The sequence below is a fragment of the Podarcis muralis genome, chromosome 1, assembly GCF_964188315.1.
Source record: "Podarcis muralis chromosome 1, rPodMur119.hap1.1, whole genome shotgun sequence".
In the NCBI taxonomy this organism is placed as follows: domain Eukaryota; kingdom Metazoa; phylum Chordata; class Lepidosauria; order Squamata; family Lacertidae; genus Podarcis; species Podarcis muralis.
In genome coordinates this window covers 102,534,724-102,783,301 of record NC_135655.1, presented here as the reverse complement: position 1 = coordinate 102,783,301, position 248,578 = coordinate 102,534,724, and the positions used below count along the sequence as shown (strand labels likewise).

The 248,578-nt window shown below is 41.9% G+C and overlaps 3 protein-coding genes, 2 long non-coding RNA genes and 1 pseudogene across 53 annotated transcripts; 1 reads left to right on the top strand and 5 right to left on the bottom strand.

Moving 5' to 3' along the window:
* Positions 1–8,112: 8,112 nt before the first annotated feature.
* Positions 8,113–167,447, top strand: NEB (nebulin). Of its 47 annotated transcripts, XM_077936036.1 has the most exons (163): positions 8,113–8,236; positions 8,892–8,988; positions 11,700–11,760; positions 16,301–16,342; positions 20,376–20,585; positions 21,199–21,306; positions 22,360–22,464; positions 22,654–22,758; positions 22,871–22,975; positions 23,356–23,460; positions 25,855–25,959; positions 26,118–26,225; positions 26,988–27,104; positions 28,611–28,712; positions 28,800–28,907; positions 28,995–29,099; positions 30,368–30,466; positions 30,909–31,013; positions 31,750–31,857; positions 31,951–32,064; positions 34,309–34,410; positions 34,507–34,614; positions 34,692–34,796; positions 37,172–37,270; positions 37,389–37,493; positions 38,550–38,657; positions 38,768–38,881; positions 39,804–40,001; positions 40,715–40,822; positions 41,765–41,863; positions 42,251–42,355; positions 42,467–42,574; positions 43,054–43,365; positions 43,451–43,657; positions 45,133–45,237; positions 45,861–45,968; positions 46,105–46,416; positions 47,632–47,838; positions 48,803–48,907; positions 49,264–49,371; positions 50,295–50,606; positions 51,601–51,807; positions 53,060–53,164; positions 53,294–53,401; positions 54,255–54,566; positions 55,463–55,669; positions 56,948–57,052; positions 57,372–57,479; positions 57,885–58,196; positions 58,324–58,530; positions 58,876–58,980; positions 60,022–60,129; positions 60,925–61,236; positions 62,019–62,222; positions 63,150–63,254; positions 63,352–63,459; positions 66,147–66,458; positions 67,065–67,268; positions 67,994–68,098; positions 68,199–68,306; positions 68,858–69,169; positions 69,886–70,089; positions 71,156–71,260; positions 71,356–71,463; positions 72,532–72,843; positions 73,910–74,113; positions 74,835–74,939; positions 75,224–75,331; positions 76,565–76,876; positions 77,929–78,132; positions 78,681–78,785; positions 78,927–79,034; positions 79,366–79,677; positions 80,669–80,872; positions 81,776–81,880; positions 83,322–83,429; positions 84,299–84,610; positions 85,282–85,485; positions 85,567–85,671; positions 86,543–86,647; positions 87,192–87,503; positions 88,281–88,484; positions 88,629–88,733; positions 92,391–92,498; positions 93,638–93,949; positions 94,592–94,795; positions 94,987–95,091; positions 95,490–95,594; positions 96,136–96,447; positions 97,475–97,579; positions 99,358–99,456; positions 99,654–99,755; positions 99,847–99,954; positions 100,211–100,522; positions 100,674–100,778; positions 100,868–100,972; positions 101,628–101,732; positions 102,473–102,580; positions 102,682–102,795; positions 102,901–103,098; positions 104,137–104,241; positions 104,830–104,934; positions 105,037–105,141; positions 106,205–106,312; positions 106,406–106,519; positions 107,775–107,972; positions 108,561–108,665; positions 109,449–109,553; positions 110,163–110,270; positions 110,607–110,714; positions 111,116–111,223; positions 112,497–112,601; positions 112,720–112,824; positions 113,078–113,176; positions 114,533–114,643; positions 115,626–115,730; positions 117,424–117,528; positions 118,538–118,642; positions 119,770–119,874; positions 120,614–120,718; positions 121,778–121,882; positions 123,208–123,312; positions 124,197–124,301; positions 126,939–127,043; positions 128,640–128,747; positions 129,587–129,691; positions 130,511–130,615; positions 130,727–130,831; positions 131,534–131,638; positions 131,745–131,855; positions 132,994–133,104; positions 133,371–133,472; positions 133,618–133,722; positions 134,410–134,508; positions 137,709–137,819; positions 138,615–138,719; positions 139,546–139,650; positions 140,449–140,553; positions 143,340–143,450; positions 143,903–144,013; positions 144,851–144,964; positions 145,113–145,217; positions 145,470–145,574; positions 147,057–147,161; positions 148,273–148,365; positions 150,133–150,225; positions 152,399–152,491; positions 152,909–153,001; positions 153,678–153,770; positions 154,144–154,236; positions 156,213–156,305; positions 156,814–156,906; positions 157,331–157,423; positions 157,828–157,920; positions 159,016–159,108; positions 159,433–159,525; positions 162,396–162,503; positions 163,182–163,365; positions 164,088–164,180; positions 164,367–164,516; positions 165,373–165,482; positions 166,641–166,854; positions 166,988–167,447. In XM_077936036.1, exons 3-162 carry the CDS (start codon positions 11,728–11,730, stop codon positions 166,812–166,814), a joined length of 21,933 nt encoding a protein of 7,310 aa, XP_077792162.1. In that variant the 5' UTR covers positions 8,113–8,236; positions 8,892–8,988; positions 11,700–11,727; the 3' UTR covers positions 166,815–166,854; positions 166,988–167,447. The 47 variants fall into 47 exon arrangements, with proteins under 47 accessions (XP_077792162.1, XP_077792158.1, XP_077792153.1 ...); XM_077936032.1 differs by lacking the exon at positions 124,197–124,301 and adding an exon at positions 124,944–125,048 and having other exon boundaries at positions 166,641–167,447; XM_077936027.1 differs by having other exon boundaries at positions 166,641–167,447.
* On the bottom strand, positions 43,532–46,105 carry LOC144329210 (uncharacterized). The gene is made up of 3 exons (XR_013394667.1): positions 46,002–46,105; positions 44,509–44,585; positions 43,532–43,667 (listed from the first exon to the last, which is right to left on the bottom strand). It is a non-coding gene; the product is annotated as an uncharacterized LOC144329210 (long non-coding RNA).
* Positions 52,828–56,131, bottom strand: LOC144329209 (uncharacterized). Its single transcript, XR_013394664.1, has 3 exons — positions 56,004–56,131; positions 55,438–55,523; positions 52,828–52,999 (listed from the first exon to the last, which is right to left on the bottom strand). It is a non-coding gene; the product is annotated as an uncharacterized LOC144329209 (long non-coding RNA).
* A 1,714-nt stretch (positions 167,448–169,161) lies between the features above and the next one.
* On the bottom strand, positions 169,162–210,444 carry RIF1 (replication timing regulatory factor 1). 3 transcript variants are annotated; one of them, XM_077936208.1, is made up of 35 exons: positions 210,171–210,444; positions 204,568–204,646; positions 203,538–203,634; positions 202,893–203,023; positions 202,714–202,808; positions 201,957–202,146; positions 197,950–198,042; positions 197,718–197,856; positions 196,205–196,356; positions 195,351–195,465; positions 194,862–195,029; positions 194,629–194,739; positions 194,417–194,479; positions 193,882–193,982; positions 193,110–193,196; positions 191,255–191,328; positions 190,848–191,028; positions 190,483–190,590; positions 190,229–190,378; positions 187,453–187,552; positions 186,055–186,319; positions 184,761–184,803; positions 184,012–184,214; positions 182,914–183,013; positions 182,024–182,158; positions 181,555–181,703; positions 181,145–181,234; positions 180,996–181,062; positions 177,305–180,196; positions 175,020–175,166; positions 174,415–174,492; positions 174,203–174,318; positions 172,178–172,331; positions 170,578–170,686; positions 169,162–170,250 (listed from the first exon to the last, which is right to left on the bottom strand). In XM_077936208.1, the coding sequence occupies exons 1-35, from the start codon at positions 210,293–210,295 to the stop codon at positions 170,030–170,032; spliced, it is 7,128 nt and encodes a 2,375-aa protein (XP_077792334.1). In that variant the 5' UTR covers positions 210,296–210,444; the 3' UTR covers positions 169,162–170,029. The 3 variants fall into 3 exon arrangements, with proteins under 3 accessions (XP_077792334.1, XP_077792340.1, XP_077792345.1); XM_077936214.1 differs by lacking the exon at positions 174,415–174,492; XM_077936219.1 differs by lacking the exons at positions 203,538–203,634; positions 210,171–210,444.
* Positions 210,445–215,740: 5,296 nt separating this feature from the next.
* TNFAIP6 (TNF alpha induced protein 6) lies at positions 215,741–234,818 on the bottom strand. The gene is made up of 6 exons (XM_028745806.2): positions 234,630–234,818; positions 224,545–224,682; positions 222,611–222,772; positions 218,157–218,385; positions 216,891–216,931; positions 215,741–216,409 (listed from the first exon to the last, which is right to left on the bottom strand). Exons 1-6 carry the CDS (start codon positions 234,721–234,723, stop codon positions 216,249–216,251), a joined length of 825 nt encoding a protein of 274 aa, XP_028601639.1. The 5' UTR covers positions 234,724–234,818; the 3' UTR covers positions 215,741–216,248.
* On the bottom strand, positions 220,066–220,347 carry LOC114605056 (acyl-CoA-binding protein pseudogene; annotated as a pseudogene).
* Positions 234,819–248,578: the final 13,760 nt, after the last annotated feature.

Sequence of the window (248,578 nt, the reverse complement as noted above, 5' to 3'; positions counted from 1 at the left end):
CATACCTTTTCATTTCCACTCGCCTTGGTGCCAGTCGAAAGTTTGTTGTCCTTCAGCAACTCCCTCGGCGCCCCTTCCAGATGACTCTGGAAATTTTAACAACCCTTGCATGATATCAAGCCCACGTCATGACTGCTTTTGATCTCAGTCCTTTTCTCAGTCAGAAATGCCTCCCAGTTGTCATACTCAGAAAACATGATACTGTTATGGTGTAGCATTTTAAGCTTTGGTGGCAGGCCTGTAGGCATCCTGCTTTGCTTAATGTGCACCAGGGAGTGTTTTCATTCATTTTCTTTGCAATTATTGCACGGGCAATGGGGTAGACCACTGATCACTGCCTAGCCTTTAAAAAAAATAAAAATGAATTGACAAGACCAGGTGTAGAATTTCCCTGGTCTACGGAAAAGACAGTATCAGCACTATGCTGGCGAATAAGCCAGGCTTGTGTCAGGCTGTCTGCCATCTTATGCATAGCAGTGCTAGAATTCATGCTTGCTTAGTGCTGTGGAATGCAGAAAGTGACCCCCGTGAACACATAGCAGGCACTTGCATTTAATTAAAAAGCAAGCTTACTTTGAAACCCATGAATTACCTTGGGAGAACTGTGGTGAGCCTTTTTGATCACAAGCACCTTTTGAAGCGCTCAGCATTCTGACGTGCTTAGCAATTTATCGATGCATTTAACATTGCTGAATATTTAGAGAGCTGATATTTGGGGGAGGGAGAATAAAATTACCATTTTATCATAAAATCATTTATGCAGGAATAAATTTGCTGTTTTGTTTCCTTGGCAGGATGGCTGTACCATGCTAACGAATGGTTCATTCACTTATTGTTACAATCGAAATCTTGTTGCATTGTAGTGAATTTGGAAGTTATAAAGTAAAAATTCATGTAAGGAATTCCTGTTTCAGGGGCAGTCAGACGTGTTTGTTGTTGCTATATGGATAAATGACCCCAATCCAATTCTTGTCATAAGCAGCAATAAAATGCTAGTTTCACCCACTTCATGCAGTGCTGATTAGCATTGCAATATCTGCACCAGCTTCTGTGCGTTTTTCTTGTGGGTAGATGACTGTATCCCAAAAATATTGTTATTTGTTAGGTCAAATGCAATGGTAGCTTGATTATCTTTAACATTACAATCCTATGTGTCTTCTCATAAATAAATCCCAGAAGAGAGTATAGAATTTTAGCCTAAGTGGGACACTACCAAGTTAACTGCGAAGATTCAGGCAGATATCTTCTGGTTAACTTTTTTGTTGTTGCAATGTTTCAGTTGATCCTAATCCAGGTGTTAGATTATTGTTGCTTTAGAATTCCCACCTACCTTTCTCCATGGATCAACTATCTGAATCCTGCCTCTCTCTCCCCCCCCCCCCCCCCCGCCATTTGTTAGGCCAAAGATTTCTTACCTTCGGCTGTCTTTGGCGCAACAGCAAGCTTCAGAATCCAGTTGGCCTCAGCCCAGTTTTCAAGCCCCAAGCTGCTCACTTTGGCTGCTTACATTTAACTTGAGAGCCAAACATTTCTGCCAGAAACCAAATGAGCCTTCAAGATTTACCCACAAAATCAGCAAGCGGACAATGAGTGTGATTTGCTTCCTGTTGGAGACAGTGGTAAAACTTCAGTGTTGTTTAATGAAGCTTGAGTATACTCAAGCCTGTAGAAAACACAAGAAAACCTTGTTCTGAGCACAAGGCTTAAGAAATGTAGTGCTGTGCTGAAACCCATCTTCCAGTTTCTCAAAGGTGTTCTTCCTGCATGAAAGAGGCTGATTGCAGGACACTTTCAGTGTGTGCGTAGGGATGGGTTTTTTTTCTTTATTTAGCTCACGTTTAATAGCAAGTGTATCTAATTCACACTTCCCTAAGCAGTATGTGAACTTAAAATGCAGCTATCCTTCAAATTTAGCGCTTCTCTGAATTTTCCCATGCATTTTTCCATTCTGGAATTGTGCAAAGATGTGCGTAAAAATGCACATCTTTGGGAAGATGTACAAAAAAATGCATTGTCCTGGGGAAAACTGCTTGAAGATTTGTGTATAATTGGAGTAATGCAAATTAAAATGCAGATGAACTTTTGTTAGGACTGAGGTTTTTTTTAAAAAAAATGCTAACTAAATGTGGAAATGTAGCAAGTTGAACTTGGAAAAATGAGAAACAGAAATTCACAGGTTTGGTTGTCTCTAGTGAGCTTTAACTGAGGTGCGGGAAACAGTAGAAGCTGGCTACCAAACACCTGATATCAGTGCATTTGCTAATTTTTGATTTTTATTTTTTGCATGAAGTCCTTCCCCTTGCCTTAGAAAATCAAAACCCCACGCTTATTTCTTTAAGAAGATTTAAAATAATACATCTGGAAAAGTTAACTGTGAAGAGAAGTACACGAACTTGAGCTACTAGTAATTTGCAATGTATTTTGCTGGAAACTGAAAAGAAATCTTCACTGTTTTGATTACGAGCCTAAATTTATTTGAGTAGAATTAGGCCACTATCAAGTCCTGCTTCAGTATTGGGGGAGCAGCTGAAGCTTGATAGTGATGGAAGCAAATGGGTAATTACTTTGTAAACCTTTTTTTTGTTGTTGTTGTTTGACAACATCAGCTATGCAAGCATACTTGAAAATATTAAAAACTGATATTTAAGTGAATATTGGAATAGGCGTAGGCGCTGCTGGTCTCCTGTACAGAAGGCAATGCTAACAGTTCCATTATTTATTCTTGGAAATAATATTCCACAACCAGGCTGGAGGCTCTTTCCCCTATTGCTTCCCATCAAACCTGTTGGTAGAGGCTCCTAGAGAACAGCCTCTCTACAGATTATTATTCAGAGTTCATTATGAAATCAATGTGTTTTCCATTTACGGATTCCAGTCCTCATTTCCCCTCAATCTTGAAAAGTTATTGCATTGTCTCTGCAACTGCAGTATTTCTTACCTAAGAAAATAGTTTTCTGCCAGACAGCAGCACACAATTAAAGATTTCCTTCTAGTCACACAGACTTTCCACGCTTTAAACTGTTTCTGTATACCTCATAGGTTAAAGAGAGAGAGAGAAAAGTTTGTCAAACATCCTAATCAAATATTATGAGCATATGCAGTTTTGTATTTTAAGCTCACAGAAATCATAGTATTATCAGTTGGCAACTAAGTCAAATGGGCAGGGTACTACTACTAATTATTACAATAATAATTACTACTACTACTTCAGCAATAAAATGAAGCTTGTTTTGTTGCCCCAATGTTAAAGAACACTTACTTAGGAGTAAGCCACGGGGGGAAGCCTGCAGGATCTTGCTTCTGAAAGGATCTTCAGCCTTTACTTCTGAATTATTTTTCAAGAAGTTCCATAGTGAAGATTTGATGAAAAATGTACTGGAGATATTTTGACTTAATTGCTGATAAAAGGACTGGCTGAAAAATAAGTCTGCAGCAAACTGGTAAGCAATTAGTACTTCTTGTTGTTTTTGATATTATTTAAATATATCTGTGTTTTATTAAAGTTACTGATTAATCAAACTACTTTAGACAAAGCATTTGTGCTTTTTGGGGTGTTTTGCATTAAAGAGGGGTTCATAAGTTTCAGGTTTGGGTGCATCATTTGGTCATGTTGCCTCAAATAGGTATCATGAAGCTGAAAATGCTTCAGAAAAGAGAAATCAGACTTAGAGAAGGGTTGGGATCTATTTCCTGAGAGGATAGACTGAAGAAGGGGGGTGGAACCTGTATCCCTGCAGAGCCATATCCACTGAAGTCAATTGTCAGGGATGATGGGAGTTGTATTACAGCAGAATCTGAAGGGTCCCCCATCCCTAGATGAAAGCATTTGGGGATTTTGATTTTAGGAAAAATAGATGACTAAGGGAGACTTTATAAAATTATGTATGATTATAAGAAAAATTATGCAAGATGATGAGAAAATATATGGTGTACAATCAGTGAATTTGATTGCCAGGAAAGACATAGGAAAATATTTCACATAACATATAATTTAGAGATTTTACTGCTACAAGACACAATATATGGTGGTGGCCACAAGCCTAGATGAGGGGTTAGGTGGATACAATAGGTTCCAATAGAATCAGTTCCACAACAAAATGTTGTGTGATGTGCTCCAGCCAGCCAGCAAGTCATGCCCTTTCCTAGAACATTCCATTCCTTTTCCTTAGCCCCCTTCCCACTTTTCCTTCCAGCAGACATTCAGCATCATATCACCACTGAACATGCTCAGTCCTCATTGATTCCCCCCCCCCAAAGTTTTTTGTTCTGAAAACCTTGGGACTCCATCAAGCCTGCTGAAAACTTCCCTTCTGTGGATGAATGGCCCCCAAGTAGGGTTCCTCTTGCCTGTCCAATGCAAACATAAGTGGGGATACTTGAAGAGCGAAGCTGCTATGTTGAACCTGGGACAAGATGATCCGATTGATTCTTTCCAAATCTGACAATGGAAGGATTGTAGCTCAGTGTTCGAGCATCTGCTTTGCGTACAGTAGGTTTCAGGTTCAGTCTTTGCCATCTCCAGACAGGATTAGGAATGCCCTTGGACTGAAACCTCGGAGAGCCAGAGTGAACATTACTGAAGTATATGGACCCAAGAGTCAGATGCAGTGCAAGGCAGCTTCCTAGGTTCCTATAATTTTTGTTGTTTGACTGGATGCATGTATTCATCCACATACATGACCTTAATGCTGGGGCCTGATCCTAAAGTGATCCTATAAATACGTCCTCTTGGTGGGGAGAAGCGAGAAATCATACAAACGAGAACTTTAAGACATTGGATACTACTGGCTGGGAGACTGTGATGCACATGTTTTGAAGGTCATGGTGGAGGAGAGGAGCATCCACCCAACCACATTAAGACCACCACTGATAGTGTATTATTTGGAGTACAGGTCAACAGGAGAAGGACTGAATGCAGCTGAACAAATCTCACCTTGATGGGTTTCCTGGTGGATCTGGGGAGAAAACTTTGGAACAAAACTTAAGAGTAATTGAGAATGCTTCTATCCCATGTCTTAAATTTGGAAACTGAATTCATCCCTCAAAAGACTTTTATGAGGTCACCATGTGCACATGCTTATTGACGTCTTAAGCTATGGGTGGCTCGTTCTGCATCTGTCTTGAAGCATCTTAAAGTCCTGTGGTGTCACTCAAGTGTGTGTCTCACCCTGCTAATCAGGAAGCTTCTGGGATGTAAGCATAGCTTTATCATTGTGGTTGAGTGAGTGAGGATATTCGTAGTCAGGCATTATAAGTTGGTCACTTGATTTTGAATACGTCATGCATATGAGTATAATCATCCCTGATTGGTTGTATTCCTTATGCTAAGCAAAAAGAAGAAGCACCGAAATATCCTTTGCCGATGGACGGGGTGAAGCAAACAGACAATGGCTTCCTTCAAAGTCAACTTTGGAATTCATGGCTCATACAATATTTCAGCTCGGAGCTTACTGGTGTCTGCTTTACTCTTCCAGCTCTCAGGATAAATGATACCAGACCTGTCCAAATAGTACAAACTCAGGGAGTGAGTTTGAGGTACTAACCTACAACCCCATTGGTGCAACCAGGAGGAAAATGGCGTAACACATGAGCAGGCCATGGGTTGCAACCTCTGAGTACAGTGGTGCCCCGCAAGACGAAATTAATTCGTTCCGCAATTTTTGTCGTCTAGCGAATTTTTCGTCTTGCGAAGCACGAAATCCCATAGGAATGCATTGAAAATCAATTAATGCGTTCCTATGGTCAAAAAAAGTCCAAACAAAGCCAAATTTGGTACAACAACAGTTTATTAACTGCTCTTTAAAGTCACACATACTGTAAAGAGCAGTTCAAAAATTGAAGGGAAAATAAATTAACTTTATAAACAAAACATGTCTTTGTTTTTAGACAAAGAAAACAAAGTCGCGAGACGTTTTCGTCTTGCGAAGCAAGCCCATAGGGGAAATTCGTCTTGCGAGGCAAATCGAAAAAGGAAAAACCTTTCGTCTAGCGAGTTTTTTGTCTTGCGAGGCATTCGTCTTGCGAGGTACCACTGTATCTTGTCCCTTCTCATGATGAAACTATGGAACCACCTCTTTATAGAGGCTCCTCCCCTTTTCAATATGTGCCCAAATCCCTATCTGCTCACAAGTGGCAGTTGCAAGAGCAAGTTGTGTTTATATTGGAACAAATGCAAGATGGGAATGGTCTACAGCAGATATGGGGAGCCTATGGTCCTCCAAATGTTGTCGGACTCTACTCCTATTAGCCCCAGCCAGCATGGCCAATGGTCAGGTATGGTGGAGGTTGGAGTGGTCCAGCAACATGTAGAGGATTGCAGGTTATCCATCCTTGACATTGAGGATTGCTGTGAATAGGTTGAAAAGCCTGACCAATCAGATGTGCTATCAACATATGTTGACACTGAGTATAGAAATAAATTATTGCTGAATTACATTACAAAGTCAGATTACCTGACAGGGAGCTAGAAGACAAATGAGCCATGGCTTCTCCATTTCTACACGTGCTTGGAAAACTGCATCTGGCAGCCCCTCTGCGAAGTTATCGGCTACAGCAATCATTCTACTCCCCTCCGTGTTTCAATTGAATCCAGAATACAGCCTAGTTTGAATTAGCACTGTGCTATAAAACCAGCTCCCTGATTTCTCAAAGTTTTCAACCTCTGTGAATAAGGCTTCTGGTTGTTGTTGTTTTCTGCCTCTTTATCCAAGACATTTTAGAATTTCTTCATATTCTCAGTGAGCTTGGGTAGTGAGTGTGTTTTTCTTTCCATTAAACATGTCTGCCATCTCCCTGATCTGAACTCCCTGCCTCCACATTGCAGGAGGTATTTCATGACACCATCCCCGAGCTTTGATGGAAGTATGTGAAGCCAGGGTGATTGGCCATTCAGTGCCTGAGATAGGAGCAGTCACTGGTTTTGTTTTTCTAAGTGAAGCCTTTTCTTTTACCTTAAACTTTCCACACTGATTTTTTTAAAAAAACACACAATACTACTGATTTTCAACATTACAATGACATGATCGTACATTTATATGTTCAAAACCAAACAATAAAATATTGAAACGACGACAATGGTTCTGCTGCAGTTATTTCACACCAATGTTGGGGAGGGTCGAGAGAGGGTACTTGAAGGAAGAGGCATTTAGGTGTATTGATTGGCTTACCTATATCATTCTCCCACACTGCATGAAATGACGTATAAAGCCGAGTCCCTTTTCTGTGGACAGTCTGCCAAAGGCACTCACTCTTGAAAAGCATCAGAGGCCTGAGCTCACCCAGTTGCCTGAGATTTGGGGCACAATTGACAGTTGGATGCCATGAGGTTTTCAGAGAATGAAGAATGGAGGCATCTGGGAAGACTGCGGAAGGAAGGAAATTCAAAAGTATCCTTGGCCACCAAGAAAAACCCTGCACCCCAACCGCAAGAATGTCACCAAACATTTATCTCCTGTATCATAATAAAACAACGTTTCTTACAAAGTGATGGAGAGTGGCTGAAAAAATTGCAGAAGTAATTTTCAGCACAGCACTAATTTGAATGGCTGAATAGGCCATTGTGACTGGTGTCCATTGGGCAGAAAGCAACAGTAGGTGGGGTCAGATCCAGTGAGAGGCTGAGAACTAGTTCTAAGCTTTGTCTCAGTCCTCCTCTGTGCTGAGTCCCAAAAGGGCAATGCTGAGACTAAGGATGGAGAAAGCAGCAAGAAGGTAGGCAAGTGGGGACTGACTGAGGGTAGACTGAGGTTGACAGGGCACCAAGCACCCCACTCCTCATGGACTAATCCTAGGACTCCTCCCTGCCTTTGGCTAAATGCCACCACAAACCATGCAGAGCAGAGAAGTCACAGCATTCACTAGGTGGGCATTGCTTCCCGCCTGCAATATCGCCCCCAATTTTTTTGTACATATCTTGTTGCAGTAATATTACGTATTTTGCCAGCAATCATAATTTGGCTGAGCTGATGCTCTTGTAATGTTTTGGTTAGAAATCAGACTAATGGCAAGTATGTGCTGCTTTCCTTTGTGGCGCTGCTGAACAGGTGGCCGTCCAAAGGGTCACTTTGTATATTTAGTATCTGAAACTTGATCGAGACCGAATCTGATTGGCTGCCCCAAGAACATCATAATTTAGGAGCTGATGCATCAGATGAATGCTGCTTTTGCCCAGCGTTTCTCAGGAGGGAGGACAGTTGGAGAGGCTTTGCTGCTAAGGAAATTTATTTAAATATTGCTGGTAAGTTCATTTTTAAAAATGTTGTTTCGTTTTCTATAGAATTTGTCTTGGCCAACTAGCCAATTTGTCTCTTCAAATACTTTGTGGCCTGTTGGGACTTCCATCAGAATAAGAGCTAATAAACATTTATTTTTCGAGCATCTGTTTATTTTCAGTGAGGCAAGTCAGGAAGGGATTGTATTGGATAAGGTTTTACTGAGGAGAGATGAGGTCCTGACTGTGTAATCTGGGGATGGTAAAACATAGGGACTTGGTAGATTAATGTTCTCCTATTTAAGTAGCTCTTGTGTTTTATTTCCTCAGAATTTTGGCGAGTTTTGTTGGTGAAGCACCACTTTTAAATCTTATTTTATTCTACCTTTACTGAAGAAAATTGGCACTAGGAAGGGACAGTGTCTAAAGAGCCTATATTTAACCCACAGTACTGGATTGCCACTTGCCTCAGAAGGAATTGCTGTTTAGCTAGCTAAACAAAACCAGCCAATCGCTCTGAGGTATTAACTTACATGGCAAATATATTTGAACTAGGAAGCAGCTGTTGCAAACCTTCATGTCCTTGCCCGCGTTAGAAAAAGGGGCTGCAAACCCAGGGCACCGCAGGGCCTGCTGAATTCACAGTTCTAATGAATTCATTCATTCATTTTGTATTTCCCAGGTCTGAGAGGAAAAATACATAAAGAAAAGAGGCAGAGAAGCAAACAATCCTTAAAGGCCAATGGTGGGAAGACAGAAGTTAACTTCTTTAACTTAAGGTCATTTGAAATACATTGCTGAATTTGCACGTGTGCTGAAATTAGACTATTGTTAAAACAGCCTTGCAAGTAAGACCAAAAAAGTTATTTGTTCATAAAAACAACTGACTGCCATTTATATTGATGTAAATGATGGTGTGGCATTGATGGTCTGAAAGAAGGAAGCAGGCTGGGAAGAGAGAACGAACTATTCTAGTTTAGAAAAGCTGCCTTGACTGTTCACCTGGAGGCGACTCATATTCGCCCATGGTGACTAGGCAAGATGCTTTTTCTAAGCTTGTGTAACATTACTGGATAGGAGAATTCTCCCCTCTTAAGGCCTACATCTCACATCTTTAGCGAGCATATTTGACTTCAATAATAATAATAATAAATAATAATAATATGGCCAATAATAATTCATTATTTATACCCTGCCCATCTGGTAACATCATGTTCTGTGACACTTATTTTCTGGTTGCTGGAGATAAAGTTCAAAGTATTATGGTTGTAATCCCATGGATCAGAACTGCATGTGATATTTCCACCCAGAAAAGATTAATGCGGATTAACCACTGCTGGTGTTTTGTCTTGTGCTGGTAGCCGCTGCCAGCAGAGTGGTGCCAATTGTTTCTCTCCTCCTATAAGCTCTTGCACAAGGTAACAGATGCATGCCTGGGAATTGCTACGGGTGTGACTGAAAGTTTCCCACCAGTTCTTCAAAATAGAATCACATTTATTACATGGGGTGCTCTGTTTGGCCAGAAACATACTTCATAACAGCATCTAACTTATTTTGCATGTCACAAATGTCCTAGTCACAGAAGAAAATAGACACAATTTTGAATTCACTTAGTTAGCTCCACATACTTGCTTACTGGCATTCTAATAGATTAGAACTAAGTACTAGGAGAATCCTCCAGTTTGGACACCAAAAAAGCCAGTGTGATTTAGCTGGACCTTGTACCTTTTGGCCATGAAACTCATTGGGTGACCTTGGGCCTAGCTAACTAGAACAGTGAAATTCTGTTGCTGACTTATATAGCAGCCCTCTTGAGTGAAGAGGGCAGTGGCATCATATCTGCAAGTCCCATCCCAGTGTCTTCACACTCACAGGAGACTTTTGAAAACAGTGAGAAGATCTGAAGTAAGCTTTTAGTTATATTCAACTCAATGCAGTTAAAAGCTTTGATGTGATTGGGAATCCTGCATTATCAGGGTTCCTTACTGTGTTGGAGGTTTCTAAGTGCATTTAGCTCTATGTGCTTAGAACTCCTCTTTGAATCTTTCTGTCCAGTGTTGGGGTGCAGCACACAGGATGCAGGTTGGGGGGCATGTCCCCTACATACCCCTTCTCCATCCCATGTTGCTTGTACTCTTGAACAGGCCAAAAAGTGAAAGGTAACTTTCATAATTCAACTTAGTAGCATCAGAAATATGCAAGGCTGATGTATGGAAAGAGGACAGAGTTTCAACAATTAAAAATTGGTTGCCTAGAGTTGGGGTGGGCGAACTTCAGGCATATGAGGTCACTGTGTGTTGGGTTGTTGTTTTTTTACTAGAACCCAAGATCTACCAACCATATGCAAAAAAAATAGGGTGGGATTAAACTAATGAGTTGTGTCGGTGGAAACCCTGTGCAAGGACTTCTGCTTCCACAGTGGGGCTTCCTTCCCCTGAACCCCTAAATTTGGGAGAACCCTTGGAACAGTGTGTAGGGGGTGGGGAGAGAGGGGGGTTGTTCTGTCTGGCAAGCCAAAATGCTTGCCTTGATGGAACAATTGCCTTAGCATGGTGTTGAATTCCTCCCATGTTGTTCAAATGAAAGAACAGAGCGTACATTCTAAGCCTAGGAATTTGCTTTCAGTACCAAAACCAAACTGCTCACAGTCCATTTGCACAAAAGTCCCCTCCTGATGAGCTTTCTTCATTTCAGGCACCTCATTGGGGGGGGGGCTAACTTTGTTATAACTGTTGTTGAACCATTGTGTATCAAAAACAATTGCCGATCTACTACAAATCACCCAGAGATCTATCTGATATGCTTTCTGCCCAGTGCTGATATAGATATAATTGAGAAAATTATATAGAAGGAAGAACTAAGGCAATCCAGTGTCTAATTTTAAAATAATTATGTTTTTATATAGTTTTGGAAAGACAGTTGGTAATTGTATGGTTTGGAAACTAAGTAGAAAGATGCTTTGCAATATTGGGTTGCAGTCAACCAAGTTCTGCTCAAAGGAGACCCACTGAAATTAATGGACCTAAATTGATCACGCCCATTCATTTTAATGGGTCCGCTACGAGTAGAACTAACATGGGATCCAACTAGTAACTTTTTTTTTGCAATGATACTATATTACCATATTTTCTTCTTCCTCTTCCTCTCTCTCATAAGATACTGTATATTTATATTAGTATGATATTTTAACAGCATAACAAAATCCACGCATATCCTAGTTTTGGGTGGTATCCAACTAACAAGTCTCATCAGGCAAGGATTTACACTTGTGCAATGGAGCTTTCCCCTCTCCTCATCTTGTGCGTGCCCTGTAAATCTGTTCTGGGGGTTTAGGGAAACCCCTCAAAGAGATTTAGAGGAGGAGAGGGGGACAGGGGTAAATCCTTGCGCTGATGGGTACATTATTTGGATGCCTCTCTTTGATTGCTAATGCTCTGTGGCATTGAGTTCATTGCGCTGATGTTCATTTTTCCACCTCTCTTGTGGCCAGCGAGTAGGTGGAAAAACACTCTGCAAAGATGGAAGAAGAAGAATATGAGGAGGTTGTGGAGGTAAGACCCCAAACATTTTGACTTCCTGAATTCTTTTGTCTCGAGAAATGTGGGTTAAGTTATTGCTTAGAGGAAATACCAACAACTAATAGCAAGTCAGGAACCTGAGATTACCGCTTCTAAAATGTGACTGTCTCCAGATTCAGTATTCTGACTAGCCATTTTTAGAAGTATATATCTGCATATGTATATGGCTGACCTCTTGCAGATGAGAAGAAAATTCAGCATGAGAAGAAAATGATGGCAATGATGCCCATCTTTATTCCCTCACCAACCCTTAGCCTTCAATCTGAGTTAAATATTTGGAAAAGTTCTATGTAGTTGATCATGGAATTCCCATTATTTAATGATATTATTATTGAACAAAATGGGCATTAAGGTCAGTGATCTAGTTTGACCATGGCTATTTGTTCATAGGCAGCAGGATTTTGGCTGCCTATCAAGGGCTTCCTGGATCTTTATGTAGCTTTTTAAAATCAACTCCCAGCCGTGAGTTGCAAACAACACCCATATGCAAACTCCTTGTAATCACTGGGTTTTCTCAATGGGTGTGTTTGAGAAAGGAAACATAGTTCAGAGGTAGAGCATGTGCTTTGCATGTGCAAGGTTCAAGGCCACTCTAGGTAATACTCCTATCTTAAACCCTAGAGAAACCACGGCTAGATAGCATAGACAATAAATGAGCTCGATGGGTCAATGGGCCAAGACAGCTTCCTATGTGGTTTTGACTCAATGTCATCTAATACATATGAGCCATGACCACTACCCACACCGTGCCAACAATTGGGGGTTGAAGCTCACTGTACATATTGCCTGTGAGTTTGGATATGCTGTATAAAGGTTTTATAGGGTTGTGTCCAACTATGTTATATTCAAAGTAGACCTGTCAAAATCAATGGGCATGACTAACTTAAGTTCGTTGATTTCAATGTGTCTACTCTTCATATGATTTAGATATACAAGCCAGTGAATTCTGCTGTAATAGTATTATCTATTGTATGTTATCGATGACAAGTGTCACAATCAAGGGTATCTTTGACCATAATATTTTCCTTTGTTGCAGTGGCAAAAGCTGTTGTATTTTTTCACATATTCATACCTACCATGTCATAATATCTGGTATTCCTGTCTGTTCTCTCATCACTGTGTGTTTCTCATTAGACTAATAATTGTTCTCTATTTCACAGTGTCATTTTTAATTGACTTTGAATTGTGCCTATGTGGGCTTGTTTCTCCAGATGTCTGTCTGTCTCTCCCCCCCCCCCCATCTTTCTTGAGATATTCATAGCTGGACTAAAACATTATAAATAAAATGGCAACAATTGCATCTGGTATTAGTTTAAAGCTGCATAGCCCTTTCCAGAAACATTAAAAATAGCTCTGGTCTTCATCATTGCTTGCCAGTTATACATTACTCTCATGTTTTAACTCTGGGCGAAACAGATTCATATTCAGAAACAAATTTAACATATTGCTGAGCAATGAAGCATTTGCTCTCAAGGAGCCAAAATCCAAGGGCATGTCATGGATGATTCTTTGCGTGAACATTTTGTTTGGGACATCTGGCTCTACTGGTTTATGCAGAACCTGTAGGTCAGAGATAGGAAACCTTTCCTCTTAGTAAAGGGCCTATGCTACCAATCTGAAGCTGGCCAGTAGACCACAAGGAAAAACGTATGGTTGTGCTCCTATGATGGCACACATATAGTTTCTCACAATCTCTCTGACAACTACATGCACATCTGCTTATGAATGCCCATGCCTATGCATATATTCTCATTTATAAATAGAATTAGTACAGCATTCCTACAGGCATATGCATACACAGTGAAGCTCTCTTCCCTCTCTCCATCTACATTCTCTTTTACTGCCAAGTACCATTGGCAGGCTGTGAAGAAAAAGCCAGGGGGAGAATTCACTCCGTCTGTTCTTGTAAGCCACCCAGGCACATGGTGGCATTTGCAGCTTGGGAAACAAGCACATTTTTCTTCTGGAACAAAGTTATTTGCAAAAGCATTCATCAGCTGCTGGTGTTGGCAATGGTGGACACTGCCTTTAGGTGGCCAGTTTCTTCAGACTTCACCTTGGGCTAATGTGGTCCATGGAAATGTGAAGGGTCATAATTGGACAACAAGTCTGAGATTCTCCATCCCTGCTCTATATTCTATTGGGGGGGGGCTTTTAAGATCAGTTTTTTAAGACTTTCCATATCAAAGAAGAACAAAAAACCAATAAAAACTCACAGCATATAAACCTATACATTTGGTTGCAGCAAACACGCAAACCAAATGAATCAACAATAGAAAATCACTCATAAATTGACAATCCACAAGACACAAATAATGAATAATGAATGTTCAGTTTGATGTAATGCAATTTATAATACTGAGAGCAAGTATAGCCCAGTAGAGAGGCATCTGGACTTAGCCACAAGTCTAATAATCTATTTATATCTATATCAATTTAAATGTGGGTGACCATGTCATACTGTGGATGAAAGATACAAAAATAGATCATAGTGGCTCTTGCGTCATCTATAGTGTATCATCAGCTATGCCTCAGTTTCACCAGAATATACCATACATGAAATGATACAAATAACTTTTAAGAAAGATGTGTGGTAATTCTCGATTAACACTCTTGTGATATTGAATGTAGTTTGAAACTGTGATGCACTGAGATGTTGATTAATGCAAGCCCTATCACTCAAATGTCTGAGAAGATGTGGTTTGCCACTATCAGTGATAGGTTTTATCTTGATAATGCTGTGGATCAGCTTTGGGAAATAATTTTGAAGGATCTTTTAAGAGTTAGAGCAGGCCGATCAGCAATATGTATACAAATTGGATTTTATACACCAATACAGAAGTTATAAATCAGCAACACTTGCGACAAAAAAACAAATTCAGTCCTAGGGTTGCTGACAAAAACATGTTCCAGTTAAGCATTTTTGGCTCTTTCGGATCTTTGTTCAGTTTTGGACATACTTGACTGACTGCATTTGTGAGAGTCCACACTCCAAACTACTCTGATTCTATGTTGGTACTATGGAATGCAAATAAAAATGCAGACTAGAGAGCTGTTCACGTGAATAGGAGTTTGGACCTGCATAATCTGCACTGAGTAAGCTTTGAGTAGTTGTTGGCTAATTGATTTCTCTCACAGTTTTAGGGTAGCTCTTTAGCATGAAGACCGACATACTGATAGTACTAAAGGAATTTGGGCATGTTACTATCGGAATCATTTCCATGGGGATTGCCTAGAAGTTGTGATTAGATTTGGTTAGGTTAACAAGATTCTGGAGGCCATGGTTTCTATTTTATTAAGTCTATGCAGTAAGGATATAATGCTTAATTTTTACATGGTGGGGCCTGATTCTTTCTTCACTGTATGGACAATAGAATACTCCAGATACATGATTAATCTTAGGGGAGATCAGCCATACACCCTTTTCCTCATGAAGCCAACATGTTGATTTGGGCCTTTCAAAGGTTATTGCAGTTTCCAGATTTAAAACCTTCGCCAGCAATCGGTTTTGCCAGAGGGTCATTTTAAGGAAGGTGGAAGTGGAGTAGGCAAGCCCCAATACCAGTCCTAACTCATCCTTTTTATTTCTGGGCTGGCAAATAGATGTTGAGGCTGAACCTTTGCAGATACTGGATTTGTTCCATATGAAATATGAGTCCCTGATCCCTATGGGAACTCAGTTCAGGTCTGACATAGCCAGCTGCAATACTGGATACTTCATGAAGTTTTAATGGGATTAGTTCACGACATACATAGGAGAAATGAATCAAAGGTACGGATGCACCTTTAGGCTCATTGATCATTCATCCTGACTGTTTGCAGGGAGATTAGATGACACCAGCTATTTACTGAACATTCATTCTGATTTGTTTGTGGTTAGGTTGACTCACATTGCAGCAAGCAAGGGTTATCTCACTATCCCGTGCATTTTCCTGTCACTTTCTTTATTACAAAAAAGGCCAATTGGGGCGAAGGGATTGAGTTTGTGGTTCAACTTTAATTGTGCAACCTGCTAGTATGTTTTCCTGACTATTTCCAAGAGCTGACATTTGAATCTTTCTGTGAAATACGTCTTCCTCCCCATTAAAAAAACTAGTACCCCATGGGAAATGGGGCTTCAGCTGAGTGTATGCGTATAGGAAACTCTGCAAGTGTAGCTACAGGTATACAGTCTTGGGTCCTTAGATGGGGCTCTGTATAGTGTCCAAAACCTAAGCTGCTGGGAGACAAGGTATTTCACACTTGCTACAGCCTTTTGCATATTGGTTGAGGGTGATCTGACCTTGAAAACCTACTTATGTTCATGAATTGCTCTTTGCTGCAGTGAAACGAATGTTTGTAAACCTTTACCTGTTCCTTTGCTGGTGGGAATCTTCACGAATTTTCCAGCAGGACGTTACCTCTACTACCAAAACATTTCAGCCCTACTTTTTATTCTTTGAGTCAAAGGAAAAGATGTGTCTCTTTGTGAATGATATTGTGAAAAATAACAAGGTCTCTCCTTTGTTTATAGTACTACATTGAAGAGGAGGTCATTGAGGGTGAACCGGGAGAGGTAAAAGCCTCTGTTTTATGCGCAAACCCCTTGTTTCGTTATTTTTAACGCTTTTCCAGGGTTTTATGTGTTCCCACATAATAATCCACTAGGATGTGAAATTCATCCAGTACCACATAGAACTGTGTGATCAATGACTTAATCAAGAAATATGGCTTGATTATTAACGCAGAGTATTAACACAGTATTCAAAGAAGTACTTTTCTCCCCTGATGCTGTGTGGATGGCATTAATTTGCAAAGGGCTCTAATGGCATTGTATTCTTTTGCTCCTGTAGTTGTTATTATGCTCAGTGCTTTGTACGCTATTAGGTTGGGTTTTTCTTGCTTCCCTTTGGATGGATGCAGATTCAGAGTACAATCTGCATCCCAGAAAAATCATTAACTAATATTTCATGGGCTTTAGTGGTTATGACTATACCTCTCACGTTGATATCATGATAGCGGTGCTTCAGTTTACAGAGAACAGTGAACAGTACTCCTTAAGAACCACGAAATGAAAAATGTCATTTAAAAGAGGAATGGAATAGATTCAAAATAAGAGATGTCCCAAAGTCTTCTTCCTGCCTACTTTTATACCTGTACACATCAGTCCTGTATCCATTCATTGTGTGGTGTCATCCATTTTCATCATGCACGCCCCAATCTTGCATTCCTATCTTTTGTTTCTTGTTTATGTGATGGCGCATCTTCATGAAATTACTGCAAAATTTATAAAAACAATTTGATTTAATCGATTCTCCAAATGTTTCTGTTTTAAATCTTTACCAGATGAAATATTTCTTCAGGCTTTCAGTAACATGTTATCGGATTGGAGAGGGTGGTAGAGTTCTGCAAGTAAAACAGAATCTATAAAATAAGAACAACACAAAATAAGCTAATATGCATGGAAATTTCTCCACTTACAGAAAGCTCTGTAGCTTATACAGGCTAGTTGAATCTGCCTGAGATGTTATCCTAAAGCAGACATGTTTTTATAATCCACTGCTAGCTGCACCGAGGTTCTTTTTGTTTCCTATGATGGGTTGTCACTTTTAGAAAAAAAATTAAGTATTTTATAAAAAGTTTAACAATAGATACTTAAAATAATTTCTGAAATTTATTTTATTGCTGTTTTTATTTAGCATCTAACCATGTTTAAAACATGACTATCAGTGTAAGCAACAACAACAAAAAGCTAATATGTTGTGTACTATATATATCTATCTATCACTTTCAGGTAAATTATATATATGCTGGTTCGGTTTTATGAAGTAAAGTTAGCCTTATACATTTTTTTTAAATGACCTCATATACATCTTGCAGAGACACTGATTATTCTTGTTTAGCGATTCTCTGATCATGTATTCTGGTGTAACCTCACTCATTTTAATCTTACTAAAGGTTATTCCAAAGTATAACAGTTTTAAGAGTGTTTCTGCCCTCTGAGCCTACCCCATCACTGATCCACATTCAGAATTCCTCTTGACGTCAGCGGGAGTTCTCTGTGTGCAATGGTGGTGTGAAAAACTTGTGAAATCCAACCCCTGCTGTGAATAACCAGAAACCTTTATTTAGAAAACAGTCAACCTCTTGAACAGCCAACCTGTTTCTCATGGAAACAGCTTGGGTGATGTGTGTCATGTTAATATAATAAGCACATTAAGGCATTCCTTAAATGGAAAGGGGACTTATATTTGGGGGGGGGACAATGCAATATTATTATTATTATTATTATTATTATTATTATTATTATTATTATTATTTATTTCATTATTTATACCCAGCCCATCTGGCTGCAGTGTCATACCTCATTGTGTCCTGCACCGCAGCATTGCTAACTCATGGCTGATGCTTCCCAGGAGTCCTCTCTGACACATTCACAAACAGAATGTGAACCAAAATATTTGTGAATACCCTGAAAATTCTAGCAGTGATCTCCTTACAAAAGAACAAATGCACCACCATAAAAGGGGGCAAAATGGCACCTATTTGCATAATATTTGCATATGCTAATTTATATGTGTAAATTTGATGCAAATTCAAAAAATAATTACTGCAATTTAAATAGAAAAGAATAACATCTCACCACTGTGGGGAAGATTGTGACCGGGTGACCTGTGCAGATGCTAACTCAGGTTTCCTCAAACTCGGCCCTCCAGATGTTTTGAGACTACAGTTCCCATCATACCTGACCACTGGTCCTGCTAGCTAGGGATCATGGGAGTTGTAGGCCAAAAAACATATGGAGGGCTGAGTTTGAGGAAGCCTATGCTAACTGGTGATGGTCTTTTTAACGCTCCCCCTCCGCACAAGTCTTTCTTTAAACCACAGATGGAATGGATAGAAATGTCATCTGTCAAGCCTTCAAACAAAGGACTGCCCTCTGTAGGGCACATGGACGCACTATCCCAAACATATGGTCGCCACAGATTCCTCCCCTCCAATCTCCCACCCCCTCACTCCCCAATTAGTCCAATTGCATGTTTTGATTTTTACTCCATGCTGCATATGGAGAGGAAAGCTAGGGCTGGGAGCTGTCCATTGAAAATGGAAACCCAGGTCTACGGCAGCCCACATTGGAAACATTGATTTTTTTTGCCATTTTTTTAGTAATAGTTTTATTTTTATTTTTATTTCATTTTGCAAAAAAAAAAGCGCTGAACAACTTTTGTGTCCGGATTTTCACTTTTTGAAATATGGCAACCCTAGGAAAGCTGTTTACAAGACTTATCCCTAATGTGTTAATTCAGTAAGTCCTTTCAACCACCACACAGGTACATTAAGTTATTTTATATTTTGTGAGGAAACGGTGCAAACAACAGTCAGTACAATCCATTGTTGGGGTGAGGGTTAATACTTTTGTTTTGTTTTGCAGTATGCATGAAAACTGTTAGAGACTCTTTCTGAACAAGCCCATGTGTATCTGGCTTGTGCTGATCTTGAAATGCAGTGACCTGATTCACATATCACATTAACCCATGGTTAAAATAATGTTTTAATCTTATTTTAACTATGGTTAAAATATGAAACCATGGGTGCTTCGCTCCCCTCCCGCTCCTACAGCACTACGAGTCACAGTGGGGCTTGTTGTGTAGTCCAAACCTGCACTTGTGGTTTCTTTCCCCACAGACAAATCACTAGTGGTAAACCAAACACCAGACCATGGTTTGTTCCCTAGCAGCATGACAGAAGCAGAAGTAAAGGCACAGTGCAACCAGGGGTGGAGGAAGGGGGCAGTGGAGTGGGCCTCCCCGGGTGTCATCATTGGGGGGGTGACATTCAGTGTGCCATCTGCCCATGACTCCCAAGCCTACTACGAGCCGACAGGGGAAGGGCGGAGCTGCGCCGACTTGCCAGTGGCCTTCCCCCCCTTTCCCCTTCATTCTGACAGCTCATGGGAGGCTTGGGAGTCACAGGCGGGCGGCGCGCCATTGCCCCCGCTCCCGGGCTGCTTCCGGGGGGGGGGGGGGAAAGCCTCCCCCAAGCTGTCAAAAGGAAGAAGGAAGGGAGGAAGGCTGCTGACAAAGCGGCACAGCTCCCTCCTTCCCACTCAGGAAGCAGCCCGCCATGGGCAGCTTGCTCCGCCCCCTGGGTGTCTTGCCCCCTGGGACGCTCGCTGCGGGCGGCACCTCCCTGAGACACTGACCCCGCCCCCTGGGATGCTTGCCCCGCCTCCGTGGCCCCACCCCCAGGTGCACAGCATATGTGCCACTTCGGGGGCCGGAGCAGCTAGCTCCGCCTCTGAGTGCAACACCTTTAATTTCATCAGCATGCACCAGCACACTGCTTGTTTACATTAAACCATGGTTTGTTCTAACTATAATTTAATGTGACATGAGGACCAGGCCACTGTATATTATAGAAACTTTAAAATAAATAAATGAAGAGGAGATAAAAGTTTGGTTGGTTGCAAGTTGCTTTGAGCTGCCCTGGGCGAGAAAAAGCGACTAACAAATTTAATAATAAACCATAAAGTGATGATAGTAATAAAAGGTTCTACAGCTATTCCAAGGTGCTAATTGAAACCCATAATACTTCCCCCACCTTCCTAGATAATTACGGAGATCACGGAGACAACATACACCACTGGATCTGAGCCTCACACGGTAACCACTACAAAGCATACTACTGAAACCATGGACACCACTCACAAGGCCTCTCCTCCTGTCAGAAAAAAGGTTGTACGGAAAAAAGTGGACACGTCAAAGTTTATGACACCTTACCTGGATCACAGTTCGAAAATGCAAAAGCTCTTCAGTGATGTAAGTCAAAAGTTGTTTCTAACATCTCCTGTTTGAAGCAATTGAGTCCCAAGTTTGGCTAAGTCCAAACTTTCAGAGGTTTTATGTTTGTGTTGTACATGGTTGGTTTTTTTAAAAAAATCTGTTGTTTTCAATTTAGAAATCTTTGCTTGGTTTTTTTAATGAATATTATAGCTAGCAACATTACAAATGACGCTCACCTGTTATTTTCAGTGTAGCAAATATTGGTAACCATGATTTATCCACTCTAAGAGTGTGGAAGGAGGGAGGCGGTCTGACCTCCCCTCAACAGAGCTAATTTCAAAATAATATTGGCATCCGCACAGCATTTCCATCCCTGCCATAAAGCCTAAAATTTGATGAACAAAATTAATTTCTGCCCCCCAGAGCACTACTTAGGGAAATAGAAGACACAGGTTGCCTCTTCCTGCTTTAAACTATCTTTCACACTAGGCTTGTATTTCTTTCCTTAGGGGTACATAGAATGTCTCTATAAATATCACTTAAAATCTTCAGGTGAAAGCATTTCCACATCATAGTTTCCAGAGGATTCACAATAAGAGCTTGATAGCATGTTGAGACTGTCTTCATTTTGCTCTGTTTTCCCTCCCAGAACAAGTACAAAGAGAAGTATGAGAAGGAGAGAGGGAAGCCATATGCAACCACGAGTGACACCCCTGAACTTCGAAGAATCAAGAAAGCCCAGGACCAGCTCAGTGAGGTAAGTGCCAGGGCTGTCGGAGCATTTAAGCAGTGAGCTGTGCCTCTCTGAAGCTATTTTAATTCTAGTGAGGAAGGCAGGAGCCACACGGATAAAGTTACAGTAAGCCAATCTGGAACCTTAGAAGAAATGTTGCTAAGATTCTTGGCATAGCAAAATGCAGACTCGGCATCAAGCTAGAAATTCTAGGATTCAGATTAAACGCCTAGATACCTGTGAGGCAAGGAGGGAGGAATAATAGCTTTTTTGACCAGCGACACCCACAGACCTACCTATCCATCTACAAACATACATATGTTCTTATTCAATAAAGGAAATGTGGGCATCAAGGTACTGTGGTCCAAGATTGGCAAACACTGGCTGGGTGCTGATGTGCACTCAGATAACTCACCTGCATTGAGATGCACATTCATACCTGGGCATCTCTGATGAAGCCTCCACTTTCACTTAATGGTATAGTTGGAAGTGGACATTTCCAGGTGCTTAAAATGTCCACGCTTGTAAAACATGGTGATGCATGCATCTGGTTTTTTTGTTTTTGTTTTATTGAGTTATTTTGCAAATACATACAGATCAAAACTTTTAAACGTGAAAAGAAGAAAAATAATTTTAAAAGGTTACAAAGAACAAAAAGAAAAAGAAAGAAAAAAAGAAAAGAAAGAAGAAAAGCAGAAATTTAAATAAATTACATAAACTAATACTATTAAATCTTAATGAAGATAAGAAAAAAAGCGTTAATTCATTCATTATTAAACTAAGACTTTGCAAACCAAATACATACACTTTAAACAGTTACCTCTTATATATCGTCTGTTTTCCTAAGAAGCTAACATTTCTTAGGTATTTCATTTTTCATATTCTTTTGTTCTTTGGAATTCCGTCAGTCTCACGACACTTTAATTCCTAATTAAAACCAACTTACCTGTATTTCAGTTCATCCCTCATCTTAGTATCAGGCAGCTTTTTACGTTTGCAGGGTTATTCTAGACACATGTATCTGTTGTATATGCTGTTAATTATGGGTTCCCTATTCTGTATATGTGGTTTCTGTAGGTTAAATATCGCATGGCTGGTGAGGCGGCGAAGACTAACTGTCACGTGGATGGACAAGCAAGAGACATAGAACACGCAAAGAAGGTCTCCCAGCAAGTTAGCAAGGTAAGTCCGAAAAACAGGAAGGGGGCAGATATGGTAAATCTCTCTGGGGAGTAAATTCCACATTTGTGAAGCTACCCCTGAATTTATTCTTCCTCTTTAGGGGATATTTGGCTGTAAAATGTCCAGAGCATAGGCTTTAGGTGAACAAACAGAGGTGCTTCCCTTAACCTTGCCGGTTTGTCTCTCTAGGTGTTATACAAACAGAACTGGGAAGAGAATAAGGAAAAGTACATGCTCCCCCCTGATGCTCCCGAGTTTGTGCAGGCTGTAAAAGCTTCCGAAATGTACAGCAAGGTAGGCCAGGCCCCGAAAGGCCCTGTATTATTTCCCCGTTCATTTGGTGCCTCCTTCATTCAGCTTATCTTTCCCAAATGGAACGTGTTGTTGTTGCTTCCCTTTCTCTAAGAAACGATACACCGAAGACTGGGAAGCGGACAAAGCATTATTCTACCCTTATGATGACAGCCCCGAACTAAGGAGAGTAGCACAGGCGCAAAAGTCCCTCAGTGATGTAAGTACCGAGATCCTGCTAGTGTGATGTGGACCTGTGTTGTTGGATAAGGAAGTCCGTGTTTAACAAACAAACACTTGATAGGATCATTAAGATATTTTAGTCAGCATGAGGGTGTGGGTGGGTATTCTCTTCCTAAGCTGAAATGTAAGGATAACAACATGTCCTTCAAGAAGCATGCAGCTGCAATCCTAATCACATTACTGAGACTTACTTCAGAGTAAACCTGCTTGGGCTTGCCAAACGCTATAGAGCAGTGGTACTAATTTGATTGCCTTTATTTTACTAGTGAGTGCAAACTAGCTCCGTGTTAAGAGAAAGCAAGAGTGAATGTCTTCCTTGCTGAAACAAGCAGGCCTTGTCTGTCCCTGTTATTTCAGATTGTCTACAAAAAGGGGCACAATGAACGCAAAGCTAAATACACTTCTCTGCCAGACCCACCTGATGTGGAGCTTGCCAGGAAAGTGACCCGACAGCTCAGTGATGTGAGTATACTGTAGTGTTAATTCTTAGCATAGAGGGCAGGGAAAATACCAAGTGCTGTAAAAGGCAAAGCTATGCTTGCCACGTGGCCTTCTGCAGTCATTCTGGCCCCATCTCGGTTTCCTGTTGAATCTTACCTCTCCCTCTCTTCCACCCTCTTTTTCCGTCTGTGGAGACTGCTATTGTACTCAGGTCCTGCTTGCCAGCTTCCCATGGACCATACACCATATATTTAAAGTACATGACTATCACCAAAGAATCTTGGGAACTGCAGTTTACCCCACACAGAGGTACAATTCCCAGCACCCTAAATAAACAACAGTTCCCAGGATGCTTTGAAGGAAGTGACGGTGTGTACCCAGCCTTGATTCACTACTGCGAGAACTTGATCTGATCTAGCAGGGTTTTTCTCATTTACATTAAGCATTAAAAAATAACTACCCATCTGATTCGTGTTTGATAGTACCACTGGTCCTGCTAGCTAGGGATGATGGGAATTGTAGTCCAAAAACAGCTGGAGACCCAAGTTTGGGAAACCCTGGTCTAATCCCATTTTGAATCTTTCTTAGTTGGTGGCCATCAGTACATCTGGTGGCAGAGAATTCCATAGTTTAACTAAACGTTGTGTGAATAAGCATTTCCTCTTGAATATTTTACCATTTCAACTTCATTATAAGAGCCTTGCTGGATCAGACCAAAGGCAAATTAGGCAATCTATTGTGTGAGGTAATTCAGTTAGGAAACCTCCACTGAAGAGACCTAAAATGCTAAAAAAATAAAAATAAATGTGCCTCCCTATTCCATTTCCATACAAAATAATGCTTCACAGACTTGGGAAATGTGACGGCAAACAGAATGCCCATATCTGATTTCATGCGCTGAATTAATTGCACAACTGATGAATTCCACAACCATGAAGCATGACTAATAAAGTTGATATTTAGGTATAATTAATCTAGTACCACGATGGAAAGAAGAGGGATGAAATTAATGTGGTTGTGTAATTTGTTGTAAATAGCCAGTAAATGAAACTCAGAACCAAAGCAGATTGTGATAACAAAAATAATGTCTGACACCCTCATTTACGTTAGTCATGAATTGCTGCATTTTCTCTTCCTTTAATGGAATGTCTTTTAATATATCTCACTACTGGTCTCTCTAATTTCCCCCAAACTTACATTTTAGGGATAGGATAGGCAACCAAAGGAACGGAGCACAGACCAGAAGTCTAGGGCAGGAAGATTAATAAGAGTAGTTTGGAAACCAAGGCTTTTTGGTGGTGGGAGAATAAAAGATAATTGAGTTAGTGGGAAAGTGCTGTAGTTCAGTGGTAGAACATCTTCCTTGCCTGCTGAGTTCAATCTCGAGCATTTCCAGGTATGACTGGGAGAGATCCCTGCCTGAAAACCCGGAAAACCACTGCCAGCCAGTGTAGACAAAACTGAGCTAGATAGACTAGTGGTCTGACTCCATATAAGCCAGCTTCCTATGTTCCTATGAGATCCTGGGGTTTTTGGTGACCCCCTTTCTTTCTTTCCTGTCTGTCAGCACCACCACTTATACAATTAGTGAGAAACTTTCATACGTCTATGTAGCCTTTTGTTCCATAAGGGGTACATTTTATATTTATTGTGATTTGTTATTTTAGGGCCAATAGCATGAGTGTAGATTCTACATTACTGTGAAGATTTGATTGAATTCTATACAAATTCTGGCTGCTACTGTAGCATACATGAAACGAAGCCAGAATTTTAATTGCAAAAGGTTGGAAAGGAGACGCTATCCCATCCAAATTAGACTGGCAAAACAAATTGAGGGAATATGCAGAACTAGCCAGATTATCAGCAAGGTTCCGAGATGTTACCAATGAAAAATTCAATAGGGAGTGGGATGTATACAGAGTTTACTTAAAAGAACATTGCAAAAATATAAATCCGTTGGCAGATCTGGATTGACTTTCTGTGTGTAATAGGAGAATCTTATAAAATTAATGTAATTGAAACAACCTAGAGGAGACAAAATTTAGCGTGCAGATACAGAATATAATCTGGGAACCACAATGGGGAGATCATGTTGAATCCAACTACAAATTGTTACATGCAACAACCATCAACTATGGAATGAATGTTTATTTCTGTTTATTACTTATGTTACACAGTTTTTAAAACCAATAAAGCAGAGAGAGAGAGAGAATTCTATACAAATTCAAGTTGCAGTTCCTTCACCTCCCAATAATGCTCAGGAGTAAAAGAAAAATGGGAAACATTTAAGGGGATGTTGAAAAGTATAGGGGTTTCATAGCAGCTGTGATGAAACAAACATATTATAGGAGTTGATGTGATTCCTTTACTTTAGCTGGCTGTGCACAGTTCAATATTTGTTGTTGTTTTCTACAGCGCAACTATCATGAAGACTATGACAAGAAGATCAGGGGCAAATGGAGCCAAACTCCATGCTATGATGTTGCAGTTGCCAGAATGAATGCTGATAACTTGAGCCCGGTAAAGAAAGTGTATTGCAATTCAGCAAATGAGTACGAATTTTGTGCCTTGATCATTGCGTTTCCGCGCTGCTTTCTAGATTCTCATTTCCTTTCCCAGTTAAATTCCAACTTAGACCTGTATTTTACTGAACTAACTGTATTTTCTGCTCCCTACAGAGAAAATACCAAGAAAACTGGGAGAATCAGAAAGACCAAATCTACTTTATGCAGACTGAAACACCAGAGTATGCAGTTAACAAGAAAGCTGGAATTGCTGCCAGTAAGGTATGCTTAATATTCTCAGTACTTATTTAGATTGTGCCCTCTCTGAAATACTTTTGCAATTTCCCAATCCGTATTTGAATAGGCTTCCACTGTTATTCCCGTTTCGCAAGTGAAATGAATATTGCATCCATTTTCAACATGTTGAAGGCCTTTTGCTGCCCTAGGTGGAATGGGGATTATTCTTGATTGGCTCTCTGTTTGCATGCAGAAAGGTCAGCTTCTGTGGGCTCCTCTTGTATTGTGCTGCCCCAGGTAGCTGCTTACTCTGCCTCTGTGGTCAAAGTCACCTTGCTGCTGGGCTCCGCAACATTGAGTAGTTGGCAATTCTCTTGGCTCTTGTATTACTGAAGACACTGGGCCCTGACAATACAATTTTTTGCCCATTGTCATCTTTCTCAGATTCCATAGCATAATTTCAGCACAATGGATAATACAGCCTGAAAAGAGTTTTTTTAAAACACACACACACAGAGCATCCCTTGCAGGTATAGCACGTTTTACTTGCATCACATGAGATGAGCACAAACAGCTGCTTGAATCACAGAAGAAATGCCAACTGTTGGCTGTAAATGGCACTAAGTTTCTTAAGAGTCTAAGTTTTGCACTTTTCCCTCGCTGAAGAAGCTAAGTAAATTACTCAAACATATTTTATAAAAAGAAGTGAAAGATAAGCAACGCTATAAATAGTGCCAACCAGGAATTTAAGAGACTCAAAGTACACAAGTTTGGAAAAGTGAGTGTTTTTCTTCTTAATTTTGCTAGATAAAATACAAAGAAGATTACGAAAAATCCAAGGCTTCTACAGATTATAATGTGCTTCCAGCTACAGAGAACCCACTGCTCAAACATCTGAAAGCTGCTGGAAATCTTGTGAATGATGTAAGTGTGGTTCGTTTCTCCAGGGATAATTTTGGCCAAGACCAATCAATAGTTTGTTGTAGCCATTCATTATTCAGAATTAGGACTCTTTTTATGGATTTGCTTTGCAAGCCTATGGATTTACTTTGCAAGTTAGCTAGCTCAAGTGACTAACAATCTTTTATTGATTAAAAATGTGCCTTTGATTAAAAACATATCAAAAATGGTTAGCCACAATAGCTGAATGGGCCCTTCAGATTCAGATACTTTGGAATGCTAGTAGTTAGAGGACAAGGAGTGGAGAGAGATCTGTTGCCTTCATGGACAGATAGGAACAGAGGTAAAAGCTGTTCCCTAGTTCTGCTGGATCTCTCAGCAGCCTTTGAGACCATCAACCACGACATCCTTCTGAACCATCTAGAGGAGCTGGGGGCACTATTATGCAGCGGTTCCATTCCTTCCTCCTAGGCCGTGTTCAGAAAGTGGCGGTGGGGGATGAGTGTTCAGACCCCTGGGCTCTCACTTGTGGAGTGCCTCAGGGCTCCGTCCTCTCCCCCATCCTTTTTAACATCTACATGAAGTTGCTGGGAGAGATAATCAGGGGGTTTGGGCTAGGTGTCCACCAGTATGCAAATGATACCCAGCTCTACCTCGCCTTCAAATCTGAACCAATGAGGGCAGTGAAGGTCCTGTGTGAGTATCTGGAGGCAGTTGGCGGATGGATGGCAGCTAACAGATTGAGGTTGAATCCTGACAAGACAGAAGTATTGTTCTTGAGGGGCAGGGCAGGTGCAGAGGACTCTCTGGTCCTGAACAGGGTAACCATGCCCCAAAAAGGACCAGATGTGCACCCTGGGACTTATTTTGGACTCTCAGCTGTTCATGGAGGCCATCTGGCATGCAGGCTGAGATCCTACCTGCCCTCATACTGTCTCACCAGAGTGGTGCGTGCCCTGGTTATATCCCACTTGGACTACTGCAATGCACTCTACGTGGGGCTACCTTTGAAGGTGACTCGGAAACTACAACTAATCCAGAAAGCTAGACTGTTGACTGGGAGACCATATACGCTGAGTACGTTTCCAAGCACAATTCAAAGTGCTGGTGCTGACCTTTAAAGTCCTAAACGGCTTCAGCCCAGTATACCTGGAGCATCTCTGCCCCTAACGTCAGTTTTTAATGTCTGACGTTTTACTGTATTTTTAATATTTTGCTGGAAGCCACCCACATGGGTGGGGTATACTACTACTACTACCACCAATAATAAAATAAAATAAAATAAAAAATTATAGGGCATCTCTGCTAACCACTGTTGCAAACAGGGTTCTTTGGTCTGATCCAGCAAGGCTCTGCCTAAATTCTTACCATGCAAGGTCAGAAAAGAATGTGCATTTGAATCCAAATGTCCCTTCTCAGCAAATTTAAGGCAGCCCAAGCTTGCTAATTTAATGGCACCATGATGAGTGGAGGGAACCATGCTATTTGATGGGGGTCTTTTACAATATGGCTTTTCCTTCCACCTGGCAGAGGTTATATAAGGAAGCATATGAAAAAGCGAAAGGAACCAGCATTAATTACTGTGACACTCCCAAATATCAGATTGACAACGTTCTGAAAAACTTCAGCGATGTAAGTATGGCAGCAATTAAATAGTGGTCCCAATGAGACTTCCATAAACTGGTAAGTTTGTTGTAACTTGCGGCACTTCTCCTCCAGGTTAAATATAAAGAGGGATATCAGCAGAATATATTGGGCCGCTACATAGGCACCTTTGATGACCCATATCAAACACACTGCATGAAAGTTGCAGCCATGAAGAGCGATGTAAGTATGGATTCCATTTCCTGACGCTGTCTTCCCCTGTTCAGATGAAGTTTCTGGTGGTTATTGATCCCTTGTGACCTTTCCTAGAAAAACTACAAAGCCGACTATGAAGAGGACAAGGGAAAGTGTTACTTCCCTCAGACCATAACTCAAGAATATGAAGCCATGAAGAAGTTAGACCAGTGCAAAGATGTGAGTATTTGCTTCCTATGGGATCTTACCTTCATCCTATCTTATCTTATGCTACGTGATCAGGAATTTCAAGGAGTTCATGGAAGGAGCTGAAGTGATTCCTTTTAAAATTTCTTACAGATTTTCCAGAAGCATGCAACATTTCAAATGTGTAAATCACAATTTAAAACACAGATGAATTAACAAATACACATCTATGTTAACATATATACACAAGCCAAAGATCAGGCTTAGGCTAAGTACTAATTAATTGCATCAATCATGGACTTTAATAATTCACAGAACTGAAGATAAGTGCTCTTCCCTCTTTTGAAATATTCATCCTGCTAATAAAAGGTCTGTTTTGAGTCAGGTGCAAATTATACATTACTCATGAAGGCATGTAATGGAGCTGTAATACTTCTCTTTGACTGAAAAGCAGTCATAGAAGGCAGGTTATTATTAGTGGGGGGGGGGGGGAGAATATGAGAGAATGATTTTGAGCTGGAATATGTCCAACGGAGAAAAGCTTCAGCTACTTCTCTGCTGAGAATTTCAGCCTCTTGGGGCTTTACTTCATTAAAATAAAAATGGTGTGGCTTTCTGCAGTCATTTGCATGTGAATTGTAGCTAACCCTCAGGTCTCGTAATTTTGAAAGGTGACATCTTCATACCTTTTTACAGGTTTCTTGTGACATCTACTGGCCAGAATATGCTTAGCTTTCTCACACATAACTTCTCAAGTAAAATTATGCACACTAACATTGCACACTCTCTTTAGCCACAGCAGGGCAAATAATGGTCTATGCCTCTGATTTATATATACAGCCAGCCTAGCCATATGTATGTATGGTGCTTGGCAAGTATATATGGTTTTGTGCCAGGGTTGTACCATCACCTGTGATTCTGTTGTCTGTGAAATCCCACAAGATGATGTTGAACAGTAAATATACTAAAATCTGTTTCATATTTCATGAGCTGGACATCTGAAGCCCATTGGAACTTTATAACTTTTGTAGTCTTGAGTTCTTTCAGATCTGCAAAAGACAGTCTTGCAATCTTGGTTGGCCAGTAGTATTTTTGATGAATAAATGAATACTGCTGTACCTGAATTGAATTAGAAGTTTATTTATTTATTTATTTATTTACATTTTATTTAGTTCATAAAATTTATGTACTGCTTGATTTGTAAAAGCAACAACAACCTCAAAGCGATTTACTGCTGTATAATTCTGTTATTACTGGTACCTGCTGGAAATTAAATGTCCTTGTCTTTTTCTTCCCTCTAGCATACCTACAAAAAGCATCCTGATAAGCTCAAATTTACACAAGTGACAGATTCTCCTGTTCAGACACAAGCGCAGATCAATTCCAAGCAGCTGAGTGATGTAAGTTACCTGGCAACTCAAACAAACTCCAACTCAAGCAACAAACTCTTAGGTTTCACTAGACCGTGTCTGGCAAACAAGCTTCCGGTGGTGATGTTGTAGCTTCACCTTGCGACAACACTGGAAGTGACCCAGAACAAACAGATCAACAATTCAGAAATGGGCATAATACTTGTTCTGTAAGATGACTCGATAGATTTATGCAGAAGCAGGAATACGCACTGTTAACAGAGATGTGCGGATTCCGGATTCCTTGAAAGGTTTATGCCCTTGACCTGAAACCTTGTCCCTTATCTTGTGTGCATGATAGAAATGGTTGAACAATTGTCACACAAATGGTGTGTATTAGAGAGGGCAAATGTTCTTACCTCTTACTCAGTTTCATTGTGCTAGCATTTCAGCTGAAGCCCTCGGTGTCATTATTTGTTCATCTGCATTTCAGCTGAACTACAAAGCCAAACACGAGAGTGAGAAATTCAAATGTTCCATGCCTCCAGATGCCCCCTTGTTCCTCCAGTCCAGAGTCAATGCGTATAACATCAGTGATGTAAGTACATTAGAACATGACATGTTCTTTCTAGGACTGAGCTTTGTTATTCAATGCTGGCGATTTTTGAGCCCTGGGGATAGTAGACTTTTATGTTCATTAGTTGCTTATGAATGTTATCAGCTGCTTTTGTAGGGGAAGGCTTGTATAATGAAGCAATCTACTCTCTAGCGATTATATATATTTTTTAAAAAAATGTCTTATACAATTAGAGCGTTATATACCCTCTGCAATATTTTCTGTTTCTTCTTTGGCAATCACTCATAGCTGAGTAAGATTGCCTTCCATGAATGTGGTCTTTACAGTGTGTCCATAAGTGACTGTGGAGGCCAATTCTGGATCTTCACATCCTTCCACAGTGGGGACATAAGTTTCCGGGTGGGAGTTGATCATGGTGAGGATTTGCCAAGCGTTCCTTCCTCTTAGCACGTTTCTCCCTTTTGTCCTGAGTTCGTGCTTCTTCAAAGTCCATGACGCCTTCGAAGAAGGCTGTTGTCCAATTGGAGCACTTGCAGGCCAACAATTCCCAGTTGTTGGTGTTTATACTACATTATTTTATTTTATTTTACTCTGTGAGCCGCCCTGAGATCTTATGATGAAGGCCTGTATATTAATCTAATTAATAACAACAACAACAACGACAAGAACACCATAATAAATGGATCAATTTTTGCATTAAATCATCCTAATATTATGTCCCACCTTCCTCATGTTGTTTCTTCTGCTTCTGTGTCAGACTTGCTATAAGTACGACTGGGAGACATTGAAAGATAAGAAATTCGAGATCAAGTTTGATTCCATTCCGATTCTTGCTGCCAAAGCCAATCGAAAAATTGCCAGCGATGTAAGTGTTGCAGAGAAATGCAGTTTTCAGGCTGATTTGGATCAGCTTGCAGTGCAGAATGTTGAAGACCATCAATGTCTTATCCCCATGTAGGTGGAATATAAGAAAGCTTATGAACAGAGCAGAGGGAAGATGGTTGGAGCTCTGAGCATTGAGGATGATCCTAAAATGCTACATTCTCAAAAAGTAGCCAAACTGCAAAGCGATGTAAGTACCCATTCCGTACACGCTACACTGGTTAGTACCGATAGGAGGATACCTGCAGGGTACCAAATTCTTCATCCATTTATTTAAGTACTTCTGACTCCCTGCAATAAAACTATGCTGAAATATTTGCAAAAAGCATAATGTGCAAATCACGTCCAATACTGATGTAAATGTTATTAATTATAATAATAGTAACGATAATAATGCTGCTGCTGTATATTAGAAGAGTCCTACAGGTCTTTCAAAAGCTGTTTCTGTCAAGCATTGATGAACCTTTGTCAGTTCTGTAGCCAAAATTATGAATCAGCAAGTATAAAACATTCCATCTAGCGGGACGCCCCCAGGCCACCCCCTTTGCCAGTCCTGTTCTGCATGCTTCTTCATTGCTTTTGCCTAGCTGCTATGTGCTTGTGAATTGTGATAATGGTCTGGATGGATAATGGAGAGGTAAGTGTGTGTGTGCATGTGCCCAGGGGGTGAGGAATGGATGTTTATAGAAACCACCTCTGACTTTCAAATGGCTGGAATGTAGCCTCCTGTATTAAGTTAAGAAGGTCTGTCCAGGATCCAAATAGCCAAGCACATGTGCCCAAGCATGCTTCCCTCATGGACTTCCCCATTTTCCCTTTTCTAGACTAGATCCTAGTCATGCTGCAACCCAGGCTACCTCAGCTCTTGGAGTGACTTTTTGTGGTTTTTGAGGAGCAGAAGGGTGGAGCCCTGAAAAGCCTTGCTAGTATATGTGCAGATGCTCCAGTATATAGCCAAAAGGGTCACCCCACAGCTATCTGGATCCTCTTAACTCCATCCTAGGACCAAATAGATAGTGCACCGCCTGTTACACCATCATTTATATATACAATCGTACCTTGGCTCTCGAACGGAATCCGTTCCAGAAGTCTGTTCGACTTCTGAAAATGTTCAAAAACCAAGGCACGGCTTCCGATTGGCTGCAGGAGCTTCCTGCACTCAACTGGAAGCCGCTTCCGACATACAGTTCCTAAGAACGTTCACGAACCAGAGCACTCACTTCGGGAGCCAAAACGTTCAAGTTGCAAGGTGTTGCAGAACCAAGGTACGACTGTATATAAAGGGAGAGTATGCCAAGGTACCTCTAGACGCATGTTTATTTTTATGTACTTATTTTTTTATTTAACAAAAGTGATATACCGCTTTGTTGCATAGCTGTCAACTTACAGATTTGAAAATAAGGGACCACCAGCCTTGAAAATAAGGGACCAGCAGCCAAAATAAGAGACCTGCAGCCTCACCTGTTCCAGGCACTCCAGTCTTCCTGTCCTCCTACAGTCTGGTCAAACTCATGCTGGGTAGCTTTGAGAACACTGTCCAACCAACTTTGTAACCAGAGGTTCAACTGAATAGAATCTGAATCACATGCACCACAAGGCCTATGCAGCCTCAACTTAAGATGGCTCCCCGGCCTGGCTTTGCACTGCAAAGTTTGCAGCAGCACGTGCAACAAAATGGCGTCCAGCATTCAAAAAACCCCTCAGCTTGCATTAACTAGCCACACACAAGGCATGCAAGCTCTACCCCCCAGTCGTTCTTAGACTTCTTATTGGGTGAGCAGCACAGCCAAGCAACACAGTTGGAGCTTCCCTCCTCCCTGGCCGGCAGGGAGGGAGGGAAGGAGAGGAGCTGCTTCCTTTGAAATTTAAGGGACATAATTTAAGGGACATTTAAGGGACACCCATCAATAAGGGACAGCAGCGGGACATGGCGCTGGAATAAGGGACTGTCCCTTCAAATAAGGGACACTTGACAGCTATGCTTTGTTGTTAAACAACAACAACACCCTCAAAGCAGTTTAATAAAATAAAATGTTTAAAAATGGTTAATTAAAGATGTTAAGGTCCGGTTTTAACATTTTTGAAAAGGTGATTAAAATCAACAGTGGCTAAAGAGAAAAGATTAAAACATGCCAACATGTCTATCTGTCTGGATGGACTTGCCAAAACAAAAAATGTTTTTGACAGGCACCGAAAAGAGTACAGCGAAGGTGTCTGCCTGATGTCAATTGGCAGGGAGTTCCAAAGTGTAGCTTGCTGCCACACTAAAACACAGATTTCTTACGCCCTCTTTTCTGCACCTCTTTGCTCTCCTTTCACAATGCTCTTCATTCGGGTTCAGTCGATGTGTAAAAAAAAACAAAAACAAACTGTAATGACCTGCACAGTCAAATTTTATTGCTACATGTCAACTTTTATATTTCACCCCCGGCAGAGACTATATAAGGAAGCATATGAAAAAGCTAAAGGAAGAAGTATCAACTACTGTGATACCCCGAAGTATCAAATTGACAATGTGCTGAAAGGCTTCAGCGATGTAAGTGTGGTTGCAATTGCGCTTAGATTTATGGCCTAAAGAAGACTTTGCTAAACCCCATTATGCCTATTGTAACATGTGGCACTTCTTCTCTAGGTTAAATATAAAGAGGGATATCAGCAGAATATCTTGGGCCGCTACATAGGCACCTTTGAGGACCCGTACCAATCACACTGCATGAAAGTTGCAGCCATGAAGAGCGATGTAAGTATGGATTCCACTTCCTTAACCTGCTCAGATAGAGTTCATGGTGGTTATTGAACCCTTGTGGCTTTTCCTAGAAAAACTACAAAGCCGACTATGAAGAGGACAAGGGAAAGGGCTACTTCCCTCAGACCATAACTCAAGAATATGAAGCCATGAAGAAGTTAGACCAGTGCAAAGATGTAAGTTGTGGATCCTGCAAGATCTTACTTATATTCTGACTTACTTCACATTATACAGTCAAGATTTCCATGGAATTAACAGAAGGAGCTGAAGTGCTTCCTTTTTAAAAGTTCGTTCTGTATTTCCCAGCATGCACCGGATGCAAAGGCCTTTTGTGGGTCCTTCCAATATCTGAAGGATGGTTGGTGGAAACTTTAGTGAGGACCCTTCTCTCTTGCTTTGCCTAAGTTCCTGAACACCCAACCCTGGAAGAGCCATCTGCTTGGAAGGCTTTTCTTTACTACCCCAGCACCTTTTTTTTGTTATGAGAGCCTCATTTAATGTCATCTTCTTACCTGCTCCGCTTCTTTTGTTTTTCTGTACAATTGTACCTCGGCTCCTGAATTCCTTAGGAGTCGAATGTTCCGACTCCCAAATGACTGAAAACCAGAAGTGAGTGTTCCGGTTTTTGAATATTTTTTTGGAAGCTGAACGTCCGGCGTGGCTTCTGCTATTGTTTCTGGTGCGCGTGCACAATCAGAAACAAATCGGAAGCCGCGCCTTGGTTTCCGAATGTTTCAGAAGTTGAACGGACTTCCAGAACAGATTCCGTTCGACTTCTGAGGTACAACTGTATTTGCTATTTTAGGTTAATGATTTTTAAACGTTGGGCGGTAAGTCCCACTCAAAGTAGACCCACTGAAATCAATGGTGTTGGCAAACTCAGGCCCGTTCATTTAAATGGGTCTATTCTGAGTAGGACTAGTCTCGGTTACAACACTTGGATACAAACTGCCTTGGTTTCCCTATGGCTATTTGAAGAAGGATATACAGTTTTAAGGGACGCGGGTGGCGCTGTGGGTAAAAGCCTCAGCGCCTAGGGCTTGCCGATCAAAAGGTCGGCGGTTCGAATCCCCGCGGCGGGGTGCGCTCCTGTTGCTCGGTCCCAGCGCCTGCCAACCTAGCAGTTCGAAAGCACCCCCGGGTGCAAGTAGATAAATAGGGACCGCTTTCTAGCGGGAAGGTAAACGGCGTTTCCGTGTGCGGCTCTGGCTCGCCAGAGCAGCGATGTCACGCTGGCCACGTGACCCGGAAGTGTCTCCGGACAGCACTGGCCCCCGGCCTCTTGAGTGAGATGGGCGCACAACCCCAGAGTCTGGCAAGACTGGCCCGTACGGGCAGGGGTACCTTTACCTTTACCTATACAGTTTTAAAAAACCATAGCAAGAAAAGAACTACGTACTAGAATTCTATTTACTTGACGTTTTGAGGGTGGGAGCTCATATGCACACACACACACACACACACACACACACACACACCGGGGGCACATTTGACCCCAACTCCACTCTCTCTAACATGCAGTCGCACACCAGACAAGGAAATCTGGCTCTCCACCCACCAAGCAGCATTCGTGGCCTGCAGAGAAGTACCTGCCATTGCTGGCTTAAGTGAGAGATGAGGACTCAAGGAGTAAAAAGAGAGACAAAAATTAGCAGGTGTATACACACCAGTGTTGGTACAGACTTGACAAATTGTGCACCTCAGCTTTCTGCTAATTAATAAAAATGAACCAACAATAAAAACTTTTCAGTCCCCTCTCCTGACATATGCATTTTATCAGTTATTATGTCAGTGTTTGCTTTCAGTTTGTTCTCACAAATTAGAGACTTGATGCTTTTCTTTTAATGAAAAGCAACCTTCTAGGAGGCTGGACCTTTGAGGTAGAAGTAGCGTGAGTAGAGAATATTTTTTTGGGGGGAATAGGCCTGCCATAATCTACTTCTCTCTCTCCTTCCCCTCCCCCCAGCTGCTCTTCTGTTCAGAACTGTAGCTTCCTGGGGCTGCTTTTCATTAAGATAAAAGTGCTGGGTCTTCTTTCACTCTTATATGGGTCAAGTATTGTTTCTCCTCAACCTATGCATTTTACAGGTTTCTTGTGACATCTTGTGGCCAAAATGTGCTTTGCCGCATGTATGCTTTCCCAGGGAAAACCATACATACCAATGCTAGTCACCCTTTATAGCCATAGCTGTGCAAGCGATGACTTCCATCACTGTCTGTGTACTGTGGCAGAGTTAGATTACGCTTGTGATTCCCAGGTAAAATCTACCAGAATATTTCACACTTCCCTGGCTGGAGGACATACTCTTGGATGCTTCATATTTTTGACAGTCAGAGAACTTTAAGATTTGTGAATGTCAATGTTGCCTCCTGTGTTGCCCCCAGTTATACTTTTGCTGAATGAATGAATGGAGGTGTGATATCTGAATTGGTTTATAAAACTCTATTTATGATGTTACTGATATACATATATGTATATAACACCATAATGCCAATGCCTACTGGAAATCAACTGCCATTTGGTTTTATTTTTGCTTTCGTGTCTTCCTAGTATGCCTACAAAAAACATCCCGATAAACTCAAATTTACACAAGTGCCAGATTCACTCGTGATGGTACAAGCACAGATTAACTCCAAGCAGCTGAGCGATGTAAGTTACCTGACAACTCAAAACATAAAACTCCTGCCTTGTTTTATGTTTCACGGGGCCTAGCTTTATCTTGTGACAACACTGACTCAGAATATTATTTGTTCATCCTACATTTCAGCTGAACTACAAAGCCAAACATGAGAGTGAGAAATTCAAATGTTCCATCCCTCCGGACGCTCCCTTGTTCCTCCAGTCCAGAGTCAACGCATATAACATCAGTGATGTGAGTATGAGCCTTCACTTGTTAAATAGGTGGGTGCAGCCACTTAATGGAGTCAAAAGGATTAATTCAGATCTTCTGGTAGACCTGATAGGATAGTACTGAAATAGCCAAAAAGCAGGGGGGAGCAGTATAACAGGAAAGCACTTTCCTTGGGGTTTTTTTTAAGTTCAGGCCTGCAAGTTTGATGAGAAGAGTGCTTATAATGCCATCATTAAGTAAAGAGTTGCCTCAAAGCTAGGTCTTGGCTCATCTTTGGTAAATAAAGCAACTAACAATGTTTGTGCACCTGAGAGCATCCTTTGACCAGTTTGCTGGACCCCAAATTATTTTATCTACCAGCTCCAAGATGTCTTCTGTACAACAGAAACACAGCATCAAGGAATGTGATTGGAAAAGATCAGATTTTATTAGTACAGCTGATGTATATGATTTCTCCAAACAGAAATTATTAATGTGAACCATTAACAGGAAATATATTACAGCTATGTAATTCCTTTAAAAACAACAATTTGTGACGGCTGGGAAAGGCATAACTTGTGTTGCAAACTGTAGTAGAGACTTGATTATAAACAACACTATTAAAACGTGGGCACATGGCAGAAAAATATTTCATGGATCGCAGCTGGACTTAAGATGAAACTTAATAAAACCCCAGGAAGAAAGAGGGTTTAAGAGAGTGGTTTTCATCAGTTGAAAACCATCTTCAAATTTTTTAGTCATTCAAAGATATCTTGATCATCGTACCTTGGGTCCCGAACGCCTTGGGAGTCAAACGTTCTGGCTCCTGAACGATGGAAAACCAGGTGTGAGTGTTCCGGTTTTCAAACGCTCTTTTGGAAGCCGAACGTCCGATGGGGCTTCTGATTGGCTTCCTGCAGCCAATCAGAAGCCGCGCTTTGGTTTTTGAACTTTTTGGAAGTCGAGAGGACCTCCGGAACGGACTCTGTTCGACTTCTGAGGTATATTCTCTACAATCAATGGATGTATTTTATGTCATTATGGTCCTGATATTATGTCACACCTTCTTCATGTTATTTGTTTATTCTTCTGTGTCAGACTTGCTATAAGTATGACTGGGACACATCGAAAGATAAGAAATTTGAGATCAAGTTTGATTCCATTCCTATTCTTGCTGCCAAAGCCAATCGAAAAATTGCAAGTGATGTAAGTGTTGCATAAAATGAATTTTTTTAAAAATAAAAATAAAAATTATTTGTATTTCTATGCAGTGGCTACAGAATGTAGAAGATCATTAATGTCTTGTCCCCATGTAGGTGGAATATAAGAAAGCTTATGAACAGAGCAGAGGGAAGATGGTTGGAGCTCTGAGCATCGAGGATGATCCTAAAATGCTACATTCTCAGAAAGTGGCCAAACAGCAGAGCGATGTAAGTACCCGTTCTGTACACATTGTAGTTAGCACTGGTAAGATGTCAGCTGTGTGCCAAATTACTTCCAAACGTCCAATTATTTAGAGACTTTTAGCTCTTTCTATTCCACAAAACAAGAAGCAAGGATAAATGGCAAAGAATAATAGTTCTAAATACGTGTAAAAATAATAACCTGTGATTTATATCCAATACTGACTTAGTCTTGCTAATGAGTGCCAGGAAAGCACAATTCTGAAAGCTATTCGGGTTCAACATTTAAGTGAAATTAACATGAAAATGTTTCCCTTCATGATGAGCCACTGATACCACAAAGTTTCTGTCACCAGAAGTCATAATTACAAAGGCTATGGACTTAGTTGAGAAAAGGAATACATCCTTTTTGAATACAGCGGGATTCGCTTTCACATAAACATGCTTAGGATTGTGCTGGGCAATTATGACTTAATCCAAAAAGGGCCTAGAGATATTAAATGGAGATGAGAATGTTAGTACCTATTTGATGGCTATTCAGATCATCCATCTTAATGCTTAAGGCAAGACCAGTGAAAACAGAATACTGTGTTGTCAGCTCTGTTTCTGAACTTTTGTAACAATTATGTCTGACATGTAGTGAAAACTACCATACTGTAAGAGACTGATGGGTAATCCAGTGTAGAATGCCTCTTGTTCTGGTTTGATGCTTTTTAGAGGTTAAAGTTCTGCTAATACTGATCCTATTAGCTAATAATAATATGATCTGGATCCTATTGATGTTAATGTTTAGTGTATTTTTACTGTATTGCAGCAGCCCAATCTTGATATAATTAAGGCATGTCTCACCATAGCCAGGCAAGCAGCCTGCATTTTACAAAGTATTAGGGGATTTTTGGGTTGTTTTGGAAGTTCTAACTCTTAAAGGTACATGTTAATTCTTTTATAGCGTGAATACAGAAAAGGTTACGAACAGTCAAAGACCAAGTACACAGCGCCGTTGGACATGATCCAAGTAGTACAAGCAAAGAAAGCACAGGCAATTGTCAGCAACACAGACTACAAGCGTCTCCTCCATAATTACTGCTATCCCCCCGACAGTATTCCTGTGGAACTTGCCAAGAAAGCCAATGCTATACAGAGTGATGTAAGTAGTTATGCTTGTCTAGCATTGCTCAGCTAAGGAGGGTTTCATACAAACTCAAAGAGATGCGATGTTTTCCCTAGGCTTTTCCTGGACTCAACAACAGCAAGCCACAGAAACCATGCTAGGGCTGGGATAAAGTGGAAACATCAGTTGTTAGTGCAGCCTATGCACTTCCCATATTTAATTACCTTAAAAATCTAATTCTAAGACGTTCACCACAATGCCAAGAATGAAAAGGGTCTGGCAGCTTAACAGACCCAAAGGTTGAATGAAGAATAATCAGTAGGGAATAGCAGATGGCTCCTTACCTTTTTGATTAACTTTCTGAGAAAGGTTGAGTAGAATAAGAGACGTTTAGAGTGAAAGCCTCTGTGGATTTGAAAAGCAAACATTTTCTTATGCGTATAGCTTTTTCTGTGGTTTACCTGCACAGCAAAGGAATATGTGGGTTCACTTTCATGTCATTCCTGTACTTCATTGTCGGTTGATTGCGGTGAATAGTCTAGTGATCTGGGAGTTGAAGCATCAGTTTCTGAGAACATTTACATTACAGTCATGCTGGCTGGGGATGATGGGAGTTGGAGTCTCCCCAAAATATAGAGGGTTCCCGGCTGGTGATGTACGTTCTTAAATTCTACACACTGGATTTGTAGAGGGTTTTCTTTGTGTAAATTTAGTTAATTGCATTTTGTCATTTTTATGGTCTTTCCCAGAATGAATACAGAGCTGACTACAACAGTGATATGAAAGGCTGTGGCTGGATACCACTGGGGTCCCTAGATGCTGAAAAAGCCAAGAGAGCTTCCGATATTATCAGTGAGGTACGTAGACCCGAAGTAGAATCAACCTTATTGACCCTGACCTAGGCCAGCTTAGGGACTGTGCTGCATGGAGACAGGCTTCCTAACACATGTCCCTATCTGACCGAGGAATCACATGTACAAACTGATGCTGTATACTCTGTTCCCTAGCCTTATCGAAAAACAGGCTGCACATGTGTAACCTGTTTCGAAAGCTAGTTTGAAAGGGCAGGCTAGATTTGTTCCTGTTTGGAACACAAGAAGATGCCCTTTGCCTAATCATACCACTGACTGATCTAGCCAAGGTTCTCCAGGGATTGAGTCAGGGACCATTTGTATGCAAAGCACAATCTCTATTACTATGCTATGATCCTTCCTACTACAGTCATACTTTGGATCCTGAACGCCATGGAACTCGGACGTTTTGGCTCCTGAACTCCGCAAACCCAGAGTTAATGTTCTGGTTTGTGAACGTTCTTTTGGAACCCGAACATCTGACGGGGCTTCCAATTGGCTGCAGGAACTTCCTGCAGCCAATCAGAAGCCGTGATTTGGTTTTCGAATGTTTTGGAAGTTGAACGGACTTCCGGAACGAATTTCGTTGAACTTCCAAGTTACAACTGTACTCTGTCCTTTGTTTCTGAGCAAAACAGCAGATCAGAAAGTTTTTAAAGAACTTTGTGTTGTTTTAGTGGATGCACTCATTCTGATGACACACTGGCAACTAAAGTAGATAAAGTACATGCAGGTTAATACAAGCCATTAGCAATGTGGCCCACACCCCGTTTTAGACCACTGGTGTTGCATACAGATTAAGGCTACAATCCTAACCCTATTTACCTTGGAGTATGTCCTATTGAAAGGCATCCTTTCAATAATACAGAAAGATGAAAGAAATGGAATAGCAAAATATAATTTCCTGCGAAGGAATTGCAGCTTTATTTTCTTTAATCTTTTCAACAGAGAAAATATCGTCAGCATCCAGACACTATTAAGTTTACACAGATTGAAGATGACCCTGTTGTAGTACAGGCTAAAATCAACCAAGCTCAAAGGAGTGATGTAAGTATTGGCAAATGTTGTCTGCGTCTGTGTTGGCTAACGTTATTCTGGAGTCATCATGGGATCAATTAACCCAATAAATCATTATTTTAGGATTGTTTTTTTAAAGTTATATACTACTGTTCACACATCTTTCCATAGTAGCTGATTTTTTTTTTAAAAGATGGTTTTTATTGTATGATTTCATGTGTAACTATTGTGAACTTTGATATTTTCTATGAATAGTGGTATATCCTTTGGTGAATTCCCACAAATCCCTTCCACCGATGGGATTCAACTATAAAGTTCACTTTCTAAGCATAAAACTGTACAATAAAACATAGTGAACTTTAAAGTATTCTACACTATGAATATCTTGAATATAATATACCTTGATTTATGTTCTAGGTAATTTATAAAGCCAAAAATGAAGATATAATTCATAAATATCACCTTCCGGCAGATGCTCCCCAGTTTCTCCAGGCAAGGGTTAATTCCTACAATCTCAGCGACGTAAGTTTCCTCTCAATACATTGTTATGCAACACACACAAGTCTTAAATTTTAAAGCATAGGTGAATAGCAACCAACTGTAGTTTCAGTGAAACATTCTGTTCTCCTCCAGAACTGCTACAAACTGGGGTTGGAAGATCTGAAATCGAAGGGATACGACCTAAGAATTGATGCTATTCCCATTAGAGCTGCCAAGGCTGCTAGACATGCTGCCAGTGATGTAAGTATTCTCTTTTCAAAGAGGCATTGCGTATGAGAAGGAAACATCATCACCATTGTTACCGTCATCACCATCATCTAATTAATAATGGTGGTGGTATGATGATTTTATAGCAATCCTTGGTTCAGTTACTGGATTCAAGTGCAGGGATGGGTGTCCTGAGGGCCTCAGCCTCTTTCTCTCTGTGTAGGGTGGGCAAAAAGGAAGGGTGTGTTGCAGGGAAAACAGCAGTGGGAAAGCTGAAATGTGCGGAACAACAGAAGGAGGCTGTTGTGAGGGAGAAGCCCTTTGCAGTTGAACAGATCAAAGCAACCTTTCCCTCCCTCAGCATCCCACTGGGAAGGAAAGATGAGGCAGAGAGGAAGGGGATAAAAGGAACGGACTCCAAGGAAGAAGAGGGGGCAGAAAAGGGTATGTTGGGCTGTTCACCAGGAAAACGACCTCACTTTTGATATTATTTTTTGTGTGTGTCCTGACAGTACCAGTACAAAAAGGACTATGAACTTGGCAAGGGTAAACTGGTTGGCTTCCAGAGTCTCCAAGACGACCCCAAGCTGGTCCATTATGTGAATGTTGCCAAGATGCAGTCGGACCGGGAGTACAGGAAAGCTTACGAGGAGAGCAAAACCAAATACAACACTCCGCTGGATATGGTCAACGTTGTCGCTGCCAAGAAAGCCCAGGACATTGCTAGCAACACACATTACAAACACTTGGTGCACCATTACACATTGTTGCCTGACGATATGACCGTGGAACGGTCCAAAAACATGATGCAGATTCAGAGTGATGTAAGTGTCTCCAAAGAGGTTTTGTTTTGTTTTGTTACCTGTTCATGTGATTGATTGTTTTCTTTTCATTCTTTTCCCCACCCAGAATCTTTACAAGGCAGACTATAACAGCTGGATGAAAGGTATCGGGTGGATCCCAATTGGTTCAATGGATGTAGAGAAAGTTAGAAAAGCGGGAGATGCTTTGAATGAGAAGAAGTACCGCCAGCACCCGGACACGCTCAAGTTCACCAGCATAGTAGACTCGCCTGTCATGGTCCAGGCTAAGCAGAACGCACTGCAGCTCAGTGATGTGAGTAGCCCTAAGGGAAAGATGCCAGAACAAAGCAATTAACAATATCTAGGAAGAAATGGAACATTGTATGAGGTGCTCATACAAACACATTGTGGAGAAATAATCCGCATTTGTTTGGGAGATACCTGATCCATCTGTTTTTTTGTTGTGGAGATATATATTGACATAAAACCCTAAGCTGTAAAGACTCTAATGAGGGAGCTGCCCCGCTCTCAGATATATGACAGAAGGCAGCAAAGTGAAGAGCTTTGTCAGTTGTTGCACTGCAGCTAAGGCACTTTCTACCCTTAGCTCAGGGGTGGGAAAACCCAGGCCTGGGGACTATTATGTTTGGCCCCCAAGACTCTTCTCAAATCACACCCATTACCTAGGCCACATCACCTCACTGGCCCTGCTTAATGCCCTGACTGTAACGTGCCATTGAACTGTGGTGATGTATCTTGTTTGCCTGGATGCAGAGATGGGGATGTAGAAACAACTGGTTTCTGTTAGCTTACTGTTTACAAAAGTAAGAGTCACTCCCAGTGCCCCACCCACTCTTGCTTCTGGCCCCGCCCACTCCTGGCATGTATCTCCTGCCCCTGGTAGGTTTCCCATGAAGGTGCAGTGCCGGATTTACGTATAAGCTAAACAAGCTATAGCTTAGGGCCCCACTCTCTTGCCCCCCCCCAATTAAAGGGAAAAAACCCTGGATGTACATTTCCAAAATATAAGATAAAAAACAAATAAAAGAAAACCTACATACCTATATAGCATATATTCAACACAAAAAACAGCGACAATTTGTTGTTGACAAAGGACACCTGGACCATATAAAGGACAGTTGGACATATAAAGGGCCCCATTACCTTCAGTAGCTTAAGGCCTCATCAAACATAATCCAGCCCTGCTGAAGGGCGTCTTGTTGCATGAGCAGAAGTCCATTCTGCAGGGAGATAGACACTTTTAGTTTCCAGCCTCTATTAAGGACAAAGTTTGCTGCCTGATCCTATGACTGTTTACAGTGGTGCCCCGCAAGACGAATGCCTCGCAAGACGAAAAACCCGCTAGACGTAAGGGTTTTCCGTTTTTGAGTTGCTTCGCAAGACAATTTCCCTATGGGCTTGCTTCGCAAGACGAAAACGTCTTGCGAGTCTTGCGATTTTTTTCCGCTCCCCCCCCCCTTTTTCTAAGCTGCTAAGCCGCTAATAGCCTTTTAGCCGCTAAGCCGCTAAACCGCTAATAGCGCTAATCCGCTAATAGGGTTGCTTCGCAAGACGAAAAAACCGCTAGACGAAGAGACTCGCGGAACAGATTATTTTCGTCTTGCGAGGCACCACTGTATTTGGAAGCTGAGTCCTATGCTTTTTCAATGCAGCCCACAGTGTGTGTGGGCTTGCAGCCGAGGACATTTAGCCAGCTCATTGTATTCTATGGGACATTTTCCTTGAGAACAGAAGAGTTTATTATTATCCTGTTCTTTTTGTTTGCAGAGACTATACAAAACTTCTGGAGAAGAAATGAAGCACAAATACCACTTGCCTTCAGATGCCCCTCAGTTCATCCAGGCTAAATACAACGCAGCCAACATCAGTGATGTAAGTCACTTTTTTAAAAAAAGAGGTGTCTTTCATTCATGCTTTTGGTAAACAAATGCAGATTTAGATGTTCAGAAATTCATTCTGATATAATAGAAACCATGCGGCTATCATAATGTGGAGATAACATTTTGATTAACGCTACTTCTAGCCGCATGATATAATAAAGGAAGGGGGTCAGACAGCGAATGTCATGTCAGCATGGGATATGATATGCACCCATCACGATGAACGACTACAGTTTACAGTCAGTGGGACTGAATTAGCTGCCTTTGGCAGGTTTCCTGATAGGCTTTTGGGTTCTGGAGTGCATGGAAGTCCTTGTGTACCTATGGACATCGTTCACATGTTCAGTTGAATGTTTAGATGTTACTGGGAGGGGACATGGCCAATGGGTTGTTTTAGCAGTGTTGAGGATAGGGCCAGAATGTACAGCCCCTCTCACCACCGCTGTCCACTGGTTTTAATGTAACTTATGCTCTAGTCTTCTCAAGTATTCTCTATTCTTCATCGCCTAAAAGTTGAGATTCCTTGCTTTCTGTGATGATGGATTCTGAGTCATTGATCAGTAGTTGCTTGAACTACTTGCTAAATATGTGAATATCATTTCCCCCCCCTCCCAGAGCTATTATAAACATGGCTATCATGAACTCATAGCCAAAGGACACAACGTATTGGGTGATTCTATTCCAATTACTCTGGCCAAGGCGTCAAGAAACATTGCCAGTGATGTAAGTACCCACATCTGCTCAGTCTTGTCTCACCTAGGGGATAGTTCTCTTATTACTTGTATAAAAATGGGTGCTTTGGGTCTGGATATCCACATAAAACTTCTCTGTTTCTCTCTCTCTCCCGCTGGGACTCTAGTACAAATACAAAGAAGCCTATGAAAAAGCAAGAGGAAAACATGTTGGTTTCAGAAGCCTGCAAGATGACCCTAAGCTTGTCCATTCTATGCACGTGGCAAAGATGCAGTCTGAACGGGAGTATAAGAAAGACTATGAGAAGAGCAAGACTTGCTATCACACACCTGTGGAGATGGTCAGCATCCAAGCTGCCAAGCAGGCTCAGGATGTAGCCTCTAATACTCACTACAAACACCTGCTCCATCGTTATACCTACCTGCCAGATGCCATGAATGTTGAACTGACAAGGAACATGATGCAAATTCAGAGTGATGTAAGTATTACTTTTTAAAAAAAATGTCACATTTCATTGCAGTATTTCAACATCTTGGTTGAATGATGTGATGGAGGGATTAAAGGGCTGGTTGCAGGTGTTAAGGGTTTGCTGGTAAGTGGTTTGAGTGGCGGTAATCCTTAATCTTGGATGGAGGGGAGAAGGTAGCCTCTGCCTGCCCCTCTATGGGAAAGGGTATCCCGTTAAAACAGTGGTTCTCAACCTGTGGGTCCCCAGATGCTGTTGGACTACAACTCCCATCATCCTTGAGCTCTGGCCTTGCTAGCTAGGGGTAATGGGAGTTGTAGTTCAACAACATCTGGGGACCCACAGGTTGAGAAAGGCTGTGTTAAAGGGTTCCGTGAGGAGCTGCTTCTGTCTGGACACCCAGGCAGGGGCTAGGGCAGGCATAGGCAAACTCGGGCTTCCAGATGTTTTGGGACTACAACTCCCATCATCCCTAGCTAACAGGACCAGTGGTCAGGGATGATGGGAATTGCAGTCTCAAAACATCTGGAGGGCCGAGTTTGCCTATGCCTGGGCTAGGGCCATAGCACTTCTCAAACAGGGACCCCTGTAGGTCATAGGGCCCCCCAAGGTTGGGTTGACCCTAGAATACACCCCCAGCAAATGGGCTGCAGTAAAATGGTATACCCAATGCCTAAGCCAAACCTTCACATCTGTAATCAATACAGTTGTGGCCTATTTGACCAATTCTTACCTTACACTTGTCCTGTCTAGTTATTTTGCTATATCGGGGTGCGGGGGTCATGGGTCCTTGGCATGCAAGCAGATGGACAAATAGAATGCAGAATTAGCTAATTAAAGCAAGGACTTCAAGTGGATTGGGTGGCAAGGGGGTGGGGAGACTAAATTTCCTGGAGACATTTCCCCCACTTTAGAACAAATAAAATAATGCTTTTTGATTAGTGAATGGATAGGATTTGGGTGGGAGAGGTGTTTTCAAATAAAATTTTAGAGAAATGGCCGTGGAATTTTGCCGCATGTATAACAAGTAGCCTACTTCAGGAGTGGCATACATGTAGTTGGTCTGTATAAGAAACATTTTATTTGTCCTGGTAGATACAGATGTATCCAGTCAGGTGCAATGTATTTATTCTAGAAAGAAATGAAACTTCTGTGTATTTCTGGTTGTTTTAAAATGTTATCCCCTCAATGTCTTTCTTTTGAATTGCTCCTTGTTTTTACCCTCAGAACATTTACAAGCAAGACTATAACAGCTGGTTCAAAGGAATTGGGTGGAGTCCTCTCGGTTCTCTGGAGGTAGAAAAAGTTAGAAAGGCTGGAGACGCATTAAATGAAAGGAAGTACCGTCAGCCCCCAGACAAATTCAAGTTCACAAGCTTAATGGATGCAATGCCGATGGTTTTGGCGCAACACAACACCAAACAACGAAGTGATGTAAGTTCATGCCACTGCAATATTTTAAGTCCCTATTGCAGCCATCATCGAATACAGTGGTAACTTGGTTCTCAAACACTTTGGTTCTCAAACGCCTTGGTTCTCAAACTCCGAAAACCTGGAAGTAAGTTTTCTGGTTTTCGAATGTTTTTTGGAAGTTTTTGGATGCGGTTGTCGGCTACTGTTTCTGGGGCACCTGCACTAATCAGAAGCTGCACCTTGGTTTTCGAACGTTTCAAAAGTCAAACGGACTTCCGGAATGGATTAAGTTTGGTGCTTTTGTTTTTGCTATTTATTTTGTGTTTTTGTTTCTGAGGCTTTTTTGGTTAATTTGTTTTTGTGACTGTGTGGAACCCAGTTCAGCTACTGATTGATTGATTGATTGTGTGACTGTGGAAATGGATAAAAGCTCCCATCCAAACAATGACTATCATCAGTGCAGGGGGAAAAATTCTTTTCTTTTTTATCATCTACAATACTGTCTTATTTATTCTATAGCAGAGTACATTGATTATTACTTTCATTTTATGCATCAGTGGTCTCGTTAGATAGTAAAATTCATGTTAAATTGCTGTTTTAGGGATTGCTTTTAAAAGTCTGGAACGGATTAATTCATTTTGCATTACTTTCTATGGGAGAACACGCCTTGGCTTTGGTTTTGGAACTGACTTCCAGAACAGATTAAGTTTGAGAACCAAGGTACCACTGTACTGTTGCCGAGATAGAAAGCGTTCACAGTAAATGTTCACCGTGGTTGCAAGTCAGTGCCTTAACTTCAAGGCATTCCTGCCAAGGTTATCTGGTATTGCCCATTTGGCTAACCACAGCCTGCAGAGCCTTGGGCAGGGTTCTCTCTCGCAAATTGCTGCAGAAGCTGAAATTGACCGGTCCATTGATCCCAAAACTACAACGAGGTACCGTGTGCCAAGCCAGTGAAATGATGCATGTGCTGTTTTCCTTTTAGATAACGTACAAGCTGGAGGGTGAGAAAGTTAAGCACAACTACCACTTGGATCCATATGTCCCTGAGTTTATTCAAGCAAAAGTTAATGCCTACAATATAAGCGATGTGAGTATTCAATGAGCAGAAATCAAACTGATCTTTCAGAAAGTGAATTATGTGTTTTATTAGCCTTACACATTTCTCCCTCCCCCTCTCTTTCTCTCTATGTATGTTAGTTGAACACTTGTGTCTTGGTGGCAGTAATGGTTGGGGATTGTGTTTTGGAGTGAAGCTGCCAACCCTTTTTTATTATTTTAAAAAATGATATCATTGTGTTTGCTGTATACACATACCTTGTGGATCATCCTTAATAATGTCAGAAACCCACATGGATGTTTTTGCTCGGTATACTAGAATAATATTGCCCTTTGATTGTGCCACTAAGAATGTTCTCACTATGAATATTCATTCTTCTTTTTAAGCACTCTTACAAAGCGGACTATAAGAAGTTAATTGCCAAAGGGTATGATCTGAAGCCTGATGCCATTCCTATCATTGCTGCAAAAGCTTCACGAAACATTGCCAGTGACGTAAGTTGAATCTAGATAAAAATTCAGAACTGTCTTGAACATATAAAGCTGCTTTCGACTGAGTCAGATTATTTGCCTGCCTAGAGAATGACACCCTTTAGGATCCAATGCAAGGTATTCCCCCACCTCTCTAGCCCTGCCACCTGAGATGTGTCAAGGATTTAACCTGGGGTCTTACTCATGCAATGCAGATGAACCACCTCAAAACTATGCCTTTGAACATTTAATGGATATTATTTGTTCAGCAGAATCAAATTTTTCATTGTTTACCCTATTATTCTCAGGAATGCATCTACATCAGTAGGGGGGAATTACTAATCAATTCATTATTCATTTGAGAAATTTTGAGCAGAAAGAGACAAGCTCGTTTTGGGGGTGGGACAAGTAAAATGAAGGCACCATCCAGGTGTTGGGAATTCCATTCCTGCCGTGCTGCAGATGTGTGTGGGATTGTTACATGTCTGCTTATAATTTTTTCTTGGACATTGGCCATCTAGGGTGACTAATTGTGATAATTCCTCAGACAACACTGGGCCTTTTTCTGGGAAATCTGGGAGATTGGACAGCATTTCTCTTTTAAAATAAAAGCACTAGGGACTGTCGTTATCTGCCACCTCCAATACCTCCAAAGAGAAAGAGGGTAGGAGGCTTGGAGGGGAGGGGAGGGAAAGCAGGACATGAGGGGACCAAGAAAGTGGAAAATATAGTGTTCTGGACTTAGGTAAAAAAGAATTAAGTATTCACAAATTTAAAATTACATTTAAAATGTTGGAAAGGGTGTGATGGCCAGAACGTAACAGTAAGGGTGGAGACAACAATAGAATAACAAATATCTACTGTTGTTCTACTGGTCCCCCCCCCCAGTGTGCAGAATGAATGTTTGCCCGTTTAATTTTTGTTCCTTTGACTTGATTTCTCCCTAGTACAAGTACAAGGAATCATATGAGAAAGATAAAGGAAAGCAAGTTGGGTTCCGCAGCCTGCAAGACGATCCTAAATTGGTCCATTATATGAATGTGGCCAAACTTCAGTCAGAACGTGAATACAAGAAGGACTACGAAAGCAGCAAGACCAAGTATAACTTGCCCATGGACATGTTCAGTGTGATAGCTGCTAAAAAGGCTCAGGAAGTGATCACCGACACAAACTATAGAACATCTCTGCATAATTATACCCTTTTGCCTGATAACATCAGTGTGGAACGGTCAAGAAATATGATGCAGATTCAGAGTGACGTATGTATTCTGACGATGAAGATGTAGTTGTTGGTTGTTCTTGATATCTTAATTAATTTATATACCACTTCATTGCCAAGATGGGTTTCTAAGTGGTTTACAGGTATAAACACCAATTATACCAATTAAGATATAGACATTCATAATTAAAATATACAGTAAAAACATAAGCCATAAGAGATTCCCATTAAATCATTAAAATATGAACCGCCATAATTGAAATATGTAATAAAGCAATCCCATGGTGATAACAAGGTTGTGGAGGTTTTAGCAGCTTGGGAAGTCTCAAGGTAGGATGCTCTGCTAGGCTTTTGTCCTGTTGCATCTGTTCTGAGTTTTTGTCCAGGTTCAGATAAGGCTGATTAACCTAACCTTGGGATCAGGTATCCTCTCCTTTCATCACACTTTTAGAAATAATATTTCCCACACAAGCCAAAATGAACCTGTTGCAATTAATGGACTTCAATAAAAGATGGAGCAGGAGAGATGGGCTCACATCCCCTTCCTTTGAGGTGGATGGAGGCAGTGGTACATAAGCAGCAGTGGGTGTGGATCCAAGGACCAAAACGGAAAGGCCAAAGTCAAAAGTGGGTGGAGGAAACCCAGTCTTTTCTCTCTCCCCTCCCGTCTGTCACACACAGACCCTCATTCAGACACAGCTATCCAGACACAAACCTTACCCAAACGCATCTTATCCGCACACACATAACCGAATGGGCCAACCTGAGTAAAATATGGGAGGGGGGGCTCAGGTAAGCCCCACCCCGCATGATCGATCACAATGCACCCCATTTGAATGGCAATGCCCATCAACTTTGGGGAGGGCAGGCCCCCTCAGCCCCTAGCAGTTTGCTCCTATGCACACAACCATCTACCAATCCGGTTTAAGCCCACAATCTGGCACCAGGATGAAGTCATTGCTTTGGCGTATTGTGAAGGTTGAAACAGATCTTTTCCACATCAAATCATTTCCCATTGTTTCCTTCCTTTAAAGAATCTTTACAAAGCAGATTTCAACAGCTGGCTGAGAGGAGTAGGCTGGGTGCCGATCCAGTCTCTGGAAGTGGAGAAGGCAAAGAAGGCCTCCGAAATCATTAGCGAAAAGAAATACCGTCAGCACCCAGACAAGCTAAAATACACGATTGACATGACTGCTATGGAGCAAGTGCTGGCAAAACAAAATGCTGTTACGATGAACAAGGTAAAGGAAAGAAAAACCTCAGAGGGATATGGCTCATTTTTGAAATATAAACTTTATGTCTCAAGAGTTTAAGGTCAAAGTAACAGGTGTGATTTCTCAGTGTTGTTCACCAATGGATACTAGCACTTACTGGAAGTGCTACTTGCCCTAAGTCATTTGTGTAGAAGTGATTGATTTTGGTGTACCTGATGAAGTTGCTGGACAGTAGATTGACCCAAAGAAAATACTACTAACTTCGCACAATGCATATTCAAAAAATAATTAAATGCAATTACATTTAAATGTATTGATTTATTATATACAATTGAAGTATAATCGACTATGGCTAAAGTAAAATAAATATGTATTCTGGCTGCTGGGAGAAACACTGGTAATCAGCAGCCAGTTGATGGTTTCACAATACAGTGGTACCTTGGTTTAAGAACAGCTTTGTTTATAAACAACTTGGATTAAGAACACTGCAAACCCGGAAGTAGATGTTTTGGTTTGTGAACTTTGCCTTGGAAGCAGAACATGTTCCGCTTCCTGTTGAGTGTGTTCCATTTGTAAATTGAGTCCCCTGCTTCTATGGGAAAGCACGCCTTGGTTTAAGAACGCTTTGGTTTAAGAACGGACTTCTGGAACGGATAAAGTTCGTAAACCAAAATACCACTGTAGTGAAATCTGCCTGATGGACAAAAAAGAATCAGTGCAGGCCAGTGTCTTCATGGATGTGGACAGCAGGGATTAGAAGTGTATGAGGCTTCATTCCTGTGTTCAGTTGCCTGGGAATAAGTTCCATTGAACTCAGAAGGTCTCATTTTTTAGTAGATCTGCCTGCAATTGTGTGAGATTCACACCAAACCCTCTTCTCACTTGTCTTGTGCCATGATGCATAAACACAGAGTAAAATCAGGCAATTATGCTTGCCTTTGTGAAGGTTTAGGAACACAAGAAAACTGCTTGTTAAAAACAAAAACTGCTTGTTAAGTGGAGTACATGATTGAGTTTTGTAAGAGAATTTAATCTAATGTGGTAAACCCAAAGATCGGGTTTTGATTTGCAGAGTCATCCCTGCAAGGTGGTGATCCCCTCTGATCTGTAACTTCTTCTGGAGGCTAGGATCTCTATTTATTTCAGAGGGGCTTGTGTAAAATTCAGTGTGCCTTAATGGCCGAGCATGTGTAAGCCAAATCAACCGATAATTTGCAACCTGCAAAAGTAAAAACAGAAAGCGACATCTTTAAGTCTACTCTTTTTTTATGAACTGCAGAGACTGTACAATGAAAAATGGAACAAAGAGAAGGCAGAAATCCACGTGATGCCCGACACACCAGAGATAATCTTGTCCAAGTTCAACCAAGTCACCATGAGCGATGTAAGATTTCAAATGACAAAGAGTATTCTACCTCCCATTCTGTATACCTAATATATGAGAAGTGTGTTTTGTTTTTAATTTACAACCTCCCCTTTACCAATCTTCCCTTCTTCCTTTTTTTTTGAAAAGAAACTATACAGGGCTGGCTGGGAAGAAGACAAAAAGAAAGGCTATGATTTGAGGTCAGATGCTATCTCAATAAAAGCAGCCAAAGCTTCAAGGGATATTGCAAGCGATGTAAGTTTAATTTTTCCATTGCGTTCATGAGAAAAGACTGATTTCTCCTTAGACTTACCATTCTCAATTAGCCCTTCCTCCCATGTTTGGATACCTTATGTTCTCTGAGTCCATCTGGGCAAATATGAGAAATGGTTCTTATTATACTATTGCTTTCATAAGCTTTGTTTGGAGCCCATGGCTTTTGAAAATCACCTGCTCAAAGACGATCCTGCAAGAATATGTTTCTTTGTGCCCATTGCACTTACCTCTAGCACAGTTGTACATCAATGAAGAAAAGATAGAGATAATTTACTAGGGATTAATGATGGCCCCTACTCTAGAGCAACCCCTACCCTAAATTATGGCCACAATTGTGCATGCAAAATAAGGTTTACTGATTTTAAAGAGCTTAAGGCTACTTTATTAGATTGTGGCTGAAGTGTATACAAGTCCTTTGGGTTGATGGGTTGACTTATTATTAAATGGGCAAGGGGATAAATAAAAGTTTTTGAATTAAGCACTCTGGGAGGAATTCAATGTTATGCTAAGGTAATTGTGCTATCAGGGCAATCTTACCAGAGGGAATGACTCTCCTGCATGCTGTTCTGGGGGTTCTTTCAGAACGCATTTCAGAGCTTGCTGGGGGAAGGAAAGCCCTGTTGCACAAGCAGAAGGTCTTTGCACAGTGCTTCCACTAAGATCTATCCCACTGTTTGCTGTTTGGGGATCCTTGTGCATAATAATGGTTCCCAAGCCTTTTTATTTTGAAAATTTTATAGTTTTAAGCAACTCATAAACTTATTTGAAATGTAAAATGGTTGTTTTGCCCTGTTCAGTAAGATGGTGGTCTTAACCGAGTTTCTGCTTACAGTACAAATACAAACTAGCATTTGAGCAAGCCAAGGGAAAGCACATTGGATTCCGTAGTCTGGAAGACGACCCTAAACTGGTGCACTTCATGCAAGTTGCTAAGATGCAGTCGGAGCGTGAATACAAGAAGGACTATGAGAAGTCAAAAACCCGGTTCCACACCCCAGTTGACATGTTCAGTGTGGTGGCAGCCAAGAAAGCACAGGAAGTGGCAACGGATACAAACTACAGGAATATTATCCACACATATAATGTTTTGCCTGATTCTATGAACCTGGAACTGGCCAAAAACATGATGCAGATTCAGAGTAATGTAAGTAAAAGACTTTGAAAAACCACTGAATTATAAATGTAGACTATTTAACCCTCCAAATCCATATGTCCAAGGTGAGGGGGGCCCTTAAGCACCTGGAATATTCTATATGTCATGTAAAATAGATTATAAATGTAAACAACAACAATAATCCACTGACAGCATACGAATCAATCTGTTTTACCTGACCCAACAAGCTTTCCTGACTCCCGCTCCCCTCACAAATGCAAACAAGCCCTACTGCAGCCAACCACAACCAACCACACCCTGCCACCCAGTACCTCTCACTACCAAGGAAATGTAATAAACGAATAGAAAGAGAACCTACCCAGTTGACTCTGACACAAAACCCAACACGTACACTATACAGAATAATATAAGCCTCACCACTCCCCTCTCCTCTGCCCCCTTCTTCCCCAACCTTATACTGTACTCAGCACTAATGTCTCACAACAAATGTAACAGATTTGTCAGAAAGACTGTACAACCTGAGAAAAGAGACAAGGCATGTACTTTTGTAAACCAAGAAAATATTACATATATATATGCAAATGTTTATGTGTTCCAATAAATGTGCATAGCAGTGTAGTCTTAGACTGAAGAAGACTGTGTAAACAATTTTGTGGTGATAATTTTAAAAGCAACAATACAGCACAATATTAGTATACATTTTAAAGTTTTGAAATGCTTACAAAGAAGCAGGCTTAAATATGAAGTTGCTATCCTGAAAAGGTCCAGCTTAGCTGATTAGTACAAATAAACCACGACACAATGTATTGGATTTCTTTTCTGCTGTGCCAGTGCGTGCAATTTTTGCAAGTAAACACTGCTGCTTTAAAAATAGACTAGCGGTGTATCTAACATTTCTCACCTGTTTAATTTCATTTTGTCTCCAGAACCAGTACAAAGCAGACTATGATGAATTCATGAAGGGGGTTGGGTGGGTTCCATTGGGATCTTTAGAAGCCGAGAAGAACAAGAAAGCCATGGAGATTGTCAGTGAGAAGAAATACAGGCAGCATCCAGACAAACTCAAGTATTCTATCAAGATGGATTCTATGCCCATGGTCCTGGCTACACAAAACGCAAAGACCATGGACGGGGTAAGCAAATAAGCCTAGCACAGGAAAGCTGCTGCCGAGCAGAAACTTGTCCTGCGATTTCACAAACAAATTAGCCCCACCAACTAATCTGTGACTTGTTGACTTAATTGAGAACTGGAAACACACAGAAGTTAAAATTCATAAATGCATGATGATAGGGCAGTTGTGCAGGAGGCAAAATTTCCTACTTTACTGATTTTATACTATTGTATAAATTATGGAGTAATATTTATAGCCCCCCCCCGAGATTTCATTATTAATTTTATAATATTTCCTGCTCAACAAGTTGTTACTAATAATGGCATTGCTTTGATATCTGGTCAGTAAGACTTACTGGTGTAGTCAGGGTTGAACTGGTTTGTGTTCTTCTACCACCTCTCCTTTCTTTGATTTCTGTGTCATTTTCTTGCATGCTAAAATTGCTCTATGTATGTGGCAGTTTAGGGTGCCTGTTTCTCTCCTTGTGATAAGATGAATTTATCTATTACTCTAAGATCAGTATGCCATTGGGTCATGTGAGATCACACCCATGCCTAAATTTCACGTGTCTCTTTTCAAAGGAGGTTTGCCAACATTACGAGGCAAAACATTTGCGAAAGAGTCTTCTTGTTCCAAGGCATTACAGAAAAGTAGCAATAGTTAACTAATTATTTGGATTCCCTGGGTAATATTTTTCCGTGGAATTGTGTATTTTATAGAGCTGCTCCAGATCAACAAACAGGTTGCCATCTTAGCACATGGTTACTGTTTACTTTGTGATTCCACAAGAAACAAAATGAACCCTGATTTATGCTGGCTTGTGCTGAATCAGGACTGTCAGAATCTAAAGTTTTAGGCAGGACATGGAACACTAGGCTTAACCAGCCTGAAAATTGTCCTGTGCATTTGTGAATATAAAGTAGGCCTGCATTTTTTTTAATAGATTTTAAAAACTTGTAATCTAAAAAGACATCTCCAGTTATTCAGATAGCAGGGTTGTTGTTTTTAACATATATATAAATTGGATACTAACCAAGGGTGATATTCAGCTAAATCAAGTGAAATCAATGGATTTAAGTAACTTAAATCCATTGATTTAATGGGTCTGCTCTGAGTATGATTAATATTGGATATCCCTTTGTTAGTTGCACAAGGCCCATTAATCTTAGACATTCGAGTAGCAGCTTTTTCAAATGTGTAGCAAAGCAAAAGGGTCTAATGCATCTTCTCTTAGAGGAAAATAAACAATTGCAAGTGATTTTTAGAGATGGTGATATAAGTTTTGCGTTGCCTTTTCAGCACCTTTACAAAAAGGACTGGGAAGCAGACAAGATCAAGATTAACATCACTCCAGATATCCCTGAGCTTGTTTTGGCAAAAGTCAATGCATTCAACATCAGCAATGTAAGTATGAGGGCTAGGTAGATAGCTGGGGTTGTATTCGGCTTTCATGTAGTGCTAAAGATAAAGAACTGCTAATGAGGTGATTAGCTAGCATAAAGAGCTATTACCTTCGGGGCATTATGATTCCCCATTGACACAATTTATTAGAGTATTAATAGTCCACCTTTAATTTCATCTTTCCAAACAACTTTTGAAAAAAAAGTAAATGAAAGCCCGCAAAAAGTCAAGAAAGCTTTACCTAGCAGTTGGAAGGAATGTTCTCTCCATACAAAAGCATTCACTACAAAGCCTTTATTCTTTTGTTTCTTTGAATACACAGAAAATGTACAGACTTTCCATGGAAGAAGATAAGAAGAAGGGATATGATCTGAGGGCTGATGCAATCCCCATTAAAGCTGCTAAGGCTTCCCGAGACATTGCCAGTGATGTAAGTTTTTAAGGCCAAAATATTTTAAATTACTCTAAAAGCTGAAGTTCATACGTTGCATCAGATCCAAAGGTTTTGTGAGCAGAAAAAGTGTTCCCACTGCCCCAATGGGTCTGGAGTCCCGCTTGTCCTATGCCCCTGAAAATCTGCTCTAGAAGGCTGGGGTCCTCTAGACAACAGGGGAGGTGGTGCTGGGGAAAACTGATACAAAGACAGCCTTATTTGGGACAAAATGGAGTGACACCTTTGGATCTGACCCACTGTCATATTTTGTTAGTTTTTATGTTCAACCTCATGTACACTTTTAATTTTATTTATCACAGATGAAGAAATGTTGCATTTCTAACTTTCCTGAGATTAAATTTTACTTTCTTGCTTATGTTCTGTTTGTCTTCTTCTGTGCAGTACAAATACAAACTGGGATATGAAATGGATAAGGGCAAACTTGTTGGCTTCCGCAGCCTCCAAGATGACCCCAAGCTTGTTCATTACATGCAAGTAGCTAAGATGCAGTCGGATCGTGAGTACAAGAAAGCCTACGAAACCAGCAAGACCAAGTACAACACCCCGGCTGATACTTTCAGCGTCATGGCTGCCAAGGAAGCTCAAGCAAATATCACCAACATCAACTACAAAAGGCTCCTCCACAAATATATCCTCCTGCCAGATGCCATTAATGTAGAACTGGCAAGAAACATGAACCGGATTCAAAGCAATGTAAGACCTTGCATTCTCTTTTCACTACCAGTCAGTGGCTATATTTCTCATGCATTTGCAGATGGTTTATGTTGCTGCAACTATAGCTGCTCAACTTTGGCTGTGTGTTATTCTCTTCCACCTGCAGCATGAATACAAACAAGATTACAACGAATGGTACAAAGGACTTGGTTGGAGTCCTGCTGGGTCACTGGATATTGAAAAGAGTAAGAAAGCCACTGAAATTGCAAGCGATTCGAAGTACCGCCAGCATCCAAGCCTTTTCCCATTTAAGAAGCTGATGGACTCAATGGACATGGAACTTGCAAAACACAATGCTGGTGTTATGAATAAGGTGACTGTCGTTACCCAGTGTGAAAAGAATCTGTTTTGTTTGGACCAATTGGGTACATTTGGAATTTTGAGAGGGTGCTGTGAGTGCCAGTCACAAAATGGCTGCTGTAGGGACATGGCATAACAAAATGTCTGCCCTGGTGTTTTGCATAATACAAAATGGCCACTGCTGAGTGTATGACATAAAACAAAATGGCTTCTGTGAGGTGTGATATCATACCAAATGGCGGCTATATCTAAAAGTGTAAAAAAAGATAAATAAACAACTTTAAAATTAATATGGCAACATTACTGCACGTATAAATGCAAATTGCATTGATTAATCTTGTTTTGTTTTTCCTAATAGCATTCATATATAGATGCATGGGAGAAGGATAAGACGAAGATTCACGTGATGCCAGATACACCCGACATTATGCAGGCCAAAGCAAACAAGTACAATTACAGCCAGGTATAGAAATATGTAACAATGCGTTGTGTTGGTTAATATACTATTCGTATGCAAATTCTCTGGCTCAGATATATTTTGTAGGAATGCCTTTGTTTTCTTTAGTTATTAGAAGGTCATTTCCAATTGTATTTGACATTCACCTGAAGTGAAATCTGAAGCGAGTGCTTCGTGTCAGAACAAACAAGAGGAGTTTTGAGGCAGGCCTAGATTTGTGATCACACTAGTGAAATTTCTCAGGGCTTTCTGCACCTCTCTGTATTGTCATCACATTTTACCTAAAGCAGCATTTTAAGGAAATTTCAGAACCTTCCCTCCACCCTTTGAATGAAATACAGGGAAAGCCAAGAGTTGGGAAAACACTAACAGAAATTTCTCAGGGGTCTCCGAACATATCTAGATCGTCACCAGATTTCACCTCAAATGAAATCTGAAGCAAATTTTCAGATTTTTCCTTGGGCAATACTAGAATGAGTTGAAACAGGTGGTGAGATGCCTTTTTTTTTAATGCCTCTTCTCCTTGTGAAAAGCACCTCCTGTTTCAGCAACAGCCTTTTGAAAAAGAAAAAGCCAGGGCTGCAAAAATTAGGGCAGCAATGGTTACCCATTTTTGGTATTGTGACATCTCCCTGCTTCATGATCCCTGCTTGGCAGGATCATATAGCCAGCAAGACTCCTTTTTGCAGTGTTGAGGGATGCGGGGGGGATGCCCAAGGACCTGCCAGATGAGGCAATAAAGATTGGGAGTGAGCCACTGTAAAAAAGGCTTAGAAGCATCTTTTGAAGAGTATTTCAAGGGACTCAATCATTCACCTCCACCCCCCCCCCAACAAAAATGTTCGCTCATGAAATTTAACTCTGCCCTAGCTATAACAGCACAGGAGTTTTGAGGGAAGCTAAGAACTATTTGGTGTTCCTTGTGCAATTTCTTAACTGTTCCACATTCAAATATTCCAAAAATATATTCTGATATATACCTCCAGTGGAAGAAATGCCTGTTATGTACTGAGCTTTTTTTTTTACTCTTCTTGCTTTCCATATTAGAAACTGTACAAACTTGGATGGGAAGAATTGTTGAAGAAAGGTTATGACCTCACCGCTGAAGCAATCTCAGTGAAATCTGCAAAAGCATCAAGGGACATTGCTAGTGATGTAAGTAGTATTGTAGTACACCTTTGATGCATTCAGTCACGTTCTCTAGGGCAGTGTTTCCCAACCTTGGGCCTCCAGCTGTTTTTGAACTACAATTCCCATCATCCCTGACCACTGGTCTTGCTAGCTAGGGATGATGGGAGTTGTAGTCCAAAAACAGCTGGAGGCCCAAGGTTGGGAAACACTGCTCTAGGGCTCAGTCATGTAAATGGTTTTCAGGGCCAGAGCTTGTTGCATTCCATCGAGCTTCACCCGCCCCTCACTCTTCCAGGTACCTTGCCAACTAAGTGCATGCAGAGTACTTTCTCCCTCACCTCTGAGGTGCCATGGTGTGTATACCAGCACAGACCAGCCAAAGCACCTATGGTTCCCTTGTAGAATAATAGGTGTCCTACTGTATGATTTTTCCAATGTCCCCTATGAAGAAAAAGTCTTATCATTGCATCTCATGTAGTTATCAAGCAATTTTGAATTGAGGCAGGCTATTGGTGGTGGAATCTAGTTTTCATCAAAACATGCCAGGCTGGGAATGTAGTGCTGCCACTGTGCTGATTTTTTTGGGCCTGTTTCCAGAGCAGCCTTATGGCATGTCTACTCACAAGTAGGACCCACTGAGTTCAAGGGGGGCTTGCTCCCAAGTGAATGAGCAACCCGCTTTGCTTTTGAATTAACAGCAACCACGAAAGGACACATTTGCAAACAGTTCTGACATGGCGCCTCCATTGGGCTAGATCTGCTAACGATTCCGGATTTTGTCGTTCCAGTCTTTGCAACAAACTTTGTTTGTGATTTCAGTACAAGTACAAAGAAGGTTACCGCAAGCAGCAGGGGCATCACATTGGAGCACGCAGCATACAGGACGACCCCAAACTTGTGCATTCTATGAATGTAGCCAAGATACAGAGTGAGAGGGAATACAAGAAAGACTTTGAGAAATGGAAGACCAAGTATATCAGCCCTGTGGATATGCTGGAGGTCTTGCACGCTAAGAATTGTCAGAAACTGGTCAGCGATATCGATTACCGTCATTTTCTGCACCAATGGACCTGTCTCCCGGACCAAAATGATGTCATCCATGCTAAGAAAGTATATGAATTACAAAGCGATGTAAGTCGTATTTATAAACCATATCTAGAATGATATTTGTTTGTGAAGGCAGATTTCAAGTCTCCTTCAGTCTCTTACCTACCCTAATGCTGGTAGGTCCCTGCTTACATCCTTCATTCTCACTGACTTCTTATTGCTCTTGTTCATCCTCATTTTTGCTGTTTCTGGAGTATGTTCCCAATCTTTTCTGATACCCAGTTTGTTTAATCTCTCAATTCGTTTTTGTCAAACTTCTTTTCTGAGATTTAAGGTACCTTAAAAACAATGTTTCCCTTGTTTCCCCTCCTGCGCTAGTCTTCTCACTATGTACACTTTTGGCCATATTCTTGGCCAAACATACCAGTACAATGGTACCTCAGGTTACATATGCTTCAGGTTACATACGCTTCAGGTTACAGACTCCGCTAACCCAGAAATAGTGCTTCAGGTTAAGAACTTTGCTTCAGGATGAGAACAGAAATCGTGCTATGGCGGCACGGCAGCAGCAGGAGGCCCCATTCGCTAAAGTGGTGCTTCAGGTTAAGAACAGTTTCAGGTTAAGTACGGACCTCCAGAACGAATTAAATACTTAACTTGAGGTACCACTGTACTTGGTCTTCAAACTTTGCAAAACTTTGTATGCTTTATTTAAATAACAATCAAGCCAAATGATAGACGTACCTAAGGCAAGGACCCATAATCAACGTATGACGGAGGAATAGGAATAGGACCAAAAGTTAAAATCCTCTTCAGTGGTATTTGCAATACCAAATGGATCTCATATATGTTTTTTTCCTTCCTAGAATGCATACAAAACAGATCTTGAGTGGCTGAAAGGCATTGGATGGAACTCATACGGATCTCTAGAATCGGAAAAGAACAAGAAGGCTTCTGAGATTCTGAGTGAAAAGAAATATCGCCAGCCTCCAGACACCGTTAAATTCACAAGTATCCCTGATTCAATGGAGGTGGTTTTGGCAAAGGAAAATGCCAAGCATAGGAGCGATGTAAGTGTTCTCGGCACAAGGATGTGCTGCTCTCGAGGAGCAGGTGTCAGCAGCGGGAATAATGGCTGTGAATGGTAGTGGGGAGGACTGAGTGAGTGAGTCATACCCTATAGCATAGTTAACTGCTTTACAGCACATCCAATGCATGTTTACTCAGACGTAAGTCCCCACTGTATTTAACAGGGCTCTCTAGGGAGCATGTTCAGGACTGCAGCCTTAATTAGTTCAAGAGTACATTCCTTTCTTGCTTGGAGTTTGCTTCAGGTGAACATGCATAGGATTCTGTAGCAAATTTGATAAGTGCATTTTTATTTTTGTTTTCAGTTTGATGAATTTGGTATAAAAAGGGAAATTCAGTTTCTGGGCCTAGGGATTTATTTGGGAAAATGATGCCCCCCCCCCAAGCCTGTAATCCTGTAAAGGAGGATATAATTACATTGGTTTAAGTACTGAGCAACCCTCCTCCTCCAATTCTCCCCACAAGGCATTTTACAGTCTCTTGCACCAGCAGGGGTGCCAATTTGGATAAAATATTTTTTTTGGGGGGGGGGGGGAGGTAAGCCCCTGATAATCACATGGCACAGTGCACACACACCATTTGAATGACAATGCCCATCATCTTTCGAGGCCCTAACCCGCTCAAATATTTTATTGGGGGGAGGGACGAAGGGACCTCAGCCCTAGCTCCTATGTGCACCAGGTATTCAGCAATGTATCAAGGTGCATGGGAAGACAAGACCTTGCGCTGCACCCGCACAGTCTCTTTCACAAGGTTTTGCACAACGTGCCACGGAACGCCTTCCACATGGGCAATGGCCTGCCCAACATTTCACATTGGCTTGATGTACTTTTGTACTGTGCTGAATTTGATATTTATTCTTACTGGCACATGATGATGATGATTCACTCTCTTTCCATTCTTTCTAGAAACTTTATAGAGAAGCATGGGATAAGGACAAGACTCAGATCCACATCATGCCTGACACTCCCGAAATTATCCTGTCCAGAGCCAACTTAATTAACACGAGCGATGTAAGTTTGATGCTGGATAGCATAGGAGGGTGTTTGAGCTGTCTGTTTTCTTGCTGGGCTTCCACAGCGATTAACTTTCTGATGGTTCTCTCATTAGAAACTCTACAAGCTAGGATTTGAAGAATTGATAAGGAAAGGCTATGACCTTCCACTCGATGCCATACCAATCAAGGCTGCAAAAGCATCTCGAGATATTGCCAGTGAAGTAAGTATTTCATTCTGCTGGTTGACAGCCAAATGGCAATGCTGCTTATTAAATCTTTGATTCGGCACATTGTTAACGTTGTGAACTTTCTAAGGGATGTGTGTTCATATGTATATACATTTAGTTACACATAAGTGCACACACTGATTTTCTTTTAATTTTCTTTTAATATTTATCAACTAAACCTTAAGGGGGGAATAGTTTCGAAGTTTCCCAAAAATAAATGCAGTGCTTCGTATAATCATTATAATAGCTAAAATGAATTAATTGTGATTTGAAAAGTGTCAGGTTTTGAACACATATAAAATGAGTGTAAATCTAAGCCTGGTTTCAGCTTCTCTTTTATTTCTCCTTTATAAATTGGAATGCTATCTTGAATCAACGTGTATATATATATATATATATGCAGGTTTTGGTGTCCTCGGGTGTCTTCCCGTGTAAAAGTTGGGGTGTCTAGGCGACGTTTCGACGAGGTCTCACTCGTCATCTTCAGGCTGGTGCTTTCGGCTTCTTGTTACTGGAACAGAGCAGGATCTCAGTGTTTGAGTTCCTATAAATACTGTTGAAGGTGTGGTGTATAGCCTCCAATGTTCTGGGCAGAGAGGAGGTTCCCAGGCTAGTGTGCCTTTTCTTCTTTTGTTCCTTAATTACTTGAGGGATATCTTGAGTGATTTCTTGAGTGATATCCTGAATCCCACTTAGGTGGGTCATTAGGTGTGGATTAGTTGCTCAAGCCTTTGTGTCTTGAACTCTTGAACTTTGTGAAGAGTTTTTCTGAGAAGATGGCTGTACTGCATTTGGTTGTGCTCTGGCTTGGCTTCGTGTATAGGGGCGAGCTGTGGTTTTGTGGCCTGTGCCAGCCAGATCTGTGTAGGGGTTGCGGGGGGGCAGCATCCGGAGGTGCCACCATGGTTTGGCTACTGGATGGTGTCTGTAATTTATCTGTGGAGAGGGTCTGGGTTTGGGTCTGGTGTGGTTGATTGGTGATGGCGTTCTGTGTGCCTCTGGATCTGGTGTCAGATTTTGTGGGGAGGGCTAATTTCCAGATGTCTGGCAAGCGGGATGTGTCGTCACGCTTGTTCATGTTGTGAGGGTGTTTCTCTATCTCGATGGCTTCCATGATTATTCTCTTGTGGTGATGTTCCATGTTAAAGAGCAATTTGGAATCTGCAAAATTAATTTCGTGTCCTGTTTCTTTCATGTGTTGGAAAAGAGAGGAAGTTTTTTCTTCTTTTTTGACGGCATTCTTGTGTTCTGCGATACGTGCATTTATTCGTCTGTTTGTTTGTCCAATGTACGTGGCTGGGCAGACTTTGCAGGGTATTTCATAGACCCCTTGGTTTTCCAACTGGATTTTATCCTTGGGGTTTCTGAGGATATTGGCTATTTTTTGGTTGGTGCAAAAGGCTGTTTTGATATTGTGTTTATGGAGGATTTTGCTAATTTTATCTGTAGTGCCCTTGATATAAGGAAGGAGGGCCATGCCATTGTTTTCTTCTGTGTCTTGGTTTTTGGGGGGTGTTTCTTTTTGGATTAGCTTCGTAACCCTGTTTTGCTGGTATCCATTGGCAATTAACACATTTGAGAGATTCTGTAACTCAGTTGTCAAGTGGTCTTCGTCAGCCAGGCGTTTGGTTCTGGAGATGAGAGTCTTGGCTACGGAGTTTATTTGTGCAGGGTGGTGGTGTGATTGTGCATGTAAGTAGCGGTTGGTGTGTGTTTTTTTCCGGTAGATAGTGTGTCCTAGGGAGCCATCAGGTTTTTTGTAGATTAGGACGTCAAGGAAGGGAAGTTGGTTGTTGGCTTCTATTTCCATAGTGAATTGTATTTTGGGGTGTAGGCTGTATATATATATATATATATATATATATATATATATATATATATATATATGATAAATTCCCTTTATAAATAAAAAATAAGTCCTATTAGGGAGCAATTCAAAGCTCCCTCTGGCTCTGAGGCAGTCTGAAGGAGAAACAGGAAGAGGCAGAAGTGCTGTTGTGCTGGCAGAAAGGGAGGCCTATTGGTAGAAGGAACTCCATGTTAAATTATTTGTATTAATGGTTTAATAAATATTTTGCTTATGGGTGGGAAAATCTTATATACCTGGGAGGAGATCTGCCACACCCATAGCCTTATTGGCTCAGTGGGATGGGTTGGCAGCTTTTTCATCCTTTTGTTTGTTTGTTACCTTCCCGCCCCCCAGTTGTAGATAATGCAAAGCTATTAACTTTACCAGCTCCAGCGCTGGCGTAGCTAAGAGGCCCTTTTTTGTGTGTATCAGGATAACAATGACAGCTTAGGTTCCTGCACATCCAAGCCTGTCCCCAACACTCCCCTGGAATAGTCCACTTTGGGTCCTGCAGATGTACCCAGGACCTTCCGAGGTAGAATTGCCATTTTGGTTCAGACAGGCAATCCTTAACACAGAAGGATGGTTAAATTCTGCTTAATGTTTTACAATACTACAATCACACAATATTGCTTTGATTCCATAAACTCTTAAATGACTGTTGGTCATGCCCAACCATTTGAGCTGAAACGCCTGATTATATAAGTTAGGATGTCCTGAGAAATCACGTTTTGGAGGGATGATCATTTGCTAAGGCCTTTATAAATAGACGAGCACCTCTTAATGTAATTAGAATGAGAAGTTAGTGAAAATAATTTTCTCTTTCCCACAGTACAAGTACAAAGTTGGATATCGCAAGCAGCTTGGCCACCATGTTGGAGCACGCAGCATACAGGATGACCCGAAACTTGTGCATTCTATGAATGTAGCCAAGATGCAGAGCGAAAGAGAATATAAGAAAGACTTTGAAAAATCGAAGACCAGGTATACCAGCCCTGTGGATATGCTTGGAGTCTTACTGGCAAAGAATTGTCAGAAGCTGGTCAGCGATGTCGATTACCGTCATTATCTGCACCAATGGACATGCCTGCCAGATCAGAATGATGTTGTGCATGCCAGGAAAACATATGAACTTCAGAGTGATGTAAGTATCTTATTTTTTCTTAAAGGCTTTTAAGCATGAGACTATCCCAGGGTTGGTGGATTTTATTCACAATCCCTTATGGGGGGAAAGCCTGTCTCTAAATAGCAAATAATGATAATTGTGCCTGGATCTTAGAACAAAAAGGTGAGGCTGGACTGATGGGTCAAATGAGGGAACATATTATTCATAAGTCAGAAGAGTGGGAAGCTAACTTCAACCTTGAGGGAGCTAAGACCTGCCTGTTCATAGGGGTATGCCAAGTCATAGCCCAAAGCCTAGGTCCCACCTGATGGTGAGCAAGGACGTGGTCCTAACTCAGCCCCTTCAGGATTGGTAGTAGATGGTTCGATTGGGCTGCCCCACTCATCAACCTAATAGCTGCGTTCTATTTAGATATTTAGATAGCATGCATACTATATATTAAAAGAGTAAAAAAAAGTTGGAAAAGTTTGTTTCTTTTGTTTAATCTGTGCTGACACAAGTTGACAGTGTAACAACAGTCTCTTTAGTTGATGTGGATTATAATTTGTGATGGCAAAAATCCTCAATTGTAATGGAAGGTTTTAATGGAACTATTGTCCTCCCTGCTTGTTTCTTTTCAAACAGAATATGTATAAAGCAGATCTTGAATGGCTAAAGGGCATTGGCTGGACTCCAAGTGGTTCCTTGGAAGCTGAGAAGAATAAGAGAGCCTCCCAGATCTTGAGTGACTACATCTACAGACAGCATCCTGACAAATTCAAATTCACAAGTCCCATTGACTCTATGCCTATGGCTTTGGCAAAGCATAATTCTGAAGTTATGGACCATGTGAGTTTCATTCATGCCCCTTCCTTAAAACTCATATGAGCAAATATATAAAGAAATCTGGCTGGTTTAGCAATGCTGTGACTGGGAATACGCAGGCTCTCATCACTTTGAGAATTTGCCTGGTGATTTTATCATTATAACTATTTTTCTCCATGATCGTTATCTGACCCTAATTAACTAATAAAGAGTTTCGTTTTTGTGCTAAGGAGGCACATTCCATTCATTCTTATTTTCATACCCGGTAGCAACCATTTTGTAGCAAAGTATTGGTTTTCATACATGTTGGATTAGGGCCATTTCCAGAAAGTAGTTATGGGGAGGGCATTGTTTGACAACATGAGTGTTCCCCCCATATGTTATTTAATATCTATCTGAAATCTTCAGACCTGTCACCAGGAGATTTGAAGTGAAATACCACTAATATGTGGAATGTACCCATCAATCTCTTTCTGTTTCATCCGAAGCACGAGAGGAGATTGACTGGTGCTTGGAGATGGTGGAAGATCTGACCACAATACTCCATGCTCTGGTAACTTCCAGTCTGGATTATTGTGACGTGCTCTATGTGGGCATGAGGACAAATTGGAAACTTCAACTGTTTTATCTGTTTTATGACTATGATGTTATGTTGAAGGACTTCTGATAAATGTTAGAAGCAAACAAATTGCCATTCTTGGTTGCTGCTGCCTTCATCAAATAATTTATTTACTGGTTGTTGTTTTCAGCGCAAGTATATAGATGCATGGAACAAGGATAAAACCACCATTCATATCATGCCAGATACTCCTGAAATTATACTGTCGCAGCAGAACAAGATCAACTATAGCGATGTAAGTAAAAAAAAGGAAAAAAAAATGGTAGAGAACCAATTTAGAAGAAATACAAGTGCCCTGTTTTTAAACACACAATCAATCTTTGCCATTCTTTTAGAAATTATACAAACTTTCGTTAGAAGAGGCCAGGAGAAAGGGTTATGATCTTCGTGTAGATGCAATTCCAATCAAGGCCGCTAAAGCTTCAAGAGATATTGCAAGCGAGGTAAGTAGTTCTGTTCATGAGTTGTCAGATGCTGTTATGTAATAGGCATTGCATTTTCCCAAACCACTTCCCTTAATAGTAAATAGTCCCAAATAGGCTAAATAGTCCCCCTGTGTTACCGATATTGTCAGTTATCATAAATAGGAATAACCATTGAATACATTAAGTTTTCGCAGGTGCCTGCAGAGGTTGATGGCAGAATCCAAAATGACCCTCAGTCTTTCCAATAAAATAGTTTCACTAAGTTCCCAGTATGTGGCACCCACATGTGGTAAGCTAGCGGGTATATGAATCTTTACCTGTCTTCCAACCCAGATATACCAGGAAGCCTACAGCTAGGTTTGGTTCATGCTTACATTTTTTTTTTATGTTGTTTTTCTTTAAAGCTGTCCCTTTCTGAAAAAATAAAAAACACAGAACGACAGGTCCGTTTTTTAATAGATTTATGAATCATATTCTGTATAAGTACAGAAACAGAGAAACTGCCTGACAACAAGCAGTCTTCTGGGTAGATGATTTATAGTATGCACATATATTTCTTTCCCCTCCAGTACAAATACAAAGAAGGCTACCGCAAGCAAGTTGGCCACCACATTGGAGCACGCAGTGTGCAAGACGACCCAAAACTTGTGCATTCTATGAATGTAGCCAAAATGCAGAGTGAGAGGGAGTATAAGAAAGACTTTGAGAAATGGAAGACCAAATATACCACCCCTGTGGATATGCTGGAGGTCTTGCACGCTAAGAATTGCCAGAAACTGGTCAGTGATGTCGATTACCGTCATTATTTGCACCAGTGGACATGCCTGCCAGATCAGAATGATGTTGTGCATGCCAGGAAAACATACGAACTTCAGAGCGATGTGAGTATCTTTATAAGAAAAAGCGTTTTAAACATTAGATTATCCCAGGGCCAGCGGATTTGAACCTCCATTTTCTGTGTGAAGAAAGCCTTTCTCTAAACAGCAGGCAATTATAATTGTGCCGGGATCTCGAAACAAAGATTGCTTACTGCTCCAGAGGTCCAGAACACCTTTCTGTGGGATGTACATTTGGCTTTCTGCTGAGGTTTGCTCCACAAAGGGGGAACCACTACCAAGGAAGCCCTGAGACCAGGCATCACCAACAGTTTAGCACCCACCGAAGGCAGCACCAGCAGGGAATCCCCTGCCAGATATAGGACCCAAGATTGTTGAAATCAGGGAAGCGCTCCTTTAGGTACTTGGGTCTCAAGCCATTTGGGCTTTGTATGTTAGTACAAACACCTTGAATTAGGCCCAGCAGCTCACTGGCAGCCAGTGAAGTGCCTTCAGGATTGATGGCAGATGGTTCGATTGGGCTGCCCCACTCATCAGCCTAATAGCTGCATTCTGTTTAGATAGCATGCGTACTATATATTAAAAGAGTAAAAAAAAGGTGAAAAGTTATTGCTTGTTTAATCTGTGCTGACACAAATCGACAGTGTAACAATAGTCTCTTTAGTTGATGCGGATTATAATTTGTGAAGGCAAAAATCCTCAATTGTAATGGAAGTTTTTCATGGAACTATTGTCCTCCCTGCTTGTTTCTTTTCAAACAGAATATGTATAAAGCAGATCTTGAATGGCTAAAGGGCATTGGCTGGACTCCAAGTGGTTCCTTGGAAGCTGAGAAAAATAAGAGAGCCTCCCAGATCTTGAGTGACTACATCTACAGACAGCATCCTGACAAATTCAAATTCACAAGTCCCATTGACTCTATGCCTATGGCTTTGGCAAAGCATAATTCTGAAGTTATGGACCATGTGAGTTTCATTCATAACCCTTCCTTAAAACTCATATGAGCAAATATATAAATAAATCTGGCTGGTTTAGCAATGCTGTGACTGGGAATATGCAGGCTCTGCTCACTTTGAGAATTTGCCTAGTGATTTTATCATTATAACTATTTATCTCTATGATTGTTATCTGACCCTAATTAACTAATTAAGAGTTTCATTTTTGTGCTAAGAAGGCACATTCCATTCATTCTTATTTTCATACCATTTCAGCAACCATTTTCATACTGGTTGAATCAGAGCCATTTCCAGAAAGTGGATATGATAGGCTTTGTTTAGTACCATGAGCATTTCCCCCGGCTTGTTAATTAATATATATCTGCAAATCTCAACAGGAGATTTGGAGTGAAATACCAGTAATATGTGGAGGGCACCAAGCTATTGCTCTCTGTTCCATCTGAAGCACGAGAGGAAACTGAAGTGCTAGCCTGGTGCTTGGAGGTAGTAATGGACTAGATCAGGCATAGGCAAACTCGGCCCTCCAGATGTTTTGAGACTACAATTCCCATCATCCCTGACCACTGGTCTTGCTAGCTAGGGATGATGGGAGTTGTTGTCCCAAAACATCTGGAGGGCTGAGTTTGCCTATGCCTGGACTAGATGCTGGTCAGTAAATTGAAGTGGAACCAGGAAAAGATGGGGGTCTTATGTATCCAAAGTTCCTCTGGAAGAAGCAGGTGCAAGCATTGTAATGTTCTGGACCCATCTCTGTCAGTGGAGGCCCAAGTAGCCTCAGTGCCTAGGAGTTCATTTACATCTACAGCTGGTATGCCAACTACGGCCCAACTACAGACAAGACTTGGCCACAGTACTTCATGCTCTGGTAACTTCCAGATTGGATTACGGCAATGTTCTCTATGTGGGGCTGCCCTTGGAGGCAATTTGGAAACTTCAACAGTTTTATGATTGTGAAGGGCTTCTAAGAGATTTTAGAAACAAACAAATGAATGAACGAATTACCATTTTTGGCAGCTTCTACCGTTATCAAATAATTTATATACTCTTTTTCCTCTACTATTTACTATTTTTTCAGCGCAAGTATATTGATGCATGGAACAAGGATAAAACCACCATTCACATTATGCCAGATACTCCTGAAATTATACTGTCGCAGCAGAACAAGATCAACTATAGTGATGTAAGTAATGTCTTCAAAATCGTTGGTAGAAAACCAATTTAGAATAATAAGTGCTCTATTTTTAAACATTAAACCAATCTTTGCCATTCTTTTAGAAATTATACAAACTTTCATTGGAAGAGGCCAGGAGAAAAGGTTATGATCTTCGTGTAGATGCAATTCCAATCAAGGCCGCTAAAGCTTCAAGAGATATTGCAAGCGAAGTAAGTAGTTCTGTTCATGAGTTGTCAGATGCTGTCATGTAATAGGAACTGCATCTTCCTAACCCACTTCCCTTATTACTTTTTTAAACAAAATATCATTTTTCTATTGCTCAGTTACTGAATAGGTGGATTTTTGTTTTCTGGTTTGAATTGTTGAAAAGGCTGTGATATGTGAATCCCTCATTTATCACAGCTGATACAGCTACTCTTGTGATGCTTGGGATAGATTTAGATGGACTAAATAGCTTCCCCCATTTTATTGATATAGTCAATCATCATTAATAGGAATATTCATTGAATATGTTAGGTTTTTCACGAGTGCCCAAACTGGTGATGGTGGAATCCAAAGCATGCCTGAATCCGTAAAATAAAATAGTTACACTTTATTCCTTGTATGTGGCAGTATGTTGACAGCTAAAAGGTAAAGGTAAAGGACCCCTGACAGTTAAGTCCAGTCGTGAATGACTCTGGGGTTGTGGCGCTCATCTCGCTTTACTGGCCGAGGAGCCGGTGTTTGTCTGCATACAGTTTTTCCGGGTCATGTGGCCAGTATGACTATGCCGCTTCTGGTGAACCAGAGCAGCGCACGGAAACACCATTTACCTTCCCACCAGAGTTGTACCTATTTATCTACCTTCCGATTGGCAAGCCCTAGACCACAGTGCCAGGAATTGCATGGAGCTTTGGCCTGTCATCCAACCCAGGCTTGTCATTCAAGCTTACACTTAGATTTGGCTAATGCTCGCATTTGTTTTCTTTTCCCCCCCTGTTGTTTTTCTTTAAACCTGCCCCTTCTGAAAACAACACAAAACAGAATGACTGGTCCATTTTTAATAGATTCTTGAATAATATTAAAAATACCTTCCTAAAGGAAACAAATCTTTAAAGATTATTATAGAATCTGTATGAGGAAATAGGAAAATGAAGTGGCAAAAAGATAAGGAAGAAAGATGCTATCTAGATGGGGAAAATACTGTCACAATCCTCTCAGAATGTGGGATTTTCCAGTGCAGCTATCTGAAGAATAATCTTATGGGTAGACAATTTACACATGTATATCTATTTCAGTACAAATACAAAGAAGGCTATCGCAAGCAGCTTGGCCACCACATTGGAGCACGCAGTGTGCAAGATGACCCGAAACTTGTGCATTCTATGAATGTAGCCAAAATGCAGAGTGAGAGGGAGTATAAGAAGGACTTTGAGAAATGGAAGACTAAGTATATTAGCCCTGTGGACATGCTGGAAGTGTTGCACGCTAAGAATTGCCAGAAGTTGGTCAGTGATATTGATTACCGTCATTATCTGCACCAGTGGACCTGCCTTCCAGATCAGAATGACGTCATCCAAGCTAGAAAGGCCTATGAACTCCAGAGTGATGTGAGTACTATTTATGTTTGGGCACAACTAAACATAATATAAGGTATAAAATCGGGGTGGGTGTGTCAAATGGTGGGATACAAGGGTGAGTGGAACTGAATCCTTCCCCTCCCCCAGCCTGCTCCATCAATCTTGGCTTTTTTCTCCTAACCCACCTCTAATTCCACACAGTTTTCAAGTGTTGCAGTTGCACAATGTGAAGTAACAAAAAGCAAACATGGTGGCAGTAGTCACTGGCATGGAGGACTGACACCATGGGTAGGCAAACTAAGGCCCGGGGGCCGGATCCGGCCCAATTGCCTTCTAAATCCGGCCTGCGGACAGTCCAGGAATCAGTGTGTTTTTATATAAGTAGAATGTGTGCTTTTATTTAAAATGCATCTCTGGGTTGTTTGTGGGACATAGGAATTAGTTCATATTCCCCCCCCCAAAAAAAGAATATAGTACGGCCTCCCACAAGGTCTGAAGGACAGTGGACCGGCCCCCTGATGAAAAAGTTTGCTGACCCCTGACTGACACCTTCCTATTGGCAGCCCCCCTGTGAGGGGAAGGTAGAAAAACCCCTCCCGGGGCTGCAGCAGAGTATCAGCAGGAAGCAGACTGTCGGATTTGTAGCATTCCAAATTTCTTTTATTATTTTCAGCGAATTAAAACAACAAAGCATAGCTTGAGTGAGATGAGTGCCTCACACACATCTCTGTTGCGAGAGAAGAGAGAGAGAACAAGCAGCGGAAGTTACAGATGCTCACTTCCGTTCTCAGGCATAACAGTACACAACAGTACACGAATGTCAACATGGATATAATGTTACATCAGCGATGTGAGACTGAAATCCCAACAACCTCCCCATGCCCATAGCAGCCATGTTATCCTGACACGTGGCACTTTTATCCATACATGAGTTTGGATAAACTCATGAGTTCGGCACCTCATTATGGTGTGTATGTGTGTGTGTACACATTTTCTCTCTCTCTGGTATCCTAATCAGATAGCACCCCCTCCCCCAAGCAAGAGTCCTCTATAGCTTTTGGTTTTATTAATGATTCTTTGAATTTCTTATTCACAGAATGCCTACAAAGCAGACCTTGAGTGGATGAAAGGCATTGGCTGGGTCCCTATTGGTTCACTGGATGTGGAAAAAGCCAAGAAGGCTGGAGAGATCCTAAGTGAAAAGCAGTATCGTCAGCCACCAGACAAATTGAAATTCACCAGTGTGACAGATTCTCTTGAAATGGAGTTGGCCAAGCATAATGCAGAAACAATGAACAAGGTGAATCTGAGCCAGGCAGTTGAGAAACTAGTATTGTGGTACAAATGTTGTAGGGTCTTATTACAGGGCACTAGTGATCCAAAGTTTTTCCATTTTCACTGATTTCCATTGGGGAGCTTTTTGTATATTGTTTAACTTTTGCTATTTAACTTAAGGGGATTTAAAAGTAACTAGCTTTGGTCAGAGTTTACATTACATATTTGCAATATGACATACAGTTAACATTTCTTTTAAAGCTGTATTGGCATATAGGTGGGTAGTCAACAAGTAACATGGTTGTGTCCCCTGTACATTTCTCTGAAAGCGAAACATTTCACTTCATGTATCTTAGACATTTTTTGTCAGCTATTTTATTGCAAAGTTCATGAGTTGGAAGAACCTTGCGCCTTTTGCATCAGGTAGACTTAAATATGAACAAATAATACATTTATTCTCATATGGAACCTGTGAGGTAGATTTAAGCTGAGAGATTATTAGTGGTCCAAGATCACCTAGTCAGCTGCATGGCTGACTGAAGATTTGAACTCTACCCAGTCTTAGTCCAACACTCTACCTACAGCACCACAGTTCGAGGTAGCAGAGTTCTGCCTCAGCAGGCTATTTTAATGCAATTTTCATAGGATGCCCTCACTAAAAAAAAAACAAAAAAACAAAAAAGCCCTAAGATTACTGAACGATTGTCCTTATAACCACTGTCTCTTGTGCTTATGTTCTTGCACAGCGTTTGTATACGGAAGCTTGGGATAAAGACAAGGTTACGATCCACGTGATGCCTGATACACCTGAAATCATGCTGTCAAAATTCAACAAGCTAAACTATAGTCAGGTGAGTGCCACTTGGATAAACAAAGGAGTTCTCCATACCAAGGGAGATTGCAAATATTTCAGCCAACGTCCGTGGTTCTTGCAAGGGATGTGAGCCCCATAGTCACCAGATGGCTTGGATTTGTTGAGGCTCAGTAGGCTAGAGTTGCCCTGGAGGTTTTGGTTTAAGTGCTGCACAGTCAAGTTGTTGCACCTCAGTCAGTTATGTAAAATTATATATGTGTGTGGACATGAAGGACGCAGGCATGGATAGCAATGAAGTAAACATGTTCTTCTTCCTTACAGAAATTATACAGACTTGCTATGGAGGAGGCAAAGAAGGATGGCTATGACTTACGTTTGGATGCTATCCCAATTCAAGCTGCCAAGGCTTCCAGAAATATTGCCAGTGATGTGTGTACCCAATATGTTCTATGTATAGCATTTTTTTTTTAAGGGGAAAGCATTTCTTGCTCTAAATAAAAAAAAAAAGAATTGAAACTGTGGACTCAATTCTACAGTATGTGTGACTGTGGTGGATGTTTTAGGCATCCATGAAGGGCAGTATAAGAGAGAAGCTACATTTCCTTCCACGATTTTGGTTTCATTTGTTAAGGGACTAATTTATTATGTGGATTATGGGGACAAAAGAACAGGGTTCTTTAGTAGCATTAAGAACAGAGTATTGAAAAAGGTGCCTGAGGAGATGTAGTAAATAGAAAGCAGAGTGGCATGAGGAGAGTCTTAGGCACGATATAGGAAGACAGTAATGTTTCACAGGGTTTTAATATGATACAAGCTACAATGAAACCCTCAAACAATTATTTCATGGTTAGTGAAAGGGCAAGTTAAAAGAAAACTCAAAGTCAAAGTTAATTATGTATTAACTGCAGCTCAGCTATTATTAGCAGGAAATGTTTACTGTGTGGAATATTAATCAATAGGATCACTCACTGTAAACATTTATGGGAAGGAAAATAATAATTCAAGCAGAAACTTGGGCTTTTCGCCCCATTTTGGAACTGTTATCAACCCACTGGACATTTTCCCAGTGTGGTGAAATGGACTTAGCCAGATGTATTTCCTTGTTTCTTTGCTTTGTGTTTACTATGTTTCTTTATAACTTACTGGAAAAGAAAGGAAAAATATTTGAAGGCAGCTGCATAATAGATTAAAAATGAAAAGAAAAAAAGAGATGAAATCCAGGGGAAAAATATATTGGGATTAATTTAGAGCTGAGATTCAAGGAACTGTGAACAAGCTCTGCATCTCCAAGGGACCATGGACTTGTGGTTCATGAAAGCCCCCACTTGATCGCCACATAGCAAAGTAGTTTTTAAACTGGAAAGATGGCGGGAGGTGCTGAAGACATCGGAACTACCTAAAGAGCTTTTTCATTCCTATCCATGAATAATAAAGGATTGAAGAAGAAAAAAAGCTTATATTGCCAAAGGAACAAAATCTTTAAAGATTATTATAAAATATGTATGATGAAATAGGAAGATGAAGGACAAGCGTAGGAACAAAAGATGCTATCTAGATGAGAAAAATACTGTCACAATCCTCTCAGAATGTGGGATTTTCCAGTGCAGCTATCTGATGAATATTCTTATGGGTAGACGGTTTACACATGTATATCTATTTCAGTACAAATACAAAGAAGGCTATCGCAAGCAGCTTGGCCACCACATTGGAGCACGCAGTGTGCAAGATGACCCAAAACTTGTGCATTCTATGAATGTAGCCAAAATGCAGAGTGAGAGGGAGTATAAGAAGGACTTTGAGAAATGGAAGACTAAGTATATTAGCCCTGTGGACATGTTGGAAGTGTTGCACGCTAAGAATTGCCAGAAGTTGGTCAGTGATATTGATTACCGTCATTATCTGCACCAGTGGACCTGCCTTCCAGATCAGAATGACGTCATCCAAGCTAGAAAGGCCTATGATCTCCAGAGTGATGTAAGTAAGCTATGCAGAATAAACACAGCCACTGAATTTGTGTCTTTCCCCAAATCATCCAGATATGCTTTTTTATGGAGACAGTTCATATATATCCGGAAATCGATGTTTTATAAGTGGAGATGAATGGATTCCATCCATTCCTCTCTGTTATTGTTCACTATTTCTTGGGTTGCCTTCTGTTTGAACCCTGGAACGAACTCCGGGTTTTGTATTGTCAGGAAAGGCTTTTGTGCATAATTTTAAAAGTAAACCTGAAAAAATAAGCTAGTTTTTTAAATAAACAATTTAAAAATAATTATTTTTAAGATACCTTGCAAACGTTTTGGAAATATATCACCAGATACTTTTAGTTCAGTTACGATAACGTGAAACACCAAAATCCAAGGTGAAATTCAGTAGAGTCAGATTCCATTAGCATTCTAAGCAATGTCAGGAATGAGACATCAATGGCACAATTCTACAGAGGCCAAGCAATGAACAAGAGGCCAAGCAATGAACAAGGGAGTGTGAATCAGACTGCATAGGATCATCAAGTTTGGGCTAAATGAATATGTAGCTGCAAAAGCAGGAGTTATAGTGGTTGTAACTGTGATGTATTGGTCCTTCAGTATACACATATTTAATGTTTCATCTCTATGTTTATAACCCAGACACTGGCGGAGGAAGAGGCGTGGGGGGGGGGAGCACACCACCCCCGGCAGCGCGATCCCAGCAGGGTGCCATCGCGGCTGCCCCCCTGCCCGTGCTGGGTGCCACACCACACCCCCCAGGACGCACGCCACTCCCCTAGGACACGCACCATGCCCCTACAGGTGGCACACCATGCCCCCAGGACGCACGCCACACCCCCAGGACACGCACCATGCCCCTACAGGTGGCGCGCCACGTCCCTGGGACATGCGCCAGCCCTGCCCCCGCCTGCTCTCTGCCCCCCGCTGCTGGAGCATGATGCTCCGCCACTGAACCCAGAAATATTCCCCTGCAATAGTAGTTATGTGTGAAGTTGATAGTTTCTCTGAATGCAAGGATAATCTGTGTTCATATTCCAGGTGCTTTACAAATCAGATATGGAATGGCTGAAAGGTGTCGGTTGGATTCCATCTGGCTCTTTGGAAGTTGAGAAAGTAAAGAGAGCAGGAGAAATCCTAAGTGACAGGAAGTACCGACAGCCACCTGATAAGTTCAAGTTTACCAGCGTCACAGATTCTTTGGAGATGGAGTTGGCAAAACATAACGCTGAGACGATGAACAAGGTGAGTCTTGTGATTAGGCATTTCTAGGACTGCTCTGCGTGTGTTCTCTAATGTCAATATTTGCTTAAAGAATTGCTTAAAGATTTGTCTCAACTCAACATTCGTATTTTCCGCTGCCATCAATACCCTTTTGTCTTTCTCAGCTCTTGTTGCCACTTTCCTTCTTTCCCCCCTTGCAACCACAGTTATTTGCCCATTTTTTGATTAAGCCAATTGGCTAACCAATGTGATAGTTATTTATAAGTGTTGATGATGTTCTCACAGAAGATACAATAACAATTCTAACTTGGGGCATCACAAGGATAGGAGTAAGTGTGGCAACAAAATATTTAATATAATGAAATATGATTTAACAAATATGATTTAACAACAAATATGATTTTAGTTAGAAAATCCTGGTATTATTTGGTAAATTTATATTGTTGGGCATGTTACAATACATTTTTTGTTTATGGATATAGTAGCAATAGCATCAGTTCCTAAGGGTGCATGTTATTTGATGCTTTTCAAAATACAAAATGCTAACTATTTCTTCTGCTCTCCCACAGAGATTATACACTGAAGCCTGGAATGTTGATAAAACAAACATTCATGTCATGCCAGATACCCCAGAGATTATGCTGGCAAAGGCAAACTCAGCCAACATTAGCCACGTAAGAGCGTTTTTTAAGGATGGGTTTTAAAAATGCATCTGTTTTCTTAAATAATTGGGGATTCTGGACACCGTATATGCTCAAATTCTATGTGAGTGAGTTTTCATTCATGGTTGTTGTTTTTTATGACTCCTTCTGTAGAGACTTTATATCGAGGGATGGGAAGAGGCGAAGCAGAAAGGATATGACTTGAGAGCTGATGCAATTCCAATCAGATCTGCAAAGGCATCAAGGGACATAGCTAGTGATGTAAGTGGATGTGTTGACTACACACTTCTGCAAAGAAATGCAAGTAACAACCCTGTGGTTTTCAAAATGACTATTATAGAAATAATTAATTCAAAGGAAAGGTGTTCGGTCTTCTAGGGTGGCGATGCAGGTCCTTTCGACTGACCCTATGTTGATATCTTCAACATTTGTAATACACAAGAGCAATATTCCCCAGCCTGATGCCCTACAAAAGTTTTGGATTGCCACTCTTATAGGTCTCAGCAAGCATGTCCAATGCTTTTAATTAATAAATAATAATAATAGTAATAGTAATAATAGCTCTAAAATGTGTTTCTTTTCTCTTTTGCAGTTTAAATACAAGGAAGCATATGAGAAGCAGAAAGGGCACTATATTGGGTTCCGAAACCTTCAAGATGATCCCAAGATGGTGTTGGCTATGCATGTAGCTAAAATGCAGAGCGATCGGGAGTACAAGAAAGTATTTAATCAACTGAAGACGAAGATCCATAGTCCGGTTGACATGCTGTCAGTCCTGTTGGCTAAGAATTGTCAGAAGCTTGTTAGTGACATTGATTACCGCCACTACCTGCATGAATGGACCTGCCTGCCTGACCAGAATGACGTCATTCAGGCTAAGAAAGTGTATGACATACAGAGTGATGTACGTAAAAGCAAACATAAAGCACCTGGGTTCATGGGGATGGGATCACAGCTTAGTGGCAAAACACCTACTTTGCAAGCAGAAGCTCTCTCAGGTTCAGTCTATGGCATATTGAGTTGCAAGTTTAAAAGGTCAGGTGTCTCTCTCGTTGCCTGAGACCCTAGAGAGTAGCTTCCGATCAGAGTAGGCAAGACTAGGCTAGATGGATCAATAGTCTGAGCCGATATAAAGACAGCTTCCTATGTTTCCATAGCTTTGCAAATTTCTGAATGGGATAAAATATGCTTAGACTTTTCATAAAGAAATAAAAGTCTGATGCGTTTCAGTCCAGAAGCTCTTATGCAAAACTGCAGGGCTGCACAGAAACACTCTACTTGGTTAAGCAGGCTGTAAAAAGTGAGCATCAATAAAGATCAAATTTCAATGTCCCTGGGCTGGATTGAGACACATCATAAAAGCATTTCAGGAAAACGCGTTGTAAACCTCATAATGGGAAATCACGTTGCAGAAAGGCCAAACTCTACAGCGCCATCTGGAGTCACGATGTTATAATGCATTTAAAACACTTAAAAAAACAAACACACAACTAAAACTAATGTAAACTAATATATGGTAAGTAAAAGTGCCTAAACTTATTTGTGCTGGTGCTGCTACAAATAATTTGGATTAGCAGTCCTAAATACAATAATTAGGGAACAAGCCACACTTTGCTCAGTAGGGACTTTTATGTAACCATGCTAAGGACTGCAGTGTAAGAGTTATTGGGCCTGGTACCAGGGTTGTGTTTAGAGCAAGTGTAGTATTCACCTCAGTTTTACTCAAAGTAGACCCACTGAAATTAATAACCATGGTTAAGTCCATTAATTTCACCCCTAGTCTTCAAGATTTAGCATGGGATGGATCAAACATATGATAGTACGAATTGGCAGACCTTAAATTGGAGGAAACATTTTCAACCATATTGTTAATAGCCCAATTGTTTCCTTTGCAGAACGTCTACAAGCAAGACCTAGAATGGCTGCGTGGTATTGGTTGGATTCCAGAAGGTTCTTTGGAAGTCTTAAAAGTGAAGAAGGCTCAGGAGATCCTGAATGACAGACTGTACCGTCAACGACCAGACTCTGTGAAATTCACCGCTATTGTTGATTCTCCAGAAATTGTCTTGGCAAAGGCCAATGCTCTGCTTCAGAGCAATGTAAGAAACTTTGCATTTGCCTTTTGGTCCTCGGGTATCTGCCTTTTGGGTGTGAGGAGAATGTACTTCTAGATGCTTACTCCAGCATGCTGGAATCAAGTGAGATATATGAAAATAATAAGCACAAAACCCATGCAGCTTTGATTTTCAACAATCACTTGAGGCTGCCTATGCTCTCATTTAAGATCACATTTAGATCCCTCTGAAGTCAAAGAAGGCTTTCCATTGGGGCAATTGGGGTGCAGAGATTGCAGTTTGTTTCATGATCTGTACACTTTGCTAGAGAGCCTTTAAACTGAGTTATTGCTTGAAAACCGTCCCATTCTGACTGCTATCATAGTAAACACCTTTATTTATTCAAATAAATGCAATGCAAAAAGTATAGGTTGTATCCAGTAGCAGCTTTCCAGTTGTGAAAGGTAATACCATTCATATAAGGCGACATCTCATTTTACCACACTCCCTTACCTATTGAATCCTTCCGTGCCAGAAGGTCTCCCAACCCCTAGGAGCAGTAGGTAGGTGGGCATATCTGAAAATCGTGTGCCCCATCTTTATCAAACAAAAGTACCCCCTTACAACTGCAAAGATACTATTGGATGCAACTCTGCATTTAGAACATATTTCTGCATCTTTTTCTGATTGTTGAGGAACATAGATGCAGGGGCAGGTCTCGCAAAAGATTGCTTCTGTGATTAGAAATGCCAAACATTGCAATTTTTCTAACAATGGAGTAGCCGCTGTTCTTTAATAAATCCCCAATAAAAAATCCACATGCGACGCTGCACACCCAACTAGGCCGCTTACACGAGTAGCTTGTATGGCGGGTTTTGTATGTATACTCTCAATATGTACTTTGTATATTATAACAGAAAGAAGTACTATATTTTACCCCCTCATTAGGCATTATATCGTGAACTCTGGGATAAAGAAAAGACACAGTTTACTCTTCCAGCTGATACTCCTGAGATGGTTCTGTCCAAAATGAATGCTCTGAACGTCAGCAAAGTAAGCAGTAAATGTGAATACATCTGTAAAGCAATTCTGACCTTTAAATAAGGGGTTTGGGTGAGAATTGCCTTTCAATTAAAATTGTTTTATGGTTGGAATTGAGAATACCAAAGGATGAATATATGAAATGCCCATTCAGTTCTCTATGTAGTAATCAATTCTGATTAGCTATGAGTAATGCCCTTCCACTGAATTCGTGATTCCCTAGACTTGAGCAAACAAATGGAAGGTGGGAAGCAGGAAGGTCTTTAATGTGAAAAATATGATATTTTTTATAGCTTATTATCAAGCTAGGGGGTTTTCTGGAGCAGATTGGGTGGGGCAAAGTAGAGGAAGTTTTGTCACATCTACTGGAATGATGTTTGATCTTTCCCATAATACTGAATATTAGAAAAAACATTGCAATGTTTCTCAGTGTGAAGTTAGATAGCAGTAACTAAGAGGATTTACCGGTATTTTATATTTTATTTCATCCCTTCGTTCCTCAGTTTTAACTCATTTATTTTTAGGCTCAGTATAAAAACATACATTTTTCAACATTTATTTGAGTATGATACATTATATGTTAGGGACGCGGGTGGCGCTGTGGTCTAAACCACAGAGCCTAGGACTTGCCGATCGGAAGGTTGGTGGTTTGAATCCCCGTGACGGGGGTGAGCTCCCGTTGCTCGGTCCCTGCTCCTGCCAACCTAGCAGTTCGAAAGCACGTCAAAGTGCAAGTAGATAAATAGGTACCGCTCCGGTGGGAAGGTAAATGGCGTTTCCGTGCGCTGCTCTGGTTTGCCAGAAGTGGCTTAGTTATGCTGGCCACATGACCCGGAAGCTGTACGCCGGCTCCCTCGGCCAATAAAGTGAGATGAGTGCCGCAACCCCAGAGTCGGCCACGACTGGACCTAATGGTCAGGGCTCCCTTTACCTTTACTACATTATAAGTTTGAATACATGTACCGGTATACACCATAGCAATAAAATTCTATTGTGGGAGCTTGACATGGAAGAAAAGGCAACATGGTAATATTTAATGCGTCCCGTGCCATGGAATGACCTTCCCCTAGAGATACAATGGGCATCTACAGTGATGATGTTCCTCTGATTGGTTTAAACACACATACTCACAAAGGCCTTCCTAATCAATTATGTTTTAGTGCTGGCTCTGTTGTGGCATTTGTGCTTGGAACATGTTATTGCTTTACTGCGATGATTTTATTCGGCACACTGACTTACTATTTTATAATGAGGCCAATTAATGTTTTCATAAATTATTAAGTCAATCCATTTTTTTGTGTTTTTTTTCATATTGATTGCTCAAATTTACCTTTACTTACACTTAGAATCACAACCTGAAGATCTTAAACACATGAGTTAATATTCAGGACCCTTACTAAAAAAAAATTGAAATACGCTGACATGAATGCTGCGCTATTCATTTCCTTCACAGAAACATTATGAAGCAGGGTGGGAAGAAGCCAAGAAAAAAGGTTATGACTTAAGAGTGGATGCCATTGCAATTCAGCATGCCAAGGCTTCAAGAAACATTGCCAGTGAGGTACTGTCCACTGTTGTATATTATTTCTGTAATGTTATTTCCTATAAGGCTAAAGAGGTGGCTAATATTTCGGTAAATATTAGGAAACTGATTTTAGATTAGCATTTTCAGTTTTTAGACTGTTGGCACAGATACATCCTGAAATTTGCTTACATTGGTTCTTAAACTGTAGAGATCTTTTCTTCCAGCATTGGCTATTGCCAGTTAAGCCAAGATGAGCTATTTTTCACAATCTTAGTTTAACTGGTCCCAAAATGGCAGGCATATTTTCAAGCAGACATATTAAATCTGATTTTACAGCCATTTATAGTAAATTATTGCAGTTCCACATTGGCTTGTATTTTTAAAAAAAAAAGCTTTCATGAAAATTCATCAGCATCTTAGCGAGAAATTCTCCTAATATGATTTTTGTGTGCAATTTTGCCTAATATACACATTTTTGCGAAACCATTTTCCCTAATGAAATTTTGTATGATTTTCACTAATGCATGTTTTCATATGCATACTTTACACAAGTATATCCATTTCTGTATGCACTACTTGGTTGCAGATGTGCATTACAAAATTTGGAGAATGTGAATTTCAAAGCATAGTTGTGTTCCTTTTGGTTCTGATTTCGAAAAGTGTGAGCTATGGAAGTGTGACTTTAACTGCAAACTGAACTGCATTTCCCTCTCATCCCTAATAGCAAGTCCAGGTAAATATTTTATAATATAAAGACAGAATTAGGGAGCCTTACTATGCTTTATCTACCACCTGAATATTCCATAGTCAAATCCCTTGAAAATTGAAATACCAAGAACTTCTACCAACATTTCTCCTTTGAATTGGTCAGATTACTTAAGCTTCCAATTCTCTTTCCTGCTCAGTACAAGTACAAAGAAGCTCATGAGAAACAGAAAGGCCACTATGTTGGATGCCCTTCAGTGAAGGAGGACCCTAAACTTTCATTTGCTGCCAAAGTATTGAAGATGCAGAATGACCGGTTGTATAAGCAAGCTTACAACAAATCCAAAGCCAATATTACTATACCGGTGGACATGATGTCTGTCCAAGCAGCCAAGCTATGCCAGTCTTTAGTAAGTGAGGTGGACTATCGTCAACATCTGCACCAGTGGTCTTGTCTGCCCGACCAGAATGATGTGATCCAGGCAAGGAAGGCCTACGAACTACAGAGCGATGTAAGTATATCTGTCCTCTGCAAAGCCAAACAAACAGCACAACACTGCAGGGACAGAAGGCAATAGAGACATCATGGTAGATAGTGGTGGAGGATTTCCTTTTCTTAATTGTTACTTTGTTTCCCTGATAACATCTGTAGTTGCTTTATTAATGAAAACTGGCCTTGTCACATTTTCACATAATTTAATCTTCACTTGATTTCATCATGAGTACCTTGGGAGGAATAACTGAAATGTTGTTAGTTCAGAATGTCCAACACATCATGCAGACAAGAATGACATGATAGACTTGGCATATCTAAAAATAGCTAAAGAATCCATAACCGATTGGAGGGCTGTCATATGTATGGATTTGATTATCTTTCTGCCCACTCTATCTAGACCAATCTGCACAAGTCTGGAACTTTCCAGATGTTTTGGTCCACAACTCCCCAGCCAACATTGTGCTGATCAAAGCTATAAATGCTGGTGTGAAATACAACTGGAGGTCAAAGAAACATTTTGGCCTAGTCCTGAGAGATAGTAATGCTTAGATCCTGTTGAAGTAATTGAGACAAGTTTGTCCTGACTTTCTGAAGTTCCATTCATTCTACAGTATTTACCACATGAAGTATTTATTTTGAACTGAACTGAAATATCTTCCTCTTCCTTTCTGACATTTTCTCTTACAGGCTGTGTATAAATCAGATCTGGAATGGCTCCGGGGGATTGGGTGGATCCCAAATGAATCTCCAGAAGTGAAGAAGGTGAAATATGCCCAGGAAATTCTGAGTGACAACGTTTATCGCACTCCTCGGGATCGTTTGAAATTTACCCACATCGTTGATACGCCTGAAGTTGTCCTTGCCAAAACCAACGCTGAGCAACTGAGTCTTGTATGTAACTCCTTTCAGCAACGTGACATTATTTTAATTATTCTGTGGAAGGAATTAACAGATAATTCTGTATTTTTGTAGGCTAAATACAGAGAAGCTTGGGATAAAGATAAAACTACGATCCATGTGATGCCAGACACACCAGAAATCATGCTGTCCAGGGCTAATGCTATCAATGTGAGCAATGTAAGTAAATCACTACCATTCTTCTTACGATGCAACTCTACAACCTTCTTCAGTTACTCGGATGAAGGGGGCTTTGGATGTTACAAGTTCATTATGCAGCAAGCACCCATGTAAATTCTATGTGGGTTATTGCACCTGCATTTATTTAGCTAGTTACAGGTAGGTAGCTGTGTTGATCTGCCGTAGTCGAAATAAAATTAAAAAATTCCTTCCAGTAGCACCTTAGAGACCAACTAAGTTTGTTATTGGAATGAGCTTTTGTGTGCATGCACACTTTTTCGGATACGAAGTGTGCATGCACACGAAAGCTCATACCAATGACAAACTTAATTGGTCTCTAAGGTGCTACTGGAAGGAATTTATTTAGCTGTTTACTTAGCTGTTTATTTAGCGGTAGACTTGTAATCTGGGGAACCGGGTTCGCATCTCCGCTCCTCCACTTGCAGCTGCTGGGTGACCTTGGGCTAGTCACACTTCTTTGAAGTCGCTCAGCCCCACTCACCTCACAGTGTTTGTTGTGGGGGAGGAAGGGAAAGGAGAATGTTAGCCGCTTTGAGACTTCGGGTAGTGATAAAGCGGGATATCAAATCCAAACTCTGTTTGTATGCAAACTGGCAATCTATTGTGTTTGTGGAGATTCCACAAAACAGATGTGTTAGCACTTGTTATCCATAATTACTTACATGGACTTTAAATACTTTTCCTTACATAGTTTTATATGGAGATAATCTGTAATGTTTAAGGCATTTCTTACCTGCAAAAACAGGAGTGATTAGAAAAAAGTAAAAGCTGATGGACAGTGAGCTTTCATAAATATGTAAGTGCTGAAAGAGAATAATGACAATATAATGTTGTTGGTTTTTTATTGTAGAAACTTTATAGGGAATCATGGGATGACATGAAGAAAAATATTGACCTGAGAGCAGATGCAGTCCCAATCAAAACAGCCAGAGCCTCAAGAGAAATTGCCAGTGATGTAAGTATGCAAATCGAATTTGATAGTGTTTGGTAATCCATTGTCTCTGGACTTTTGTATCTAATGGAATTAAAATGCAGGAAACAGAAAATATATTAAAGTTCTCTTTTCGAGGCAACATATAAGGACATTATGGGCCAGCTTTCAATAACCTAGTGCCCTCCAGATGTTTTGAGCTAAAACATCCATCAGCTTCATCCAACATGACTGATGGAAGTTGTTGTCCAAAACATGTGAAGAGTGCCATCTTGGCAAAGGCTGCTGTTTGCTTTAAATATGCTCCAAGTAAAATGTCCAGTATCCTGATGAAGGTTTCTGAAGTAGAATATTAATCTCTCGGGACCAAAGCTTTCATCTTGTTGGTCAAAAAAATGTCAGATGAAGGATGTCGGATCTATGCATGTGCTGAATATTTACATTACCAATACAGTGGCACCCACCTGAGAAGTGCCAGAAGTGTGTTGCAGCTGAAAAAAAGCTCTGAGTCTAAGATACCTATGGTGAAGATTCTAATTGTATATGTATTTTTTTCAAATCCTATTAGTACAAATACAAGGAAGGCTACCGTAAGCAACTTGGACATCATGTAGGATGCCGAGACATTAACGACGATCCCAAGATGGTATTGGCTATGCATGTAGCTAAAATGCAGAGTGAGCGGGAGTACAAGAAAGTATATAATCAATTGAAGACGAAGATCCACAGCCCTGTTGACATGCTGTCCGTCTTGCTGGCCAAGAACTGTCAGAAGCTTGTTAGTGACATTGATTACCGCCACCTCTTGCATGAATGGACCTGCCTGCCTGACCAGAATGATGTCATCCAAGCCAGGAAAGCGTATGAATTACAGAGCGATGTGAGTGATTTTGTTATTGTTGCAATATCACTTTTATGATGGCTTCTTGTCTATCACTCTCTTTCCTCTGTCATGACATTTGGTGGATTATTACTGTTGGCTCTACAATTATATTTTGTCTCCACGATTTTTACATATCTTTTCATTAAAAAGTAATAAATGTTTTACTTCTGTGAACACGTGGTGTCACATATTAAGAGCCATAGTACATGTGAATTTTTTAACATATAAATTAGGTATTGTTTGGACAATCATCATACTTCTTTAAGAAAGAACACAAGGGGACATTGAGACCTCAATTCAACACGTGTATCCATGCATACAAGGCTAATTGACTCTACCATGATCTGAAGAAGTAAGGCACCAAAACCTGAATTTGTGGCAGCTGCATAGAACTAAACACTTCTAGAGGTGTCCATCTCAATTGGTCTTTTACTTTCTATTCCAGAAACTTTAGGCGTGAAAAGAATTCATTTAAGCTGCATTAAGCAGCCTATTTTTCCTTGACTAGATTGCCTGAGTTGGAGTTATTTACTAGAATCTGTATTGCTCATGGTCAGTACTGTTGTTGTTCTGCCATATACCTCTTGAAAGGGGATAAAAAGAGGGCTGTTTATTAATACCCACATTAGTGGTATGCACTTCTTGTGATTGGCCAGCCATGGAAGCTGAGCAGTTCTGTATTATGATGGGTAGAGCCACAGCAACAGCCTTCTTAATAAATTGGAGGAAACATTTTCAACCATATTGTTAATAGCCCAATTGTTTCCTTTGCAGAACGTCTACAAGCAAGACCTAGAATGGCTGCGTGGTATTGGCTGGATGCCAGAGGGCTCTGTGGAAGTGCTCAAAGTAAAGCACGCCCAAGATATCCTGAATGACAGATTGTATAAGCAACGTCCAGATGCACTGAAATTTACAAGTATTGCTGACCCACCACCCGTTGTCCTGGCTAAGATCAATGCCCAACAAGTCAGTGAGGTAAGCTTGGGAATTACCCAGTTTCTGTATTCGTTATGATGACAAATTGGTATTGGGAACAGGTGAATTATAGTTGCATACCTTTGAAAAATAAGAGGTTTTTGTAATGCAATGCAATCATTTATGCCTTCACTTCCTTCTTAGAATCTGTATCGTGAAGCCTGGGATAAAGAGAAGACTCAGTTCCATCTTCCATCAGACACCCCTGGGATGCTGCAGTCCAAGATTAATGCTCTGAATATCAGCAATGTAAGAGAATTAACTAACTATATACCCATGAGTGGAATGTGTGTAGTGATGCATCTGTACCTATTCAACTGTGTCAAATGCAACTTCCCATCATTAACTGTTCTTAAAAACAAAAAGGCATTTGGTTCTTACTTGTGAGTTTTTATTCAGACGTAATAAATAGAATTAACTGAACTTCATGGACAGAAGATATTAAAAAGAGACTGACTTGTTCCAAATCCCAACGTCGTCAGAGTGTTTCACTGTTACACGCTTTGATGATTTTGTGATTTGGATAATGTCAGTCTTTCTTTAATATCTTCTGCCTGTCAATCTCTATTACAGTGGTACCCCGCAAGACGAATGCCTCGCAAGACGGAAAACCCGCAAGACGAAAGGGTTTTCTGTTTCGGAGGCGCTTCGCAAGACGAATTTCCCTATGGGCTTGCTTCGCAAGACGAAAGCCCATAGGGAAATCTCCGGGGACCTGTTTTAAATTGCTGGCGGTCGGGAGCAAAGACTTTCGCCCACAGCCGGCCTTCAGAAGAGGTCCTGGACCTCTTCTGAAGGCCGGCGGGGGGCAAAAGTCTTTGCTCCCCCCCGCCTGCCTTCCCGGGACAGCGGAGACTTCTCCGCTGCCCCGGGTGATCTTAAAATGCTGGCGGGCGGGAGCGAAGCGTTCGCTGCCGACCCCCAGCATTTTAAAATCTCCCCGGGACAGCAGAGAAGTCCCGCCCCGCTCGGGATGGCGGCGCAGAGCTGTCTGCCGTGCCGGGATCAGCGCAGCTCTGCGCGGCCATCGGGAGCCGGGGGCGAAGCCCGCCCCGCTCCAGATGGCCGCGCAAAGCTTCCTGCAGTCCCGGGACTGCAGGCAGATCTGCGCCACCATCCCGAGCGGGGCGCTAAGTCCCGCCCCGCTCTGGATGCCAGCGCAGAGCTGTCTGCCGTCCCGGGACTGCAGGCAGATCTGCGCCACCATCCTGAGCGGGGTGCTAAGTCCCGCCCCGCTCGGGATGGCGGCGCAGAGCTGTCTGCCATCCCGGGATCAGCGCAGCTCTGCGCGGCCATCGGGAGCCGGGGGCGAAGCCCGCCCCGCTCCAGATGGCCGCGCAAAGCTGCCTGCAGTCCCGGGACTGCAGGCAGATCTGCGCCACCATCCCGAGCGGGGCGCTAAGTCCCGCCCCGCTCGGGATGGCGGCGCAGAGCTGTCTGCCATCCCGGGATCAGCGCAGCTCTGCGCGGCCATCGGGAGCCGGGGGCGAAGCCCGCCCCGCTACAGATGGCCGTGCAAAGCTGCCTGCAGTCCCGGGACTGCAGGCAGATCTGCGCCACCATCCCGAGCGGGGCGCTAAGTCTTTGCTCCCCCCCGCCTGCCTTCCCGGGACAGCGGAGACTTCTCCGCTGCCCCGGGTGATCTTAAAATGCTGGCGGGCGGGAGCGAAGCGTTCGCTGCCGACCTCCAGCATTTTAAAATCTCCCCGGGACAGCAGAGAAGTCCCGCCCCGCTCGGGATGGCGGCGCAGAGCTGTCTGCTGTGCCGGGATCAGCGCAGCTCTGCGCGGCCATCGGGAGATGGGGGCGAAGCCCGCCCCGCTACAGATGGCCGCGCAAAGCTGCCTGCAGTCCCGGGACTGCAGGCAGATCTGCGCCACCATCCCGAGCGGGGCGCTAAGTCCCGCCCCGCTCTGGATGCCAGCGCAGAGCTGTCTGCCGTCCCGGGACTGCAGGCAGATCTGCGCCACCATCCCGAGCGGGGTGCTAAGTCCCGCCCCGCTCGGGATGGCGGAGCAGAGCTGTCTGCCATCCCGGGATCAGCGCAGCTCTGCGCGGCCATCGGGAGCCGGGGGCGAAGCCCGCCCCGCTCCAGATGGCCGCGCAAAGCTTCCTGCAGTCCCGGGACTGCAGGCAGATCTGCGCCACCATCCCGAGCGGGGCGCTAAGTCCCGCCCCGCTCGGGATGGCGGCGCAGAGCTGTCTGCCATCCCGGGATCAGCGCAGCTCTGCGCGGCCATCGGGAGCCGGGGGCGAAGCCCGCCCCGCTCCAGATGGCCGCGCAAAGCTGCCTGCAGTCCCGGGACTGCAGGCAGATCTGCGCCACCATCCCGAGCGGGGCGCTAAGTCCCGCCCCGCTCAGGATGGCGGCGCAGAGCTGTCTGCCGTCCCGGGATCAGCGCAGCTCTGCGCGGCCATCGGGAGCCGGGGGCGAAGCCCGCCCCGCTACAGATGGCCGCGCAAAGCTGCCTGCAGTCCCGGGACGGCAGGCAGATCTGCGCCACCATCCCGAGCGGGGCGCTAAGTCCCGCCCCGCTCTGGATGCCAGCGCAGAGCTGTCTGCCGTCCCGGGACTGCAGGCAGATCTGCGCCACCATCCCGAGCGGGGCGCTAAGTCCCGCCCCGCTCGGGATGGCGGCGCAGAGCTGTCTGCCGTCCCGGGATCAGCGCAGCTCTGCGCGGCCATCGGGAGCCGGGGCGAAGCCCGCCCCGCTCCAGATGGCCGCGCAAAGCTGCCTGCAGTCCCGGGACTGCAGGCAGATCTGTGCCGCCATCCCGAGCGGGGCGCTAAGTCCTGCCCCGCTCGGGATGGCGGCGCAGAGCTGTCTGCCATCCCGGGATCAGCGCAGCTCTGCGCGGCCATCGGGAGCTGGGGGCGAAGCCCGCCCCGCTACAGATCTGCGCCACCATCCCGAGCGGGGCGCTAAGTCCCGCCCCGCTCTGGATGCCAGCGCAGAGCTGTCTGCCGTCCCGGGACTGCAGGCGGATCTGTGCCGCCATCCCGAGCGGGGCGCTAAGTCCCGCCCCGCTCTGGATGCCGGCGCAGAGCTGTCTGCCATCCCGGGACTGCAGGCAGATGTGTGCCGCCATCCCGAGCGGGGCGCTAAGTCCCGCCCCGCTCTGGATGCCGGCGCAGAGCTGTCTGCCGTCCCGGGACTGCCATCCCGAGCGGGGCTAAGTCCCGCCCCGCTCTGGATGGCGGTGCAGATCTGCCTGCCGTCCTGGGATCAGCGAAGCGTTCGCTGCTGACCCCCAGCATTTTAAAATCTCCCCATGTCCCGGTGAGATTTTAAAATGCTGGGGGTCGGCAGCGAAGCCCTTGTTCCCCCCCAGCCCCCCCCAGCCTTCAGAAGCCCTTGTTCCCCCCCCCCAGCCTTCAGAAGAGGTCGGGGGACAGACTGTCCCCGGACCTGGTCTGAAGGCGGTTTCCCTAGGTACGCATTAATTGATTTTCAATGCATTCCTATGGGAAACCGTGCTTCGCAAGACGAAAAACTCGCAAGAAGAAAAAACTTGCGGAACGAATTAATTTCGTCTTGCGAGGCACCACTGTATTACTAAATCGTACTTCCCCACAATCATTCTGTTTCTTATCTAGGCCCCAAATAAATTGTCGATGTCAGTTATATAAGACGTATGCGTGCATGCAAACAAATATATCTATATAAGCTATATTTATGCAGTGTTTGTATATGTCATATTACACAGCATTCACATTTTTACCCTTTCGGCTGCAGTCCTACGCATTCCATATTTACTTCGGAGTAAGGTCCATTGAGCACAGTTGGATTTACTTCTAAGTAAACTTGCATTGGATTGCAGTGTTGATTGAGGAATGTCTCTAGTTGGTTTTCATCATGTATTTTGTGATTACATTTAAAACTGTGCATTTTATTCTGATTGCAGAAACATTACACTGGAGCCTGGGATGAGGCCAAAGCAAAAGGGTACGACATAAGAGGTGATGCTATTTCAGTCAAGCATGCCAAAGCCTCCAGAGAAATTGCCAGTGAGGTACAATCTCTTTTATTTAACATTTACTTCTCAAATGGCTATATCTTTTCATATGATGAGTGTGCATGTCAAAGTATATGAACAATTGATAATTCAGCCTCAAAACCGTATTTATCCACCCATATACAAGATCCTCTACTGCATGTCTATGACATCATTCTTTCCATTCTTTTACAATTTATGAAAGTGTCTTCTTTCAAACAATCAGAAAGTTTAATATAGTCCATTATTTTAAATGCCAAAGAGCTAACTGTGATAAATTTGGAGATACTTGGCACTGTAAAGACTTTGCAATAATTAAATCTGTTGCTTCCTGTTAAAAACACCCAAGTGTTTCTCCCCCCCCCCCCTTCCCCCTTTCTTTACAATCACTTTAAAGTTTTCTCTTAAGTTGTGGAATGTCAGAGATCTCCGTGTATAAGGTGGTATATAAATTAATTAAATAATAATAATAAAATAATCTTGCATAGTTTCCAAATCAAGTTTAGCACCCTGAGCACACCATCCTATGCATTTTTACTCAGATAGGTAGATTTCACCATGCCCAACTGGGCTTTGTTCCAAGTAAAAATGCATATGGTTGCCATTTCTGAACTATTTATTTGGATAGCCAAATTTCATCAGTAGCTTTTCACTATTACACAAAGTGGGCTGTGCTTTTCAAAAGACATTGTGACTTTGTAGAATTTGCAACCACATATATATTATTCAGTTATTTGAAAAAAATAGATCTTTTTACTTAGGCTCAGGATGTATACAATTGGGGTGGCAAAACTATCAATTCTCCACATTCCCACATTGACTTGTTTTGGGGTTTTTTGTAGTTCTAATAAAAATTAATTAGGATTTTCATGTGAATTTTTCCTAATACGTATACATGTCTGTATACAGTATTCATAAAGTGTGAATTATGGAAGTGTGACTTGAATGCAAAATGAACCGCATTTCCCTCTCATTCCTAATAACAAATCCAGGTAAATATTTCATAAAGACAGAAAATAGGGAGCCTTACTATGTTTTATTTACCCTCTCATTATTCCATAGCTAAATCCCTTAAAAATTGAAGCATCGAGAACTTCTAACTTTTCTCCTGGAAATTGTTTGAATAACTGTAACTTCCAATTCTTTTTCCTGCTCAGTACAAGTACAAAGAAGCACATGAGAAACAGAAAGGCCACTACATTGGATGCCCTTCAGTGAAGGAGGACCCTAAACTTTCATTTGCTGCCAAAGTATTGAAAATGCAGAATGACCGGTTGTATAAGCAAGCTTACAACAAATCCAAAGCCAATATTACTATACCGGTGGACATGATGTCTGTCCAAGCAGCCAAGCTATGCCAGTCTTTAGTAAGTGAGGTGGACTATCGTCAACATCTGCACCAGTGGTCTTGTCTGCCCGACCAGAATGATGTGATCCAGGCAAGGAAGGCCTACGAACTACAGAGCGATGTAAGTATACCTGTCCTTTGCAAAGTGATGTAAGTATATCTGTCCTTTGCTGCTGGGACAGAAGGCAAAAGAGACATTGTGATAGATAGTTGTGGAAGATTTCCTTTTCTTAACTTTTACTTTGTTGTGTTAATGAAAACTGGCCTTGTCACATTTTCACGTAATTTAATCTTCACTTGATTTCATCATGAGTACCTTGAGAGGAAGAACTGAAAGATTTTTAATTCAGAATGTCCAACACATCATGCAGACAAGAGTGACGTGATAGACTTGGCATATCTAAAAATAGCTAATGAATCCATAACCAAATCCATCATATGTATGGATTGGATGATCTTTCTGCCCACTCTATCTAGCCCAATCTACACAAGTCTGGAACTCTCCAGATGTTTTGGTCCACAACTCCCCAGCCAGCATAGTGCTGAACGAAGTTATAAATGCTGGTGTGAAATACAACTGGAGGTCAAAGAAACGTTTTGGGCCTAGGCCAGAGAGATAGTAATGCTTAGATCCTGTTGAAGTAATTGAGACAAGTTTGTCCTGACTTTCTGAAGTTCCATTCATTCTATTTACCACATGGAGTATTTCTTTTGAACTGAACTGAAATATCTTGCTCTCCCTCTCTGAAATTTTCTCCCATAGGCTGTGTATAAATCAGATCTGGAATGGCTCCGGGGGGTTGGATGGATCCCACATGAGTCTCCAATAGTGAAGAGGGTGAAATTTGCCCAGGAAATTCTGAGTGACAACGTTTATCGCACTCCTCGGGATCGTTTGAAATTTACCAACATCGTTGACACTCCTGAAGTTGTCCTTGCCAAAACTAACGCTGAGCAACTGAGTCTTGTATGTAACTCCTTTGAGTAATGTGACATTATTTTAAGTATGCTACAAACCTCCCTATCAGTTTGTAGCATGAAGCATCTATTTGTATTAATCGAAAAGTTATTCATGTTCCTACAGTTAAAGGGAAATTATGTAGGAATATGAGCAATGGTGTAGAAGGAATTATGAGATAATTTCGATGTTTTTTTCAGGCAAAATACAGAGAAGCTTGGGATAAAGATAAAGTTATGATCCATGTGATGCCAGACACACCAGAAATTGTGCTTTCCAGGGCTAATGCTATCAATGTGAGCCATGTAAGTAAATCTCTACCATTCTTCTTACGTTACAACTCTACAACCTTCTTCAGTTACTCAGATGAAGGGGGCTTTGGATGTTACAAGTTCATTATGCAGCAAGGACCCATGTAAATTCTCTGTGGGTTATTGCACCTGCATAGGTGCAAACTGGCAATCTATTGTGCTTGTGGATATGCCACAAAACAGATGTGTTAGCACTTGTTATCCATAATTACTTACATGCAGTTTAAATACTTTTCCTTACATAGTTTTATATGGAGATAATCTGTAACTCTTACCTGCAAAAACAGGAGTGATTAGGAAAAAGTAAAAGCTGATTGACAGTGAGCTTTCATATATATGTAAGTGCTGAAAGAGGATAATGACAATATAATGTTGTTGGTTTTTTATTGTAGAAACTTTATAGGGAATCTTGGGATGACATGAAGAAATATATTGACCTGAGAGCAGATGCAGTCCCAATCAAAACAGCCAAAGCCTCAAGAGAAATTGCCAGTGATGTAAGTATGCAAATGAATTTGATAGTGTTTGGTAATCCATTGTCTCTGGACTTTTGTATCTAATGGAATTACAATGCAGGAAAGAAAAAATAAAAGTTCTCAGTTCAAGGGAAGATATAAGGACATTATGGGCCAGCTTTCACTAACCTAGTGCCCTCCAGATGTTTTGAACTAAAACATCCATCAGCCTCATCCAACATGACTGATAGAAGTTGTTGTCCGAAACATGTGAAGGGTGCCATCTTGGCGAAGGCTATTCACGTGCTCCAAATAAATTGTCAACTATCCTGATGAAATATTAAGCTCTGCTGTTGGTCAAAAAAAGGTCAGGTAAAGGATAGGTGATGTGCAGAATTCAAAAATATGTGATTTGCTCAATAGTTAGATTGCAAGTAAATGTGAGCATGAATGCAGCCTTTGTTTAGTATCTTAGGAACAGAGTTAAATGGAAAACTCTTGCCAGTGTTATCAATCTTTCTACACTCTGAGATAACGAAGATGAAGATTCTAATTGTATATGTATTTTTTCAAATCCTATTAGTACAAATACAAGGAAGGCTACCGTAAGCAACTTGGACACCATGTGGGATGCCGAGACGTTAACGACGATCCCAAGATGGTACTGGCTATGCACGTCGCTAAAATGCAAAGTGAGCGGGAGTACAAGAAAGTATATAATCAATTGAAGACGAAGATCCACAGCCCTGTTGACATGCTGTCTGTCTTGCTGGCCAAGAACTGTCAGAAGCTTGTTAGTGACATTGATTACCGCCGCCACCTGCATGAATGGACGTGTCTCCCTGACCAGAATGATGTCATCCAGGCCAGGAAAGCGTATGAATTACAGAGTGACGTAAGTGCTTTGGTTGTTGTTGAAATTCCTCTTTCTTGATAGCTTCTTGTCTATTGCTCTCTTTCGTCTCTCATTTGCCTCTACAATGATAAGTGTTTGATATTTTGTCTCCACAAGTATTACATTCCTTTTCATAAAAAATAATAAATATTTAGAATACTTGTGTGAACAGGTAAGATCCATACTATATGTGATTTTTTAAATATATAAATTCAGTAATGTTTGGACAATCATCAGATGTCTTTAAGAAAGCACACAGGACATTGAGGCCTCAATTATGCACATGCATATAATTGCACGGGGACGTGGGTGGCGCTGTGGGTAAAAGCCTCAGCGCCTAGGACTTGCCAATCGAAAGGTTGGCGGTTCAAATCCCTGCGACGGGGTGTGCTCCCGTTGCTTGGTCCCAGCGCCTGCCAACCTAGCAGTTCGAAAGGACCCCCGGGTGCAAGTAGATAAATAGGGACCACTTACTAGCGGGAAGGTAAACGGCGTTCCGTGTGCTGCGCTGGCTCGCCAGATGCAGCTTGTCACGCTGGCCACGTGACCCGGAAGTGTCTGCGGACAGCACTGGCTCCCGGCCTATAGAGTGAGATGAGCGCACAACCCTAGAGTCTGGCAAGACTGGCCCGTACGGGCAGGGGTACCTTTACCTTTACCTTTACCTTTATATAATTGCACATAATTGCTTTCCATTATGTATAGATTTGAGCTCTCATTCTTTTCATGATTGTATTACCCGATTTGAATATGTCGAGCAAACATAGGATATAGCACCACCTTGCAGAAGGCAAGATGGTGGTAGGCACAGCATAATCAAAGTGGGGAGTGAAATATTTGTTCCTGGTATATTCTGTGCCTGAATAGTTCCTCCTTTCAGTTTTCTATTATCCCATTCTTTTTGTAGGCCATTGGAAAGCAAGCCCTCTTTTCCCTTTAAGTTAAAAGCAATCAAGTTTGGTATGAAACACTCCATGCAGGGAAAAAAGTGCTGCAAATAACTGTTCTTGTTTTCCCCTGACTGCAGGCTGTTTATAAATCCGACTTGGAATGGCTGCGTGGAGTTGGCTGGATGCCAAATGACTCTGTCTCTGTCAATCACGTCAAACACGCTCAGGACATTTTAAGTGAGGTAATAACAACTAGTTAAAAGTATCAATCGCAGAGATTTTCATAGAATCCTAGAGTTGGAATGGACTCAAGGGTCATCTAATCCAACCCCCTGCAATGCAGGAATCTCAGCTAAAGCTTCCATGACAGATGGCCATCCAACCTTTGCTTTAAAACTTCCAAGGAAGGAGAGTCCACCAGCTTCTTAAATTGGCCTTCTTTTGTTAGCATTTCATTTATGTTTATATTTTTTTATGTTCCCAAAGGAAGCCCAAAGTGGCTAAAAGCAAAGCAGAAAGCAACACAACTAGCACAAAATAGCAAAATGCATGTCAGTGTAACAAAACAAGGCATCTAGCAAAATAGAAAGCAAGTCAAAGCAAATTCATGTCAAAATATTGTCAAGTATACAAAAGACCTGTTATCTGCGCAATCTTATAAGTGTATATTCGGAAATAATTCCCACTGAGATCAATAAAACTTACTCTCATGTAAATGTACATAGGATTGCAGTCGAGAACCATGATAATTTCTTCAACAAGGAGGCTCCACTTTCTGGCATTAATGTCCCCACCTTGTGTCCCCATATTTGGGAAAGAGTGATATTTATTAAAACTAATCCTGCCAGTGACATTTCTTGTTTGTTACTATACCTTATCCTTCACGTAGCTCACGGGTGTCAAACACAAGGCCCGCGGGCCGAATCCGGCCCGCCAGACCTCGTCATGTGGCCTGTGTAGCCGCCACCGGCCGCCAGCCTTCACCTTTTATTCTCGCTTTTTTTTTTTTGACACAAAAAAGCCGCCTCTTCAGCGCATGCGCGGCAGCCTACAAGCCAGAGAGCGTCTGCCCTCTAGCAGCGCCGGCCGTTCTACACAGGAAACCTCCACTTTACATGCATTCATGTAAAGTCCAACAGATATAACCGGCCCTTTGAGGGTGACCAAACTGCTGATGCGGCCCCCGATAAAATTGAGTTTGACACCCCTGACGTAGCTATTTCCTGAGGCAGGATTATCTTCCCCTCCCTCTCCCCACAAAAACATCTTGGAGGTCCCGGGCCACAGAGAGGTTAGGCTGGCCTCAACCAGAGCCAGGGCTTTTTTGGCTGTAGCTCCCATCTGGTGGAATGCTCTGTCACAAGAGACTAGGGCCCTGCGTGACTTGACATCTTTCTGCAGGGCCTGCAAGACAGAGCTGTTCCACCAGGCCTTTGGCAAAGGCACAACCTGACCCCCTCCTTTGGCAATCCTCACAGAGCCCAATGGTTGCCATTAATCTGATTTGAACTGATTTTATAATGAAATGATTTTAGAATGTATCATTTTACTGTTGTTAGCTGCTCTGAGCCCGACTTTGGCTGGGGAGGGCGGCATATAAATAATTATTTATTATTATTATTTATTATTATTTTATTATTGTTATTTTGTGGTTCCAAAAGTAATTTTGTTTGGGGGGGGGGGAAACAGGGTCGAGTTTCCCCACTTATGTTTTGGCTCATTCACCCAGCACTTTGGGCTTGGATAGGCAATATCTAGCCTTGATATTAAGGTCTGGGTATTTTATACTTGGGAAAAAACCTTTTTGGAAAGTTAGTGCCTCATTGTCATATGAGAGATCCTAACTCAGCAGTGGTAGTTCTATTACTGAGTGTGGTCTGGAGAGGACAGAAACAAGACAAGCATTAACAAGGAAACAGTCCCTGTCCTTGAATATTTTCCCCTCAACTCTCTTTCTTTTCACTTATTGCTGGGGCGATCAATTGTATGGCCTCATTGCTTTTCTTTTATTTCTGCACAGAGACTGTATCGCACAAAAGTTGACAAACAACCGTTTACACCAGTGGCTGACAGGGTTGATTATATCACAGCCAAACAAGGCGGGGAAATACTAAGTGATGTAAGTATTACCTCTTATTTTGATTCGGTTCAATGTACACACGTCAGACAGATTTTCTTCATCCACAAAAACTAAACCATATATCTGTGGAAAACTGGGGCCTTAAAAATTCACCGAGTTTTATTGTGTGAGTCTAGTTATACATATATAACTCGTAAATCTAAAAGACTTTCATTATGTATGTTTTACTTTTTCAGATTAAGTACCACCAGGAATGGAATAACATCAAGACAAACTATACGCTGACAGACACGCCACAATTAGATGCAGCTAAAGAAGCAGCCAGGATTCTTAATCATGTATGTACTTTCCATGTTTTGTTTTAATGGACAGCAGTGACAGTCCTTATGCTTCCGACAGGTGCTAACCCTTTAATTCTCTGTTTCACAGCATCTGTACAAGGAGAATTGGGAAAGAGAGAAAGCTACTGGTTATCTTTTGCCTCACGACAGTGTGCCTATCCGCCATGCCAAGCATTCAAGTGATGTCCAAAGCGAGGTAAACACTCTTTAGCTTTAAAATCACACAGATTTCTGCGCTATCAAAGAGCCCATCCTTCATATCTTTTGTTTCGGTGGTTCATCTTCTTTTAAAGAAAACTCTTGCATGCTATTCCCAGAGATGGAAGACCACCAAGTAAACAAAGCAGATATGCTTTCATGAAATCATTTACCTCAGTAAGGATAACCCAGAGAATTAGGATTAGGAAAGATCCAGTGTGGATATTTAAAGAACCTGTGTTTTCCCCTTTCAGCTGAAATACAAGGCAGACTATGTCCACCAAAGAGGTCACTACGTCGGTGTCAATAATATGAGAGAGGATCCGAAACTGGTGTGGTTTGAACATGCCGGCAAGATCCAGAACGACAGATTGTATAAACAGGCGTATAACAAAACCAAGTCCAAAATTCATATACCTCCAGATATACTGTCCGTCATTGCAGCCAGAGACTGCCAGCATGTTGTCAGTGAAATTCCGTATCGCCATTACCTTCATGAATGGACTTGCCACCCTGATCAGAATGACTGCATCCAGGCAAGGAAAGCATATGACCTTCAAAGCGATGTAAGTGATTTATGCAGTCAGATCGCACCAATTTAAGAGTTGATATTGGTATACCCAAGAGCAATTGCCTGGGAAGGGAAATCAAGGCTCAGCTTGTCTTTTGGTCTGCATAGGTGTGAATAATATTCTTCAACTTTTTTAATATGTACAGAATATTTATAAATCTGATCTGGAATGGATCCGCGGCTGTGGCTGGATTCCCTTAGATTCAGTGGAGCATCGGAAAGTGAAGAATGCTCAGAACTTGATTGATAAGGTAAGATGCAATTTTCACGCATTTGTGGCAGCATCCTATTCATTTCCTGTTACTGTTATTTATGATAATCTAATCATGTCTGCCTACAGAGACTCTACACAAAAGAGGCTATTAATAATTTTGCCAATTTCACACCTGTGGAAGACCCTCCAGCTATTGTTCTGGCAAAGGCAAACGCAATTAATCAGAGTGATGTAAGTATCCTTTAAATCAGAATTTCTGAGTAAATACATACTTTCATATATTATAAAAGAGTCATATCTCTTGATCGCCACAGCTAGAACTATGAAGGTATTTGTGTAGCTCAAATGTTCAGGAACATACGGCAATATTTTAAAAACGACCACATGCCAAAGTAGTCCTGCGAAAGGAAATGACAGTATTTTTGTGTAAATAATTTTTTGTGGGATATCCCTTAAGATGGCGTATGGAAGAGTTGCCTCACAATTCATGAAGAATGAAATGTTTAAACAGAATATGTGTTGTATAATTTGTTTTAACGTGAGCTGTCTTGGGAGAAAGGTATTAGAATAAATAAATAGAATAATTCTGTCAAAATGATGGTATGACATTGAATTTGCTATATCATTCAGAAGTAATAACAAACATAGGTAAACAACAAGACACCTCAAAGGAGCTCAAAATGATCTTCATAACTTAGTGAATTTGAAGGATAAAAGAAAACAACCCAGCATGAAGCATTTAGTATGTTCACCTCATGCACTGAGAAGCTGATTAAGACATTCATCCCTTAAGAAGCATAGCATACTGAATATGTCATCCTGGTGTGTGTGTGGTAGCACATGGAATGATGGGTTAACACTCTATTTAATTTTTCTCTCTCTCTAGCTGAAATACAAAGAAACCTTTAACCTTGAAAGAGGTCACTACATTGGTTCTGATGACACTCCAGCCCTGAGTCATTCTAGAGATATGGCTAAACTGTACAGTGATGTAAGTTTCTTGCTGTTCGTGTATCTAATAATGAAAACTCAATGTCTCTTCGTGTTACTACAGGGGTAGGGAACCTCAGGCCACTTGTGATCCCTTCCAGGCCTGAGATCCTTCTCCACCTTCTCCTTGATTGCTTAATTGCAACAATCCTCTTGCTTGTGCATGTGTAGAAAGCCCTGACTTCTGCACGACTGGAATGTAGCCTACTGTACAAAAGTTGGCCTACTGTTTTCACAAAATTAGGAAGTGTTTTTTCTTCAATGATAAAGTTTCAGGCTTCTGGGTGAACAGCACATGGAGGATATTGTATGAAAATAGGTGCTACAGTTAGGGAACTTTAGGTCTCTAGCTTAGGCAGGTCCCCATCTACTAGCTTCACCCATTGGGAAGGTGCCATATCTTAGTGGTACAGCACTAGGACATAGTGCAGAACATCTTTGGTTCTGCTCCAGGGAGCTCCAGGTATAGCTGGAAAGAACATCTCATTGAGACCCTTGAGGGCTGCTGCCATATATAGTTAGACATATAGTAGACATATAGTAGACAACCCTGTGAAGGTAATGAAAATTAAATCAGGGAAGTATTTATATAGTGTTGTGCTTTGGAAAAATTGAAAGAGTCCGAGATTGTGCTGTAGAGAATGCATAGTGGTTTAGTTGATTTGTTTTTGCTCTTCATGATTACATTTGTTGGAAAACATCCTGCTCATTTATATCCCATTTACACCTTTTGCCATCTAGAACCTGTACAAGGATTCATGGGAATCCACCAAGGCCATTGGGTACACTCTGCCTCCAGACTACATCCCTATTGTCGGTGCCAAACATGCCGATTACATTAACAGCGAGGTAAGTGTGACCCTTCTTTCCCTCATTAACTACTTTGCCACTGTTTGCTTGTGGGGCTGCTATGTGTCTTATCTAATGTGTCCCATGTTTGCACTTCACAGCTCAAATATAAAGAAGTGTATGAGAAGCAGAAGGGCCATTATCTGGCTGGGACACAAATAAATGATTTCCCAAGTGTTGTCCATTCTCTTGCTTTCCAAAAGATAAGGAGTGCGGTAAGTAGTAGTGTTGTTGTTGTTGTTGGGTGGGGCTCTTCCTTGAGTCTGAATAATGTGGAAAAACCAAACTTACATTTTCCATCTCAATCTCCTGATTTCTAGCTGGCCTACAGGAAGAATTATGAGGACACCAAGGCACACATTCATATCCCAAGCGACATGATAAACCACGTGTTGGCTAAGAAATGCCAATACATCCTTAGTGACCTCGAATACCGAACTTACCTCCATCAGTGGAACTGTTCACCTGAGGAGCATGATGTTATTATGGCTAAAAGAGCCCAGGAAATTCTAAGCGACGTATGTATTTCCCCGATCAAATTAAGAACCATTTCATTTGCTATAGAGAAGCAGGAAAAGGTGGTGTTGTGAGTAGCTTGCCCTTTTGTTTTACAAATTGGGGTAGTGTGGTTCGTGAAGAAGAAGCATCCAACCCAAATCTTGCCGGACCCATAAAGTCATAGGAAGGCATTGGGCAAATCACTCCTCCTATCTCAGCCCAATGGACAATTTGATGAAGGATAGGTCTACCAAGTGCTAATAGCCATTATGCCCAAATACCATCTCAATGTACAGAGGCGGTGTGGCACTAAAATTCCAATTGTTAAGTGGAGGAAGGGAAACCCTCAGGAGAAGGGCTGTTGTCTCCATGCCCTGCTTAGAGACAACAGAAACACCTAGTGGGATATAGGATAGTCAACCTTGATGTGATCTAATTAGGCTCTTCGTATGATTTTATGCTTTGGGGAACAAGGCTGTAGTCCAGGCTTTGGCCGGGGGTGGTGGTGCTGGATTCTTCACCAGCACATGCCCCCCCCCTCCACTCACCTGCCAAACAGCCATGAGATGAAGAGTTGCAAAGGTAGAGAGGAGCCGAACTGGCCCAGGATTTGCTGGATCCTGAGTTGCTCTCACATCAGGCATGTTCCAGGTCCAGTTGCTATGGCAGCCTGAAGCTGGTACATGAATGAGTCCTGATCTGCTTGCTCCACCTTCTGCCACCACCGTGAATGGCTTGGTTGCAGCTGCAGTGGTTGCTCTGCAGCGGCAGGTTTGGACAGCAGCCTTAGATGATGTATGTAACATGCTTGAAGAACTCTATAGCTCTATAGAAATACTAACTGTTATTCTAAGAGAATTCTCAAAGTGGGAATGGTAGTAGTCATCTGGAACCCGTGCAGGCAGCCCCAGAATACACGTAAATCTCTTATATCACTTCCACTCCTCACTTTTCTGCACTGGACCAAAGCATTAGTATGACTGGAGATGTTTGAAACAATGCATAATGTGTTCATTGCATTTGTGTGTGTCCCCCCCCCCCACTACTGTCATGTGCAGGTTGTGTACAAGGATGACTTAACATGGCTGAAGGGAATTGGATGCTATGTGTGGGACACACCTCAAATCCTGCACGCTAAGAAGTCTTATGATCTTCAGAGTCAAGTAAGCAAATGGATCTTGCCTAATACAGGGATGGTGGTGGTCCTGGAACTGGGAACCATGTCTCTCTATAAGGTTTCTTTATTTGATCAGTTTGGGGTTTGCACCATTTCCCATTCATAGAGGTGCTAAAGAATATTGGGTAGCAGGATTAGGAAAGATGCCTGCCTCAGGCCTCAGAGATCTCTTTTCAATCAGAGTCATAGACAGTACTGAACTACATCCTGACTCAGTATAAGACAAGTCCTTAGAATTGTTGGAATTTCCCACTTGTGGATAAATGCAGGCATAAATTCATTAAAATATGGCAGCGGCCATCTTTCCTTCCAGACAATAAAGCAAGCTACTGCACTTAAAACAGCTGTTAGCTTCCTTGAAAGTGCTAAGTGCACTAACTAACATTTTTTAAAAAACCACACCTGATTAGTAGCACGTTTCTATATTAAGGCGATTTATTCCCCATACCTGCCAAAGGGACATCAAAGAAACCAAAGAAGGAATCCCATCGCTACGCAGTGTGCTTAGAGTTGCTAAATAATCCAGTGTAGCTGTTCTCTGTCCTAATGCCTTCTTTTTGCCTTGGTTTCACAGTTGCTCTACACAAAAGCAGGAAAAGACAATTTACAGAACTACGGTGTGGTTATGGACACTCCAGTTTATATAACTGCTATCGAGAGTGGCATCAACGCTAGCGATGTGAGTCATTCTCATCCTTTCCTTTGCCCTGGTTCATTCTCTTCCCTTCCCTTGAATTGTAAAGGGAACTACAGTAATGACTGAATCTGCCTTTGATTATAGGTGAAATACAAAGAACAATACCATAAAATGAAGGACCAATATACCACAGTTTTGGAAACAGTTGATCATGATAGGATTCAGAACCTCAAGCACCTTTTCAGTAGTGTGAGTGTTTAAACTTTATTTTCAGGGGCTAATGAGATGGGCTGTTTTTGGGTGGTGGTTTATCTTGGAATTCTTTTAGCTATAAGTACCTGGGTATGCTAGCCAATATTTATTTCTTCCCTTCATATGGTGTCAGGGAGGCTTAACCAAAGTACGGAGCAACAATGCAGAGTGCTGTACACAGATTAGAACTATTTCAATTAAAATTCACAGTACACAGGTCTCTGATTAACAGCATATTGCTACTGCTGTCTGAGGACCCAGCAAAAGGGGAATGTTTTCACCTGACGTTGGAACACAGCATGACTTGGGGCTAGCATACCTGGGTTTACATCCCTACAATCTGGCATGCCTCTTGAAATTGCCACCTGTGGCTAATCACAATACACTTAGGAGAAACTGAGGTTTTTCAGCCCTGCTCCAAAAATTATGGAATTTCCCCATCCTGAAGGATGACAGACCAAGCCTGAGCTTGATGTTTAGTACTGAAATTTCTTTCCTTTTGGATTGCCTTTTCTAAGTTGGGGCATGGAAGGCCATGATTTTTAGTATCCATTTTGTTTGTGTGGATTTAAGCAATTGTTTCCTTCCCTGACTATGTGAAAGAACGTGTAGCTCTAGGCCTTTCTGCTTTAAAAGGCAGAAAAGGTGTCTTAATATTTGGTTCTTACTCATGGTTCTTACTGCTTTGGGGCCTCATAGAAGATGACTCTAAAGCAGCTCAAAATATTTGGGCTTGTCTACACCAGAGCAAAATATGGATCTGCACCTTCCTGTCCCCATTAATAACAAGGGCATCTACATGACATCTTCAGCATCCCAACATTTCCTCAGATCTCCCCCCCCCCTTTAAATGTGGGATTTTTAATCCTTGGATTTCAACGTTTCCCAGGAGCAGAAAGCCCCACATTTAAAAAAGAGGACAGGAGAACACTGAGATGGGGAGGACGTTCTGTAGACACTCCTACATTAATGTGGAGACAGGCAGGTGCTCCAGTGTGGACAAGGCCTTAGTGTATAGTAGCATATATAGACCGCAGTGCTTTGATTCTCGCCTCTACAGAACCTGTACAAGGATGCCTGGGATAAAGTGAAGGCCACTGGTTTCACATTGCCTCCTGATGCTGTGCCATTTGTCCGTGCCAAAGAACTGAAGCACAATGCCAGTATTGTAAGTGTACCCAAGCAATACATTCCTAAAGATGTCGTACGAATGATGTATCATTCTAAGTAACTTGGATTTCCATTTTCTTTTTCCGCATAGGTAAAGTATCGAGAGGAGTATGATCGGTTTAAAGCGCTTTACACTCTACCCAGAGGGGTTCAGGATGATCCCAATACTGCCAGATGCCTAAGGGTTGGCAAGCTGAATATTGATGTAAGGTTTATTTCTGATATAACATCTAATAAGAAAAGTGCCGTCTTACACTTTTTAAATCATATTATTTCCGTTAATAGCTGGTTTTAGATACTGAAAGGCTATGTTATTTAGCACCCCTCACTTCCCCAAGAGATGGGAGTGCTACAGGATTTAGTGTTCATTGGAAGAGAGCACGCTGGGGACTTATTGTGCCCAGAGGAGAACTTATTGGAAGCAAGAGACTGCCATAGTGGTCAGCACAACCACGAGTCATGCATCATATTCACAAAGACAGCAACTGCCCAGATTTCTGTAGCCTCCTGCAGGCTGCTTTTTGCTCAGGCATAGTTCAGCAGAAGAACTTCCAACTCTCTGTCTCTCTTAACTGCTCAAACTGCAGCATCATAGTTTTCTGCCCCTCTACCTGGTGATGGGTTGGGAAAAGTAATTTCAATTCATTAGCTGTATCCATTCAGGGAAAGTCAGCTGATCATTGCAGGTATCAGATAATCAGCTTAACAAAGGGTGATTTACCCAGGAGCTATAACAATATGTTGATATAGGTCACCTTCATTCACACAAGTGCATGTAGATCACTAAGGGCCAAACTAAATGTACAGGTACACAGAGTTCCATAGTGTGACATCAATGCCAATTTTTCTTCCCACCTCCTGCCTTGCAGTCCATCCCAAGCTCTAAATCTGCTCCAGACATTCTCCCAAACCTTCAGAGCAGATTTTGAAAGCATATGAAGAGCATATTCTATTAGTGGTATCTGTTCTAAAAGAAGGCAGGTGCCATTGGATTTCATTATGGGTTGGTTTCCCCGTTCTTACGGATGGAAAAACCTGGGATTCTGAGCAGAAGAATGGCTGGAACCAAAAGGGTCAAGCAGGCACTCCACTCTGCTGTTTCTCCCCTTAGAGTTGTAGTTTCCTATGATGTCATGCTTGTGCCAGAATGTCACCCTTCACGTGGTTTAATATCTTATTTATATTTCCCCCCCATTATTAGGAGCTTCCCATTATTATTATAAAAAAATACTGGAAGCTAATATTCTGGTCTACTCAGATACGACTTCATGAATTGTTTGTTAGTTGTTAGCTAACTCATGGGATTGTAATTTGTTTTAGACTGTTTTTAATATATAATTTTTTAGTGGTTGTAACCTGCTGTGGGACCTTAGGATAAAGGGTGGGTAAGAAGAAATAATTGTAGTAGTAGTAGTAGTAGTAGTAGTAGTAGTAGTAGTAGTAATTCTATTTTACCCTAGCGCTTATATAGAGAAGGCTATGAAAAGAACAAGGCCAAAATCCATATTGCACCAGACATGGTGGACATAGTCTCAGCTAAGAGCACTCAGAAGAAAGTCAGTGAAATCGATTATCGCATCCGTCTCCATGAATGGGCCAACATCCCAGATCTTCATGCCAATGCTCTTGCTCGGAAAGTCAACGACCAGCTGAGTGATGTAAGTCTGCAAATGATACCAGGTCTGCCTTTGGAAAAACTATTATATTTGCACATGACAGGAAAAGGAGCATTAATGGTGTGACAAACTACATCTATAAGCTTGCAGGCTGTGTTCATTGCCTCTCGACCGGCGTCAATCCCACACCCCTTTGATTGCTGATTGGTGGATGCAGGAGAAGCATGCCTTCAAAGGGACAATTAATTGGGCTTTTAACGAACAGAGAACCTTTCAGGGTTTCAATCTGGAAGTTTTTGCAGTAAACATTTTCAGTTTTTCATGCGCCTGCTGTCTGTGTGCAGACAGACAGACAGACATTGAATCAAACTGCCCATAATACAAGTTGTATTACTAGGACTAAATAGGAACTGGCTGAAAAGCAGGAATCTGAGGAAACAGCGGGTTGTTGAAAAAAGGAGTGCTTAGAAAATCGAGCAACATAATGGCAGCCAATAGAAATTAATTCTAACGCTCTAAGCTGGTTTCCATTATGTAGCAAAGTTTTGATCATGATTTGTGTATAATGAATGTTTGCTATGTTTTGCTATGAAATTCTCACTCTTCTCTATTTTTAATCCAATACCTTAGATTGTGTACAAAGATGACCTCAACTGGCTCAAAGGCATAGGTTGCTTTGTCTGGGACACCCCTGAAATTCTCCATGCCAAACATGCCTATGACCTTCGTAATGACGTGAGTACAACTGGTGATAGCAAATTGCTTTGTTCTGAAGCTTCCTTCCTAGCTCTCCTTCAAGCTCCTCTTACAGCTCTTTTGGGGGCATGGTTAGTAGGTTGAATTGAAAGCTGACTGCTGTCTGCTTCATGTATTTTATATCGGACTGCACTTTTGTCAGTCAGCCTTGCACACTTTTGCCACTCGGTAAAACATACATAATGCAACAATCTGCTATTTGTTTTCATTTTATTTATTTTTTTGCTGTGGTTTACCTACTATAAAAGCAGAAGCACCACTGCTTTAACAATAAACTTAATTATCTCCTCTGAATTCAGGTGAGTTAGGAATACACACATCTCCTTTCCCCTCTCTTCAACTTCCTTTGATTTTTTTAAAAAAATGCTAATTAACTGAATGCAGGATACAATAGTCAGCTGATAATGTTTTGTGCCACTGGGGAAGTGGTAATTCTGTATTGATTTGTTTTGGATGTTTGTATGTGATGCCAATAAAAGGTTTGATGATGATGATGATAAGGCAAGACTGAAACAATGTGGCAGCCTTATTGTTGTTATCATTCTTGCTTCTTCCTCTTCTTGGAGTTTTACTTCAGCTTCTTGGGAAGTTGGAGGAGAGGCTCTTATTTCAGGGCAGCTGCCAGGTATAGCTGGCATATTTGAGGAGTGGTTGGTTGGAGTGCCTTCAGAAAAGCTGCCGAATGGGTGGGACATTTGACAAAGTCAGTGGTGGGAACGAGAAAGGGAAGGTTCAGGTGCTTTCTCTCTCTCTCTCTTGTAGTTGAAATACAAGTCAAAGGCCAAGAAAATGGAAAGCAACTACACCGTGGTCACCGACACACCTCTCTATGTTCAGAATGTCCAGAGTGCCATGAATCTGAGTGAGGTAAGGCTCTCCATTTCTGTTCACCGCAGCTTCATCATAATATTTGTCGTCCCCCCCCACACACATTTCAATTACGCTCTCATTAACAATAGTAGCAGTGCTTTAGTAACGCACATCAAACCAGCCAATTAGTTAGTAGGCTATGTATCCTGTTCAGAGATTCAGTCAGCATTCATAGCCATCCCCCCACCTTAATCACCAGATCCAGTTTACAGTTGTACGCAGATTCCTATTTTATTTGTGGTTTTATTATTTAGTTATTTATTGCATTGGTGGCTCACCTTTTTCTCTGAGGAACTCAAAGTGGTGTACTTGGCTCTCACTTTTCCTCCTCTAATCCCCACAATACCCCTGTGGTTGGATGGTGCCTTTCCTCTACCCCAGCATTCAAGTGTTTAATGTGTAATGTTTTATTATGGTTTTATATATGCTGGAAGCTGCCCAGAGTGGCTGGGGCAATCCAGTCAGATGGGCAGGGTACAAATTACTGTTACTGTTACTGTTACTACTGATACTCTGCCTTCTCCAGATGTATGCCCAGCTCATATTCAGCACATAAGCTTTTACTGTATCATTCAGCATCAGTTTTACATTTTCTATGTTCCTTAGGCCGTTTACCGCCATGACTATGTGCACAATGTCAAAGGGAAATACACTCCAACAGATAAGACGGTGGATTTGGAGCGGGCAACTCATGCTTACAGGATACAGAATGAAGTAAGTGCTGGGGCTGGAGCTACCCCCAGATTTTTGCTGCTTTGTGGGTGGGGTTCAAGTGCATACTTGAAAATTCAAGTTGAGCAATTATTGGTGTTCTTGTGCAACAAATCCATTAAAACAACAACCACCACCCTAGACTTTTTGTGGAAAGGAAAGCAACAGGAAGTATGGGATAGTCACCGCTTGACACAATATCACATAACCACCCCCAAGCAAATGAGAATGCATGCTCAATACCTAATTGTGAGGGAATGTATTCATAGTGTTGAACTTCATTGCAAAATCAGTATTTAAACATTGTCATGAATTTTCTTTTCTTTTTTTTTTTGGCAGGGTCTCTACCGAAAAGCTGGCTGGCATGCACTTCCCACTGGATACAAACTCCCACCAGATACCCCTGGTTTCAAGCATGCTAAACATGCCCAATACCTTGGCAGTTATGTGAGTGGTGGATCGTTTTTTAACTCATACTACTATTCCAAATAAATATAGTTGCATAAATAAATAGATACCTGTTCAGTTACAAAAACTGTGGTTGCAATCTTATACTTATTGAAAACATGGCCATATAAGTTTTATATTATTTTATAGAAATGGGAAAATGCAGCAAAACCATAGGATCTTGGGGGGTGTTAATAAGGCAAGGCAAGGGAATGGGGAGGTATCAGGAAATGGGCAAGAGGGCTTAACTACAATCCTAGATACCTTAAAAGTTAGCATGGATGTAAGTATATATTCATGTTCTGCTAAATGGTATGACTTCATTTTTAGGTTCTATTATAAACAGCTATTGTGTCTAAAATACATACCTTTCTGATTTTTTTTTTTTGGTATGATTTCAGCTGAAATACAAGGAAGTCTATGAACACATCAAGGATAAAGGTTACAATTTTGGACCCAAAGCTGTTCCGTTTGTAAACATAAGGAAAGTCAACAAAATTCTCAATGAGGTAATGTGAATAGTATTTAAGGAAACTGGCATTCATATGGTACTTGATGATGCAAATATAAATAAATAAGATCCCTGTTGGAATCTTATGCATCTCATTATAAAACCATGATATGATTTTGTCATACACTCAGGACCCCATGTTCTGTAAAATGTCTTCATAAGCATATAAATTTTTTATAGTTAATGACTTAAATGTAAATATAGTTTGAATGATGACTCTCCCCTTATTATAAATGTTTGTTATTGGGGTATGTAATGAAAGGGGCACACTTAGACTGATCGCATGAGATCAAGTGTGAAACACTCTTTGGTTCCTTCTTCATGGGCTGCTACAACTTTCCTGATTCACTACCTGGGTCTGGGTGGAAAGAGATGCAGAATTATGGTAGTTGTATTCTCCCTTCTGAGGTCAGTATATTTCCAGGCTCCTGCCTTGTTACAGGTGGTCAGTGTCCAATGTGCAATTCTAGTCACTCTCATTGAAATCTTAGAGCCTGGCCAAGCTGGCCAAGCAATGTGAACAGAGAAGATCCCATAACCAGGCAAAAACTTACCGTATTTTTCGCTCTATAAGACGCACCAGACCACAAGACGCACCTAGTTTTTGGAGGAGGAAAACAAGAAAAAAAATATTCTGAATCTCAGAAGCCAGAACAGCAAGAGGGATCACTGTGCAGTGAAAGCAGCAATCCCTCTTGCTGTTCTGGCTTCTGGGATAGCTGTGCAGCCTGCATTCGCTCCATAAGACACACACACATTTCCCCTTACTTTTTAGGAGGGAAAAAGTGAGTCTTATAGAGCAAAAAATACGGTAACCAATTTGCTCCAGAGTGCAAATTAAAGGAGCATACTTACTTGAATCAGCAAAAGAAATAGGAAGTTGTTTTGCAAGAAAGAAAACAAATGTTCGCTGTCGAAGGTAGACTTTGCAGCACAATCACATGTCTGCTCAGAAGTAAGTCCTACTGAGTTCAATGGGGCTTACTCCCAAGAAATTGCTGTTGCAGTCCAAACCTCTTTTGCACTGGGGGATTGGATTGGGCTGAGGTATCCCTCTACTCAGATCTGCCAGCCTCCATTCATGGACTGATGCCAGCCTCACTCTGATGGTGCAGAGCAGCATGTTCTGCCGACTGAATGGGCGGGTGAGCAGAAGTACTGCCTGCAGGATTCCCAGCAGTGGTAGGCAGGCCATGGAATTCTAGATCAGGGTGTCTTTTGTTTTATTGGTTTCAGCACCATGTGCAATAACTCCTTCTCTTTTGTTACAGAGGCTCTATAGGGAAGTATATCACAAAAACAAGGATAAGATTCATACCACGCCCGACACGCCTGAAATTCGCCAAGTGAAAACGAACCAGGAATCCATCAGTGATGTATGCCTCTCTTATACATTTAAAAATAAATAAATAGATAAATTCCAGTAATGTCTGATGTGATGGGGGAAAAAATCACCCTAATTCTCCACCCACCTCCTTTGTTTTTGTATCTCAGCTGATCTACAAGACTGACTTCTTCAAGATGCAGGGGCACATGATTTCCTTGCCATATACACCGGAGACGATACATAACCGTTATGTTGGAGAGATTACAAGCGATGTAAGCTTTTGGGCTTAGTAGCATTAGTGGCTCAATTCCTACTCTTATTTAGTTTCTCTCTCTCTCTCTCTCTCTCTGTGTGTGTGTGTGTGTGTCATGCACACATTCTATATTCTTTATCATCTTTTCTTTGCCATCTTTTAAAACTATTCAGTTATTGCATAAGTATTCAAAACACTATGATTATAACACATAATATGATGGTTTATTTATGTAATAGATATGGTATTACATCCTTATCATTGTTTGGCAGGTTAAATATAAAACTGATCTTCAGTGGCTGAGAGGCCTGGGCTGCTTCCTCTATGATACCCCTGATATGGTCCGTGCTCGACATTTGCGCAAGCTCTGGGTATGTTTCTTTTTCCATGACTATCTCTGTTGGACGACTCCTTAATTTTTTGCTGACAAATAATCAAGAGGTGAAACACTGCCATTTTCAAGTGTTGCTTTTTGTTGTCTGTTTGGTTGGTTTGACTTGATTTAAGTTATACCTTTTTATATTTAAAAGTGAGGTTCTTTCCCACTATAAACTGTGAATTGTACTATGCTGGGCATGAGATCAGACTAGGCAATGCCATACCAAGGTTTATGTGTGGTCATTAGATATGCTGTGGACATTGTTCTTGGAAGTGAGGCCCTATCCTTGGTTAGATGTGTTGGGTCACTTTATCCCACAGCAGTCCTTTGTCATAATGTTCATTAGTAGCTAAAAGTGCCACCCCATCACTGACTCTGTTCACGCATCACGGTAAGACATAAATCAGTCCCACTTTGCTGTGCTTTGCTCCACAATTCCTGGCTTCCTGTTACATCCAAATCAGGGTTTATGGTTTGTTTTGTTTCCAAGAAACCATGATATCTAGCCAAGGCTTGTCCTTGGCTTACTGGTTGTGCTTTATTGGAACAAAACAAAACAATGATATCTGGAATTATGGTTTGTTATCTCCTAGCACAAGCCAGAAGGAGTGAGCAAAAGCAAAGTCAGCTTGATTTGGGTTGTGCATAGTAAGCAGACTTGCCATGATGTCTGAACATGGACGTTGTCCTTTGCAAGTAGCAAGAGTGTGCAATCAGTGAACTTAACACCTGCAAACTACATGTGACTTGCTCCCATTCCTGTGTTGGCTTCTGCTGGTACAACTGGACTAACAGAACCACTGTGTGTGCCAAATCATGAGCTACAGTTTCAAATGTGTGTGCTGATTAGTATCTCTTCCATAGCACACCCTCCCCCACTTCCTTCCTGTTTACAGCTATAGAGAAGCAGATGTATCAGAGGTAGATTTAGGGGAGAGCTATCAGTATGGTTGCATGGGGTGCCACAGCTATTATGTAGAATGGAAGGTGAGAAGTAGGGGCAGGTGGAATTTTGGCATCCCACTGAAATTTGAGGCCCCAAGATTCGCTACTGGATGTATGGGTGCAGATTTTAAGATATTGTTGTTCTATGCTTAGTGGCTTGGCTCTAATGTTTTCTACAGAAGCCATCCTAATGTGTTTGAATGGATGTTACGTTATGACCCACTTACAAAGCAACTAAAGTGATGTTTTGCGTTGTACTACTAACCTGTACATTCCAGAGATTCTTGTGGAGTTATAGCAAGGGGCTGTGACTTCATTAGTCTTCTTTGTTAGGATTCAAAGTTTTATTGTTGGGCTGATGGAGACTGCATGTTCTTTTGACACAAGCACATTTCTTTTTCAGTCTAATTACGTCTACACTGAAGCTGCAAAGAAGTCACAAGATAAATATCGTGTGGTTCTGGACACTCCCGTCTACAGGACCGTTCAGGAGCTGAAGACCCATTTGAGTGATGTAAGTTTGATGTTCTTTAATCCTCCTGCACTGAAATTTTTTAAAGTGAATTTAAAGGGATGCTTGGATCGTTTTAAGTGTGCTTCTACGGCAGCTGCTCTAAAGTAGACTTGCAGATGAAGAGAAGTTCTTTGTTCTTTAGCAAGAGACCACAGTTAAGGTTCATGCTATGCAGAATATTTTGGCTGAACTAGTTTTACAGCCAGCAGCAGCATATAAAATAATAGGATTATGATTTGCAGTAGAACTGCAAAGTTGGAACGAACCACAAGGACCATCTAGTCCACCTACAATGCAGGAATCTTTCACTCAATCTTTCACTTGAACCCACAACCCTGAGAGTAAGAGTCTCATGCTTTACTGACTGAGCTGTGTGAGGTGGAGGGTGTGTGTATGGAGCTTCAGGCACCCACTAGCAGCGCTGCCACTTGCTGGGATGGGAATAGGGCAGTGAGAGGCAGCAGTGATGTCAAGGGAGCTCCAAGTTCATAATGTAAGAACATAAGAAGAACCTGCTGGATCTGGCCAATGGCCCATCAAGTCCAGCATCCTGTTCTCACAGTGGCCAACTAGATGCCTGTGGGGAACCCGCACAAGAACACCAAGCTATTGAAACAATATCTTGTATGCAGCGATTTGTAGATTTTTCAAATAGCTGTCATAAAGCACTTGTGGAGGGTCAAGTCTTCTAATCACATTGGGTGATAGTCAACACGGATTCACTCAGAGTTGAACCACAGAAAGTAGTGGATGTGGCTATGTTAGATCCAGCAATTTCAATAATCTGCTTTCAGTAAAAATGACAATGGGGTGTGATAGGCTTATGCCAGTTCAGTTAGCGGTAAGGACAGAGTCTGTCAGTCAACCATATCAGACTTCCTTCTGCTCACTGTCAGCTTATTAACTCTCTTTGTTTTCTAATACACTTGTGCTGTAAGGTTGGCTACGGAAGACGAAAGTGCATTGTTGTTTCTCTTTCTAGCTTGTGTACAGAGCCGCAGGCAAGGAGCAAAAGACCAAGTACACATCTATCCTCGATACACCAGATATCAACAGGGCCAAAAGAGGGCAAAAACTACAGAGTAAGGTAAGAACCATTACTGAACAGAAATGAAGCTGGATAGTACATGTGGAATTCTCATTCAACAATGCACAACTCTTTCTATATATTTTCTGGGGCGTCTGATACAAAGCAATCTGCAGTTGCCCATTCATTATAGAAGCTGTCTTTGTGATAGCATCATATCCTTAACAAATGTTTCCACCCAAATTAGTAAATATTGATAGGTAATCAATATGTGCATAAACCTCCATTGCACTTAGGGGTGGATGGACGAATCTGTCAGCTTTGGTTTCTGTCTGTTTCTCATATTTTCCAAGCTTAAGTCCAGTTTTCCATATTTATACCTCAATTTGCCCTTGCATGAATATGTCAGCATCTTAGCGCACATTTCTCTTGACACATATGTTTTTGCAATGTTGGGCCTGTGTTTAAATAACATGCGGAGCCAAACTATGTCTTGGCTTACGGCAGCCACAGGAACAGAAGAGGAGCAATGCAATTGCAATCTCCACTCTGGGAACCTGCATGCCTATGTGTGTTGAGCTAAGCCATGGTTTGGTTTAGTGCTGGGTGTGAACCAGCCCACTATTTGGTAGGAAAACTCCATTGCAAAATTCAGCGAAGTGCTGCTTTCAAAGGATAGCTGTCTTTGGCTTTGTGTACAATTTGAGGAAGTGAGATTTAGTTAATTTCACTTAAAAATACTAACTGAACTGAATTTCTCCCCCAACACTAACTGTAATATTATTGAAACCTTGTCAAAACATAACTCTGGCACAGTTCTCCAATCTTCTTCTAATGTTGTCAAAGTCATAAGGCAGTGGTGGCCAAACTTGGCCCTCCTGCTGTTTTGGGACTACAACTCCCATCACCCCTAGCTAACAGGACCAGTGGTCAGGGATGATGGGAACTGTAGTCCCAAAACAACTGGAGAGCCATTTTGTAGTCCCAAAACAGCTGGAGGGCCGTTTTTCATTTCCAGTAAGGAATGAAGAACTTGACAGATCTTGTATGGTCTCCTAGAGCTTATGCCATGTGACTGCAGCACCAACTGCCACTGTTGAATCTGTTCAGCACAACAAAATGGATATATTCAGAACTCTTCCTCCTCCCATCAATATGTGCTTTGAAACTGTGTGGATACAATTACAAGTCATTTCCTGTCCTTTGTCATAGCCTAGATTGTTTCCTGTGCTTTGTAATTGTCCCCATTACCTAGTAGATTATTCAGGGTGTCTGCCACCTCCAGGAATGTTATTTGTCTTAATTGGGAAAGAGATAAAAATACTGTTATACAATGCAGCAAGGAGGATAGGTGAAGAAGCACCAAAGGTGAAGGGCTGGGAAACCAACTTTTAAATTTTATGTTAAATTTAAATTAATTGGATGTTAAAATTTTGAAAATCAATAAAAATTAATTGGGGGAAAAAATAAAGTTGAAGGGGCTGTGGCTCAGTGATAGAGCACATTCCTTGCGTGCAGAAGGTCTCACCAGCATCGTTCATTAAATGGTCTAAAGATAACAGGGCAATAAAGGATTTCTTCTTGAGACCTCAGAGAGGTGCTGCCAGTCAGAATAGATATACTGAATCAGGAAGAAAAGTACACTGATTCAGTTTGCAAAAAGCAGTGAGCGAAGGACTGAATCGCTTATATCCAAGGTCTCTTGTGTGTATGGAGCATAATTTGACAATTTATGGTTCTTCTCTTTCTCCAGTACTTGTACGTCGAACTTGCAACCAAGGAAAGACCCCATCACCATGCTGGGGATCAGACACCGGCCTTGAAACTTGCTAAGCATGTGAAGGACTTGGTTAGTGAGGTAAGACTGAGCACCTTTCCTTCTCTTCTTTTTATTACTATGGCAAACAGACTGCACACTCCAGACCATTAAAGTCTAGACTAGACAATGGGTTTGGCAAACACATTAAATGCAGTGTATCAAAACTGTTTTACAGAATCTTTATTAAATATGCTGTTCATACGTGTTAAGCCACAATCTAGCTTTGTTTTTATTCGTTTACTTTTTGCCTGTTTAGGTATCAGTTTCTTCTATACTGTTCATTTCCGGGGGTGGCGTCTAAGTGAGAGGTCATCTGGCACATGTAATTGGATTCAGCGGTGGAGCAAGCCGATTGGGAATTTGAGGCAGCATGTGTGCCTTGCACCTAGGGGTGGGGCCAGCTGGGGTAGGATGCTCCATGGGGCCTCTGAGGAGTCTGCCTGCCTCATCCCACTCAGCTGCCCTACAGCTGAGGGGGAGGCAGTGGGAAGACCATTTGGGGCAGCGCAGAGCCACCACGTCACTCCCAGGAGAGACACGTGGCTTGGGCACACTGCAGGCCCCACGATGAGTGCTGCCCAGCATTTTGTCACCCCCCTCAGTGGTGACAGCCGGGGCGGACTGCCCCCACCGCACCCCCTTCCTCTGCCCCTGATTGGATTACAGTTCCCATCATCCTTGACTGCTGGCCATGCTGTCTGGGGCTGATGAGAGCTGTAGCCCCAAACAGCTGGATGGCACCTCATTGGAGAAGGCTGATTTAGGCAAGCATCACAGAGGAGGGAAGGGCACACATGGAAATGGCAGGGAGATTATCTGCATATTAGGGTGGTATGCTTTGCAATTTGCCAGTGAATATACCAGCCGCAGACCTCTAGCTGACTTTATTGGAAGGAAAAACAAATCATTGACATGGTGAATAAATTTACTTTAGTTCACTCCTACATCAGAGTGTCTTTTTAAGTGCCCAGTTGCATGCAGTTAATGCTATATCACACAAGCACCTTGGTGTACTTATTTTTTCTTCCATCCCCCCTGCTTAATTTAGAATAAATACAAATCCCAATATGAGAAGCTGAAGCACAAGTATGTAACTGTCGCTGACACACCAATCATGATTAGAGCTAAGAAGGCCTACCTGAATGCCAGTGATGTAAGTATCTGATGAAAATGGGATGGTTTGGTTTTTTTTATGTGGTTTAGATCTGAATGTAGAGTAATGTTCAGGCAAGGTCTGTGAACTGAACCTGAAACCAGTGAGAATTCTTCCAGATCATTTACTTATTGGGTTATTCTCTAGCTCTGTATGGCTTACATACTCATGGTGCATTTTTTTTTAATATGGAAAAGGGATCAAAAGAGTCAGCAGCCATTAGACAACTATTCATAGTTCTATAACAGTTGTGATGGAGTTCTTCCCGAGAAGCAGTGGCACAGAGGAGTGAGCCTACTGCACATAAGATCAAGTTTCTTTGGTCTGACATTCATATGGAGTCTATTTCTCATTGCCTGTGAAATCTTATATACTAGCATAATACAAATAATACATTAAAAATCTGTATAAATCTGTCTTGACCCAAGATTGTTGGGGTAAAAATCAGCATCATACTAATTTGTTCCGTCTCTTCTCTCCTCCTCCTGGGCGCTAGGCTGTGGGTTCCCTCGATGCTCCAAGGCAGATTTAGGAGAGGTGGGGGGCATGCACAGGGAGGGGGAAAGCCCCATTGAACTGGTGGGAGCCCTTGCACTAGGTTAGTTGAATCTGGCTTCTTGGGTTTTATCCAGCTAAAACATACTCAGAGTAGACTCACTAAAACCAATGGACTTTAGTCATGTTCGCTGGTTTCAGTGGGTCTGCTCTGACCATGCTTCAGTTGGACGCAACCCTTTCTGTCCACATGGATACTTTTGAGTATAATTGTGTTGGCAGCAGAAGAAGAATGAAGAAATTGAGGAGGGGGTTTGAGGAGTTAGATAATATGGTTTCTTGATCTGGACTCTTGTCTTGAAATAGACAGGAGAATATGCAAAACTCGGGTTATAATAGAAAGTTAAATAAATGAAAGCTATACTTAAATGGGGAGTAGGATTTACATTTACAAGGAGTGCCATGGAGTAAGCTAGGATTGCTTGGCTGTTTATAATATGCATAAAGCGGACTTGATGGTCTGCTTTTTCTACCTGTCTATTGCAACCTCTGAGGAAAATGTGAAAATAAGGTTTGCTACATTTAAAAACTGATGCCTTCGTACTTTTTTGTTTTGTTTTGTTTTTTATCAGCTGCGCTACAAAGAAACATTTGAGAAAGCCAAGGGTAAATACCACACAGTGAAAGATGCCTTGGATATTGTGTATCACCGCAAGGTCACTGATGATATCAGCAAGGTAAGTATATTGGATATATATGCATATTCCTGAGTAAATATGCTGCTTTTGATAACTGTAAAATACGATAGATGTACCTTATTTATATATACTATGGGACACAGGTTATTCTCTCTCCCCACTACTTCAGACTCCTTTACCTCCCCTTTTCCTATAGAATGTAAGTACCCCTGGTCATGCCTCTGGTGGATGTGATTCCTTTCAGAGAGAAAGCAGGGGTGACCTCAGGTCTAACCCTTGTCCTATCAGGCCTTATAGTCTACTTGACACCTGGTCCTCCTAACACAAAGCCTCAGCTAATTCTGGCCCACCCTGCCTCTTTTTATGTTTTATAGCATTTGTTTCCCTTATACTTTGTGCCCTGGTCTCATTCTCCACCTGAGCTTCTGTCATACTTCCACCTCTTCTGTTTCCCCATGTGTTACATGGACTGGCCAGAAATTCCTACATGCGCTAAGCACTGTTGTCTATATAAAGTGGCGTAGCTGTGCCAGGACATTCTGGTTTCAAACCTAAATCCACTTATTGGGAAGCAAGTTCCACTGAATGTTAGAAAGCAAGTCCCATTGCCTCTTTGAAGCTCCTTCAGGAGAAGGGCAGGATAGAAGTTTAACACAATAGGAGTTGCTTCTCTGAGTACGCATGTATAGGATTGCACCATCACTGATGTCAATCCTGTAATATCGGGCGATTAATGTGTTGCTTATTTTAAAAATTAAATGCTCTTTTTTTTTTGTAGGTGAAATACAAAGAAAACTACATGAGTCAATTAGGAATCTGGAGGTCTATCCCAGATCGACCAGACCATTTCCACCACCGTGCCGTCACCGATGCAGTCAGTGATGTGAGTGTGGATCAGCTTCGACACTTGGGTATTGCATGCTGACAGCCTTCCAAAACAATAGGCTGCAATGTGTTACTTGAGGGGAGCAAAATGCATTGAAAAAATGATTAATAGTTTTCTGCCTTTTGGAGACAGGCTCTCCTGGATCGTTAAACTGAATTCTGAATTTAAACTTCACTTCTATCAAGAATATCTAAGCCACATAATGAGGAGCAGCTAACAGCAATTCAGTTTTCCTTGTTTAACAACAGATATGTTGAAAGGGGGATTTGGGTGGGAATCTAAAGAGCCCCTTTGCTCAAGCAGAAGGCATATTTCACTTGCACAAAGAGAAGTTCTGCTGCCTCCCTTGTCCGTATTCAGTCACTAACTCTTAGATGTAGCTTTTCTTTTTCAATGGGAGGTGTGAGCAGCTGCTGCAGAAACAAACAAGCAAGCATAAAAACCCCATGATCTTTCTTGGGTTTTTTTTTTTGGGGGGGGGGGGGAGTCTTTATGTTGTTGTTACAGCTTTTAAAGGCCATTGCTCTGCAAAATGCAAATATTTAAAAACTGATCTAGCCTTACATTTATCTAGCTGAGAATACCCATTGATACCTAGGGCCATGAGGGTTGAAACAACAACAATAAACACTGCCCATTTGTACTATCACCACCTCCCCCAATTTAATTTTTAGGGAAGTTAATTCAGTCAAATCTATTGCTATTGACAGAAATGCCCACATTTGCAATCAATTAGAAACAGCAGATACTTGCGATTTCATCTTGTTCCATCAGAGCAGCAAAAAGTCAGATTGAGCCTAATAGGACTATGTGGATTGAAGTTGTCATTTTGTCAACTCAACCCTTAAGCATATTTACCTTGAACTTTATTCTAGTGACAGCCATTGTTCTTACCTCCAAGTTTGTACACTTAGATCATTACGATCCCAAGTATCCACATGATCCCATGCCTGAGATTTTTCTGCTGGCTTTGAGATATAAATAACAATTTTTGGTGCTCTCCTGTAATTGTCTCATGTTGTGGTAAACCTTGCTCTTGTTATTTTGCTTTTGCAGTTTAAATATAAGGAAGATTTAACGTGGCTCAGAGGCATTGGCTGTTATGCATGGGATACTCCTGATCTTCTTCTTGCAGAAAAGAATAAGACGCTGTACAGTCCGGTATGTGTGGTTCTATATTGCCTGGTAGCTTAAAGAGGGTGATTTCTCTCTGTCTATTCCCCAACTTGCTCTGCACACATACACTCAATTTTATATTTATTTGAGGTGAGGCACTGCATGTAGGGATGGATGCATGCAAATACAGACAAGAAGTTTGAGACCATGTTTCTTCTTCTTTCTTTGGCGATCACTCATAGCCGTGTAAGATTGTCTTCCATAAACACGGTTTTAACAATGAGTCCGTAAGTGACTGTGGAGGCCAATTCTGGACCCACACGTCCTTCCACAGTGGGGTCATTGGTTCTCGGGTGGGAGTTGATCACGGTGTGGATTTGCCAAGCGTGCCTTCCTCTTAGCACTTTTCTCCCTTGCATCCTGAGTTCAAGTGTCTTCAAAGCCCATGACACCTTTGGTAAAGGCTGTTCTCCAACTGGAGCGCTCGCAGGCCAGTGTTTCCCAGTTGTCAGTGTTTATACTACATTTTTTTTTAGATTTGCCTTGAGACAGTCTTTAAACCTCTTTTGTTGACCATGTTTATAAAGCAGTTCTCTGCTCAGAACAAACAAGATTTGTCATTGGTTTTAACTCTCCACAGCCAACCTGAGCATGCACAGGTTGATTGAACTGCCCAATAACTGCAAAGGTGAAAGATCATTGGTATGATAACGTATAAAGTGCCCAACTATCTGGGACTATCTACTGAGGCTCCACTGAAACAAAGGGCAACAGTGCAAGATCACACATTACCTTAAACAAAGTATATGCATAACAAGATACGATTGCTGGCACCTCGTTTTAAAAACAAAAAAAAAAAGCACTGTGGAAAACCCACTGTGCCATCTATTTTTGGAGGTGTTATTTTCACATCAGCGTATCCTTTTATAAATAAGGGATGGTGTCATTTCCCTGGTAATTGAGTCTATCCTCTACTAAGTCTGAACTGTTCTCTGCTGCAATCCTATGCTCTCTTACCTAGGAGTGATCTCCACTGAATATTAGTTCTGAGGAAATCTGCATAGGATTGCACTGTTTATGTAATTATCAACATAATGAGCTTTAGCAGGTTTTTGGAACACTGTATCATATTCCAGTTTTGCAGTGCCATACAGACAGGCCCTGTCAGATAAACAGATGCAGTTACAGCAACAAATCAGTAAATATCACACTTACTGACATGATAATTACATGAAGTAATTGCAATGTTTCTTTCACGCCTTTACACCTCATTGATTTTTTTAATGTATGCTTTTTGTGTTTTTATCACACTCATATAGTGATTAGTTGGTGGTTGTTTTTTAGAAAAAATGTCTTTTATGTCCCTCTAGTGTAAATACAAGGAGTCATTTGAGAAGATAAAGTCCAAGTTCAAGTATGTTGCTGACAGTCCAATTAATAGGCATTTTAAGTATGCTACTCAGCTGGTGAATGAGGTAAGTAGAACTATAGGCTTCTGCATTGCAATTCTATTTAAATTTGTTAGACAAAATAAGAAAGAGAATTTAGGACTGCAAATTCCATTAAATGGGATATATTTCTGAGTAAAGCCTCTGGTTTCCATCACGGGTGTCCCGTTGTGCCAGAAGTGGTTTAGTCATGCTGGCCACACGACCCAGAAAGCTGTCTGTGGAAAAATGCTGGCTCTCTCAGCCTGAAAGTGAGGTGAGCGCCACCTTTGACTGGACTTAACTGTCCAGGGGTCCTTTACTTTTTATCTAGATTATGGTCTTTACACATAGTACTTTCTTTCTGTCCTTTCTTTCTTTTTCTTTCTTTCTTTTGTTTTTTTTTTAAATACAAATACAAGAACAAGAACCATTTAACACTTATCCAACAGTAAATCTAATGGTGTTTGTTCTATCCATTGACTTTAGACATAAAGAATGATAAATAGTAGCTAGGTCCCAATCTAGACTATATGCAGAACTATAGTATAGCATGTGCATATATTTTATACTAAGTTTATGCAAGTGATAAATGCATAGAGTTAGAACTATAACTATAACTAAATGGAGGATAGCAGTGCATGATTTAAAGGGTTTTTAGTGTTGTACATTTAAGGCTGCAACCCTCTACGTGATTACTTAGGAGTAAGATCCACCAGCAAGTTTTACGTTTCAGTAATACTTGCACAGTATTGCTCTGTAAAAGCTATTATAGGTCTGTGTTTTCCATTGCCTATATCCGTTCTCCTTTTTATGGTGTTACTCTTTAAGTGGGTGGATTTGTTTAATGGGTAGCTGAAGGGTTTCTGCATTGATCTCAATGTATCTTTGTGCCTCCACTTTTTCACTTTGCTACTGTTCGATGTGAACAGAAATTGTACAAATCTGATTATGAGAAGAAGAAGGATAAGTATTCCCTTGTGGTGGATGACCCTAGAACCTTGCTGGCCAAATTGGGAGGCGAACTAAGCAGTCAGGTACTGTGACAGAGCTGGCCAGAACATCCAGAATCTGGCTATGGTCACTCTTGGATGACCACTTCTTTACCTGCCTGAAATGTCTGCAGTCAAAGATGTCATAGGTTTTGCCTATGATATTGACAAAGGTTTCCCCTCTGTTTGTATCTGGAACTATCTATACTTTGCCACTCAAAACAGCACAACAGCTTTCTGAGTGAGCCTATCTGTACTTTGCCACCCAAAACAGCATAGCAGCTTTTTGAGTGAGCCTATTCATACTTTGTGATCTCATAAACTATGCACCAATGTACTGTCAAAATCACTCCACCAAATGTCAGTTGAGTTGCAAAGATAACCTAGAAATGAATGAACTCTGCGCCATTTAGCTCAAAGGCAAAAATGTGCTACAAGGAAAATGGCGTGGAAACCAGATTATTGCATAATGATGGCACCGTAATACTCTCGTTTTTCTATTTTTAAAATTCAGTTCTGTGTCTGTTGATTCTGTTGCCCCTGGTGAATGCTGTGCATTGGTGCAGTTCTGAGAATACACAAGTATCCCAAAGGCCTAAATCTCATTGTTCTGGGATCTAGAGCTTTTTTTGTAGTTCTTTGTCTTCATAAGTCTTTTTTGTGCTTCGTTGCTGTTTGCATGCACAGAAAAAATATAAGGCTAGTGCCAAGTTGTTCCTGCAACATGGATGTAATGAAATTCTGCGGCCAGATATGCTGACAGCATTGTACAACACAATTCAGGAGAGCCAGGTAAGTGTGCATAGGATTGTAGGCTTCTTGTTACAAAATTGGACCTAAGTTACCATGTGGATCCATGAAAAGCTCCAATACCAGGTGCAATAGATAGCATTCAAACTCTAGAGGTTGGGATTAACAATCAAATTAAGATGCAAGTATTTGGACATAAAATGGTAAAATTCTCTTGAGCAGGAGAACCCTCTTGATCTGCAGCCAGAGAACCCTCTTGATCTTCCAAGCAAAAGGAAAGATCAGGGTGCCAGGCTGTGTTCTTAAGCACATTTACTTAAAAGTAACTTGCACTGAAATCAGTGAAATTTATTTGCATGGAGATATGGTTAGGTTTGGAATGCCAGCCACCTTCAAGCAAAATACACCAGATTAACTATACCACAGACTGGGTTCTCTTTATCCAACCTACACAAATGTCTTCCTACTTGTGGTACTGATCACCAAGCCCTGCTTAAAGCATTCTTGCCATTATTTTGTATGTGTTGTGATTCCTTGTCCATGCATTTCTTCCCCCTCTTTTACGCATGCTATGTGTTGTCTTGCATGCTCTGTATTTGCATGCAGTGAAAATGAAGCAACATTTTAAAAAGCAGTTTTTTTGCATCGTTTTTAGACAACTGCTAAGGCTTCCCAATTTTTCTATAAGCTAGACCAAGATTTTCAGCTGCAAAGAATGTTCTGCAGAGAAACGCCCACTTCTCCATTCTCCCATGAATACATTTCATTGCCTTACTTCATATATTTTAAGTCATAAGCATAATCACCAGTAACAGTTTTACATTGCAAAGCCTCCCCACCCCCATGCTACAATTTAAATGTCGATTGGGTGCATGGTTAACCAAAGCTATCTTACTGTTGTGTGAAGAGACTAGCCAAAGGTACAAATCAACTCAGTAAACTTTACCAGAGTCTCTACAGGGCTGCCGTCCACAGTCATAAACTGGTAGAACCTCATTCATCTCAGTAGACCAGGGGTCAGCAACCTTTTTCAGCCGTGGTCTGGTCCACTGCCCCTCAGACCATGTGGGGGGCTGGAGTATATTTTGGAAAAAATAATGAATGAATTCCTATGCCCCACAAATAACCCAGAGATGCATTTGAAATAAAAGCACACATTCTACTCATGTAAAAACACCAGGCAGGCCCCACAAACAACCCAGAGAAACTTTTAAATAAAAGGACACATTCTACTCATGTAAAAACACGCTGATTCCTGGACCATGCATGGGCTGGATTTAGAAAGCGATTGGGCTGGATCTGGCCCCCTGGCCTTAGTTTGCCTACCCCTGCAGTAGACTTTGTGGGCTTGACTGAGCAGGGGGGTGGGGACCCTTCTTAAACCCATTTTTTAAATGCTTACTCACCCACTCTTCTTATTCGGCTAAGTGGCTCCTTTGATTTCTTAGTGCGATCGTAGAGTTTGGGGTTTTATCCACTAGCGGCAAACCCTGCTAGTTTAGTTCCTTTATTGGTTGTGTTTGCTTCCGGCCCAGGGAAGGATGATGCAAAGGATTATCCCATTTTTATCCTCACATCAAGTCTGTGGGATAAGTTAAAGATGATGACTTGCCAAAGGCCAACCCTGGAAGCACATAGCTGAAGGGTGTTTAGATACAAGCTCCCATGTCCAAATCTAGTGCTCCAGCCACTGCCCCACACTTGACCTGTTTAGAAGTCAGCGTAACCAAAAGCAAGCTTAACTCCGGCATTTCCATCGTGTGGGCTTGGCTCCCCCCACGTACACAGTTTCGGTTGACTTCTATGACAGCTGCTGGAACAGGCAGGCTAAGGCTAGGACTCTTCTTAAAGTGTGCATTTGTGGTGGGGTGTTGTTGATTTGCTGTCATTCCCCACCATTTACTGCTGCTGTTTTTTAAAAAAATTCCACAGTACAAATACAAACAGCTGTATGAAAAGCAGAAGGACAAGTTTACATCGATTGTGGATACTCCGGAACACCTGAGGACGACGAAAGTCAACAAGCAAATCAGTGATGTAAGTGTGGAAATTGTCATGACCAATGGGGGGCAGGGAGGAACAGTATGGACTAATCTTTGTGTGACAACGATGGGGATAGCCAGGGTTTTTCTTTGGACTGACGGGATGGGAGAGGAAGAGGACAGTAAGAGAAACGCAGCTTGCCAGTTTGGGGTCAGGGCTGGTGTTAGGAACTGCGAAGCTGAGGGAAACAGCAACAAGGACTGTCTGCCTAAAAATGCTCAGGCAAATGAGTGAGCTTGGGAACTTCAGCAACCACCAACAGCTTAGTGCAGTCTCCCCCAGCCTGGTACCCTCCAGAAGCTGCTGGACTACAACTCCCATCATCTCTCACTATTGGCCATGCTGGCTAAGGTCAATGGGAGTTGCAGTCTGACAACATCTGGGATGCACCGTGTTATGGAAGACGGATGCATTGTGTGGCTGGGGGTAGATGGGACAGTTCCACACCCATCCAACTCTTCTTCCAAGTTGCACAGAGTGGTGAAATTGGCTTGGTCTAATTTATCCCAAGAACCCTGTAAGGTAGGTTAGGCTGAGAAACAGTGACTAACCCAAAAATTGGTCAATTGCCTATGGAGGGATTGAGTCTGGCATCTTCCTTATACTAACCAGCATCCTCCTACACCACCCAACCCATGTTTCCACCCACAATCTGCCCTGACCCTCTGCCTTCTCTCCATTGTAGATAGGAAGCCACCGGCTGGGCACAAGTAGCGCACCCACATGTGAGAGGTTACATACTTAGTGTAAGAAACAATGTACCATGCTTTCTCCATTGCTCTTCCTGCGCTTCAAAGCATACGTTAGGAAAGTGGAAAGCTTACCAGAAGGATGCGCTCATGCAGACTTTTGAGTAAAAAGCAGGTCCAGATAAGATAAGTGCCAATGGTTGGAAGGGTTGCAGTCCAAGCCCGATAGCCATGATCCTAAACGCTTAGCACATCATCCCTCCCTCTACCACTTCCACCTGCCGAAGCAGAACATCCCAATGCTGCCTGTGCAGAGAGTGCTCAGATCGTGAAGGTGAAAACTGCCTAGCTGATTTCCTACTTTAGCGCAGCAATCAAGCATGCAGTTTTTCACCTGGGCAAGACTGTGTGTACCTGGGCAGCATTTGGACATCCCATCCTCATGTTTACAAGTAGGAGACAGCTCACTAGGAGATGGGGAGAAACTGTGTGCTTCCTCATGCACATGGAGGATGGGTTAAGGATAGAAGAACGTAAGAAGAAGCCCGCTGGATCTGGTCAAAAGGCCCATCACAGTCCAGCATCCTCACCAACCAGTTGTGAAATCCACAAGCAGGACCAGCTTGGAGGCTGGGACAGTGCGCTGGGTGGGTAAGGTTCTGACTGGGGAGATATATTCTCCAATCCAGTCCTGTTCAGCCCATCAGTGGAAAACCCATGGGAGTGAATGGAAAAGAGGACGGAGCAGCCCTTCTCCAGTTCCTTCAGATAGTCTAAGGTAAACTACAACAATGCATATTGTTGTATACATATCTGTTCACTTTGGGTATTTTTTAAAAAGAAATTAATATGCTATTTCTAATGACTGCTTGTACTTAACTTGGCCCTTTCTTGCTGCCAGATCCTCTACAAACTGGAATATAACAAGGCCAAACCAAAGGGATATACCACAATCCATGATACTCCCATGTTACTCCACGTACGGAAGGTCAAGGACAGAATAAGTGATGTAAGTAAACAATATCATTTACCTCGCAGGATGCTGGAGCCAATGGGATAGGACATGACTCCGCTCATTGGCTCCAGCATCCCTACTCGCAAATCTACACTTCAGGTGAGACCAGTCGTTCTATATAAACTGTGTCTAGCAAAGTTCCAAATTCATTTTTTGCTCATTAGTCTGTAAGATGATATATATTAGATTTTGTTTGCGTCACTATAAAAGCTAAGCCTTAGACTATTTAAATATAATTCTTTATTTTCAACATAGCTCACATTTCATAGCAGTGTTTATAAGTATGGTTATTTGCTGTAAGCCAATACTTGTTGAAACAATAGATTCATGGTAGGAGAATGAATGAATGAATGAATGAATTTATTAATGAATTTTCTCATATTTACACATTTACCACTCAGATTGCTTACCTTTTTATGGGGATTAAGAGAAAGGCCCGTAGGTATTATGGGTTGGTACTAGACTTTGCTTCCACCAGTAGGAGCAGGCTCTCCCATATGGCAGAAGAAGATCGGAAGTGACATTTGCCAAATCCCTGTTTCTCTCCTGCAGCTCCTAGCACAACCCTCATGCAATTCTGGTGGGTGGGTGGAAACCTTCTGGAACAGTGGGGGAGGTGGGGCTGGAGGCTGCCGGTGGAGGACGAAACTTTGATGCAGCGGAGGTTGTTCTCTTAGGGTAAATGGGACTCCACTGCTCAGTGGATACTGCTAAATTCAGTATCTCCTTGGACCTACCAGGGCAGATTAACGCAATTTTCCCTGGGGTGATTTCTGTTTAGCCGTGCTGTTGTAAAGAGACGTGCAATGTTAACCTTCTTGTTCTTTCGACAGCTGAAATACAAAGAAGTCTATCAACAGAATAAGTCTCACTGCAACGTTGTACCGGATTCCGTTCATATCAAAGCTGCCAAGCAGGCCTACAAAGTAAACAGCAATGTGAGTCCAGTGCTATTGTTACCGGTGACTAAGCCTTACAAAGGAAACTGAGGGAGTAGGGCTCCCAGGTCCCACTCAGCTGAGGCCTCTTTCGGTGCCTAATTTCCATACGCTTACGGAAACTCCTAGCCGGATCGGATGAGGCAGTGCATCTCATGCCAACTTTAGATATGTGTGGGATAGAGAAATGTCCACCTCCATCCCTTTGGGCAGAGTACAAATTGTAGGTGGTGCAAATTCCCAGGTTCCAACTTCCTGAAAGAGCCATGTATGAACAAACCATCCTGTATTCCTGACAGCTAAAAAAATTTGGTCGTTCCAAACATAAAACCCACTACCTGGCTAATCTTTTGTCTTTTTCCTTTTAAGGCTATGCCTTTTCCCATGCTTGTTCCACAGCAGCACACAAGCAGAGCTAAAATTCTGTAGAAGAGCGAGAAAAAGGCAGATATGGATGGAAAAGTACAAAGTGACAGACCTGTTTGTCTGCAGCCTTGTACAGTCTGCAAGCCATGGCAAACATAGCCCACTCATTATTATATATTGTGGGGGGTTTTTTTGTGCTCCAGGCCTACTGGTAAAAATAGGAGATTTATCAACTGCTCAGCTTTGGATGGCCAACATAAATGGCTAAGGGAAAGTGGGGAGTGCCAGAATTCCTAGACTTGGAAGTTTGCATCTGCACCACCAAACATTTAGTTATGTATTTATTTTTGGGAATAAAAAAAAAAATCCTTTTCACTCTTGTTTTATGGTGACCCTTTTACAAGAATGGCTTGAGTCTATGTTTACATTGTTTATCTATTTCTCTTTGAACAGCTGGATTACAAGAAGAAATATGAAGCTGCCAAGGCTCACTGGCACTGGACTGTGGACAGACCGGACTTCATCCAAGCTGCCAAATCATCTTTGCAACAGAGTGATGTAAGGAAACTAAAACCACATGCACCCATTTTATTTCCTGACATAGCAAGGCATACCTCTGTTGCCACAGGCTGCACTTCTGACACTTTTTATTCTCCTGTTTCTTTGTAGTATGATTACAAGTATGACCGAGAGTACTATAGAGGATGCAAGCTATCCGTAACAGATGACAAAAACACAGTGTTGGCTTTGCAGAATGCAATCTTGGCGAGTGATGTGAGTATTCTAAAATCCTTTTAATGGAAGCTTCCCCACCCCCACCCCTTTTTTAGGCTTGGAGACTCATATCAGCATGTAAACCTTAGCAAATGATTGCACTTTTCTAAATAGGTGTGGCAAACCAATCACACTAAGAAACATTTTCAGCACTGGATAACAAAAACACCTTTTAATGTCAGGTTCAGTTCTGGTAATAGTGGTAAGGAAAGAAATACCTACCATGATTTACAGGGGTCCTCAAATTTCCTGTAGCTTTGGTAACCAGCCCAAGTCACTGTCTTCTTACTAGTGCCTTTCTGGGCTCTGGATGTATTTCAAACATCTCCAGGGCCCAGCACAATTGCACTGTTAATGCCATCCAGCGCCCCCACTCCAAACTGGTTGAAGGGCAAAGAGTTGTCTCTGCCACACTGAACATCACCAGGTCTCAGTACAATGTCAGGAAATCCCCCACTCTTCTCTCATACTGGAAGAAGGGCTGAAATTTCCCCAGACTATGTTTTGACTTTAGAACAGAGTCCTTCAAAGCTCTCCAATAGTTAATGCAAAATTTGAGCTAGCTCTTGCCTTTCTGTAGTCCAGAGAAGGATGGAGACTCACACCAGAATAAAACACATGCTCATCAGCGGCGAGCCCATTTGTGTAGCCCTGTTTATTATACACTGCTTGAAACTAATACCTTTCCATTTCATATCCCAGTTAAAATATAAAGAGAAGCATAACAAGGAAAGGGGAATCATCCACCCAGTTCCAGATACTCCTCAGATCCTTCTTGCAAAGACTGTTAGCGCTCTTGTGTCTGAGGTAATTTATTATTTATATATGTATGTATGTAATTCTCCACTTTTCAGCATTTATTCCTTATTTAATATATATTACCTCAATAACCGTTGTTTCTCTTCATCGTCAGAACAAATACAAAGAACATGTTAAGAAGCACCTGCCACATGGCTCCTTTACAAAATTGCCAGAAACACGAGACACTGTTCATGTCAAAAACGTAACCAAGAACGTCAGTGAGGTAAACTGCTTTTGCATTACTATAGCCACATCACTGGTTGAGTTGACGCTTGCATTTGTTTTGTTTACTCGGTGATGGAAACTGTTGTTGCTCCGCTATAAATTATACTTCACACTAATTATGGCTTACTAAAAGGGTGCTGCTCTCTGTTCACCGGGGCTGATGTTACTTACACCAGCCTGTCAGCTCACATAGTTAAATATCAGCATAAGTCTAATAACGTGGTTGAACAGGGTTTCTGAAATCGTGTGTAGATGGAAGCTTAGCGTGTTGAAAAAGAGAGAGAATGCCTTCAAATATATTTCTGTAGGCTGTCAAGTCTGGAAATTGTTTTTTCTGACATGAGTTTGCGCAATCCATGCCTGTTTGAATGAATTGTTGGTAAGGGACTTGATTATGAACATAGAGCAAAGGTTTTGAAACGCTTTACAAATTAAAGAGTGTGGTAGAAATGAGTGGCAGTGATAGCAGCTGAAGAACTACAACAGTGTGTGTGTGTATATACACATAAGCAGAATTGGGTTCATTGCAGTCAATTCTTTCTAGTCATTTAAAAATAACTGTAAATAGAATATGGATGCTGCAATTGAGACATAGGTTAAGTAATTGCTTGGTGCTTGCCCCCTATGATTTTGGGTACGTGTCCCATCTTTTATATTCTTCCAAAGGGTTCCCCCAGCACTCAGGAGCATGGGGTTGGTGTAGGAAGGAGCAATCACTGAAGATCACCTTGATCTTTGTTTGACTGACGAAAATCTCTGCTGGATTGAATAGGCATAAATCAGCAGGGGAACACCCATTCAATACAATATCTGTTTGTTGACAGCTGTAAGCAAAATGTTTTTGACTGATGGGCTTTCCACATAGGGACCAATCCTTACAGTCAACTTTATTCTCATTTATGTAGCTGCCCTTTGAATCTCTCCCTCTCTCTTTTTAATGTGGAGAGCTTCTGACCGTAGAGGAAAACTTGCAGCAGATCAGGAAACAAAGCTAGTTAACCTACAAGTGCATGTGTGAGCGCGCACCTGTCTTCCTTAAGCGTAGAAGTCATCACCTATGTTTCTTATTATAAATGTCGGCAAAGTAAGCCTCAGGTGAAGAATGTGTGACACAACTCTTTTCCGTTCCGAAACAGACAAATTATAAAAAGAAATTCCACAAGGAGAAAGGCAAGTCAGACTATTCAATCATGCTGGAGCCTCCTGATGTGAAACACGCCATGGAAGTTGCAAAGAATCAGAGCACTGTAAGTTATTCCTCCAGTTATGTCATTAAAACCCTGGATGAGCAATCTAAGGAATAATCCTTTCGAAGCCGTACACGTTGACACGGGTGGCTGTAGCTTTTCCATGCAGACTTTGTTTCATTACAGTGAAACGTATGCAGTTTTCGCATGGGTGGTGGGCATCAACAATAGCTCTGGTGAAAACATTACCATCAAGAGGATCTTGTTCTTTCCTTAAAAAGAAAACACAACAGTAACTGCTTCTCTTTATCCTTGTGTTCACCTAGATCCAATACAAAAAGGATGCCAAATCCAAGCTCCATTACACTAGTGTGGCGGATCGCCCTGATATTAAGAAAGCCACCCAAGTCTCCCATTTAGTCAGTGATGTAAGTACTTTATCAGTGTAACTGTTCAGTAACTTGTGGCAATATGGCAGCATGCATATAAATAGTTTCATTTCAGTATGTAGAAGCCAGAGGGGGTTTTGTTTTTGTTTTTTTAACCCCTTGACATTTCATATATTTGTCTTAGATTGAATATAAAGCCAAAGCTCGTGGAGAAGCTGGTATGGGAGTCAGCATGCTTGGACGTCCAGATATTGAACTTGCCAAGGAGGTGTCCAAACTTACAAGCCAGGTATGAACAGGTGGCTGCTTCAACTTATAACCATATGGCACACATTTTCTTTTGCAATCATTTTGATGTAACGTTGACTTTACAGATAAAGCAGCTTTAGAGATAATTTATTTGAGATCGGGGTGGTTAATATTTTCTGGCCAACTCCTCCCATCTCCCCTGACCATTGCCCATGCTGGCTGCGGGTGATAGGAACTGGAGTCCAACAACATATGGAAGGCACCGGGCTCCCATACCAATGACCTGAAACAATTTTTGTGTTAAAAAAACATGCCATAAATGTTTGGTCATTTACTGTATACTGGGAGGCAAAATGTTTTATTTTTATTGTCTTTTCTCCAGTTATTCCCTTATCAATTTTCTTTGGCAGACATTTTAATGTTTGTGCTGTTACATATTTCTATAGTGAGGGTAGCAGCACTGGACTTTCCCCTCAGGCATGTTTTCAAAAAAAGTGCTTCAAACAATGTGTTAACTTTTTGCGTTTTGGTGCTAGCGTATGCCTCTTTCTTCTCTGCCAAACTTTGACCGACTTCACTTGGTGCATTTCTGACCCATGCTGTTTCCCACGAGACTCCCTGCCCCCCACAAAGACGGGAATGTCACTGGCTCTTCTACCTCAGCTTCTTGCTTTGTCCATCTTGGAGGTTTGCCATTCTAATCTTGCTATCTTGCTACGCTTTGTAGGCAGAATACATCAAAGGACGCATGAGGGGCCATGGGGCTGCATCATACGACACGCCCATGATGAGACACGTTAAGAAAGCTAATGTCCTAAGTAGCCATGTAAGATGGATTTTAAGCGGCTCTCCTACGCTGCTACCAATTTCACGAGTCTCTTGCTAGATTCTATATTCTTGGCACAATCCTAAGTGTTCAAGGCACTGCTTCTATTTTTTTTATTTTTAAAAAAGAACATTAAAACCTTGTGGATTTGTGAGACCTCCCCTTTCTTCCTTATGCAAAGTTCTGCTTGGGAATTTCTGCGACAGTGAATTTGTTCTGAGAATGTCTCGGCTTCAAGAAAAGGCTTGAGGTGCCCAAAATACATGAAAGTGGAGAATTTAGTCAAACATTTACACTTCCCTCTATATGACATTGGTGGCAATTCCTGAAGCATTCACTAATTTCAACCCGTTGCCCTGAATTAACTGAGAATATATCCTGGAACATTCCCAGTCCTCTCCAGGATCACAGAGGAAGAGCAGTAGCAGCGGACAAGCTGTTGTTCAGGGAAGCTAGTTCATCATTACTGACCTTCTCACTAAGAACCCAGAGTTTCTTGAAACAGAATAAGCTTGTCCACACATTTCACTGAGCACAGGTACAAGCTCTTATAGCTCAACAAAATATGCTCTTGTGGAATGCTGCATGTAAAAAATTGTACGAGTGAACAGCTCAACTATTTCTGTACACAGTCCTCAAAGTCTACATTCATTGAATATAACAATATGGACACCCCTATTAAAAGCCACCAATTTAGGGAAAAGGCTTCTGATGAATTACTTTCCAACAAATTCCTAAACTCTTGCAAATAGCTCCTTAACTACTGTTATTTGCGGACAGACATTTTCAGATGATTCTTCACTCGCTCTCAAATGGTTTAAAAAGTAAATGACATATTTGCACCAATTTTCTACAGGTTATGAACAGAAATTTCATAAGGAATAAAGGGGGGTGTTTTTATTTTCCATTTCTCTTTGTGATTGTTGCATGGGACAGCTGCATGTCAGACAAACCGTCCTTCTCTACTTGTGAGAAACAGCAGGAATTTGCCATGAACACTGTCAAAACATTGTCTACACAGTGTCTTATGTCATCTGTGTTGTCACTGCTACTGCTACTCTTGTATACTGTGTCTTATGGTTTTGTTGCTGCTTTTTGTTTTAATATTGAAACAAGTCCCTCTGCCTCTTGTTTTTTGTTCATTATCTCATATCCATTAACAAACCTTGTTTAGCAAGTACGGAATCCTGATGGAAATCGCAAGTATTAATGAGAGACTTGCATTTTGATCTAGTGGGTCCTCACGACAAATGTCAAAATGCTTTTGAAACCCACAGAGTATTCTAAGAAAGTAGCTTGTGCCCTGTGGAGCCACTATTCATTCAGAAATCAGACACAAAATGCACCTCTGAATTGTGGCGGCCCATAATGGTCCCCACCTACCTGTAATATGTCATTTGTGTTTGTTTGTTTGTTTGTTTGTTTGTTTGTTTGTGTGTCTGTGTCATTGTAGGAAGAGTCTTGTCCTTCTCAAGAGCATCAGTGCCCAGAGTGTCCTGCATTTTTTAAAAAGTAAACATAAACAGTGTACTTGACTGTCACTTGAATATTGACCACTGGCATCTTTTGTCAACCCATGTCCAAAAGATGAGGCTATCCAGCATGAAGGATACAGGGTTGTGTGGATAAAAACATGCCAACATGTTTTAGACATCCAGAATCGTGGAATGGAATTGAAATCTGCACTGCGGCATCTTCCAGTTTTCTAACGTTAAAACTTTTCTTCTTTTCAGCCCTGTGCATTGGTCCCTAGCATGATCTATTCCTTTCATCAGTTACGTCAATCAGCTCTTGCCAGGGGTGGGGTGAAGACTGGGTGCCATCCATGTAAAATTAAGCATATCAAACCATTGATTTCAACGTGAGAGGGCTAAAATACACCATAAGCTCTCGAAATCATTTGGAATCCAGGTGCTTAATTTTTGCTGGCTCATGCCAGGATTTGTATAACTACTATTTTCTCTCTCTCTAGCAAATGACTAATATCTTACCTCTTCTTTTATGGAGTTCCTTGATAATGAAGCTTTTCAGTCTTAAGAACCTTGCTCTGTGTACTTTGCACCCTAACAGTGCAAAGTAGTAGTAAGCAGTACTATCCCCTGGCAAGTTCTTCAACTGAAAACATGGTGAATCTGTTTATTCCTCCATTAGAATGAAAGTAACCAAGCCGCATTTGCTCACTTCAATTGTCAGGCAGAACTGGACTGTCCATCAGAGGACATAGGAAAGTCGTCGTAAATAAAAGTGCATTATAGTATTCTTCGGAATTCTAGTACTGAGAGAACAGAGCATCTAGCAGGACCTTTATTCTCTATCATGAACATGTCTTTTAATTTAAAATCACAGTCTTTTTGCAATTTCTCTTAAAGCCAGTAATTATAGTTATCAGATCAAATGCAACTGCCTCTTTGATTAGGCAGTGTATTGGGAGAACACTGGGCTCCAGTGTAGCAAATCTTGGTTCAAAACCATGCTGAGCTGTAAAATTTACTGGGAGGAGTCTTGGGCAAATTACAGTCAAACCTCCGTCAAACCTACTTTCATCATTAGTAAAGAAACAATGATTTGAATGCACTATAAACATGCAACACCAGATGACGCCAGAGAGCAGGAAAAATTTCCATAGGGTTTTAAAATTTTTTTGTTATAACGATCTAGTTTCTGACTTATTTATAGTGGTTTTCCCCCCTGTGTGTAGATCTACCCTGAGACTTGAATGCTGCTCAAAATCCCTGGGAGGGAAGGCAGGAAAGAAGTATTTAGAAAGTCAGATGTTTCTATTGCCCTGTATCAGGAAACACCCATTTTAGGCTACAGAAAAATGCACAGTGCAGTCATAATTTAGCTCTTGTGTCTCTTGATAGCCATGCTGCACACACACAACATTCAGGACCCCCCCCCCCCATGAATGAGTTATATATTTCAAATGTGGAGCTGAAACACAACTACTGAATGAAAGACGCAACATGAAATCTTGTAAATGCAGTGTGTGCCAAGTTTATTGCTGCATCACGTGAATATTCCTGACCTTCGTTAATGGTATATTCTTTTTCAAAGAGGTCTTATGGCTTGCATTGTTCAACCTGTCTGCTTGCAATCGGGATCAGTTTTGACAATCTGAATGTGGACTCTTTCTCCCTTGGCACCAGACAAGCTAAAATTCAGGACCTTGTTTTAACACTTGTTCCTCTTGGAATTAGATCAAATACAAAGAGAAGTTTGACAAGGAGAAGGGCAATAGGCCGCAATACGACCTGAAGGAAGCCAAGATCTACAAGACCTTAAAAGATGCCCACCACATCGCTAGCGAGGTATGTGTGGGCCTTTAGGCCAGTAGTTACCAACCCTTTTCAGGCTCATGGGCCCATTTGGAAAAGCTTATGAGTATCACCACATAATGGCAGCTGGGAGACTATGGCTAGTCGAAAAATGGCTGCCTTGAGGGGTGTAGCTAGTCATAAGGGACAAGCTGCTTGTCCATGGAACCAAGTATGAGGCAGAACTGGAGTTGAGCCCCTGAACATAATACTGGCCGAAGGGAGGGATATTATTATTATTATTATATATTAAATTTCTATACCAACTTTCATCTGAGGATCATAGGGCAGTTTACAATATAAAAATACAAAAATACATGCTTTAGTATCAAACAACATCACACACACACACACACACACACACACACACACACACACACAGTTTAAAAGGCCACAGATTATTTAATTAGCCAAAGGGCTAGGAGAAGAGGGGTTTTTTTGCCTGGCACCTAAGGTTATGTAATGAAGGTGTCAGACGAGCACATTCCACAAGCAGGCACAACCACAGAAAATAGTGATGATGAGTTGTCATCTTCAACCATCTCCTAGCCTTCTTGGGCCATGTACCTGAATTTCCCTAAGGGAACATGTGCCTGGCAACTTTGCTACAAATCATTTAAGGAACATTTGCAGTAATGCTGATCTCATTAACCATCTCTTGCCCAGTGCCCTGCCCCCACAACATTTTGATGCAAAGTCTGACTGAGTCCTGTTCCTTTTTAATGCGTCCGATTTCTAAGTGTTGCTTGCCTTTTCCTTTATTGCGTTTCTTTGAACTTCCCCCATCAGGTTAAATACAAGGCGGACCTGAAGAAACTTCACAAACCAGTGACAGACATGTCTGAATCCCTGTCGATGCATCATGTCTTGAACACCAGCCAGCTCGCCAGTTCTGTAAGCCTCTTAGCTCATCTCAGACCATATTCACTTTAGCATTTCATCCATCTGCCTTTCTGAGATAATAGCCGCTAACAATTTCTGTAACAGCTTTCCTCCTTGACTGTTCCTAGGAAATCACCTGGTAGTGATCTCTCTTCTCCCCTGCCTAATGAGTGTTCCTCATGCGGACTAATTAATACCCCTAGTCTCTCAAGCATTTTCTATTAGCTGTAGAACTGCTAATATTGTAAAACCTCTAACCACATGTAAATGGCTTTTTTCCCCCTTTTTAACTTTCCTTTTTGACTAACAGGAATACCATTTTCCTCCTTTTGATTTCAATATTTTTTGTGCTTAATATTATTTCAACATACTTCTTCTTTTAACTTTTTAAAACCTTTTCAAAATTAATTCTGCTTTTGCTGAACTTTTATCATCCTGCTGTTAGACCACAGAGTGATGAATATGCTAACAAGAGAAGAAGATGTGGCGTTGTCTTCCATTTTAATTGTATCACATATTCACTATATTTCTTTTGTTCTTCCTTCTTTCTTTTTTGGGGGTTTTCTTTTTATTTACTTACAATATCTTGTTCCTTCTTGCATAATGTTGCAAGGGAAAAGTAGCTATCACAAGTGCTTCGGCATTAGTCTGAGATTTTTTTTTTCTCCCTCCCCCACCCCTTTATGTATTCCTTTTTCTTCTTCTTCTTTTCCTTTTTTAAAAAAATGCTTTGGGTTTCTTGTTTTTCTGTTGAAATGGTTGGATCGGCTGGAGCTAGAAAGCTGATCAGGTTAGGCCTTTTTGTTATTGAGGTGGTTTTTGACACCTTCCCCTTTAGTACCAGTACAAGAAGAAATATGAGAAGAGTAAAGGTCACTACCATGTGGTTCCAGATAACCTTGAACAGATCCATCTAAAGGAGGCCTCAGAACTTCAGAGCATAGTAAGTCATAGATAAGTGTTTCCTGCTTTTTATTTCTCGTTCACAACCCATTGCATTGCATTCTAGAATCTAGAAGGGTCAGTCTGCCAAGAAGGGGGAAATATACCACTTAATAAGAAAAAAAAAGTATTGCTGTAAAGTTATTTCAGCATTAAACTCCTTTTTGATCTTGGAGTACATTTACAATATAAATGAAGAAGTTGCTTTTCCCAAGGAGTTCCGGGAATAATAGTTTTATAAAGATGCTTAGAATCCTCCAATTCAAAATTTGCCTTAAATCCAGGTCTGAAAATGTTTCGGGACCTGCCTGTTGTTAATGTTCTCTCTAACTATCTGTGCTATTTTCTGACTGAACAAAAAACTCTTGTGCATTGGTTTTCAGACCATTCTCTGAACCCTTGTTCATAAATTGCCATAATTCCACATAGGCAATGCTGTGTGAACTAGCTATGCAAACCGGCTTCATATCTTTACGGCTGCAAAATGGGGCCCTGACATGTGAAGAAGTGGACAGCAACCGTCTTGCCATTGGAGCATAGAAATTGGCCTTGACCCTTGACATCTGGTAGCAGCATTTCAGTGCTTCTCAGCCCTCCTCTGTGAGGTGCAGCAGACTGTGTTGGGGCACCCAACAGGTCACTCACCGTGACATGTGGTTTTCATGACTGACATGATTGTTTCTTGAGCGCGGCTTGGGGAAGAGACCTAATTCCCTTCCACGTTCCAGGGCCACCCCTGTACATTTCTAGTCTATATCTAGCAATGCACTGGAAATAATATTTATCTCCCTCTTGGCAGGTGAAGTACAAGGAAAAATATGAAAAGGAAAGAGGCAAGCCCATGCTGGACTTTGAAACACCAACGTACCTCACAGCTAAGGAGTCTCAGCACATGCAAAGCGAGGTAAGGTGCTTTGTGGCAGAATGCAGCCTGGTTTCATGTTGGAAAATGAAGGCATAACAACATGGTATTGTATTATTTCCATTCAGGTTCAGGCAGTTAGTGGGGAAGATGCTTTCTGAAGGTATAACTAGAATTGAAATAATCATGCCTCTGTTTGCCCTATAGCAGCCTTGTTCAACTTGGTGCCCTCCAGGTTTTTTTTTGGGGGGGGACATACAGCTCCCATCAGCCCCAGCCAGATGACTAAGGATCAGGGATGATGGAGGTTGTAGCCAAAAATCTCTGGGGGGGGCAACACAGGCTGCACTTTATTACAATCTGATTCACGGTTGCCAAATAAAATAAGTTTAGGAGCGAGGCAACAGACTCTAAGCTATTAATTTACTTTATATTTACTTTGTATTTGTGGAATTAAGGTGATAACGGGAGTGTTGATTCAAAAAAGGACTTGCAGTTTGTCAGTTTTCCCCGGGCTACCAGAAGATTAGACTGGCTGCTAAAAGTAGCAGTATATAATTTGTAATAAATTATAACTTTCGCTGACACCATTCAAGCCTTGTTTGTGTCCAGTTATAGTTTTTCCATTGACCTTCCATTGAACTCAGTTTTGTCAGTGTTCTGTCCCAAATGTGAAATTTATACAAGGTGAAATACACTTGTATAAGGTGTTTGGTCGATAATATTTGGGTGGTTCTGTCAATTGTTTCAGGGTGGGTTCCCCCCCCCCCCCCATATTTCACCGCACAACCACCTCAAAGTCTGTTGACTAGTCTTTTAGGCAAGTGTGCCAGAGGACAAGATCAAAACGTGAGATAAAGACTCTGTTGCACAGTTCAGTCCATAACCAACCACCTGTGCTCTATGGTGTTCTTGCTTCTGGTCTCCAAAGCAGGAAGTAACACAGCACTGCAGAGACAAGCAGGAGTACAGACCTGATTCCCCGCCATAGGCAGGCCCAGGGGCTTGCCTGCTCCCTCCTCTACAGATCCTTGCTGTCTTTGCCATGTGCAGCCATTGACACCTTGCTGCAGGTGTTTGCCATATCTGATAAAGAACAGTCCCCCATTATGCAGGTGCATGGGGTCTGGATACAGGGAAGTTTGAGCCCTGGGTTTGAGCCCAGGAGGCCTCTCACATTTTTCTAAAGAAACAAAAGATAAGCAGTCAGAGAACGCAATTCTTTTCCCCTTTCCTGTTCTCTGGAGGCTTTGCCAAGCATCCTCTCATGTGTCTTTTGAAACACTTTCTCAAAGCCGCCTCTGCACATCATTTCCCAATACAGTGCCTGAACAGCGATGGAAAGGGTGCAAAGTCCACCTTGCTTCTTGCAAGCCAGTGCTAAATCAGAGTTAACGTTTGCCTTAATATTTATCCTAATGAAATAAGGGGTCAATAGATACCTATTGTTAAAGGCCTGCCTGTGTCTTGGGACCCCCTGGTGCCCATCTCTATGCCATTCACCCCTTCCATTGCACGCACCATCCTGTTCATATACAATCCTTTTATATCAGCAAGATTAGTTGTGAAACTGTTGTGCTTCAGCACCGAAAATCCCTGCTTGTTTTAAGTGTTACAGCACACCCCTTCCCCCTGATATTAGCTTTTTGTTTAACCATACACTGATTTCATAGCCTGATCGAAGTGTCCACATTGTTCTGTCCAACAGCGAAACTTATACAAGGCAAAAATACTGGTATAAGGTCCTTTGAGTGATTCTGCCAATTGTTTCAATATATTGCCATTCAAAATGCAATTAGACATTCCCCCCGCCCCTGGGGTTTATGGGATGCCTACCCTTTTGGCTCTGGGATTTTCCCTTCCATAGACTGATCATAACAATTAGTGGGACGCGGGTGGCGCTGTGGGTAAAAGCCTCAGCGCCTAGGACTTGCCGATCGAAAGGTCGGTGGTTCGAATCTCCGCAGCGGGGTGCGCTCCCGTTGCTCGGTCCCAGCGCCTGCCAACCTAGCAGTTCGAAAGCACCCCTGGGTGCAAGTAGATAAATAGGGACCGCTTACTGGCAGGAAGGTAAACGGCGTTTCCGTGTGCTGCGCTGGCTCGCCAGATGCAGCTTGTCACGCTGGCCACGTGACCCGGAAGTGTCTGCGGACAGCACTGGCCCCCGGCCTCTTAAGTGAGATGGGCGCACAACCCTAGAGCCGGACACAACTGGCCCGTACGGGCAGGGGTACCTTTACCTTTACCCTTTTGGCTCTGGGATTTTCCCTTCCATAGACTGATCATAACAATTAGTGAGTACTAAAGCATAGGAATGACACTACTGTGGGCTTTAAGGGCATCTTACCAACTGAGCACATTGGTGATCACTGAAAGACTGGAGCCCTACCTTTTGTCAATCACATGTTCATCCAAAGCCTTGTTGCTGTCAGAGACACAAAGTGGGCGCTTGCAATGTATTTTTATTTTATCTGTTCCCTACATTTGTACACCACCTTTTCCTCCAGGAGCTCAAGTTGGGGCACATGGTTCTCCCCTGTCCATTTTAGCCCCAGGGATGGTGACTGTCCCAAGGTCACCCAGTGATTTGCATAGCTGAGTGGGGTTTTGAATTTGTCTCCCAGGCCATCGTCCAACACTCTAACCACTACACCACGCTGCTAAACCCCACCCAACACCGAATGGCCGACCAGCAAACTTGACACAACAAGGGCAAGACAGGACCCAAAACTTACAGTACAGTACTTGCAAATATTCTTCCTGCACAGATCCAAAATAAATTCTGTTTTTTCCCCTTCTCCTCTTCTTCTTCTTCCTACTCCTGTTAGAAAGAATATAAAAAAGACTTTGAAGAGTCCATGAAAGGCAGGAACCTTACTGGCCTGGAGGTCACGCCATCTCTTTTGCATGTCAGATATGCCACCAAAATAGCAAGCGAGGTAGCACCTCCTCTGTTGTCTTCTGCTGTGAACCACCCTACTAGTTTCATTAATTGTCCTTACCAAAGCAGTCCCTTCACTACCGTCTTTACTAGCCTTAAACATTTCTCTTAAATGCATGGTTTAATCTGTGTTTGTTGCTTGTTCTAGTCCATTGGTGTGGTTTTTTTTAATCACTAACTGTTAATTGTATTAGCAGCATTAATGTTTTCCTGTTGGTGGAACAGACATCATTGTTTCACTATATGTTGTGTTCTTTACTGAAGTTGTTGTGTCAAGCTGTGTGACTTTCTAGAAGGTTGAACCTTGAACACCCTAACTAAGTGTTGCTTTAAGATAATCTGAAGGCCATTTACTAACTCTTTTTAGGGGAGGGGGGTCTCCTTCATCCTCCTTGAAGCTCTTTCTCTCTTTGGTTTCTTCAGTTTTCTTTTTCTCCCCACCCCCTCTAGAAAGAATACAGGAGAGATTTGGAAGAAGGTGTCAAAGGTAAAGGCCTAACCATTTTGGAAGAGACCCCAGACCTACTCAGAGCAAAGAATGCAACCTATATCTTGAATGAGGTGAGGCACATAGCTAGGCTAACTTCCTTTGGGGGCCACTGCAGCAAGGCCCCCTTCTTCTGCAGTGGATTAATGTCAAAAGCCCCAGACATTGGGGAGACATGCATGATGTGGCTCTGCCCTGTGACTCCCAGAAGGAGGACAACGTTGGCATGGTAATGAGCAGTGCTGCAGCATCCCTCCCAGGCTGTTTGGGTAAGGTCAGAACTGGCCTTTCATAAGAAGAATTCCCGCAAAGCTGTCTTTAAAGAGAAATGATAGGCCTGGGCTCCAGAAATTTCTGAAGCATTGATTATATCACAGAAAGAGTCAGATCCCAGGTCAATTTTTGTAATGGGTTTGTAGGTGCTAGAAAACATACAGCTAATTAAGCTTGTGTCCCGTGCAAGGTGATAGCTAGACCCTTGTGTGCTATTTGAGCTGTGTTTCAGACGTTTTTTAATCCTCTGAAATTAGCGTGTGCGAAAAGCTAAGTTAAGCAAACTTCCTAAACTGTGTCTTAGACACTGCTTAAATCTTAGGAAATCAACATATTTGTTGATAGATAATTAAGTTAGATAATTTCCTTTTGAGGTGTTGGCCAGAAAATGAGCCTTTTAGGCAACACAAATGGTCAAATGACTTAGACTGCCTGTGAAGAGTGAATGCTTCTTCGACTGCATACGTTTCTCTTCTGTGGGACAGACTTTTTTTGCATGTCGTATGGGCAGCAGCTTGAGTCACATCAAGATCACCCTTGGTGAATTGGGATAAGTGTTACTTTTGAAAAACCTGCCCCATTGTGATGGTCTCATCTCTATTAATCCTTTTTTTTAAAAAAAAAAACAACCACAACAGAAAGAATACAAGAAAGGTCTAGAGATGGAAATCAAAGGAAGAGGCTTGACAGGCCATTCCACAGAAACGCCTGATTATATGAGGGCAAAGAATGCTATGGACATCGCTAGCCAGGTCAGTGAGAACAGCCTGGCACTAATAACACTTGGGAGTAATTTTAAAGGGAACCTTCTCTGTAGATTTCCTATGGGGAAATCAAGAGGAAGCTGTGTTCATAAATGTACTCACTGTGGGTATCTGCTTGTGACCTTTCCCCCAACAGATCAAATATAAGCAGTCTGCAGAAATGGAAAAAGCCAACTATACCACGGTGGTTGACACTCCAGACATCATCCATGCCCACCATGTGAAGAACTTTTCAAGTCAGGTAATGATCGTGTTTGTTTTCAACTAGCTTTGCCAGATTTTATTTTATTTTTAAAAGGAGGGTCTTGCTCCCCATTGATAGGAGCTTCTTTCACGTAGGAACCATTTCACACATATCTCAACTCCAGATAACCATAAACATGTTTTTGTGCAAATTGCCTCTTGGACATTGAGCGTATATATTTCTTTTTGGTTGTGTTTTGTTTTTTTACCATAACAATAAATCTTGATCCTCTCTCCCCCCAACTAACAGAAAAAATATAAGGAGGATGCAGAGAGAACTATGTCATACTATGTGCCAGTTCTAGACACACCAGAAATGCAGAGAGTCCGGGAGAACCAAAAGAATTTCAGCATGGTAGGTATTAATGTACTGTAAACACAGTGAAAAGTGTGATTATTTATAAATATGTGATGCTGTGAAGTCCTGTGCAGAATGTAGGCCAGAGGTGGGAAAACTCCAGACCACAGGCCAAGCTTGGCAGGGTCCAATTTGACTCCTGAGACCATTCCCCCCCCCAACCCCCCCCACACCCACCTGACAATCAGCTGATGGGCAGGGTTCAGTTCTGTGTTTGCAGCTCATGCCATGCCCCACAGCCAACACGGCAGGGTTTAAACCCTGCTCATCCATTGATAAATTGGGTTTTACACCTTGCTCAGACCCATGCAGAGCACAGGACAGAAGGACAAATATTCCACCTCCTCAGGCCACATCCCCCACACACTCCTCAAGAGCTTTTGCATGGCTGGAACACATCCCAGAGCTGTAAGAATGCCTCTTGCTTGCCTGGGTTAAGATAGAAGTAATTGTGTAAGGTTCGAAGATGTAAAAGCGTGTGTACACACATTTACAGATAGATGGATAGAAATCTCCATGGTGACTGTGCAAGCACAGATGGGATTCCTGTTTGGAAGCAATGGCACTAAAGCTGTTTTCTTGCATTGCGCTGTCCTGGCTTAACCAGCTCTCACGATGCATGGGAAGGTTTTATTTGTCTTTTATTCTTCCTCGCTCAACAACATCAGAGGTGGTGTCAGGCAACGTGTCATTATGGATGGGGAGTCTGTGGCCCTGCAGATGTCTTTGGACTCTAGCTCTCACCATCCCTGACTACTGGTCATGTTGGCTGGGGCTGATGGGAGCTGGAGTCTAGCAACACCTGAAAGGCCGTGGGGTCCTGTATGAGCTTACCCATTTTGTATGTGCATGTTTGTGTGTGTGGCTTAGAGGGGAGGCATGGTTTCAGTCAAAGTCTCCCCTTTCAAGAAGGGTGCAGTACACTGTTCCTCATGACCGTTTCAACACTGCCTTTGTCTCTGTGCATCATACCTTACAGTGAAAAACTGAAAATTGGGTGGCTGGGATGCAGGACAAGTGGAATACAAGGTTACAAAAGTGTGGGTGGATGGTGAGGATACAGCATATGTGCAGATCGTAGTGCAGTTTACCTGAGGTCGCATGTGTTTGAAAACAGCACCAGCTGATGGAAACATGAATGGGTAAATGTGGGCCCCAAGATGTGGTGCATCTTCTGTGCACCCAGAGTCCCTACCCTACGATGCATGGGGTTCTCCATTCTCTGTAAATGCTGAGAATGCCTCATGATGATTGAAGATTCTGTCCTATTATCTGGGCGCCCACTGGAAATCTCATGTGTTCAAACAGCAGCTGAATTTAGATGACCCAGATGTCAGGTGCGACTTCAAATTTCAGTATTCCTAAATGATTTTTAAATTTATTTATAAGAAAGCTATATAGAATACCAACGAAATAAAGGCACAAGACTGAATTCTTTATTGCAAGGGCAATAAACAAAAATATGTGTTCTCCTAACAGCTCAGGTACCAGCATGATCTACAGGACAGCAAAGGAAAAGTCACAGTTGTACATGAAACACCAGAGATATTAAGAGTTAAAGAAAACCAGAAGAACTTCAGCACGGTAACCTTATTTTACACCACAAAGCGAATCCTTAATTTTGTTGTCCTACTTTTGCAGATCCTTCAGCATACAGGAATCTTCCTTGATATGAATGGTGCTTCTTGTTTACTATGTATATCCAGGCTTTTATGTCGGCGGTCAGGGCCATGCAATTTTACACTAATTATGCGTACCTTATTATATGTGCAGGTGTTGCTATTCCTTTACACACACTCTCCTTCAACGGCTTCCATCATTGCACAGTGGGCTGTGTACCCCACATCTGACAGTAGAAGTACAAAATATCTGCCCTTGTTTTGCAATGTGGCTATGGGTTTGTAGCTGTTTATAGGCTTGCTGTGTCGTCTTTTAGCAGCTAATTCGTGTATGCCCTGCTTTGTTCTTAATTAGCAAGTTTAACCATGAAGATCTTCAAAGGATGCTAAATATTGTCATTATGTGATGTGTTTATTGGTCATGATTATTCCATGGATGTCTGATCAAAACAGTGGAAAGCCATGTCTACGTTAAAATCAGTGCCATTCCCATTTTACTTAGACAATGTAACAGGCATGCATGAACCAGGATAGTTGAAGCAGAAATTCCCTCCTCCACAAGTCCCCAAGATCCTGAAAACAGGGATGGATGAATCTGTCTAGTTTTGAGTTAACATTTTTCTTATCTTAAGTTCAGTTCACTTTTTGCATTCGTTTGCTTTAAAAATAAAAAAGAACAGCCTCAAAAAACTCACCAGCATTTCAATGTGCTTTCTCCCATTGTATGCATTTTGCCTAATATATACATTTTAGCAAATATCTGGTGCATTTAAAAATATTTTCACTCAGTTGTGCGTTTTATGCATACTTTTCCCCAATATACACGTTTTGCACACTAGTTTTTTTGTTGGAGAACTACATCACAAAATATGGAGAAGTACACATTTTACCTAAGGATAATCTTGCTTGGAAGCAAAAGCTTCTGAAATCAATGGGAATGACTTCTGTGTGAGTGAATGCACTGATGATCAAGGAACCAGTTAGAGGTTTCTTAATATTCCACTGTTTTGTAGTCTTTCTGTAGCAAATGACAATGTTGTTGTTTTTCTATGCTCAATCTTGTTGTCTTGGTTAAGATTTTATATAAAGAAGATATTGGAACAGGAACATCTATTGAAAAGACGCCCGAGATGCAGAGAATTAAACAAACCCAGGATGCAATAAGCACGGTACAAAACTCAGTGGATTGTTAACACTCTTACCTGTGCTGTTCCCAACTTATAAAACTTCATTTGCCTTACATGATCCTAACAGCAGTTCTGGAATAACTTGAAAAGTCAAGGTTTTTCGTAATTAATCAAAACATAATTTGCTAACTAGCTCTTCCATTCTACTTTTACTTTCCTATGTAAAATAGTATCCACATTTCGAAAACTCTAACTATTAACATTTTCTAATGTTCAACTAATGTTTATCATTTCATAAAATACTGAAACTAAATTCACATTTTGATCTTGTCCGAAATGTCGATGAGATACTCATGGTAGCAAATATAGTGACCACGTTTTAAAACTAACAATAATTTTAGAGAATTATTTCTGATATTTTTTGTTTTCTCTCTCTACTTCATCTCCCCCCAAACCCCAGTACGTATGGTAGGATTGCCAAAATTATTTTTCATTTGATTGTGTTCCGCACAATGTCTTACTTTCCTTTTTTGACATTTCGTTAAAAAAAGAGGTAAAAAATGTTTTTATTGAATGTTGTACATGTATTGTCACCCCATGCTGGATAGAACGGGAGGTGGATAGGAAGCACCGATATTACTCGTTTCAATTTTTTGAGGAAAATCTAGTTTATTCATTTCAGATTATCTGATAAACATTTGAATCCAGAACAGAATCCTGCTCCATTCACGACGAAATCCCACTGAAAAGCAATTGGACTTAAAAAGTAATATAGGTTGGTTTATGCCACTGGTTTCAATGGGACTTCACTGAATAAGGATGAGCTGTTTGGTTTCAATAGGTCTATAATGCATATTGGAGACTAATACACACACACACACACACACACACACACACACACACACACACACTGCACCCTAGCCCAGTGTCGTCTCTGAATAGGCAGAGGTTCCAGTTTGCAGAGGCTCATTCATCTGCTTCTGCGTTGGCCAGTGCCGTGTGTTTCAGTGCACATTACCTATTTCCTGTGTGAGGGAAAAACCCCACGGCATACAAAACCTATGGCCACAAGTCTAGGTTCCGGAATCTAGTGGGAATGAATCCAAATAAAGTTACTAGAGTTGAAACAATTTAGGCACACTCTCCTAAGCTGGACTGAAAATTTGATTGATATCAGCAGCCAGCACAATTGCAAGGGGCCCAATATTGACAGTGGCCATGGGAAGGTCTCATAACAGCATCCCAATAACAGTGTCCCATTGGGATGCAGCTGAGGAGATGCATGGCCACTCCAGGCTACTCTCTGAGGATTTGCCTGGCATTGTCAACACAAGGCAGTCGTAAAACAGGGCCAGGGGCTTAAAAAGGAGAAGCTCTGTGATGGATGCCATGATCAAAAATCTATTTTTTTCGGCCAGGTTGCACCTGAGCTGCAAAATACAATAATCTCATACTTGTTTACTGACGATTAAAATAGCTTTTAAAGCAAGGAACCTGGTGGGAAGCTTTAATCCTCCTGTTTCTACTACATTGGCAAGATTGTTGAGTCAAGGTGTCCATCCATGGCTCTTCCTCCGCTATCAAATTGGAGATTGGCTTTTATACACCGAATTTCAAATCTTTGCAAAAACTCGTTTTCCGCAGATGTGTCTGTTTCAACATGGGTGCATGCAATGCTTTCAGCTCCTACAATTGTGATTATATTCGCTTACTCTTGTTCTTTTTATGTGAAATGGATATCTGTTTCATGTACATAATGTAAGTCATTATTGTTTTGTCTTGTTTTCTGAACTGAATACCACTTTGTAGATTAAGTACAAGGATCACATTGGAAAAGGAACTCCCATTTCTGATCTTCCCGAAGTGAAACGTGTCAAGGAGGCACAGAAGCACATCAGCTCGGTAGTGGCTGATATTTTCTATGCTGATTTGTGTGTGCACTGGGCAGTAACAGTGTGCTGTTCACCTTACTAAACAGACATCTATTGCCCCTGCTAACATGCTATCATCAACTTCATCCTTAGTATGGCATTCCTCTAGTACTGTATTACTCGGGCTTTAACATCCATTAGCTTTAAGATTTACTCTCTGTGCACCTTGAGAGGAGAATATAGACCCATTTAATGCTGAGCATTTAATGCTGAGCATTGAGGGACGCGGGTGGCGCTGTGGGTAAAACCTCAGTGCCTAGGACTTGCCAATCGCATGGTCGGCGGTTCGAATCCCCACGGCGGGGTGCGCTCCCATTGCTCGGTCCCAGCGCCTGCCAACCTAGCAGTTCGAAAGCACCCCTAAGTGCAAGTAGATAAATAGGGACCGCTTACTAGCGGGAAGGTAAACGGTGTCTCTGTGTGCAGCTCTGGCTCGCCAGATGCAGCTGTGTCACGCTGGCCACATGACCCGGAAGTGTCTACGGACAGTGCTGGCTCCCGGCCTATAGAGTGAGATGAGCATGCAACCCTAGAGTCTGGCAAGACTGGCCCGTACGGGCAGGGGTACTTTTACCTTAATGCTGAGCAGACAGAAATGGACCAAGAGGATAAAATAGTAGTAGTAGTAGTAGTAATAATAATAGTAGTAGTAACTGACAAAATTATGACCCCCTGCTATACCCACCTACCTCCTGCCAACCTAGCAGTTCGAAAGCATGTCACAGTGCAAGTAGATAAATAGGTACCGCTCCTGCGGGAAGGTAAACAGCGTTTCTGTGTGCTGCTCTGTTCACCAGAAGCGGCTTAGTCATGCTGGCCACATGACCCGGAAGCTGTACGCCGGCTCCCTCAGCCAATAAAGTGAGATGAGTGCCGCAACCCCAGAGTTGGTCACGACTAGACCTAATGGTCAGGGGTCCCTTTACCTTTATACCCACCTACCTACTGGTCAGGGGAGTGCTCAGCGACATGTGGAACCTGGCTGTGGTGAAAGGCACTTTGTACATGTTCAGAGACACACTAGCCACAAGCCAACACAAAGTGTACTTAAGACCATTGTTGTGAATGGGCTTAATGATGTGTCAGATGGGATATCTGCTTCTTGAAGTCTGAGCACCTGTTGCTTCTCGAGTCTTGGGTCTGAAAATCCAAACAATTTATTCTTGCTCACTTAAGTGGGCCTCCTGCTTTATTCAAATCTTAATGGGCCATCCTCTGAATGGGTAGGATTTCATTTATTAGAACATGGGAATTCTGTCTAGCATCATTTGGCCACTTAAGTGATGGGTATCTTGAGTGTTTCAGTAGGAGAAGATGTAGTGACATTTATCAAGGTACCGGTTCCAACTGGTTCTTTCTCCTCTCTTTCCCGCTCTGCCTTCCCTTTTAGCCTGAGCTCTTCACCATACTAATTGTTTTCAAAATTCATTTCTGCATAATCAAGTTACAGGAAGGCAAACTAGTTACCCTTTTCTAACTACAAATTTACCTCTCTTGCTTTTGACATTTTGAACTGACTGAATGCCTTTTTGACTTAACCGTTTTGTTTTGTTTTTCCATTTGGGGAAGAGGGCACTTTTTAAAAGGAGTGAAATGCAGGACATTTTTTTAAAAAAAAACTGCCACGGACTTCAGTTTTGTTCTTTCTCTCTCAGTCTATCTCTTTTCTTTTTTTCTTTTTTAAATAAAACCAAAACAGGGCTTAAATCTCTCAGTCCTCAGATTTTGTTCTTAGATTTGGCCTCAAAGCAAAACTCACGACAAGGGTAATGGTGTAAGAACAAAAACAGATTTATCATTGGCTATTCAATACCAATATAACAAGTTTTATCAAGGAGGTTTCGAAATGCTTACGTCTCTCCAGCAGCAATAGCCCCAAACTTTTAAAAAGAACTACACCACACAAAAGAGAGATACCTGTAATTCCAGGTGATTGGCACTTTTTGCCCAGAGGCATCTAGAAGTGGAAACATGTGAACGGGGATGGCATTTTGTGGAGACACCTGTAATCAGGCAGTTTTATACTCCCAATGGGCAATGTCCAAATAACTATATGCAAAGTCAGTGTGTTAATTAACATTCTGCATTGCAGAATGGTTTTCAGCTACCTTTTTCTTACCTTTGTGGCTGTTTGTATTCTGCAGGTTTTGTACAAGGAGAATGCAGGGCAAGGAACCCCGATCCCACTTACTCCAGAGATAGAGAGAGTCAAACGCAATCAAGAACACATTAGCTCGGTATTTCTCCATGAAATCAAACCTACCATAACTCATCTTTTTCATTAAAAAAATAATAACAACATTCTAACTATCATCTTCTACATGCCATTTCCATGACTCATTCATTCTGATGTGCATTAACATCAATTTACAGTTTTATGCAGTTTTAAAAAAGAAATAAATAAAACAATGACAATAATACCTATGATCTTCAATAAGATTAACCCTGTGCTCCCTTTGCACACATTCACTTCTCTTAACGTACTTCTTCTGACTTTTTCTTTTCCATTCACATTTTAATGACTACTCTCCCTTATTCTCATCTTTCCTTTTTGATACTTGACTAAGCATGGGATTTAAACATGCGCCGTTAACTGCAAAGTACTAGCCAGTATTTTTGAGTGTCTTTTGTGGATACTTTATTGTACCTCACAGGTGTCCTACAAAGAAAACTTGGGGGCAGGAACGGCAACTTCTGTTACCCCAGAAATGGAGAGAGTCAAGCGTAATCAGGAGAACGTTAGCTCGGTATATCACAAAATATCTATAGATAAATCCCTTTAACCATCGCCACACTCTGATAAATATATTTTAATCCTTCCACAAGCTTTTGAATCCTTCTCATTTTAATAAAATCACTAAAATGTCAGTCTCTGAAGGAAAAAATTAAGGCACTAACTGTGACATACGTCTGCGGTGGGTTTTCTTTAGCTCTGTTTATTTTTCTTACTCTATTCACTCCCCCTCAAGTGGCAATATTATTTGTTTCAAAACAAATGATATTCAGAGTGGATTCAAGATATCCTTATAACAGGAAACATTTTCTAATAGCCTTTGGCATTTGTGTTGGTGCAGTGCAAACTTAGAATAAAACCGTAACCCCTCTCTTAAAAATAGAATAAAAAAATGTTATTTATGCTATTGTAGTCTTTCAGAACAAAACGGGTAGTTTTAGGGTGTGGAAATAACAATGCAGCTGTCTAAACTCAGTCACAAATTGTAATTTAATCCATGATAGGTGTTTTAAGTTATAATATGCAGTATTTTTCTCTGTGTGCATTTTTTGTTGTTTTTTTTTGTGATCTGTTTTTTAAACTTCATAAAGCAAACCAGAAAACTGGATTGCATTCTCTTTGCTGATGGTGTATCTTAAGATGTGCTCCTTAATTTTCATTTTTGTTTTTGACACTTCTTTGTCCCACAGGTGTTGTACAAAGAGCATTTAGGGACTGGAACCCCAACACCTATTACTCCAGAGATGGAGAGAGTCAAACGCAATCAAGAAAACTTTAGCTTGGTATTTTTGTTACAAAAATGCCCTATAACATCATTCCCAAATAAGATTAACCTTTCATGTTTTACATAATTAAACTTGATTTTAGTACCCTCTGACAATTTCCTCCCCTTTTTATAGCCTGATTTTTTGTCATTCTAGGTGGAAAAATATTACTGCATTTGAATAAACTTGGTCACAGATTGCAACTTTCTTCATGATAGGAAGTCAAAATATATAGCATTTCTTTCTCTATGTGATTTTTATTTTTTGATTTTCCCCCCCTGGCCTGTGTTTTAAACACCATAAGGCCAAACCGAAAATTAGATTGTGCTATCTTTGCTGATGGTGTATCTTGAGATAATTTTTTTGTTTTTGACACTTCTTTGTCACACAGGTGTTGTACAAAGAGAATTTAGGGAGTGGAACTCCAACACCTATTACTCCAGAGATGGAAAGAATCAAACGCAATCAAGAAAACTTTAGCTCGGTATTTTTGTTGCTAAAATGAGCTTTAACTTCATCCCCAAATATAATTAACCATCTTGAACCTTAACCCCTCCATAACATAGCTATCTTGATATGATTTCAATGATAGTATTTCTTTTTGAGTCCATGAATGGTGCTGAATTTGCTCCCAGCTCATACTGGCATTGTAAGCAAGAAAAGAAACCATATTGAACAAGGCCAATTTTTGCTCTATGCATTCCAACCAGATTTAAATAATATTGATCCTCTCCCAATTCCACATTAATATTTTTTAATCCTGCAAGAAAATTCTAATTAACAAAAATGTATTTTTTCACAATGTACACATTTCTAAACATATTCAGTCCCAAAATACATATTTTTTAAAAAATATGTTGAGAACCGTTTAGCAGAATTAGAAAAAGTGTGAAATATGAAAGTTATCTGCATGTTAGTCTGGGAGGTGTGACTCATGTTATACTGTATCAGAATTCACCAATATCTAATTTTTCAAGGATCCCATGAGCATAGGGATGGACCTCAAACATGGGGAGTGCAATGAATGGGTGCAATACATCTGCACCTTAACCTCCCAGCAGGATCCGTCTGCCCAGTGCTAGAAGAATTGAGAACAGGAAAACCAACTCACCTCACTTCGGAAACAAGAGAGTTGCATGCATTAAAGAAAACTACAGCTTGGTAGTTCAAATATGAAAGTTCCGTTTCAACACTTTAAAAATTAACTTTTAAATCTTTGTTCCAGGTTTGTTCTATTTCCATACATGCAATTGACTTCCGGGGGGGGGGGGGAAATCCATTTATCATCTCCAGTGTGCCCTCCAGCCACTGTTTGGTCTTCAATTCCCATCATTCCTGACTCTAGGCTGTGCTGGCTAGGGCTAATGGGACTTGAACTTCAGTGTAGGGCACCATGTTGGCAACTACTACTGATTGCCATTTCCCCCCCGCCTTCTTTTTTGGCGCACTTTTAAAAAAAGGAATCAATAATTTTGGATATTATTAACTGCTCTTCTCACTGTCCCAGCCCTATCTCTTTCTCTGTTTTGACCTTCTTGGTTTTGATTTTTTCTAAGTCACTGTTTGTTTCTGTGTGCTATTGTAAAAAGTATATGGTCTTTCTCCAGCTGGGTTGAACAAGTAGTGTGACACATTTTCAGCCAAAAATGCACTAGAAAAATCATTCTGCAGCTACCATTGTTGCATTCCTTCTGGAATAAGGCAATGGAAGCATTTGCATCTTATGAAATAATATTTATACTCAAATATTCACCGTTGAATCGGTCTTCTAAGCTTGCTGTTACACTATATTTCTGCCTGGGAAATCCATACATTGTGATATCTTTCTCAGTGGTTTCTTTGCTTCTCCCATGCCTTCCCTTGCATTATTTTGCCAAGGTGAAGAGAAACCTTATCCAGAACCACCGGCTGATCTCACCAACATGGCTCTCTGTAAGAAATGGCCAGACACATCCTATTATGAATCCCTAGCCTGCCCCACTGTGATGTGGCACACACAATATAGAAAGTGGAGATCTGCAAGAAGTAACGTTGCAAAACTCCCAGTGTAAATCAAAGCTTTATGGTTATTCATCCTCAGCCCAACAACCAAAACCCTCCACCTTGGTATCCCAATGAGTTCCTTGGGTACAATCCACCAATTAAGCATTTCTAAGTCCCACCGCCGTCAATAGTAGCATTAAACTCACTGAATCCCTCCTACTAAAATCAATGGGACTTAAAATTTGGCTAGATTCATACACATTGGGAATTACATGAATGCACTCATGTTTGATACGTAACAGGATGGGGGAAGCATGAAACCACAGGAAATTTATTGTGGAAATGGGACATCACCTACAGGCTCATACCCAGGAGATCTAAGACCATATTCCTCCCCCCTTTTTTGCAGATCAAAATTAACTGTTGTTTTCCTTCCTTATTTTTCTTATTTCTGCATTCCCCTTTGTCATCATGCAGGTGCTATACAAAGAAAGCCTAGGGGCAGGAATCTCAACTCCTGTCACGCCAGAGATTGAGAGAGTCAAACACAACCAAGAAATCATTAGCTCGGTACTTCTGGGAAAACAGTTATTTTTAAATCTGTTTTGTAATATGATTAACTCACCCCTGCTCTCCATCCCAGCTTCTTCCTGCAGATGGAGTTATATACCCCTATTGTGAAACCTCCTGCCTGTATTTATTTTCCACTGTGGGAGAATGACACATCCTGAGACTTTTTAACCCTTCTCTTCCTTTCTAGGTCTTATACTCACATTCCTCCCAAAACATAACAATCTGTTGTCTTTCCCACACCAGTTGTTTGGCATTCTATGCATATTATACTTGGATGCAAAAAATGCCCATTATTCAAAAGCATGATCATGTATTAAGACAATACTTTGTCCTTGTTTTCCCCAGACAAAAATAAGTGCTTATATGCATTGTTTTAAAACTGTAACCCAAAACACCCTGCAGAATAAATCACAACCAAATCAGAACTCTACCCCTCATGCTTCAATAACAAAAACATGGCAATTCATTTATTGCTGGTTTACTCGGCTGCTCTTCTGTCTCACAGGTGTTGTACAAAGAAAACGTAGGGAAAGCAACTCCGACCCCTGTCACTCCTGAGATGGAGAGAGTCAAACGCAATCAAGAACACATTAGCTCGGTATTCAAAAGAAGACAAGCAAAATACCCCACAAAGACCTGGATTCTAAAAAATAACATCCAATGTGTTAATGATCTATGCTTTCTAACAAAACAAAACAAAACTTCCTATTTACCACTTAGCATAAGAATTCTCCCCTTCAAACTCCCTCTGTGACCTAAGTTTTAACTCACTACTACTAGGACTTACTCCTTTTTATTTTTCAGCAAACATAGGATTTCCGTCTTTATTTTCTACCTTTCCAACTTCCTCATCCTACTAGATTGTTTTCTTACATGGGTCCTCTCTTTCAGATGACACTAAAATCAATGGCTAGCTTTACTGGAAGCCGGTGTGACCCCAGTGTTAACATTTACAAACTATTAATCTTGATATGCCGTCACTGGCACCTTATGATTTCTGGATACTCTTTTGTATCCCGTAGGTTTTGTACAAAGAGGAACTGGGGAAAGGTACCCCGACGCCTGTCACTCCTGAGATGGAGAGAGTCAAGCGCAATCAACAACACATTAGCTCGGTATTCAAAAGAAGAAAAAAGATCCGAATGGTTTACCATAACATTAGATGTGTTATAAAGATCCATGCTTCCTAATCAAATATAGCACCCAGTCTCACCTCTTGGCATAATCACCCTATCTTCTGAACTCTCTTTGCAACCTAAGCTTTAACACATAAGTACTAGGAGTTGGCTTAATTTCACGTTTGGTTTGTATTTATACCTTTCCAACTTTCTCATCCTACTAGATTCTTTCCCTTTATGGGTGTTGATTGATTGGTGTCTCTTCCAGATGACACGGAAATCAACAGCCAGCCAGCTTTCCTGGAAAGCTGGCATGATCCAATTATTAACATTACAAGCCAATAATGTTTGTTTGCAATCGGCCGTGATATGATTTCTGGATACTCTTTTGTATCCTGTAGGTTTTGTACAAAGAGGGATTGGGGAAAGGGACTCAGACACCTGTCACTCCTGAGATGGAAAGAGCCAAGCGCAATCAAGAGTTCATTAGCTCGGTACATTTTAAAAACAAATATACATATTTTAAATAACATCCTAACAAACTGTGGGAATTGTTTCCCCTCTAGTATCTAAAACTATACTTTCTTCCTTGAGTAAGATACTCCTATTTATTTAAACTACTTACATTTTACTCATAAAATACCGTAAATCTGATATTTGGTATTTAATAATCTGACCATAGAGGTGTTTTTTTATAACCTTGCAGTGGTGACTATAGGACTCTATCCAGACACTGTTAGACCATATGATTTCTGGTCCACATAACAAATTTCTTGATAAACAAATTTGTAATAATGAGAAAAATAATACTACAATCGCTAAATTATTTTGATTGAACATCCCATACACTTATGAACTGGTGGTTTCACAAGATGTCATAGGAAATCGCATGTAGGCAGGAACAGACAACAACATGATTGATGCTGTTACTTTCCAAATTGGTACATTGTTGATAATGGGATTTCAGAAAAAGGCCTTTAAAATAGTTCCCCCACCCTATCAATATAAATCTCCATAGAATTCAGCATTCAGAGGCCTCAGCATTCATGGGTTTTAGGACTCAAAAGTCAGGAACACCCTTCAGTAACGGAACAACCAACACCAGCATGAAAAACATGCTGCCCAAGTGGTCTTCCAACAGCACACTGAACAAAAAAAGCTTCATGTAGCTAATGAGAGACACAAGATACTTTGTAATTTGGTAGTTAAAACTAGGACAAGAAACTGGACCATGAGTTTATATGTGATGACTTCCCTGGGCACAGCTATTACACAGTGATGGATGTTGCCTACTGGATAGAATCCTGATCTCAAAATAATACATTCCTCTTTTAATTATTTTACCTGCTTAATTCACTGTTGTACATTCTTCTCCTTGGATTTTGCCTTTCACTTGTACCAGGACACATCAGTTTCTATTATGTGACTTTTTACACTGGTGTCTTTATAACTTTTTATTAAAAATTTTAATTGTTTTAGCAAAATGCCTACATTTGAAGTGCCGCCCCAGTTATTATACTTTTCCTTCAAACAATAGTCTTATTCACATTATATTTTTGTGATTTTTGGATACTTTTTACAATCTTTAGGTTTTGTATAAAGAAAATTTGGGGCAAGCAACCCCAGCACCTATCACTCCAGAGATGGAAAGAGTCAAACGCAATCAAGAAAACGTTAGCTTGGTATTGAATTTTTTAAAAAATACTTTTTTTAAAAAAAGTAACATCATCAGATATAACCTTGTCCTGCATCTATTTTATCTGAATCTTACCCATTTTCATATTCCTAAAGAAAACACTCCTTTTAATTTTTTTTAAATACTTTTTCTTTTTCCTTCCCTCCTTCTTGCTTTTTGCTTTATCCAATAACTTTTTAACCACTTTGTTTCTTGAATTCTTTACCCACCTATGCAGTGATGATGATTAAACAGTAACACAACTTAACACAATGGTTCTTCAACAATAATCTAATTCTTTGATTTCTGGACACTTTCTTGTATGCTGTAGGTGTTGTACAAAGAAAGCATGGGAAAAGGAACCCCGACATCTATCACTCCAGAGATGGAGAGAGCTAAACGCAATCAAGAAAACATTAGCTCGGTATTTTTCAGGAGAAAAAAACCCTTCAATGACCTAGAAAATATATAACTTCTTTTTAACACCTTAAAAAGTATAATACTTTCCCTACTCAATTTAAACACTTTATGCAACTATTAACTTTATTAATATTATAACTTTATTTTGACATTTAAAATACTAAAAATGTCACCTAAAATGTTTCTAATTGTTTCTTATTCCTAGTTATGTAGAATTTACATTGAAATATAGTTTAAGGATTTCTAAGCAACCACTGACCTCAAATAACAGTTGAATGGTCTCTAAACATTTTGTAACATCATGTGTTTACTGATGCTTTTAACCAAATGAAATGGTGTTTGTTCTGTGTTTTTTAAATCTTTCTTTAAAACAGCCGATAGTCTACATAAATACAAAGGTCCAAGATGGTGTCCCTAGCTCAGGGGGAGGGGCGTAGCAAATGCTTTGTTCCCAGGCCTACAGAGAGCAGCTTAATTAAATTGGCAAGTGCTCAGTATTTGCACATATATTCTGTGCACCAGCTCGTTTCAGAAATGTATTCAGCATACAAAACCCAGAGGCAGGTACCAAATGAATTCAAAGGAAAGGGGGAGCTCTGTTTGCATATTGCATACAAGTCTCTCCTTTTGTACTTAACTGATCTGAGAAGCCTACTTCAATCTTAAATGTTTTCACAGCAAGATTTACAAAGAGAGAGCCAGTTGTTGAGCCAGTTCAACAAGGACAGCATCAGAGCCGACACAACTGGCATGACCAAGAGGTGGTCAAAATTATAGCTTGCTTTCTTGTCCCTGTTCTCATCCAAAAGTTTGCACTGAAGGCTGAAGGACCTTTATTACTGTGTGTCCATTAGTACTTAATTGATGGCAACACTTGCATGCTGGTTTTGCAGGATCTAGCCAAATAAATGGTTATAGAGAAAATCAGCATAGGGTGGCAGAATCTTATTGGGGCGGGGTGGGTATTAGTACATTCTATTTAAGTTAATTGATGCTTAAGTTCTATGGGAAATAAAGCTGCTGGAGACAGCAGCACTAACCATTGCTTTTCTTCCATCTCCAAGGGTCCGTTTAGGGCCGTTCAGTCCCTCTGGCCAACCATCTCCTGGTCAAGAGCCTATATATGTAGGAGGGACAACTGGGGACAGATCTACACTTGCTTAAAATGTTAGAAATGTGTTACTAAAATGTGACACCAGAGGGTGCTACAAAGCAGCGAGCCACCGGCAAAGAAAAGCTACAATTACCGTATTTTTTGCTCTATAAGACTCACTTTTTCCTTCCTAAAAAGTAAGGGGAAATGTGTGTGCGTCTTATGGAGCGAATGCAGGCTGCACAGCTATCACAGAAGCCAGAACAGCAAGAGGGATCGCTGCTTTCACTGCACAGAGATTCCTCTTGCTGTTCTGGCTTTTGGGATTCAGAATATTTTTTTTCTTGTTTTCCTCCTTCAAAAACTAGGTGCGTCTTATGGTCTGGTGCGTCTTATAGAGCAAAAAATACGTTGAATGCTATAGAATGTTTTATTTTACGTTTAGAAGATCAGTCTAGATCCAGCCTGGGAAATAGCAGAGTTGATAACATTTTAATTCATATGATCTACTGCTGTGTCTCAAGACAGGGGGAAAAAATCAGGTGGTTTGTTTGGGGAATAGTTGGGGAGTTGCATTTTGAATAGAGAATGAATCTGTTTGCAAAGCCAGGAGGGCTCTGAAGAATGGACGAACTGACCACTATTTCTAACCAGATTATATATGTTTTTCTATATCAGCAACTGTTGCTATGACCAAGCAAAAGGTAGGGTGCGTGGAAAGGATGGACTCTTGACATCACTACCCACTCATTTGCTGGGGAGGCCACCTCCATACATTTCTGGCGAAATTTTGCTGTAACGTTCCAAGAGTCATTGTTGTCTATGCAACTTTTGATTGGATTGCTACCACGCACTCCACACTGGGCTGTCCTTGGTTACTTTTTAACAACTTCTGCTGGTAATCAATGCAGTGGAAGAAGAGATGCTTGATGGGAGTAGGACACCTAGAACCCATTCTTGTGCTTTATGGTCCGTTGTGTCCCTTTGTTTCTTTCTAGACACAATTCAAGGTGCTGGAAACAGCCCGAGACCCCCTTATCTTATATTCCTTAATGAGAGCATATCATCTGTGCTTTGAGTTGCCACAATAAGGGCAAGTAGAGGTGGTCTCTTGATGGCTGCCATGGGACTGTGGAAGTCTTCAGCCTGAGCATTTTCTAGAAGTGCTATAAAATAAGAATACCCTGGAATGAAGGCTTGCATCATTAAACTAGGGTTGCTTTCGAGTAACAGAGTATTGCTCACTTAGTTAACATTTTATTTTAGGAAGGACTCTGGGTCAGTGGTAGGCTAAGAGTACATGCTTCAAATGCAGAAGGTCCCAGGTGTAAGGGCTGGTATCCTTTGTTTAAAAGGAGATAGCAGGTGCTGTGAAAGACTTCCTTTGCTCGAGACCCTTGAGTCAGAGCAGGCAAGACTAGGCTGGAGAGACAAATAATGCAACCTGATTTAAGGCAGCTTTCTGTATTCTGTTATTTTAATGCTATTCTTTTGAGTGCTATGCTTCGCCTACAGTTCTTGGGGTGGGTTTGGAAACGGTGTAAATCAACAATGCTCTTACATTAGCCATAACCTTCTAAAGGCACAGAATTCATAGTTAGTAAAAAAAAACTGTGGCATAATCTTGTGATGAGCCCATCAATAGTGAACACATCATGTTTGCATCTGCCTTCAGCACTTCTTCATTCATGCCTCATTTCTTACGTCTACATAAAACCTCTCTTAAAATCTACTCTCTCACTGGCTGGGCCACATTTATTCACATCTTCTCATTTTGTTAGGTCCTCTACTCTGATAGTTTCCGGAAACAAGTACAAGGTAAAGCAGCCTTTGTCCTGGATACCCCTGAAATGAGACGTGTTCGGGAGACGCAGCGACACATTTCCACCGTAAGTATTTGCAGCCAAGAAAGTGGCTGCACAAGTAAAACCAGCCATGGTGACTTATTTAGCAGTGCTCAGTATGCCTTAAGATGAAAATGTTCCAGGCACAAATTTAATTAAAAGGTAAATGCAGAGTGGGACTGGGTGATATATTGTCCAAAAACTGCTTTGAAGCCGTTATTATGATATCAGTTTCATAATTTTTGACCTGGCAATATATTGCAAATCATGCTGTGTGCACACATGCTTTGCAAAAATAAACATTGGGGGGGGGGGATTTGAAGTCAGCCAATGCTTCTCTTGATTCCCGCAGCCTGTTAACTCTGCTGGCTCAGCTCTCCCTGCCTCCTGCAGGGAACAGCGAATCACAAGAGTAGGCACCAGCAAAAATCCCAATGCGGGGAAAACCATGAAGCCATCATCCTTATTTCAGACATCGTGGCATCTGTATATAGTGATGTTTAGCTGGTGACATATGATGATGCTGAAAACCAAATATCGCCTAGCCCTAATGCAGAGATCAGGTTTGCTGTCGCAGAAACTGCAAGAAATGGACATATCTGGTGAACACAGTGAAGTTTACTTGTACTTCTGAACTAGATAAGGAATTTATATTTCTGCTTGCCTTCTACAATTAATGGCATGTCCATTCCAGCTACCCATGTCTTACCTTGAAAATTCCAGGTGAAATACCATGAAGACTTTGAAAAGAGCAAAGGCAGCTTCACACCTGTAGTTACTGACCCCATAACAGAACGTGTCAAGAAGAACATGCAGGATTTCAGTGATATTAACTACAGGGGCATTCAGAGACGAGTTGTGGAAATGGAGCGAAAACGGATAGATCAAGATCAAGAAATGAATACAGGTACTTTGATTTTATGCTTTGCTTTTTCCCCTCTGTAAGTTAACTTTACATAATGGTCACAGCTGACAATATATGTAGAAAATTATTTATAGTGATGTGATTTCACACACACTCTTCTGCCTTGTTAAATTGATATTGAATACATGAGTCCTGAATCCTATGCTTGTAATTGTTCCCAGTTAACCAAATCTGCTTGGACAATTCACTTCTTCCTTACCTTACATATTTTCGAGGACAACACATACTAATTCATGAGAAAGTGCCTTATACTGAAGTGGTCCATTTGGCCTACTATCATCTACTCCAACCACTTATCTGTACAATTTACGGCTGCACTGTATTTGCACTCCATGTGGGGCTGGTCACCTCCTGCTATAAGTGGTGCACCAGGCACACATCCTACCTACCAGATACTGGAGAATGTACATGCAAATGATACATTCACCAACTGCACTAAGGGCTCTTCCCTAATGGTGCAACTTTTTTTGTTGGTGGTGGGTCAACATTGTTAAAATGTAAAAGAATAACATTCTTTCCCATTCATTAAGCATTCTGGTCAAGTCACATTTCAGCAGTGAGTTGCAAAGCATTTCCTAAATTAGTTTTTTGCTGTGTGAATTCCATTTTAAGACCTGTTGGATTCTGCAAATGTGTTTTCTTATACCTATGAAGTCAGAGGCGAAGGATACAACTAAAATACCCCACCCACCTGTCTTCTGCAGATCTTCGTGTGTGGCGTACTAACCCTGGATCAGTCTTTGACTATGACCCAGCAGAAGACAACATTCAATCTAGAAGCTTACACTTGATTACTGGTACGTTTTGCATCCTGTAACATTATGCAAATGGCTGTGGATGGATACAAGCCTTTATCCCTAGTTTTAATGCTTTAAACACTCCACAATGTAACTTTCCATTTTGATTTTTAGTTAATTTTGCCTTTGACCAAGTACGCTCCTCCTCAAGACATCACTGTAAATTTATTCATCTTTCTTGCCTAGTTCAAGCCCAGCGACGTAGCCGAGAGCAATCCCGCTCTGCCAGTGCACTGAGCCTCAGTGCTGGAGATGAAAAATCTGAGCATTCAGAGGCTGCCGATCAGCACATGTCCTATTACAGCAATGGAGGCTTCTTTACCACAACTACATCAGGTACAAGTGACTCAAGACTGCACTCGTCTTGCAGGGATACCTTTTCAGGTTGTGTGTACTGCTATTTCAAGGCGGTGGGGGAAGGGGGCAAGGTTCAAAGCCTTGCCTTTTAATAATATTAACAATTAAATTGTAAAAACAAAAAAACATTAAGAGCATCCATTATGGTTACTTTTCCGTATGTTTCATAAGGACCAAAGACAAAAAGGCTTTGCAGGAAACAATTCTGTCCCTCTTCCCCCAGTGACATAACAACAAATTTGAATATTTATTAAGTTGGGGCTTCTTGCAAATCATACAGGAGATCATACAGGAGCATGGTGTGAAGGTGGCCAGGTTGGGAGAGACGGAATAAATGATGCAGTAATGTTTCGAAACTCAGGTGAATTTGGGTAGTGTGATTATAATGGACAGGCAGCACTAACAAATCAGAATTGCCAAAAATTGCAGTAGCTATTCAATGCAAGCTGCTATATACTATTAGAGATGGCCAGGGAGACACTTTGTCCTAAAGAGCTTTATTTGTCTTTCAGATAATAGTTCTAAGTCCTTTTGGGCTATTTTTCTGTGCAGAAAATAGCAAGCGTTGGACAAGCCGGGGGGGGGGGGAGATTTAGCACACTGGTAGAATACAGTTCTGTACACCAATATTCTTGTGGTTTTTTTTAAAGTAGAACTATTTATCTAAAATGACACAGCCACATCATCTTTGCTGATTTACATCTGCTGTCACCATTCCCTCATAAAATGCAACCAAGCCCCATTTAAGTTTTATTAAAACACAGCGAAATTATTGAAGAGAATCAAAGCTTCCAGCTGGTTTCTCATTATTCAATTTTTTCATTTCCCTTTCCAGTGGACTACAAACACGCTAAAACTGTAGAGCTGCCACAACAACGGTCATCTTCTGTTGCTACCCAGCAGACAACAGTCTCTTCCATCCCCTCTCATCCATCTACTGCAGGGGTAAGGAAAATAAATTATCATATGGCAAGAGTAACAAGTACAAAGAAATAGATTTCTGAATTGTGTCCCTGTGTTGCATTGGGGAGAAAAACCTACCGTATTTTTCGCTCTATAGGACGCACCTTGTTTTCAGGGGGGGAAATCAAGGGGGGGGGAAATGACCCCCCCCCGCAGCTCTGGGAGCAGTGGACAGGCTGCACGCAGCCTGTGTGCTACTCCAAGACCTTCTCCCTGCTTTTGCGGGAGGTGGCGGAATTCCCCCACCTCCCGCAAAAGCCCACAGGAGCCCCGCGTGACTCCTGCGGGCTTTTCGACCAGGAGGGAGAAGGGACCGACTCTGCCAGTCAGTCCCTTCTCCCTCCTTGGGGAAAAGCCCCCAAGAGCCACTCGCTCTTTAAAGGGTGTGCGGCTCCTGCGGGCTTTTCTAGGAGGTGGGGGAATCCCCCCCCTCGTAGAAAAGCCAGCAGAAGCCGCGGAGCCCCTTTAAAGAGCGCGAGGCTTTTGCGGGAGGTGGGGGAATTCCCCCATCTCCCGCAAAAGCCCAAAGGAGGGTTGGAGAGTAACGGGAAGGCGTCGCGCGCCTTCCTGCTGCCCCCCATCCTCTGGGGCTGGCGATGGGGGAAGCGCTGCTTTCCCCCGCCAGCCTCAAAGAGCAGACTCTCCTGGCTTCAGCGGAAGCAACGCGAAGCCTCCGGAGCGCAGGCTTCGGAGGCTTCGCATTGCTTCCGCTGAAGCCAAGGAGTCTGCATTCGCCCCATAAGACGCACACACATTTCCCCTTCATTTTTGGAGGGGAAAAAGCGCGTCTTATAGGGCGAAAAATACGGTACATGTCTAAATTAATGATCAGCATTGTTATCTTGAATGTACATTTACTGATAGAAGAGAATAATAGTCTTATTTCTAAACACTCCTTTTCTTCCTCTAAAAATTATTTAATATTTATATAATCTTTTATACCAACAAAGCTGAGCTCAAAGCAACTCACAATAATATTTTTTTTAATGACCAGCATTTCTACCACTATAATCATAACAGTTCAGTAAATTATTGCAATTTAATGCAAACTGAAGGTATTTTAAATGGTTTAGCCCAACATACTGCATGTATGGTGGCAATCTAAGAGCATTTATTCTTCTTTTAAAATGACCACCACAGAAGACGTATCGCGCCATGTATGACTATACTGCAGCAGATGCTGATGAAGTCTCCTTCAAAGATGGTGATGCAATCGTCAATGTCCAGGCCATTGATGAAGGCTGGATGTATGGGACTGTGCAAAGAACAGGCAAAACAGGCATGCTTCCAGCTAACTATGTAGAAGCTGTTTAAGCCAAAATGGAGGCAATATTCCATGAGACATTTTGACAAGGTAAATAAAAAGGCACCTCACAAAATGGCTGCCTGCTATAATCCTTAAACACTTTCTCAGGTGCCTTATTATTTTCCCGTTGATATATGATATATGCATTGCCTTTTACACAACAAACATTCTCTCATTCTAGTCATCACAGAACCAGTGGGAAATACCAACATGGCAGCCTCCATTCACTACCTTGATTAAATGGACTTGTGTATTCAAACATTATCTAAAAGAGAATTGTTTGGCTCTCAGTTCCACTGTATTGTCAACCTCTTTGTTTGGAATCAAGCTCATAGTCCAAACTAATCTTATTTTTTAATGAAACATCTAATCTGTGTTGGTTTTAATGCTTTTCTTATCAAGAGATGTTGTGTTCTCCTGTGATATTATAAAAATAGCCAAATGTATTTATTTCTGTTTCAAGTAAGCAATTATGTAAAGCTAACATCTCAAACCAGCCAAACTATATGTAGGAAAGCCCCTCCTCTTGTCTGCTTACGGAACGCTGGTGCATGCCTTATTCAGCTGAGTGTTCTTTGGTCCTGGTACTGTGATTCCCTCTTCAAGTGGTGACTAATAAATTTCACAGCTCTGCAAATTTAGTTATGTGCTTAATTTATCCTGGGGGGTGGGGAGAAATAGAACATTGGATACTGAATTCCAAATGGATGTAACAGACTCTTGCTATTCATCTGATGTCATTGAGAGGAAAGGAACCTTAACTGAAACCATTCATCAACTGATGTGTGCCTTGCAAATGTATCGCCCAGGACGATAGAGGACCAGAGTGCAATGGTGGTTTCACCCACAATATACCACTGGAGTTGATGCAACTCATTCCTTCCTCAGTGCAGCAGAGGGAGAAACAAGCTGCATTAGCCCCAGCCCTGCAACGCACCAGGGTCCCACCGAGGTGGTTTGGGGCCGATGCAGCTTGTTCCTCCCCCTGCTTTTCAGCACTGTGCTGTATCACCAGCCAAACATCACACTACAGTGATACATTGCAATGTTGAAAAGCTTATCACCCAGTGAAGGGGAAAATATTTACTAACACACACCCTCCTCCCAAGAGCCAGGAGAAGCCTGCTGTAGGATTCCCCCAAACACCTTAGGGCTAACATACCTTAGCACTGTCTCTCGCAACTGTGGTGATGAATGGTTTGACTAGCTCCTACAGAAATACCTCCTTCTGGGATGAGAATCTTTCACCTGAAGAAATCTGAGAAATGCAGCTGCAAGGTAAGAGTAGCCACCACAGAAGGGCGGGAGTGAAATGTGGCCCATAGCACACTCTCAAAACTGTGACTCCTTATTAAGCAGTTTCCCATCCCTTGGGAGTTCAACAAAGCCCCTACCAGCTCTACCAACATAGTACATAACCTGCCTCTTCTGCAATACATCCTCTCTTATCTTCATCTGCATCTATATAGATGGAATTCATTACATTAAAAACTCTAAGCTACTACAAAGTTTCCTTGATTTTGTATCTTAGCAGAAGGAATGTCTCTTTAATCATTAATATTTTTCTGAGTAAAACACTTAATAAATGGCTCAAATCAACTTACAGACACAAATTAAATACTAAAATGAATTAAACAATAAATACCTAAATAATACACACAAAAGAAATTGATTACTGCAACAAAGCATTTTCCCTTCAGACCTCTTTCATATGGAAATATACAATGAAACAAAGACTCAATTGCCACCAGTTATCAGCTGAGAACTCTACTCAGATTGAAACCTGTTTGTATCTAATGTAGATTTGGGGGGGGACGGGGACAGGCTAATTCTGGGTGTAGCTCACTGCCAGCATGACAGAGTGATTAAATGCTAGTAGCAATACATACTAACCTCATAAGTACTGGTATCTGAAAGCTCAGCACTGAATTCAGTCAGAATAAAATATCTGTACATTGCCTTAAATCATATCATGATGTTGATCAATCTACACCCACATACCAAACTGCAAAGTTCTGGGTAGACATATAAGCATATATTTCAAAGAAAAATATTTAGAGTGCCCTCTTGCAACACGATGCCCTCCCAGAGTTTTAGGCCCAATTCCCATCAACCCCAGCCAGCAAAACAGCATGAAGAGGCCAGACACTATGTAACCTAAAACTAGCCCAATGAAGGACAAGCACTAAAAGACATTAAATAATAGGACCATGCAAGACCTCAAGTGGGAGGAGGGTATCTCTCGAAGCTCTACTTAAATTCCCTTTTCAAAGCCCATTTCAACAGCCTTAGATGAAAAAGGAACTGCCAGATCCATTAAATCAAGACACAATTAAAACCAAGTTCTATTCAAAATACAATTCTAAATAAGAGTTCATTGTTTTATTCATATATACATATATATTTATTTCCAAATAAGTGAAACAGATCCCATTGCTACTTCTCCAGAACGGCAAACTGTGTGCTTTATACAAACACCATTTTCCCCATCCAATGTTTTAACAAATCTCAGATCATAATTATTAATGTCTAGAATTGCTATTATCTACACATAATGTACAGTTATTTATGTCTAATTGACATGACTCAGAGTGGGACAAGTATAACTCTGATAAATATAAAAATTCTGTAGCACATGAGATTTGAGCTTGAAAATACTGCATCAGAATTTCATACCGATATACATTTTTCTCCTTTTTGCATAATAAGTGCATGCAAAAATAGAACTGTGAAATGGTAGGAAAATTGTTTGGAAATACTTTTTTTTTTTTGAAGCACTAATTAAGTACAGTACATCTTCATATGAAGACAGACTATAGAGCCACTGTTTTCCAAAACACCAGTAGCAAAAAAGTTGGCATCACTTTTGGTAAATCACTCAGCATCTCAAGATTCATTCCACATAGTGAACTTTGTTGTTGTTTTTAGATATAGGAATAAAATATAAATCTGCATTCAAAAATATAGTTAAAATACTCAGCAAGTTGATTTTTTTTTGTGGGAAACTGTGTGCAACAGCAATAAAAACACTTGAATAGTGAATGTACCAAACTTACTTATTAAGATATACAGACTGATGCCATACCTGCCTTGAGTGACGAAGATCTCTTATTCTTCTGGGATGTTTTTAAGTGAGTGTTCAGCTCAAATAAAAATAAAGGGATTTTAAAAACAAAAATGTCTCACTATGAAGTCTTCTTTCCTGAGAGATAAGTACAGATGATTAAACAGTGCTTTCCCGGGTTGGTGACTTCCAACGAGCCTGCAGGTTTTTCATAATACAGTTTGTCATGCTATGTAGTTTCTCTTGCATTTCAAAGAGTTCACTCACTGAATAGTTGAGAAGATTTTCAGAAGTAAACTGTGGAGCAAGTATATCAATCTGGGCAAAAAGGTCTGTAGTTGATTGCTCATCTGCAGTGGAGGAAACTGGCTCGCTCAAGTCTAGGAAGAAAGAAAGTTCACACATACAGAGATTTCCTATTTAGAATCAAACTAGAGCCTTACTCAAATTCAACCAGTCCACAATTCTTATTTGTGGAATTACATACCATACTAACTACAGCCCTAATGGGTAGGCAATGCTAGAATGGTGTGTAACAGCCTTAATCATACAGGAGAAATTGCTTGCCCTTTTTGGACCAGCTGTGGAATGACAGCAATCACACTGCTACAGGCAATGTAGACAATGGATTTAACCCGGGAAGCAAACATACCCAGTCTGCATTCCAGTTCAGGCATCAAAGCTGCACAATGGCAATCAATATTTACCTGTTTCCATTTTATCTTCATTTGTGGAACAGGACTTCTCATCAATGCCATTCACTGGCTTTTCTACATCATCCAGGCCAGCATTTTCTTCAAATCCACGAGATCGTACCTGCACATTTGGGAGAGGGGGAAAGAGATTTTATTGCAATATATTTCAATTGTAAGCAAAATTGAATACAGATGAGAAATATAATTTATAGCTAATTAATAGCACTCCTTCTTCAACAGGAGGAGGGGGTGTCTGGTGGCCATGAGTACCAGGAAAGCTGCTGAAGTTCTGAATCAGTGTCTGGAACCAGTAATGGGTTGGATGGCTGCTAACTGTTAAAAAGAATTAATCCAGACAAAGAAGTGGTGTTTCTGCTCAGGAGAGATAAGATACTCTGCATGAGTATTATTCTCTGGTCTTGCAATTCATAGGTGCTTGCGGATCCAGCATTGTGTCCAGCAATGTTGTAAGTCAAGCAGAATGTATTGTGTGGAGCAAAGTATTTTAGAATACACTATATCTCTTTCTTTGTATAATACCATATCCCTTTTATATCTGCCATCTTTGTTACCACCCATGTTGTCTTTAATTTCCCAGTTACGTATTTTGGAATGCTACTGCAGTTCACAGTTTGTTTTAGCTGCTCTTACTCACCCTGAGTATTGCATATGCAACATAAAGGTGGGATAGATTTTTTTGTACAAAAAAAATAAAAGCAGGACTACCTTGCAACTATAAGCTTACATTTTAAAAAACGTAGCTGTACATTTTGGAGAGGAACCCCCAAATGACTAAACAAAAACCTACATTCATTGAGTTCCAGGACATTTGAAAGATTGAGGGCAGTTGAGTCCAGTTCAAGATTTTTAAATTAAGGAAGGGGAATAAGTGGGACATTGGTCTGCTGAAGTGTGACAGCTTTAGCATGGAGAGGGAAGGGAAGCAGGTAAGGGAAATGTGTTCCACAAGGTGTTTTATTACCTCCCATCCCCATGCTATGTGGGGTTTTTTTCATAAAGGTGAGGAAGCTGACACCTTGCTCCTTTTACACTCTCTATAATCTTTCCTCTTTCTGTTGCATAGCAGTAAAGTCCTCAAGTACTGGATCCTGGAAGTCAACTCTATACCAGAGCCTAAGTGCTCTATAATACAGTGATTTCAGGAGGATAGAAAACAAGAGAAGAATATATATCTTTGTAGATATTATTCCATTTCCCAACAAATGCAAAACAAGAAGAGCAGTAGCAACAGAGCAGTCTTCCCTTTCACCTGCTAAATTCAAACAAGGCTCAAAGTTCCATACTGGTAAAGCCCTGGACAGAAGCACTCCTGTTATGAATAGTGGATACATGGCAACATCTTGTTTTGTGATCCGACTTGTTCTTACTTTTTATTTTAATTTCAAATAGTAGTGATGATGATGATGATGATTTAAATCTGTATACTGCCCTATACCCGTAGATCTCAGAGAAGTTCACAACATAAAACTGCAATATAAACAATACAAAATAGTGCCTCTTGGACTAAGTGTTCCGCAAAAAAGATTTCTGATACAAAAACAAGCCCACATTTCAGATTTTACTTATTTTATTATAATGCAAAGAAACTAACCTGTTGGTCATGGTATCCTTTAAGAGCTCTTTTAACATTGGATACTTTGGGAGAACGAATGGGAAGAGTTTTGATCTCAGCTGATGTCAGAGAACTCAAGTCACCTACAGTCCTGATGTTCTTTGCTCGAATGAGTTGTCCTAATCCCCTTGCCCTAAGCCAAATAAAAGGGAGAAGTGTTAGTCCCCCCACCTCTTCTTACATAACATTCTATGGACAAGGTAAGAAAGACAACCACATTAAAATGCTAATCTTTGAAAGACAAAAGGACTCTCTTCAAAAATCATTTTTCTACTTTAACACACGATTTCTACAATTAAGTTACCCAATATCTATTCTATGTATATGCAACTCTTCTACTTTCAAAGTGTATGCATAAATCCTTTATTCAGGAGCTGGGGTGGCTGTGTGGGGAATCTGCTGGAAGAAAGGTGGGACAGGCACTTGAGCCCCACCCCCAATTTCTCTGCATGCAACAGCTCTACTTCTGAAATTTGTATGTCAAGAAACACTGTGTGAAGGAAGACATTTTCTGGTGAGAATAAGGAAGACATTTGGTTTGTCACTCCATCAACAGGAGACAGGGCCAGCTTGAAGCTTAACTTCTCTGCTAGGGAGGAGGTCCCAATCTCCCAGACCAAACTGGAACTTCCTCCAGCTATGCACACCAAAGTTTAAAAAACAACCCACCTATCATGCTTGGCGGGTGGCCAGATTAAAAAAAACCTCTTTAGCAAAGTGAGATCAAACAAAGCATTGGAACTTCCTAGGAATCCCTAGCTCCCGTCCTTGTATCATTCATAAGAATGAGTCGACATCATGAGGTGCTGGAAGCATTCGCTTCCAATCTTGCAGTGGATGACCACTGCTTATCTTCAAAGGCCCTTTTCAGCTGCAGTGGTTGCTATGAGGAAGAGAAGGAAGTTTGCGCCCAGGACTGCCCTACCTCATCCGCATGTCTTCCAAATTCCTAACCAGGATGAGTGTCTGGTAGGCCAGAGTGGGATGGGATCAAGGAAACAAAACATAACACAAAAAGCAGAGAACAGCATTGTATTGGTAGCTCTAAGTGAGCAGCGCAGAGCCTTAAACAGCTCAGCAACACAATACCTTAAAGACTGCTTCTCCTTGTATAAACCGACCCAGATCCTGAAATCATCTGAGGCCCTTCTTCACATGCCCCCTCCGCGAGAGGCCCGGAGGGTGGCAACATGAGAATGGGCCTTTTCAGCAATGGCTTGTTTATCAAATGCTCTCTCCAGAGATGCTTGCTTGGCACATCCATTACATATCTTTAGGCACTGGACAAAAACATTCCTCTTCTCCTAGGCCTTTGGGTTATACAATCTATGCCCTTTTAAACAGTGCACACAGTGGGAGGTGTTTTTGTTGTTGTTACTATGTTATGTACCGTATTTTTCCATGTATAAGATGCCCCCATGTATAAGACTACATTTTAAACCCAAAATTAAGAAATTAAGTTGTTTAGCTTTTAGGGGGGTAGGGGAGGTCACTTCCACCAATCGCTCACCCACCTGCCTGCCACTGCCGATCACACACCTCGCCACAGCCACCAATTATCTGCCCGCTCACCACCACCAAAAGCCCACCCGCCCACTTGCCGCAGCCGCCAATCGCCTGCCCAATTGCTGCAGCTACAGCCAATCGCCAGGCCTTGCCGCAGCCACCAATCACCTGCCCAATTGCCGCTGCAAATCTCCTGCTTGCTGCTGCCATTAATTACACGTCCCCCTCTGCATTCACTATTCACATATAAGACACTCAATTTCCCCCTGATTATTTTTTTTTAGCAAAAAGCATCTTCTTATACACGGAAAAATAAGGTATTTTTCTGCTTTTATATTGCAAATATCCTTGGATGAAAGGAGGTATAGAAATTAATTAATTAAAATAATTGCACCCTGAAGATACCCTTTCCTTCCCCCATACCCCCCAAGTAGTCTTCTTTGTCAATAATACTTCAACATTTGACACAGGAATCTTTCCCAGTGACTTCCTACTTACCAAATATTTGACGTAATCTGAGGCAAAATTGTGTCGACAGGCGCTTTACAGCCCACTAATGCAGGATATATGCATTCTGTAGGACTTGGTAGTGGCTCCTTGACCATTTCTGTGATCTTAAATAATACAGAAAATTATTAATTTGGCTAAGTTTAAAAGCTGAATACAGGAGAAAATGGAGAAGATATACATAAAGCCGAAGCAAATCTTACTAAACACTTCTTTGAGCTCTTATATTTATGGCTACGAGATCCTGGGGACAGAGATCCTTTGGTTGGAGTAGTAATAAGCTGGATAGGAAAAGAGGAAAAAAGCTCTCTCAGGATCATAGGAATTACCTAACACCTTATGACTAGTCTTATTAAAATCATTTGCCTAAAATGGGACAAAAGCTAGTTCAAAGGAATGGATCATACTACTATCGACAACCATTACTTCTTCAGTAAACTAAATTAGTGAACCACATTTAAGAAAATGGCATGTTACCTTGCCATTTTTACTTCCCTGAATGTAGAGCCGAAAATAATCATATAATCATGTACACAAGTGGGTGGTTCCCCACCACCAGCAGATGTCACATCACATACTGCTCTGGAAGGTCCACTGGCCTACAGGAGTGGTTTCTGGTGGGGCGCAAACAGCTAAATTAGGATGGACGGAGGAGCAGAAAAGGCTTTCTACTTGTGCACAGAGATCTCCAAATCCAAGCCTCAACTCTTTTGTATGGTTATAAGCAGCTTAGTTTATTGCAATGTTCTTCAATGTCGCAGAGATCATTCTCTCAGTAAAAATAAAATAAGAGAATTCCAGATATTACCTTGGCTTGGTGGTTAGGTGAAGATTTAATACTTCGGAAAGACTGAGAACCATTAGAAGAATGGGTTCTAACCACAGGACTTCGCCTGTCAATGTCATCTGCCAATTCTTCCTGGTAGATCGGATTGGCAAAGGAAACTCGTCGGCTCTGTTCATAGAAATTCAATGGATTTTTAAGAACAAGGTCTTATACAATAAAGATATGCCAAAGCCACAAAGTGTTGACTGATTTTCAAGGGAAATTGATTTTTTTCTGCAAAGTAGTTAGCATTCATATATTTTCAAAACAAGACTGACAAACATGATATAGAAAGAAGCATTAAGTCAGTACAGCTGATTTAGACCCATACAATATACCATAAGAGGTCCTCAAAGTGTGCCCAAGTGCACATCCTTAACAAAAGGGGGGGAAATCCCTAAAGCAAAAATAAGTTCTACTAGTTGTGACTAGGAAAAGGGAGTGAGCCTGCAATGGCAAGTGACATAATTTAACATAGTAGACTTAAGTTGCAATGCAATGCTTTGCATGAGTTTCCACTCTATAGCTCAGTAGACATATATAGGATATACTGTAAGAAACTTTCGACAACTGTCTACGTCTGGGTAACACAGGAGACATGTGGCTCCCTAAAAAGAATAAATTATGCATTTCTCATGTTCAGATCTGGTTGTGAACTATACTACACTTTTGAGACCTACTGATCTACATTAATCTCTGGTTTGAATGAGATAAACTGGCAGATTTCAGCAATATTTGAGATATTTCACATTGGTGAGTGCAGTGACTACTAATTAAATAAAACTATTATTTATTAATCACCTGCCACACATGTCTCAGGGCAATGTACAAAATACAATGAAAACACAACACACACAAAATCAGATAAATGCAATATAAAGTAGGCAGGTGCCTATGGATAGCCTGAAAGCAGAACCTGAACACAATTTTGTTCGTAGGAATGAAAAACTGTAGTACGAAGCAATCCAGAAGCCTGACTGTGGAGCAAATGGTGATAAACATCAAAGGCTAGTAGATGGTTTTAAATGATACACGGAGTGAGGCATCAGTAGAAACAGTGTGCAACACTGATTAAGAATGGTCACAATTCAAGGCACAGTGTGTGGGAGCTGGGTATTTGGGAATACAGGATATTCCGTATTCTAAGTTGCACCACTGAGTTTACAGATGTTGCTGTAACAGATGCCCAGGTTTCTAGGTAAGTTAGATACATTATGTTAAGATAAGCAGCTTAATCTCTTACAAGCAAAAAAGAAGCTTCTGAATTGACAAAAGACATTTCCTCCACAAAGATTTAAAAGGCTACTACTAAAATTGTATTTTTAACCCATATTTTAATTAACTGTTTTTTCTTTTTCTATTACATTTTATTGTAATTTTATTGGTGTTAGCTGCCCTGAGCCCAGTTCTGGCCGGGGAAGGCGGGGTATAAAAGGAAAAAAATATATTTAAGCCTTAAAAGGGAGGGAGATATGAAAAAATCATGGAGATTTTGTAGGTTTTAGCTCTTATTAAGGAAGAAATAGATACTGAACTGTATAAAGGATATACAGTGGTGCCTCGCAAGACGAAATTAATTCGTTCCGCAAGTTTTTTCTTCTTGCGAGTTTTTCGTCTTGCGAAGCACGGTTTCCCATAGGAATGCACTGAAAATCAATCAATGCGTTCCTATGGAAACAGCCTTCAGACCAGGTCCGGGGACAGCCTGTCCCCCGACCTCTTCTGAAGGCTGGGGGGGGGGGGGGACAAGGGCTTTTCTTCCCACCCCCAGCATTTTAAAAAACCCCGGGACAGCGGAGACTTCTCCACTGTCCCGGGGCGATTTAAAAGCCCCCGGGAAGGCAGGCAGGGGGGAGCAAAGACTTTTGCCCCCCGCCGGCCTTCAGAAGAGGTCCTCTTCTGAAGGCCGGCGGGGGGCGAAAGTCTTTGCTCCCCCCCGCCTGCCTTCAAAAGCCGTCCGGGATAGCGGAGAAACGAAGGCTGGCGGCGGGAGGAGGTCTCTCCGCCCCGCCGCCAGCCTTCGGAGGAGGTCCGAGGACAGTGGGGAAGACGCGCTGCGCTTCCCCGCTGTCCCGGAGATTTCCCTATGGGCTTTCGTCTTGCGAAGGAAGCCCATAGGGAAATTCGTTTTGCGAAGCGCCTCCAAAACGGAAAACCCTTTCGTCTAGCGGGTTTTCCGTCTTGCGAGGCGTTCGTCTTGCGGGGCACCACTGTAGATCCAATACGGAGATATTCACTTATAAATTTACAAAAGCCACTTCAAGTACCTTGTTTGCAGGTGATGGAGAATCTTCTTCTTTTTGTCTTTTTACACCTCTCTTTAAAATGCTGGTAGAGGGAGAAGCTGATGGAGACCAAATACAGCGTGCCTGCACTCCATTAGGGCTTTCACTAATCTTGGCTACAGAAAGAGCATAAATTTCCTGAAACTTTAGAGGGGAATCTGAGCTATTTTCCTTCTGTACCAAGGCTGAGATTTCATGTTCTTCTGATCTGCTGGCTATATCGCTTTCTGCATCCTGTTCTTGAAGTTCTGGTACCTCTGTTACAGATACTGGTGTCTTGTCTACAACATTCTGAACAATGTCAGCTTTTGTTTCGCTGCCCTTTATTTCTTCAGGTTGGTTCACACTCATCTCTACGTCAGTCCTACCTTCTGGATGACCATTTTGAATACTATCTCCTGTTTTTACAGCACCTGGGTCCGTGTCTGCTTCTAAGGATGGACACTGAACAATGTGTTCTACTGAATCAGAGTCTACTGAACTTGGTTCTGAAGTTGCTTCAGCCAAGCCAACACAATCCAGATTTTCTGCAACAGATGTGTCACTCTCATCTTTGACACAGGATGATTTCTTGAGTTCCTCTTTTGGAGTGTCACCTCCTAGCAAATCCTCTTCAGATCGGATACCCTCATGTGAATCTTTCAGGGCAGAGGAATTGCTAATGGAGGACAGTGGTGTGCTCGCTGCACAAGGTTCCATATTGAGCCTTTCAGCAAACTGAGAATCAGCAGCAGCAGGAATGCTTGGCAAAGCCATTGTTGATTTATTAGCCATCTTTTTAGACTCTTTTAACTTTAGTTCTGGGCTACCTTCTTTTTTTGGGCTACCTTCTTTTTTTATTTCAGTGATAGACTTTCCCAACAGTGGAGATGGCTTCTCACCACAGCAGTTACAGCTCTTTGATTTCCTTGTCCGCTTGCTTCTTTTGTGCTGACATTCACTTGTCTCTGAAGACTTCTCAGGTGAAGAAGAGACACTGATAGCAGCAGTATAAGCACCACTTTCCAAACCTTTGGCAGGGGAATCAGAACATTTATCCAGAACTGTCGTTCTCTGCCTGCTTTCTAGAGCTGACTCTGAAGTGGAGCGTGTCAGCATTCTGGCAGCAGTTCTCTCTGTATCTGAAGAGTCTCTACAAAGGGAAGTGTCCATATCTTGCTCAAGTCCTGAACATTCACTAAGTGGGAGGGAAGTTCTCTCTCTCTCTTGACCAGTAACACCAGACAGTAATGCTATTTCCATGTGTTCATCAGAATGCATTACATCTTTATTTTCTGGTGGCATGGTCTGGATTTCTGTTGCAGGTTTTGCATGAAACTCTTGGCTTTCTAGCACTTCCTTCACCTGGCTTTCAATTGAACTGCTTTCAAGTGAACTACTTTTATTTTTCGATCTTCCTAACCTTTTCCTCTTGGTTCCTTCTTCCCTTGTTTCAGAACTATCAGACTCAGAGTTTTCTATACTGATAAGTAATCCCTGTGAGGTTCTTCTTGTCTGATACCGTGGAAACCCTTTAGGTTTCTCACCAGTTGTTTCTGGAACAGAATCTTGCAAGTCACTGATGTCAGATGATTGACTTCCTTCAGATTTTTCATTAGCTATGCTAGTTTCCTCTTGGATAGTTCTTGAAACATGGGAGTCTTTCAAGATCGTACCTTCTGCAGTCCTGCTCCCATGTACATTGATTTCTTTCTTTATACTTCCTTGTGCATCTATTGTTTTATCAGGAACAGATTTTTGCTTTTGTGCAGAAGCCTCTTTACTTTGTGAAATCTTCTTTGGCAGAACCTTTTCACCATCTTTACGCCCATCTTTTTTCTGTTGACTGTTCTCTTTGTCTGGACTACCTGAAGCTCCTTCTGCAGTTTCTGGTTTTCGTCTTAAAGAACGTCTTAACGCTTTTGGATGAGGTGAAACTTGTGGACTTTGGCCAACATTAGATATTGTAGCTGCTGCTAAAGGCAGCTCTGGAGGGGTATTCTCTTTAGAATCTAAGTTTGCTCCTGCTTTGGTCTCTGCAACATTGTCCAAAATTTGTTTATTTTCTATTGTACATCCTACTGCATTCAACTCAGAAACTTGAGAAGGGATGTCTAGCAAATATTCTGGTTCTTGTATTTCACCAGGCAATTCACACTTATCTTCTACAAGGTTGGCAGGAGACTCTTGCATATTTTTCTCCTGTTGCAACTGTGATATCTTTGATTTTTCTTCTTCTGAATTATCTGTTTTATTTTGCCTAAGGCTTGACTTTTTAATCCCAAGTGTACTTTCAGGTTGCAATTTTGAATTAGCCTTATTTTCATCTTTCAATCTTTTGACTTTGACATAAGTCTCCAGTGCACCTAAGATTTCTAGGTTTGACCTTTTAGGCCTGGGGGTGGCTTTTTCCACTTTGTGTTTGAAGGTGTTATTATTCTCCACATCTGGAATTCCTTTGAAAGAAGCATCTGAAGCAATCATGCATTCCTGTTTGGCTAATAAAGGAGTACTTGCAGATGTTCCAGACACAGTGAAAGTTGTAGGACTGAATGGTCTGTTTTCTGAACTATTAAATTTTTCCAGAGTTATGAAAGACTGTCTTCTGCTTACAGGCTGTGGGGTTCCTGAAATGACATCACTAGAGGCAGAGCTGCAGCTGCTGACATTAGAGGTACATTCATTTAGAGAACAATCCAATACTGAAGTCTCCCCTGGAACTGATTTAGGAGCACATGTTTCCAATTTCTCACAATTTGTATCTAAGCTCTGTTTGCCAGAAGTGGTAAGCTGTTCAGCAGTGGTGGAATTATTGTTCTCTGGAAGTACATCTGCCTTCCCACTTTCAGTTACTTCATGGGCAATGCCAAGCAAGTCACTTGCTGGTTTTTCATCCTGCATTGAAAATAGCATAGTGTCATTATACATTTTTTGACTATACTGCCTACTTCATATCCCACCTTTCCTCGAAACTCAAGGCAATATTATGTGCCAATTCTAGGCATCCATACAGCCAGATCTATTTAACTACAGCAAAGTTACTACAGCATGCACCTTCAGGCCATATCCTTGTCCGACAGTTATCGTAAAGAAACAAAAGAAAGAAATTAAAAGTCTTATCACTAAATCACTTTGGATACTTTTCCTGTTATTTTACCAAAATTGCAAGCATTACAATTTAATTGTGTTTTTTGCAATTCCAGAATTTGCTCCAGGTAAGAACATGCAGGAAAATCCAGCAAAACTTGTGCAGGGCGAGGGGTTAAGTTGACAGTTCCAATTATTCACTAAAACAGTTTGCTAACTTAAAAAATCTAGTCATTTGTTCCAACTAGAAACTGGTGACAGTCCTTCAAGTATAGACTATGCACTTTCTATAATGGAAGGCCTGAAGCCATTAGCAGAAGCAACCCATACATCCCAAGGCACCATGGCAGGGTGCAGATAGGCTTATGCCTTCACTCTAAACTCAAAAAGGAAGTCAAAGCCATCCAATGTACTTCAATGTTTCAGATGTCAATATAAACCTTTTTGTGGCTGTTAGTTTGACACTTGGAAAGGATATGTGTCAGCAGCTACATGTGCTTTACTCCAGCTATACGCTACATCCCTTTCCCTATAAGTCCTTTATAAATATTTTTATTTAAAATGCCATTACTATCAATTCCCAGCAACTGTCAACATATGAAGATACCTGGGGCATTGCTTTGTTCTCTTCCTTCTCAGATTCTTCCTTCACATCCACAGAGGCTGGCTTATCCCTAAAATAAAGGCGACTTACTTAGATGCACAGAAAACTCAAACATTTTACATTTCAAAGCACTGTTGGTCCCTAATACTTACGGATAATCTTCCTGGCTCTGTGTATATTGGGAAAACAAGGTAGTATCTTGGGATGCATCAAGATTATTGTACATTGTAGGAATATCAATCCTGCAAAAAATAGAACTGGTCAACATTCCAATAAAATGAGTAGTCCTAATACATTTGATAAAGAATGGCATTTTAAGCTAGCAACTGTTCAAATTTGAAGGCTTGCTCTAGGGCCTGTGTAGGAACCATTCTACCCAGGGTTGCAATAAGCTCCCTTATTGGTTACTGAACCTAGCTGGGCAGAGGAAGTGGGACCAACTTGGAAGCTCTTCTTCTGCCAGCTCTTGGCAATGAAGGAGATGAGCTACCTAGAAAGTTTCAGACCTGGTGGCACACAGATAAAGTGCATTTCTTGACTCTTAAGTTACTAAGTTACAAACCTTTTAGTTCTTAGCACTTCTTTTTGGTGCTCTGTCAACACTCTCTCTTTTGTTTCTGGAGGAATAAACACAAAGTCAACAGTATTTTCCTCTTCCAGGAGCAAGTTTTTTCGATTTGTCTTTGTCAGCGAGTTTTCTAGTTTCATCTGCTGCATGAGAAAAAGTAAAAATAAAGAGTGTAGATAATTTGCTGCTTATGAACACTAACAGTACATATTAGACAATGCTGTAAACCTTGAGCTGTGGCTGAGTGAAAATGGTTTCTGTTCACATCTGGGGAGACAAATAGATTCTGTCTATAATCAATTGCAAATTCCACCGCAATCTTCAAGTGAGCCCCATACTTACATGATTCAGCTCTCCATATCAACAAGAAAAATAACTGGTGCTTAGAATAGAAAAAACTGGGTATTATTGCTGGAGATGCAAGTACCAATAAAAAATTTCATTTAACGAACTGATGTCTTACCTTTGCAGGTGTTACGGGGGAATTAATACTTTTCTGCTTTAGTTCATTGGTCTGTGCCAGCAAGGAGTCTCTTTTCCCACTAGGATGTACTTCTATTCCACTTATCTTTGCATCCCACTGGGAATTTTCTGTTTGCTGTAACAAAATTAAAATTTAATAAGAGTATTATAATACCTTAATTGAGTTCTTACTGTAGTTCTTACTATTAAACTACAATTTAATAAGAGTAATGTAATATTATCACAGAATGGCTGGGCTAACCCAGTCAGATGGGTGGCATATAAATAAATTTATTATTGTTATTTCTTAATAGTAATGACTACAATAAGAACTCAATTAAGTGAACTATCAGTTGCTTTTTAATGAAAAGTAACTCAAAGTGACTTACAAAAACAGCACATAACTGAAGAACAACATGAAACTAAAACAAAGTGAAAGCTAAAAACACATTCATAGAAGGGCAGGACTAAGAAAGCCCATCACTGAATGAGGCCAAAGATAATTAAAGGCCAAAGGTTTGGTGGAAAAGAAATGTTATTGCTTGCCTCGTTGAGAGCATTTCATAAATGGGGACCCACCACTGAGGGGGCCTGTTCTCATGCCAACACCTTCTGCATCTCCCTTGGAGGGACACACAGAGAAAAGTCTCAGATAAATGAAGTTCATGTGGGAAGAAGAGGTCCTAGTTTCACCAATTAAGATTGTCAGAAGTGCTGTCAACTACGTTTCTCCTCAGATGTATCTGCAACTACCTTTAGTAAACAAAAAACAAAAAACCCCACCACATTCCTACTACTTTAGCAATTGTAAACTGAAGGTGTGCATTTTGACCTATTTACTCAGAAAAATAAGAAGGTTTACTACAACCAATGCCAAACCCTAATACTTACAGAATCAGAGCATGTCCCGTTACATTCTCCCACTACGTCCGTGTTTTCAAAGCCAGGCAACGAGAGTAAATTTTTTTGCTTGGCTTGGCACAAAACACATCTGCAGGGAAGCAATCATGAAAGTTGCATTTAAAATCTTTGAATCCGATATTCAGACTTTGAACAATTAGTTTTTGGCACCATGTTTACACTTGAAAACTTATAAGCACAAGAATGAAGCTTTGGGTTGCTAGCTACAATGCATTTTCAAGATGATGCAGCTTGGTATTCTATATCCAAACCCAAACATTATGTAAACTTTCAGCTGTTTTGATTGTCTGTATATGAAGTCTATAGTAGTTTATTGTGTGAAACGCCAAGCGAAATATGAAGTTCTGGAGGACAAACAATACTATTACTTTGCTTCCGTTGTACAAGTTAACTTCATTAATCCCAAATCGGAAGTAATTAGCAGTCAGTCAACATCAACCTTTCCCCAACCAAAAAGAACCACTGGAAGGTAACTGGTATTTATAAGCTTGACCAGAGGAGTGATAGAGAAAAGGAGAAAGCAGTTCTAGTCAACAAGATCCACTTGAGGTTGCTGTTGTCCTTACATGAAATTTTGTACAGGAAGACCTACACAAGAGGCAGGGTTAAGTCACCCTTTCCTCTACCCATTCTTCTGCTCAGATTTGCAGCGTCTAAAGCAGGCTTCCTCAAACTCGGCCCGCCAGATGTTTTTGGCCTACAACTCCCATGATCCCTAGCAAGCAGGACCAGTGGTCAGGGATGATGGGAATTGTAGTCTCAAAACATCTGGAGGGTCGAGGTGGAGCAAGCATGTTCTAAAGAGTTCTTCTGGTTTTTAATTAAAAGAACTGTCATAGTGACACAACTCCACGTCAGGACAGTTATGATATAGTTGCTTTCATATGCATCTACCGTTTTTCAAGTTCCCCCAACAAAATGCTTCCAATAGAAGTGCTTCATGTTTAACCGACTGGAAAATGGATAAGAATGCTTTTAAGATCGGCCGTGAGCTGGGATGGGGCTCTACACAAGTAAATGAGTTTGTCCACAAGTCTATAGGTATATCACAAGCTATAAAATTCTTACTTTAATTCTTCTGGGTACGTCAGCACTACAGCTTTACCAAATGTTGCATTCCAGAACTGAGCCGCTTGACTACGTAGCTGTTTATTCTTGTGCAAAAGCATTATGCACAGCAATGGAGAAAGCTCTTGCAGCAGCTCACTGTCAAAGGATCCAGCATAGGAAGACTGAAAACAACTAATACTTTCTGCCAATAACTTTTCAAACTGGAAAATAGAATAAAAAAATGTATCAAAAAGGTTATAGCTGCAAAAGGTGTTAACAGCAGATTAAGCATTAAGCTAAGCATTGTCTACTTAGTTACAATGTAAAACTTAAAGCAAGAAGGCCAATAATATAAGGAAGTTCTTGGAACGCTGTTTACAACCCCGGAGCCCTATCCTCTAGGCTAGATGGCACAGGAGATCATGGCAAAATCCTATACTAGACCCAAATAATGCACAATGAAGCAATTATTTACTACAAGTTTTTTCCCCTCCCCAAACTCCATGCACTGATTAGACAATTCCTTGCCTGGGTTTAATCATGCAACACCCACATAATTATGAGGAACTAGGGAAGTCTGTGGTAGCACAAAAGAGATGCTGGTACAACACACACACACACACACACACACACACACACACACACACACACACTATACACTATGTGCAAGGGCAGCTCCTTTTATGGAATTATGCTACTAGGCTGCATGGTATTAAAAACGTATACAAGAGACAGAAAAGCTTCCCACCACCCACAGTCCAAATTACCTTGTTGTTGAGCCCATTGGTCACTTTAGATGCATTAGTGGACCTGGTGGGGGAAAGGAGATAACTGATGAGTATTCATATAAGGAATAACCTCTGCTTCTTTATTTCTTTATTTACTGGTTACAGCATTCATATCCCCTTAGCCAAAAAAAGCTCTGGGGGTAGCTTACAAAAAAAGTTTTAAGACTATGCCTGCCCTCAAGCTTACAAGTAGTCTTAAAAATAGATTCTGTTAGATAAGGTACAATATAGGACCTATCTTATTTTTATAGTTTAAAATTGTGGCAAAGTGTTTTCAATAATGTTTTTAAAGCTGTGACCTGCCCTTTATGCTAAGATGAAGGGCAATCAATCAATCAATCAATAGCAGCAGGAAGCTCAATATAGCAAAAAATTCAAAAACTAGATAGTATTGTAATTTTATCATAACCATAACATTTATACACATTTAAAGAAACACACCATTTTTGGACACATCAAATAGCCAACCAAATCAAGGCTGCCAAGAGTGAATTTTCAGTAAGCAGTTGATTCTAGCCTCCTGTAGCTTTTAGGGCTATCACCCTATTAAGCAACTCTCAGTTTGATCAATGATGAGCTTCGGCTGACTGACCAAACTTGTATATTGATAGAAAGGTAACTCTGAAGCAAGTGGTGTACTTTCCTATTTTTGGATGAAGCGCACATCTCTTAAGGAGGCATCATTTTTTTAAAAAAAGTATCGCTCCCCCTTCTGTGTCATAGGAAATGACATGCCTTAAAACTGTGTGCTCTCTGCAGTTAATACTTGTGTTAAATATACTTTTTTAAAACAGCTGTAAAAGAAGAAGAAGAAGAGTTTGGATTTGATATCCCGCCTTTCACTCCCTTTAAGGAGTCTCAAAGCGGCTAACATTCTCCTTTCCCTTCCTCACCCACAACACACACTCTGTGAGGTGAGTGGGGCTGAGAGACTTCAGAGAAGTGTGACTGGCCCAAGGTCACCCAGCAGCTGCATGTGGAGGAGCGGAGACGCGAACCCGGTTCCCCAGATTAAAAAAAGTAAAACTTAAAATTAATAAATCTGATTACAGATTGCAAATGGAACTTTTGCATCAAGGTGCTACGTAAGCTGCAATCAAACTCTCAATGTAGCATCAATAAAGTACCTCTGGAACATCATTGGTCTAGTGGTATAGCCATGTAGGTTTCCTAAGCTATTTCAATCACATGTATGAAACAAGTTAGCCATAGTAACAAAAGTAGTATACAACTGCAAAGTCAGTACTGCATAGCTATATAGCAGAGCACTCACTTTGTTTTTTCATAAAATGCTGATAACGGTTTCGCAATAGTTCTGAACAGAGGTCTGATGACTGAAGGTAGGGAGATGTGGCCAATGATATTTTGAAGAGCACCAATAACGGAAGTGCTGATAGAGGTCTTTCTTTCAGGGCTGGATTCCTTGGACACAATCATCTGAAGTGAGTTTACTAGTATCACCAAAAGTTTAATTAAGGACGACAGCTTGCCAAGGGGATCTTTTTTCTTTCTGGACCAGTCTGTAGACATCTGTGGGGCTAAGGATCAGTATGTTAAGTTGACAACATTTATTTTAGCAAATAAGGTAGTTTATATTAAAGTTAAGGTTTAAATAGCAAGGACCACCACACCTGCATCTATTTATAAATAACATTCCTCCTTTCCCTTTCCCTTGGAACATGCCGAATATTGAGAGTGTTATTCAATACTACAGCTATATTCCTTGTACAGGGTTAAGAGTTCATATGGAGATCATGTACTCCCTTCCCTTTTCTGTTCCCATATTTTAAATTCTAGAACATGAAGTAGCTGTAATTAACATCACAGCAGATGATTAAGGGCAATGGGATAGGATGAAGGAATCTTCACAGGAGGGGAAAGTACATGTGATCCTAATGGCCTGCTCGCCTCTTAACCATGTGCAACAGCCCTTCCAAAGGAGGAGGGCAATACAGCAAGAAAGCCTATTCTCCCATGTAAGGGAATGGTGCACACACATACACCCCAGGGACTCCTTGCAAGTTTCAAGACCCCCCACTCCACACGTACCCTGCCTCCCATCATGACAAGCATTTTACTTAAAATATTTAATAGCACAGCTGAAGAACTTAATCCAGACTAACTTTAAAAGTAGTTCACTGCACTGCTGACTTCAGTAGAGGCTTCAGAATTTATGTCAAACTACCAAACAACATGTGTCTATACAACTTTAAGAAGCTTGTTACTAGAAGTCTGAGTACAGCTCTTAATCAACACAATCAATTCAATTGTCAAAACAGTAAACTGACCAAACATGTACAGCAACTCAGCAGCTCTGTTTCATAATACAGGAAGCCTAGATACATTTGAAATCAATATTATGAATGCCGATTCTCACATAGCCTAAGAAAACAACACTCAAGCACAAGAAGAAGGTAGCAGGAATAAGGAAACCCCAACGATGCAGAAGCACAAAAAAAAAAAAACTTTAGAAAAAAAACACTGAGAGGGGGAAAATCCTGAAACAGTCAAATGTGGACTGAGCAGGCTCACTGGGCAAGAAAAGCTGACTGACCAGGTGTGGCGGTGAGGGAAGAGAGAGGAAGTATCAGAAAATCAGGAGAAGGAATGGAATGGAATGAACCCCTCCCCAATGCAACATTTAGTTGCAGATTCCACTTATTATCCTTACATCTATTTGATGGTTGGCATTTAGTGCCATATGGTTCAAAATTGATGCAGTCAACCATAACTGATGTGATTTGAGCGAGGCCATCCAACATGGACTGATTCTGAAAGAAAATAATAATAATAATAATAATAATAATAATAATAATAATAATAATAATAATATATTATTTATACCCCGCCCATCTGGCTGAGTTTCCCCAGCCACTCTGGGCGGCTCCCAATCAGTGTTAAAAACAATACAGCATTACATATTAAAAACTTCCCTGAACAGGGCTGCCTTAAGATGTCTTCTGAATGTCAGGTAATTATTTATCTCTTTGACATCTGATGGGAGGGCGTTCCACAGGGCGGGCGCCACTACCGAGAAGGCCCTCTGTCTGGTTCCCTGTAGCCTCACTTCTCGCAATGAGGGAACCGCCAGAAGGCCCTCGGCGCTGGATCTCAGTGTCCGGGCTGAACGATGGGGGTGGAGACGCTCCTTCAGGTATACAGGACCGAGGCCGTTTAGGGCTTTAAAGGTCAGCACCAACACTTTGAATCGTGCTCGGAAACGTACTGGGAGCCAATGCAGATCTCTCAGAACCGGTGTTATGTGGTCCTGGCGGCCACTCCCAGTCACCAGTCTAGCTGCCGCATTCTGGATTAATTGCAGTTTCCGGGTCACCTTCAAAGGTAGCCCCACGTAGAGCGCGTTGCAGTAGTCCAAGTGTGAGATAACTAGAGCATGCACCACTCTGGTGAGACAGTCCGCGGGGAGGTAGGGTCTTAGCCTGCGTACCAGGTGGAGCTGGTAGACAGCTGCCCTGGACACAGAGTTAACCTGCGCCTCCATGGACAGCTGTGAGTCCAAAATGACTCCCAGGCTGCACACCTGGTCCTTCAGGGGCACAGTTACCCCATTCAGGACCAGGGAATCCTCCACACCTGCCTGCCTCCTGTCCCCCAAAAACAGTACTTCTGTCTTGTCAGGATTCAACCTCAATCTGTTAGCCGCCATCCATCCTCCAACCGCCTCCAGGCACTCACACAGGACCTTCACCGCCTTCACTGGTTCTGATTTAAAGGAGAGGTAGAGCTGGGTGTCATCTGCATACTGATGAACACCCAGTCCAAACCCCCTGATGATCTCTCCCAGCGGCTTCATATAGATATTAAAAAGCATGGGGGAGAGGACAGAACCCTGAGGCACCCCACAAGTGAGAGCCCAGGGGTCTGAACACTCACCCCCCACCACCACTTTCTGGACACGGCCCAGGAGGAAGGAGCGAAACCACTGTATGACAGTGCCCCCAGCTCCCAGCCCCTCTAGACGGTCCAGAAGGATGTTATGGTCGATGGTGTCAAAGGCCGCTGAGAGATCCAGCAGAACTAGGAAACAGCTCTCACCTTTGTCCCTAGCCCGCCAGAGATCATCAACCAGCGCGACCAAGGCAGTTTCAGTCCCATGGTGAGGCCTGAATCCCAATTGGAAGGGATCCAAATGGTCCGTTTCCTCCAGGCGTGCTTGGAGTTGTTCAGCAACCACCCGCTCAATCACCTTGCCCAAGAATGGCAGATTTGAGACTGGGCGATAGTTGGCCAAATTGGCCGGGTCTAAAGATGTTTTTTAAAGAAGCGGTTTAATGACCGCCTCTTTCAGCGGGTCTGGGAAGGCTCCCTCACAGAGGGAAGCATTCACCACCCCGCAGAGCCCATCGCCCAGCCCTTCCCGGCTCGCTTTTATCAGCCAGGATGGGCAAGGATCAAGGAGACAGGTGGTCGGTTTCACTTGTCCAAGCAGCCTGTCCACATCCTCGGAGGTAACAGATTGGAATTGATCCCATGTAACAGGACCAGACAGAACTCCAGCACTCTCCCGCCCTGGCCCTGCTCCCACGGTGGAGTCTACCTCCTTCTGAATCTGAGCGATTTTATCTGCAAAAAACTTTGCAAAAGCATTGCAGGAGATCTTGGGGTCCCTACCAGGCCCCGGTGGTACAGGTGGTTCCGATAGATTGCGAACCACCTGAAAAAGTCTCCTGCTGCTGTTTTCTGCAGATGCAATGGAGGCGGCGAAGAAGGCCCTCTTCGCCGTCGCCATTGCCACTTGGTAGGCTCGACGTTGAGCTCTAACCCGTGTCCGGTCTGATTCAGAATGAGTTTTCCGCCACCGGCGCTCTAGCCGTCTCAACGATTGTTTCATCACCCTCAGCTCCGGGGAAAACCACGGGGCTGTCCGGGCTCCATGCAATCGGAGAGGGCGCTTCGGAGCCAGACAGTCAATAGCCCTGGTTAACTCCGCATTCCAGTGTGCCACCAGGGAATCAGCTGAAAGGCCATCAACTTGGGATAAAGCATCCCCTACCACTCTCTGGAAGCCAATTGGATCCATTAAGTGGCGGGGGCGGACCATCCGAATCGGTCCCACCTCCCTGCAGAGGGGAAGGGTTGCGGAGAAGTCCAGTTGCACCAGGAAGTGATCTGACCATGGCACAAAAGAAATATATTTACCACATCAGTATAGAAAGAAAGACAAGGGATAGGATTTTACATAAACACCAACCACATTTTGTATTAACAGCAGCCTATACAGTCATACCTCGGGTTACAGATTCTTCGGGTTGTGCACTGTGCCGAACCCGAAGTACCGGAACAGTTTACTTCTGGATTTTGGTGCTCGCGCATGTGCAGAACCACTAAATTGTGCGTGTGCAGAAGCGCCGAATCGCAACCCGCGTGTGTGCAGACGCAGCGCTGCGGGTTGCGAACATGCCTCCCGCACCGATCACTGTACTTACAATATCTGCATCGTCTTCTAATCCAGATATTATTTTAGCACAGAGTTCTTCACAGCATAGATTATCTTCTGCTGTTGCTACCAGCAAAGCACAACGGGCAAATGCTTTATAGAGCTCTGACCAGGAACGGAGCAATGTTTTCATTGTAGGCTGTAATGAAAGAAAAGAAGCAGAGATCACAGTACTTTCTGATCTAAGATTACTGCTACACACACTTCTTTCTTTTTTTAAAAAAATTCCAATTAGTTTCTTACCTGTGGAAATTCAGAACATGGGAATATGGTATTCACAGGGAGCAACAATGCACTGTAAAGTGCACTGAAATTATGTTCCAAAGCATCACCTTGATTTACTTCATTTGTCTAAAGGGAAAAAACAACAACAACTGAACTTTATACACTCAAAGAAACCTGGTTATCCTTAGCTTTGTTTTTCTAAAATATTTTTCACTTTTACTCTAGACATGTATCATCATTAAGACACATGGGAATTCTGGCTTTTTGTGCCTGACTGGATCCGAGATCATTTTACAGACACTATACTTTTAAAATGCAATTCCAGCAATGTACATTCTTTGGTATTTCCATGTATAGTCATTTAGGCAGAACCAACACACTACCTGGTTAATCCACTCAGTTAAGGGGTTAACTATAATACTCCACATTCTCCAGAGATGTTCCTTATTTTCCAGATACTTTGAGCTTTGGTTGACAATTGTGAATACAGACTCACTAAAAGTCAGAGGAGATGTAGGGCCAGACAAAACACATCCTACAAGTGATTCATAGTTCAAGAAAAACCTGATTTAAAAGAAAACAGAAGAAACATTCAGCAACTTCAAATTATTTAGCAACTACATCATTCAACAAAGTTGTAATAACTTTGACTTATAGACTGAGGAGGAAAAGAAAAATATTAGTTACATTTTAAAGCAGAAAATTATGGTAATCAAATCAGCCCAAATGAATTCAGATATTAGGATATATAAATACCAGGGTATAGAAAAGCTTTGCTCTTAGTACCTACCTTTCATCTTGAACATAGCATTTCAACAGATCTTCATGGAAAGAAAGCTGAATTAAAAACAATGCTGGAGTCCCCTGGCAAGGAAAAAAGCCACAGTACTTAGTCAACAAGTCTGCTATGTTTGGCAATATTTCACAAACATATGGCTCTATTCTGTCTTACGTATTCTATCCCGTATAAGAATCAACAACACCTGTTCGCTGGATTAAGCTACAGGGGTCAACAATTATGTTTCAGGTTCAAGGAACAGATCATTGCTAAATGATTCAATCCCAAGATGTGATCTGTGCTCACTGTGCTCATATGCAATTACAAAGTGTGACTGGAAAGTTCGGTGAATGGTCACAGAAATCAGACAGCGAGAAATATTCGAACATACAGTCAGCATCAAAAACCCACAAAATGCTCACAATTGTGTATGGAGATGAAGCTGTAACTCGAAAGACAGTGTATGAGTAGTTCAAGCATTTCTGTGAAGGGCAGCAAACCATCGAAGATGACCCTGTCTGACAGACCATCAACGAGCAGAACAGCAGCAAATTTCAAGAGAGTTTGTGAGTTATTGATGTGGGATCAGCGTTCATCCATCTGAATGATGGTGGAAGAATTGTATATTCTGCGTGAAATCATTACTGATGTTACTGAGTTGTCCCACCCTCCATATTCTCCAGATCTGGCCCCACCGGTTTCTTTCTTTTTCCAAAACTGAAATCTGACTGAAAGCGCACAGATTTTCCAACATTTCACATGTCCAAGCTGCTGTGATGAGGGAACTGAAAGCAGTATGAAAAGAGGACTTCTCCAGAAGTTTCCAACAGTTCTACGAACGTTGTCAATGGTGCGTTGTATCAGAGGGGCCTACTTTGAAGGCTTGCAACCCATGTATGTTTGAATATTTCTTGCTGTCCCAATTTCTGTGACCATTCACCAAACTTTCCAGTCACACCTTGTATAAGACTTTTGGAAAGAAATTTTTCAAAGAAAGAGAGCTAGTGGGAAAAACCTGAAGCCCTTAAATGGCTATTAATCAGCTACAACAATCTATTTATGATCTCTGATCTCAGAAATGCTACACTTGATGCTACAATCAGATACACATTCAGCTTATGATTAAGAAACTGGTATATTCAAGGGCCGCGGGTCGTGCTGTGGTCTAAACCACAGAGACTAGGGCTTGCCGATCAGAAGGTCGGTGTTTCGAATCCCTGCAATGGGTTGGGTTCCCGTTGCTCTGTCCCAGCTCCTGCCCACCTAGCAGTTCAAAAGCACGTCAAAGTGCAAGTAGATAAATAGGTACCGCTCCGACAGGAAAGTAAGTGGCGTTTCTGTGCGCTGCTCTGGTCTGCCCGAAGCGGCTTAGTCATGCTGGCCACATGAACCAGAAGCTGTACGCTGGCTCCCTCGGCCAATAAAGCGAGATGAGTGCGTAACCCCAGAGTCATCTGCGAATGGACCTAACGGTCAGGGGTCCCTTTACCTTTTTTATATTCAAGGCATATTGTATTTTGTTGCACCCTAGAAATGTCAATATCTCTCTTTCCAGCTTTTCTTACTAATAGAACCTTGGGAATCTTAGGCTAAAATAGTTAATGTTTTAAACAGGGAGCCCTCCATCCGACTCCTGCCAATATTTTCTGGTATGGCCACTACTCAAAGAAAAGGAGTCAGGCTCCTTATATACTATGCTGTAGTATACATAAATACTCAGAAACATTTCTAGCTAAAGCATACACGAGTCTTACCGGTTATGCTTTGTCAAGAGAACAAAGGTCATCTGCCTATTATATATTGTACAAGTGACATGATGGGTAGGATAAGCTTTATACACACACACACACACACAAAGCCCACTTACATTCAGAAGATCCATGTCAGCAACCTGATAGGCTGGGGATCCTAGTACTTTTGGAGGCAGTTCTTTGATTGTGATTTCTATCAGGGACTAAAGGAGGAAGCAAAACATAATTATTCATCTAAAATAGTTACAGTGGTGCCCCGCAAGACGAATGCCTCGCAAGACGAAAAACTCGCTAGACGAAAGGGTTTTCCGTTTTTTGAGTCGTTCCGCAAGACGAATTTCCCTATGGGCTTGCTTTGCAAGACGAAATGTCTTGCGAGTTTGTTTCCTTTTTCTTAAAGCCGCTAAGCCGTTAATAGCCGCTAAGCCGCTAATAGCCGCTAATAGCCGTGCTTCGCAAGACGAAAAAACCGCAAGACGAAGAGACTTGCGGAACGGATTAATTTCGTCTTGCAAGGCAGCACTGTACATAGCATGAATACTAAACTTTATCTGTAAACATGAGAAAAAAACATTCATCTTGTTTCATGAGGTTATGGGGTACAAAGAGGAAATCAAGGATTAACAGAAGCAGTGATCTACAAGACTGGAAAAACCAATTCCAACAATACTTAGCTTGAAAATCCTGTGCCAACTAAGCAGCGAGTGCTGTATAGCACATTAGCTTAATGAGTATCAGCATTGGGAGCAAGCGCTACTCACCAGAGCAAATGCTGACCCAAACAATGTCCAATGGGACCAGTTCAGAGATCATAATCTGTAGATATGCCACCTCTTATCATAATTTAATAGCTATATAAACACTTATAGACTATAATAAACAACTTACCATTGACTTTAACACAGATAGTTCATTTGACACAACAATGTTTTTTAAGGCCTGAAGTAACATAGTGAGTACGTCTGAGCTTTGCCGTTCTCTCTTGCTCCCTAAAAACAAGCGACGCAAAATTAGGCCTTGAATACAATTTGGTCTTGCAAAACCTGCAGCATTGCCCACCTTAAAGGACAGAGTTGCATTAATGCTCTTGCTGCAAGTTTTAAACTGAGTTCTGCTTTCAGGTAAATTATTGCTGTTTAGAAATAGTGGCCTGGAATACTCTTTGTTCATGTTAAATGTTCCACCAATTTGTTTAGACACAGCTGTAAGCAGAACTGAAAAACGTATTTGTTTTTCAACTCTATCATTTGTTACTCAGTTTAAGTTAGCACCAGCTCCTGGACACCGAGTGTTAGAGCCAGGTTCTTCATGCCTAGAATACTTTTACCTGGATGGTGCACTTACTTGTCCACACTCTTACTTTCGAATAATCCTCATAAGCTTTTATTATAGTCTACACCAGAACATTAATATATCCACTTACCTGATTCAATTGCCCCTTTCACAAAACGAATCATTGCCTTCCATATAGCACTTAGACTAGTATCTGCAAGACAGAGAATGAATTAAGAGCAAATTAATAACCCAATGAAGAGCTAGATAAATCAAGTTTTGACTACTTCTTATTTAGAAGAATCCTTTCTATCAACTTGCATAGCACAAAGCAATATTCTTGGGGGGGGGGGATAATCTTACCAGAAGCATCTTTTCCAACTGCAATGAAGCCATCCTGAACTGCATTTATGAATGTGCTGGCATGCTTACAGAAGAACGAAGGACTGGTGATTACTGAGTGCTGAAGAGGTTCTAAGTGGGAAGAGAAAGCACAAGTTCTATCATTCTTATCAATTGTCAGAGCAGCTAGCAGCATAGACTTGTGTTATGGTATTATAAGCTGCTTGAACTTTCCAAAAAATGTAAAACATTACCTAAACTAAGTGCAATGTTGTTTTCTTTGGAAAATGTCAGAACTTCTGGTCCCATGAAAAAGTGAAGTAGCATTTCGATTCCTAGAAGTTGAATTGATGGAATGGCTGTAACTGTACTAGAACTCAGGCTCATCCTTTGATTTGCAGTGGTTCCATTGGGGAAAGCACCTAAATAAAACCAGTAGTACATTACTTGAACCACAGAAACTTTTATATACACGAAAAAACACAAAAATGATATATAAACAAATGGTTTTTGGGGGAGGGATGCAACAAATGTGCAGAAAAGTCAAATTATTAAGTACACATACTGAAGAACCTTTCCATATGAGGCTGTACAAACTGAAATATATCCATTACAACAGGGTAGGTGGTGCTAAGGAGAAGTCCATGCATATGTAACCCCATGATATAAAACACAGTATTTGAATTTTTAGATTTCAGATTTGTTGCATCTGAATCATAGTCAGAAAGAGATTTCCCTCCTACCTGATTTGTGTGCAGAACCCGGTGTTAGTAAACTCTGGTTAATAGCTAACCGTGATGAATTTCCTTGTAGAACGGAATCTAAGCTTAAAGTGCTCTGAATCAATGGCACACAAACCTAAAAGGAAAAAAAAAAAGCATGAGGCACAAACACAAGCAACTTAACAGGTTGGGGCTAAACTGCCTGAACAAACAACAGACTTCCATGTAGGAATCTACTAAAGTCTTTATCTAGCACATGAATGAAAATAAGGTTTTAATAGACTTCAGCTGTACTTGTAGTTCCATGATTGTAGTAAGTGTGCTTAAGGCTCCATAGTTTCGACAGTAAGAGGCAACAGTGATGCATTTGGGCACTAATATTAAATGCCACCCACAAACTAGTTTAGCCAGCTCAATTGAACTAAAATCAGCATAAATCCAAATACTCTGGTTTAATGGTTTCTGCAGATCAGCTTTAATCACATATTTATTACATTTATATCCCACCTTTTCTCCAAGTAGTTCAAGATTTACATGGCCATACATCTTTCTGTTTTAGCCTCACAACCACCCTGTGAGGAAGGTTAGGCTGAGACACAGTAACTGGCCCAAGATCATCCTGTGAACTTCATGACTGAATTGAGAGTTGAACTTTGGTCTCCTAGGTCTTATCTGTTCCTAACAACTACTAGACATATCATAACTATAAATTCTCCATTATGCAGGTAAGGGTGGTATTCAATACTAGTCCTAATCAGACTAGACCCAATGACGTTAATGCACAAGTCAAATAAGAGAAAACAAAGCTAAGAACTTTTTGGGAAATCTGCTTTAACTAGTGTTAATATTAGCGTTAATATAAAAGATGAGATTACCTGTTCAAAGTGGGCTGGGAGATGAGGTCCCAACCTCATCAGTAAATACCACCAGACCTCTAGCTTTGTCAGTGCCAGAGCTTCTGTTCTCACGTGAATGGAACTCAGTGGTTGCATTAGCAATTTCAGCCTTTTTGCACTGCACAAGATTTCTTGGGGGAAGAAAATGAAACTTGGTTTTGTTACATGTGATTTAAAGTTAAAATCAGTTTTCAAACTCAAAAGAGGAATTGTGGTTTCAACTTCAGGTGAATTTTTTTTCTCAAAACCACAACTTGATTATTACTTGTTTACTTATTTGTGAAATCAGGGATGCAACACAGAGGTTTGAACCTACTCGCCTTTTCCAAAGTATCCAAAATCTTTGGAAGTATTTGATGGCGTTTTTTTAAAAAAAATTTTTACTTCTAGTCATTTCTGGATCCCTTCATTAAAAATGCAGATGAGTAGATATTTGCCAGCATACTTTTAAACTATACAGTGGTACCTCCAGTTACGACCTTAATTCGTTCCAGAGGTCCATTTGTAACCCTAAACCATTCTTAACATGAGGCGTGCTTTCGCTAATGGCGCCTCCCACTGCTGCCGCACCGCCAGCGCTCAACTTCCACTTGCACCCCAGGACAACGTTCGCAACTAGGGGCATCTACTTCCGGGTCTGTGGAGCTCGTAACTCGAGACACTCGTAAGGAAGACGGTACGTAACATGAGGTACCACTGTATAATAATTCTATAACACAGGGATCCAGCTCATGGGAAAGACAGCAGGAATCTCCCTTTCAGATCTTTCCCTAATATATGGATAGCATTTGTGTGGGTCTGGCACAAGGCTCAAATCATGCAGAGAGAAACACCTGTAAAAGGGCTGTGGCAGAACTTGTACCTAAGGAAGTGGCTATGTGGCCACTTTTTCCATTCCAAACATTTCACATGTATTTGTGTAGCAACTTAATTCAGCCGGGCTGGTAGAGTATAAGACTCTTAATCTTGGGGTCGTAGGTTTGAGCCCCACCTTGGGTAAAAGATCCCTGCATTACAGGGGGTTGGACTAGATGACACTCATGGTCCCTTCCAACTCTACAATTCCATGATTCTAACTCCGCTTTTATTTATGCATGTGAAGGTAACCTTTGGTCCCTTTTCACCAAAAAAAGCAAAAGTCTACCTGTTGGTGGCACACTGCTGGCTGTGTTTGTTATTGATGCAGCAAGATATGTACAGCATATTCAAAAGGGCCAGACCTCACTCACACATGCATAGAGACTAACTAGTGACATGATGGGTGCCCCGAGTGCAGCATTTAACAACTCCCCCACTGTTTTAACTTACACACACAAGTTGCTACTAAGTTGAAACAGAGATCTCAAGCACCCCATTAGAATTAATTCAACTGCAATGAACAGAACTTGCTCCCAAAAAGGAAGTAGATCACATGAGGGTGCACAATTATTTTCTTTTTTCTACTTCAGCATGCTAATGAAATAAGTAAGAATTGCTTAGTAGTTTAGTCTACCTGGATTTAGAGCAAAGTTATCGATCAGACTCTTCCATGCAATGAAAGCTATTTTCTTTACCACCGGTGACCCACTACGAAATCCTAGTTCTTCTAATTGCAGCAATGAATTGATAAAGCTTCCGCTACGATGAAGCGCCTGGAAGAGTAAAATATTGTTTTATGCAGTTAATGTATCCATATCATCAGCACCTACAGTAGCTGAAACAAGAGAAATCAATGTCCAACTTACTTTGCCAAGCAGCTTAACAAACAGAGGCCAAAGTTTCAAAACATATGTTTCATTTTTTGATGCAAATAGTTTTTGGAGTTCTGGGATTATTTTCTGCAAGAATACAAACAACATTATTTATAAAAATAACCCAACACTAAATTAGTGTGTATGATTCCTCCCTCCATCTTCCCCCCACCCATCCACCCACCCACTGACCCCACTTGATGCGGCAGTGACCAACTATGGAAGAGATTTTTGTGGTGGCTATAAAAATGTCAACTGTGTGTGCACCAGCGGTGAAAGAGAAAATTCTGTGCTAGGGATGAATAGAAAAGGGATTGAAAATAAAGTGGAAGGTAGGTCTACTGACAGCTATTAACCAAAACAGCCAATCTTCAGAGGCGCAATGACACTGAATACTTGCTGGAGGGCGTGGGAGTGATGAGGGAGAGGGGTATCACCTTCATGCCCTGAAGATAGTAGTATTTCATATGCAAGTATTGTCAGGTTTGGAACTTAACTGGTTAAGAAGTTCCCATGATGCCTCAATTCTGACGTCAGCTTTTAGAAGCTGGGAGGAGTTTGGGAGGAGTTTTCTGTTCCCCTCTGGTCGTTGAGGGAGAAAGACGTAGCCTGTAATGGCCGAAAGGAGCCCAGGAGATCCCTGGGGGAATGTCGGAATAAAGAGCTGAAATGGACAAACCTGGACTCTGTGTGTGTTTGTCTGGAAGCTAAGTGAAGGACGTGACAGTTTCACACCGCTGTGTTTATCTCTGCTACTGGCGTGACTGGAGCTGACTGAGAGCGTGCGCAGGGGAAACGCGCCGGACCCAGCTGCGGTAGTAAATAGCTAATTGTGGATCAATAAATCAATTAGCGGGGGGTCGCGCCAATATACGAATTTCGCCACAGGTTATGGGTACTAATCACCGCTTGTAAAACTGTCACAAGAGGCTGCAGGAATGCGTTTGAAGTCGGCAGGAGTCTTTGCCTGGTGCTAAGAGGCGAAGGAGCAGCTGCGGAGTTTAAAAGCGGCTGGCAAAAGGACACATAGTGGCTGCCTGTGTTGCTGAGTGCTGGGACCAGCTGGAGCTCTGGATCTGAGAGCTGAGAGCAGCAAGGAATCGTTTCTCCACGGAAGGGAGTGCCAGAGGAGCTGAAACTGACTGTAAGTACAGCTTGGGGCCCCTTGGGAGAACGGAAGAGGATGGCAGGCTGCCAGGTTTTGGAGGACATTCCAGGCTCACTTTAAGAAGTTGGGCAACCTGGCTGCTGATCTGAAGTCTACTGTTCTGGGTGCCAGGAAGCCAGAGGCCGTTTGCCTAGTGCTCCAGGGAATTTGTGAGGCTGGAGGCGGAAAGCAAGGGCTGGGAGATGGCTGCTTCGGACAGGAAGGCAAGATGGCGTTGATCACCTTCGTGAGAGCCGGTGCACAGCTGGGAAGGGCTGTGGGCCCCAGAGGGGGGGCAAAGGGACTATTGGCACTGGGAAATGTGCTGCAGTTGCTGTGAAGCTTCAGCAGGAGGCCAGAGCCTGGAGAAGGAATACAAAAGCCTAAAAAAGGCTGGAGCCCCTGTCCCTGATGCTTTAGCCACCAGGAGTGCTGCTGAGCAGGTCGGGGGGGGGGGGCGAAGGTTTCCAAAGGCACGTTTAGAACGTTTTCCACTGTACGTGCTGGAATGAAGTGGCGGTTCAGAGGGGGCAAAGCTGGCAAGAAGTGCTTTTCCGGAAGAAGGAGAAGGAGGCCAGCGGGAGGAGCCCAAGGCAGTGATTTTCCACTGGAGTTCGTCATTGCTACACGTGTAATGCAACGTGTCTGCGTGAGGAGCTTGGAGAGAGGCAAGCTGCTGGGAGCCCTTTGCCTACCACTGGGGGTGCAGGAAAGCGTCCTGGGAGCCCTGGGAGCAGTGGGGGGGCGGTGAGCAGTAAAAGCACAGAAAAGCCTCTTTTTCCAAAGGCTGCCAAGAGATGTTTGCGTCGAAAGTCGAGGCCTGGGAAACAGGACACAGCTACAGGCTTCAAGGCCAGCCATCTGCTGCAGCGGGACATACGTGCTGCAGAGTTGTCTGGGAACTCTGAGATAAGTCCAGTCTTCAGAGCAACGCAGGATGTTGCGGTTTCGGACGCTGCCAAGGACAGAGGCAGCGGGACGTTTGTTGCTTCTATGGCAACTGTGAGGAATAACTCCAGCCAGGACACGGTGACACGCTGGGTGTTTTGGATTCTGCTATCAGGCAGCACCTGATAGGCAAACTGCGGAACTGCAGGGCTGTTTTCAACAGGAACAATTGTTTTGTTTGCAGACGGAGCACAAAAAACAGTCTGTGGTGTGGCTAACGTGTTTTTCTCTCCTTTACAGGAGGAGCAAGAGGTCTACGTTGTGCCGGGACTGAATAGTTGTCGGTTATCTGTATCTGCTCTAACGAAGCAGGGGTTCAAAAATGTGCTTTGAAAATGACACCTGTTCCATTTTCAGAGGGGGGCGACAACGGGTCAAAAGCGAAGAGCAAGAATAATTTCTTTGTTCTGGAGTCACCTCTGGAGGGTGGTGGGAATGCTGAAAAAAGCACAGGTGCAGTGTGCTAAGGTTCCCAAAGATGTGCAAAAGTTGCACAGGTGCACAAAAGGGTGTAAACTCCGGAAATGTGGGAGGTCCCAAGGGTGCAGGGCATGCAAAGGTGCAAAGGTGCTTGGTTTTCCCGGGCTTGGGAGGGTAGCCAAGGAAGCTTTTGAGCTTGTTTACACAGATCTGTCATGACCCATGAGGTGTGAGAGTCTGGGTGGGGCCAGGTATGTGCCATCGCTGACAGATGGCCACAGCCAGGTTGGCTGGTGTCTCTCTCTCAAATCACAGGGGGAGGCAGCGCAACTGATCAAGGATTGGGTTGCGGAGGTGGAACTAAAGTTCTCCACCAAGGTGCAAGGGTTCAAGAGCGACCGAGGGTCACAGTTTACTGGGTCTGCTCTGGAGGAATTTTTCAAGGAAAAGGGAATACGTCACCAGGTGACGGGTGCAAAGTCTTCTCAAGGGAGAAGGGAGGCTGTTGCTGAGCCCGGTGACGGGGATCAGGTCCAGAATCAGGGTTCAAAACCCGGTGATGGGGACCAAGTCCAGGGTCAGGGTTCAGGGCAGGTTTGGGCATCTCCAAGGGTTGTGAAAGGAGTGTCCAGGTGTGAGGCTTCATCTCCGGTAAACGTAATGGAGAAAGCTCACAAACAGGGTGTCAAGTCAGAGGGGGAAGAGTCTGACGGAGGAGACACAACTGCTGGCCCTAATGAGTCAGTAGGGTATCAGGTCACAGGTGCGTGGAAAAGTGTCGCACAGTGTGATTCTGGGAATGTTGAAGGGGTTCAACAGGTGCCTGGGAAAGATGCCGGGAAGGGGCACAAGGCAAAGGGGAAGGTGTTGAACCCAGAAGGGTCTCGTCAGAATGGTTTCGGCATAGAGGGGGTGTCAGGTTTGGAACTTAACTGGTTAAGAAGTTCCCATGATGCCTCAATTCTGACGTCAGCTTTTAGAAGCTGGGAGGAGTTTGGGAGGAGTTTTCTGTTCCCCTCTGGTCGTTGAGGGAGAAAGACGTAGCCTGTAATGGCCGAAAGGAGCCCAGGAGATCCCTGGGGGAATGTCGGAATAAAGAGCTGAAATGGACAAACCTGGACTCTGTGTGTGTTTGTCTGGAAGCTAAGTGAAGGACGTGACAGTTTCACACCGCTGTGTTTATCTCTGCTACTGGCGTGACTGGAGCTGACTGAGAGCGTGCGCAGGGGAAACGCGCCGGACCCAGCTGCGGTAGTAAATAGCTAATTGTGGATCAATAAATCAATTAGCGGGGGGTCGCGCCAATATACGAATTTCGCCACAAGTATGACATCATAAAATATAATTGCAAGTATATATGCAAAACTAGGAGTAGGGAGTCATATGAAGTGATCATTAGAGTGGACAGGGCCCTTCAGCACATATGTGGAATTCTTAAAAAACCAAAAACCCATCCTTTAAAAAATAACATGTTGGCCTTCCTTACCGTAGTCATAAGTTCTTCAGTGACTGCTGCCACCTCCTGCTGCTTCTGAAGTAAAAGTGGCACTCCCATCTCCAATGCAGTAGCACCTCTTAACTGCACTTTATGAGCAGAGTGGACAACCAAAGGGATGATCAGCTTCGCCCACTTTACAGCCTGTTCTTCCATGTGGGATGGAGCCTGTTCTATGAGCCTAAGTTCAGATATATTTGTCAGTATGATCAAGGTTTGTCAGAAATATTGTGTAGTTAACAATGACTGGTCTTCTTCACCAATGTCTATCACACTGTGTTCTGAGTAACTGGAGAGTGTCTCAAAAGGCTTCTCAAGGAGAAGATCAGTAACAGCAAGAAAAGACAGTCTGGCCACCACTACAAATCTTCCCTATAGTGCACTGGTGAATATGCAGGTGGCCTGTATGGGGATTGAACCTGCAAACCTGGCATTAGCAGTGGTACGCTCTAACCAACTGAGCTACTTCTAGGGTTTCCTAGAAAGTTGAGAAGCAGATGCAGCAGAGAGCAAACCATACAATAGAGAAATACCAACATTTACAATATTACAACAACAGCAAATGGTATTCACCATCTACAGCAATGACTTAATATAATAGCCCTCGTGACTTGAGAAATAACCACCAGAGTGCAAGCTGTTTTCTAAGCATGTACCCTGATTTTTTATCTGACCAAGATGTTACTGAAGTGTTTTTTCTTCCTCACTTCTAACACACTTGCTCAACCATTTAACACCTGATACATACCGTATAATAACATTTAATGCTTCATATTCAACCACCATGGAATGCAAGTCTCCTTTATTCAGCACTGTTTCTAACATACCAATAATACTGGGTACCTGAAACACAAATGAGATGTGGGTGACTGAACATGTTAGTTTAACAAAATGTTATTTGTAGGAGATGGGACAGAGAACACTCACCAGCTTTCCAACAATATCAGAAGGAAAGGACTGCTTAGAGATCACCCAAAGCGCTCTAGTGCGAGTGTTTTTGTCCACAGCCTTTATAGCAACACTGTTCACTATTGACAGCAACTCCTGTATTTCTGATTCTGTAGAAAAAGGTAAATGGCATTTTTCAGTGTGGTAAAACATGGGGGAAGCTTGAAAATGATACAATGGTCATGAATCTGTTTATGCCTAGTATCACAAACTCAGTAGGGAAGGAACTAATGCAGTCCTCACTCTTTCTAAGGCACTGCTGCTTTTGTGTTCTGAAATAGGACAGACACACATGACAATGATATAAAAGGGGTAACAGAGTCTAATATTTGCAGACCCAGAACAGGGCACTGAAGAATGCTGAAACCAAAAGCTGTGTCTTCTTGCCAGACTCAGTTCGCAAAAAACTGGACCAGAGTTACAGTCATTGAAACTTGTAGCAATTCAGTCACATTGTAACACCAGGCCAGAGAGCTAAATAACATGATATGAATTGTATTAATTACAGTACAATACCACATATATTTTATTCTATTGACATTTATGATACTGCTGGCAGTCCATCTGTAAAAAGCGGATTTGGATTATTTATTAATTTTTGAAACAGAATAAAAAATTGTTTACCACATAGTAAAGCAGCAGTCTTTGAGTTAAACACACAGAATCCTAAGGCTTGCAAGGCTGCACTGCTCAATTCTGAATTTTCAGTAGGAATATATGTCTACAAAAAGAAGGAATAAAGTTTTAACTCATGTCGACAACACTTATTGACAAATAACTGCAATGGTTCAGAATTTTTAAATTGTGTCAATAAAAAGCAAAACAGCTACTATTTTTGGTTGCTTTAAAAAATATAGTATATGCTACACCCTCAGATACAAAAGCTAGTTTGTTGGCTAACTGCTTCTCCATTCCGAGCACCAGAGACCAGCTCCATTAGACTCCAACAGTTTCCCTTCTACCATGAAGGACCCTGTCTCTTGTGCCACCAACCTGACCTGATCCATGTGAACAGCAGCCCCCAAAGCTGATCTTAACATACAGGATCTCCAAATCTTAGCATTCCATAATGCCACGTAAAAAGCTGCTCCTTGCCTCTTTCCTTCTCTCTCAAAAACACATGGATATATAGTTTCAGAAGCCGTTTCTAACATGGCTGCTGAGGCAACTCCCACTAAACGATAGAGGTCTACTTCTGACAAGGGCCTATGAACAAAATCGCCAACAGTTTACCAGGATGTATCTCTTAGCTTTGCTTAAACAGAAGAAAAACAGGACCAGCTGAATTCAACTTTGACATTTAGTTTCAGCCATGGACAAGGGTTGTGCAGGCCTGTCAGCTGACAAACCTCACCACCACCTGCTGCTGCTCTGGAGGTTTTGCCAGGGCTGCTCACATGTTACTTCTGTCAACTGCTAGTCCTACAAAGTTTATTTCACACGAAGCGTAAAAAGAAATGTCTATGACAAACCTAGTATGGTAAGGAAAAGCAGTAGTCATTACCACTGGGGAGTAGCAACTACCAGGTTGGAGTGTGGGGGAGAATGTTAATAGCAGAAAGGGAAAGGCAAGGGCTCAGTAGCCTTTATACATGGAATGGGATACTTATTAAAAAGAGTATTTACTAAAAACCATACAATTTTAAATACACACCTTAAATATCTTGTAGAGCTGAGGGAAGAGTTTCCCAACTTCAGATGCAAATTCTTTTCCCTCTTCACCAGTCAGGCGACTTAAATGTAGAAAAACACAACAGGATTTCTGTTACACAGCCCAATATAGACAAAAAAGCACATTTTGGCAATTACCTAAATTAAAAAGCTAAAGGCACATCTTCTGTATATATCATTTTCAAAAGCAACAGGCTGTTGCACAGAGTAAACTATGCTTGGCAAGTAAAGATACTATTGAAAACAACACAATGTCAAGGGAGTTGGCTATTACTGTTAAATTTTGGCTCAGTAATACTGCAGCACCATAACTGACAAAGCAATTTGTGCTTTTCCCTACCTTCCCATATTAATAGCCACTGCAATGCTCTTTCCAGCATCCCTCCACACTCCAGCACCACCCAAAGAAACAGAACCCAGGGAAGGTGTATGCAGATAAATGATTGAAGGCTTCGCTTCAGTTCTTTAAAAAGCATTATAAAAGTAAGGAAATGAAAGCTACAGTGTAATACAAAAAATTCTACTCATTTCACTACTGCATGTACATAATCAAATATTTAAAAACTAAAATGTTTAAAACACTCATTTTTGGAGACTTGATTAACAAAAAACAGTAGGAATACAACTTACATGGATTTTACTTATGCAATCACAGCTTTATGTGCTTGACCCCCCAAAATAAAAGGCATGTGAGCAGAAAAAACTGTTGGAAGGGGCCATCTGAGATCTTGTGAGAGCCTCCAAAGCAGAGCCCAGAAAGCAAGGTGGAGAGCTTAAGAAGCTCTTTCCTCTTACCTTCACTTTGCATACCGGGTTCTGGGAAGGTCTTGCACAGGCTCTGGAGGGCTTTGAGAGCTCTTACACTCGATCAGAAAGGCAAGACATGGGGACAGTTCCAGGAGGTCATTATAACTATGAATTTTTGCTTTTATACACTACCCCCTGGAACAGTACCTTTGCACAATGCCATTACAGTATTGTAAGCCTGAGAAAAGCAAGTCTAACCACCAATTAATGTGGTGAATGTCATGTTCATTAACTCCATGATATGAAGCAAACTTGCGTGGGAGCAAGGAGAATTTCATTCTGCCATTTGAAAACTACTAATCTAATCTACCGATTTCTCAACTGTTTCAAAAAACAGAGAAATGTCTTGTCACCGGTGACACAGTCTGGTAGTAAGAGCATTCTCAGAAAAATGCCAATACAACCTTAGGAACACGAGAGGTAAATAAAGGCCGATCACAGCAGCAAATTGACTCACTTTACAAAAACTTGCATGGAGCCAATGCATAGATCTTAAACACAGTGAACATCACTATGTTACTAAGTACAGCTCCTGCCAACCTAGCAGTTCGAAAGCATGCCAGTGCAAGTAGATAAATAGGTACTGCTGTGGCAAGAAGGTAAACGTCGTTTCCATGTACTCTGGCTTATGCCACGTTGTTCCATTGCGCCAGAAGCGGTTTAGTCATGCTGGCCACATAACCTGGAAAGCTAGCTGTGGACAAACACCAGCTTCCTTGGCCTGAAAGCGAGATGAGCACCGCAACCCCATAGTCGCCTTTGACTGGACAACCAACTGTCTAGGGTTCCTTTACCTTTTTTACCTTTTACTAAGTATCACATAATGGCATGAATCCTAAATTGCTCCTCTGTTCATGCAAGTGATGGAATTGGCTTCAAGTTACAAGAAAGAAAATTTCAAATCAACATCAGGAAGAACTTTCTGGTGATAAGAGCTGTTCGACAGTGGAACAGGCTCCCTCAGAAGGTGGTGGACTCTCCATCATATGTTTAAAGCAGAGGGTGGATAGCCATCTGTCATAGATGGTATGGTTGAGATGGAGGCTGGACTAGATGACTCTCGGTGTCTCTTCCATCTCTACAATTCTGTGAACTTCTCCCTCAAACAGCAACCTGCACACACACACACACACATTCCCCACCCCCCAGGAATAGATTGTCAAGGGCGTATAAGGGGAGTAATTCTGCAAACTGTCTTAGCAGGGAATCTACGATCCAGGCCATTGCATTTACAGCCACTGTGAAGATGCAGAGAACTGCAAATAATGCTGACTTGGCAGCTCAGAGGTTGAAAGTGGCACACAAGATATGCTAATCTTGACAAAGCTAATCAGAAAGCAAGCTTTGTAATTGAAAACAATATATTTAAATTCACTTCTATTGTGCATCTGTTCTTCATGCTCACCCTTTGGCACACAATAGCCAACTTCTTGCATAGATAAGACTTTACTTCCTACTTATCTAAGACTCATAGAGCCAGTGTGGTGTAGTGGTTAAGAGAGGTAGACTCATAATCTAGGGCAGTGTTTCCCAACCTTGGGCCTCCAGCTGTTTTTGGACTACAACTCCCATCATCCCTAGCTAGCAAGACCAGTGGTCAGGGATGATGGGAATTGTAGTTCAAAAACAGCTGGAGGCCCAAGGTTGGGAAACACTGATCTAGGGAACAGGGTTCGCAGCTCTGCTCCTCCACATGCAGCTGCTGGGTGACCTTGGGCTAGTCAAACTTCTCTGAAGTCTCTCAGCCCCACTCACCTCACAGAGTGTTTGTTGTGGGGGAGGAAGGGAAAGGAGAATGTTAGCCGCTCTGAGACTCCTTCCGGTAGTGATAAAGCAGGATATCAAATCCAAACTCCTCCTCTTCTCAGCTAAGATGGTAGGAGGATGCTTACATGCACAGACTGCATGACATACTAAATGAACTTTTTAAAAATTGTTGTGATTGAGCCAGGTGCCACCTCCCTACCCTATTCATCTATATTGGCTCTATTTCTTAATGTGAAGGAATTAAAAAGCACAATCAATGTTGAACTTACATAAAACTGGCATATATTTTGCTTGCCATTCTCATGTATCAGTTTCAAGAGGAGGGTGGTGGCTCAGTGATAGAGAGCACAGACTTTGCATGCAAAAGGGCCCCAGTTAAATTCTTTACACCCCCATGGAGTGCTAGAAGAGAGTCATGCCTGAAATCCTGAACTGCTGCTACCAGACAGTATAGATCATTGCCAGGATGATGGTGCTATAGATGGGGGAGCTAAACCCTAGAAATTAATAGTCATGGGGAAAAGAAAGTGCACTCTCTTTGAATATCAGGACACAGGAGCAATCATTTGTTCCTTAGGTCTAAAAATTGCGTAAATACAACCTCAGATGAACAACAAGGCATGGCATATGGTGTACCATGTCATAATTCATTTAACAGAAATAAAGCCAAGATGGAGAAATCATATGTGAAAAACTACGTACAATACACCCTTACTGATTCCATAGGAATTAAGACGCTAAGTAGGAGACAGGGGCTGCTAATCAAAATGCCCTTGCTTAATTGATCACCAGCAAGTGTGCCAACCTCTATACAGTGAGGGGGGGAAGTATTTGATCCCCTGCTAAATTTGCCTGTTTGCCCTCTGACAAAGAAATGTTCAGTCCATAATTTTAATGGTAGGTTTATTGTAGCTGAGAGAGACAAAATAACAGCAGGAGAAACCCAGAAGACAAAAGTCAGAGATTGATGTGCATTATAATGAGTAAGAGTTCAATTTTGGTCTCCTCTGACCACAACTCTTTCACCCAGTTCTCCTCTGGGTCATTCAGATGTGTATTGGCAAACTGCAGATGGGCCTGTACATGTGCTTTCTTGAGCAAGAGGACCTTGCGGGCTCTGCAAAATCTCAGTCCTTCATGGTGTAGTGTGTTACCAACTGTTTTCATGGTGACTATGGTTCCAGCTGCCCTGAGGTTCACCCTATGTACCTCTGGGCTGCTTCATCACCGTTCTCCTGATCATTGCAACTCCACGAGATGAGATCTTGCATGGAGCCCCAGACTGAGGGAGGCTGACAGTTATTTTGTGTTTCTTCTATTTGCGAATTACTGTATTGCACCAACTGTTGTCACCTTCAAACCAAGTTGCTTGGCAACAGTCTTGTAGCCCAGTCCAGCCTTGCACAGGTCTACAATCTTGTCCCTGACATCCTTGGACAGCTCTTTGGTCTTGGTGGCTACTTTGGAATCTGCTGGATTGATTGCTTCTGTCAACAGGTGTCTTTTGTACAGGTACTGTAACGAGCTGGGATTACAGGTAAGACCTCTTCCTTACAGCAGGTACTTCTAATCTCAGCTCGTAACATACAGTGAAGATACCAGGTAGCTTGACATCTGGCTGGTTGATAGGGGATCAAATACTTATTTTACTCATTATAATGCACATCAATCTCTGACTTTTGTCTTCTGGGTGTTTTCCTGTTGTTATTCTGTCTCTCACAGTTACAATAAGCCTACCATTAAAATTATGGACTGAACATTTCTTCCTCAGAGGGCAAATGGGCAAATTTAGCAGGGGATCAAATACTTTTCCCCCTCACTGTATGTAACTGTTTTAAATTTTTGTGTACTGTGTGGATAATAATTCTTATTATTTATACCCCGCCCATCTGGCTAGGTTTCCTCAACCACTCTGGGCGGCTCTCAACAGAATATTAAAAATGTGATAACACATCAAACATTTAAAACTTTCCTAAAACTATGCATTATGTATGTATGTTTATTCTGTCCAATGTTCAAAACTGCCCTTTGGCCTTATATCAAAGGCCTGCAAATAAAAACAAGTAAGTAAAAATGAATGAATGAATGTTTGGGTTATAAGTGGGTCTCAGGTCACAAAAAGTTGAAGACAGCCCAAGTAGACAACTCTGAGCTAGAGGAACTCATTGTAAGGCAGCTTCCTAGATACCTCAGGTAAACATGAGTAGAATCAAGACTGCACAAAGACTTGATCTATATTTTTTTTAAAAGGAAAAACCACTCCCGCTAAGTACAGAAGCTCACAGATACAGTAATCTCATTCTTAGACAACTGACACACACCGGTGCCTATGCAAAGCTCTTACATGCTCCTTCCAGAGAAAAAGGAAACGTACTCCCCCCCCCCCCATAGCAACTCCAAACAGAGAGGTAGAAACCCACATCACACGCCCACTTCGGGAGGGGGCTCCTCTGCCTTGTAACAGTGCAGCAGGCAAACTTCCAACAGGGAAACCCTCTCTCCCCCAAATCTCTCCCTCCCCCGCCCCATCACCCAAGCTGAGGAAAGCCTTCCCTGTTGATTGACGGCGCGCAATCGCCGGCGCGCCCTTTTCGAAACGCTTAGGTGCGTTCTAAAGTCGTTAAAAGCCCAACCGAAATGGTTCCAGAGCACTTAAACGTTCACGGCCTCGCAGCCCCTGAGAAGTTTTGTTTGACGAAAAGGGAAGCAGACAGGCGGCAAAAAATAAATAAATACCCCCACCCCCCTCGAGAGATGCCCGCCTCCTGTGGGCCAGTTGAGCGAAGAGGGTCGGAGCCCTACCCAATAAAAAAACAAAAAACCCGCTCTTTACGCAATAAGCATCTCTCATCCCTCAGGTGTGTATGTGGTGGTAACAAGTACCGGGGCTAAAGCCTCGCCGCGAGATAAGACTCGCCCCCCCCGCCAGACCCGCCCAGGCTTTTCCCCTCTCAGAGACCCGCCTGCCCGAAAGGCCGCAGGAGGGACCCGCCGCCCTCGCCGGACACTCACTTGGTGAGGGTCAGCAGCGCGTCCGTGAGCGCCGCCGGCGCGGCTGCGGGGTCTTCCAGGGTCTCCAGCAGGGGACGGAGGCTCCCGCTCGGGCAAGGCCCCGTCGTGGAGTCAGCGCCGCTCATGGCGCCGCCGGCAGCCTCTTCCTCGCCAGCTCCTCAAGAGGGGAAAGTGCGCTTCCCGCGCTCTTCGCCTTCTCTCGCTCTTTCCCGCGCGCGCTCGCTCACTCTCTCTCCTTTTCTCGCGGGCTAAGATGGCGAAGCGCGGGACTTCTCTAGCCGCGTCACTGTGTTTGTGCGGAAGAAGCGGAAGCTGGCCGCCCAATCACCGGCGAGGAGGGGGCTCGGAGGAAGCCAGAGCGCCGAGATAGTCGAGCAGGGCGCCGCGAGGTCGAACCGCCGAGTTCATCCATCGGCCAGCTTCCCTCTGAAGTGCACAAGAATACTTTCTCCCCGCTCCTTCCATACTCTGTGCTGGGATGTGTAAAAACGGACCGTGTAGTTTCGTTTGCAGGGCCACGCCAGGGCCTTCTCTCTCTCTCTCTCTCTCTCTCTCTCTCTCTTGGAAGAAATGGGTCTGATTATATCCCAAAGGTTGGCAATGGTCCCCTCAAATAGTACTTCCTGCAATTTTTGAGCAGAAGGGAGGGGAGGTTCTACAGAACCTCATTGCAAAAAAATAAGAGGAAGATTTACGATACCAGTATGGTGGGATATTGGTATGGACAAATGTGCGGTATTGCCCCAATGGAGAAATTAACAAAAACAAATGAGAATACAGAAAACTCATGTTATATAAATCAGGTCTGCTCCGTTATACCGCTCTCCCCCATCCACTTCTGTGAGTGGATGTCGTAGGTTAAAATCTCTTCCCCACCCAGAATATTATTTGGTACTATCTGTAATGAACATTTTAAAAGGATTGTCCATTAACAACAAGTATACAATGCATTAATCTCTGGACCGGCCTCTCACCTTCATGTTTTTGTGCTGCTGCTTCTGAATGTTTTGGGTATCCAAATTGAAATAAATTATTTTTTTATTTAAGAATCACAGAGTTGGTTCTTCTAAGCTTAGGTGCCCTGTGGAGACCACAATGGTCTGACTCAGGCAGTATATCGTATTTTTCACTCTATAACACGCACCCGACCATAACACACACGTAGTTTTTAGAGGAGGAAAACAAGAAACAAAAATATTCTAAATGAAACAGTGGATGTATGATTTTTGTGGTTCATGCTGTGGCCACAGACATGTGATCTGACAGTGAGTTTGGAGTAGCCCAATGCAAAAATCCTGAGGATCCATGCTTTGTAACCACGTTTTTGCACCACTGCAAAATCCTGAGGATCCATGTGGATCTGTGCTTTGTAACCACGTTTTAAGTGGGGAGGGAAGGAAAAGCACTCAAGGGACAAGGAGCACATGTGGGGTGTGTGGAGAAGGATGCTGCTAATAATGCAGAAGAGGGGTATAAGGGGAGAAGGCTCCTCTCCTCTCCCACTTTGCTCCTTTAAAGCAAGCAGGCTCTGCTTTTCTCCCTCCTCCCTGCTCATCCCCGGCTTAGCGAGCTGAAAAACTTTGCTGCTATGTAGCGAGCTGAGTGGGGAGGAGAGAGGGACAGAGAGCCTGCTTGCTTTAAAGGAACCAACCGGACAGGAGCCGCTTACACAACCGGACAGGAGCCGCTTTGCTCCTTTAAAGAAGCAGGCTCTCTGTCCCTCTCTCCTCCCCACGCAGTGGCTCTTCTCTTCTCCCACTTTGCTGTTTCAAAGCGAGCCACGGAGGAAGGAAGGGGAACCATGGATCCTCTGCTCACGACTGCAGCAGATCCCCCCCCCCCCGCCACCCATAGGCATTCCCTCCATAACATGCACAGACATTTCCCCTTACTATCTTGGAGAAAAAAAGTGAGTGTTTTGGTGCGAAAAATACGGTACATACAGTTGTTTACTTGCCATCCAATACACTTCCATCTCTGATTTGGGAAGCAGTGTACACACAACATTACCCACAATATGACTTTAGCCATAATCCATAATCTTGTATCCTGTGTTTATTGTGTGAAATACTATGTTTTAATGTGGTTTTCCCCATACCAGCTCCATTAAGTTCAATGGGACATTCCCAGTTAAGTGTGTATAGGGTTTAAAGCTGGATTTAGAATTCAAGTGTAGATGTAATATGGATTTAGCTAAGATTAAAGTTCAGTTTAAAACTGAATTCTAGATTTATCCAAGCTTAAAGTGGGTCAGACTTCTGCACTGCCAAGGGTAACTCAAGTGACCTTTAATTATCTTTAGTACTCATAAAGGAGCCAAAGGATCTTTCACGCCCTCAAATCATCTCTAATTGTAGTCTTGGGCATTGTATAGCAGCAGAGTCATTTGGTTGGGCTGCATAATGTTTGTTAGGCTAAGCATGCACCCTTTTTTTGAAGTAAAGAGAAACATGATAGTCTTTCTATCAACTAACCTGGATATTAATTTGAGGCAGTATTTTAGAGTACAGTGGTACCTAGGGTTACATACGCTTCAGGTTACAGATGCTTCAGGTTACAGACTCTGCTAACCCAGAAATAGTACCTCAGGTTAAGAACTTTGCTTCAGGATGAGAACAGAAATCACGCGGCGGCAGCGGGAGGCCCCATTAGCTAAAGTGGTGTCTCAGGTTAAGAACAGTTTCAGGTTAAGAATGGACCTCCGGAACGAATTAAGTACGTAACCAGAGGTACCACTGTTTGGACTCACAGCTGTCCATGGAGGCGCAGGTCAATTCTGTATCCAGGGCAGCTGTCTACCAACTCCACCTGGTACGCAGGCTGAGACCCTACCTGCCTGCGGACTGTCTCGCCAGAGTGGTGCATGCTCTAGTTATCTCCCGCTTGGACTACTGCAATGCGCTCTACGTGGGGCTACCTTTGAAGGTGACTCGGAAACTACAACTAATCCAGAATGCGGCAGCTAGACTGGTGACTGGGGGCGGCCGCCGAGACCACATAACACCAGTCTTGAAAGACCTACATTGGCTCCCAGTACGTTTCCGAGCACAATTCAAAGTGCTGGTGTTGACCTTTAAAGCCCTAAACGGCCTCGGCCCAGTATACCTGAAGGAGCGTCTCCACCCCCATCGTTCTGCCCGGACGCTGAGGTCCAGCGCCGAGGGCCTTCTGGCGGTTCCCTCATTGCGAGAAGCAAAGCTACAGGGAACCAGGCAGAGGGCCTTTTCGGTAGTGGCACCTGCCCTGTGGAACGCCCTCCCACCAGATGTCAAAACGATAAACAACTACCTGACATTCAGAAGACATCTTAAGGCAGCCCTGTTCAGGGAAGTTTTTAATGTATGATATTTTAGTGTTTTTTGGTTTCTATGGAAGCTGCCCAGAGTGGCTGGGGAAACCCAGCCAGATGGGCGGGGTACAAATAATAAATTATTATTATTATTATTATTATTATTATTATTATTATTATTATTATTATTATCAGTAACAAAGCATCAAGACAGAGGGGAGGAGCTAGTTAAGCACCTGAGTTTGGTAGCCAGCTGCAGAGGCCAGGCAAGCTTAAAAGCAAACCTTACCCCAGAAGCCTTAATTAAGTACTTGCATCCACATGATCTTAAAATATTAAGAAACATTTTAAATAAATAAAAGTTAAACCATGGCCATTGTTATAGAAAGGCACATTGACAAGCCCCAGGTTCATGTGATCGCTCTTCGATGCAGTGCTGAGATGTTTGGAAGCTTTCTCTTGTTTTTACTACCATAGGTAATATTAGCTGTGATACACTGAAAAGTTCGGTAGGCATTACATTTTTGAAAGCTTTGGGACCTTTGCATAATTGTGTGTCTGTGGGGATTCTGAACTGCTAGAACATAAATAAGCCCAGCGCTTATTAATACCAAATTGTTTGCAAGGTTGCAGCTGTAACTGCTAGGCTGGCAGAGGCATACAAAATAACCTGTGCCTATTTGTGATCCTAGGCACTGAAATCTCTGAGTAGGGCTGCAGTTCTGTTCCCCTCTATGCAACATCAATCACCAGAGGAACTAGGAATAGAGGGGATTCACTGAGACCACTAGATGGCAGAGATTAGTAGCGTCTATCTATAGATTCGGTTCTTGTAGCAGGATGGCAGAGGATCATATCACAGGCTACATAAGAATATCCTTGTATTTAATCTCCAGTGGCAGTTCTTTCCAATGAAAAGCAGCTCAGCAAAAGAGGCAATTTGGACTGGAAAAATGATGTGGGTAGGACCGAGTGTTTAACCTTTTTTCCCATCTGCTTTTCTACGGCAACTCCCCTTCCCAGCTGTTCTTCTCCCTGCCCCTGCCGGGATACAGATGTGCCTTTATTCTTTGATATATTATTGTGCAACTCCATAACTTCTACTTTGCCCATCCCATTAAGTAGCCTTTGTACCAATGATGAAGGAGATTGCTTCTCGCAGTTTTAAGTTCTTGGCAGGAATACAAAAAGTTGTCTCATACAAGGGTTGCCATATTTTAAAAAGTGAAAATCTGGACACAAAAGTTGTTGAGCTTTTTTGGAAATATCAAGGGGAAGAAAATGAAGTTTTTGACTTTTTTTTTTTTGAGGAAATTCGGCAAAATTTGACACTTCTGACATGGGTTGCTATGTCTGTGAAATTCCAGACATATGGCAGCCCTACCTTAGACTGACCATGGGCTCATCTAGCTCAGAATCATCAGTACTGACAGTTGCCCAAGATTTCAGACGGGTCTTTCCTTGGCCTTTGCAGACAGATGCCAAGGATTGGCTTAATGTGTGTGAAGCATAGGCTACTATCCAACTGCTGTGTCTCATCAGCACATGGATTTACATGTGTATTCCACAAGCTCCCCAAATCAGCTCCACAGCGTTGGGAAAAACCCTAGAACAGATGTTTGTTGGTGTATTGCCAAACTTGAAATGAGCCTTGAAGTATGGCCTTGAAGCACATCCTTGAGGCGTGTCTAAAACTTCTGCTTAGGAAAGAGGTATCTCCCCAGCAACTGGTGTCCTTATCAGGGCACATCTGGAGGAGGAGGAGATATGCCGTGGAATGTGAGGCAGTCAGTGTTGGTCAGTGTGTCTGCCAGAATTTGTGAAAGTCTGATTTGAGGAGGGTGCAGCCGAGTGTTCCATTGCACATGTGTAAATCCTTGCACTGATGGGACACATTAGTTGGATGCTGCCCTTATAGATTCTACCACTGAGCTATGACTTTTCAGGTTCCAGAAGACTGGTTTTTAATTATCTATTCTGAGGCCTTTGCTGAGTCCCATTCTTGACTTTCCTGAACTAGAACCTGTAGTTTTGTTGGCCAGTTCAGACATCACTGACAATTTAATCTGGTTTGATTGTTTCATCTTCCACTTAATCTGTGAATATTAGTCTGTAGTCTGAGTTCAGTGGCGTTCTGCTGATTGCGAAGGAACTTGTAAACCTGAAAATGGAGTCAGGATTCCATCATCATATTAATTAAGTAAATAAATTGCCTTAATTTTAAATTTAATTTGGAAACAGAGTGGCCTCCCCCCCCCAAAAAAAGTGAAAAACATGGCTCTTGAAGTTTGATAAATATATATTTAGAAATCTCAATAATACATCAAATGTAGTACAATGATTATAGGGTCTATGAGTAAATATTTCTTCATCTTTTTGGCTCAAGAAAATGATCACTGCTTACAATTCAAAGTGGCTATCACTGAGCAGCTGTGAAGCAGGAAGGGGACTTATTTGCACACAATTGCATGGCCCCTTGGAACTTTAGCTAAAAACTTGAAACAAAAACAACAGGCTTTTTAACCCATTTATGGTGACGGGTAGAGAAGCAGATAAAGTCAAGGGAGGAATCACATGATGGTGAGAAGCATCAGTCCAAAGGGGTGTGTATCACTGAGGTTGTATGGATCACTGAAGATCAGCAAAAAAGAGAGATCACATTGGGAGGAGGTAACAGGAAATTATGGCGAATAGGATCCACTGGGAGGAACATCAAGTAGGTGCTTGGGAATAGGGGAATGTCTTTAATAAACATCCAAGGCAAATTCTTCTTTCATGTCAATGTTCTTTTATACAATGCCAAATCTTCCAGCTAAGTAATTTTTGTTGTCTTGGGTAGTTGTATTTTTCCCATCACTCTTTTTGGGTGTATCTAAAGCAATGTATTTAATCTGAAAGCCTCCTGCCGTTACTGAAGCATCGGACAAAAACTTCAGTGTCATTACATTACCTAGGACGAGAAACAGAGAAAGAGAAAAATTACGGTACTTCTATTGAGGAAACACCTACCCCCCCAATAAAACTTCAAAGAATTTTTGAATTTCTCATTCTTTCTGCCAAAACACATGGTAGCATTTTTCTCTTAAGTGCACTCAGAAACACTGTCAAAGATAATAAATGCCACTCAGTATGTGAGTAGGACAGGAATGGGAAACCTGTTGTCTTTGTGATGTTATTGGACTTCCAACTCCCATCAGTCCCAAAGGCCAGGGAAGATGGGATTTTTAGTCCATCACAGGTTCTCCATCCCTGCCCTAGGAAGTAATGCAGAGGTTTATAATACTTCAACCATTCTGCTTCTGTGAATTGGCCTTTGTGACGACCTCTCTGGATGGAATGTTCTGTTGTGCAGTACTTCTTAAGAGTCTGAGAAGTAACTGTTATTGTCTTAGTCCATGGTTGTGTGGAGGTGTGCATGTGTATAATATTACCTGTGCTGATTACATTTTCTGGAAGTTCGTCTCCACAATACCTGAAAAACATGACAGTTGATTTACTGGTTAAATATAGGCAAGCCAAAATTCAGTAACACACTTGCTGCAGTGGCTACCTAAGCCTTTGCCAGACCAATATCAGCTTGAACTTACACTGGGTGATCTATTGTGAAGGATGCCACCATTATGATGTGTAGAAGACATCAGGTAAGATAATCACATAGAAGTAACTCATATGCCACAACAATGGTAATTTGCAAAGTGGCTGAAGTCCTCAACTGATTTTGGATACTTCTCAACAGATTTGTCATGTTTGGCACAAATAGGAACCTTTTCAGGGACTGGGATTTAACATGAAGGAACGAAAAGGCCAGTGGCCTATACACATAACACAAAACTTTGCTTCTTTTGAATGTATTAACCATGATGATAATCTCCCTTTGCCATGCGCAATTCTGTTTGCATGGTTGATGGAAAACTGGTTATCTGAAATATCAACATTTTAGTAACTGAAGGCCAACTGATAGATGATTGCATGCTTTTAGACATGCAAATTGTGTCAGCTGGGAGGGCTGATAAGGAGATCGGAGCAAGCATGGAGTAGGGTTTTAGACCTGTTTCCCCATGCTGTGGTCCTGGGGCGAATCACTCGTCTGAATCTGGTATTATTTGTATTGAGAGGAAATCCCCCATTGATGGGAAGTCCAAGAACTGCACTTGAATGAGAAGCAAGAGACCACAAATGAGCTGAGATGAGTTTTCTCTCTGCTCTAATATTTTGGAGGAATTGCAGAGTTGGGGAATGGGTGGGGATTGACTGGGAATTGCAACATACTTCCAATGAATGAGTTTGGAAGGATTCCTGGATTGGATCTAAAAGGGCGAGAAACCAAGGAGTGGGGGGAAGTTGGAAAAAGTGTGTGGTTATTAACACTTCTTAGTTCGCTGTTTGTGTAAATAAATTATGTTATTGTTCAGAACCTCTGAGACTGGGTGGGATAAACATATCCAAATAATAGATGTGTGTCGTATCTACATTGTATGTTTATAGCATGTGGCTTTCCCCCGGCAAAACCTGGGAAGTGTAGTTTAATTTTCAGAAAGCTACAATTCCAGGCACCTCTAACAAATTATAATTACCAGGATGGGAAGCCATGTGGTTTAAATGAGCATAAAATGTGGTGGTAGTCTTTTTATTTCCTGGATGAAGTTTCCACGCCCCTGTATGGTGTAATATGTTAAGAAAGGTGGAAATTGTTTTACCTGCCAACAAAACCATTTACGTCATCATAGCTGTCGTATATTTCTAAGTAATCAGCCATGCACGCTGTATCGTCTTCAAGATCAAAGTCGAGAAACTGAATTTGAATCCGTTGGCCGTATTTCACCCTTATATGCCAATAACAAGTTTGATCGTTTTCATATTCCTTTGGGTAGCCAGGGGTTTTAAAGATGTGCTTTGAATCTGTGAAGATTCCACCGCAGGCTTTTCCTAGGAGAGAAATAAAACAAGAGGGAATTTGCCTTTTGAATTGGGCTGTCACAATGTCAGAGAAGACTTGCGGCGAGACACAGGTAACCAAAATTAATACTGGCACCTGCCATCACTGTAATGTGATGGCATATAATCTTATAATCCATATAATCTTATTGTATTGTGTTTCTAGTATTTAAGGGAGAATGCTCACCAGGGTACAAAGAGAAGGATATAAAGAGTACTGCTCTACTAGACTCGGAGCCAGCAGGGAGCCCCAACTTTGAGCTTTCATTTTTTTAAATGAAGAAAAAAGTCTGTAGCCCCTTTAGAATGAAAGTTTAGTTGCAGAGTGGTTTATGACAACCCTACAGTGTTTCCCCACAGTATTAGACCCTCGTTGCAGGTTGAGTTGGGTTGAAGCTGAAAGAGTAAGTCCTGAGAATTGTAGTTTGTGCTTTTTACATGTGTGTTGAATGTGCTTTAAATGCATCGAATGTAGGCTAAAACAATCCTGCATTGTTTTTATCCCCACAGTGGAAGTTTGGCTATTGCCTCCAAGTTGAATAATATCACTTACAAAGTACGAAGATTCCCACCTCCCGAATGAAAGGAACAGATGTAAACCAGCCAAGGTCAACAACTTGGTTTGATAATGATGCTCACCACCCAAACAATACATTTGAAAAAGATCTAGCTTGCCTCTCAGAGGAGACAGCCAAACAGGAGGCACAGAGAGGCTGACTAATCTGAATTCTAAGAATGAAGGTTGCCTCTCCCTCTTTTCCCTGACATGTTCAACATCTGTGAGGGTTTCTCCTCCCCTGAGAGGTTACTCAGCTGCTTATTCACACAGCTTTTTGTTTTGACTTCACATTGATAACTGCAAAGTGTGGTTTCCCCCCACCATTTCTCAGAGAGTGCTAGTCACCATAGCGCTTCATGTACTAAACACGTGAACCTGGTTGCTGCAATGATGGCATTTACAAAATGGCAAAAGGAAAGAAAATGTTTCCTGCACCAGAAAACCATGCTGTTTTTGATGGTGAGCTATAGTATAAAATGCACTATGAAACATTCCAGCACTGTTAAAGGAAAAGCAATATACTTGGGGTTTAAGACTGCATTTACTGTATTTATAGGCACATGAATGCATGTTCATTTAAAAAACAAACAATCATTTTGGAATCTTCTTCTGACACTGCCAGGCAAGCATCTTCCACATGTTCTCCAAACCCAAACCACTTAAATTCCAGCACACCGTCTCCAATGGTATAATTCAGCAGACATAATTTGACCTTGTTACTCATAGGATTAAAAACATAAATAAAAGTAAGTAGCACAGAACAATAAAGCTTTGTCCTTGATACTGTTTTTCTTTTTTACTGCCCCTTTGTCATCATTTCATTCTCAAGAAATGCTTTTCAGGGGCGAAGAAGAGCGTGCAACAGATCTAGACTTTGCGCTTGTCCACATTTCCACTTGTCTTGTGCATAGAAAGCACGAGTCTAAGTCTGAGCAGTTTCCCCCCTTGCCTCACTCTTTCTCTCCCCCCCCCCCATTCTTCTGAATTTGGTAGTGTTTATTCTACAAACCATTAGAAGTAAATTTACACAGCTGTTAATTATGGAAAGTGGCACTACCATACTGTGTAACACAGTTTAAGATAGTAGAATAAGGCATTATTCCATTTAAAGGCATGCAGGAAGGGGTTTATTGCATTCCATATTTTTCCTTCAGCTCTTCCACTTTTTAAATATATGCTTTCATTGCATCTTCTTTGGACATTCCTTTCAAGGAATTCCAGGCATCCCACTTGGCCTTGCCTTTGAAATCAAGCATCCCAGGACGGTCTGTATTTACATCTCCAACTGTGGCCAGCTTGTAATGGCTGTAGATATCCAGCACTTCTTGATCTGTTGGTTGGGTCTTCAGCTTCTTGACTTCTTCTGCAGCTTTTGCAAACTCTGCCTATGCCATGGTTGCAGAAGCGCGCAGCGACCCCCTCCTGATGCAACAAAAGGCTGAACTGTGCCCATTGCAGTCTCTTGCCCCAGAGTCTATCTGCCTCACTCCTTTCTCAGAGAAAACCTGCTTTTTAGGGCTAAATCGGAGCAAATGCAAATCCATATAAAAAGAAGTTTGCTCTGACTGAGCACTAAAGAGCGGTTTCCCCAGTGGGACAAGAGGAAGTGTCAATAAGCCCCTCAGCAGAAGTACAGTGGTACCTCGGGTTAAGTACTTCATTCATTCCGGAGGTCCGTACTTAACCTGAAACTGTTCTTAATCTGAAGCACCACTTTAGCTAATGGGGCCTCCTGCTGCCACCGCGCTGCCGGAGCACGATTTCTGTTCTTATCCTGAAACAAAGTTCTTAACCTGAAGCACTATTTCTGGCTTAGTGGAGTGTGTAACCTGAAGCGTATGTAACCTGAAGCATATGTAACCCGAGGTACCACTGTACTCAGTCTCTGTTGATTCTAGAATGAAGTGCTGTGGGTACTCAGCCGGAGGCCAAATAACAGAAGCAATTACAGGAAAAGCAGAGAGTCCCTCAGGCCTGTTTGGGAGGCTAGCCAGAAAGCATTGGGCTTCCCTGAAAATCAAGCATAGGGCTATGTCAGTCATTTTAGAGTTGACGCCACTGCCTGCAGAAAACAAGGCCTTGGCGAGAGCAGAGAAGTAAGCCTGGACGTTGCTGGACTCTGGGACTGATGCTGCCTGGGGACTTGCCCTGCCTGCGCAAGCAGCTGTTTTCCTCATAATTCCTTTTCAAGAAGTAAATTTGGCAAATGAAGGGATGTTCACCAAGATTTCGGAGGTCTCCAGGATGCTGTCATCGATAGGAAACTGCACAAAGTCTGCCCTGAGCTTTTGGAAGGGAAAGGAGTGGTCAAAGCAGCAGATTAGTGATGCAGATTTAATTGGCACCTTGTACCTTGTTTTAACTTGTACCTTGTTTTAAATCCTACTTTATTTCTGTGCCAGCTGGGTGACTTTTAGTGAGCCATTGTTGGAGAACAATATCATCCCCAATATGGAGCTGCTGCTGAAATGTGTAGGGTCCTTGACCATGTGACATCACCACACTGTATATTTTCTGTCCATTTCCGCCACAACATTGGTAGCTTCTAGCAAGACATACCATCATGATCTCTCAATAGGCGGGCAAGTGATCCAACAAGATACATGGGAAAACTCAACACGGGATGTAATTTTTGGCAGTAGATCCTTGTTGTGGATCTTTTGTTCTTATTTATTTCCCGCTTAATTACTGAAGTTTAATTCCTGAATAATATGATGTTCCATCCTTAGTGTGCAACCACTCAGAACTGTATGATTAGACACTCTGGCACAAAATCCCCATGCTAGCAGGTAGCTGGTCTTCAAGGTACTATCCACTGAACTTTTAATTTTGTTTAAAAATTAATTTTATTTTGATTTTAAATGTGATTTCAAATTGTATTTTAAACTAATCGTTTGATTTTGTGTTTTTAATATATTATATATTTGGTGTTAGCTGCCCCAAGTCTGGTCTCGGCCAGGGAGGGCGGAGTATAAATAAAATTTATGATGGTGATGATGATAATGATAATGATAATGATACTACCATTACTGGGAAAGTTGTTGCCCAGAAGTGTCCTTATCTTCAGTTAGCTTTATTTGCAAAATAAAAACAACAATTTGCCTCTTAGAATTTCAGGGAGGCTGAATTAAGAACTAGAAAGTATATACTTCAATGAAAAGTTGGGTATTGAACAGATATTTCCATCCCTTTGTCCCTACAGACGAACCCGGGGGGGGGGGGGGGAGAGGGAAATTTATCAACCACAGCCCTGAATATAAGAAGCTTAAATCCACAAATCTCTGGGCACTTGTTTTTCTGCTAATCAGAACATTTATGCTAACCACAGGGGAAGGAAAACCCCGCTGACTTGGAAAAGAAGCAGGTGATTTAGGGCGGCTCCCCGCTCCATAAAATACCGCCAGCGGATTATGAAATAGGTGCTACATTGCTATGGAGTTCCTTGGATTATGTAATATGTAATGGGGCCCACTAGAAAGGAGCAATCAAGTACTGGCTCTGGAATTTCTCTTGAGAGTATTAAAAAGCACACAGATTTGCAATCGCATGCACACAAAAGCTTAAACCCAGAACAAACTTAGTTCGTCTCTAAGGTGCTACTGGATAATTATTATTTTTTTATTTTGACTACGAAAATGTTGTTTGTTGCACACTCACCATTAGGGTTGAAGCAGTAAGCATCCCACTTCTCGCTCCTGTTGAGCCGAAAGCCGTAGTCCACAATCCCAGTCTTTCCAAAGCCACAGTTGCTTCCAGGTTTGACAATGGGATAGCCAACTCTTCCTTTCGCTAACCAGCCAGCCGCACACATATGAAACCCTGGGGGATGGAAGGACATGTCATGTACGCCCAGTGCTGGCTTAAGATGGAAACACTGTACTTCAGATTGATGACCTTTTGTTCTTGTTGCCAAAAATGTAATTGACACACAGTTCGTTTAAATTGAATTAAGCCAAGCAAGTGAAACAATTTCCACCCTGGGCACAGAAAATGCCTCGTGTATGCTTCATTTATTTTATTTTATTAGAAAATGTGTCATCTTTTTTAACAATGGAAAGGGCTGTTTTCACTTTAAACTAATAAACAACAATTGGATGCAGATGCTTACTAGATCTTAGTCTTAGAACTGCTTTTTAAAGATGTCGGACTAGTGTAAGTCACTGAGTTACTGAAATTCGGGCATTCACTCCCTAAGGCAGTTACCTCTGTTGCATCTCTGTTGCCTGGCATTATCTTTAGGTACTCTCCAGGTTAATATCACTCATCACACTAGTTCAAATAGAAGCCGTGGATGTAGAGATGTAGAGAAAAACAGCCTATTACCATCTTGCTTAAGACTACTTTAGTGCTGACAAGTCTGGGAGAGTTTCAGCTCTATGAAATAAGCATCTCAGCCTAAAATTGAGAGGCTGACATGTCCCAGGTGTGTCCTGAGATATAGAAAATTGTACTACAACTTAGAGTGATAACTTTCTAGGTGGAGGAGTTAGCAAAAGAGTCAGAAGTGTGTGATAGGGCCATTTATCACACACTGTACTCATTTATCAAATGGTCTGGCAATTAATCATTTTGGTTGCTTGCTTTGTCGCCAGATTGCATCTTTCTAGGCCTCTTCACATGCTGTGTGGGGTTGTGCACATTTCATTTCATTGAAGCCATTTATATTAATTGATTCTTGAGCTCACACATCAGTTGTGAATAGCAGCTCCAACAATTATCCCTTTTACTCCATTCCTGTACCCATTAACTTGGGAGCAAGTTCCATGGGACTCAATGGGGCTTATTTCAGAGTAGACATTGTATAGGATTGTGCTGCACATACCTTTCCCCCTTGGATGTAAGTCCCATTGAATTAGCTATGACCTACAGCCAAGTAGCACATTGCAGATAGTGGGCAGCCTTGATATACAGTGCTACCTCTGCTTACGTACTTAATTCGTTCCGGAGGTCCGTTCTTAACCTGAAACTGTTCTTAACCTGAAGCACCATTTTAGCTAATGGGGCCTCCTGCTGCCGCTGCACTGCCGCCTCCCGATTTCTGTTTTCATTCTGAAGCAAAGTTCTTAACTCGAGGTACTATTTCTGGGTTAGCGGTGTCTGTAACCTGAAGCGTATGTAACCTGAAACGTATGTAAGCCGAGGTACCACTGTAATGGAGATTAATAAAACCAAACTGATTTCAATCCATGTCCATAGGGTTCTTAAACTTTCATCTTCGGTATTACTTACATGTCAATTTCTGTAACAAACAGCATTGTTCGTACAGATGTGTTTTTAACAGAAAAGGAAACAGATGAGTGAACTGAAATCAGACTCAATCATTGAACAATCAACAGTGCGGGCAGTTTGTGTGAACATCAAAGGACAAAACGCACTCTGGGCAGCTTTCCCCTATCTCTTGCCTTCTAGATGTTTTGGACTACAACTCCCATCAGCCACAGTCAGCACAGGAATGCCACAGTAGGAAGTTTCCTCACTAAAAGCCCAGTGGTTTTATGTAGCTCTTCTTCACTTTGGGGGACTTTGTGGCATGCAGGAGAATTCCTGCTGGACCGGACTGCCAAATGATCCCATATATTGCGTGCTCATACCTATTTTCCTTGCAGCCTCCAGCTGCTGGTATGTGGCTAGATGCCCTCCTTCATACTGACACACTGCTTTTGCTTCTGCATATGTGAGCTGGTATTTTCCAGACCTTGCTTCTCTATGGTACACTCCTGCCGCTCGTTCTGTGAAGCCAAAGCAACAAACAGTGATCTTTTTCTTTTTAAAACAAAGGAAACAAAGTTTTGAGGAATCTAGCAGGTGTCCTACTCTTCACGGCCGCCGACAGTTTAGCCCAGGATGCTGTTCCTTGTAATGCGAACATGAGCAATCTATCAAATCTTCTCTGGGTGTCAGTGAGGGAATTCTGCCATTGCTCTTCTGACAGCAAGTAACATTAATTTTAGCGTCCACAGACGGCTTTAGAGCACATGAACATTATGTACAGAAACTAGCTTCAAGCCTGACATAGCTTTTAATCAAAGAGCCTTGGGGACTGTAGATTGAGAAGGGGCTAGGGATTCCTTAAAAATTTAATCCACAGCAACATCTCTCTCTCTCTCTCTCTCTCTCTCTCTCTCTCTCTCTCTCTCACACACACACACACACACACACACACACTCTCATGGCTCCAAAATTTGCTAGGGGGGAGCCAATAACAGTTAAATTGAATGCAAACAAGTCTCAAGCTAGTTTAAAATTGAAATTAGGCTGGCAACTAAATTCTCAAAGTTAAATGCTTTACTGCTGAGTTCCTGGATCTTTTGGGTCTTCCTCACTTATTCTACTGGTCATGCCTATGGCTGTCTACCTATTCATCCATGCTTAAGTTCCCAGTTCATCCTTTCTTCCCATGCCTGCCCTTTACTAAGATTTGGCCCTCTCGGTCACAATGTGTCCACATTTTATGCCCAGTCAGGTCCCACATGTGGTTCTTTGGCTAGTTCAGATGCAATGCCTAAAACCAGGTATGGAGAATCTGTGGTCCTTCAGGTGCTGTTGGATTCCAAATCCCACCAGCTTCGGCTAGCAAAAATAGAGGATTATGACAGCAGGAGTCCAGCACTATCTGGAGGGTCACAGGTTCCTCATCCCTGGCCTAAACGGTGGTTTGGCATTATTTGAATGAGCCTTCAAGGAGCTTTAGGATAGAATGTTCCTTCCTCCCTTTTCTAATTTGAGGTAAACCATTCTTTGCCACACTGTTTAAACTGGGCAACTCTGGTTTGTACTTGTTCTGCAAAACAGGATCGGCCACCAGGTTTTGTTCATGATTTCTAACCAACAGGCAACATCACACCAATATTTATTTGTTATCTCTACTATTTCATCTCTGCTGCTTGCGGAGGTTGCAGAAACAAATTGTAAGATGCCAAAGTGCAAGTTCTACAGCTATTAGAGGAAATGGTTACAGAAAGACAAACTGGTAACAAAATTATGAATGCCTGTGCTAATCTGTGGAAGCTGGCTTGGAAAATTAATCAGAACTTGTTCCCAAATGAGGCATGCATAGGACTGTAGCCCAAGTAGAATAGGGATTTGGGACATTTGCAGTCAGCGTAATAATGAGAGTTTCACAACTTGAAACCAACATCTTTTTTTAAAAATCTGTTGGATGTTATTGTTGCATATAAAAATGTGTTGACACAGAAAAAACAGGTAACAGAGGGGGGCTGAAAGGGAGGGAACTAAACAGTATCCAGCAACTTTGATTTAATGAAGGCCTTTAACACTGAATTGTCACTGTTGAGTAATTTTGCCAACACTGATTCACCCCACGAACACTGATTATAATATTAGTACAGGACAAGTCCCCTGCCTAGACCCCCACAAAGACTGGATGATGTGGTATGAAAAACCTTTTTCTTTTCTTTTTTTTTGGCAGAAAGGTCAGGTTATTATACCCCCCCCCCATCTTCTTAAGTTCTTCCAACTTGGCTAACGACAACAAATTTCAGCAAATGTTTATTGCAACAAATATTCCTGAGCCAACGAATCTACGAAACTGGAAGTGGGGGATGTGATTTTTCCTGGCAGCGAGAATCATAAAGTCCATGTATTCAAAAAATGAACAGGCAGATTCCAGTACGCCCCATACCTCTCCTGTGCTTAAGGAAAATTCATTCAATTTTGTTATGTATGAATTGAAAACGTAAAGCGAGGGATAACCCAGTGCATTTGCAAATAGAAGGACCTTGGAGTTTTGTCACTTTTGCTGGCTAGCATTTTACTCATGGCAGCCAAGGACAGAGATTTCTCTACTTCTGCTGGATGAATAAGTTTGTGCCAAGTTTGTCCTACGTTGCACACACACACACACACACACACACACACACACACGTGATGCTGTTTGCCACGCCCCTAACCTATTTCCCAGGGCACATGCCCCCTTTCACCCCCATCAGAGGGAGCTCCTGGGACAGCAACTGTCATCTTCCCCACAACAAAGGACCTGCAATAGCTGTCCTAGTTGGAGGAAGGAATCCCTGTTAATTAGCAACTACAGCTAGATGTATAGTTGTTGTTAAAGAGTTGCTATTTCACAAGAGAGACATTTGCCTGATGTCGTTTGGCTACCTACAGCAGTAAACCGCTGCGTGGTCCTCCCAGGAGACCAAATGTGCCTGGAAAGGCCCATCAGTGTCATGCTGCTCTCTTGGAACAATGCAGGGAATGAAATAATCATTCAGCATAAATCACAGATAAACAAAACGAAGCAACAAGACAAGAGCCCCTGGTACGCAACTGGTATAAAACACCCTGCGAGAATAGGAGATGGTAGAAAAGAAAGTCAGTTAACAAAAATAGTCACATGGCAAAGATCTGAATATACATCATGTAATCTAGTAGAAAAGCTTATTAAAAGCTCAGAAGTATTGCTAGGAAGGCAGTGATAATTAGGGGGAAATGGTTGCTTTCCACATTTAATTTCTTTCGGGAAGTTCCTGGATGCAACACAGGGTAGTTTTGTTAGTATGTTCTTGTGGGTATTGTTATAATAATATTTTATTGGTGTATCATTGTTCAAAAGTCAATAAGAGAATGTAGGTTTTTCAATCTTAAAACCAAACCAAACCAAAAATTATATATTTTAGAATGGACAAGCTGTTCCTGATAGTCTTCTTTGGGATTTTATTTGCAGTTGCTACAGAAACTACAGCAGTCAGTCTTTCTGACCTGCTCCTGTGGGTGGTCTAGATCTATTGAGAGTAATCAGAAACTTCCATCTCTCTTGCTCTCTTGTAAAAATCATTTTATTGGTATGGACAGGCTTTCAGCATCTGTACTCCGCCTTCTCTCCTCAGTTTTTGAATTAAAAATCCACTGTATATACCAAAAATGGTCCCTCCAGATGTTGTGGGACTCCAATTCCCATCGGCTCTACTGAAAGACCAGCAACTTTTTGTTCCTTGAAATCTTTCCATTCCAGATGGTCATTACAATAACTCTGTAACCGAGAAAGTGCCTGAGTTTGCTTTTCCTCTCATTCCCACTCATCTCCTTTCCTTTTGTGCCATGCTTTTTTAGATTATAAACTTGGGGGCAGGGGCTGTCTTATTATTAATATTTGCAAACTCCTTGAGGTGTTATTTTTAGTTGAAGGGTAGGATTAAGATGTTTTGAGTAAATAAAAAGCCACAACCAGTGGTCACCGTTCCCAATTAAAGAGAACGAGGGTGGTGTTCAGTGGTGAGTTTTGTCACCTCTTTTTCTAGAAATATAGCACTGCCCTTGCTGTATATGATGGGGACTTTTTTTTAACATAATTTTTATTAAATTTTATACTTTGTCACATACCAACGAAATCATAACATCACTTACATCTTTGCTCATCCTGAGCATCAACTCCCCCCCCCCCCACTCCCTGGCTTTCATAGGTATACCCTTTCGTCTTAGCATTCCTATCTCACCCGATTTACCTTCTTTTTATCCTTAAAGAAATTTACTTCCATACAGTATTTGTAAACCAGTTCCACATATCAACATTACAAAATATTTTAAGTAAGACCTGCAAACGTTTGCAGATATTTACAATGTTCTTTCATATATTGTATAAATTTACTCGTCCTTTTCAAACAGCTCATCACGCTGGTTTTGAATCTTCCCTGTCAGCTTTGCCAGTTCTGCATATTCAATCATTTTAGTCTGCCATCCTTCCAAAGTTGGAAGTTCCTGCTGCTTCCATTTCTGTGCTAAAAGTGTCCTTGCAGTCGTAGTAGCATACATAAATATAGTTATGTTTTTTTAAAGGAATTTCTTCTATTATACCCAGTAAAAACGCCTCTGGTTTTTTAATAAAAATATTGTTTAAAGACCTTTTCCAGTTCATTATATATCATGTCCCAGAAGGCTTGTCTTAGTACAAGTCCATATGATGGGGACTTTGCATGCTGTGCTGATGCTCCATTTTTCTCTTCTTCCTCTGCCCTAGTGTTTAAGAGTGGTAGACTCGTAATCTGGTGAACCGGGTTCGCGTCTCCGCTCCTCCACCTGCAGCTGCTGGGTGACCTTGGCCTAGTCACATTTCTCTGAAGTCTCTCAGCCCCACTCACCTCACAGAGTGTTTGTTGTGGGGGAGGAAGGGAAAGGAGATTGTTAGCCGCTTTGAGACTCCTTCGGGTAGTGATAAAGCGGGATATCAAATCCAAACTCCTCCTCCTCCCTACTGAGTAATTGAGAAGGTAATGAGTGTTATTTCCTTCCCTTGTACATGCACGCAACAGTCTCTGCTTCTTTTCATCTCATTTCTCTAAATATTCTTGAGCCACACTTGACCCCTTTGAAAGCTGCCTAAGGACTCATAGGCCAGTTTCATTTCATGAGCATCCTTAGCTCATCAATATAGACCAGTTTCTATAACTACCCAGAGAGGTGCAGACATTGTAATGGCGGTGGACCCTTCATTGGAAGTCTTCAAGCAGAAGTTGTATGACCATCTGTCATGGATGCTTTAGCTGAGATTCTTGCATTGTCCTCTAGAATCCTTTCTATGATTTTTTGACTGTACCATGGAGTTGAGTTGCATGCATTTGCATTGGAGAAATGAGGGGATTAGTGCTGACACCAAAAAGCAGGAAATCCGCCAGCTGGACGCTATTACAATAGCTGTAAAAAGCTGTCCCCTCAAATGGCAGAGGGCTCAGGAAATAATTATCCCTGGGAGTCCTGGACGAAACTTTTCTCAAATGTTCCATGCAGATTGCAAGCCCATCTGTGCACTTAGAAATATTTATGCTTACAGGAGGGAGGGCTGTGTAAACGAATTAAGCCTTGGACATTGAGTTTTTCCACAACAGAAATTTAAACCCTTATTCTATCAGGGGCACCAGAGGTGGGTAGCTCAGAAACACCACCACTGCCTTGTAGCTTAAATTGGGATAACATACAAAAACTGCTTGCAAAAATGTGTTTATTGGGAGAAATTCAAACTAAACTGAATTTCCATGTGGAAATGTGGTGAACGGAATTTAAGATGGGGAAAAAACGGGAATCTGAAAGACACAAAAACTGACAGATTCATTCATCCCAACTCAGGTCTCCCACATTTCCCCTATATCAAACCGTATCAGCAGTATCCCTTGCTTTCTATTCCACTATGTTATTGGATTAAGATGGTAGTTCCAAGGAGTATGGTATTTATTACTGCTGCTCAGCTCTGGAATAATCTGCTGGAGAAGTTATTGGTAAGAAATTGCACACAGGGCGTACAATATATAGTTTCTGTTCACTTTCAATTGATCCATTTTTCAGTTAGGCTATTTTTGGTTTTGGTTTACTTGCTTTCAACAGTGTTGATTTGCTGTTTTGTTTTATTCCTGGGTCTTTGGTTTTACTTCTGCTTACCCACTTTGAGCCTTTGGAAAAAGTGAACTATAAACAACTGGAATGCATACATATACATACAGCCTGACAACCACCAGGACCTTGTGCTGCATGGCCTATTCCTTTTAGTGCCAACACACAGTGTTGTTATCAGAGCAGGACTTCAGGGCAGACATCCACTAGAATGATCAGGAGGATCCTCCCCTAAGCAGCAGGGCAGAGGGATCACACTCTGAAGTACCGTATGTGGAATATTTATTAATTCGTGTAACCAAAATGCATGTACTCCTTGATAGGAGAAAAACCTCTAAGTAGTTTGCAAAAAATATAAAATAAAACATTTTTAATTTAAAAAATGAAAGCCAGTATTTAAATCATTCAAAGCATAGTTAAAATCAACAGTAGCTAAAAAGTGATAAAATACATATCACTTCTGAACGTCTGGATAGGGTTGCCTGAACAATAACAAATATTAAGCACTTGCCAAGAAGAATACAGGGAAGGCACCTGTCTGATGACTATAGGCAGGGAGTTCAAAAGTGTAGGTGCTGCCATGCTAAATGATTGATTTCTTGCAAATGTGGAACAAGTCTCATGGGGCACTTGTAACAGTGACCATTATGCAGATCAAAGTAGTCAAACGGGCACATACAAGGTAAGGCAATCTCACAAATAAACTGGTCCCAAGCTGTTAAGGCAGTAGTTTTCAAACAGTGTGCCATGGCACCCTGGGGTGCCTTGAATGATGTCCAGGGGTGCCACAGGCAACTCTGGCCTCCCACCCTCCCTCTAGCATCTCTGCCTTGCCAAGGCTTGCACGGTTGTTTGTTGCAGCATCCCTGGCTACAAGCTCCACAGGCGAATGGTGCCTCTGGGGCTGGCCAGGGAGTGCTAGTTACCTGGAGTTACCTGGTGGCCTTGGAGCAAGCAAGCAAGCAAGCAGGCAAGGGAGCCCAGCCAGCCAGTCCACCAGCCCTTCCTGTTGGGCATGGAAGGACAAGTGGGAGGCTAGGCAGGTAGGCAGGCACTGCACTGGCCTTTCTTGTGCTTGCTGTGAGCAATGCCTGCCTGGGAGCCCAGTGCTGAAGGGGAGCCTTTCCGCCATGCAGGTGCTGCAGTACCCACTGCTGCCACTGCTACCTCCCAAGGTAAGGTGCTGGCCTCACATTCACCTTTGGTCAGTTTCTGTTGGGCCCCTACGGCTGGGCGCATCCTCTTCCCAAGCCCCTGTGGGGCAGTGTGAGGACGTGCTTCTCTTTGGGGCAGGGGGAGGCAGCTCAGAGAACAGGGGCAGTGGTGGCAGCTGCCCAGAGGACTCCCAAGGAGAGGGGAGAGGAGATTAAGCTGAAGGAACACTCCAAAAGGGAGAGCGTTCGAAAAAGGGTGAGAGGCTGCCAGCTCTGCAGGCAAGGGGTGACATAAATGGGCTCCTGAGCCCCACAGGGGTGCCGCAGAAAGAATGTAGTTGGTCAAGGGAGCCATGGACTCAAAAAGGTTGAAAACCTCTGTGTCAAGGGATTTATATGCTCATAGTAACATATTGAACTTGGCCTAGAAGCAAATGGGACAACCAGTACAGATCTCTGAGCAGCTGTGTGGTGTGGATGTCACCTCAGGAAAAAGAATGTGTTAACCCCAGCTAAAATATAGTGCAGTTTGACTTTAAAGAAAATGCTGATTTTTCACACAATGCAAGTGCTACCCTCAAGGAAGATGTTTGACTCTTGCAAGACAAAGAAATAGGAACTTTGCCTCCCTGCACTGCCAAGCCCAAGTGCAGCACAAAGTTTCATTGTGACCGTGGTTGACAGCATGGTAAAGCCCCACATGCTGTGTTCTCAATTAACACATCCCTTCCTCGGTGCCTGTAATTAAATAAAGCCGGAGTCGCCAATGCAGTACCCAACAGATGTTGTGGACCACAGCTCCCTGCATCCCACTGACCATTCCATCATGCAGGCTGAGGCTGATGGAAACTGTAAGCTAAAACATCTGGAGGGCGGCACCATGTTGGCCACCCCTGAAATAAAGAGTAAACTGCAATGCGAATTCACAACCAGCATCATGTGTAGTTAAGGCCTCTATATTGGTTTGTGCGCTGGGAATGTATTGTTTCACTCAAGTGTTTTATTGAGCCTTCCTCATCCCCCTGCCGCATTTACAATTCATGAGTAAGATACGCTGACATTCAGGATTTTTCTGCACTCCTCTGACTATATTTCCATCACATATTAGGCGAGGTGTGCTGACTTAAAAACACAGGGCACCTCTCGTGATCCATATTCTGAGCCCTTAAGACACCCTGGTCTATAGTCTGAGCTTTCCCCCTCTCCAAGTACTGACACAGGCACACAGGGAACTATCCTGCAAGTACTCTGTTCCTGCTAGTTCCCCCACAGTAGTGTGCACTGACGTTCAGCTTCCAATGCTGCATATTGATTTCGTTGGGGTTTCAGCACGTCTTTGTTCCTTTGCATACTACCCAGTATCGTTAGGACCTAGGTATTACTCTACTAGTGGTTCTGAAAGGGCTAGCTAATTTTATGTTAAGCAGCTATACACCATAAACAATCAAAAGTTGGTTAGGATAAAAGCAAATGTCACTTCCTGACATCCTGGAGAGCTGCCACCCATTAATGTAGGCAGGGGTTGGGGAACCTATGGCCCTTCTGTTTTCGTTGGGACTACAGATCCCATCATCCCTGGCCATTGAGCATGGGAGTTGGAGTCCAGCAATATTTGGAAGGCTACAGGGTCCTCATTCCTGGTGTACACAGTCCTGAGCTAGATGGAGAAGTGGTCTAACAGGTAGGTCAAAGATAGCTTAAATATGATCTCTGTGCCTTAAGTCCATAATCCACCCACATGTCATGCATGTATTTCTGGGAAGTGGTTTCCAGCAAGTCCAAATGTGCTCCTTAGAACGGTCTTAATCAGGAATGGATTGCGTTCCACTGAAACGCAAGTAACGGAAAGGCTCAATGACCTGTTCTTTAACAAAAACCGCAGAGGGGAAAGAATGGATCTGTCATGGTCTTGGGTTGTAACACTTAGTGCTCTTTCTTGATCATAAGCTCCTTTGAACTGAGCTGGGCTGAGCGCCGCGCTGGCAACTCCTAAACATACCCAAGTCGTGTACCTGAATGTGTCTTCCACCCCCTCAGACATCACATTTGAAGCACATGGTGTAAAGCCTTGTAGTTTGACCTTCCTGCACCTTAGCCGGGGGGGGGGGGAGACATTTCTTGCAGAACAGCTGTGTTTAAATGGACAAGACTGCCCAAGTTTAAATGACCTTTGTATGGCAGCCTTTGTTGTTTCATTTGTAAGTAATATCTTGACCACATGAGACTTTTTCTAGGGTTTCTATGTTAGCTGCTAGAGGATATACCCAGCGGTGTGCTTCATGGCTAAGGATGCAGCCCTGAGGTCACTTTTGGGGCAGCATTTTATTTTGTGGCAAAAAAGATTTCTGCATTGCAGGGGGTTGGACTAGATGACCCTTGGGGTCTCTGCAAATCTATTGTTCTATGCCAGTATAAAGTGGAACTAGATGTTATAGAAGACACAGAGCTATTATTGACAATACTCCACCCCCCTTGTCAAGTTCTCTCCATCCCAATTCTCTGTTCATTTCTGGTTCTGTCTAGAGTGACCATTACTGACATACTGAACAGGCTCCATTCTTTATTTTCCTAAGTAAAATTCAGCTGTTCCGAAATAAGAGGAAAGGCAGGAGAATGCTAGAATGAGTAAGACATAAGAAAGTCAAAAGACAGCAGGAGAACAAAAATGGGATACAGAGAACGGGGAAGTACAACTGCTCTGAAATGTTTTTAAAAACCACTTCTTTCACAATGTATATTTCCCAAAATATCTGTATATGAAGCATCAAGGAATTTCATATATGTACAAGGCAAAGGCTGATATGTATCTTGCACAGCTGTTTCTGTTTAGTTCTCTCTCTCTCTCGCTCTCTCTCTCTCTCACACACACATTCTCTAGAGGTTTAGTTTTCCATTCATCTCAAGCTTTCAGATAATATCATTCTCCCAGCTCATATTTCTAGGCATTCTTTTTCTCAAATGAAATGTCTGCACCACTTTTTTTAAAAAAGTAAAATAAAGAAAATTAAGCCAAAACAATGCAAATGAATTCTTGTTCGGCTGCAGCAAGATGCTGCCTTTAAATCAATGGGACGTGACAACTGAAGCAGCGATTTGGAAAATGTTGTGGGTATCCCTGAAGCCAAGGCTTTGCAAATGGAAACAAATGAACAAACAAAACGAATAAATGAAAAACCTCTTACCTAGCCAGATAGAGTTATGTAGAACTCCGTCCTTGAACCCCCAGCCAGCAGCTGTATCCCACAGCAAGGCAAAGAGAAAAATCAACACAATCATATCTTCTGTTAAGAGTATTTTGCAGTCACTGTTGATGCGGGTCTGGAAAGACTCCTTCTAGCAGCTGCTGGCTTTCTAGTGGAACATCTGGCTGCCAGATCTTATATAGTGTTTTCATCTGTGAGGTCAGCAAGCCTGCTCCAATTGAACATGCTGTAGTATTGCTCACACATTAAAACTTCCCTGATTTTTTTGTAAGTCTGACTCATTTTACGTTTCCCTTACATGAGTCTCCAAAGTCTATAGCATCCAAGTAAAGGTTTAATTCCTCATTTGCCAAAGCAAACATATTGTTTTCGAACAGTTAAATATCTTTTTTCTTTTTTTTTTTTGGAACCTCCTTCTTTTGACACTGAAACGGCAATCTGCTTCACACAATTTTGCTCTTTTTACTGTATTTTTTTTTACCTGTTAACTATCTTCTTTCCCTCCCATAACCATCACCACTTATTTTGATACTCAGACAGCAAGCTGCTCTACACAATTCTGCCTTTGTAAAAGCATAACAACTGAATCCTTTGCAGGATAATTTGACTGTAGCTTCAGGCTGTCGCAGATATGCTTTCATGGAGTGGAAAAGCTTCTAACCCTGACTGGCGAACCAGAGTGAAAACTTCGCCGCTCTGGGCCGCCATCCAGGTTCCTTGTGCTTGGTGCCCCAATAGGGCAGTTAAAACATTTGGCTTGGTGGGCTTTCCACCATACAATACAGCTGGTCCAGGGCACTTAAAATGGCCAGCCACTGGGACATGACTCCTCGCTGCACCTGGAATGGAAGGCATGCCGCAAGGGGCTGTGACTGCCGCCCACCCTGACTGTAGGGTAAGTGGCCATTTTGGAATAACCAAGATGTAGGAATCTACAGCTATTGCTTTCATTTTTAGACACCTTCAGATCACTAATTTTAGGGTAATAAATTCATTTTTTAACCCCACTAACTTTTAAGTTAGAAAGAGATACAAAGCACACAACAAACTGAGGGAGTTCCTCCATGGCTTTTGTGTTCCAACATGGCTTTTGTGTTTGTACTCAGAGTTTCTAACGTAAGGCACAGCTATAATATGGCATTGAGGAACCCACTCTTCCAACCAAAAGTTGACGATATTGGCTATGGAGACCCACTGTGGGCTTTATGTCTGCACATGGAAGGATTTCCCACAGGGCAGAAGCCTCTAGGTCTCTTGTCCTCAGCGCTCTCCGAAAGGCACACCCCTCACCTGGCCCACCCTTCTCACCAGCCCTGCTCTGTGCCCTCATTTGTGAGGGCCTTTCCCTAGATGGAATGTGTTTTGAACTGTGTTTTAATGCTTCTTGTGTATGTCTCAAGCAAGATGGAAAGCTTAAAAGCTCTTTTTGGGCCAAATATGTGCGGGGTTACCCAGCACAAAAGGAGCTTTTAAACTCTCCGCCTTGCTTGCCAGGCAAGGCCTGAGACAGCCCTAGAAGGCTCTGGGAGGCTCTTGTGAGATCTTGTGGGACCATCCACGTTTCCGCAGGTTCTTGTGTAAGCATCCCTAGCCTTCCAAAGCTGGCCTGCTGGGTGGGCCTTGCCCCCCAAGCAAAGCAGAGACCTTAAAGGCTCCTATCATGCCAGGCAACTCAAGCAAAACCAGTGCAAAAAGACCTTGTACCCTCTCCACTTTGCTTGCTAGTCAAGTCCTGTTCAGCACACCAGTTCCCCAGCTCACCCACTAGCGACGGCGTGGCTCCAAGGGTTAGACTAAACATGGAACCCTTGGCTCCAAACCACTGCATGAGATGTGGGATTACTGTACGTAACTACAGTGAAGAACACACATACAGCGCCTCTAGTTGTGGGGTGTAAAGTTCATCTTGCCTTCCCCCAGCCCTGCCCTCGTCCCATCTGAGTCATGGTATGACAGATGTCTACTGCTCCTCTCTTGTGGCTTCTGGGAGAGTTGCTGCCTCAGCAGCTGTTTTTGTGGTAGGTGGGTCTAGGGAAGGGAAGTGAACAGAAGTTGGCATAGAAACATCTCTTCTACCACCACCCTCCCCACCCTCTGAAATATTCTTACAGATGTGAAGGTGGAGTCCGTTTCATTGATTGCACAAGGGACTTCAGAAGACCATTTATGCAATATCCCTGGGAGAGTGTTAAGGCAATGTAGGAAAACAATTTAGAATGTAGTGACTTGGCCTAACTTGACATAACATGGTAACAAGAACAACAAAAACAAAGTAAATCAAAGTCAAGGAGCTCAGATTCTATCTCTGTGTTCCTTGCCCTTTGGGTGTGTTGAAGGAGCAAAAGGCAGGCGCAAACAATTACAGTGGTACCTCCGGTTGTGGACGGGATCCGTTCCAGAGCTCCAGTTGGATCCCGAGGTTTCTGCAACTGGAGGGACCAGTCTGGTGTTGTGGTTAAGAGTGGTAGTCTCGTAATCTGGGGAACCAGGTTCGCTTCCCCGCTCCTCCACATGCAGCTGCTGGGTGACCTTGGACCAGTCACACTTCTCTGAAGTCTCTCAGCCCCACTCACCTCACAGGGTGTTTGTTGTGGGGGAGGAAGGGAAAGGAGAATGTTAGCCTCTTTGAGACTCCTTAAAGGGAGTGAAAGGCGGAATATCAAATCCAAACTCCTCCTCCTCTTCTTCTTCTTCTTCTTCTTCTTCTTCTTCTTCTTCTTCGCATGCGCACAGCATGGTAGAGCACTTCTGCGCATGCACGCATGGCGAAACCCGAAAAAATACGTCCAGGTTTGCTGCGCACATATCCTGAAGGATACGTAACCAGAGGTGAATGTAAGTAGAGGTACCACTGTATTACCATTAATTATTACCATTACTATTATTATTTCCCTGTACAGTGGTACCTCTGGTTAAGAGCTTAATTCATTTTGGAGGTCCGTTCTTAACCTGAAACTGTTCTTAACCTGAGGTACCACTTTAGCTAATGGGGCCTCCCGCTGCCACCGCGCCGCCACCACACGATTTCTGTTCTCATCTTGAAGCAAAGTTCTTAACCCGAGGTACTATTTCTGGGTTAGCGAAGTCTGTAACCTGAAGTGTCTGTAACCTCAAGCGTCTGTAACCCGATGTACCACTGTATATCATGCTCAGGTCCTTTTGTGAGTTTCCCATTGGCATCTGGTGGACCACTGTGAAAACAGGATGCTGGATGAGATGGGCCATTGGCCTGATTCAGCAAACTCTTCCTAAGCAGTGTAAAATCTCAGGGTAAGGATACCTGGGTTTGGTTTGGTTGAGAGGACACTGGAGACTCCCAGGCAGGATCTAGACACATCAAAGAACTGTTTCAGCTAAACACGTTGCGAACTTTGTATGAGATATTATTGGGTTGGCAAAAAACAGAACTCCACAGCGGCATCCGGTGTCACAGTGTTAGAATACATTAAACAACACATTTAAATCACTTTTTCTTTGCCAATGTAGCTGAGTCCACAGTGTCTATATCCTATTTGCTTTATTTATAAATAGGCAAGCAGTCCATACCTGCTCCCACAAAGCTGCAGAACTGCTACCCAACATTAGATCCCCAAAGAGAAGTTCTGAACTCCAGAGGTGCAGAAGTCAAGTTCCCTACTCAGGATAATGAGGAGGATCCCCACCCCCTTCAAAAAGAAGAATCAGGGTTGGCTTACCATATTTTGAGGTAAGTAGGTGAAGTATGTAGGTGAAGACCACTACAATGCAATCCTATGCAGGCAAGAGACCATCTTGGCTGTGAGCCCTGGAAAACCTTGCAAGCCTTTTCCACCTGGCTGGGGACGATGGGGAATTGACTCCAGCTACAGAAGCTGAGGCTCCTGAAAAGAATTTGGTTTGGGTACTGTTTAGGGGTTTTTGTTTGAGGGGTTTTGTTTGCTGTTGTTGATATTAATTCTTTGAACCTTTATTTTAGATCTTATTATGATTTATGTGGAAATTTGTCGTGTGTTTTTGATGTTTTATTTATTGCTTATGGCTACTGTCATGTTGTCATTATGTATTCCTTTTTTAATGTTGTTAGCTGCCTGGAGCATAGTTTTACCAATGTGTGTATGTATGTGTGTATCTACTCAGAAGAAGTAAGTCTCACTGAAGTCAATGGGACTTACTCCCAGGTAAATGTGCCTAGGATTGCAGTTTTAAGACCATGGTCTAAAATCAGCAAACTGCACCATGCCCAATTGCCTTCAACCAACATAGCTTTTTCTTCCTCTCACTTTGCCTCTTAAATGGCAAACAGAGCTGTTTTTTCATCTACCGCCCCTCCCCCGAAAGTTTTCTGTAGGTAATATGGAGATAACTTCACAAATGGACCTTCCACCTGCCCCATCATGTCAGCTGGAAGGAGCAGTCATGTTCTTCAGGTTCTGATAGCTATTCAAATACAGTACATTGTAATTTCCCGCCTTCAAAAAAATCATGTCCTAGCCATTAGATGCCACCTGGCTGAGCAATATTCTGGGCTACTGTGTCCAACAAAAGGAATAGCAAGCCAGCAGCTTTAACTACTTCCTGGAACAAACAGATTGGATCCAAAACTTGTTTATTAGGCACATGTGTATTTGGTTCTTGGTATCCTTTTCTGCACCGAAACAGGCAAAGCAGATGTGAAGCGAAGCTAGACAGGACTGTAAATACAATTGATACAATACACGTCTGGCTTCCCTGCAGTCTCGTGCAGATGTGCAAGCATTTTGGTTCATCTACCGAAGCACCTGAGATTCTATTTTCTGACTAAAGAACCTTCTTGTGCTGCACTGGAGGCTGTTCTGGAGAGAGTCAACAAACTTCCTGTATTGGCAGGAAGGAAGGTAATGACCTATAACATCACAGAACATTGGTCGGAACTCTCAAGAGCAGAAAGAAGCGCCACCTGTTTTTTTTTTAAAAAATAGAGAATCTCAAGCTCCTGAAGGAAATAAAGAACAGAGGCAGGCTTCCTGTGAATTTAACCAAGTTAAACAACCAAGCTGCAGCCTACCAAATAACCTGTTTGATCATTTCTGTTGATTAGAAGAACAATTGTCTCTACATTTTATTTTAACATTTATAATTAAGCTTAAATGTATGAAGCATTGCTCCTTTTAAAAACAGTTTCACGGACAGGTATATGTGTTTGTGTGTTCTATTACTGAAAATTTTTAATTAGAAGGGCATCTCCACAATATCCCCTTGCTCAGTAAGATGAGAGTTCATGGAGTCCCCAATAAATATATGGTGAACCGAATTTCTGGGTTTTCCATGAGAGGATCTATTGACAACAGTTCCATAGGAGGAAGAGCACTATGGTTGCAGCTGTCCAGCCAAATGACGTAACCAAGTGGATGTGCTAAGAAAAATCTGGGCTGAGTGGCTCTGTGTGGGCATGGCAAGTGGGTCTGCAACATACTAAGCTCACATTTATCACAACACTGCTCAGTCTACTCTTTGTGGCGGTGAAATTACAGGCCATATTATGAACTCGGTGCTTGAATTACTACTTCACGTCACTACAACTCGCATCAGCCTCAGGCAACATACCCAATGGTCAGGGATGATGGGAACTGTAGTCCAACAACATCTGGAGGGCACCGCATTGGCTACCCCTGTAAATTGCCGCTGCTTCTTATTGGATTCAAACAAGACTTTGTTCTTTTATAGGATAGTAGTGCAGAGTTGTTGGGAGTTGCGTGGGACCAGCTCCTGGTGCATATTTATAGTACAGCTGGTGATGCTACATATTGATAGTAGGGCAACTGCAGTGTTCGGGGTTTCCTTTTTTTAATTCCCTGGACCTAGAGGACTTTATCTTGTTGCAAAGCTATTTAAAATGAGTGATCCAAAGTCTGACAGCATGTTCTTCTTTGCAAGAACCCATAATTGACTTAGACTGCCATTTCCGCATTGCCCCCACTTGTCTTGGCAGTACAAGCCGTCCTTGCTCCCTCATTCTGCACAGTTCTTCACACATGTTCAGCATTCACAAGTGTCTTGGAAGGTGGTTGCTCCACCACAAAGCACACCGAACAATTGGGCTCCTTATCCAGCTCAGAAAGCGCTGGGTCAGTTCGTTAAATTGCTGCATTCTGGTCCACGCTTATAAAAACTTGTTGGAACCCATTCCTGTTTGTGCAGTGCCCTTAGAACTATTGAGTTCATGGTTTCGCAATTGCTTATTTAATTACCAAAATCTGTGAAGCGAATGGCACATTGTTGGGGGAGAAAATCCAGACATGATTAAATTTATATTTATGTTGGAAAACACCCTTGTGGCATTGGACAAACTGTTTTCTGACCTGGGGTAGCTTGGATTCATCCTGTGTAAAGGTTTTGGCACCTCTTTCTCTATCCACCCCTACATACATATTCAAAGCCCTCCCTCCGATTTGACACTGCCATCAATAAAATGCTTTTTTCTTAGGAAGAGAAGAGTTTCAAGTCACCCTCCCTGCCCTGAGATGGACTTTGGAGGTTGGGCACAGGAGGAGAAAGAGCTCCATGGGAACAAGGACAACTGAGTCTCTTCGCCCCCCACCTCCAGCAATGATGGCGACCATAGTAAATCCCCTCAGGGAGAGTAAGGGTAATGGATAGGTTTTGATGATAGGGTGTGGAAGGGATAGAGTTTTGTCATGAAATTTCTGTATAAATAACCTGTACATTCTTTATTTGTTTTTGTTTGGTAATTTTTGCCTCAGTAATGGAAGGGTTCCTTCACCCCCACCCCTTCTTGTTTTCAAGACACTGTGGAGTAGACGAGCTACAGGTTTACCAGACATGGCTGGAAAAATACATTTTAATAAAATGCCTGCACTTCAGTTGCAACGACAGGATGTGATATCACCCCAATCCACAAATTGCCACGATTCCTAGCAAATTTTCACAAACATAATCTAGAGCGACAGTGGAAGGGAAACTTGTATTAGGTGTGTGACGTTGATCCTAATTAGTCTTAATATAAGGGAAAGTTAAAAGAGACGAATAGTATCTGCTTTGCAGACAGAATCTTAGAAGCCAGGGGCAGGACAAGATGGTGTCCGCTCATCGTTCCATGGTGACCAGAGCAATAGTTGAATCTTTCAACCCTGGCAACGAGACAACAATCTCCACAACAGCTTAGGGAAGCAGGCTCACTGAAGGGGGACAGGCCAGACTACATGGCACACACAGTTCTGCCGTCCAACACCACACCACTGCTAATTGCCCTTGCAGAATCTGCCACCTGAGGCAGCCACCTTAACGGCCTAATGATAGGGCTGTTCCTGATAGAAACAGAGGGTTACAAGGACCTTGTGGGACATCATCTAAGCCTTTCGCTACATAAAAAAAACCCTCTACAGCTCCAACTCTATGGATGTGCATTCTTGTACCAAAGCTGAAAGTTATTAATATGCTTTTTCGCAAATCATTTTTCCACATGAAGTGAATCCACATTTATTAATTGATCCCAACAAATGCGTAACCTGCTCCGAAATCCTCTAGATGAAGATTCCATCATATCCACGGATAAACTTTCTAGGTTCCTTCATTATTCATGTGATTGGTTCTGCTTCATGCCCAGGCTTAATGTTTTGAATTTCTGCCCATTATTTCTTAGTATCCCCAAAACAGGAAGACAGAACAACTGACCATTGTCCTCTTTCCCCCCTCCTCCTGAAGACTAATTTGGCTCCCTACAACCATCTCTTCTCCAAGCCAAACAAACACAATTTCTTCTATCTTTCTTCGAATGCAAAATTTTCCATACCCACTATTAGTATATTTTTCTTGCTCTTCTTGGAATTCTTTCCGGCTTGCCTTGTTTAAAATGGGGAGACCAAAACTGGGCGCAGTACTCCTTCATTATGGCTATGTCTGCAAAAGGGACGTGTGCTGTACATTCTGTTTCTATTGGTGGGGATAGGATGGATATGGAGGTCACACTCCTAGGAGAAGGGAAGGACCAAACCTCACTCTGCCCTTAGCCAGTCCCACACCTGCCTGCCTTCTTAACAACTGGTATGGGGAGATAGCACTGCCTGCCAGCTCCCTTCGTCTCAGTCTCAGCCAACTGATTTCATGCTCTGAGTATGACTAATGATGGCAGCACCCTTGTTTTTTTCATCCTTTATTTTAGGACCAGGGTGGAGAACCTCTAGCCTGTGGGCCAAACTGTCCAGGCCACACTGTCTGGACTCTCAGGATTCTCCCCAGTTGCCTCACCTCTCTAGTTAAGCAAGAATCATGATCACGGTGGAAGGAAGCAAACCAAACAAGCAGACGCACCCTCCTCTTTTAATACACAGCAGTGCCACCATGTTCATTCAGGCTCCATTAAACTCAATGGATAAATGTGCTGATCCAGATGAGGATGTATGTTCTCATCTGGTAACTCTGCCCATGCCCAGCACCCATGAAGCAATATGGACCAGGGACAAATATTGTGGCTGGGATAAAGGTTAGTTCTTATAAATGTACACACCTGGTCAGGTTCATGCCAGTTCACAAAGCACCCACTGGGAATGAGGGTACATTAAATGGAATCACACTGTTTTCGCTAACAAGAACTTCCACATATATTCCAGTTGATGAGATGTCTCACATCTGTCCCATATTTATTTAACACATGTTTTGCTGTTTATTTTCCTATCAACACAAGCCAGCAATTATTTCTCTGTAAACCCTAGGACATAAAATTTGTGCTTTGGGTTTTCTTAGGAAAAGAGGGCATATTCTAGTTGAGAGTGCTATTGTCCTCAGGCTTCCCACAGGCATCAGGTTGGCCACTGTGAGAACAGGATGCTGGGCTCGATGGGCCTGATCCAGAAGGCTTTGTTATGTATTGGAGGACTGCGATCCCATTTAGAATCACTAGTTTGGGAACAGGATATTTTCTCCTATCAGTGAAAGAAGCAGAATTGAAGTAGGGCGGTGGCATGCACAGGATGGACATATGGTTCTGCATCATACACATAGGGATCTCTGGGTTGGGACCCCTCCATCTCTTTCATATAACGCAGGAATGGTCAATTAGATGTCAAAGCAATAAACAACTATTTTACTTTTAAAAGTCATCTGAAGGCAGCCCTCTTTAGGGAAGTTTTTAATGTTTGATGCTGTACTGTTTTTAATATTCAGTTGGAAGCCGCCCAGAGTGGCTGGGGAAACCCAGCCAGATGGGCGGGGTATAAATAATAAATTATTATTATTATTATTATTACTACATTCCTGGAGGGCCGCTCTGTTCTCAAAAGACAAAATCCCTTTTGCTGCAAACAGATTAAATTGCAAGTGACTGGGCTGCATAACAAAGCACCCCATCTTCATGTTTGCTTGGGCTCTATTGCTTTGTGGCACCTTCTGACAGCACACTCAGTGCTGATGGGACTGGAGCCAAAATGGGGCCAATGAGGAATAAGGGGAAAGTATCAACATGTTCAGAGGAATCCTGAGATTTGCAGAAGTGCAAAATCCATTCTATCTATCATCTATATCTATCTATCATCTATCTATCTATCTATCTATCTATCTATCTATCTATCTATCTATCTATCATCTATCTATCTATCTATCTATCTATCTATCTATCATCTATCTATCTATCTATCATCTATCTATCTATCTATCATCTATCTATCATCTATCACCCTATAGAGCAAACTTCTCCCCAAACACTTCAATGAGGGTTGAGAATGCCCAGTCACCTCTAAGAGCTATGGAATGCTGAATGTCAGCTGGAAAAGAAAATAGATGTTGGGGCCATAGATCGGCCTGTCTGAGTCTCTGACACCTTAAAAGGATCTTGGAGGAGGTTATGGTTGGCTGCAAGAAATAAGGACACATTGTTGTGGGTCCCAATTGCCTAGTGCTAACAGTTTCCCGGGTTAAGAAGCCCATGCTCTCAGGCAATCAAATAAACATGAGCAAACTGTGGTCAAACTTTTAACCAGATCTTGATTAAAAGGAGGAAGTAAGTTCCCATCATTGCAGCATTACAAAGGAAAACAAAGTGACTTCTGAGAAAATACAGACTTGTATTTCATACGAGATGCTTTGGGATTATGAGGAATATTTAGGGACATACTTCCCATAAATAAGTCTCATTGTCTTCAATCCCAGGGAAGTTTACATAGGACTGTAGTCTTAGAGCCAGTGTGGTGTAGTGGTTAAGAGCGGTGGACTTGTAATCTGGTGAACCGGGTTCGCTTCCCCGCTCCTCCACATGCAGCTGCTGGGTGACCTTGGGCCAGTCACACTTCTCTGAAGTCTCTCTCCGCCTCACTCACCTCACAGAGTCTTTGTTGTGGGGGAGGAAGGGAAAGGAGAATGTTAGCTACTTTGAGACTCCTTAGGGTAGTGATAAAGCGGGATATCAAATCCAAACTCTTCTTCTTCTCTTCTTAGTAGGCTCAGATGCTGAACATTGGTCAAATAAATATGTCTCTGATGATTCTAAAAAGGAGGGCATTTGTGAATAAAAGAGATGGGCGGCAGATATCAACTGCCAAATCTTTTCTGCTATCACAATGTCTTTTTTTTTCTTTAACAATCTCAAGTACAGCAAAAGAATTAAAATGTGGCTTATGTTAATACATTTTTTAGAGCGGAATAACTGAAACGCAACAGAACTTGGTCTAAGTTTTGGGCTCCCCCCCCCCTTTTTTTTTTGCAACCATGCAAACCATATAAATGTCAAAACACATTTCCAAACTGTTACAAAATCAAATTTATGGTCATAACCCAGAAAGCTTACAGTAAGCTTGTAAAGCAGCAAGAGCTACAAAATAAATATATATCACAAAGGCACTGGTGGCAAAGGTTCCTCTCTGCCCCTCCGCTGCCCCTGTTTTATGGGAAAGGTCTCAAATGGAAAGCTATGGAAGCTCAAACTCACAAAGACAAGAGTGCTTTGAATGTATGGTGTGGACCGCAAAGTCAACCACCAGAGAAGTATCACTAAAGATAAATCACGCTCTGGCTGGCTAACTCATGTAGCCATGCCATTTCCGTAGAAGATGCCAGTTGACTGGCTAATTGGTTTAGCCTCTTCTGTTACCTGCACACAGGGTAGACAACATTGTTGTGAGTTTGATGGGGTGGGTGGGTTAAATGCCTGGGCCCCCTTCTAATTCTTGGAATAGCCAGGCTTAGCTTCCTGGTGAGGTGGTAGCCAAGGTAATTGGGCCATTAAGAGAACAAAGGAACTGGATCTGTGCCAGATAACAAATGGGTTGGCCTCCCTCATTGCTCACCTGGCTGCTTGAATTCTGTTTGAATGCAAGGCTGCAGCTATGGGAGAAGGAAGGCCTTCCTGGGGTGAGTGCACTGTGAACCTCTCCGTCAGGTTGTATGTATGTGTAAATAAACCATATAGCACAAAGACATCACAGTCTTCGCTGTGCCTCATTCTGAAGGAAGCATAAACCCTGGGTTCATGTTTGGAAACCCTGGAATCTCGCACCACTCGAGGATTGGGGCGACATGCAACACTATCATAACAATATTGAAAAGCAGTATCAGGCTTGAAATGCAGAATTCTGTCATGGATGTGCACACTAAGCTTTCTTATTCTAAGGGAGACTTTTTAAACAATATGTTTAACTTTTACATTTTTTATTACAAGTAAATAAATAACAGTCATTTCCAAACCAAAAGTAATCACAAGGTGTTCTACATCCCATTTTCCTCTGAAAGCAGATGGAAGTTTATGGCTAGTCTTCAAAAAGCAAGATGCAAAATAATGTCCTGAATTAGTTTTATGTTTTAATGCTGGTCTACCTTATAGGGATGTCGCTATGATGACGCAAAATGCAAGTGAAGGACTTTGAGGTCATACGTAAAAAAAACTATATAACTATTTGTTTCTGATAATGCTGTTACTCATGTTGAAGGTTAGACAGGCCTCACTCTGCTCAGCCTGCAATCTTAAAAAATATATACTCCTTTCACCCAAATAAAAGAACAGAAGCTGGGTATTGCTGGTATGTCACAATCCCACAGCAGACATTCAAGGTAAGACCTACATAATACATAGAAGCCCAAAAATCAGGCTAAGAAGAAATAATTAATTCCCTTCTTCCCTGCAGTAGTCAACTAATTATAATCAATTACGATGAAGTTTATGAGGAGTAAAACTCAAGATGAAAACCACCATCCAGTTGTGACAAACATCTGTACTTGGAGAATACTAAGCCTAGAAGTCACACCATTTATGGCAACCTTGTTAAAATGTGTGAGTCTCATAAATACTTCCCCCCTTTATATTTTCGAAACATTCATCACCATTAGTCATGATCGCAAGGAACAGAATATCCCAATCGGGGCATAATTGTTATTTCAGACTTGTAAAAATCATTTTATTGCCTCCAAAGAAAGTAATTCTACAAGGATCAAGTTAAACGCTCCAAGCAATAAGCGACTGCATAAGCCTTCAGACAAACACACAAATACCTGACTGTTTGTCTTGTGTGTTTTAGGGTAGGGGTGGCTAACCTGCAGCCTTCCAAATCTTCCTGAAATAATCTGATTCCCATCACCTCAGGCTATTGACTATGCTGACTGCTATGTACCATTTGGAGAGGTACAGGTTAGCTACCCCTGTTTTAGGGTACATGTTTCCCCAAGCCATTCTAGGCCATCCAGAGCGCTGCTGGAGCAGCCTCCTGTAGATCCTTTAAAATCACAGAGTGAGGTCTAGACGGTGACCCATAGAGGAAACCTGTTTTACTCACACACAACATTGGAAACGGCAAGCAGGTGTGCTTACCTGTGGGTAGGTAGACATGCCTTCTTATCACTTAAGCAGCTCACAAACTTGTCTAGCGCCTCACTAATCACCTGCTGAAGCCGATCCCTCTAATCACTTGAGAAAGGGTTCTAGCTTGAAGCCAAACAGGAGGGATGTCTTTCAACACAGTCTCTTTAAACTTTAATGAAGATCAGCGCCCCCCCCCCCCCCGCCTGTGGATATAGGGAAATCCATGGGAACTAGGATTACAGGCAGGGGAAGGGGTGGAGAAGAGAGAGAGATGGAAGAAACATCTGTGGAGACAGGAGAAATCAATCTTGTAAAGATTGTGTGGAGTTTATGGGTAAGGTACCCTGCCCGTACGGGCCAGTCTTGACAGACTCTAGGGTTGTGCGCCCATCTCACTCAAGAGGCCGGGGGCCAGCGCTGTCCGGAGACACTTCTGGGTCACGTGGCCAGTGTGACAAGCTGCATCTGGCGTGCCAGCGCAGCACACGGAACACTGTTTACCTTCCCGCTAGTAAGCGGTCCCTATTTATCTACTTGCACCCAGGGGTGCTTTCAAACTGCTAGGTTGGCAGGCGCTGGGACCGAGCAGCGGGAGCGCACCCCGCCGCAGGGATTCGAACCGCCGACCTTTCGATCGGCAAGCCCTAGGCGCTGAGGCTTTTACCCACAGCACCACCCGCATCCCTTGGAGTATATGGGTAGAAAGCTGTAAAACAACATATTCAGAACCACTGTGCTTAAATGCATAAGCTGTAATTGAATCTCTTTCGTTTGCTTAGCGTTGTTGGACTCTCATATAATAATCTGTTTACCATTTTGTAAACACCGCTGACAGTGTACACAAAATACTTCCGGCGCTTAGTGAAAGAATAGGCAAAGTTATGCATAAATAAACCGCATAAACAACAGAGCCTAGGGCTTGCTGATCAGAAGGTTGGCAGATCGAATACCCGTGACGGGGTGAGCTCCCATTGTTTAGTCCCAGCTCCTGCCCACCTAGTAGTTTGAAAGCACGTCAAAGTACGAGTAGATAAACAGGTACCGCTCCGGCGAGAAGGTAAACGGTGTTCCTGTGTGCTGCTCTGGTTCGCCAGAAGCGGCTTAGTCATGATGGCCCCATGACCTGGAAGCTGTCTGCGGACAAACGCCAGCTCCCTCGGCCTCTAGAGCG

Excerpts from the sequence above, each read along its gene's own strand:
- NEB (XM_077936204.1), top strand. The coding sequence starts at position 11,728 with ATGGAAGAAGAAGAATATGAGGAGGTTGTGGAG. Across the intron at positions 60,130-60,924 it reads CAAGGGACATTGCTAGTGAT|TACAAGTACAAAGAAGGTTA; the intron begins GTAAGTAGTATT and ends TTGTGATTTCAG. Across the intron at positions 138,720-139,545 it reads CCAGCCAGCTCGCCAGTTCT|TACCAGTACAAGAAGAAATA; the intron begins GTAAGCCTCTTA and ends CTTCCCCTTTAG.
- TNFAIP6 (XM_028745806.2), bottom strand. The coding sequence starts at position 234,723 with ATGATTGTGTTGATTTTTCTCTTTGCCTTGCTGTGGGATACAGCTGCT. Across the intron at positions 224,683-234,629 it reads ACATAACTCTATCTGGCTAG|AACGAGCGGCAGGAGTGTAC; the intron begins GTAAGAGGTTTT and ends TTGGCTTCACAG. Across the intron at positions 216,410-216,890 it reads AGAAAATGTAATCAGCACAG|GTAATGTAATGACACTGAAG; the intron begins GTAATATTATAC and ends TTCTCGTCCTAG.
- RIF1 (XM_077936208.1), bottom strand. The coding sequence starts at position 210,295 with ATGAGCGGCGCTGACTCCACGACGGGGCCTTGCCCGAGCGGGAGCCTC. Across the intron at positions 203,024-203,537 it reads GACTGCTGCTTTACTATGTG|AATCAGAAATACAGGAGTTG; the intron begins GTAAACAATTTT and ends CTTTTTCTACAG. Across the intron at positions 182,159-182,913 it reads ACGGGACATGCTCTGATTCT|CAAACAGAAAATTCCCAGTG; the intron begins GTAAGTATTAGG and ends ATTTTGTTACAG.